The sequence below is a fragment of the Mytilus galloprovincialis genome, chromosome 9, assembly GCF_965363235.1.
Source record: "Mytilus galloprovincialis chromosome 9, xbMytGall1.hap1.1, whole genome shotgun sequence".
NCBI lineage: Eukaryota > Metazoa > Mollusca > Bivalvia > Mytilida > Mytilidae > Mytilus > Mytilus galloprovincialis.
Genome location: NC_134846.1, coordinates 82,746,869 through 83,035,226, shown reverse-complemented (window position 1 = coordinate 83,035,226; position 288,358 = coordinate 82,746,869). Strand labels below are relative to the sequence as shown.

The 288,358-nt window shown below is 32.2% G+C and overlaps 9 protein-coding genes across 21 annotated transcripts; 3 read left to right on the top strand and 6 right to left on the bottom strand.

Annotated features, from left to right (window-relative positions):
• Nucleotides 1-28,035: 28,035 nt before the first annotated feature.
• Nucleotides 28,036-39,343, bottom strand: LOC143046167 (heterogeneous nuclear ribonucleoprotein A/B-like). 10 transcript variants are annotated; one of them, XM_076219198.1, is made up of 10 exons: nucleotides 39,109-39,343; nucleotides 36,322-36,362; nucleotides 35,709-35,836; nucleotides 35,164-35,319; nucleotides 34,628-34,759; nucleotides 33,117-33,213; nucleotides 32,302-32,457; nucleotides 30,887-30,925; nucleotides 29,400-29,508; nucleotides 28,036-28,292 (listed from the first exon to the last, which is right to left on the bottom strand). In XM_076219198.1, the coding sequence occupies exons 1-9, from the start codon at nucleotides 39,255-39,257 to the stop codon at nucleotides 29,426-29,428; spliced, it is 981 nt and encodes a 326-aa protein (XP_076075313.1). In that variant the 5' UTR covers nucleotides 39,258-39,343; the 3' UTR covers nucleotides 28,036-28,292; nucleotides 29,400-29,425. The 10 variants fall into 10 exon arrangements, with proteins under 10 accessions (XP_076075313.1, XP_076075314.1, XP_076075315.1 ...); XM_076219199.1 differs by having other exon boundaries at nucleotides 29,414-29,508; XM_076219200.1 differs by having other exon boundaries at nucleotides 29,449-29,508.
• Nucleotides 39,344-54,165: 14,822 nt separating this feature from the next.
• Nucleotides 54,166-72,949, top strand: LOC143046153 (uncharacterized). 2 transcript variants are annotated; one of them, XM_076219175.1, is made up of 16 exons: nucleotides 54,166-54,281; nucleotides 57,793-57,923; nucleotides 58,244-58,445; nucleotides 58,793-58,958; nucleotides 59,372-59,575; nucleotides 59,990-60,257; nucleotides 61,857-61,930; nucleotides 62,435-62,554; nucleotides 65,116-65,281; nucleotides 65,714-65,868; nucleotides 67,468-67,678; nucleotides 69,210-69,414; nucleotides 69,996-70,278; nucleotides 70,799-70,947; nucleotides 71,489-71,693; nucleotides 72,167-72,949. In XM_076219175.1, the coding sequence occupies exons 2-16, from the start codon at nucleotides 57,800-57,802 to the stop codon at nucleotides 72,416-72,418; spliced, it is 2,784 nt and encodes a 927-aa protein (XP_076075290.1). In that variant the 5' UTR covers nucleotides 54,166-54,281; nucleotides 57,793-57,799; the 3' UTR covers nucleotides 72,419-72,949. The 2 variants fall into 2 exon arrangements, with proteins under 2 accessions (XP_076075290.1, XP_076075291.1); XM_076219176.1 differs by lacking the exon at nucleotides 54,166-54,281 and adding an exon at nucleotides 54,284-54,302.
• A 10,305-nt stretch (nucleotides 72,950-83,254) lies between these two features.
• On the bottom strand, nucleotides 83,255-94,678 carry LOC143046152 (uncharacterized). Of its 2 annotated transcripts, none has more exons than XM_076219173.1 (5): nucleotides 94,527-94,678; nucleotides 91,447-91,625; nucleotides 90,909-91,130; nucleotides 90,243-90,386; nucleotides 83,255-89,680 (listed from the first exon to the last, which is right to left on the bottom strand). In XM_076219173.1, the coding sequence occupies exons 1-5, from the start codon at nucleotides 94,552-94,554 to the stop codon at nucleotides 83,918-83,920; spliced, it is 6,336 nt and encodes a 2,111-aa protein (XP_076075288.1). In that variant the 5' UTR covers nucleotides 94,555-94,678; the 3' UTR covers nucleotides 83,255-83,917. The 2 variants fall into 2 exon arrangements, with proteins under 2 accessions (XP_076075288.1, XP_076075289.1); XM_076219174.1 differs by lacking the exon at nucleotides 94,527-94,678 and adding an exon at nucleotides 94,092-94,191.
• A 10,998-nt stretch (nucleotides 94,679-105,676) lies between these two features.
• LOC143046162 (uncharacterized) lies at nucleotides 105,677-116,656 on the top strand. The gene is made up of 2 exons (XM_076219190.1): nucleotides 105,677-105,781; nucleotides 110,426-116,656. The coding sequence occupies exon 2, from the start codon at nucleotides 110,440-110,442 to the stop codon at nucleotides 113,440-113,442; it is 3,003 nt and encodes a 1,000-aa protein (XP_076075305.1). The 5' UTR covers nucleotides 105,677-105,781; nucleotides 110,426-110,439; the 3' UTR covers nucleotides 113,443-116,656.
• A 3,636-nt stretch (nucleotides 116,657-120,292) lies between these two features.
• LOC143046166 (zinc transporter ZIP11-like) lies at nucleotides 120,293-129,340 on the bottom strand. The gene is made up of 10 exons (XM_076219197.1): nucleotides 129,203-129,340; nucleotides 128,519-128,557; nucleotides 126,928-127,095; nucleotides 126,303-126,405; nucleotides 125,462-125,638; nucleotides 124,488-124,557; nucleotides 123,875-123,973; nucleotides 122,908-123,066; nucleotides 121,247-121,351; nucleotides 120,293-120,387 (listed from the first exon to the last, which is right to left on the bottom strand). Exons 1-9 carry the CDS (start codon nucleotides 129,308-129,310, stop codon nucleotides 121,273-121,275), a joined length of 1,002 nt encoding a protein of 333 aa, XP_076075312.1. The 5' UTR covers nucleotides 129,311-129,340; the 3' UTR covers nucleotides 120,293-120,387; nucleotides 121,247-121,272.
• A 5,239-nt stretch (nucleotides 129,341-134,579) lies between these two features.
• On the bottom strand, nucleotides 134,580-218,850 carry LOC143046151 (DNA-dependent protein kinase catalytic subunit-like). The gene is made up of 94 exons (XM_076219172.1): nucleotides 218,706-218,850; nucleotides 217,920-217,996; nucleotides 216,801-216,893; nucleotides 216,511-216,585; nucleotides 215,163-215,274; nucleotides 214,029-214,141; nucleotides 213,696-213,795; nucleotides 212,945-213,093; nucleotides 210,933-211,085; nucleotides 210,649-210,744; nucleotides 210,068-210,150; nucleotides 209,038-209,122; nucleotides 208,231-208,399; nucleotides 206,209-206,360; nucleotides 205,660-205,800; nucleotides 205,264-205,379; nucleotides 204,748-204,831; nucleotides 204,013-204,088; nucleotides 203,301-203,405; nucleotides 202,659-202,778; nucleotides 202,208-202,364; nucleotides 201,544-201,656; nucleotides 200,835-201,027; nucleotides 199,572-199,783; nucleotides 199,220-199,327; nucleotides 198,807-198,905; nucleotides 195,429-195,556; nucleotides 194,995-195,089; nucleotides 194,534-194,636; nucleotides 194,075-194,199; nucleotides 191,400-191,469; nucleotides 189,797-189,990; nucleotides 189,312-189,456; nucleotides 188,950-189,028; nucleotides 188,457-188,579; nucleotides 187,815-187,909; nucleotides 186,631-186,799; nucleotides 185,638-185,745; nucleotides 182,193-182,440; nucleotides 181,132-181,267; nucleotides 180,633-180,722; nucleotides 179,296-179,360; nucleotides 178,839-178,941; nucleotides 178,430-178,557; nucleotides 177,848-178,052; nucleotides 176,473-176,654; nucleotides 176,043-176,211; nucleotides 175,781-175,846; nucleotides 175,194-175,382; nucleotides 174,258-174,335; nucleotides 173,761-173,895; nucleotides 173,150-173,266; nucleotides 172,642-172,785; nucleotides 171,956-172,107; nucleotides 171,256-171,375; nucleotides 170,535-170,768; nucleotides 169,996-170,145; nucleotides 169,504-169,677; nucleotides 169,110-169,199; nucleotides 168,105-168,315; nucleotides 166,471-166,630; nucleotides 165,808-166,026; nucleotides 165,266-165,384; nucleotides 164,994-165,125; nucleotides 164,201-164,380; nucleotides 163,846-163,933; nucleotides 162,370-162,493; nucleotides 161,940-162,078; nucleotides 160,786-160,860; nucleotides 160,165-160,266; nucleotides 159,432-159,560; nucleotides 159,029-159,127; nucleotides 158,509-158,617; nucleotides 156,850-156,961; nucleotides 155,521-155,704; nucleotides 154,841-154,976; nucleotides 153,274-153,458; nucleotides 152,453-152,606; nucleotides 151,125-151,291; nucleotides 150,281-150,403; nucleotides 149,208-149,296; nucleotides 148,760-148,844; nucleotides 148,009-148,212; nucleotides 145,335-145,403; nucleotides 145,040-145,202; nucleotides 143,255-143,322; nucleotides 142,507-142,727; nucleotides 140,983-141,075; nucleotides 140,255-140,410; nucleotides 138,355-138,556; nucleotides 137,851-138,039; nucleotides 137,403-137,451; nucleotides 136,681-136,780; nucleotides 134,580-136,209 (listed from the first exon to the last, which is right to left on the bottom strand). Exons 1-94 carry the CDS (start codon nucleotides 218,848-218,850, stop codon nucleotides 135,993-135,995), a joined length of 12,387 nt encoding a protein of 4,128 aa, XP_076075287.1. The 3' UTR covers nucleotides 134,580-135,992.
• A 5,916-nt stretch (nucleotides 218,851-224,766) lies between these two features.
• Nucleotides 224,767-239,213, bottom strand: LOC143046148 (uncharacterized). Its single transcript, XM_076219168.1, has 7 exons — nucleotides 239,079-239,213; nucleotides 229,378-229,476; nucleotides 228,581-228,771; nucleotides 227,795-228,044; nucleotides 227,153-227,465; nucleotides 226,456-226,646; nucleotides 224,767-226,224 (listed from the first exon to the last, which is right to left on the bottom strand). Exons 2-7 carry the CDS (start codon nucleotides 229,465-229,467, stop codon nucleotides 225,568-225,570), a joined length of 1,692 nt encoding a protein of 563 aa, XP_076075283.1. The 5' UTR covers nucleotides 229,468-229,476; nucleotides 239,079-239,213; the 3' UTR covers nucleotides 224,767-225,567.
• Nucleotides 239,214-239,231: 18 nt separating this feature from the next.
• LOC143046149 (uncharacterized) lies at nucleotides 239,232-251,510 on the top strand. Of its 2 annotated transcripts, none has more exons than XM_076219170.1 (8): nucleotides 239,232-239,391; nucleotides 241,366-241,490; nucleotides 242,542-242,641; nucleotides 243,087-243,181; nucleotides 243,855-243,909; nucleotides 246,062-246,189; nucleotides 248,572-248,748; nucleotides 249,975-251,510. In XM_076219170.1, the coding sequence occupies exons 1-8, from the start codon at nucleotides 239,283-239,285 to the stop codon at nucleotides 250,092-250,094; spliced, it is 909 nt and encodes a 302-aa protein (XP_076075285.1). In that variant the 5' UTR covers nucleotides 239,232-239,282; the 3' UTR covers nucleotides 250,095-251,510. The 2 variants fall into 2 exon arrangements, with proteins under 2 accessions (XP_076075285.1, XP_076075284.1); XM_076219169.1 differs by having other exon boundaries at nucleotides 239,237-239,596; nucleotides 249,975-251,508.
• A 3,407-nt stretch (nucleotides 251,511-254,917) lies between these two features.
• Nucleotides 254,918-276,184, bottom strand: LOC143046150 (dual adapter for phosphotyrosine and 3-phosphotyrosine and 3-phosphoinositide-like). Its single transcript, XM_076219171.1, has 9 exons — nucleotides 276,080-276,184; nucleotides 269,770-269,851; nucleotides 268,700-268,819; nucleotides 268,070-268,203; nucleotides 266,361-266,485; nucleotides 265,888-265,935; nucleotides 265,054-265,205; nucleotides 263,656-263,743; nucleotides 254,918-262,651 (listed from the first exon to the last, which is right to left on the bottom strand). Exons 2-9 carry the CDS (start codon nucleotides 269,817-269,819, stop codon nucleotides 262,610-262,612), a joined length of 759 nt encoding a protein of 252 aa, XP_076075286.1. The 5' UTR covers nucleotides 269,820-269,851; nucleotides 276,080-276,184; the 3' UTR covers nucleotides 254,918-262,609.
• Nucleotides 276,185-288,358: the final 12,174 nt, after the last annotated feature.

Here is a 288,358-nt window from a genome sequence, read left to right as displayed (position 1 = left end):
CGTTTCATGAATTGTGGACAAACTATACATGCGACCCCCTATAAATAGCTGCAGAAAGTTAGCAAACTGCCAGGGCAACTAACTAATAACACTAAAGTTGTGCTCAGCCGATAAACTCGCCGGTATTTTTGAAAAAACGGAGAAAACGATTAGACCCAATAACGTTAGCGGAGGTGTCATTTTGTTAACGTAATCGTAAACACGCACACCTTAGGTTGACAGACGTTGCGGCCATAATATTTGGGCCACATATAAAAAATTGATATCGACTTGTAGCACAGGAACAGGGCAACACATTCATACCAGTAGATGTATGTTTTGTTGTAACAACTTTCGGCATTTAGCACACTCCCGCAAATCTATGACAGTCTGGAAAGTCACTTCCGTTTCATGAATTGTGGACAAACTATACATGCGACCCCCTATAAATAGCTGCAGAAAGTTAGCAAACTGCCAGGGCATTTAACTAATAACACTAAAGTTGTGCTCAGCCGATAAACTCGCCGGTATTTTTGAAAAAACGGAGAAAACGATTAGACCCAATAACGTTAGCGGAGGTGTCATTTTGTTAACGTAATCGTAAACACGCACACCTTAGGTTGACAGACGTTGCGGCCATAATATTTGGGCCACATATAAAAAATTGATATCGACTTGTAGCACAGGAACAGGGCAACACATTCATACCAGTAGATGTATGTTTTGTTGTAACAACTTTCGGCATTTAGCACACTCCCGCAAATCTATGACAGTCTGGAAAGTCACTTCCGTTTCATGAATTGTGGACAAACTATACATGCGACCCCCTATAAATAGCTGCAGAAAGTTAGCAAACTGCCAGGGCATTTAACTAATAACACTAAAGTTGTTCTCAGCCGATAAACTCGCCGGTATTTTTGAAAAAACGGAGAAAACGATTAGACCCAATAACGTTAGCGGAGGTGTCATTTTGTTAACGTAATCGTAAACACGCACACCTTAGGTTGACAGACGTTGCGGCCATAATATTTGGGCCACATATAAAAAAAATGATATCGACTTGTAGCACAGGAACAGGGCAACACATTCATACCAGTAGATGTATGTTTTGTTGTAACAACTTTCGGCATTTAGCACACTCCCGCAAATCTATGACAGTCTGGAAAGTCACTTCCGTTTCATGAATTGTGGACAAACTATACATGCGACCCCCTATAAATAGCTGCAGAAAGTTAGCAAACTGCCAGGGCAACTAACTAATAACACTAAAGTTGTGCTCAGCCGATAAACTCGCCGGTATTTTTGAAAAAACGGAGAAAACGATTAGACCCAATAACGTTAGCGGAGGTGTCATTTTGTTAACGTAATCGTAAACACGCACACCTTAGGTTGACAGACGTTGCGGCCATAATATTTGGGCCACATATAAAAAATTGATATCGACTTGTAGCACAGGAACAGGGCAACACATTCATACCAGTAGATGTATGTTTTGTTGTAACAACTTTCGGCATTTAGCACACTCCCGCAAATCTATGACAGTCTGGAAAGTCACTTCCGTTTCATGAATTGTGGACAAACTATACATGCGACCCCCTATAAATAGCTGCAGAAAGTTAGCAAACTGCCAGGGCATTTAACTAATAACACTAAAGTTGTGCTCAGCCGATAAACTCGCCGGTATTTTTGAAAAAACGGAGAAAACGATTAGACCCAATAACGTTAGCGGAGGTGTCATTTTGTTAACGTAATCGTAAACACGCACACCTTAGGTTGACAGACGTTGCGGCCATAATATTTGGGCCACATATAAAAAAGTGATATCGACTTGTAGCACAGGAACAGGGCAACAAATTCATACCAGTAGATGTATGCTTTGTTGTAACAACTTTCGGCATTTAGCACACTCCCGCAAATCTATGACAGTCTGGAAAGTCACTTCCGTTTCATGAATTGTGGACAAACTATACATGCGACCCCCTATAAATAGCTGCAGAAAGTTAGCAAACTGCCAGGGCAACTAACTAATAACACTAAAGTTGTGCTCAGCCGATAAACTCGCCGGTATTTTTGAAAAAACGGAGAAAACGATTAGACCCAATAACGTTAGCGGAGGTGTCATTTTGTTAACGTAATCGTAAACACGCACACCTTAGGTTGACAGACGTTGCGGCCATAATATTTGGGCCACATATAAAAAATTGATATCGACTTGTAGCACAGGAACAGGGCAACACATTCATACCAGTAGATGTATGTTTTGTTGTAACAACTTTCGGCATTTAGCACACTCCCGCAAATCTATGACAGTCTGGAAAGTCACTTCCGTTTCATGAATTGTGGACAAACTATACATGCGACCCCCTATAAATAGCTGCAGAAAGTTAGCAAACTGCCAGGGCATTTAACTAATAACACTAAAGTTGTGCTCAGCCGATAAACTCGCCGGTATTTTTGAAAAAACGGAGAAAACGATTAGACCCAATAACGTTAGCGGAGGTGTCATTTTGTTAACGTAATCGTAAACACGCACACCTTAGGTTGACAGACGTTGCGGCCATAATATTTGGGCCACATATAAAAAAATGATATCGACTTGTAGCACAGGAACAGGGCAACAAATTCATACCAGTAGATGTATGCTTTGTTGTAACAACTTTCGGCATTTAGCACACTCCCGCAAATCTATGACAGTCTGGAAAGTCACTTCCGTTTCATGACGCTTTTCGTTATTCAAATTTTATTTTACTGCCATTTAAGGTTGCAAGAGCGCAATTATTCGTAATGCATTTTCCATAGGGTACCACTAGTGTTCCGTATTTTTTTCTCGAAGACTACACAAACTAGGGAAAAACGGGTAGCAGTTCCTGTTACTAGAAATGCCAGTGTTGCATTACAACTAAAAAAATATATAGGGTCATGCGGCTCAAATTGACTTAAAATGCAGTCGAAAAAAATCGCCTACTTTTTTCGCTTAATGAAAAAGGCATATTTTTAATGGGTCCGACGTACAGAAATGGAAGATATTTTCTATACTTCATAAAATGTGAATATGATTTTCGGCAATTTTTAAACCTAATTGGATAAGCTTTCGATTAAATATTATTCCAATCATGTATCAACCAATCAGAAGCCGTATAGGATTCTATTCTCAGTACCATAATTTAGTAGTGGTAGTCTTGCGAATAATCAGTTCTATCTCACGTACTAGCAGAAACAAAGTGTCACAAGGCTTTTGGAGACCACCACGGTCTTGAATACTGTACCATTTGCTATATTTGGTAACAAAATTCTCACTATCTGATTTGATTGTAAAGTTTGAAATTACACCACGTTTATGCACACTGTACCTAGAAAATCTTTTACGAAGAGAATACACAATATATCCAGCTATGTAGAATAGAATAGATTGGTCATTGCCAGTAAGTTGAGATTGCTCTTTTTCTGAGTTGTGTTTTTGCACCTTGGTCATCTGTGACATAATTTCTCCAATAATGTCTTCAAAAATCAATTGCCAAAATATTGAAAGTACTTTTTCTGAAGTGGTTGGAAAATGGTCTAGGAACTTCTGTCTTAAGGACACATCTGAACGAACCTTGTGGAGTTTTCGGAAAAGGTTTTCTCTATCAATTATTTGTGTCAGGGTAGAGTTCGACTGTTCAAAAATGGTGTAACTAACCTGATTTAAATATTCCTTAGCAGATGAATTGTTTTCTAGTTGCTGACATAAATCTTTAATCTCGTGAGGATTAACAACAAATGGATCATTTTCTATATTGCATAGTGATGTTGGCAGTGCTGTATAAAAAGTTTTACTGAAAGTATCTTTTGACACCTGTGAAGATACACAATTAGTAGATGTTGAGGATTTTGTTGCTGAAACACCATTTGTAACACGAAACGTCACTGGCCCTAAGTTGTTGACCATGCTGTTTTGATGTATGCCCTCTAAAGCCCGAGATGGTTTTCAGTGTCTTGTCACATACTGGACATTGATAGGTAATGTGTGAAACCTTTGCTGTGAGGTTGGCAGTTTTTTTTCTTCCATATGGAACTTTTGTGTCCACCTAATGGGGAGTCATGAGCAATTTTTAAAATTTGCGAAATCAATTGCGTAAGAATAACAAGTTGAAATTCACTCATATTCTTTGTCCTTTCTGATTTTGCCTTTCTACGGTGATATAACACATCGTCAACTAAAATGAAATCACACGACTCCAATAAAATACGACGAGATTCTTTTTGTGAATCTGGCAAAACATCATCTTCTAAATATGCAATGATTTTCTTTAAATCGCTATCTTTACGTTGTGACTTTTTGATGTTAGAGGTATTTGCACCAACTTGAAAATCGCGCAAAGTATTAGCAAGTTGTTCAATGTCAGTGGCGGATCCAGAACTTTTCCTAAGGGGGGGGGGGGGGCCGCTGACTGACCTAAGAGGGGGCCCGCTCCAGTCATGCTTCAATGATTCCCTATATATAAGCAACCAAATTTTTCCCACGAAAGGGGGGGGGGGGCCGGGCGATTGTATACATAGGAGTCTGACTCGTCCGTATCGGCATTATATGGATTATTTAGCGAGTTATGCTCTTCAGCTTTCTGCATTGTATAAATCGGTGTGCTTGTCTGCTACCATGTCTATAGCCTGTACAACAACGTCCGTATTATCATTTGATTCAAATAAATCAACAAATTTCACTCTACCGGGTAAACGTATTTCTCCTGTATTTTCTGTTACCCAGGGGAAAAACGAATCATCTTCTGCAGGGCTTTCGATCGGAATGTTTTGGGGATTTTCACACCTTGAGAGCGCATCAGCGACTTTCATTTGTTCTGCAGGCTTATATTGAATTTCAAATGTTAATTGCTGGAGAATGGCAAGCCAACGTAGTGAGAGATATTATGGACATAATTGTGCAAATCGTGATACAAGCATGAAATTTGGTATAAAGGTTGACTAAATGATACTTAAAAAGAATCCGGTGCTGCCGGCCAGAATAAAAAACAACATTTTTTTCAAATGGCCACCACACATTTCGGAAATGTCGTCATTACAAATTGGCAATAACTCGTTAATCCTTTGAAAGGTGTGTTATATGTAAAATCAAATGTTAGATTTGATAATAAAGTAAATGACAAATCCTAAATTTAGACTAGACAACACATTCATGAAACTAAAGGTGACTTCCGGTTTCAAAATGCCGGCAAAAAAGTAAAAAATTTCAATTTTTATACTTTCAAGCAACTTCACAAGGGCTGTAAATCCTTGAAAGATGTGTTATAGGTATATTCCAATGTAAGTTATGATAAAACGTTTAAAGCAGTTTCTAAGTACGACAAAACAACACATAAATGAAAAAAATAGTGACTTCCAGTTAAAAAATGGCGACAAATACGTAGAAAATATTTTTATAATTTCCATCAACTTAACAAGTGATAACACCATTTGTTAGGTTTAAATGCCTAGTTTGGTTAGAAAGACAGGTTGCTCATCTTATAATTATCTGATAGTTGCCTATAAAACAACCCATACAAGGAAGGCCAGAAAGATAGCATCTACAGTTACCAACACATCTGGATTTTCGCCTCTGCATTTCAAAATTTCCTGACATGAGGATGCAACGGCAGTCAAAGAAGTCCATTTTGGTTTCCAAATGTCATTGATTCTTTCTTTCATCCAATCCCAATGCGTATGACTTGGTACATGTACCTGTCGAATACATGTATCAGGCTGAGCCCAAACAACTCCTCTTTGATATACTTCTCTTTTGATATATATGAAGCGAGGCACGATGTGAATTGTTTGCCAGGAGGCAGAGGCATTGTGATGCAATTCCGCCTACAAGAGGTTCTTTTTCAGAGCACATCAAAAAAAAACGCCCTTAACATCTGGAAAAACTTCCATTGTTAGCCAAGCTGACCTCTTCCCTTTCTCATGACAATTCGACAAAGTGTCACATCCATATTAAGTTAACCTTTCCACAATTTGTTCTTTTAATTTTCCGATTGCTGCAATTATTGATACTATTACATCTGTGTCAATACTACCTAAAACTACATTTTACAACACTTTTTATAATCATGCCGAACATGGACAAACATTCGTGTATCTGCTTCTTCATGATTACAAGGGGATAGATAGGAAGTATCCTTATTGAAATTGCAAAGAATATTTTCACCATGAGTAACATACACATTTGTATTAGTCTCTCAAGGAGCAATTTTGTCAGCAAGAAACTTTAACAATTTCGTTTTGTTGTCATCTTCACAGAGAAAACTACTACAAACCCTTGGTGTTCTACCAGAACCAACACCTTTCCATCTGCCACAAGAACCTTTAGTAAACATCAAATACAATGTCTACTTTTGAATATTTATCGATGCAAGATTTTATATAAGGCAGTATGACATCATAAGTATATTCATCAAATATTTTTGCCCAATTTTGTGACCTGGAATTAACCATTGCTACCCCACCAACGATAAATGCGTCCGAATTAAGATCAGCAAATCGCAGAATGTTTCAAGTAAACCCATTTGCGTCGATTTCATACCGCTATTTCAAGTGACATCCTGAGATAAAGACGGAGGAGTAGTTTAGTTTTTATGGATATAGAAATATTCCAAGTAAAACTGTCTACTGTGACAAGAAATGAAAAGTCTAGAAAAGATATCGCAACCACTTTAAAGGTTCTCTTGCTTTGTTTTTGACAAAGACGTTTTGCATTTACTTCAAAAGATCTTCGTATTGTTTCGACCAATATCTTGGAATTTATTTACATATCTTACCTGTTTCCGAATCAACAATTTCCTAAATGGAGTATTTTTTTTTTTACAAATCTGACGACTCTTCTAGAAATGAATTTCCAGACTCGTTCATCACTTTACAAATCCTTAAAAGTTGTTTAAAGAAATCGTTTTTTTGTTTTCGTAGAGTCTTCATTATGTCGTTCGTCTGTTGTAGAATTACCCAAACCACTAGATCTTTCAAATTCATATTCTAGTATACTGACTCCTGGTCCAGCTACAATCCATTTGTCTAAAAGTGATCTTTGGTTAATCCTATGGCACCAACATCGCCCTTCACAATTTCATTATTCTGTTTTTGTGCCTTATGAATTGTGTAATAAGAAAGAAATTTGCTGGTCTTACGTACAGTGAAATTATCATTTTCAAATTCCATCGTCACCTGTGGGTGATGTTCGGGAAGGGAAGTCATATCTCGGAGACAGGTCGGTAACGATCGAGCATAATTCACACGATCAAGACCTAAAACAATATGCTATCATGCTTTATATGGACTATTTAAAAAGTACGAAATATCACTCATGAAATGAGCATAATACCAAAATCAAAAGAAGTTCTTAATTTATAATTGAACGCCAGGAATTAAACTGTGGTCGAGATGACTCCATTTCCTTACACCAGTCTTTAAAATCACTGAACGCCACAGAGTCATGACATAATTATATATTCTGAGTTTAGCTTTCATAATCTGAAATTAACAATTCAAGCAAACTACATGCGGTTGTCTGATGGGCCTGAATAGTTCTAGATACATTTGAACATACATAAAAAGAATCTGCCATGCTTTGTGTTGCAATATTGGCTTCAGTAAGACAACATGTCCATAAGGAATGTATCCACCAAACCTGGTAATAAAAAATTATTGTTTTTTTTACTAAAAAGAAATTCAAAGAAAAGTTTTCCAGAAAAATCAGTATTTTCAAACTAAAGAAAACAGTCATTTAAGAAAATGGCCGTGGCCATCTTGAAAAAATCATTTTTTTTAATGGCCAGCAGTTAATTCTTAAAAAGTATATAATAATGATGCTTTGTGGTAATTTTTATGCTTGTATCATCATTTGCACAATTCCCTCGATTTTGCTTGCTAATATCTCTCACTAACTCATAAATAGTTCCTTTGAATTGCTTCATAAACAATGGTTGGAGTGCTTGGTGGTCGCACTCCACGATAAATTGTGTACCCCTTAAATAGTCCGAACAGTCAAGAATACTAGTGACCATTCCCAACAACTCTAATTTCGTAGGACCATACGACTGCTGCCATCGTGATAAAGACTTTGATCCGAAACGAATGATATTTGCTTTTCCTTTGTTGGGTCCTTCTGATAAAGCATGTACCCTATTCCTTTTGATGAAGTATCCACAGCCAATATAAACGGTAAATCGAAACGGGGGAACCTGAGATTATCGGTATTAACAAGATGAGTTTTAAGATTTTGAAATGCTGTAGTTTGTTCAATTTTCCATTCAAATTTTTTATTTTTCTTCAGGAGTTTAGTGAGTGAACTAATTATAGCACTGAAATTTGGTATAAACTTTTTAAACCAGTTAAATAATCCAATTGTGCGACGAAATTGTTTTATATTCTGTGGTGCCGGAAAGTCGACAATGGCCTTCACTCGATCTTTTGGGGGGTCTTATCCCATGTTTAGAAATCTCGTGTCCAAGAAAAATACACGTCTCACTTGCAAAATGGCATTTTTTTCTGTCCTAGCTTTAGTCCTGCATCTCGAAATCGTTTAAAGATTTCTTTGATATCGTCTAAATGCTTTTCAAAGGTTTCAGAGCAGATCAATACGTCATCTAAATAGCACAAACAAGTTCTGAATTTTAAACCACGCAGTACCTTGTCCATTAGAAGCTGAAATGTGTTAGGTGCCGTCTTTAACCCCATTGGCAGCCTTAAAAACTTGTACGTTCCAAAACATGTGTTGAAAGCAGTATATCTTGACGATTCGGCGGATATGCCCATTTAAAAAAATCCGGAAGATAAATCTATTGAAGTTATATAATTTGGTACTATTTCAGCAAAGGATTCCGTCAGTTCCTGTAAGTTTGGTATAACATATTTAAAGTCTTCTGTTTGCGCGTTTAAATGTCTAAAATCACAAACAAACCTATAACTTTGAGTTGAAGTCTTACTATTCGACGCTTCATTTCGCTTTGTGATTGATACTATCGGACTTGTAATGGGTAGCTCCTCTTGTTCACTAACTGGCACAACTATTCCCTGTTCAAGCAAGTTATCCAGTTGCTCACGCAAAATCTCATGTTTGTAAGGGGGTAACCTGTACGGCTTATGATGTTTACCAACAGCATTCGGCTTCAGATGTATTTTATGCTCCACTAAATGTGTATATCCAAGGTTTGGATTTTCTTTCGTCATAAATAAATCAAGATTATCAAACAAACATTCAGCTAATTCCGATTTTTGATCGTGTGTTAAATGATCGGATAAATCAAAATCTGTCTTGATCTTGGTCAAAATTTCTTGCCTGTCGGGACTGTCTGTAATGTCACATTGTTGTTCGGAATTATCGGTCCGCAGTCCATTTTCATTAGCAACCAACTAAATATTCTGCACTTCGGGTCAGACATTGCAACATAGGTGTACTCATTCGATAATTTTGAAAATTCAGCAATATTTTTGGCTTTTGAAATCGTTATTTTCACATTACTAGCATTCAATAATTTAATCGGAACTTTGCGATTGACAGGAACGACAACTAAAGATTTGGCAACTAAAAACTTGTGGTTAACTGAAAATTTGTTGTTTACGCATATTATCCCTTGTAATCCGACTGTAACGTAATTTGGTAACTTCCCGAAAGTCAAGTATTCTGTATGCGGTTCAAGTTCTATCCTCTTACCTGTTTAAACCGGCACAGTCTTCTGATTACAACTAAAATCACTAAAATCTAAAACAATTTTATTTTCTCGTAAATATATTCAGTACCGAGAATCAAAGGATGAGATGTTTTGGGAATGATATATGTTTCAATAATTTCATTTTTCTGATGAATTGTGGCTTGAAGTTTGGATATTCCGTTAATTCTGATTTTATCGTTGTTGGCTAATCGAATTTCCAATTCACTTAGTTGCTCAAATAAAGTTTATGACGATCGAATATCGAATCATACAAAGATTTAGAAATGACATTGATAGAGCTCCCTGTATCAACTAAAAAGTAAAATCACAAAAATACTGAACTTAGAGGAAAATCAATTCGGAAAGTCAATAATCACATGGCAAAATCAAAAAACAAAACGTATCAAAAACGAATGGACAAGAACTGTCATATTCCTGACTTGGTACAGACATTTTCAAATGTAGAAAATGGTGGATTAAACCTGGTTCTTATTCTTAGATCGCAAAATAAAACAGTTATGTACAAAAAAATTATCCTTAGTTGCATTTTCATCAAAATCGGCACCAATAGACGAAGTTAACCCGGACGATTGTGCCCCACACCCGGGTTGGTCCTGTTTCCCTGTGCATAAAACTCCAGTTTGGTACAAGATTGAGCAATGTGACCATTCTGATTACAAAGTTGGCATTGCTTAGACGGTTGAAATTGACCATACCCGTTCCAGTTACAAAGCCTTTGAAAATTACCGAGACCTTTGCATCTCCTATATTCAGCTGAGTCAAAACGAGACGTATTTGCATAATTCGTGCTTGTATTTTCAGGTCTTTTTGGTTCTTTGTTGGGTACTTCCGTGACTGCCATACTAGTTATCAGACCGCTCTGAACATGCTCCTTGCGTTTACCCTGAACTAAGTCGGTAAGAATAGCAACCTGATTTTGTAAATCACGGATAACCTCGCTCTGGTTGGAATCAATAATGTTTGATTTTCCTGGCAACTGCCGAGGTGCATGTTTATTTTCATGTTTAAGAGCATTTATAGTCTCCGTGTTGTCTATACCCACAGGCTTCCGCCATTTTTGCAGAAGTTAAGGCATGGTGTGCATCGACTGGTTGACCAGCACGGACAAAAAACGACATTTTTTCTGGCAACCCACTTTCAAATTTTGCTACTAACTCGTGGTCATGCTTTCTTAATATTTGAGCTTTTTCCGACAGCTGACTGAAATAATCTTTTAACGACTGACCCGGAGATAATACCATGTTTTTGGAAAATTTCACTTTCCATTATAACTGTTGCGCTTTGCCAACTAAAATTTATATATTTTTCCTTGAACAAAACACAAATTGTTATCCACGAACTCTTAGACTCGTCACTCAAAGAATTAATATTGTACCAAGTTAACGCAGGCCCCTTTAGATGTAAATGAAATGCTGCAATGGAGAAGTGCGTAAGATTCAAATTCACTGAAAAATCCTTTCGCGCTATCTTGGGGGTATATCAACCGATTTTGTGGGGATTTCTATTCAGTGGTTGAAGACAATAAACCCTAGTTATCACACACAAAAAAATTATAATTTTTAAAAGAAAAGATATGCATTTTCATCATTCAACTTGAAAGACTGTCGTCAAGTACTTTCAGTAAAAAAAAATAGCTCTTCGAACACACCTACTCTGTTTTTGTGATTCATTAGATAGGTATTTCACTTGACCCATATATTTCATCTTTAAGTACTATGATTTTTTTATGTAATAAAGTCAACCTGTAGCTTTGATATATAAAAATGATAAAATCTGAAGCGAGACGATGTATGAGATAGTCTTGCTTTGTACGATATCAAGACAAAATATTCAACTCAAACACGCCCTAACATAAAAAGGTGCACTCGATTTTCTCTTTTCGATACAATTGTTACCCTTTTTTTGGAATATTTTCTTGAGTCACATAATGGAAGGGCAGACGCGAAAGTTGCTGAACTAATAGATTGATATGTTTTCCGTCCGTGGTAATTATTTTTTAAAAATCGGAGGTTATGCATTTTCTACATCCAACTTGAAAGATACCCATGTCGTCGACTTGATATCTAATTGTTCTACTTAACTATGTACTAGATAAATTAAAATATGCAAATGGTGTTTTTAAAATAAAACACTTCGTTATTGAGAAGAAAATTGTAATTTTAAATTTTTTGTCACTATAGTAAACATTACAGTAAGCATTTATCGCCTTCTCTAACAAAGAGCTTCGATTCTTTTGTTCTATTTCAACCTGGTTTCCGACTGGGAGGTTGTGCATTTTCTACATCCAACTTGAAAGATACCCATGTCGTCGACTTGATATCTTATTGTTCTGCGTAACTATGTACTAGATAAATTGAAAACTTATGCAAATGGTGTTTTAAAAATAAAACACTTCATAATTGAGAAGAAAATTGTCATTTTATTTGTTTCTATTAACTATTAAAATGTTGGTCACTATAGTAAACATTACAGTAAGCATTTATCGCCTTCTCTAACAAAGAGCTTCGATTCTTTTGTTCTATTTCAACCGGGTTTCATTGATTCAACTATATTTGGTGTATGAATATATTTTACGATGTCTGGCATGTTTGATTTGACCATGGCCTATTATTTATGGTTCATTGCTCAATGTAAAAGGCGAACTAAGTTTCAAGTGTATATGGTGCAAGGAATCATTGTAAATAGCTTAGCCTATGTATATATTTGAAGGGAGTTTCTCCTTGATATATGTACAATATGGCACATCTTTAATATTAATTTTTTTTGCGGTTTTGATATTATTGCACTTTAAATTTGTCATAAACCTATATATATTTATAACATAGACAAGACCTGTGGATATAAATGTTTTGACAATTACTAATCGTTTTCAAAAGTTTCCATTCTCAATTTTTTTTAATTTTTTTTTTGTATTTAAGATGCATTTAACTTGAGTTGAAAGATATAGATCTCATCATTTCAGTCATTATATTACAGGTCCCAAGTCCATGCTTTTCAACACTGCATTATAACTTGTTCTGGCAATAAAATTCCTACCTACCAAGTCATGACCGTCTCTATTATATCAACAAGCACTAAAACATGAGGATCCGTAGTGACTAGTCAAAACTGTCAGATATTCTTAACAAGAGGCTCTCAAGAGCCTGAATCGCTCACCTTAATTTTTTTGCTTAAATCTTCCATCAATGATTATTTTGGGTTTTCAATTTATATAAATGGTTCTTCGATTCTGTCATATCTTCTTCAAAAGCAAAAACAAGAGTGGACACACTGAAATGTCTCGTTTGTCTCATGTTTATAATATAATTTATGATGAAAGTATAAAAAAAAAAAAAACATTGTATACCCCAAGCATTACATTATTGCTGTTTACAGTTTATCTACATCTATAATAATATTCAAGATAATAACCAAAAACATCAAAATTTCCATAAAATTACCAATTCAGGGGCGGCAACCCAACAACGGGTTGTCCGATTCATCTGAAAATTTCAGGGCAGATAGATCTTGACCTGATAAACAATTTTAACCCAGTCAGATTTGCTCTAAATGCTTTGGTTTTTGAGTTATAAGCCAAAAACTGCATTTTACCCCAATGTTCTATTTTTAGCCATGGCGGCCATCTTGGTTGGTAAGCCGGGTCACCGGACACAATTTTTAAACTAGATACCCCAATGATGATTGTTGCCAAGTTTGGTTCAATTTGGCCAGTAGTTTCAGAGGAGAAGATTTTTGTAAAAGATAACCAAGATTTACGGAAAATGGTTAAAAATTGACTATAAAGGGCCATAACTCCTAAAGGGGTCAACTGACCATTTCGGTCATGTTGACTTATTTGTAAATCTTACTTTGCTGAACATAATTGCTGTTTACAGTTTATCTCTATCTTTAATAATATTCATGATAATAACCAAAAACAGCAAAATTTCCTTAAAATAACCAATTCAGAGGCAGCAACCTAACAATCAGTTGTCTGATTCATCTGAAAATTTCAGGGCAGATAGATGTTGACCTGATAAACCATTTAACCTCATGTCAGATTTGCTCTAAATGCTTTGGTTTTTGAGTTATAAGCCAAAAACTGATTTTACCCCAATGTATTATTTTTAGCCATGGTGGCCATGGTCACCGGACACAATTTTTAAACAAGATACCCCAATGATGATTGTTGCCAAGTTTGGTTCAATTTGGTCCAGTAGTTTCAGAGGAGAAGATTTTTGTAAAGATTTACGAAACATTGTTAAAAATTGACTATAAAGAGCCATAACTCCTAAAGGGGTGAACTGACCATTTCGGTCATGTTGACTTATTTGTAAATCTTACTTTGCTGAACATTTTTGCTGTTTACAGTTTATCTCTATCTATAATAATATTCATGATAATAACCAAAAACAGCAAAATTTCCTTAAAATTACCAATTCAGGGGCAGCAACCTAACAACGGGTTGTCCGATTCATCTGAAAATTTCAGGGCAGATAGATCTTGACCTGATAAACAATTTTACCCCCTGTCAGATTTGCTCTAAATGCTTTGGTTTTTGAGTTATAAGCTAAAAACTGCATTTTACCCCTATGTTCTATTTTTAGCCATGGCGGCCATGTTTTTTTATGAAATGGGAATTAAAACACAAACTTTATTCTAGATACCCTAGGAATCAATCAGATGAAGTTTGGTTTGAATTGGTTTAGTAGTTTCAGAGGAGAAGGTCTTTGAAATAGTTTACGATGACGACGACGATGGACGCCAAGTGATGGCAAAAGCTCACATTTCCTTTTAGGAAAGGTGAGCTAAAAATGCAGATTCCATTAAGTTTATTGTTTCAGTCAAACCCGTGTATAATGGTCACACTTTGGGTAGGAAAGACTCCTTAAATTGAGGTTCAAGATACGTTTTAAACGTCAGAGGACAAGCAGAATGTGACCTGCTGAAACTTTGGTTTAAATGAGGCCTGTATATATAAGGTTATAAAATTTGTTTACACCTATCTCAAGTGAGGAACCTGATGTTCAGTGGTCGTCGTTCACAGGTGTTTCCTATTTCTTAGTAGATTTATAGATCTTTGGTTGTTTTACACTAGTCATTTTAGGGCCCTTTAAAGATTGCCGTTCAGCAACAGCTGCACTTGACATTATAATGGTTTACTTTTATACAAGAGGCTGTCTCAACGACAGCAAACTGGATTTATTAATATTTATTTGTGTCCTGGCAATATCACAAGAACCATTACTAATGAATGGTGAAAGTGAAAATCGTCAATATCAAATTTGACCTCCATTTTGTGATCAGTATCAGCATCTTAAAATTTGAAAAGCTTAGATTGAATGGTTCATGAGAAAATGCAACAACGTGAATGGAAACGCCATTTCACAATCTTTCAAGAACCATAACTCCTGAACGGTTAAAATCAAAATCGTCATTATTGAACTTGACCTCTAATTTGCCATCAGTAACAACATATAAAAATTTCAAAAGCTTTGGTTGAATGGTTCATGAGAAAATGCACGGACACGACCGGAAACACCATTTTTCAATCTTTCAAGAACCATTACTCCTTCAGGAACGGTAAAAGTCAAAATCGTCATTATTGAACTTGACCTTTATTTTGTCAGTAACAACATATTAAAATTTGGGAAGCTTAGGTAGAACAGTTCATACGTAAATGCACGGACACGACTGGAAACTCCATTTTTCAATCCTTCAAGAACCATAACGCCTGAACGGTAAAAGTCAAAATCGCCATTATGGAACTTGACCTTCATTTAGTTGTAAGTAACAACATATTAAAATTTTAAAAGCTTTGGTTGAACGGTTCATGAGTTAATGCACAGACAACATTTGATTGCCGCCCGCCCGCCGTACATCCCCAAATCAATAACTAACATTTTTGTCACAAAAATCCGGTTAAAAATAGGACTCAAGTCTCATTGGCAATCAAACCAGATCTTGTATCTATTGAATTGCATCCATACCCTTGGTTCTAACAGGGGTGATCTGAGCCGGATCATCCCAGTTTGAGTTTCTTTGTTCTGTAACATTTTGGCGGGAATGTCAAATCCACTATATATAAAACTTTAATTATACGGAAAAGACTGTCCATCAAAATTCATGTAGAAAAAATATCCTGGGATTCGAACTCGAGAACTTGAGCATATCAAGCCACGACACATAATGTGTTCCAGCTAGGCCGTTTTCAGAGGGCGCGGCGCCCGCCCTTTTTCGAGTGGCGCCCTGTGCCCTTTACAGTTTCCAGGGCGCCCTGCCTTTTTTGAAGATCGATTGCATATTAATTTGCGTATTGATATGACAATGGATATTGTGGAACAATTTTGTTATTTAGGTGTATTAATAACGTATAATTGTAAATTTCTTAAAACACAGAAACATTGTGCAGAACAAGGTAGAAAAGCTATGTTCAGTATGAGAAGAACTACATCATCATTATGTTTAAATGTATTTACAATGCTTAGTCTTATTGATCACGGGTGTCATTCGGTTTATCGAGAGAAATGATCGTGAAAGAATATCCAACGGTGGTCAAGTATTGAGAGACGATCGTGAAAGTTCTGGTAACGGATCGTGAAAGACATTTAATGTATATTCTAGTTCAAAATCTTTGAAAAAATCGCTTAATTTTCAAAACGCGGAACAAATCCGAACAAAAAAATATGTTTGTCAAAATGGTTTAACTTCCTCGACATAACTGTGAAAGAAGATAAAAAAAATATGAAGTACTTTTTGAAAAAACAGAAAAGGCGCAATTCGTGTCTATGAAATTAATTACAAATAACACGCTTTTTGTACCTATAATGGTCATATTTCAGAATATCATGATATATTTGAAATTTAATCTTTGGTGTATCGGATAGTATAGTAAAATTATAGTATGTTCTTTCATTAAAAGCGTTAATTTGTTTATGAAAACCTTGAATTTGTTGAATTTCCACCAAACTTGATCGTGAAAGATCAGGCAACGTATTATTTCGATCGTGAAAGAAAATGCGTGACCAGACTTAATACTAGTAATCAGAAATCAGTATTTTTTTTACAATTTGATAAATCTGCAAGTGGTTGAAGCCCGTACATATCCAAGAATGTGTCCCTCCCCTGCCGCGCATGCGTTAGATTTAATTAGTATCGGTCAATAAGGAAAATGAAAAATTCATATAGATTATTAAGGATATATTTCTTTTAATGGTTGTAGCATAAATCCAGTACACTTTTCATTAGTTTCCCTGTGATAATGAACAAAACAATTCTATTGTCTTTCAAACAATGTTTTCAAATTCAAAATAAAGTTAATGACTGACCCGTATTTTTTTATTTGAAAATAAGTAATGCAGTCATGAAAAAATTGACTGTCCATATAGAGACATTATTGGATTATTTGTATATGGCATTTTTTTAAAAATAAATTAATATAACTTGCATTAGGAATGTAAAGTTTTCCCTTAGATCATGAAAAACGGGGGAAAATGAGGAATAATATGGTACTTTTTATTTCAAAATATCATAATGATAACCCCGTAATTATGTTATTTAAAAATGGGTATTTTTGCACACTATCGCATCAGAGGTACAATTTATTTGTTGATATAATTACAGCAAGACAGTAGTCTGTGTGTATAATATGTTATAGATCATGTTTCACAGAATAATGCATGTATAGTGTTCTCGAGATAGTGTTTTGTCTTTTAACGTGTTTAATTACTGACAACATATAACTTACAGAAAATGAAAATAATGATGGATGTGCTTTAATTATAAGACATAATATTATTATTATGTTTGTTAATAAATTCCTTCATTAAATTGCGTTTATATTTTAATCAGATGAAACATATTTAAGAAATCGTTATTTAGTCACTTGACATCTACGCAGAGCATGTATACACGTGAATTATGACATGATAGTGTGTTACCTGAAGTGTCCCCAGCAGGCGCTGGTCACCTGGAATATTCTTAATATTACCAAACCAATATATGTAAAACGAAGGCAATTAAATAAATTGCTGCACACGAATATTTGAACTATTTCAGACTCGATAATGAAAGCTATCTTTATAAAAAAATTAAAAAATGACATCTGCACATAATCTTTGTCGCCGTAATGAATAATCTTGACTGGAAACGTCTATGCGTTGGTGAACCTTTACCAGCCTCGTAGTGCTAAGAAAGAAGTAGTAAACAGACAAATCATTGATGGTTTGTTCCAGATAGAAAGACTTATAGAAAAGGAACAGAACCCCACAAAGGTACTTATCTTGTATTTTATACTACTACGTTATTTTTTTTATTCCACTATTTCATTATTTTTCAATTCTGTGGTCGTTTTTTTTCTTTCAAAAATACAAGTTGCTTACGACCCGAAATAAAAGTAAGAAAAATGTCACTAAAGTTATTCCCCACAAATACAAGTCTATTAGAAATGAAAATAAAAGGAAAAGAGAGAAAATATCCCCATACATAATATTTGAACACTACATGACTGAAAAAAAACCAGACATTCTTTAATAGACACGAACTTTAGACTATGGTCATAGAAGAACAGGACGAGAAAATGGGTTTGATGCAGTTTCAAGAATTTTCACACGAAATAACATTTCATCCTTAAGTAACTATTCGAAAATCAAATGCAGTATGTTTGTAAACTAATTTTCAGGCAGAGTCAGTCTTTTATTAGTTCAATGAGGAGTAATTAGTAAAAACGTATAGTACAATTTATTTAGTGATATGCGTGATAACAAAATTCAAGACCATTTTATGGTGGCTACACTGTCTGATTTTTGTACATTTGACTGTCAAGCCCCTCTCCCGAATCATGAAATCTATGCATGTAGAGTTTTAAAAAGATATCACCCGTTCTAAATTTGCAAGTATTAAAAGCTATAGTTTGAATAAATCTGTCCACTACCATCATTTCGAGTCCAATGAAAAGAAGTTTTATTCGAAATCAGTATAACCCAGTATTCCGAACACGATATTCCATAAAAAGCAAAGAAGATAAAATATGTTCAATACCTATTATATATATTTATGGCATTCATAAAAGTTTGATGATGGTATAACTGATTTGTGTATCTTTTTCTAACTGTTACTTTAAAGTAAAACGTTCGTCGTATTACCCGTCCACTAATCGAGATAAAAAAGGGGGGGAGTCACGTCTGTCTTAAGCTATATATACATTTTATTTGTTTTCTGTTTTGATTTATGATACGAAATAAACGTTAATGGCAAATCATTGATTGTTTCCTATTAATTTATTCACAACTTTTATAGACTCGATTCGATTTAAAACGGACATTTTGAAAAGACATTTATCTATTGTTGAAGACAACATACTTCCCTGTAAATGTCTTTTAATTATAATATTTAACGTTGGGTTGCTGTCTCGTTGACGTGTACCTATATACACCACATCTTCTTCATTCATACCATAAACGTAGAGTATTTGATGCTGTATGCTTATTCTGTTCTACCTTGACATCGTGGATGGGCAAATAATGAGCTCGCATTTTGAATTGAACCATAATTATAAACCATGTTCATTTGGAATTCTTTTTTTGGGGGGGGAATTTCATTACAAAAAAAAAGATAGACAGTCACTGCAGTACATCGTTTTAGATTCTAAATTTAAAGTGAAGCGTACCTTATGCATAAATGGCAACAAAAATCAACAGTATGATATTGTAATTTCACTGGTTCACCCTTTCATAATTTCTATTGCTAACCTTACAGAATACTTGTTTTTGGCCTGATTTTGTTTGAATTTTTACTCGAATTTATTTTGAAAGTAATTAGAATAATTTCCTTTAATTAAGGACAAGTACATCTAAATGAATTGATATTCACATTTTAGGTGTTTATTGATCTGGACTATATAAGCCATCAGTCGCCAGTCTTCAGGCGTCAAGTATTATATATTAATTTTATGACATAATTACCATATCTGGAATTGACGGGTGGGGAATCAGTGTTTTGTTCAAATCTTAGGTTCTACAAGGCAATAACCCAGTGTGATATCGACTTCAGAATTTTCATCTTTACTTTATCATTTGACGACTTTTGAATATGCGAGTATACATGGTATATGAAAAGAACTATTTTTTTAAACAAAGTGGAACATGTATATTTGCGTTTAATATTACGTTTAAACAACTAAAACCATTTTTAGTTTGATATCTAATTTTATAGGGCTTGATTTCTCACATAATTTAAGCGTCTGTCATTTGTAATTAAACACAAAATCATATAGAACAATTCTTTGTTAGTTTCCTAACATAGGCAGTTGACCTTTTCCACTGCATGGCTTGCTTCAACAATTCAGTGGCAAAACGCTTAACAAAAATTATCAATTGAAAGACTCAACTACTGTCTGTATTCAATAATTTAGATATTCATATTTATATGCCAAGCATTTTTTTAAAATTGCTGTTGCTTGCTTAACATCCAGTGGCAAATATTTCAGGAAAATAAAGTTAATTGCATAAACAATTGGGTAGGGTTTGCCCTCCTGAGAATCTAGATATGTTTTTCATAAGGTAATGTTCAATAGCCATATTCTCACACTGACTGTGGTAGAGTTCCACTTTGGGGGACAAATATTTGATGATACGTTGACCTCGGTTCAGCAATTATTGGCAATTTCTAAAATCGAGAAAAATATTGATAATTGTACTTGAGTTCTTTAACACCTTATATAATTGCTTTTCAGGATGAGCTATTCCTATAGTAAAATGGTGTGGCTATCCGGACACAATGTGGGAAACAACATGCCACATTGACCAGATCTCTCTCTGTGTGAATATATGCCTACAATGTAGCAATATTAACCCTCATGATCGCCTAAATGCAGCAAACACATTTGAAGATATCATTCGAAATAGACTGAAACCCGGGAATAGATGTCACTCCGTGTCTTTAAGATTTGACTTGGATGTATACAGATATTGTTTTCAAACAGATGAACTGTATTACTGAATTTGAAAGACGATTTTAGTAGAGTGCCACAAAGAGAGTCGTGGAAATATCGGATTAACTAATTCTGAAGGACAAGGACTAGCTATAACAGTTGATTTTACTATTAGACTTTCTCCTAGATTACATTTTATATATAGGAAAATATTTGTAAGGACTGAGGATGGTAGTGTTCTACAAAATTCGTTACCAATTGAAACCGTTAAAATCATATAATACCAACTCGCGTTTTTTAAATTACACTGAATACAAGTACAGTGTTAGTTAAAGATGTCTGAAAAATTTAGTGGACAACCGACTGCAAAAGGGAATGATGATATAAAGGCTTTACATCGTCAAATTTGACCGTGGTTGAAATTAAACAGAAATTGAAGGACTATGGTGTTGCCACTAAAATTCGCAAGCATAGCTTGTTCAGTTATACAAAGACACAGTGTTACAGAACCATTTGTAAACTATTTTATATATTGGCACTAATTAAGATTTTTATGAGTAGTTGATTTATTAAGCAAACTCGATGATATCATGAACAGTCCATTCGATCGCAATTTACATTTTCTTTTTTAAAATGTATACATATTAGCCAAAATCACATTCCGTTGAAATAACAGTTGTACATAAAACTAATATTCTAGTTATGCATTACTGAATATATTTTTTTGTATATAAATAATTTCGATTAACATTATGATGTTTGGGGGACCAGGTGCGGATCCAGCCATTTTAAAAGGGGGTCCCAACCCAGAGTAAAAGGGGGGTTCCAACTATATGCTCCCATTCAAATGCATTGATCGTCCAAAAAAAGGGGGGTCCAACCCCCGGAACCCCCTCCCCCCCTGGATCCGTCACTGAGGATATTTGTAAATTTATTCATTTCTAAAGAAATTCTATTAAAACAAATATATCCTGTTTTATTAAAAAAAAAAAAAAGAGGATAAATTCTCGTTATCTTAAACCATTTCTATCAAGTCTTATATATAGTCGGTACTACAATTCTCATTATCAAAGTTTTTTATTACTTTTTTTGTATATTTCGGAACAGTAAGCAATATTGTCAATAATATGTTTATATACTATTATATATGTGACTAATAATCTTATTTCTTATTAATAAATAATTTTGATAGGGAATAATCGCATGACCTTTTTCTCTCGTGGTACTGAAATCCCTATCTGGGTATGTTATCGGTCTATTTCTTATCTGAAAAAGTGGCATCATGATTGTGATAACAATCCTACATAAGTCAGCATGATAGGTGATAATTAGTGAATGTGTAAAATTACAGTGGTCGTGCTGGTTTTATTTCATGGACTTGTTTATCTATCTTCAAACACATTAATTTATGACGCTTTTTTATTTGAGAATATGGTACTTTACAGAAAGAAATGAATAGTTATATAAAAGCAAGGAGTCAAGGACCTCGTCGAAAAAAAGTGACTGAACTTGCACATTAAAGTGCTGTCTTTTTAATTTAACTATTTTCAAGTTTATATCAACATAAAAATTACACAAATAAAAAGTTTATTTGCTATTATTGTTCAGATCTTTTACTTTAAGTCTTCGTGAACGGATAATTGTTTCATGGGCAATAATATAAAATCTTCAATACAACTTATCCATGGGAGCGGTCTATATCAATTGAGATCAAAGTTTTGTTTTTCCGATAGAACAATGTACACGCACAAGCGTTAATCGTTTGCAAATGGAGTTATTTCCCTTGATTCTTGATAACAAATTCGAGTTGCCTCCCTTAAATGCAACAAATTCTTGGATATGAACTATTTTGATAAGAATGAACATTACAGCTATTATCTTTTTTCTATTAAACACTTTACCTCGAAAGTTAAAAAAAAGAAACAACTAATAACGTGTTTAAATAAGTGAGCAAGATTCAGCTCTGTGAAGCAGTCTAGTGCACTTCAGGCAGACCGACTCTAGTAAGCCAATACTATGGATATGCAACGTTTAAACCAAAATGTTATCCATCAAACAAAAAATCATAGCAAAAACAGCAGATTTTATGTGTAATTTGGAATTGAACTATAACCAACATTTTGTAATGTCTTGTTTGCTTTACTTATGATATTATATTTGTTGAACGTCTATAATATCAAGGGTTTTACTAGAAGTGTCAAAGGCGCTCAAGATTGTCAATGTTTCATAAAAAAGGGTCAAGGTCAGATGAACCATGCCATACAGATCTCAGATCTCTACAAATATCCCGTACACCAAATAAATGTGTTCCGATCCTTACAGTACCTTAGAAACTGACACATGTAAAAGTTATGCTTGGCCAATTAATTCGGAACATAAGGTCAAAAGTATATGAACCCTGACCGACAGCCAGACATAGACATCTTACTATCATTCAATAAATCAAACACAATTAAAGTCATCATGGTCATGGAAACATACAGACAGACATGTACACTATACACGAAACACCTTGTCGCTTTAGCATACAGGTATATATTCAAAAGGCCAAACAAAATAAAACAAACATTGCCGAATGATGCATGATAATGAGTTCAATGTTAGTTGAAACCTTGCACAAGTCGAAAATGTACACCTTACAATCATAACAACAGACAGTTATCCTAAAGCTTAACGAATCCTCGATACGGACTTGAACACTAAAATGAATCTTCATCCATGAAATGAGGCAAATTCAGGATCAGGTGAATCCTGTCTGACGGACATGTAGTTTATAGGATCCAATATACAAAATGTGAGTATCCTATAACTCGTGATAAGTGAGTACTTCACATGACAATATAAAGCTTCATCCTACACTCATCCATCTATTTTACAAACAACATGTTCACAAATGCCAAAATAATAATTTTAATGTATTTGCGCGTCTGGCGTACTAAATTATAATCCTAGTACTATTTACACCACTGGTTCGATGCCTTTGCTGGTGGACGTTTCATAGAATTTTACCAATGTACCAGAACTGCTTGGTTTCTTTTAACGGATACCGCATAAATATTGTTGTGGGTGTACTCCAAAACCTTAAAATGTCACAAACAATAAAAAGTAAATATTTGAAAAGTCGAATTTCTTATTTGCTATTAGATTGAACACCTTTAAAAGATACTGTAGGAATCCAAACCTTGCTATTTCTTTGATAACGATTGGTAATACTTAACTATCTCATTAATTTCTGCATCATATTCACAATATTCATGTGTTGCTTCTGTAACGTTATCTGCATCTTCAACCTCTTCCATTTGCTCAACTTCACTGGATTGTTTTTTTTCGGCGTTTTGTCACCCATTTTCTTTTCTTATTGCCGTAGTTGTTATTTCTTTTTCTTTTCATTTTCTAAAAATATTAATATTTGAAATGCTTAAACCTATTGAGGATGTTGACCTATCTAGCCTTTCTCAATACCAATAACAAATATCAATTGTCATATAATGGAAGAATAATTTGAACGTCTTCGTAGCATCAGATCTTTCACGATCCTTTTCACGATCTTCAAAAATGCGGTACGTGATCTTTCACGATCCAAAAAATCAATTTTGTGTAAAAAGTTCTTTATTTACCAAGTTTCAGATTATATTTATACAGAATAACTATGAGAACCGTTTAATTAATTTAAATACAATACCCTTATTCTGATAAAAGTAGTTTATCTAGTCGAATTTTTGAAAAAATTGTGTTTGTTTACATTTTTTATGTCATTTAAATGTCGAGAAGCAATCTGCCTTTTGTCGTTTTGTAATAACTATGTACTTTTGAAATCTGGATATTCTCACATACTGATCAAAATGTTGAACCATTTTGACAGACAGTTTTATTTTGTCGTAAATGTGTCTGTGTAATTAATTGAATTAGAATATTTACTGACCTTTCATATGTCTTCTCGATTAAATGTCTTTCACGATCCGTTACCAGAACTTTCACGATCGTCTCTCAATACTTGACCGCCGTTGGATATTCTTTCACGATCATTTCTCTCGATAAACCGAATGACACCCGTGTTGATACTTATGTTAGTAGCATATTAATGTATTGGTGTGAAATATGGGGAGTACACAAATCTCCTATGATAGAAAAGGTCCATTTGGACTACTGCAAAATGTTATTAAGTGTCAAAAGAACGACCCCAAATGTGATGGTCTATTTTGAATTAGGTAGATTTCCACTGCAGTATGAGCGTAATTATAGAATACTTAAATTTTGGTTCAAAATTTTAATTAGTGACAATTGTATATTAAGGTCTTGTTATAAAGAACTTGTATTAAATTGTTCAAAATGTATGAATTGGGCAACATATGTTAAAAGATTGATATATAGTCTTGGTATGAATAATTTGTGGGATAATCAGTGGTTGTTAAATGTAGACAGCTCATATTTACCTTTGATAAGACAGCGTTTGTTTGATCAAGCTAACCAAGTGTTACAATTTTTATTAGATTCTTCTTCAAAGTGTAGATTATATAAGCATGTTGTAAGAAATGTAGTTTTGCAATTTTATTTACAGAAATGCATTCCTGTACTTTTTCGTAAATGTATAACAAGGATTCGTTTGTCTTCACATAACCTTTGTATTGAAACTGGGCGTTATGTTGGTACTAATAGAAATGAAAGAAATTGCATTTTTTGTGATTTAGGAGTAATAGAGGATGCATTTCATTTTATCCTTCAATGTAGTAGATATACTGATTTGCGAAAAAAATATATAAAAAAATATTACTGGTCTAGGCCATCAACTTTTAAATTAATAGAATTATTGTCTGGTGAAAACACAAATCAGCTTTGTAACTAGGGAAAGTTTTTACATTTCTCTTTTAAATTAAGAAACAGTTTATTGTAATAAAAGATATTTTGTATTGATGAAACTTCTGACTTCACCTATTGTTTATTATACATATTGTTTATATTGTTTGTAATATGCCATATGTATACACTGTACATGTATATGATTATACTGATGAGCCGTAAGGCTCAAAGTTAATAAAGAATTTGAATTTGAATTTTACTAAATTTTACCTGGGGAAAAGATTATGACTTTGTTTACCACCCCAAGCTAATCAATGGTTACAACTGGTGTCATAATCTGTTGTTATAGGTAATCCGTTTATCGGATGGGTCATTAATGATCATCAACATTAATTCGTTCAAATAGAATCGGTCAGTCGGCAATTATCTTTGAAGAAATGTGCATTACAACAACTTGGGCACAATTTGCGATGTTTACCGTAGTTTCATGGAAAACCATTATAAACTCGTTGAAGACATTGTTTTACTTGTTTTCTGTAAAATAAACAGAAAATTCAGACGTATTTGTCATTGACTGCCTTCATTTTTGATACGAAAATAACAAAATCGGCCGCCATATTGTGATCATATTTACGTACTGTTTATAATCCTCCAAAGAAGGAGCACACCCGAATAAAGAAAGATAACTCAATCTGATTTTTTTCCTAGCATTGAGTAACCCATTTACATATTCTAAAATGTGTCTCCATACTTCTTGCTTAAGAATATATATGTTTAGGTATTTATTTTGAGTTATGGGAAAAGTTAAAGAGGGTCTTAGTAGCAGTGTTGGTAGGGTGCCTTGGTCATCTTTTTCTGTATTCTTTATTTTTGATACTATTTTTCACTGTTGCTTTATATCCTAAAATTGTGAATTTACTGAGCACAGCTGTTTTGTGCTGTATTGCCATCAAGCACAGCAGGGGTAGAAAGGTGAAACTGGTAAAATGTGGTAGACCATAGAAACAGTATGAAACAGATCTCCTTTCAAAACATACTGCATATAAAGTTCAACTGTACCAAGCAATGACAAAAAAAACTTGTGTGACAAGCTGCTTGACAAGTTTTTCAGCCTTAAAAGTAGAAAGATAGAGTTCTATATGGGCTAAAGATGTTGTTCTTGTATAACCTGCGATTCAACGAATAAACACAAATGTTTGATTAACATCTTTTATTAAAATATGCCCTTTTCATATCATATCGCGCGTTAAATGCCTTTTTCAGGATTGGCACCCTGCCCTTTTGAAAACCTAGCTGGAACACCAGGACGACTGGATACAAACTAACAGTAACTTAACATACTTAAAGGAAGCAAGATCTTTCTATAAGTGGGACGAGTTGGCAGACTTTGTGTCAGTGTTAGATCACTCTCTGGCTCAAGGCGATCTTACACTGACACACCAAGTCCTTGTGGGATAACTATTAAAGAAATGTTTTATTATCCTGCACACATTGACCATCCTCTGTTAACATGGGATAATGCCAATTTGCAATCTGATGTTGAGAATTTTATGATCTACAAGGATCCAAGAGAACAAAGCCTAGAAATTTGTACATAACTGAACTATAAAATGAGGTCAAAGTCTGATTGAAGCTAGTCAAGTCCGACAGCTAAACCTTGCATTCATTTCATATACTAAATAAAGTTGATCCATTGCTTACAAAACAGTGTCCACGGATCCATGAATTGAGGTCTAGTTCAGGAAAACCTGTACAACACAATAAGAGCTTGCAAGGATCCCATATTCCAAATATAGCAAGTTTTATCAAGCAGTCCCTGTACCATGAAATTAAGTCGAGGATAATCAACATACAAGAAATTAAGTACCAAGATATTTTACCTTCTTAAGTAGAGCTTTGTAAAAATACTTTCAAGCCATTGATGATGCATTTTGCTACTGTCTTCCGTTGCCACAGGGACAATTATGACAAGATTTACAATACAAGAACCTTATTCATACATTGTTAGTCAAAATAAACTTATCACAGATGAATTGCTTTTTTGTAATTTCGATAATGCAAGTATTGAAAATAAAATAGCAACACTTTAACATTAAAACTGTTCCCTCGAAACAAACTTAAACACAAGCTAATACATGAAACTAAGCAAAAAAGTCAATAGAGTATAACTTAGGGCAAATAACCTCCATGGTAATGAGATGACATTAATAATATAACTATACCAAATATCTTTAACTTGCCACTAGTGGTTCACCATTAACTAGACAATCACAAACTAATACATTGTTGTCGCTGCCGCTGGAAACAGCATATCCATGTCTTAGCTTTTTGACTTGTCAAGTGAGACAAAAAGGGTTGGAACTTTCCAACTTGTTCTTTCTGTTTTGATTCTTGCAATGGTCAATCAATGCAACAAGAATCAGCAGACAACTGTTACCAAGTGAGTGACAGACCTCTAGTGTCTTTAGAAATGCAAGCTTGTTAACAGATAAACATGACAAAATGAACACAACAGCAACCCAAATTGACAATCAACAAACTCTGGTCTAGGCTAAATGCCAATTTTCATTTCTGAACATTTTTAGATGTGCAGGGGACTAAGTGGATTTGGTCAAGTTTTTTTTTAAAGATATGTATCAAGTGAAGCCAAAGTACAAAAAGTAATATTTAATATTTTCAATTTTCCCTGACCAGGGACATTTATTCAAATTACAATATTTACACTATGTATTTTAAACTCTTGCTTTCTTGACAAGAGTAAACAGTTTTTTTTTTAAAACAAAGCAAAAGTTAAAAATCACATAGTTGTGTATACAACATTTTTTGTTAAAAAAGTTGACATGTCCATGATCGATGATATTCCATTGATTGATTGATGAGGGATGAGGATGAATCGATGAATTACCATTCTGTAAATAGAAATTAAATTTGTTCAAATTAAAATGTTCATACATTACCTTCAAGATCAACTGTTTCAGAAGTAGCTGCAAGTACTATCAAGAATAAATAACATCTGTTTTATATCATATCAAGGTCTTATTTGTGATTTTTGTAAATTTTCCCCAGAACATCAGAAAAGTTAAAAAGTTGTAAAATTTTTCACCAGTCCATCAATTAACCAGCAGAAATATTCTACATGCAGCTAAAATCTAGAACAAGTCGCACAACATTTTTTAGATTTTTTGTTCTGTAGCTCACTTTTTACAAGTGTTTAATTTCCTGATGCACTAGTTCTGAAATTGTCCTATAGCTTTTATTTTTCAATATTCAATTGAAATTTTAGTCATCTTTGACACTTTCTGGTTTCTGTGTTTTAGTTCTCATTGTTCTCTTCATTTTTTTGGGTATGCGTTTCATGTTCTTGTACAATGCATTTTATAAACTGAATGTGTCCACAAACAGATTGAAGGCAAATTTGAATATGAAACTGAAACAAACATGATTTTCTGTTTCTTGAGGTTAGTCTGCATCTATTTTTTTTTTATATACATGAACTTGCTGATATCAGCATTACTCCATGAAAATGCATAACACCTCCACCACAATTGCCTTTTTTCTTACATTCTTTTCTTAAAAATATATAATTAATTATCTTGTGATAAAACCGTATCTAGCTATGTGCTTTATTTAGTTTTGCTGGCTATGCACACCTTTCATTTATACAGTGTTTTACACTGTTGTAAAATAACCCAGAATTCATTAAATAAAAAATTTGCCAACAAACCTGATAAAGCACACATCCAAATATGGTGGTAAACATAACATAATCACCGAAGAAGAGGCTTACAGAATCACATGTTAGTTTAACAGTAAATTTTGGAATACATTTCAAAAATGACAGAAAATTATATAGATTATACAATCAAAACATCTAAAATCTCTAGAAAACGTTCATCTAACAAAGGTGCTTGTTAATTTCTACCATCTGCATTTTCTAACTACGAATGGTTAGAAAATAAAACTTTTATAAAAAGGTGCACACTTTGTTAGAAGTATGAGAAATGAAAATACTTTACATTAAAAATGAGACCTATAAATTTCTTCATCGGTTGTATGGATGATAACCTCCTCCTCCGCCTCCTCGTGCACCTTTCTGTTGTTTACCATATTGACTTGTCTGTTGGCCTACAAAATATACATATGCTTAATCTTTTCTGCACTATTTTACCAGCTATCTCCTCCATTGGTATCCCAGTAAATGAGTTCATATACTATCAAATTCTTCTTATTGAACCTTACTAAAAATCTACCTGTGATTTCCAACAACTACATTGATGCATCCATAACAGCTTAAATTTTTAAGCTTTTTAGTTTTTATTCTTGTATTCTGCCAGTCTGTATACCTTCAGAAGTCTGCTGTGTAACTAAAATGAACTTGGAACAACCCTAATACATTTTACTTACTATGATGAATAAATGACTGAAATGAGTCAGTTCTTAACACAAACCCCTTCAAAATGCTCAAAATTTGTTACTTCTTTTTCCCCTTATAAATTAATTCAATTCAATCCTCTACTTGTGTGCATTATTGCCAAGTCTCATCATCTTACTGGTGTTGCCAGCATGCCACATTTGAAATACAAGACCATTGGTAGATCCAAGCAAGAATGAGCTATAAGGTGTAATATACAACTGAAGGAAGCAGGTTTTAAATTGTCCATGTGTATTTATTCTGAAAGCACAACTCTTAAATTTCAGTTTACTTTGAATTCCTTTAAATTAAGAACTTTACATTCATTTACCTTTGAATTTCATGAAATATCCCCCCCCCCCCCCAAAAAAAAAACCAACCCTGAATAATTTTGAAAACTCAGATGGCCCCATAATATGCATTTAATTGTATCTAAGGAATCAGTTAAAAGATATAAATAAAAGTTGCTCAGTTAATAAACATGCAAATAAAAGCTAACCCATATGTTACAAAGTCGTCTGAAATAATTTATTATATATATGTTATCATTTTACAAAAAAATAACAAAAGACAAACAAGGTATATTCAAGTTTATTTAACACTTCTTTTAAAGACAACCTTAATCACAGACAGGTTTTCTTTTAAATAAAAGCTAAGAAAGTTTGACAGCCTATGTCAACTCTACTATCAGAAGAAACGCGCGTCAATATGAGACATGTGACCCCTTTCTCTTTGAACATGTGGACAGAAAATGCAATTCCTCTTTCTTGAATAAACTAACTTCAATCTGTAACCCATGCAACTACATACAATCAGGTCACTACTAGTTACTGACACACTGAACAAGTTTAGACAACTGCTTTTTTGTCTTAATTATGTACAACACTGAATTTGACATCTTTATTGTATAACGTCCCACTTTAATAATGAAATGAACAAGAGAAAATACAAAGTTAAATTGCAGAAGAAACTTGAAAATGTTGTCCACCATTGAACCCTTGTAAGATTTTAAGCTACTCTCGAGTGTTAGCATCACACATCCTCTACAGGAACATTAAACCAAATAAAGCAATGTGAACTGCAGCAACCTACCTTGATCATATCCCCAACTTCCATTGCCATAATCGTAGCCTACAAAAAGATGAGGATGCATCAAACCAAAGACTAGTCAAATTTGATGATGCCCCATATTTTTGGGCTCCAATATCGGTTACTCATACAAATGAACAACTCTGTAATTCAGTGTGATCTTGCTTATCACATTTTTTGTATTTCATTGCATTATTTGTTTTGTTTGTGTGTCCCTATTTCAAACTTAGTAATTGCTTAGGTACCATATTCTGAAAATATTTTGTTTTTGTCCAATTTCTAATGCAAACATTGAGATTTTTTAACATTTTATATAATTCATCTAATTAAACCAAAACTTGAGTGAATATTTATATCAGATAGTTAACCTTGAAATTAATTATATTATGCATTAGGACAGTGTGACAAGTGTATATTTTTCATCAATATGTTACCTATTCAATTCTAGAACAGTGTCAGAATATGATATAAAAGCAATAAAAGATAAGTGTAAATATTACACAAGATTTTACCTCACAAGAAATCAACAGACTTGTACCATTGTGAGGCCACAAGTTTTGTAAAAATGTTATATAATGTCAATTCCCAATAAAATAAATCAATGATAAAATCCTTTACAAACATTGTGTATAAATATCATATCCAAAAACTATTATGTTCAATTTGATACAGCTAAAGATTTCAAAACCCTTTTCAGATAAAATTTAAAAAAACAAAACAAGAACCTTGAAAATGTAAATGCTCTAGTTCTAAACCCCTTATACTTTTGGAATAGTTTTCAGTCTGATGATAGATATTCTTAGGAATTTTTTACTTGCATACACTTATTCTAATTAGTCATTCCCTGCTCACAATATTTTTGATTTCAACAAGTTAGGACAAGAATTCTTAAAATAATACAGCTCATATATTTATGCAGTTACAAAATATAATTAATGTAACCAAACTATCAAATCTGAAAGAAGTTAACAATTTTGATAACAGGTTAGTTTATTTCTGCATATTTGTCATTAACTTCAGTAGGTTTCTTTGATCAATATAAAATGATGAAAAGGTCATCTCATCAAAACCTAGATGAAATTATGTCAAATAAACAAGGTCACAATAATTAAGACTTCCATCCTAAATTATATTTTATCCAATGAAGAGAACTTCGAGTTCTTTTGAAATATTGATCTGCCAACAAAAAAGTGTTTAAGACTGCCAAGTATAAAGCAAAGCTGACACACTAACACCATTCAGATTATTTTTAATATCATTACATAGTTATTGATTTTGGATTATTTTAAGATAAAAGCAGATTTTTTATTGGAAAGAAACTTGACAAGCAGGAGGATGAAAGTCATACATTCATTATGACCTTAACAATAAAACAAACAAAAAACTGTAAATTTATTATGATTTTGTCTGAATCTTACCTCCATAACCCCCATATCCACCATAATAACTCTGGTCATATCCTCCCCATCCGTATCCGTAATTATTGTAGTAATTGCTGTCATAATTACCATATCCACCATAATTGTAGGCAGGGTAAGCACCTCCTTGGTTTCCATAGTAACCTTGGTTGTACCCTGCAATTTACCCATTCATCATTCATAATGTTAAAATGCAGAAATTCAATACAATGTGATGTTTTGTTTTTGTCATGGTGTGTGCATTATCCAATTTAAGAGTATTCCTTACAGGCACGATGAAGATAAGTTAAAAACATTTATTAAGCAGAAAACAAATCAATACTAGCAAAAACATAAAGCTAATAATTGCAAAATTTCTTTGTTTTCAAGGTATATTTTGTTGCATTCATACTGAGAATTGTTTGAAGTTTATTATAAAACATACTAAATAAGAATGCTAATCGTTTTGTCAAAATTGCATGAAGATGAATGTTTGGTAATGGGTACATACCACTTTATCAACCTTAATCATACAATTAATTATCAAGATAAGTCCTAGGATGTAGTTAACCATTTATTAATAGATTGAAACCACTGAAAAAAAGGTTGTGAATTACCACAAGTTTGAAACAAAATTAGGCACCTAACTATTCTAGTGTTGTAATTTTAAAGGAAAATTATAATCTTAATGCACCATAAAGTCCTCATATTCTATTCCCCTAGAAAAGCCTCACAATGAACTTGGGCAAACAATTTCTAATTGAGATAAGATTTATTTGTTGGTGATGGCTACAAAGAACAATTGGACCCATTTCTTCATTAATTTTGACACCAACCTCCTCCACGACCCCTACCTCCTCTTCCTCCATCAAAGAACCCACCACGTCCTCCTCGTTTGCTTTGATTTGTGGGTGTGGCTTTCTTTACATCAAACTACAAATTTGAAAAACACACTTTACTATATAAATCTTAACCTGATTTTCATATTCTATAAACACTTTAGTTTTTACCATTTACAAGGGTATTCTTTACTCAGTCTGAGAAGTTCCATAGTAGTAATTACACTTTACAACACCTGTTAAAAGCAAAAAAAGAGCAAGAACTTGTTAAATCATTAACAAAAATGTAAATAAACTTGATCAAAGTGATCTGTTACATTAATCTAGTAAGATTGTTTACACTTTTGTTTGCAGAGCTTGAACAGTTTTTCTTTCATATGGTTTGATACCTGCCCTCAACTGTTTCGGCTCCTTTGCATCCACTCAAATCCTGCATCCCGCTGGAAGTGGAACAAAAGGAGGGTCAGACATAGTCATCATAGTAATAATAACATTTTTTCCCAGCACTTTAGCCAACAACCACTGTTATTTTTATCTTTTCTTGTTAACTGTTAAGTATCTATATATGAATATATATTTCTAGCAAGGTTTGTACTTCTCATGTGAAAGCGTCTTTAACCTTACAATTCAATATCAGTAAATGTTCCAATAAATGTTCACTGACAGAAATCATAAATAAAACAATACTTTAGCTGAAAATTGAAAAGACTGAAAAATAGAATTTGTTAAAACAGTAAAAAATCATTAAATGTATCCAGATCTAAACAGACATCAAGATGCATTAAACGAAAATGCAGTGTATTCACTAATGATGCATACAGACCTATTTATGATCAATGAATGGGAAACATATCTGGAAGACCTCAGGTTAAACTTGCAAAACAAGTAGTCCAAATCCAGAGGATTGTAAACTTCCTGTGGGCCTGTGAAAATTGTTTTACAAAAAAATCTGTAAAATTGGGTGTGGGTTTATGGTCAAAAAGTTTACTGAAGGATGTGAATAGCCATATAATAGAGAAAAATTAACATGAAATAAAATCTCAATTTACTTTCTATCCGAGAATAACAAGAAGATACAAGCAAACTTCTATACAAATTGCATGTATTGAATGCTGCTTTTTAATATGTTGCTCATGCTCATCTTGATTTTGCAGATTAACTAAAAATCATTGAAAAAACATTACTGATCGACAACTTGTTGGGCTATGTACTATAAAATAAAATTTCTCTCTCAACAGGACTGTATAAACTGATGTGTAAAAATTTCTTTTCTGGACAACTTTAAATTCAAAACAAAAGGAAACTGTTGGCAAATTTGTCTTTTTTAAATTCAAATTTTTTGATTTTCAAAAATCGGTGTTGAATGGTTTGGGAACAAGAAGCAACCACTAAATTCATTGAGATTTGTGAATAAGGAAAATATAATTTAAAACTTAAAAATATTGCATCATTTGTGAATCCACTGCATTATTTGGAGCAATTTTATGGCAGCACAGAATCCAACATACCTCTTGAGAGCCCATTTTATGTGCTGTTTCATTTAATACTTTCTCTACAGCCTTTTCAGAATCAAATTCAACAAACACAAAGCCTCGTCTTTGGTCCTTTTGTTTATCAAATGGCAATTCCACTTTCTCTACCTATAAATACATTTCATAACACTTATAATACCCAACATATACAAAAGAATGTTTATAGTTTTGATAGATCTTAAACAAAATATAAAACAAGTTTAAATTGTTACTGCTTTGGGTCTATTTTTCAGACATGTGCACACCACTAATAATTATTGTGAGAACATTTGGTCTTTTTACAAGAACATTTGATCAATCTGATTTTAATTTCTAGAATAAATTTCACTTCTTTCTCAAATTGAAGATAGTTATCCACAGCCATTATTCATAAAAACAAACTTCATGTGCACTTCTAAATGTTAAGAGAATGGAGGTTTTTTGAAATTCACTACCCAAAATCCCCCCCCCCCCATATGTAAATGAAATAAAATCTCTTGAAAAAAAGACAAAATATTTCACCAAGAGCTTACCTTTCCAAATTTGGAGAAATATTCTTTAATTTCACTTTCTTCTGTGCTTGGATCACATTTTCCAACAAATATTTTCTTTACCACTTCTCTTCTTGGATTTGCTTTTTTTGGGTCTATTGTTCTTCCATTTAATTTGTGTTCTTTCTCTTCTAAAACCTAAACAAATAAATGCCATTTAATATCTAAGCAAGGACAAATCTTTCAAGTATATTGTAACTATTTACTAATAATCTTGAGATGAACACGGTATAAAAATCATTGGAACAACCAACAGCTCTTCCTTATTTTGGAAAATGAAATTTTAAGTATAAAATAGTTCTGTACATACACTCGCCATAACTATATATTAAAGCTTCATATTTCTATTTCAAAAAAATGTTATTTATACTTTTTTTCTCTGGTTTAAATACAGATCAAATACTCTGTAAATATTCTCATGTTTAACAAGTCTTTGCTTTATAATGGAATTATACTAATTGTCAAAGAATGTTTATATTCAATCACTTTCAAATATTCATGTTCAAAAATATTATTGAAACACGTACCTTGTCCACTACAGATGCTAATTTAAATACAACAAAACCAAATCCTCTTGATCTTTTTGTTTCAATTTCTGTCTTTAATGTGCAGTTTTCTACTTCTCCATATTTACAAAAATAGTCTTTCAGATCCTCTGAAAAAATATTTAGGACAATGACATTATGAAGAAGAACATTTGTTGAAAAAGCTAGAAAATTGTGCAGAAAATAAAATTCAATACTAAAAATAGTGAAGACTACCAGTAAAGCTATTTCATGCGGATTAATCAGTCAATATTTTTTATTTTTTTCTTGCTACCAAAATAGGATGGCAGGCACTATTATTGGCACCCTTTTCTCCACATCAAAACTAACAAGACAACAGTAATAAAATATTTAATAGACCAATAAAGGGCAATACAAATTGTGTGTCCTTGTACAAGTCTAAAAGATGATTTTTTTCCAAATAGTTATAAAACAAATGGAGGCGGACTTAATAGAATTATTTACATTTTAGATTCTATTTGATAAATGCAACTTTCCATTGAATAACTGTTATGACAGAAGATCAAAGTTTCACTAAAAAGACATTTAAAAGGTCTACTGTGTACATATTTTTTTTTAACATAATTGTACTTACTTTGTGTAGTTTCCCAGCTCAGATTACCAACAAACAATTTTCTGAAAGAGATGAAATCAGATGTAATAACGAAGTTCCAATGTCACCAATTTGATGTACAAAATAAATCGATGACGACGATACCAATGTGATACCAATATACGACCAAAAAATTTGTAATTTTTGCGGTCGTATAAAAAAATTCTTCTGTCTCTATAACACATATATTCACTATTTACATTTGCCTTTTCCAATTTTTTTTTTAAATTGTGCAATATCGACAGAAAGCAGTGCCCATTCAAAACAGGGGATCACTGACAATTTTCTTGCGCTTATTTTGTACTTGTCAGACATCCGTACATATATACACTTTCGTGTGCCTTACTATGATCAACATTTCCGAGTCCAGATAATCCACTTTTTCCAACATACACAATGCATTCTACTTTCAATCTCTGAAAGGATGCCAGAAGTTTGACATCTTAAAATATTTCAACCAATCAATATTGATTTCCATTCACTAAGATCTTGTTCATACCCAAGATCCTAGTGACCAGAAATCAACATTGTTTGGTTGTTAGGGTATGGGTAGGTAGGTCAATTATTTTTATTTTATTCCTTGATACGGTTTTCTATATTGAATTTGTACAAAATTCAACAAGTAAGGCTCAAGTCAAGAAAAGTGGGGTATTTCCTGTATTCCAATTCAGTGAACACCCCAGTTTTCTGGTGTTGAAAAAAACAGTATACAGGGACCTCCTTATTTTCCTGTTCATTTAATGTAATGAAATCTTCAAAAGCACACATTCTACTTGTGATAACAATGCTTAATAATAGCAAGTGTTTTTTTTAAGTCAAAAAATCAAGCTTTATTTCAAGTCTAATTTGATGCATAACTCGCAACAAAACAATTTCTTTGTTCACCAATTCATACCTTGATCATCAATTATGAGATGACAAAAAGATAAATGTATGTTAATCACTTGGGAATTAATATTCAATGAATAAAAATTTTCAATACAAGTGAACATAATTCAGTTATGTTCAGTTACATCTGCAGGATCATGCAGCTTGATTCAATCGATTCCTAAACAAAGATTTGTATGTTTTTTTCAATTCTAGAAGAAACAAGGCTTCACTTTATATTCATGTTTTGTATTTCCTAAAATACTTTCACAAGTATTTACGAATTCTACAGATGCAGTTATATAGACAATAACTGTTTAGTGTCTTTAAATATCAGCTGTATTTGTACGAGGCTAGGAAACAAGGTGTATGCGAGCTTTTAGCGAGCTACTACACCTGTTTCGAGCTGAGTACAAATACAGCTGATATTTAAAGACACTAAACAGTTATTGTCTTTATCCTGCAATTAATTCTGTAAATTGTTTGTGTTTTAAAAGACACAAAAACTAACATATTTAGTATTTTTTTTTAGATTTGTAATCCTTTGAGGCCCGCGTAGTAATATCCTAATCACACATTACGCTGAAGACGAGTTCGCAAAAAAAAAAGAATCTCGAATGGTCAACAATAATACATCGCTCAAGGTGAATAATTATCTATTTTAACATCACAACTACTTTCAACAGTAAAAACAAATAACAAAACATTGTCAAATTTGAAACAGAAGTGTACGAGTTGTCCTACGCTTCAGACTTAAAATTCAATAAACATGCATGCTGAAATTGACATGGTTGATTTTGTAACACAATCATACACATTCAAGTTTTGAAATCGACAATTGTCATCATCATTAGAATGCAACTGGAATACACATTCTGAGGTCACACAGGTTCAAACAATACTGAGTCCGGCAGAAGGCGGAGCTTTAAAGCGATTATCTGTATAGTATACAGATACAGCATAGCGATATCTGTAGGGCTGTATCTGTATAGTAGGACACCCAATTGCAGGATAAAAAGTTAAAACGTGCCCTTTTGAAATTTTCATGCAATGTTTACAGGTAACTTCTTATCACTTGTGACATTAGCACGTCAAAAATCCGTTTAAGTAACAATGTTGGTCTAGTCTTCTCAGTACCTATTCGTTTGAAAACCTGGTAACGGGCTACAATGGGTAGTGACAGGCTTTGTATGCTCCATGTGCATAGGAATGACACAGTTGACAAAGAACGTGTGTTGAAGCTTTTCGATAGTACAGGTCACAGAAGAATCAAGAAAGTTTTGGTCGACCAACAGAGATGAACTGTAATATTGAATTTTGTTTTGTTACTTACTATGCTAGCTAATAAAAAAAAAACGCATTTCTACAGCTACGGTTCCGCAGCTAATAAATACATTGACCTCTCCCAAAGTAATGCTGAAATAAACTTTTTCCGTTTCACAATGTTTCAGACACCCAAAACCCCCTTAAAAAAAAAGTTGCCACGCTCAGCTTGGCGATTTTTTTTTAAATATGATATACAATTTAAACAATATAAAATCTATTGAGAAATCATCTTGAAATGGGTTTTTCTGCTTCATAATTTAGGATCATAATAACTGGACCAATACAGCCTTGTTTTAACTTTAGAATTTCAAACAAACCGGTATATAATCTCATCTTCAAGCAATTGTTACGTATCAATATAAATCTGTATAAATATGTATTCTGTATGACGTCACATGTGTAAACTTGCGTGAATTTTCACCGAAGTATTTGAATAAAACTTCGACATTAGGTTTTGTCTCTTGATTCATGAAACATTAATTTTGAAAGACTATCGATGAACAGTGGCAGATAAAAGACGTGAACCTAGTTTATTACATACAAAATGTTTAAAGAACAATGCGGCGGCTTTTTTACCTGTCGTCTTCATCTTCAGGATTTCCTCCTTCGGCCTGATCTCCACCTCCAGATTCGTCTCCTTCCATTGGTTCTACTGCGTTTTCTGTGAACTCCTCGCCATTTTGTTGTTCAATCTGCTCAGCTACAGGAGTTTCTTCTTCTGCCATTTTTAAAATTGTTCTTTCTTTACACAGGACGACTTCTTCGCACAAAGGACTCCAACAAAATGGCTGCACCAAAGCGTGGTCGGCTGAAATATTGACTTCTGATTGGTCAATAGAAAATTGTATCAATGCACATATTTATTTCATTTTTATTTTTCAATTCCTTCTAAAAAAAAAACAATGCTAGTATTTTATAAGAAAATTATAGTTTCCATTTAATTATATGATTCTTCTATTTTAATAATATTTAAAATGTTGATCTCCGGTGATTTCCGGAAAAAAACGAGCCAGTATATTTTCGCCCTACATCTTATCGTCCCTACGAAATCACATACAGACTATATCTTTGACCTTATAAGATAAGTATTATGTCCCAAAGCCTTGACTCCATAGAAATCAGCACTTCGAAACTATGTTATTTTGGCACTAAGGTCTGAATTTAAAAGGATAACAAGACACTTCGACACTAAGACAAATCGACATAGAGACAATTCGGCACAAAGGAAATTCGGCACAGAGACATTTCGACACACAGACAATTCGACAATGACACTTTACGACAAAAAGACAATTCGGCACCTAATACGAAACAAAATAGACACCATCTAGCCCATTTCGTGACCAAGACAATTCGACAATTTTAAAACTAAAATAAAATATGCAATACTAAATTTGATGTTGTCTAATTAAATATCATTTGATTAAATCACAATTGATTGAAAAAAATGTTAATGGTTTGAAAGCTAATAAATGAAATAAACACAAGATTTGTGTTATCTTCATGAGATGCGGCCGATTTGTCTTGATGCCGAATTGTCTAGAATTCCGTTAAAACTACTTATTTGGGCTCTTCATTCGAAAAAATATTTTATTTTTGATTCGGCATAGCATAAAACATACTAACATGAGCGCCAGTGATCTTTTTACCGAATACAAACCGTATACAAAACAAAGTAAAACAAAGCATCATTTACAAAGCCAAGCAACAATCATTTTTTATCTTCAGATTTCTGTAGTCGGGATTCTACTTCGTCAAAATTATCTCCCCATAACGCCAGTTCATTTTCACAATCGTAGAAATGGAAGCCATTGTAGGGATGAAGCGCTGCCAATTTTGCTCTCGGAAACCGATAAATTTATCCACATTGCACCATTACGATCCTTATATGTCAGTTGTATTTTAAAAGACAAATGTATCAACTAGCTAATGAGCATCAGTTAATGATCTTGTTTGCATTGATTCAACTTAAAACTATTGTCTGGTCGGTTGTCAGGTGGAATTTTCGAAAATTCATAAACATTTAAAAAAATTCTAATTAAATTTTCGTGGAAGGGCAGACTAGATTTTTTTAGTGGTTGAAGACTATAACCCCTAGTTTTCACACACAAAAAAATATAATTTTTCGAAGATATGCATTTTCATCATCCAACTTGAAAGACTGTCGTCAAGTACTTTCAGTAAAAAAAAAAATAGCTATTCGAACACACCTACTGTTTTTGTGATTCATTAGATAGGTATTTCACTTGACCCATATATTTCATCTTTTAGTACTGTGATGTTTTTATGTTATAAAGTCAACCTGTAGCTTTGATATATAAAAATGATAGAATCTGAAGCGAGACGATGTATGAAGTATTCTTGCTATTCTACGATATCATGACAAAATATTCAACTCCAACACGCCCTAACATAAAAAAGGTGCACTCGATTTTCTCTTTTCGATACAATTGTTACCCATTTTTTGGAATTTTTTTCTTGAGTCACATAATGGAAGGGCAGACGCGAAAATTACTGAACTAATAGATTGATATGTTTTCCGTCCGTGGTAAATTTAAAAAAAATCGGAGGTTATGCATTTTCTACATCCAACTTGAAAGATACCCATGTCGTCGACTTGATATCTAATTGTTCTGCTTAACTATGTACTAAATAAATTGAAAACTTATGCAAATGGTGTTTTTAAAATAAAACACTTCGTAATTGAGAAGAAAATTGTAATTTTGTTTGTTTCTATTAACTTTTAAAATTTTTGTCACTATAGTAAACATTACAGTAAGCATTTATCGCCTTCTCTAACAAAGAGCTTCGATTCTTTTGTTCTATTTCAATCGCCTGGTCCGGGTTTCCGACTGTTAAGCCTTTGGAAAATGAATAATAAAACATCAACAGCTCATGTAGCAAGCGTCTCTATGTGTCACCTATTGCTAATAGTGAGTCAGCAGCAGTAAAGGAAATTCAAAATTTAAAATAAGAGCTAGATAAAAAAAAATCAATGCATTTGGTCTAAAATTAAAGACTGTATATTATGTATGGAGAACATCGACACTTCAAAACTGAATCATGTTCTCAAATTGAGAAAAATGTTTTGCATCCTGAAATGGTCCGAAAGACTGTTCCAAAGTGGGGTTGCAACTTACTTAACGATTATTTTACCATATGTATATGTTTGAACCCGTTTTTTTACTATATGCAGATGTTTATTACCCCAAGAAACAGACACGTGATCATTATTATTGATTAATGTAAAGTTTTTCCACACGAAAGAAAATATCTTTATTATTAGAAAATTCAAGTCGTCACAAGTGTCACCCATGCAGTTTATGTACGGCTCCTCCAATAAAAAAAAACTAACTGTGAGAGTTCATCATAAAAAAAGTAGATTTCCAATGAGACAATGAATGATTCAACTCACCACAAGAGACCAAAATGACATAGCAATTAGCATAGTTGGTTTTGCGACAATCATGCGAGACATTTCTGATGAGTTACAATAAAATAAACGATTGTCACACATTCAGAAGCTTCTGTCCCAGTATGGTAAAAATCAAGGAATCCAGGGGCGTAGCTACCCGGAGGCACGACAGCACGTGCATCCACGTCATTTTCACCAAAAAAAAAAAGCAGAAGAGAGAGAGATTAGTTGGTCAATCGGAATCGGAGACTGTTGGTGTCTTTTCCGTCTATCCCGGATATTAGTTTGACAACCTAGTTACGTTGATGAAGCTGTTCGTTCAGAAAAAGATCGTAGCTCCGAAGTTGCGTGCATAATGATTCGGCATGCAAATAAAGAAATGGCAAAATAAAAATTTATAAATTGAATGTTAAAGGAAACACCTATGTTGTCACTTTTTTTAATTGATGAAATATCATTAAATAACGACATTTGGTTTCAAAATAATTTCTTTTTGGAGATTAGGACAAAATCAGAAGGTTACTTAAATTGTATCTTTTACAAGATTTTTACTTTTGAGTTTGTAATACTCAGTCTTAGATATGTAGTTTTGGAGCACATTTTACAGTGTACAGTTTATCAGTTTGGAATGAGATGTACCAATCGGCATTAGAATTATCAGATCCCTTCGATATCGTTGAAAATATGCCGAGGCGATGTGGTTGACAGACTACCGGAGCCAATCACTCTGACCACGCCAAAACAGTATTGGAAAGTCTCATTATTTTTTGCGTTCATAGACCATATGACAAAGCAACTGGAGAGTGGAGTCGCGTCAAGTTATCAGAAAATCGCTTCTTTGTGCTGTATCTGCTTCATCGTGTTGTAGGAAATATCACAAAAGAACAAATCACAATATTGTCTGAAACATACGAAACTGACCCATCATGTAATTTTGACGAATTCAATTGGGAGGTCGCTCGATGCCGAACACGTACGCTGGTTTATAACATATCGCGAGTGCTACCATGCCATGATGGCCCTGAGAACTATCAGTCACGGTACTACGTATGTAATTGAAAACAAATGTACGATCAACAATGAACAACGAAAGTTACATGTATAGCATTACTGCATATTCTTCAGGATTTCAGTGTGAATGTTGACAAAGTAATAGAGAAGTTTGTTTCTGCCCAAAACCGAAGAGCAGATTTTGGACAATTTTGAGTAAATTCTGTATCACAAATATGTGTTGTTTATGTATTACTATATTCAGAAGATTTATTAATAGTTTTACATTCATAAATTTTTATCTACATATAGCTCCTCTTTTAACCGTCCTATGACCGAAAACCGCAAAAAAAATAAATTCTGCATAATAGGGTCCCAAAATGTTTTCGCCTCGCTCTGCTCGGCGGTAGTTGCTTCCACATAGTTTATGTCTAGCTACGCCCCTGGAATCTTAAAAATGTTTTAAAAACTTTAACTGCAGACTGTATGCAATGTTAATTGGAAGAAAAACTAAGTCCATTTATAAGTAAAATACAGGAAAAATGGATTTTTTTTTTAATTTACTTCTGGATACTATCTTATGATTAGAAACATGTTTATGTCCAAGTTTGATACAAATCCAGGATAGTTTAAGAAAGTTATTACAATTTTAAAAACTTTAACCACAGAGTGAATGTAATGGTTCCTGGCAAAAAAACTAAGTTCATTTATAAGTAAAATACGGAAAAAATTGAATTTTATTTTTACAGAATTTAATTCTGGATACTGTCTTATGAACATAAACAAGCTTCTGTCCAAGTTTGGTAGAAATCCAGGATAGTTCAAGAAAGTTATTAAAATTTCAAAAACTTTAACCAGAGTGAATATTTGTGGACGCCGCCGACGACACCGACGACGACGGAATGTAGTATCGCTATGTCTCGCTTTTTCGACTAAAGTCGAAGGCTCGACAAAAACCGCATACAATTTTAGTACACGAATGATCGCTTCAAAAATTTATGTGAGGGTTCGAAATTCCCCTTCCTGCATGCTGGGAAATCGTAAGGTAATTTGCTGGTTTTTTAATTTGAGCTATTAGAAAAATATTGTTTAAACGTCTTTTTTAATCAAATTTTATATCCAGCAAGCTGAGTAAAAGGTCATTAAACAGTATATGCCATAATTGCATTGAGTGACGCATGTGTTCAAAGAATCTAATTACGGTAATGCCATTCATAAATGATTTACAATTTTGTCATGAGTTGTTTTTACAATACTATGTAAAATTTATCCTGATTCGACATATTGAAACACACCTATCGTAAAAAAAAAAAAGAAAGAAAAACGTTAACAACCGTACAGTTACAAATTTTGTCAAATATGTTTTTAATAAAATATTAAAATTTATCTGGAAATATATATAATATGATATTTGATGTATTTAGAAAAAAAAAATGGTTTCAAATCTTTATCAGATCAAATAAATCTTCGAATGTGCTGTGTGAGGATGGCACTGTATGAGCTGCGTGTCAGGAACACGATCAGACAGATCTACAAAAACAACTGTTTTTTTTATGTTTTTCTTTGTATCGATCTGATGAGTTCAACCTTTTTCAATAGATTTTCATAGTTTTTTCTTATGTTATTGTGGACTGTTATACCACTGTCTCAGGTTAGGAGAGGGTTCAGTGATCAATCACAAACATTTTTTTTTATGTGCCTGTCCCAAGTCAAGAACCTGTAGTTCAGTGGTTGTCGTTGGTTCATGTCTGTCATATTTATTTTCGTAAATTGTTTTGTTATAGATTATACCGTTAGTTTTCCCAATTGAAATGTTTCTTATTTTTTATGTCGGCGCCTTTTATAGCCGACTATACCGGGGTAGGTTTTTTCCATGCCGTTCGGTTGCCTGTAATTGCTTACATCCAGTTCACTTAAACTTTCGTGGATAGTTGTCGCATTGCCGCGACAATCATTTTTTTTTTTTTTTTTTTTTTTTTTCCTTGGTGGGGTAGGCATTTGTTGTCCCCTTAACAAAAAAAAATGTATGTATAACAATTTAATAGGGCCTGGGCTTATCTCGCCCTTTATTTAAATATTTTCAAATACAAATTATTCAGTTCAGCTAGCTTTTCAATGTCTTTCACTCGCTGTTCTGAGTAGAGAAAGTTCCTCTTATCCCTGATATCTAACCAATGGTCATGGCTTCTCTTGACATCCTTATAAAAGGCCTCATTGACTTCTTTCTCTATCAGTCCTTGTTCTTTTAAGGTATCACAATTTGCTATCAGTATTGTTGTTTTTCCTTCCACTTCAAGTAGGTAGGCCTTTTGTGGAAGGTCTAGAGTGACTTTTTCTATTATTATCTCCCCCTTTTTGTGTTTGCGGCGTTCCTTTCTTACTCTACCAGTTGTCGATGTACCCTCGGCATTAATAGAGGAAGCGGGACCTTTAGGCGATGATGTGGCTGTTGGTAGTGGAGGAGCTTCATCTTTCTTCGAGATTGGCTCAGCCGGTGTGTCCATTGCCGAATCTGTCTCTATTGGTTGAGCGGTATTGCCTAGCTCATCAGATTTTGAGGAGTCATTTTCTAACATTTGAGCTGGAGTTCCAATCTCTGCAGTTGACTCAGACTTTTTTGCCAAAAATGCCCTCAGCCTGCGGTTATTCCTTTCAGAACGGGACTTTGATGACTTCTTTTTAGGTGGTAATGTGGACCTCTCTCTTTCCGCCATCTTTCCTGGTGTCCATTTTACTATAAGTTTGTAACGTCCATTCCGAGCTGATAAAACCCAGTCGGCGGCTTGGTGTTCTAACAAATGCAAAATGGTAAAGATATCACCAGATAATACGGGCTGTTGTTGGTGTGTTTCACTGCCATCATCAGACATTATGAGAGTTTCCAGGACATAATGTAAACACGTCTGTCCAGGTGATAAACTTTTTGAAAAATTTTGACAGATGTATACTCTCTGAAAAGTAATCAGTGCCGCGACAATCATACCGCATCACCTTATTATTGCATAAACCCCTAAGTGTTTACGCAGTATATATTGGACGATGTCCGTAGTCTTTCGGAACACCGGATGTTATTCGGAATACATCTGCTCTCTCCATGGCCACATTGCATATACATGCGCAATAGCTTATTAATTGACCACCTGTTGAATAAGCATTATCATCTTAAAGTTGCTGTAGAGATACATAGGATGCATAATTTATTATGACGCAAACTACTTTAATTAGCATTTGAATACTTCCTTGCACGCAATTGCAAGCTCCTAATATTTACTTTCAATATATGCGTAGTTATTTTAATTAGAGTCAAACGTTGAAACCAGCTGTGTTAAGATATGAGATAACGGAATCTATAAAAGAAGTATTACTATCATTTCATTCAAGATTATGAGTATAGGGAATATGTACATGATATACAAAGCAGGCTATTTTTTCCCATACTGAACTTAAAAGGAAGTCTTTCTTGCACTTTCTTCAGTGAAATTTTACGTCTAGGATAGACCAAGGACGTGTATACATAATCTAAAATATGTCCTCGAATAAATGTAAAAACGAGGATTTTTCAAAAAAAAATATCGTTTATTGAAAATAACGTTAAAATTAATTATGAAAGTATACTTTCGTTTTTTATCTCATTAAAATTGCAAATTTAAAGTTATTTTCTTTGTTTAAATATTGCAACGTTATTAACTTTTTATCAAAACAAGGTCACATAACCTCTGGATCCTTTTCGTCATTCAAATGTGACTGATAAGTAGATATTAAATATGAAAAAAAAACTAAAACTGAAATCTAAATCTAAAATATATTTAAAAAAAAATACATATGACCATGCAGATGTAAGAAATAATACTTCAAGCAATGAAACAACGAATTAAATGTGCTGCTTTAATTACGACTGATAACCTTAAACTTAATCATGCATGCAATTTTAGCAGACTTAACAGGGTCGGCGATAAGATATCAAATATAAAAAAAAGGAGATGTGGTATGATGCAATGAGACAACTATCTACAAGAGACCAAAATACTACAGAAATTTCAAACTATGGGTCACCGTAAGACTTTCAACAACGAGCAAAGCACATACCGCATAGTCGGCTGTAAAAGGCCCCGAAAATGACAATGTAAAACAATCAGTCAAACAGAAAATTAACAAATTCTGTTTACGTTAGTTGCACGCCAGCGGAACGCTAATCAAGCGTTAAACGTGCGTTGTATAAGTTTGAAGTACGTCGAAATACAAAGGTATACGCATGGTGAATGCTTTTATATGGAACGCCACGACTGCCTTATGTTAATAATCAGCATTATACGCAGTGTTCACAGCATTATATGAAGTGATCACAGCATTATATGTAGTGCTCACAACATTATATGAAGTGATCACAGCATTATATGCAGTGCTCACAGCATTATATGCAGTGTTCACAACATTATATGAAGTGCTCACAACATTATATTAAGTGCTCACAACATTATATTAAGTGCTCACAACATTATATTAAGTGCTCACAACATTATATTAAGTGTTCACAACATTATACGTTTTTTGTTGTATGATGAGATTGATGTATGATGAGATTTATGAATGATGAGATCATTCGGTAAACTTCGTTTTTTAGCGGAAATTACCGAATCCATAATTGGTAAATTACGGTAAATTAATGCCCAGCAAACAAATTTAAACAGTTATTATTATATATGTGATCATTAAGGCAGTATACAATATTTAAAACTGATTGAAATAAGTAAATTAAGAAGTATGATCAATTTAACCCAAGTTTATTCCACACCAGGGCATTTTAAACTTATTTTGAGGATTAGTTTGACCATATTCAAAACTTAATATGTATATATATTTACTAGAACACATCCGTGATATCGCGGGTCTGTGACTGAATTAAAGAATATAACTATGCGTAAGCCTTATTTTAGTATTGGTATTGTCATCTGATAAAGTCATGCCGATTATAAGATGAAGTTTTCTCTGCTTTTAACATCTTTCTGTTTGAACCCGTCGACCTGGAACTTGTCAATTTAATATTGGTATTATTGATTTTGTTTGGAAAACAAAAGTCTCTGGAAAGGAGTATTTTTTAATCAACAGTTTTGTCCTTTATGAGTTATGAATAAAATTGAATCTTTGATTCGCTGTTTTACGTCTAACAAATTGAAAACTGTACATGCTGTACCTATACGCCTTATTTTAAGTCCAGATTTTTATTATTCGTATTGTCATCTTAGAAAGTCATACTGATTAAAGTACTACAATCGGGAACAATGTGACAATGATTGAATTAAGTAGTTTCAACCCTGTGATTACGACCCGTGTATATAGCAAAATCTTAAATACAGCGTTTCGTGGTACTCCTGTCAGATGCGAATACGAATACTTTATTTCTCATAAAACTACAATTACATAGTTATAGAGAACATACATAAATATATTTATAAGATACAATTTTTACAAACATGTGTGAACAATACAATGAAATTAACTTGGAGGACTGACTTTCACATTTTTAACTTTGATAAATTTACATAGTTTTTCTAATATTACAATATTACATGAATTAAACAGTTGATCAAACTTATAGATATTAGGGTTAGACCAGCAGTATGTAGGTAAACATTTCTTTCTTTCAAACATAAAAGAATATTTTTCCAATTGAAAATTATTTTTAAAAATACGATAGCATAAAGTTTTAGGTGATTCGGCAACAAATGCAAAGCATTCTTGTTGAAACTGATGCGGAACGTACAGATAATGTAATAGTTAACAGGTGAATATATTATTGGTATCGATTCGACCCGGAACTTCTTAATTATTGGCAATATTAATTATGTGGAAAACAAAAGGGTCTGGAGTGATGTTATTTTTAATCAACAGCATGGTACTATATTAGTTATATATACTCTCAGATCAATACTTATAGTGTCTTTTTATTGTTGGGATATACAAGTACCCGCCCACATGCACGTTCACTCTATTTTCTTGTTAGATCATATGTATTTATATTTGTACCCATCTAATGAGTTAATATAAAAAAGAAGATGTGGTATGATTGTCAATGAGACAACTATCCACAAAATACCAAAATGACACAAACATTAACAACTATAGGTCACTGTACGGCCTTCAACAATGAGCAAAACCCATACCGCATAGTCAGCTATAAAAGGCCCCGATACGACCATGTAAAACAATTCAAACGAGAAAACTAACAAGCCTTTTACAACTGATTTTCACAGTTCGTTCTTATGTTGTTCTGTTACGCCACTGTCCCAGGTTAGAGGGAGAATACCAACATCCCGCTAACATGTTAAAACCCGCCACATTTTGCATATATGTGGCCGTCCCAAGTCAGGAGGAGCCTTTATTTCAGTGGTTGTCGTTTGTTAATTAATGTGTTATATACATGTTAGTTTTTCGATCGTTTGTTTGTACATAAATTAGGAATATTTTTCGTTTATCATCTTCTTCTTTTCTTCTTCCGAATACGGGAGTAGACTCCTAGGTAGGAGTGTAAAACTTCCCGGAACTTGTGTGCTATGTACATATGGACTTAATTTAAAAATAATATGACAAAGAAAAATCGTTATCAATAACATATATACATTATGTACAGTGGCTTTAAAGTTTAATAAGTTGCTGTGGATCCTTCAAGTGTTAGAGTGGATATGCCACTTTTGAAGGATTCCAGGGTGTCAGACATACCTATTGCTTCAGGTAGTGAGTTCCAGTCCGAAATAGTGCGAGGATAAAATGAAAATTGATAGAAATCTTTATTTGTGGATATTTGCCTAAATTTATGTTTCCCCCTAGTGCGTCTATCAGAAATTGTTAAGTTGTCCTAAGGAACTTCAACTAACCCCCAATTTATTTTATACAGCATAGTTAATCTAGCCTTTTTCCTTCTTAATTCTAAATTTTCCCATTCCAATGACTTTATTAAATTTGAAATCATTTCGGGGCCTTCTATAGCTGATTATCCGGTATGGGCTTTCCTCATTGTTGAAGGTCGTACTGTGGCCGTTTAGCTGTTTAAAATTTCTGTGATGTCATTTTGTCTCTTGTGGAAAGTTGTTTCATTGGCAAGCATACCACTTTTATATATATACATGTATGTACCGTGCAAACTGACGAACAAACGTAGTAAACGTTTTATTCATCCCCACAAACTCAATTTTCATAAGAGATGATAACTTTAAATGAAAATGTTAAACAGGGTCTTGAAAGGGTAAATTTTTCTATGAAAGTTTAAATTTCTATATAAGACTGCTGATCATATTTAGAAGACAATTTTAGTACTTGCCGTGCTAAAAAGCTTGTAAAAAAATGGAATAATTGATGTTAAGTTATGTTTAGCACCTACAGTGAAATGCTTTAAACTGCATTTTCCATATCTGTTAGATACTTATTCATGTAAAAATGCCAAATTCTGAAAATCGATGCCAAAAATGACTCTATCATGACATATATAAGCTAGGGTAATATGGCACCTATGTGTTATAGAAAGCTGACTGTTTTATTTAAAAGGTAATTAAGCTTTTTAAAACTGAGTACGCACTATAAAGTGGCACCTTGCTAAATTTCTTCAGTAGGAAATGAACTCGAGAATATATCATACAATTTTCCTACGATATTTCATTAAATAAACTTTTTATTATTTAACTTACATTTTGCCATTCGTATTTCTTACGACGAACAGAACTACTTCAATCATTCACCTCTCAGTTTCATCTTTTCCTTACTTATTTCAATCAGTTTTAAATATTGTATGCTACCTTATGATAACATGATTTTAATAACTTTTTAAATTTGTTTGCTGGGCATTACCGTAATTTACCAATTATGGATTCGGTAATTTCCGCTAAAAAACGAAGTTTACCGAATGATCTCATCATTCATAAATCTCATCATACATCAATCTCATCATACAACAAAAAACGTATAATGTTGTGAACACTTAATATAATGTTGTGAGCACTTAATATAATGTTGTGAGCACTTAATATAATGTTGTGAGCACTTCATATAATGTTGTGAACACTGCATATAATGCTGTCAGCACTACATATAATGCTGTGATCACTTCATATAATGCCGTGAACACTGCGTATAATGCTGATTATTAACATAAGGCAGTCGTGGCGTTCCATACTTTTACTCCAGGAAACTCTTATGAAGCTTATGCCGGCGTCACACATTGGCGTATAGACCGGCGTGCACCAAACGTACAAATAAAATTGACATAGTCGGTATACGTTAGTTGCACGCAAGAGGAACGCTGAGCAATCGATTAACGCACGTTGCATAAGTTTAAAGTACGTCGAAATAAAAAGGAATACGCTTGGTGAACGCTTCAACTCGAGGAAATTTTAATGCAGTTTTAAAAACATTTCATCCAGCTCAAGCGTGTGTCTAGCGTATACCTGTACGCTACAAGCACGTAATACATACGTTACAAGCGTATTGCAAAAACGCTACAGATAAGTTTGAGACACGTTTAGGGCACGTTGTATACGCCTCAAGATCGTTCGACTTTAACTAAAACGTATGCAGGTTTGTTTGTAACAAACACCCCATAATAGAACGTCCAATATACGACCGGGACGCGTCTCAAATACGTTCAAGAAACTTTTTTTTTCTTCGTAGCGTGCATTCCATCTACGTTAGACAAACACCAGGCATACGCTAACATACGTTTCTTGAACGCCGATGAACGCTTAGGTACGCTACTCGTACGCCTAATACACGCCTACAAGTTACAGATATGATTGACAGGTTGAATGCATCCAAAATTACTAGCGTATTGGCAGCGTTTATGATTTTTTAACACGCCCGATGTACGTCGGAGCTGTACGCTAATGTGTGACGCCGGTATAAAAATGAAAATTTTCAGTCAGCTCAAGCGTGTGTCAAGCGTATACATGTATGCTACACGCACATAATATAAACGATATGTATACAAGGGCGTTGAAAACGCCACAGATAAATTTGAGACAAGCACGTTGTATACGCTTCAAAATTGTTCGAGACATTAACTAAAACAAACATCCCATAAATAACGTCCCAGACACTCCGAAAGCACGGATTATCGTTCCAAATACGATCGGAATGCGTCTCAATTACGTTCAATAGCGTATATTCCATCTACGTTAGGCAAACGCCAGACATACGCCAACATACGTTACCTGAACGACCGATAAACGCTTAGGTTCTCTTCTCGCACGCCCAATGCACGCGTTAAGCTCATACACGCTTTAAGCTCGTTGTGCACACGATACAGATATATATGATAGACAGGTTGAATGCATCCAAAATTACTAGCGTATAGGTAGCATGCATGCTTTTTTACCACGGCCAAAGTACGTCGGAGCTATACGCTGATGTGTGACGGAAGTATTACATTAAGTAAACAATCAATGTCAGTTTCTAATTCTTATAAAACTAAAGTAATATAAAACAATACATCTTTATTAAACAATATCTAATATATAATGCCAAATAAGCATTTGGGTTTACGATTGCATTTCTTCTTTTAAAGAAAGCAACTTGTTTTTATATAGACAACTTGAATGAATATTGTGATATATACAAAGCAGTTATAAGCGGATATTAATGCACATGCATGGGTGTAAAGTATGTTGAATTAAATGGATAACACCTCTGGTTTTAATTTCAGACAGCTGGAGAAGTTCAGGTGCATCCCCCCAGTATTTCCCTATATGGTCTCAGATTATGTATATAACTGTTCTATATAACTTAGGTGTCTATAATGATTGCAAAGTGTGTACATTTTCGTTCGTTCCTTCTTTATTTAAATAGAATAAGTTCAATAACACAGTTAGAACCATCGGCAAATTAGCCGCTATCTTTCTTCCATAAAGAAATAAGTGAAAATAGTCTTAGTTCACACCTCGCTGTAGCATCAAGATCTTCTTGAATGCAGAGATATATGTATATATATTGTATCATTTGTCCCTGTTGAAAACTACGGCAATCTTTTTAATTTACTGTGCTTATTCAGTAGGCTTTTTTTGCCTATTATATCAGCACTAATTCTTGCTCAAATAGTTTACCAAATTGCAGTTTAAATTCTTCTCCCACAAACAGATCAACTGGTTAAATGTCTTAACAAATTGCTTCAGTTAAAGGGTGTTAGTATGAAAATGGTGATTTCAGTGAAATAGGAAATAACACCTACCACCCAACCTCAGTTAGTTATCGTCTATGTCTAACCAGTTGATCAGTTTTTTGGAGAAGAATTAAAACTGCAATTGGGTAGACAATTTGGGCAATTGCTTAAAGAGAAAGGCCAAAGCCTTCAGGATAAGCACAGTAATACATGTAATAGTTCAGCATTTGATCCTGTCATCTGCAAACAATATGAGGTGACCAAACTAGTAGGTCAGTTATGTAGACCAAAACTTGAAATGAACTTACAAGAACCAGAAATTTCCCCTATGGACACCAGAAGTAACCGATTAAATATAAAGCCGGGATATCAAGTTCAATGTTTCAGTTGTATTCCGAGCATAACAAATAATTTTGTATGAGGCCTCAGGGTCTTTAATGTGGGGCATTGTCCAGATATATCTTGTAAAATCAAATATTTTAATGAAATACTTGGACTATAATGATTGTATCATAGCCCCAGATATGTTAGTATAGTAGTCCAAGCCCAGATAAATAGATAAAAACAGAAATTATAGAAATCATTATCTGTTTCACCAATAGTCATATTTCTAATTGATAACACATTGACAGTTCCACCTTAAGTTTTCTTTGACAGTTGATCTGTAATTATGTGAGAGTGAATACTGACATGGGGGTCAGACATGCTGAATATATATGTCTGATAATATTCATGATATTTTTATTCACGGTATTTTAAGTCCTGGCAGGAATCATCGAACTTCAACCTCTTCTTCTTCTTCTTCCGAATACGGGAGTAGACTCCTAGGTAGGAGTGTAAAACTTCCCGGAACTTGTATGCTATGTACATATGGACTTAATTTAAAAATAATATGACAAAGAAAAATCGTTATCAATAACATATATACATTAACATAACCTTTCTCCAAGTTCATTGAAAAAAAACATTGTAAGCATTTATTTGGAACAATGAAGTATTTATAACTATCAACATAACTATGGACTTCTGCTAACAATATACGTTCTTGATTCAAATCAACTCCAGGAGTCCCTACGACGGAAAGCCAAACACATCTTTTGACGGTTCCAACCGGAAGTCAACGTGCGCATGTTTACTGTATCCAAGCAACATTGGAACTGTTTCCTCTCATGCAATACAGCTAGTTTTCGCTGTATTTGGAAAGTAAGTTTATAAAAATACCTGGTAATTAACTTATTTGTGACTAGACTAAGATAACCAACATTTCATTTTAATGTCATAACAAAGTCACTTTATTTGGAGCATTATTTGATGTAAAAATCAGTGTTGTAGCTAGCAACACTATATATAAGTTAACATGATTTCCATAGCTTGTTTATGTTTCTGGGTTGTTGATGTATGTTTTTGACCGATCAAATCCTATTTTTTTTAGATATTGAATGATTTTCTTTCAATGTATGGCACTGTGTTTTGTTAAGATAATCTTCTATAGAAGAATCAAAATGGGAGGGAAGGGTGAAAGCTCTTCTGAAGTTCTGTCCTGTAGATAACTGTACATGTTTGTAATGTAGGGAGATTTTATTGTGAATATTTAGTACTGGTTTGATTAACCTCAATAATCAAAAGATCACTTTCAAGTTCCTTGCATTTTGGTCAAAAGCTTTAGTTTTATATAATTCATGCATTTGGCCTTTATAAGGTTTCTTCACTTCCGTTCCTATGTTCTTCAATCTTCAATCTTTGTCGTGATGACAGAGTAATCTCTCTTGTAAATTATCCTCTCTTGTAAAATAATTATCACAATTGTAGTTTCTCCTTTGTACTTATATATTGTAGGTGGCGCTTTAAAAATATTATAGAATTATTGTATGAAGTGAAATAAATTTAAAAAATGGTTTATTAGGTTATTGAAATGGCATGAAAAATTAAAAATATAAAAAATTTAAAGAAATTTGTATCAAATTATCCACTAAAACGGTTTGTTTCCTCTATGTACTCCGCTAATAGTTGATTGATATTTTCTGCATTTGGCAAATTGATTGTTAATAAATTGTCTAGATCTGTTGGAATTTGTCCTGTTATGAAGTATATTTGATGAAATAATTTGTCTCTGGCATCTGAATACAGGTCACATTCAAAAAGGTAGTGTTGTACATTTTCTTTTTGTTTGCAGTGATGACAGGTTTCCGTGTCGATGTGCTGGTTTATTATAAATTGGTATGCATTTAATTTAGAATAACCTGTTCGTAAACTGTTGATTATGTTGTACATTTTTTTTGACGGGAAGTCTTTTTTAACTTTATCTTTAACTTCTGGATGAAATCTGAAATAGTGACGTCCAGTATCACTATTTTCCCATCTGCGTTGCCATTTTTTTGTAACAGAATTTCTGGCTGCTTTTTTTACATCTTGTTTTGTAAACACTATATCATCAACGGCTAGTGTTTCTGCTTCTTTAGCAGCTTCTTTTGCCAAGGAGTCTGCCTCGTCATTTCCTTTTATGTTGGCATGTCCTGGTGTCCAGTTTAAGTTTATTAAAAATCCATGTTCGTTTAAATTTTTTATTTTCCCTTTGATTTCGTTAATGGTTTGATGATAGCTGTCACTTTTCCAATTGAGAGTTAAGATACCTAATGCTGTCTGACTGTCCGAAAATAAAGTTAAAGTATTAATTTGCTCTTTTGAAAAAGATTCTATGTAATCCAGAACCATTTTTATTGCTATGAGTTCAGCTAGCAAGATTGATCCTTTGTTAGAGACAGGTCTTTTTAATTTTTCTTCTTTATCATTAATGTAAATTATAGCTCCTGCACCGCAGGGGCCTGGATTTCCTAAACATGACCCATCTGTAAAAGCAACTGCTGTGTTTGGTGTTTGAGATTGGAGTTGTTCCGAGATGATTTGTTTTCCTTCCTCTATTTGGGCTGTTGTTCTGGATTTTGAGCTGCCTATGTTACGCCAGTAGTCAGGGGCTCTAATGACTGATACTAGACCTTGGTATTCATACTGCGGTTCTATCTTGTCTATATCAACCAATTCTGTATCTTTCATATCTTCAGTTTGTTGGTACATTTTTCCTAGTGGTGATATATATTTTTCTGGATTTTTCTCCTCTTTCCAAATTTCAAATTTTCTTTTAATTGGGACATTATTACTAAAAGAATTAATTTTTCCTAACTCTCTGATGGCCATTTCCTCTCTTCTTAAATCTATTGGTAATGTTCCACTAAGTACTTCTAATGCTTCAAGGGATGATTGAGATGGTAGATCTAAACACAATGCTAAACCTTTTCTTTGTATTTCATTTAATTTGTCTAAATGACTTGAAGTGCTGGATTGCCAAATACTACTAGCATAATTAAAAATTGAACATACTAAGCTGTCATATATTTGAATGAGTGTCTTTGTTGGTATTAATGCTATTCCCTTGATTTCTCTTATAATTCCTAAAGATCTTTTGGCTTTCTTTACTGTAGATTCTATGTGACTATTGAAATTTAGTTGTTCATCTAATTTTAATCCAAGTATAACTGGATTAGGGTTGTATTTTAGAATTGTGTTTCCAAGCTTTAGTTTGATATTTTGGACTTTATTTTTTTCTTTACTGAAAATACTGTACTCTGTTTTTTGAATGCTAAGTTTCATTCTCCAATCATTGCTCCATTTTTGTACTTGATTGAGATCTTTTTGCAGTTTTTCTTGTATAACTTTTGGATCTGAATGTGAGTGCCAAATAGTTGCATCATCTGCAAACTTACAGCAGTCTGCAGACACGGATTTAAAAATATCTTTTATAAAAATATTAAACAGGATTGGGGAGATAACAGATCCTTGTGGCAGACCAATACTTGTTTGAAACCAAGGACTTTTGTAATTGTTCACCATGCATCTAGCTTCTCGGTGACTGAGGAAGGCATTAATCCACATCCACATTTTCCCTTTGATGCCGTCATTGTACAACTTTACCATTAAACCCTCTCTCCAAACGCTATCATAAGCTTTGAATAAGAATCCTATGTTGAGCGATTAGTTGAAAAAAATAATGCTAGATTGTTTGAATTATTCAGCAAATTAAATTCTTACAATTGATTATTGATACTTCTGTTATATGAATGAATATATTTTATTGCAGAAGCAAACATAATGCTATAGCAAGACAACATAATATACAATTACAATATTGACAGTAAACAAACAGAGAACAACACAACAAGGTCATAATAAGCACATAATTACAACTGTTATGCAATGATTATTTGTGATCTTAACTTCCATGCCACATTAAGAAATTTACACAATTTTTTAGTTAGACTCTTTGAGTTAGCCTGTAAACATTGTAAAAGAAATACCAGCTTTCTATTAGTTGGCCATGCACAATAATATTTTGGTAAAAATTCACTCACAGTAGTCTCAATGATCTAAATGTTTCTAGTTCATTCTGCATAAGAATGATCGCAAAGAGGCTTGCATAATTTTGAAATACATTCCTAAGAAAAATTTGAAGAATAGTCAAATATAATATAAATTTATAGAATATAAAACATATTTAATTTTTTTGGCATATTTTAAAAGCATGATGGTTTGCAATTAAATATCTTTTAGGTTTTAATCCACATATTTTTACTCCTTGGAATATTTAAGAAACTTTTGTGTAGAGAAGCTGAAACTTGATTCCTAATCACATAGTTTCATATTTTTTATATTATATTTGTAGATTTAAGATGTCAGCTGCTGTGGCATCAAACCATTTAGAACATGACATAAGAACACTTGCACAAACTAAGAGGATTAGAGTTACAGAATTCTTTCAAGATTTTGACAAACTCAGATCAGGATTCATAACAGGTTAATTTATTTATCACTTTACATTTTTTAAATCTTGAATAAGGTAGAATCTAGTAAAGATAATCGAGATCTTTTTTTTTTAGTTACATTGTTTTACAGTAAACTAACATTTGTTGACATGCCTGAAGATATCGTGAAATTGGTGAGAAACATTTGAATAGATTTTAGAATAATAAAAGGGATGATATGAGTTGATTAGAATATTTTGATATAGATAACCTCTTTTATTGTTTTCATAAGTAAGTAAAAATTACATTGATCTTTAAAAATAACAGTGACGATAAATTTTATTGCTATAACAAACAAACTTTCTTTTTCAGATCAGCAATTTTTTCGATGTTTGTGGCAAACATTAGGCTTGAAGTTAGATACAGAACAGGAAGCTGTCTTAAGACAAAAATATGACTTTTTGAGAAATGGCAGGTTTAATTACAAGGCATTCTGTGAAGAAATAGATAGAAACTTTAATCCACATGATTTAACCAAAGATCCTGCCAGACAGAGAGTTGAAGCTCCTGAATTGTAAGCTCCTCACATTTGACCTCATGATATTTACATGTGAATGTATTTTATACATTTGTACTACAATTTCTTAGATATTCAAAAAACATATGAACCACACCAGCAAACAACAACTTCTGAAAATCTCCCTTATTTACAGCTTTGATTTGTTAAGTAGAAAGTTTGAAAATGTGAATTTGATAATCCACAAATCCATCAATTGATGTAACTGGTATTTCAATTGATGTAACTGATATATAACAATAACAAGAAAATCACAATTTTTTGTGCAAATATAGATTTTAAGAATCTTGAAAACACTCAGTTGAAGATTATTAACATTTCTGTGATGACTTTTTCAATTGTAGTCTTGGAACCATAAGAACAGTACGACCATTGACTCCAACTCAAGAAGATGTTATTTTGGGGGTTTTGAGTCGTATGCAACAGTTTTATCAGTACCATGGAATCAACCTGAGAACCTGTTACGAAGACTTCGATCGTCATCATATGGGTGTTGTTACAGAAAGCCAGGTACCTAGTTTGATGACTTTCATCTCTTGGAGACTTTTAAACAAAAGATAATGTTAAAAAGGAACAAACCTTTACAGAAAATCAGAATTTTGTCTGCATTACTAGTACTCATAGCCTTAAAAAAGTTAAAGAAATTTTACAGCAATTATGGCTCAGAAATGAATTTAAAGCGATTGCTAACATTAGTATTTATATATCAGGTCAAGAACAGCAAGATTTATTATCATTTTCACTCCTCGTTTAAGTGCTTTGTCATAGATAGTAAAAACTTCAAAGAAAATTGGAGAGTGATCTTCATGGTTTTGATGAATCAAACTATATTACAGAAATTGAATTCATTTAAATTTTATTTCACCATTTTATCAAATTTTCTGTGTATGAATGTAAAATGATAATCTTTTTTCCATTTTCAGTTTTACCGAAGTTTTCCTGGTCCTCCCGATGTGAGTGAGAGTGAAATCGCATTATTAGTGAACAAATACAGAGATCCTGGTAAACCTGGACTTCTTAATTACTTAAACCTTCATCATGATATTGTGGCCATCACTGGACAAATAGTAAAACAGAAACAACTTACACCAACATTTGAAAGATCTGTGGATTATGTCCCATTGCAGGTATTTGAATTATAATTAAACATATCGAGAAATTCACTTGCATTCAAATTTACACATTCAATGTGTACATTTAAATCTGTTAATTAAATTTTGAATACTGTAAGTCAGTACCAATAAGTACGGTATATTATAAATAGTAGACATTATAGTCAAGCTTTAACTCTAATATTTGTATCAAAAGCTTAAAATAAATGGGTGATTGGTCTTTTTAAATATCCTTCCTAAAATTGTTTTCTGGATGCTTTTCTATCCTGTGTTTCTGTGCAGTCCTTTTATTGAAGCAAGAAAAAAGTTATTTTAATTCTACACATTGTGGAAAAAACAAGAAGTGGGACATACTCCATACAATTTATTTCTAAGATAGTCCTATATTGTATGAACATCATTATACATGTATGTTATTGTCATTTGTAGCCAACTTCAGATCCAACATTGAACCAGATCTTTGATAAAATCAGAGTTGCTGTTTTCAAAAATGGGATCCGTACAAAAGAATTCTTCAAGGACCATGATAAATTAAGGAGTGGTATTATAACAGAGAACCAGTTTATATGTGGACTGGCCCTTGCTGTTGGAAAGGAAGCTCAGTTATCACGACCAGAGATACAGAAAGTTGTTGAGTATTACAGAAGACAGGATGGGCGTGTACAATATAAAGAATTTTGTGATATGATGGAAAATGGTAATTCAAAAATCAACAAAAACAAATGATAAAGTTATTTTTATTTTAAGTTTATGATTTTGTGTATTCAATCACAAGTTATTTGTAACTCTTTATCATTCATAGTCTTTCTAAAATGTAAATATCAAAACAATCTGGCCATATTTTTTTAGTAAAAAAACATAATTTCCCTTTTTTAGCTCACCTGGCCTAAAAGGCCATGTGAGCTTTTCTCATCACTTGGCGTCCGTCGTCGTCGTCGTCGACGTCGTCGTCGTCGTTAACAATTTTTCAAACATCTTCTCCTCTGAAACTACTGAATGGATTTGAATGAAACTTAAAATGATTGTTTCTTAGATTATCCTGCACAAAGTGTGTGCTTCGATTTTTGATCCGTCAAAAAACATGGCCGCCGTTACTTAAAATAGAACATAGGGGTCAAATGCAGTTTTTGGCTTATATCTCAAAAACGGAAGCATTTAGAGCAAATCTGACATGGGGTAAAAATGTTCATTAGGTCAAGATCTATCAGCCCAGAAATTTTCAGATGAATCAAACAAACCATTGTTGGGTTGCTGCCACTTAATTGGTAATTTTAAGGAAATTTTGCAGTTTTTGGTCATTATCTTGAATATTATTATAGATGAAGATAAACTGTAAACAGCAAAAATGATCAGCAAAGTAAGATCTACAAATAGGTTAATATGACCAAAATTGTCAATTGACCCCTTAAGGGGTAAATGTCCTTTAATGACAATTTTTCACAATTTGTTCATCATATTTGCTAACTTTAAAAAATCTTCTCCTCTGAAACTACTGAATGGATTTGGATGAAACTTAGCATGATAGTTCCTTAGATTATCCTGCACAAAGTGTGTGCTTCGATTTTTGATCCGTCAAAAAACATGGCCGCCCTTACTTTAAATAGAACATAGGGGTCAAATGCAGTTTTTGGCTTATATCTCAAAAACAAAAGCATTTAGAGCAAATCTGACATGGGGTAAAAATGTTCATTAGGTCAAGATCAAAGTTAACTTTTTTAGTTTTGGTCTATTTTTTTAATACTTTATGCATTAGGTCAACTATATTTGGTGTATGCAAATATTTTATGATCTATATGTCGGTTACGCAGGTTTTATTTGAACTTGACCTCATTTTCACAGTCCATTGCTAAGTTTTAAGTGTTTGTGTTTTGGTCTCATTTTCTTTATTTATAAACAGTAAGTCATATATATTTGTAATATTGAAGAATTGTTAGTTGTACATGTTTGCCTGGCATGGTTCAATATGTTCAATAAGGCATTGTTTACCAGGTGAGCGATTCAGGCTCTTGAGAGCCTCTTGTTAGGCTTATAGTTTATAAAGCACTTTTCACCTGCAATTTTCCTTTCTAATAAAAACCCTATTTATTTTTAAAATGTGGATACCCCAATAAACACAGTGTTTTAAAATACAGACCTAAAAAAAATCTTCTTCAATTTTGTCATTTAGTTAGGCAGCTGTTTCATTGATGTCCTCCTTTTATATCAAAATATCTCCTTTAATTCAAATTTAAAATTGAGGATTTACAAATGTTGACATGTAAATTATGAATTAATTTATTTATTTGTTACTTTTCAGCATTTAACATACCAAATCTTGACAAGAAACCATTACAGGAAGTAGTCAGACCATCTAGAGGAGCACTGGCAAGGGTAACTTTCTTTTAAACAGGTTTTAATTCAGAATGTATAGAGATTTGGATGTAATTGGATGCAAAAAGGTTGTCTGAAAATAGATCAGTGAATTTGTGGTTTTTGATTGATCTCACTTTATATAAAAACATAATTTGGGTGACTTCTTAAATGTCTTGAAATATCCAAGGTTTAAAATTTGTATAGAGTATTTGAATTTCTGTAATATTAAAGACGGAATTCATTGTAATTTGAATATGGTATTTTAAAAAGGGTAATCTCAGCCTTATAGTATTAACTAGTTGGATTTTTTTTCATTTGAAAATACAAAGTTAGTTGAGATTTAATCTGTTTTCATTTATATGTTGTTGAATAATGGTCAATTACATCAAGATTTTGAAATACTTTTAATAAAATTGATTATGACACCTGAACTTTTCTAGAAAATTATACTTGTCACTTCTACTTTAGCATTACTCCATTTTTATTAACTTAATGTTAAATGTGTGAACCATTGTTTTACAGACTCTGAAACCACTGACAGATGCTGAGGAGGCCAGAATGAACGTGGTTTTGTCAGAAATGGCTGAACAGGTTAGACGCAGAAGACTGATGATGTACACATACTTTAAGGATTATGACAGGGTAAATAAAAGTTTAAATATAAAAAAACTCACATCAAGCTTAACAAAAATCTTATAATCGACATGACTTATCAGATGACAATACCAATTACTAAAATAAGGCTTAGGCATAGTTATATACTTTAATTCAGTCACTGACCCGCGATATCACGGGTGTGTACTTGTAAAAATATAAAATTGAGGGGAATTCCTTAAAACCAAGAAATAATAAATGAAAAACATACCAATCAAATAATAAATGAAAAAATAAACCAATCAAATATAACATGTATAAATATTATTCCACAATATAAGACAGAAAACATGAAAATACACTTACACGGCCTTGATATGAAGCATGAATAACTACCATTCAGATAGAAAACATGAAAATACACTTACACGGCCTTGATATGAAGCATGAATAACTACCATTCAGATAGAAAACATGAAAATACACTTACACAGCCTTGATATGAAGCATGAATAACTACCATTCAGATAGAAAACATGAAAATACACTTACACAGCCTTGATATGAAGCATGAATAACTACCATTCAGATAGAAAACATGAAAATACACTTACACAGCCTTGATATGAAGCATGAATAACTACCATTCAGATAGAAAACATGAAAATACACTTACACAGCCTTGATATGAAACATGAATAACTACCATTCAGATAGAAAACATGAAAATACACTTACACAGCCTTGATATGAAACATGAATAACTACCATTCAGATAGAAAACATGAAAATACACTTACACGGCCTTGATATGAAACATGAATAACTACCATTCAGATAGAAAACATGAAAATACACTTACACAGCCTTGATATGAAACATGAATAACTACCATTCAGATAGAAAACATGAAAATACACTTACACAGCCTTGATATGAAACATGAATAACTACCATTCAGATAGAAAACATGAAAATACACTTACACAGCCTTGATATGAAACATGAATAACTACCATTCAGATAGAAAACATGAAAATACACTTACACAGCCTTGATATGAAACATGAATAACTACCATTCAGATAGAAAACATGAAAATACACTTACACAGCCTTGATATGAAGCATGAATAACTACCATTCAGATAGAAAACATGAAAATACACTTACACAGCCTTGATATGAAACATGAATAACTACCATTCAGATAGAAAACATGAAAATACACTTACACAGCCTTGATATGAAACATGAATAACTACCATTCAGATAGAAAACATGAAAATACACTTACACAGCCTTGATATGAAACATGAATAACTACCATTCAGATAGAAAACATGAAAATACACTTACACAGCCTTGATATGAAACATGAATAACTACCATTCAGATAGAAAACATGAAAATACACTTACACAGCCTTGATATGAAACATGAATAACTACCATTCAGATAGAAAACATGAAAATACACTTACACAGCCTTGATATGAAGCATGAATAACTACCATTCAGATAGAAAACATGAAAATACACTTACACAGCCTTGATATGAAACATGAATAACTACCATTCAGATAGAAAACATGAAAATACACTTACACAGCCTTGATATGAAACATGAATAACTACCATTCAGATAGAAAACATGAAAATACACTTACACGGCCTTGATATGAAACATGAATAACTACCATTCAGATAGAAAACATGAAAATACACTTACACAGCCTTGATATGAAACATGAATAACTACCATTCAGATAGAAAACATGAAAATACACTTACACAGCCTTGATATGAAACATGAATAACTACCATTCAGATAGAAAACATGAAAATACACTTACACGGCCTTGATATGAAGCATGAATAACTACCATTCAGATAGAAAACAACAAAGTAACACATAAAATAAACATTTCTATACAAGATATGCAACTATTAAGTAAATTATGTCACACTATCCAACAAAAATTAAAATTAAATGTAAAGCATGTAAACTACTATCCAAACAATTTTTCCCACAGACACAAGAGTAGAGGAGGAAAAATGTTTTCAGTTGTTATGCCCCACCTAGGATAGTAGAGGGGCATTATGTTTTCTGGTCTGTGGCTCCGTTCGTCTGTACGTCCGTCCGTGCATCCGTCCGTTCAGGTTAAAGTTTTTGGTCAAGGTAGTTTTTGATGAAGCTGAAGTCCAATCAACTTGAAACTTAGTAGACTTGTTGCTTATGATATGATCTTTCTAATTTTAAAGCCAAATTAGACTTTTGACCCCAATTTCACGGTCCAATGAATATAGAAAATGAAAGTGGGAGTTTCAGGTTAAAGTTTTTGGTCAAGGTAGTTTTTGATAAAATTGAAGTCCAATCAACTTGAAACTTAGTACATATGTTCCCTATAGTATAATCTTTCTAATTTTAATACCAAATTAGATTATTACCTAATTTCACGGTCCATGGAACATGGAAAAGGATAGTGCGAGTGGGGCATCCGTGTACTTTGGACACATTCTTGTTTTTAGGAATGTGTTATAGTTATTGAGTAATACACATGAATGGTTATCTGACAATGATATAACTCTGAATGTTGGTTTTTTTTAGGGAAAGGCCTATACTAGAGTTGTAACACCATTACAGTTTGGAAGAATTTTACATTTCTTAAGTTTAAATGTAACTGCAGAGGACATGAAGTTATTATGTAAAAAGTTTGAAGACCCTGCAAGTGGTGATGTTAATTATCCAGCTTTTGTACAATGTGTAGATAAAGGTTTGTAAAAATAGATCTTCTTTTATTATAAACCCTTTCAACACTACACAAAAATATACTTAAATGTTTAGTGCTGCACACAACACTATCTATACAAAATACATTGTATGGAAAGTGTAGTGAATCACTCAAAACATTATAATACCAAATAAACATGATATTTATTAATAAATTCAAGCACAAGAAAGTATGCAAATTCCATAATTTAAAATAATTCCAAGTTCAAATCATAGCCTGTACAATGATTTTTCAATTCAAGGAATAGGTGGATATTGCTCTGACGTTAGTTCTTGTGTTTTCACAATGTAGCATGTTGAATGTTTTTTTAAACACATAAATTTAAGATATATTTTTTTATAAAGAATACTTTCTGTGAATTATCTGTTAAGAAAGTAAATGATAAATAATGTGAATTTATTATGAATTTTTCAGAATTTGTTGGTCACACTTTGGAAGATGCTGATATATCAGAAAAGGGACGTACTAATATAAATGCACCAGAGAAGACTCTACAGAGCATCAGCAATGTCTCTTTTGAGGATTTGATGTCAAGAATAAGACATATAGTGCTAACAAATAGGCTCAGGGTGGGTATTTTTGAAGAATAACAAATATTGATATATATGACAGTTTATAAAAAAAAATTGTAACAAAGATATAATCACGTCATAGAGTGAAAATCATGTTAGTAAGTTCTAAAAAACAGAATGAATAATCAATGAAAAGGAATAAATTTCAAAACGGTCCATATCTGAGTTGTTCATTCCAGCTTTTTTTAACTATATTCTTTTTTATATCGCTATTTTGTGCATTTTTTCTTTGATCTTTATTTGTGATAATTATACCCCCGCTTTGAAAAAAAGGGGGGTATACTATTTTACCTCTGTCTGTCCTTCCGTCAGTCTGTCAGTCAGTCCGTCCGTCCCATAAATATTTTTCTCAGGAACTACACTACCAGAATTTCTGAAATTTGGTTTCAGGCTTGATATTAGTCAGCTATACTGTGTGATGCGTTTTCAGATTCATCACTCGACAACTTCCTGTTTACCAAACACTTGTATCATTTTTACACCTGATAGCCAAGTTGAAAATTTTTCGTCACATTTTTCTCAGGAACTGCACTACCAGGAATTTTGATATTTGGTTTCAGACTTGATATAAGTCAGCTATACCGTGTGATGTGTTATAAGATTCATCACTCGACAACTTCCTGTTTACCAAACACTACTATCATTTTACACATGATGGCCAAGTTGAAAATTTGTCGCATTTTTCTCAGGAACTACAATGCCAGGATTTCTGAAATTTGGTTTCAGGGTTTATATAAGTCAGCTTTACTGTGTGATGCGTTTTCAGATTCATCACTCGGCAACTTCCTGTTTACCGAACACTTACATATTTTTACACTAGTAACATTATCCACTTGCGGCGGGGGTATCATCAGTGAGCAGTAGCTCTGTTTTTCATATCATGCTACTCGCTTGAGATGGCAAATTATCGCTAGAAACTAAGTAGGCACGTGGCGTTGCTTATGAAATTGACATGAAATTGACAATGTCGTCAAAGGTAAAATAGCAATAAACAGATTATCATTGGTCATCTCAACTAGATTGTTTTTCTCGCTTTCGCCGTACTGGCGTTGAGATGACCAACAATAATCTATTATTATAAGGAAATTCAATTTTAAGTGATATACAAAGATGTGTTTTAGCATTTTTTATATTATATTGCATGTACATCTTTTGGTATTAAATTACTTTGTGAGTGAGATGTCTATATTGATAATGCAAATTGTTTCTACCCAAATAGAATGCAGGAAAATAGAATAATCAAATTCAGAATACTTTAATACAGCATTGACATGATTATCTCCCTTGTGAAAGTATTGCATTATGAATTAATAAATTGTTAAATCTAATAACCTTGTATGACATTAGACTTACTAATAGGTTAGTTACATTTGGTCTATAGAATCTTAAGATTTAATAGTTTCACCAGTAACTTGACCTCATTTTCATGGGTCAGGATTAGAACTTAGAAGTTCAGTTTTAATGTAACCATGAAGAAAGATTTTGTCATTAACGACTTTTTAACTTGTTAACATTATATATTTTTATAACACTTTCTGTACTATTATTTACTGGCTTTTGATTTTGCAATATTGAAAATATTTTTTTCTTTTAAAGGTGAATGAATTTTTCCAAGATTATGATCCATTAAGAAGTGGCTCTATCAGTAAGGCACAGTTCAGACGTGGCCTAGGATTACTTGGACTCAGTAAATTGGGAATCCATGATTTAACAGATGGTCATTATAATGTCTTAATTGATGCCTACCAAAGTCCTGACAAAGAAGACCAAGTGTTGTGGACAAGGTTTTTACATGATGTTGAAACAGGTGAGTGTTGTGAATAATATTTTAACATTATACAGAAAGGGATCAGAGATGTCAACTGTCAAGTGTTTTCGACAAGAATTTAACAATAGCTTTGAAACAGATAATAGAAATCAAGTGTTGTGAACAAGATTTTTACATTAACTTTTAAACTCCTATATTGTATTTATCATACACAGTTTTTGTCAAGCCTGCAACTTTTGTTGCAGAAAGCTTGACATAGGGATAGTGATCCAGCGGCGGCGGTGTTAGCTCACTTCTTAAAAGCTTTATATTTTAGAAGGTAGAAGACCTGGATGCTTCATACTTTGTATATAAATGCCTCATGTTACGAAGCTTCTGTCAGTTACATGTCCAATGTCCTTGACCTCATTTTCATGGTTCAGTGACCACTTGAAAAAAAAGCAGATTTTTTGTAATGTTGTCAACTTGAATTCTCTCTTATTATAAGTAATAGGATAACTATATTTGGTATGTACATACCTTGCAAGGTCCTCATGCCCGTCAGACAGTTTTCACTTGACCTCTCAGTATATGGAAGGACTGTAAGGTGTACATGTCCAACTGGTAGGTGTCATCTGACCTTGACCTCATTTTTTTATGGTTCAGTGGTTATAGTTAAGTTTTTGTGTTTTGGTCTGTTTTTCTCATACTTTATGCAATAGGTCTACTATATTTGTTGTATGGAATGATTGTAAGGTGAACATGTCTAGCGGACAGATGTCATCTGACCTTAACCTCGTTTTCATGGTTCAGTGGTCAAAGTTAAGTTTTTCAGTTTTGGTCTTTTTATGTGATACTATACGCCATAGGTCAACTATATTTAGTGTATGGAAATATTTTATGATTTATATATAAGTCGCGCAGGTTTTATTTGACCTTGACCTCATTTTCACGGTTCATTGCTCAGTGTTAAGTTTTTGTGTTTTGGTCTATTTTTCTTAAACTATAAGTATTAGATCAACTATATTTGTTTTATGGAAGCATTGTTATCTGTATGTACATGTCAGCCTGGCATGGTTCATCTGACCTTGACTTCATTTTCATGGTTCATTGGTCTTTGTTTAGTTATCTTGGTTAATGTAACGTTTATGTGACAGTTGTAATAAAGCTTTATCCTTAGGACTATCAACATAATATCAATGATTAGTAAAGAAGGCGAGACATTTCAGTGTGTGCACTCTTGTTACATTATAGTACTGTGAATTCTTTACTATTTGTTGGGTACTGAATTTTGTTGATTTCATTGACATTAATGATCCCTGGATGTTAACAGAAAAGTGTGGATTTTTTCAAACCTTGAAAACCATTTGAATTTACAATATGAATAAGATAATCACAGTTTTAGTGATAACTTTTAGTTGGACGGACAAAAATAAAAAAATTTCCTGTGTAAAACGTGATAAAGGGAGATAATTCATGTTTTATAATCCTTTAGAATTTTTATTTAAGTACAGAATGTGGTGAACAATTAGTGAGGCTACAATTTACCTATCAAACCCACACAGACATCATTTGTTTTTATTCTTTTCAGTGTTTACACAGCCTTGTTTGGAAAAAGATCCAAACTTCCAAGTACCTCCACAGGAAATATTCCGTGTCCCAAAACCTGGAACTGTAGACTGGGAACAAAGTACTGAAGACCATCAAAGTATTTTTGAAGCTACCATGGATAGATTACGACAAAGAACAAATCAAAGAAGAGTACTGACAAAACCAGTTTTCCAGGACTTTGACCTGTAAATATTAATTTAAATTCCTTTTGCTTTGGGTTAGGAGGGGGGGAGGGGGTGAAGTGAAAATCTTTTTTTACAACATAAGGGGAGAAAATGAATAGTACAATAATCAGATAAGAATATTTTGCTTTGAATTTTATTCTTTCCTAATGATTTTGATATCAAATGCTCTAAATCAAATCATATATTGTCAGATATAATTATAGTAGTTTCAATATAAGTTAAATTTCTTGTCACCATGAATTTGGTTCCGTTTAAGAATGATTTTGGTCACAGAAGACGTTTAGTAAAACATTCAGGGCATGTGTCACATTCCCTCTCAAAAAAAAATTAGGTGATATCAATTTATTTCAAATGGTTTTTACTTTTATGGTTAAATGACCTCTTAACATTAACACATACTTTTATTCCATAACACTTCTACTGATTATATAAGGTGAAAAACACAGTAAGAAGATAATGGCAAACTTTGTTATCAGTTATTACCTGAAATTTCCTTTAACTTGATTTGAAATTTTTGATAGAGGATTACAATTTCACTATGTATTTGCAGTGTAAATAATCATATGTTCCTGTTATTTTAGACATAATAATGGTCATGTGACCCGGGTGCAGTTCCGACAGTGTTTAACAATCCTAGAACTTCATGCCACAGAGCCTGAGATGGCATCACTGGAGGCTAAGTTCTGTAATGATGTCGGATTTAACTACTTACAATTCCTGCAAGAGCTGGAACCAAGAGAACAACAACAGTTTATGTATGAGAAGCGATTAGAAGAACTCCGACTTACAAATGCATCAAAGAAATTACCTGAATTGAATATTGCTGAAGATTTAGAAGGTGTTATGATGAAAGTTAAGACTAAGGTACTGTGGAACTTTAATTTCTATGACATATTTATATAATTTAATTTTGGATGTAACTGGTCTTCTGATTGGCTGACATTATTTTGTTATGAGCCCATAGACATAATTTAGTCATGTGACCGTGACGTCATCAACGTTTTTTCATTGTTTTCTACGGTTTAAAATGGAATTAGAATTAAATTATAAGAAATGACTGTAATATTTTTTCTGTCTATTCGAAATAACATAAAAAATGTGGTGCACACTGTTAAATAACCCGCTACGCGCGTTATTCAGTGTGCACCACATTTTTTATGTTATTTCTTCATAGACAAAAAAAATATTACAGTCATTCCTAAAACAGTTAAAATCATTTTGCTATTTTTTATTCACTCAATTGAAATTATTTCTATTTTGTTCTTTAACAATGATTTTATCTTGATTTAAATGCTTCACATATTTTAATGATTTATAATGGTATTATCATTGAAATATGAATGAAAACAGGTCACTTAAATATGATAATTTTCTTTTTCTACAGGTCAGTAAAGAAAGAATTCGTGTTCTGGAATACATGAGAGACTATGACAAACTCAGGTCTGGAAGAGTACAGAAGATATCATTCCGTCGTGCTCTTGATTTATGTAGATTTGAGTTAAAGGAATCAGAAGTCTGTATCCTGGAAGACAAGTATGTATATATGATCATATAATATAAAATCCTTACAGTCAGACATGTTAAAAAAAATGTGACATAACCTCTCACATGGTTGATTTTTATATTTTCAGAGGAATCACTGGAAATAAAATTAATGCATCCAACTATACTTTTAAACCTTGTTTGGTATTTAATGAAAATCTTTATTTGTGTTTAATATCATTAAGAAGTAAAATAACAAATATAACGAAAGAAAACCAAGGAAAATTCAAAACAGACAGTCCCTTAACAAATGTAAAATCAAAAGCTCAATCATATCAAACGTATGGAAAACAACTGTTATTTACCTGACTTTGAACAGGAATTTCCTTATGTAGAAAATAGTGGATGAAACCTGTTTTATATCTAGGCAAACCACTCACTTGTATGACACTTACACAAAATTCCATTATATTGACAACTATGTGAGATCAAAACAAACAGACATAACAGGTTTTTGGCATTGTTGAAACATCTTACATCTATATTATATTTAAGTCATACATTATATTATTTCCTCCTGTGTATATTACAGATACCAATCACAGGGTTACCCAGATTTTGTAGACTATGTGAAGTTCTGTGATGATGTGGAGAGTATATTTACTTTCAAAGAACTAGAAAAGGCTCCATTACAGGAAGTGGTTCAGTTCAAACCTCCAGAAGAATGGGAACTTAATAAACTAGAACCAGAAGCTGAATCAATGTTCTCAATGTGTATGGATAGAATTTCTGAAAAGGTTAGGAGGCTAATTATTTTACAACAGAAGAGCTCCTTGTTCTTATTAATAATGGACCTCTTAAATTTTTAAATGAATAGAGGAATGATTTTCAGTGTAGAGTTTATGTAACAAAGGTGTTTACATGAAGTACAATGATGAACAGCTTAGTCACAAATCTTAAGCTACCTGTTAAACGATTAGCAGGACACTGAAATAGAAGGGAACTCTATTCAATTTTAAGGTTATTTTCAACAAGGATGACCTTACAACAGAAAATAATGACTACTTATATCTTGCAAATTAAAATCTTTATTTCTTTTAATTAAATGCTGAAATAGTCTCTAATACTAAGGGAATTACAATTAGTGATAAAAGCATAATTAGTTTTTTAAATTGAAAATCTTTTAAGCAGAATTTTAAGTGTTGAAGAATTTCAGACTCTTATTTTGTTTTATATTCAGGTGTTCTAATTATATGTTATTACATTACAGGTGAGAAAACACCGAATGCAGTTATATCCCTTGTTTGAAGATTATGACAGGGTCCACAATGGCACAGTATCAAGATCACAATTCAGACGTGTTCTCAATGAACTTGAGTTAGCCAGTCTGGTAAATGAACAAGAAATTAAACTTCTCTGGCACAAGTTTGATGTGAAGATCGGAGGAAAGGATGATGTGAATTACATTGCATTTTGTGAAATGATTTATGCTTTAGCTAAGTTCGAATGGAGGAAACCATAAAAATGTAAACTTAGAAAACTAACAAGCATTAAACTGTGATAAATAATAAAAATTCCTAATGAGAAAAAAACAAAAGACAGTGAAGAAAGGATTATTTTGAACTGAGATTGCTTAATGTTGAAACAGTTTTATGAATATGCAGATTATGTTTTATAAGTATCAGTATATTATGGATGTTGCAAATTACTGTTAGTTCATTTCTTTTTGCTTTTAAATAAGTAATGTCATGTTTATTTCTTTGCTTGATGTTTCTCAACTTTTCCAGACACATACATTGTTCTTTTTAAACTGTTCGATTAAAAAGACATTGTTTATGGAAATGCTGCCAAATGTTATCTTCATTTTGTCAAAACAAGGTTGTATTATTTTTGTACAAGTTTTTTTGCTTCAAACAATTAACCACCTTGCAGTAAAAAAGGCATTCTCCATACAGAAACAAATATATTAGAAGCAATCTATTTTACATCAATTTTATTTTTACACTATTATATTAAAAAATTGTTTTATATCTAATAAAAGATGTATGTCCTTTGTAATATTGATTTTATTGTGCCACAAGGAAATTAAGGGGAGTATTTAAGAACTGGAAAATCTTATGTCCATATATGCATCCACCAATATCTCTCAGAAAGTAGTAAAATTCAACTGGTTGTGGACTGAACATTGATTTTGTCTGTTTTGATGAAGTCCCCCTTTTTGAATTTACTTATGGAGTTTGGTAATTTATTATGATATAATAATCAGAAGCTGACAATGAGTGCCATACAGTGATAGTTCTTAGGTGATAACGGGTAATGACCTACAATCATATAACTTGATAAAATTATTATTATGTATGCCATTTTGGATTTGATCAAATTTTATCTGAGTTCAGATCTGAGTGACTAATCAGTGCATGCAGTAGCTTAAATCTTATTTCTAGCGAGACATAACAATATGAGGCTTTATTTTGTCTTGAAGGCCTAAGCCTGGTTTAAAGATTAGGAATTTAAATTGTGATACAGTATGCTGTATGTGCATTGCTCATAATGTAAGGTCATATAAAGAGACCAATACTTGCTAAAAGAGGGACTTAAGATACCAAAGGGACAGTCAAACTCATAAATCTAAAACAAACTGAAAACGCCATGGCTAAAAATGAAAAAGACAAACAGAAAAACAATAGTACACATGACACAACATAGAAAACTAAAGAATAAACAACATGAACCCCACCAAAAACTAGGGGTGATCTCAGGTGCTCCGGAAGGGTAAGCTAACATCTACCTAATTGTGGCTCTAGTTGGATTCTAAAACGCATGCATATTCTTATCTTCATATTAAGGTGACAAATAGGTGCAAAAGAATTTTCACAAGAAATTAAACAGTATGAAACACAAGAGTAGAAATATTGCTTTTTAAAAGAAGAGGTAAAATATTTTAAACACGTGAAGAGAGATAGTGTGAAGCATTCACCTTATGTAAGTTAAAAAAAAAACTGGTGAGGCAGTTGCCTCATTGCCTCAATAGAAGATAAACCACTGCTCACTATCATATTATTCAGTCTAAAGATGCATCTACAGGAGTATCAGAGCTTCAAATAGACAAGTCACTTTGTGTACATATTTCATTTACTAAGTATTCTTATGTCTAATGACTTGTTTATGTTCTGCAATGGTCTGGTTAAGTTTTTAGGACGAAATATAGTTCTCAACATTAGGACAACAATATTTTGTTTGTTATTTGAAGATACCAGGGTTATAATTTGGTAAGACAAAATAAATATCACCCTTCTTGGTCTCATCAATAGCAATTGAATTAAAACAGTGCCAAATTATATACGAGTTTAATAGCACCTAAAAGCACGAAAAATGGATCAAATACAAATAAAGAATTTACTTCCTTTGGGTAGAAAAAACCTTTGTGTTTCGCAAAATTCAATACTATTAACCTTTAATCTATAGAAAATGAACAAATGCTATTGCATGTCAACTCAAAAGTGTTGACTATTGGGCTGGTGATATATCTGTCTACTTATTTCTAGTAAGACAAATAACAATTTGAGGCTTGATTTTATCATGATTATAATTTAGTACGCCAGACGCGCGTTTCTTCTACATAAGACTCATCAGTGACGCTCATATCAAAATATTTATAATGCCAAAACAAGTACAAAGTTGAAGAGCATTAAGCATCCAAAATTCCAAAACAATGTGCCAACTACGGCTAATGTAATCTAAGTGACCAATACTTGCTAAAAGGTACATCATTTTGGCGCTGGTTGGCTATCAAAACGCATATTCTTTTTTTCATATTGAGGTTACAAATCAACACATAAAAGAGTTTTTAGTAGAAATAAAACAGCACCAAGACTAGCGTAGAAATGTTGCTTTGAAAAAGAAGAGGTATTGAAACATCTTTTGTAAGGTAAAAAAAAATCTGGTGAGGCAGCTGCCTCATTGCCCCAATAAAATTACACCACAGCTTACTATCATATTATTTGGTTCAAAGATGCACTTAAGGGAGTATCATAGCTTCCAATAGATAAGTCACTCTTTGGCAGATTTCAGATACTAAGTGTTCTAATATCTAATGACTTGTGTATGTTCTGCAATGGTCTGGTTAAGTTTTCAGGACGAAATATATTTCTCAACATTGACAATTCATTGTTTGTTGATATTTAAGATACCAGGCTTATAATTTGGTAAGACAAACATACATTTCATCAATGGCAATTGAAATAAATCAGCGCCAAACCATAAATGAGTTGAATAGCGTCTACAAATCTGAAAAATGTAACTTATACAAATAAGGAATTGTATTCCTTGGGATAGAAAGAAACCATTGTGTTTCGCAAAATTTAATACTTCAAAAATCTATAGAAAATGAATATATCAATGCTATTTCATGTCAACTCAAAAATGTTCACTATTGGGCTTATGATATATCTGTCGACATATTTGATATACCCTTGACTTGGGTCTATTAGTCTTATAAAATTTTAAGGATGAGGTCTATTCCTCAGCAACCACACATAACAGACCAGTAATATAAAATGCTCCAGATTAAAAAGGCGGGTCTCATTTCAAATAAATTATCTTTATTCAAAAATAATTTATATCTAAATTCGTAACATATGTTCCATTTGACCTTAGTTACATTTTTTTTCCATCTTTTTGTAGTGTAAATGTTTCTCAAATCGAAAGGCAAATATTTCTGACTATTCAGGATAATGACATCATTATAATGCTATGATGAACATACCATGCTTTGCTTTAGTAGCTGCATCCTACTTTAAACATGCTAGATCACACAGTGACTTTATTCATTCGGTCCCCAAGCCGTCTTATCTTCGTTCTTACTCATAAATTGTGCATTGAGAAACGACAAATAACATTTTTTAAAGTCTCTGGTTTAACCCCCTACACCAAAGCCCAGCACGAAATAATCGTTTTAGTCAATATGATGACATTTGGTGTACCATCATGATCTTATTTGACCATGGAAATGACATTCAAAGTATCATTTTCTCTATCCTTTGCGGATAGTGACAATATGCGAATCATAGGGATACTAATTTGATGACTGTAAAAAGTAAAATCACAAAAATACTCCGATGAAAAATCAAAAAGGGAAGTCCCTAATCAATTGGCAAAATCAAAAATTGTAGACGAAACGCGCGTCGATGTGAGTTGATAATAGGACACGTCAAATCGATCAACCAGCTAGTGATGGTTACCATAAACATATGTAATGTCTATTAAGTAGTTCTTCCTCATAACTCTGTTGAGACATTTTTTGCGTAAAGATCAAACCCTTGTTAAAGAAGTCTGTATAGAGCGAACATTGTTAACTGAGATGTGTAAATGCCATACAGTATAGCAGGTGATGTTTTGCTGCTGAGAAACGGGAAATTGACAATTGGATAATTGAAATCATCACGTTCTTGATAGATTCTAGTGTCAAGTCGTCCAACTGTGTGTATATCGAAGAATAGTTCAAGATATGAAGCAGACCTTCTAGATTCGGAAGCATCCATAATCTTTAGTTCACTGGGATTGCAAGCATTCATTGTAATGTTGTTTATTGAGTGACAGAACATCATCGATTTATCTGAAAGGGAAATTAAAGAACTTTGTAAGGCACTTTTTTTGTTATCTTTGAGAAAGATGTATGTAAATGCTGCTTAATATGAGTATACAGCATTCGGCCAGTAATGGTGGACAATCATTATCCATTTGGGAATACCGACATCTTTTGATATATCAAGTCAACAAATGTTTTATCAATCAATTTGAAAAAGTCCACCATTTTGATGTTACTATTTTCGATTTATCTGTTGTTGTAATTAGTATGGTTCTTCACAAAGTAAGATTTTTTCGTTACCTTAAACACGTAGTTTGTACTATATGTGTTTCCTTTTTGAGTAGATAAAAAACCTCTGTTTGATGAGACGATGTAGTCGATTTTTTTAATTTAGCATGTGGAACAGTAGATTGGTACTATAATATGATTGGTACTATAATATATTACTGCAAAATTGTAAAGCATTAGAATTTTTAAGAACCCTTTTCTGTTTGAAACTTTTGGTTGAATATATCTTATCACAATATTTCTAAAATACAGATATATATTGTAATTTTCAAAGTTGCTGTTATAAAATTTCGAAATCCTTTAAAATAATGGAATGAAGCTCCCTCATAAAAAGCTCTGATTCATTGTCCCTTAATACTGTACTTTTGGTTTTACCAGCTCTTTAACTGTGAAAATGTTAAGCGTGTTCAGCACATGTTATTAATGTCACATTTACTTTTGATACAGTTTATGCCAAAACACGTTTACCATAAACGAATAACCTTTTTTGTAATCTATACTATTAAACGAGAAGACCTCATTTTGGGTGTCGCTTCTCTTCTTTCCACAATAAATTAATCATCATGTCTCTGTGTCCTATGGGTACAGTGCATAATCGCATTTGTCATCCATTCATATGATTATTCAGATTGAGTTATTTTGGGTGAAAAACGAGAAAAAAGACGTACGGATATGTTTCCGTCATTGGGCGAAATTTTAAGTCAGATTAGACTTCCGGTTTGCGTTTTTCTGTATACTTTGAACATACATTAATACTACGAATACAGTGTATGTTCTGTCTTATATCCGTCATTGGACGAAATTTAAGTCAGATTAAACCTCCGGTTTGCGTTTTTCTTTTTACTTTGAAACAAATACATATACTACGAATAAAGTGTATTTTCTGTCTAATATCATTTTCAAGTTTACTATCCACGGCAGTCACAGGGTTTATTTAATAGAGAGGGTCTGAATAATATATCAATGACTGCTGTGGATCAATTATTAAACTAAAATGAAAATTGACTGTAAAAAGAAAATACACTTTCGGGACGTCTGGAACGGGTGTTTTTAAGATCGAAATTTCAGGATTGACCATTTCGGGATCCCGGATTTCTTTTTTCGAATTTCGGGATGTCGAGATATTTAATTTGTATAATAAATTCAGAACCTCGGGATTTCATGTTTTTAAGCCCGGGATATTGGGATCAGGGCCCCTCCGCAGTGGCGGATCCAGAAATTTTCATACGCAGGGGCCCGTTGACTGCCTAAGAGGGGCCCGATTAAACTAAAATGAGAATTGACTGTAAAAAGACAATACACTTTCGGGACGTCTGGAACGGGTGTTTATAAGATCGAAATTTCAGGATTGACCATTTCGGGATCTGGGATTTCTTTTTTCGAATTTCGGGATGTCGAGATATTTAATTTGTATAATAAATTCAGAACCTCGGGATTTCATGTTTTCAAGCCCGGGATATTGGGATCAGGGCCCCTCCGCAGTGCCGGATCCAGAAATTTTCATACGCAGGGGCCGTTGACTGCCTAAGAGGGGCCCGCTCCGGTCATGCTTCAGTTATTCCCTATATAAGCAACCAATTATTTTCCAGAAAAGGGGGGCCGGGCCCCCTAAATCCGCCTCTGCCCCGACCCCCCCCCCCCTTTAATGAATGTTCATAATATACAGATAAGCGCTAAAATTATTCATGTGTCATTAAAATTAATAGAGAACAAACAAAAAAAAAGGATTTTTTTGTGGGAAAAGGAGCCGGGCTAGAAAAAACAATTATCCTGTCCCGAATTACCTATGACGTTTGATACCTTTTCTGAAATTCTCAAGTCACTAAATGTTTTACAAAAAAAAGAAGATGTGGTATGAATGCCAATGAGACAGCTCTCCACAAGAGACCAAAATGACACCGAAATTAACATTTAAAGGTCACCTTACGGCCTTCAACAATAAGCAAAAGCCGATACTGCATAGTCTGATATAAAAGGCCCCGAAATGACAATGTAAAACAATTCAAAACAGCCTTATTTATGTACAAAACAAGAACGAAAAACAAATATCACTGAACCACTGAATTACATGTACACTAAATGTATGTTCATAATGAAATTAATAGAAACAAAAAATGGGAATTTTGGAAATAAAGGAGGAGGGTTAAAAAAACATTTTCCTGTCCCCAAGTACCTATGACTTTTGATACTTTTCCTGAAATTCTCAAGTCATTAAATCTTTTACAAAATTCTTCCTACAACACTTTACGTCCTTTCAAATACGCTCTGAATGCCCGCGATTTCGCGGGTGTGTTCTAGTAAATTGATATTCTGCTAAAGAGGATATACTTAATCACGAGTCACAAAAAGAAAGACAAAATAAGACAAAAACGAATTAGACGTAAGGACAAATAACATTCCACACCTATCAAAAGAAAACCAACAACATTAGTATCGAAACAAAATGGATATGTTGAAAAATGTGAATATTATCTTATTGCCAACAAGTCTCTATAACTCCTCTTATTGAGAAAACATTTCTAAAGATACAACCATCAGACTAGTTGAAGGCCGTACGGTGACCTATAGTTGTTAATGTCTGTGTCATTTTGGTCTCTTGTGGACAGTTGTCTCATTGGCAATCATACCACATCTTCTTTTTTATAGTGTTTGATATATTAAAGAACACCTGGTAAATACAAAAAGGGCTTAGGCTCAACAGTGATTGTCATTTTGAAGTTATACTAAGAGGGGCGAAAGATACCAGAGAAACAGTCACCCTCATAAATCAAAAATAAACCGACAACGCCATGTCTAAAAAGAAAAAGACAAACAGACAAATGATAGTACACAAGAAACAACATATAAAACTAAAGACTGAGCAACACGAACCCCACCAAAAACTGAGGGTGATCTCATGTGCTCCGTTAGGGTAAGCAGATTTTGCTCCACATGTGGCACCCGTCGTGTTCTCATCTTATTACAAACCCGGTAAATAGTCTAAATCGGTAGGCCACATTCACGAAAAGGGAAAGGGATTGTAAATACGACGTAAGAAAATATACAATATCATCTGTGTAACGGTTATTCCAAAACGGTCAACCAATTTGTGATGGCGTCCGTAAAATTTACGAAGGATGATTCAACTTCACCATTTGGAACTCTTGGTTTAATAGCTTCCTTGTTAGCAGCAACCTTATATCAAGGAAATCATGATAGGAAATACAAGCGCGGGAATATCGTATCAATTGGGAGATATATACTCCGGATGCAGGCGCTGCTGGAATGTTGCTACTTAGAAATGGAAAGTTAACAATTGGAAAACAATATGTACTTAAATTGTTGAAATCTTCCATAAATCGCGAAATTTAGGTGTATTTTCAATTTTTTTCAACGATTTTTTTTAATGGTTTTTGATTAATTAATTTCGGAAATATTAAATTGTGACAATGATATTACTTCTCAATAGGTAGGACTGGTGTTTGGTTTGAATGAAATGTTCAAATATGAATAATACTGATCAAAATCTAACTAATGCATTAGATTTATCCAATTTTATTCATAAACTTTTAGAATTAAACATATTTTCACAAATACAGTCTGATTGAAGCATACATACAAAAGCCGTAAGTCTAGTGGTGTCATGTTTAATTTGCACATCTTTTGATGTAGCATGAAATCGATAAACGGATATCTTTTCTTTATTTTGTGAAATTTTTTTAGAATATAATACTCACACGTTATGCTTCAAAATTCATGTTCTTATCGTTCATCATGGTTGTGTATGTACACATTTATAGTTTTAATATAAGTTATCAATAGAAAACCATGAAATTACAGAGATATAAATAAATATTATTGGTAAATGAATATTTAATGAACCAGCCTTTTTTATTAGTTCAAAGCTATTTTTTTGTTTTTCCATGGATTTCTGAAAAGTAAATGACATGTTATAAGGAAATCTTACCCATGCCAAATACTGATTAGGATCATCGTAGAAATCACGTACATATTATTAATTTTTTTGTTATCATTATGTGTTATCCACTGATGATTTAAGATAATTATAAACGCGTATCTGGTTTAGTCACTGTTTCGCTTTGAGAAGGGAATAAACGGAAATGATCACCACTGCAGATATTACACAAGGAAGTTAAAAAAAATTCAGACATTTAATATTCTACTGTAGAAGGGAAATAACCTAAAATTTTCAACCTATTATTGTGCGTGACTGATCGACCATGAATTATTTAAAAGACCTATGAAAACTGATAAGGGTATAATAGTAAACTATTATTACGATTTACTAAAGGTTCCTTATCTGGGTATTTTTCAATATCATTCCACAATAGTTGACAAAAATTAAAGTTGATATTTAAAGCTTTTTCTTTAGCATGTTTAATATGCCTTAATGAACGTACAATTCGGAACACTTATAATTATTTACAAACCAATTCAGTTCATTTTAGTCGCAATAAGACTTAAGATACTTTTAATTAACTTGTTAAAACAAGTTCTAGATTTTTTGTATTGTTTGATAAATTTCAATCGTTGGATCAAGGATTTGTATAGTACTGTACAAATCCTTGGTTGGATGCATACAATTAATATGATTTTAAAATGGAATAAAAGATTGTCTCACTTGAGGGACCAAAACAATATATTTGACCGTTTTCTTTCTTTATTTGTTACCTTTTTTGTTGTTAGTCGATTTATAGGTGTTAATTCAACCTTTTTTTTAACTTTCTTTTATGCTTTCGATATATGTAAAGACACAAAAAAAAACATCGTATTTATAAATATGTTTAAATGCAACGCTTCGCTATTTTTTTTTTTACAATTTCTATTAATTTATTCCTCGTCCACATATTCAACATCGAAATAAATCAGCCTCGATAAACAACGTTACTTGGATGGCTTTTTATTTACAGAAGTGCGTTTTGTTATGTACAAATCAACCTCCGAGTCTTGGTCATATATTATATTAAGCACTTATCTTTTAAAGTTATTATCAATTACCAAGGCTATTGTCTATGTTTTATTTTGATACTTATTTCTATCAAATACACCCTTCTGCTGCGCGGGCTGAATTATATGATATATCGTAGCTATCAAATGTGTAATAAAGTTTCTTCCCATTGTATATTTTGTAAATTAATGCAATCACCAAATCATCGACTAACGTTCCAGTCCTACCAGTAAACAACACTAACAAAACATGATTTATTTTTTATAAAAAATGTCTATACCGTCTAGCAAGCCCTAAATCGTCATTTCAGAAAATCGCGAAAGAACAACTAACTTGAACTGAAGAGGTAAAAAATGATGCAAAAGTAAAGAAGGATCACAGATTCTGAAGGCAAACTTAAAAAAAAACTTTGCTAATTGTTTGGAATCATATCTCGGGCAATTGTACTTACATGTAGATATAATTTTAGTCATAATTTTATTTAGTCATTGAATACACTGAACGTGCAGATGATGTTGGGAATCGTCAAATGGGAATCGTCAAACATGAAAGTGTACCAGTACATAATTTCTTTTTTCTTTTCTCTCAAGTCCACTTTATCATTAATTTGGCAATATACCTAGATTATATTTTTAGTATTGTATCCATATTTAATGAGTAACAGAACCACAAGAAATGAAGAAAAAAACAACACTGAAGATCCCCATTTTTCATTAAATAAATAGGTAGATTAAGAAATGACGTTTTCTGAAAATCTTTCCTTTAACCAAACTTGTTTTTGTTATACTTTTTTATTTCTTTCGCTGTAATTCCCCACTGACCATAAACTTTTTATTGGTTCATATTGAACACAGGTGGAGTACACCGTTAGTTTACAGATTTCAAATCCTTTTTTAATATCTTTCTCTAACATAAAATAAAATATTTTAGGACGGTTGTCATTCTTAATTGATTCAACAATCATTCATTTTACCTTAACGAAACTGAATATCAAATATCATCCAAAGGAACCGTAGTACCACATTTATGATTACACGAAGTAAATTTTTTGATTGCATTCTTGTTTTTGACCATTATGGTTGGACAGTTATACCTTTGAATCAAAACTGAAAGTTATAAACGTGTTTAAAGATGCAATCGAGAAATGTATATCAAATAGTTAGGAGTTTATAGAACAGCCTCATCAGAGAAAGAAAAATCAACAATAAGAAATAAAGCAGATATCCTCTTATTAAGCCTAAATGCGTACAAGTCGAGAGAATGAAATAGATTGAAAACTGAATTGACATTATGTATCAACAAATAGCAAAAAATATACTTTATGAACAAATGCAAAAACAATCTACAGTTTAGTTACTTAGTCCGTTTCTGTGTGTGTTATATTTTAATGTTGTGTCGTTGTTCTCCTCTTATATTTAATGCGTTTCCCTCAGTTTTAGTTTGTTACCCCAATTTTGTTTTTTATCAATGTATTTATGAGTTTTGAACAGCGGTATACTACTGTTGCCTTTATTTAAAGAAGAAAACAAAACACGTTATACCTGACATTTATATTTCTTTGGAAGATTATAAGACATGTCAAAAAGATACTCAACAATATCCCCGTGTAGAGTAAAAAATAATATTAGCTACAAATAGATTAAAACAGGAAAATGATAAAATAAATTTAAACTCTGTTATATTAATTAAAATCATATTAAAGTTGCAAAAAAATATCACACTTAAATTTCAATGTACATAATTAGTATCAACTGAGAAATAAATAATTACAAAAACTTATGTTATATCAATAATAGAATTTTCTTACTGTATCAAACTTCAATTTCTTTGGTAAAAAACTATGTGATCGAAGGAAATAACACAACAATTAACTTGTGCTGTAACTTTCAAAATGTCAATTCACTAATTATTGATTTGCATTTTCTTGTTTTCAGAAATGATTCCAGTCACAATTCCAACACAATAACACCATCTGCTTTGCATTTTTTGTTAATCATTAACTCTTTGGTTTCAATACATTGTAATATCACCAGTCCACATTTACACCTGATATCAGTATATCAATACATTTGAATCTAAGGATGAATGAAACAATCTGTATTTACATTTTGTTTACAAAACTAGACATCAGGTTTTGAACCAATATCCACTACAAAGTCAAGTGTAATGAGATCAAACATCAGCATTGTCACATGTATCTACTTTGAAGTCGATCGACTGTCTCTAGAATGGAAGTCTTTCCTATTTCTAGAACGATCAGTCTTCACGTCTCTAGAAAGATTATCTTTTCGGTCTCTAGTAGACCTACTTTCCTTTTCTGTAAATTTTGAACTACCCCGTGAGGACACATTTTGGTAGGTACCCCGGTGTATGGGCCTATTATATCCTCTGCCTCTAAAATTTGACCTTGAATCAAAAGGTCTGCTATTAAAAGTTGATGTTGTATTTGACCAAGGCCTTGAAGAAGAAATGAATCCCCTTTTACTAGAGAAACCACGTGATCTCATGCTTGGATTATATCTTGTTTTATACTGATTGTTGTATGTTGAACTGTAAGTTGATCGGTTGTAACTGTTGCAGGCAGGTTTGTTTACCATACTGTATGTCGGTCTGTTTACCGACGAAAATCTTGAAGTCCTAGGTCGTTCAAACGTAGATTCTCCTTGTGTTCTTGTTGAGGTATTTGTATTACTAGAATATGTTCTTTTTACTTCGTTTGCTGATTTATGTGGTTCTTGTAATATTGGCTGTGTGTGATTACCAAGTTTGTCACCGGGATTAATTTTGTCTTCAGTCACTCGCGCTTTTACCATGTCTAGAACCATTTCTGCCATTCTGCCCTCTTTGCTGTTATCATTACTTTTATCATCAAAAATTATCTTCTTCAACAAAGTTGACATTGCCTTTGATAATGTATTATTGATATCTGATTCTTTGGGTTCCTTACTACCTGACGTGCTTGAGGGATATTCTCGACAACTAACATCACTGATCAGACCACTTGCGTGACGCTTTGGAGATGTTTGGCGATATGAATCATACCTTGCATTGTTAGCATGTTGATACGAATTTAAACGATCTTTTGGGGACAGGGTGGTAAGGTACGAATTTGCTCTGTTCTTAGGTGACAAACTACGGTTAGAGCTCGTCCTATTCTTTGGTGAGGCACTGCGATAAGAAGTTACCCGATTCTTCGAGGGTAAACTACGATCACTAGAACTACTACTGTCTCTGTCACGTGACCTACTACGAATTCTACTTTTTCTGAAAAACGATTTACGGTCACGGTCGTCAGTTTTATACTTTTTGTACGTAGATAACAATGTTCTGTCGCGTGAATCACTTCTCTGTCTTTTCCTGTCGTATCTTTTGTCATGATCGGGAGAAATACTACGGAGTCTTTTATACTCTGTTGTTTCACTTCTATCTAATGAGTTACTTCTTTCTCGTTTAATAGTCACCCTAGGATAAGAACTCAAGTTCTTGCTCCTATCGTTTATCTCAATCTGACTATTACTTATAGATGAACCATAAGGTGTTGAATTGGAATTTGCTGCCTTTACCTGATTATTATGACTGGAAGAATAGAACGTATTTTGATTATGTATACGTCCACCGATGTAACCTTTTCTTTGATTTTGATTGGTCGAGTTTGGTGTATTGTATGAATGATTTCCTATACGATACTGTGATTGGCTATTCCTAGAAGGGTTAGCGTTCAACCTAGCGTTGTTGTCATAACTTTTCCTAGATGGTGAACCAAAGCTATACTGATTGTTTGTAGAGTTGTTTGACCGTTTACCGTCTTTATTATCCCATTTGCTTTTGACAAACCAGGTTCTGTTATCAATTGACTGAAATTGTTTTGGACTGTTTGCATTATAACGTGAAAAATTTGAATAGTTTTTACCAATATATGTCCTGAAGTTTCCCACTGGGCTGTTAGTGGAAGATGAACAGCTACTTTCAGAGCTCCTAGACCTAGATCTGCGTTCACGTATTTTTGACTTTGATAATCCATCAGTACTGTTCAAATGAAGTGCTTTCTTATTATCTTGGTTATCATTATTTGTCGATGCTGAATAATGAGTACGTATTGCTTCCAATTGATTTAAGCCCGAGTTTGTGTGTTGTTTACTTATATCCTTACCTTTCTCACTCCTTGTTGGTGTTCTATGTTTGTGAGTCCGATTTTGATTGTGTACTTTTGTTGAATCCCTATAAGGAGATGAATCTGAACTGTATGTCGATTCTGATACTTTTCGTTTTACTTGCTTTTCAGAAACAGTCGACTTAAATTTACCAGTTTTCTTTTTAGCTGGTTCGATGAGATTTTGCGAAGTGATACCATAATATTCATCTTCTGTAACTGGTTCCTTTTTTATCCGTTTGACGACACCTGATGCTTCGGTCGAAGTAACTTCATTATACGCTGCATTGAGAACACGTGTAGCCCTTGATGTATCATCAGTTTTGCTGCTTTGCTTTTTTGACATATGTTTATTTTGTATTTTATCAATATTCTGTTTAGTCAATGAAACTGGAGACTTTTGTGGATATGATTCAGCTGTTTTCGATAAACTGTTTGTAGATTTAGTATTTGTAGTTTCCGTCTCAGTCAATGTTATTGAATTTGAAGTTATGCTAATTGCAGTAGGTTTCTTTGGCGGGAAATTTCCAGTTATAACCTGAATAGGCATGTGTTCCTCAATAGTTTTGTCACCAGTATTGGCCGTAACATACTCTTCGGATAAGTCGGTAGATTTAAGTTCATTCTGTTTACCATTGATGTGGTGGTCTGTACCTTTTTCTACACTTTCCTTTATACTTTTTCCGCTGGTATCATCTGGTGTACTGTCCGAAAGAATTTTCAACTTTTTCATTTTTATATCTTTTTCACTAGACTTCACTGCCTTTTCACCAATTTTATCTGATGAACAATTATCTTTGTCCGCATCTCCTGAGTTGCTTCGTACCCTGTTTGAAAATAAACCTATAACTTGTTCCAGGTCCTTAAGTGTTTTATCGATTTCGGTAGTGATTTCCTTTGATTCTACTGTGCTTATTGGCAGATTTTCTGATTGATTAAAAACATTGGAGTCTGTATTCTCATTTTTTTGTTGATTTTCCTCCGTATTTTTATCATTTTCAGAAAACGATTCTGCAACAGGGCTAAGCGGCTCTTTCTTAATAACTACAATGGATTGAGGCAGATCTAATTCTGTTGGTTTGCTTTTGTCATGAGTTCTTGATTCATCAGATGGTTTATTGGTGTTACAGCTTTCTATTTTTGAAACTGACTTGTGTTCATCTGAACTAAATTCCTGTTTTGGACTAACCGGTTCTTGCTTCACATTCACAGATAGCCCGTTCAGAAACAAGTCTGACTGCATCATACTCTCAGTTACTTGTTTATTCATAAGATCAATAATAGATTCATCCAAATCAGAAGTTGGTGACATTAATTTTTTTATCAAAAGATGATCACCATGTTTATGACTTCCCTTTGCTTTGTCGGACGATACTTTAGCAACAGACGTTGAAGATAGTGATTTTGATGGTAACACATCAGATACACCTGGCTCTTGCTTAATAACTGTCTTTGCGATTTCTTGTGATGTCTTTTCTTGTGTTTCAACATTTGTGTATTGTACCTTTGGTGGAGACAATTCATTAGGAGCATCCGTTTCCTTATCAAAACGTTTTTCTATTGCATCAGAAGATGCAAACTTTTCGAAAAGATTTTCTCGGCAGGTAAACTTTGGCTCTTGGTTTCCTGAGATCTTATCATGGGTTGATGCGGGTTGGATATTTGTTTCTTTCGGGGATTTTGTGGAAGGTTCATTTTCTTCCTTTGTTTTTGTGTCGTCCTGTTTAATGATTTTGTGATGTTTGGAGGTCTTTACATTTATGTTTTTTGTTTGTAAAGGAGGTTGCTCTGAAGCAGCAAAGGCAGCTGCTACCGAATTAGCTGTTTTGCGTTTGGTAGAAGCTATAACTGGGGATATGCTTGAAGACATGAGAGAGGACAATTCTTTTTCTAACCCGCTCAATTTCTTATCATTTTTTCGTTTATTTGTAGCCTGATTTGATTTGGCATTACTACGACCTGTTTCGAGGCTAACAGTTTCATTTTCAATTGGTTCAATTTTTACACTCAACAATGAATTCTCCTTTATGGAGGAAGAAATACCAGAAGTTTTCTTTTCATTTTCTTTTACATGTTGCTTGATGTCATGTGTTTTACTATAATCTAACTTTCTTAAAGAAACAACTGGTTCTCCCTTTATATTCGGATTGAATTTTTCAGCGTCGAAGATGTATTCCTGCTCCTGTTTGTTTTCATTCAAGATGTTTATGGCAGATGTTATCGCTTTACTTTTAGTTTTAGTTTTACAATCTACTACTTTAGCCGCTTGCAACTCTGATGCTACTCTTGCTAATATATCAAGATTGTCCAAACCTGCAATGCAAGACTCCTTTGGTGCAGAATAACTATGATCTTCTACAGCACTGACGGCACAAGACATGTGTGATTCCTTTATTTCAGGTGTTTTACTTTCAAAATCTGTATTACAACTGTTATTGTTTGCAACATTTTCTTTCACATCTACTTTGTTGTCTTGAACATTACATTTAGATTTACATGATAAGTCCAGACCTACAACATCACCACTGTGTTCATTTTCAACTTTATTGTTGCTCTCTGTTGTATTTTGTTGTTGTAATCCTTCATCTGAATGTTCTTCTTCATCACCAGCTAATTTTTCTGTTAATAGTTCGTACAAATCAGAGGGATCCATTTTGTAAATTGCTTCTCTGAATAATGTTTTAATGTCAAAGTTTTTATCAGTTGACGAACCTTCAATTTGTTCTTCACTTTCATGTTTAACACATTCCTCAACGTTATTACTATCATCCTGTTTTGAACTTTCCATTTCATGCTCCTCCTTTACAATTGTCTTTTCTGTTTGCAATGCGTTATCTGTTTCCTCCACATTATGGGTTTTAGATTCATTTTTGCCATCAAATTTGTCATTTGTTGCATCAATTGTTGATTTACAGTTGTCAATGTTTTCTCTCTGTGTGCTTATCCCAGACTCAGCAGTAACAGGACAGGCGATTTGTTTTTGTTTATCTGAATTGTCTGTCATATCTAAATCTTTTCCGAGAGCAACATTCTCAGACTGCGTAGCGCCTTGGTCCCCAGGTTCATCTAATGTAGGTGTTGAAGCACCACTACTTAATTCCCTAATTATGGCAGGATCGACCATGTCAATATTGTCGATGCTAGATGTAGAATAAACACAACTGATTTTGGGTGCAAATTCTATATCACAACCAGTGGATTCTGTCAAGGAGGACGAATAAGTATCAGTCGTTGGTAACTCTTCTTTAACAGCATCGTTTTCATTTTTCTCAAGGTCATGATTTGATTTAATATGTCGTAACACTGTCAATTTTGACTGACGTAGTTTTATCTCTTCCTCGATTTTCTGAAGTTTTGTTTCTATACAAGATTTATCAGTTTCAGCATTTGCAGGTTGATCTTTTTCAGAGGAAGATCGTTTTGTAGGTGTGTTCGACCGTTTTCTTACGGGCTTAAGCTTAGGCATTTCATTTCTTCGTGTTCTTCTTTTAGTAGAATTGTCAGTTTCCTGTGAACTATCAGAGTATTCATTTTTCCTGTTACGTTCATCACTTTTACGACTCCGACTTCTGCTTCTTTTCCTTTCAGTCCCTTTTAAATGACGTCTTTTTATATAAGTTCTATAACTCTTGTTACCATTTGATGCTTCCTTGTGTTTCATCTGCGCAAGAAATCTATCACGGAACGACAGGAATGGACGATTTACTGTTACACGATATGGCTGCCTCAATTGTATAACTGCATAAGGTACAGCTTGGCGAGGATGCATCAGAGGTAGTTTTGACTTCTCATCCAGTTGGTATATATAAATCTGAAAAGATTAGAAAAAATAAACACTTAAGATAGAGGCAAAAGATAAGTTGAAAATATACTGAAAATGTCATGGTTTAAAAAAACTTCTACGATTTCTTCTTTGAGCTGTTACTTGCATAAACGAAAACTAGTTAAATGCTGGTTATGTAATCTATAGTTGTCTATTATGACATGCTTATGTGCCAAGTATAATAGAATGTTTCGATTCGAAGTTAACATGTAAGTAATTAATTTAATGCAATAATCTCGTTGCCGATACGTTTTATTTTTTTTGTTTTAACACAGTCTTGAATCATCCTGTTTATTATTCTTTTTTTTTCTTAAGATCAACTTGCTATCGATTCTCTTACTGAATTATTAAGATTACTATTTTAACCCGTATATCCGAGGAAACATTACTTGAGGGAAAAATCGATTTACTAAAGAAACAAGAAACAAGAAATAAGATAACAATAAAACTACAAATAACCATGATTGACCATCATACCACATCTTATTTTCATATTGACATTTTAAATTATATATCAGAACCAATTCGACTATGAAGAGTAGTTACTCACAAAATTATGTGCAAGTCCTTCACATATAGTTATGTTTGGGTCAGGTTGTATCATCGACGTGTGTGAATCGTAGTGTTTTGACGGATGCAGGAGTGTTCTTCCTTTGAACCTAGGCATAACCTTTTTTACCCTCCCTGGAATCACCTGTAAACAAAAGAACATTTCGTTGTTAATAAATAATACATGGACATTGAACTAACGTCAAATTTTGGTTTTGATCAATGTGTGCGTAAATAATAGAAATTATTTGTACATGCTTAATATTTCAATACTGAATTTCCTTCAATTTCAAAAGCAACTACATATTTTAGCTAGTTTATAATTATCTTAAAAAAAGGAAATATAGGAGAGAAAACCGAAAATAAGAGTGATAATTTATTAGTTTTCAAACTTTTATAAGAAACAATTTGTCCATTTCAATATTAAATGGTACAAATGTTACCGCAAATGATGCGCATTTTAACAATTAATTTTCTCGTTATGTTCGACGCTAAAAATATATGGAAATCCGAATGCTTATACAAAGTTGAAGGGCATATATATTTTTTTTGGTAATGGTTATCTAATAGACTTAAAAAGTAATAATCATTGTATTGAAGTAAATACGTCACACTTCGTTATATACATATTCACATAATCATAAATTGCATAATGTAAACAATTTACCCTCAGTACGACAATGCATCTGGCAGTTATGAAGTTCCTGAAAGTCATAAATCGAAGGAGCATATCGTAGTTTCTGTTCAAATGAAGTCCAGCACGCGTGTCACCCAATATATTTGTCTTTTTCTCTGAGCATCGGACACCATATTTACACATGCTCACAACAGATCTCCATGACTCAGCTAAAAAACCGAACTCCTCTTTCAACTCATCGTCAGTTCTTCCCTTAAACAAAATAGAGCAAATAAAGAATATTTGACATTAATGTTTTCTCAATATTACAGGACAATTACAGGCTTATCCGATTTCACATATCTGTGTAATCAAAACGGCATTAGACTATTTGCATTTTTTTTCGCTTTTATAACAATTGTAAGTTCTGATTCGTCTAAAACATTTTTATCATGTTAGTACTAAATACATCGTCATACTTGTTCATTCTATACATATCATTAACAAAGATTTTCACCATTTCATAATTTTAATACACTCTTTTTAATATAGATGATAATATAATCAAATGATATTAAAGTTGATTTACCATTTTTCTAAGAGCTGCTTTTCTATCTTCAAATGCCTCTTCAAGATCAGGGTTGTCAACTATATGCATTTTCATGGGAATCCAACCCCTAAGTGGACCCTTTGAAAGACAAGTTTTTTCTACATTCTCCATCAGTTCACGAGCCCATGTACACGTTAATGGCATAAACGTTAACACGTCTGAAATATGAAAATAAATGAAGATACATTTATATTAGACAGACTTTAATTTAATTAAAAAAGAATATAACTTGATTAAAAGGGGAATAAAGGGCCGGGAATAAATGCTTCTTGCTAAGTGATGTCTGTATAACGAACAGTTAATTTGGGATTGTTTTTGGCATCTTAGATTGCAGTTGTCCCCAAATGATGGGTTGATATTTTTACTGGAATTAGAAAATTTCAAGACAAGAGAATGAATTTTCTGTATGTGATATTTTAACTATCGACTTTATTTTCGTTCTTATGGACCTTCCCGGTTAAGATCAATAAACAATTAATTTTTAATTCTGGATTATTATTATTTTCTTTTTTCTTCAATTTTCCGTCTTTTGATCCATATTTATATATATATATATATATACTAAATAGATATACCATTCTATACATGCATGCTCATACATATATTTTTGTATTATATTGCTATAAATGTTAAATGGAGAAGACTTCATAAGTCTGTTTGACTTGTGTCATATCCAATTTGTATTTAAACAAATAAAATATGTTTAAACTAACAATTAATGGATGAAATGTCAGTGTTGTAGCTAGCGAAACCTCGCGCTTTTGTGGCAATGTTAAATATAACACTAAAATGACAAGATTAATTGACAGGACTACAGTACAAATAAATGCAAGAACATTCAGGATATAGAAATACACAAATAAACAATACAATAGTACATTTCGAGATGCTAATAGTTATCAAAGGTACCACTCCACGCTTATAATTTAATAAGCAAGACGCGCGTGTCGTCTACAGGAGACTCATTAGTGAGTCGCAGATCAAAATAGTAATAAAACCAAACAAGTATAAAGTTAGAAAGCATTGATGATCCGAAATTCCAAAAAAAGTTGTGTCTAATACTTGTAAGGTAATACATGCCTGAGATAAGAAAATCCTTAGTATTTAGAAGAATTCATATTTTGCAAACAGGAAATTTATAAAATGACCATATAATTGATATTCGTGTCAACACCGAAGTGCTGACTAATCACAAAATAAAAAAGAACACGAAAAACAACCAATTCAAAGTGACTTCGAAATCAGAGTAACGTCATTGTGTTGTAAGTCGTCAAAAATAGATTTTTTTAGAAGTTATAACGCAGATCAACTTTAGTACTAATCTGTTGAAAGGACTTGACTCATCAGATAAGAATTAAGCGTATATATGCATGAACAAAAAAATAGCAAAAAGACAAAAGGGACACAATGAAAGAGTTCAAATTGGAATTCAGATTATTTTACTTTGAAAATTGATCGCAACCAACAAGTAAATTATGTAAATTAAAAGTGACACCTATTTTTAGCCATCTGTCAAAACTAACACCCACTGAAATACTGGGATTTTTTGGGGAATAATTTGATTACTTATCATTGTTTTAAATAACATTTTTGATATGGATTAATTTTAGTATTTGAGGGTATATATCGCATGTTATTTGTGAAAAGTTCTATATTTTCAAAATCAGCATATTCCCTGATATTATCTGCCAAAAACCAGGAAATAAATCTAAGTATGCGATTTTTACATCATGGTAGATTAACATACACAATTCATTAAAATTGACTCACACGTTTAATTGTCAGGTCAAGTGTTTGTTGTAGATAAGTAATTCAAAAATTAAAAATCGATCTGTTAAGTAAGAAAATCATTATTGTTTCAGATATGTTTGAATGTTTTAAACTCTTTTTTAACAATTCTTGTCCATATTTCGATTTGATTTCATATCATGTCCGTTTGCCCTGTTTAGTTGTCTTATCTAGACAGATACTGGTTGAACGTTGATTTCAAACAAAAAGATAACAGTATTGATATTACCTATTTAATGACCTTCCGTTTGGAGGTCATTTTTCGTGTTATGTTTTATTAACTGAAGTTTAAAATCATTGCTGCATTCTTTTTTTTTCAATTGCAAGTTCTTGCGAGTACTAGCTAGTATAAAGTTGTTTACTTTTCTATCCTGATTAATAGTAAAGACATGCTTTGATCGGTAAGCTAGATAAAGTTACAACTAACGTTTAAATATTCGTCATTCCTAAATTGTAAATCATACTTGAGTTTAAACAACTATAAAGAATGTGAATTCAACTAGATCAAACATCACAAAAGAGTAGGTAGACCATTTCATTTAAATAAAAAAATTATTCTGTGTCAAAATACAACATATAATATAGCATTTAAAAAAATATATTCTGATCTTTTCTTCCAACAAAAGAAAATACCCAAACTTCAAATTTATTTTTCGTGGAAAAGTTGAAAAAGTTAAGCATGTACATTTATTAATCCAAAATGAATTCTATTCACCGAATTGACCTAGTTAACTTGCCAGAGAGTGACGAAGAACAAGTTTTAGGACATAAATGAATACCATTTTAGATATTTAAAATGTTTGAGCTTAAAACTAAATCGATGGAATAAAATTTACCTTTTCTTATTTGTGTCATAATTATCCGTTAGTGATGAAACTGCCACGAAATCCTTGTGAACGTATTGTCAAATTGTTATCTGGGTTAACGATCATGTGACTGTCAAGGAAGTTAGCCAGCTCGGTTATGATATATAATACAGTTGTTAAGTAAACAAAGATATTACTGTAGATCTATTTTTAGGTGTGGGGATTTTCATTTAAAAAAACTAATATAAAATCAAGTATTGTTACTTGATTTCAGTAAGTTTTACTGAAAATAATTCATCAGAATTAAATTTTAAGATTTTATTAACTCCATTGATATGAATAGCGTATTTCAATGTGTATCAAATCTAATTCAAATCTTTCTTTTTGATACATTTTGTGATAGTCAATTTATAAAAGTCGAAATATCCGAGGAAATATCGATAGAGAGAAAAGTTTAAAAAATACCTTTTCTATAACTGGATATTGACTGCATGGTGATTATTATGCGTTTGTTATTACAACTAATAATCTGGTGTCTTTCCACTGTTCTCGCTTTATCAATGAACGTCCTTCTCTTTCGTGGAAGATCAATACCTGGAAACAACACATTGTGTTGCTATTTTTAGTTTAGGGTATTTCTGCAAATTACATGCATACAAGAAACTCATCAAAGGCACTTAATTGATTGTGTAAGCCAGACACGCGTTGCGTCTACAAAAAAATCCACACCATTCAGGTTCAGATAAAAAAGTCAAATTTTCAAAAGGTTTTGTCAAATAAAGCTCTCCATTCCTGAGTTTATAGAAAATAAGAATATTTACTTCGACCATTCAAAGTTTCACAAAACGTAAATTTACAAACATGGCAATACCAATAATCTCAACACAGGTGAGGATTACACTCTACTGGACTATTGGTACCCTTGGTGAGGAAAAAACCTTCTAGCAGTGGCATCGTAGTGGTTGTAAAACTACTGCTAAAGACATCAAGCGCCAATAATTGTGTACGCCAGGCGCACGTTTGATCAACAAAATACCCACCAGTGACGCTGGTACGTGGCGATATTAAGAAGAAATGGAATGATACGCAATGCATGAGACAACAATCCAACGGAGTCCATGCAAGCAGCAATTTAAAAAATGGGGTTCATTTTGACTTTTTCGGTTCCAATTTTGTTTTTCTTTAATAAATTATATGAAACCCAGAGTTTTATAAGTACCCAACCAGATGTAGACCATTCAAAGGGGTCGGGTCGAGCAACTAATGGAAAAAGAAAAAGTTCAAAAACTGGCAGAAAGAAATATCACATTATGAGATAATTTTACCTGTTTGACTCGTAATTAAAAAAACATTTCTTGACGTGATTGGTTTCATAGGTACTGGCAGACTGTACACATTTTTTTTACCTCCCCCTTTTCTCCTTATTTTTATTTTCTTTTTCATTCGTTATTTCAGTTATTTGAACGTTTTTCTGTATTAGTTCAGTAGTAATTGACAAAACCTTTTAGAATATTAGTCTTTTTGTCTTAATTCTCAAATTTCGAAATGTTTCACATATATAATTTCACGCTTGCTCTACATACATTGCTGTTTTACTAAGTTGTGTCGACAATTATTATGTACTATTGGTTAGGTATAACAAACTTATACATTTACAGGATAAATAATCAATAAGAGTCGTTTTGCAAGTGGTAGAGACGTCAACACATGATGACACCTTTCATAGTATAACAACAGCAACAAACAAATCTGCAAATAGTGAGGATGTTTCTGTATACTCCAATTATGCCACATGGCGTCTTTCTGCATATGAGGGATGAAGGCAAACAGAGGTATACCGCTGTTCAAAAGTCACAAATCGATAATTGATAACAACTGTCATGTTCCCGACTTGGTACAGGACATATTTGAGAGAAAATGGTTGGTTGAACCTGGTTTTATAGCTTGCAAAACCTCCCGCTTAAAAAGCAATCTTAAACAAGAATGTGTCCATAGTACACGGATGCCCCACTCGCACTATCATTTTACATCTTCAGTGAACCGTGAAATTGGGATAATTTGGCATTAAAACTAGAAAGATCATACCATAGGGAACATGTGTACTAAGTTTCAAGTTGATTGGACTTCAACTTCATCAAAAACTACCTTGAACAAAAACTTTAACCAAAACTTTAACCTGAGCTTTGCATTATCTTTTTCTTTTTCAGTGGATCGTGAAATTGGGGTCAATACTTTAATTTGGCTTTTAATTAGAAAGATCATACCATAGGGAACATAATTACTAAGATTCAAGTTGATTGAACTTCAACTTCAACAAAAACTACCTTCACCAAAACATTTAACCTGAAGCGGGACGAACGGACGCACGGACGAACGGAGGCACATACCAGAAAACATAATGCCCCTCTACTATCGTAGGTGGGGCATAAAAACATCGCTTAAATGACAAAACTGTGTGACAGAAATGCAGTACAAACACACGCATGAACCATCATTACAGAGAAGCGCACAAACAAATAATATAATATAGTCTACACAATATATAAGCAAGCTGCAGATCAACAACTAACATCTTCCATCAACGACAGACATCACAGAAGACCATAAACAGTGACGCACTTATGTTACGAATATGTAATGAGTATCATAAAATTCTTTTCACTCAGTCCACACAATTATCATGACGGTATTGAAAGACTATTTTAAAATTATTTGGACCACAAACGATAAGACATAACACATAATCCAATCAAACCCACAACAGAAACATCATAAATAATTATTATACATAAATTTTGGATGTATAGAATACCGAGGAAGTCGTATAGCCATGCAAATTCATACTGAGTCTCGGTAAAACAGTCATATTCGGGAATAGGTCACGTTCGGTACTTAGCAGAAAGACAATATAGATGTTAAACAACCATCTAAGACGTGGTAAACATGTCATTAGTTAGTTTAAGCACATACACATTGTACAAATCAACCAATTCGTGATGGTGTCCATAAAATTACGAAGTGTAATTTTTAATCTTTACACACTCCTGTATATGAAGTCCGTATAGTGTGAATAGTTATCAAAGGTATCAATAGTTTGTGAACATGCACGAGCATAACGTATCAATTGAAATATACACCATACGACGGGGCAGAGGGTCTGTTACTCGTGCGTGATTTTAGTGTCATTGATAAGTCTTTTGTAGAAGAAATGCGCGTATGACGTTAATATAAAACTTCAATCCTGCAGGTATCTATGATGAGTTTATTTACAACCACTGGGTCGATGCCACTGCTTGTGGAGTTTTAATTCCTCGATGGTATCACCAGCCCAGTAGTCAGCACTTCTGTGTTGACTTAAGTTATCATTGATACTAGGTTCATAATTATAAATAAACTGCTAACAAAACTTTCAATTTTTGAAGTACTAAGGCTTTTCTACCTCAGGAATAGATTACCTTAGCTGTATTTGGCAAAACTTGGTCCTCAATGCTTTTCAACTTCGTATTTATTTGGCCTTTTTAACATTTTTTTTGTTCGAGAGTTACTGATGAGTCTTTTGTTGACGAAACGCGCGTATGGCGTAAATATAAAATTTCAATCCTGGTATCTATGATGAGTTTATTTACTGCTGCGAAATGGAAAATTGATAGTTGGAAAGTTAAAATCATCTCGTTAGTCATAGATTTTAGTTTGAAGTCGTCCATCTGTGTCAATATTGATGAAAATATCAAGGTATGAAGCAGTCCTTCTTGTATCAGTAGTATCTTTAATCTGAAGTTCACAGGGATCTCTGAGATGCAAGTAATGACTTGAATATCGGTTATTCAGTGATGGTAGTCATTAATATATCTTTAAGCAAAATTAAAAGAATTTTGCTAGGTGCGTTTTTCTTTTTTCTGTTAGAAGGTTCTGAATGAATTTTGCTTCATATGAGTACAAAAAACAAGTCGGCCAGAAGTGCATGTGCACAACTAGTACCCTTTATAATACCGACTGTCTGTTGAAATGTCAATTCTCCAAATTCAACAAATATAGTGTCAATTAGAAAGTCCAGAATTTTGATTATATCATCTTCAGTGTATCTTCTGGTAGAATCTGTGTGGTTCTTCACAAAATATTAATGAGTATAACCCAAAACATGAAATTTAAATCTACGATCTCCATTTTATAGAAAACCTCTGTTTAATGCGATTGTGACTTCGATCTTTCAATTGAGCATAGGAAATAGTAATGGCTAATGATATGGATTCACACAACACAATAGTTTTATACTATTCAATAAACAAATTTAAGAATAACCAATACAGAAATTCTAAAATTGTTAATACATAAAATTAACCCTAAAACCAGTAGTAAGAGAAAATAACGGAATATCCATAAATAAAAATAGGTACGGGTGAGCGGGTTAAAAAATGTTCTCAAAACTTTCAAAAATTGTTGATCGAGGTTTCAACTCTAATTTCAAAAATAATATATAATAATAACTAAGTGTTTATCGTGTGAAAGCAAATCTGGGAGTGAAGTAAAAAGGTATGTAATTTAACAGGTAAACGAAAGTGAATAGAATTCAACTAATAATCCAATAAGAAAAGTTATGACAAAATCAGGATGAGGAAAAGAATGTAGTATTTAGATAAATAAATTCGTTAGGAACAGAAAAATAATTAAATCTAGGATTTAAAAAAAAAAAATCAGTAATTAATCATTTTTAATAAAATAAAATATCCAAATAGTAGTGTAAAGCGTAAAAAAATCAAAGGTCATGCACTTCTGGCCGACTTGTTTTTTGTACTCATATGAAGCAAAATTCATTCAGAACCTTCTAACAGAAAAAAGAAAAACGCACCTAGCAAAATTCTTTTAATTTTGCTTAAAGATATATTAATGACTACCATCACTGAATAACCGATATTCAGCCCAGTAGTCAGCACTTCGGTGTTGACATGAATATCAATTATATGGTCATTTCTATAAATTTTCTGTTTACAAAACTTTTAATTTTTCGAAAAACTAAGGATTTTCTTACGCCCAGGAGTAGATTACCTTAGCCGTATTTGGCACAACTTTTAGGAATTTTTGGGTCCTCAATGCTCTTCAACTTTGTATTTGTTTGGCATTTTGACTGTTTTGGTCTGAGCGTCACTGGTGGGTCTTGTGTGGACGAGGCGCGCGTCTGGCGTATTAAATTGTAGTCCTGGTAACTTTGATAACTATTAATGTTGCTGCAAAATTGCAGAGATAGTGATCTTTCGAATTTTGAGAATCCACACTGGTTAAATATATCTAATAATAATATGTTGAAGGCCATCTTTTACTGTAGAAAGAATAGTAGTCAACACTTAAAAATGTGAGATTTACTGATAAATAAAGGCAATTCATTATTTATAATTTAACAACAGAATAGACAAAGGAGACCCTTATAATGTACAAGAATCGATGACCTTTTCTACACACCCTGATGATGGTAAAATATTTAAAATGGATGGATTTCTGACACCTCAACAAATAATGAGGTTTTTTTTGCGGCATGTTAGAAAAAGTGATGCGCTGCTAGGGAGCTTGTTATTTCAGAACTACAGCAAAGATTGGAATAACTATTTTAGTTAACATTATGACTGTTTCGTTATGAAAAACATGCAAATGTCTGATTTTTTTTATGGAATGGAATGGATGCTCCTAACAAGAAGTTGTACAAATTTGATAGATATAAGTAAAACTTTGAAAGTCGTTAATCTAATTTATGACTTCCGGAAAAAACACAAATTTTGAAATTGTAATTATTTACCTAATTTAAATAAAAAATCCAAACTGTTGAAAGTTATTTTAAAACATTTATATGTGTATTAAAATAGCAAAAGAGACGTTGACAATATGTTTCCAGATTTTGTTACAATAAAAGTGGTAAGAAAATGAGAAAAAAAAACCTTTCATTGAGCATTGACAGTTTCTTGTTTCCATGGTAATCGATATTGGAACTTTCGAGAAGAATGTTATTTTTTTGTCAGTACACCATAAAAGAGCCCTCATATAAAAATAAAGGAAATCCAAATGTATGCATTTCCTTTTCTTTGAAATCCATTGATTTTAACATAAACAGAACCAAGGACACTCATACCACATCTTCATATATCTATAATCAGCCCACCATATATTTTTGATATTAATATGTCATGTGCCAAAGTCAGGAAAATGGCAGTTGTTATCAAATATTAGTAGTCCGTTTTAATGTATGTAGGCGCTTGCTTTTTGTTGCACTTCAGTGTTTCTGTTGTTCCAGTTTATTCCTCTTATAGTTGATGTGTTTCTCTCGGTTTTAGTTTGTAACCCGGATACGATTTATGACTATTGAACAGCGGTATACTACTGTTGCCTTTATTTAAAAAAAAAATAATAGGTGATTCTTCTAAACCTTAAGATAATGTTAGGAAGTAACAGAATCGCCTATGATTGCAATAAAAAAGGTCTTGCAGGTCAAAATCAGTGGAGTCATAAGTTCTGAAAGGAAGGAAATTGGTATACAAAGTAGACACTAGATTGGGAGAGGTTGTGGCTACATAGAGTTGTATTACAAACTAATAAAATGTACCCCAAAACTAGTGGTAAAACTGTTTCCGAACTTCAAATACTAGAACTGCATGACAAAGATTCTATTACTGTCACCGAACGTAGGACAGTATAGCTACTAGAAGTATAAAACAAACAGAGTGACTAAAATAAATGAAATGAACCAAAAGTACCATTTTCTTTTTTTTTCAAAAGCAGGTTACAGCAAGCAATATTTCCAAACACTTTGACCTAAAATACAGACGTGTCCCTCTACCACGACCTGAAACGACTGCACGAAATAATAAAACAATGTTAAGTAGTTGTTTTCATGGTCCATACGGTTTGCACCTTGCGTTGAAAGTGAAGTTTTCAACGATTGTACTATATGCTTGAAAAGGGGAGGCGAAAGATACCAAAGGTACATTCAAACTCATTATTCGAAACAAACTGACAACGCCATGGCTATAAAAAAAATCAGACAAACAACACTACACAGAACACAGAAAACACGAACCCCATTTCTGTAGGTCACATTCGGGAAAGTAAATGGGGACGTGATTTTTGTTACGAAAATTAAAACATACCCGCTATCGTCTGTGAAATGATATTCCATAACTGTCAACCAACTCGTGCTGGTTTCCGTGAAATTTAAGAAAGGATGAGTTCAACTCCCTCACTTGGAACTCTTGGTTTAATAGTTTCCTTGTGATCAACAACCATCTATTAAGGAAATCATGACAGGAAATACTATCACAGTGACTGGAATATCGTTTTAACTGGGAGATATATATACTATGTATGCAGGCGCTGTTCACAATTGGAAAACACAAGCATCTCAGAAATCGTAAAGGCAATTACATTGTAAAAGAGAGGCGAAAGATACTTCAAACTCAATAAGTCGAAAATAAACCGACAACGTCATGGCAAAAACAGAAAAGGACAAGCAGACAAACAACAAAACACAAAACATGGCACAGAAAAACTAAAAACTGGACAAAAAGAATCCCTGTGAACCTGTGAGTATATTCACAGAATAGACATATATATATATGTATGTAAAAGGCAATATCTTCAAAAAGATCAGCTTAGTTGGGACACACATTTTTTCCCCTTATAATCTCATACAGATCCAGTGTATATGATTATACAGATACCTGCACCTTTACTGGTGTACTGTTAGTCCTCGACGTTATCACCATCCATGTGACCAGTACGGACCCCGTCATGCTACATTTTCACTCAGCCAAATTTCACAATCGTTAATGCGATACATACCTGAAATTGAAATAACTTAAAAGTATCGGATACTGAAAAAGTAGTTTAACATTTAATCAACAATACATTTAGAGAAAAGGAATATCAATGATATTTCATGTTAACATAAAGTGCTGGGCTGGTGAAAACGAGACGTATGTATTGTGCATTTATGTTGTTCTTCCTCATAACTCTGTTGGAGTAGTTTTGTGTTAGGAATACATTCCTGTAAATAAATTCGTACAGTGTGAACATCGAAATCATCATGTTTGTCATAGATTCTAGTCTAAAACCATCCATCTGTGTAAATATCGAGAAAATGATTGAGATGTGAACAAAATTGAGAATGGAAACGAACGAGGAATGTGTCAATGAGACAACAACCTGAATGACAAATGAAGCATGCATGTATGGGATATTTCAGATTCTAGCACTCACTGAAATGCGGGTAATAGATTGACACGCTAACATCAATATATCATTAATATATAAGACAGAAACTTAAGAATGTTGTAAAATGCGTTTTAATTTTGTCTTTAAGAGTGTTCTTTAATAGTTCGACATTTTATGAGTACAAAAGCAAATCGGCAAGCTAAGTCGCACAACAGGTATTCAATGGAATACGACTGTCTCTGTTAAAATATTTATCAACCAAACTCAACAAATATGTAGTTGATTAAAAATTCCTGTGTTATGATGATATCATCATCAGTATAAAGTTATTTAAACTAATTTGGGTAATCACAAATTATAATGTGTGTTTATGACACAAAAAAAGGGAATACGCTTGCCATATTTATACTCGGAAAAGGATCTGTTTAATCATGAGATGATAAAAAGACAATTTGCAAATATCTTACAACAGTTTTAGACTGATAATGTCTATAATATACTTATATACAAACAATTAATAATTTGAAATGGATCGTATCTTAGTTTGAGGGCTTTGTAGGCCACGTCACCGTAAAAAAAACCGAACCCGATGTAATATCCCCCTGTACTGAAATTTCTACAAGTTATCTTTAAAAAAAACTTTTTAGCAATTTGTATTTACGAACCCTCATCTTCGCTAGCCAATGGTTACGATCCACTCCCTTTCTCGTGAAGAGAACGGGAGTGGATCGTAACCCTTGGCTAGCGAAGATGACGAACCCTGTGATAAAAAGATTTACCGTGTATATGTAAACTTTGTCAAAAAAGATTCAGATAGAACTGGGAACATTATATCTATATATGTACCAGGATAGAATCATAAAACTTCAAAAAAGAGAAGCAAGAATTATACTTCAATGTGATATTTCTTTAAAATTGCTATCTTTCACAGAGAGAATTAAAAAAACCAATAACATATAAAACATATCATAGAAGCACAGAGCATTGCATTTCAACATACAGACACAGCTATTGCAGTACAAAAACAATAGGTTCTATTATTATTTATTATTGTTAGCAGCTGTAGCAAAGCAGTATGCAAAAGAAATACGTAGCGTATATAAATAGTTGATATAGCTAAAAAAAAAACAATATAATGTATCTAGACTAGCAAGTTTAAAAAATAAATCGAAATTAAAACTCAATAACACAGCAGAATTCAAAGTAACGTTACCGGCAGCAGATGTCATTATTTACAAATTACATGAAAATGCACATGTACGATTTTCAGATAATCAAAGAAGTGGCATGCAATGAATTCCGCCGTCTGGCTTCCTTATATCAAAAGCTTGTCTTTACTTTGCCATTTTATGTTGTGATACACTAGCTTTGCCTTTAAACCCATAATTTTATGGATTTTCATTTATGCTAAATTATATTAGAAATAAAACAGGATTTATATATTATCACTAATATAATGTCTCAAAAAGTCATGTGCTGGTAGTTTCAAATGTTCTATCGATGAATTGCTAGAGCTTTTGCAGTCATTGTAGAAAGATCTTAATACTCGTTTTTTTTTTTTTTGTATTATTTGATTTTCGATGTGTTGTGTAATGCAAAATTATGGACAGTAGCTGAGATTCGACTCCACAAATGAATGAATAGCAGTACAAATATAAACAAATGTTCTGGTCAGAATTTTACCATGAAAAAACGTACACAATGAACATATAAAATAAAGCATGATAAACATTTAAAAATGTACATCTGAATACATCAATTCACCATAAAAAAATAACAGATTTCTCTGAGCAAGCTTACTTTATGAAAATTAAGATAGACCTGTCTGACAATCTCAAACAGCAGTCCGTGTGTCTGTAGTGTATGCCTCTCTTGACAGCTGTCTTGGACACCTACTTAGTAGTCAATATTGTTTGGATTTATCCTTTAATTAAGGTAAGAGACTATACAGCTTGTGTAAACCAGAACCATCGCATGATAATGTGTTGTCGTGTGCATAATTATAATGAGCTCTGCTCAATGGAATAAAAAAAAGATTTGATCTTAACTTTAAGAAAGAGAGGTTCAAGAATGAAACCGGGCACATAATGGGATTTTCACATGCATTTTAATGGATGAGACGGTTACCATGTTGTTATGCTACTCGACTTGTGTTATATTCATGGTATTTGTTGTTTTGTTGCTTTATAATAAAAAGAAAATACTCAATTTCAAATACGTTTTTTTATTGTAAAGCAAGGTAAGGTATTGAAGAATGAAATGTGTATTTTTTTGTTGTTTTTTTTTTCTTCTGATTTTTGTTCCCAATTGAATTGCATCGCTTGAAGGTTTGCGTGGACTTTGACGGATGATAACCATGATATTAGCTATTTATTATCTTGCTATATGATTTTAAAACTGATTCCACCCCAAATGCCAGATTTAGATAGGTCACGGTTATCATCCGCATATTTTGTTTATATACCTGCATGTAAAATGTCTTTGATCTGTATATATCTTTTGTCCTTTGTTCTCTGTTTTGCCCGTTAATCTATAGGGTGATGAGGATTTCTCATCCCGAATATGCGAGAAAATAAATGTCAAATCCCGCATTCCCGTGAAAATAATGTGTCCGTTCCCGCATCTCTTTATGATTAAATCCCGATTACGGTCCAATCCTAAATTCCAGAAAAAGGTCCTTCAGTCCACACCCAGACCCTCTTCTAGTAGTCTTTTACTGTGTTACTCTATTCGATAGTGTGACAGTTTGGCATTGTGTAGATTTACATGGCGGTAGTGCATTCATTATAAACTGGACCCCTGTTGTGTTCACTTATCGCTACACTGGTGCGAAGCTATAGATGGAGCGGCGGACCAGTTTACATTCATTATAATGGTTCTAGAAACTTTACAGTCCGGCTGGCACGGCGACGCACCGGCAGTCACCTCCTTTTCCTTTTTGTGTTCAGCATGTGACTCTCAGTCAAGTTGTGTTTATTACTGGTTTGGCTTCTTAATCGATATGTAAGATTTTATCATTTTGCGTATTTACTGAGGTTCGTTCGATTAAGATTTCAAAATTAAATATGTTAATATAGATTAAACGAAGAACACAATTTAAAAAAGTCTACAATAATTTCTTTCATGCTTTATATTTTAATTTCATTTAATAAATTATCTATAAACTGGCTGAAATTTTGTCATGATTTGGTTTGAAGAGCAGTCCATATAGATGGTATGTGAAATTCTGTATAACTACATTTTTTTAAGATGCACCATAAAAGTGGGAACTATATTTTTTTTAAACTTGAAAAGAGTTGTGTGCTGGGTAAACTCGGTCACCTTTTCGTGACTTTTAAAAATAAAAATTCAGGCCGTTCTTGCTGATCTTTCTTAGACTTTTCAAATAAATTAGATATTCCTTTTGCAACCAAATTTGATTGGATGATGTTAATTTTCCCGCGAAAAAGTCAGACGAACGTTACGTTTTCAGGAGAAAAATAAGTTGTTTACAAGAAGAAATCTGGACCACAAGATTGAAGAATAAAGTATGCATATTTATAGGAAGTACACGGAAACAAAAAATACTTCAAATAATTGCATCATTTTTTCTCTCTCAACAACTTGCACAATTTGTAAGGTTCAACATAACAAATCATCAAATGGTGGGGCGAAAATGGTTGTTTACATCCAGAAAACTACTCTGCGTACAGACAAATATGTGCAGTTTGAAAAGTTTTAAGTTATAGCATGTAATAGAAATATAAGGGTTAAATGTATTTTTCATATCAGAAAGATAAAATCATTTAGGTTCTTAAACTGTTGAAAAGAAATTGTTATGGCCGTGTTTACACCACAAAATCTATTCGTGTCTGTCTTCCTAGACATATCCTCAAACCGATGCTAGAGAAGTAAGAATGCATGGCAAACCTACTTGTATAAGATATATACATTTTATACCTGAGAAAATTCAGAACTTCTGTATCTGTATGGTTACGTCGTAGCTACCAATTCTGGCTTTAATACAACTTATCTGAATTTTGATGTCTTTGTTTGGAGACTGCAGAAGATTGCTATAAATAAATAAACAATTAAGTCCATTTGACAAATGACGGGGTTATTATCACAGTTAAGTTACAGTGGAGTCCGTGCGGCCGTTGATACCGTGCATTAGCTGATTTCGTTATATCAACCCTGTAACGCAAATAAAATTGTTCTTGTTATTGTTTTAGCATACACCTTATCGCTATTTGTCCGCCATTGCTGGAAATCACACAGGTTCCCGTAAAATTTTGACGTTATAAAACAAAATATCTGACGCCACAATGGAAAAGTGATTGTTGTTGACGTCAAAAGTCCAAGCGGCTGGGATTAGCGATAAGGTGTATTCCGAAGGGATAAAAAAGAATAAAATTGTTAAGTTATTGTTTTAGCATTCCCAAGGGATAAAAAAGAATAAAATTGTTAAGTTCCAGATTGAAATAATAACTGCAATCCCATTATTTACAATATTTGGCCAATGTCCATTTGTTTAACTTAACATGCTTAAGCCAAATTTTTATCAGATTGATATAATTTTTGCTCTGCATCCTTGGCAGTGTGCTTGGTTTGAATTTAGCAACCTTTCGTAGCAGCAAATCTTTCCTCTATTCAAAATAAGCTATTTTTGGAAGGCATGTGCGAAATCACCGGACATTGGAGGAACTCTCAGAACAGGGGCAGGCCTCGACAATAACGCTTGTCCGATTGTCCGGTACCAGAGGGAAAAAGGTCGGACAAGTAAAAGCTGTATCAAGCTTGTCCGTCGGGACAAGTACAATTATTCACAGAAAATAAATTTAATCCAACTTTGATGAACAAAGTAATTTATTTTAAACAAAAAACAAGAAAACAAATATTAATTTGACATGTTTCTGTATTATGTTTATTCAAATGCAAAACCTTTTTCTTCAACATGTTTACTTGCAATCGATAATTTTAACTGGTTCTTTGTCAGGTACTTTTTAACAGGTAAAAGGTATACTATTCTCGGAAACCAGTCTTACTGATCCAAATCAATGGTGTGCTTTGTAGATTTTGTAACTTTACAGTTCGTCACCTCGAAAGATTCAGCTCCAATTGTTTAAGAGACAGTTTGGCACTGTAGGAGACATACATTTTTGTCGAGCCTGCAACTTTTGTTGCAGAAAGCTCGACATAGGGATAGTGATCCGGCGGCGGCGGCGACGGTGTTAGCTAACTTCTTAAAAGCTTTATATTTTAGAAGGTGGAAGACCTGGATGCTTCATACTTTGTATATAGATGCCTCATGTTACGAAGTTTCCGTCAGTCACATGTCCAATGTCCTTGACCTCATTTTCATGGTTCAGTGACCACTTGAAAAAAAAGTTAAAATTTTTTGTAATGTTGAATTCTTTCTTATTGTAAGTAATAGGATAACTATATTTCATATGTGCGTACCTTGCAAGGTCCTCATGTCTGTCAGACAGTTTTCACTTGACCTCGACCTCATTTCATGCATGATGGATCAGTGGACAAGGTTAAGTTTTGGTGGTCAAGTCCATATCTCAGATACTATAAGCAATAGGGCTAGTATATTCAGTGTATGGAAGGACTAAGGTGTACATGTCCAACTGGCAGGTGTCATCTGACCTTGACCTCATTTTCATGGTTCAATGGTTATAGTTAAATTTTTGTGTTTTGGTCTGTTTTTCTCATACTATATGCAATAGGTCTACTATATTTGTTGTATGGAATGATTGTAAGGTGTACATGTCTAGCGGGCAGATGTCATGTGACCTTGACCTCATTTTCATGGTTCAGTGGTCAATGTTAAGTTTTTGAGTTTTGGTCTTTTTATCTAATACTCTATGCTATAGTTCAACTATATTTGGTGTATGGAAATAATTTATGATCTTTATGTCAGTCGCGCAGGTTTTATTTGACTGTGACCTCATTTTCACGGTTCATTGCAGTGTTAAGTTTTTGTGTTTTGGTCTATTTTTCTTAAACTATTAGTAATAGGTCAACTATATATGTTGTATAGAAGCATTGTTAGCTGTACATGTCTGCCTGGCATGGTTCATCTGACCTTGACCTCATTTTCAAGGTTCATTGGTCTTTGTTTAGTTATCTTGGTTAATGTTAAGTTTATGTGACAGTTGTTATAAAGCTAAACTTTATACTTAGGACTATCAACATAATATCAATGATTAATATAGAAGGCGAGACATTTCAGCATGTGCACTCTTGTGTATTTAGTAGACATGATTGATAGACAGTTTGACAAGGCAGGAGACATTTGGGACCAAGACAAATCAGTACCTCAATTTGCTACCTTATTTTGTTCCTTAAAATAAATACCATACCAGTAATTTTTTTCACAAAAATATTTTTTTTTATTTACCATATTAAATTTAATTCACAAAATCATATTTGATCATAGTAGAAAAAAAACAATACTTGCAATATGGTGACCTATAGTTGTTAATTTCTGTGTCATTTGGACTTTTGCAGAGAGTTGTCTCATTGGCAATCAGACCTTATGATGGCTTATCTTCTTCTTTTTATTGATTGCATTTGAATACACTTTTTTTAACTTAAAAAAAAAAAAAATAGAATACAAATCCAATGAGTGTACAGGCCTATCAGATGGTGCCTCATGGTTAGAGTCTGATGAGACTAGCATTGATGGAAACTAGAACCTAATTCCTGTGCATAGGCGGATCCAGGGGGGGGGGGGGGGTTGATTATATAGGGAATCATTGAAGCATGACTGGAGTGGCCCCCCCCCCCCCCCCCCCCCCTTAGGTCAGTCAGTGGGCCCCCCTTAGGAAAAGTTCTGGATCCGCCACTGCTGTGATATGACTAGTTTCGCAGTTGTACTTGACTCTTATTTTTGAAAAGTATTTAAAAAAAATACATCAAATTCTGTTATATTGTTTAAATTTGTTTTGCTCCTATAATTAACTAAACATGTAAAAAGGTTATTTTCAATAGAAATTTTTGGACAAGTAACAATTTCATTCAGACAAGTAAATTTTGGTATGTACTTGTCCTACAGGACAAGTTGAAAAAAAAGTTATTGTAGAGGCCTGTTCGCCTCAAAAATTTTCAAATTAAATATTTTTTTATTAAAATTTTCAAATCGCTCGCTAATTTTGGAGTCCAAAAATCCGTAGAACAAGAAATTAAATTGGTGTGGCCTAACAGTGTAATAAATAAAATTTGTAATGAAAAAAAAATGTTTCAATTTTTGCTGTATTTTATTGTACCCTGGAATCTCCTTTACTATTTATGTTATTGTCTGTTTTTCTATAACTGTAAGAAATAGGTCACCCATCTTTGGTGTATGGAATGAGTGTAAGGTGTATATGTCAGTCTGTTAGGTATCATCTGCCCTTGATCTCATTTTCAGGGTTCATAAGTCAATGTTAAGTTTTCATGGTTAAGTTTTTATGCCCCCTGGCACCATAGTGAAGGGGGCATTTAGTTTTACCCAGGGCTGTCCGTATGTCCCAAAGTTGGTTTCCGTTCTCTTACTTTAGTTTGCCTCAACCAAATGGCATGAAACTTGTATACAATGCTTATTACCACAAAATACAGATTAAAATTGAATTTTTGGGTTGTCACTAATATTTTTCCAGAGTTATGCACCTTTACAAATGAAAAAAATGCTGAATTTTTCTTTTCCATTCTCTAACTTAAGTTTGCATCAACCGAAATTTTATGAAACTTTTACACAATACTTATTATCACAAAACTCAGATCAAGTACAAATTTGGGTAGAGTCACTTTTACTGTTCTTCAGTTGTGTTCTTTTATAACTTTGTATGATATCCAAGTGGGTGCATCATCTTTTTCCCATGGACACATTCCTCATTTATTTCTGGGATACTTTAAGCAATAGGGTTACTATATTTTTCTTATAGAACAATTGTAAGATGTACATGTTTTCCAGTTTGATTTATCTGACCTTGACCTCATTTCCTTGTATCATGTTAAGTTTATGTGACACTTGCAGAAATACTATTTATGACCGTCAACAAAAAGTCCATGGTCAGTAAAGCAGGCGAGACATTTCAGCGTGTGCACTCTTGTGATATATTTCATTAATATTCTTCAATTGAATTTGTTCTTTAACTGGTATTTAAAAGTGATGTAATTATTTCAACGTTTATATTTTTTTGTAGGACATTGGAATGAGATGTCTTTCCAACCTGAAAAGAAAAAATCCTTGTCTGATAGGTTTGGTTGTATACCATCAGTAGGTCATGGACAGCAGAATGACAGTCAGAACTTTTCTAAAAGTTGGAAAGGCTCAGGACAAAAAAATAGCTCCTTTACAAGCAGTTATTCAAGAAATGAAAAGAAAGATCCTAAAAACACTCTTACAGTTTGTTTGAAAATTAATCGTCAGAATAAAGATAACAGTTATGTGAATCGTCCTTGTCAACCTCTACGTATGGAATGTCGTGACAAACCATCTGAAATAGCAAAACAGTTTTCAAGAAATGGATCTCAGGACAGTAAAGAAAATAACAGTGTCAACTTCAACCATGGTTATGGACGTCAAGTTGCTGTTAAAGACACTTGTGTCAACGGCGAGTTGAGAAACAGTCAGGACCGAGCTCTAAGGCATGAAATTGGTTATACGAATCAAACCTTACCACTAAACCGGATAGAATATAATCATTCTTCAAGGGAAGCTTCTGCCTTGTTAAAAACTCCTCCCAAATTTAATGGTAATGACTCAATATTCACAACAAGAACTTCACCCCAATTTGTTGGTAATTATTCAAAGGGATCTGCTTTCCAAAATGAAAGATATAATCAGTTGGAGCAAGAAGGTATTACAAACATTGAGAGAAATGCTCCAGGGACAAATTCTTATAGACAAGGCGGATATTGTAATCAGTTTCCAGGGCAGGTGGCAACTGTACCACCTTCAAGTATGAATAGAAAGTCTACATACTTAGAAAGATCTAACAGTACCGTTAATAACAAAGACACAAAAAAAGCATTGTTAAACACTAGTCCACAATTTTCTGGCAATTTCAATAGTGCAAGACAAACGGCACCTAATGAGACACAGTTACAGAATTGCCATGCTGGTTCACGATTCAATAGCAGTCCTCCATTCACCCAAAATACACCGTCTCAAGCGAACAATCAAGGGTTCGCTCAGCAACAACCACAACATATAATGTCTCAAATGTGCACTCAAGGATATGCTCAGCGACAACCACAACATACACCATCTCAAACGGGCAATCCAGGTTATGCCACTCAACAGCCACAACATACACAGCTTCAAACGAGCATTCAAGGGTATGCTCAGCAACAACCACCACATACACCGTCTCAAACGGGCAATCAAGGGTATGCTCCACAACAACCACAACCTTTCATCAACAGCAACATAAGAGATCCAAGGAGTCCAGGATTTTTACAAAATGATCTTTGTCATGCCAGATCTTTACAATATGCTCCTGAAAATCATGGGTTTTATGGAAATGAGTTGACACCAAGCTATGCAGGTCAAACTAAAAGTCCATTGGACAGGAATAAGAATTTTATAAATAATGGCAACTTTAATGTGGATAATCAAAACACAGGGTCACAACATGGACCCTATGGGTTGATCAACATTATAACACCAGAGAAACCACCTTTTCAGGTCAACAAGAGCCCCATTGGCTCTAAACAACATGCATTTAATCATCAGGGACAACAGCAAATGATACCTGCAGTCTGTGAAAATAGGTCATGTAATAGTCCCAACAGTCCTACGTTTAGTTCAGACAGTGAAATGTCTCTTGATTCTAATGTTTTGAGTGAATCGTCAAGCCAAGGATTAAAAGAGAAAATCAAGCCAACCGGGTTTTATAATGATGTAGAAGAGTTGACTAAGAAGTTTTTTGGAAAATGTGAAAAATTAACAAAAACGTCTGAAGATAAGAAAACATTGGAGAAGATTAATACTCAACTCCATACAGAAATTATAACGGCTTTAAATAGTTGTAACCAAAATACAGTATCTCCAGATGCTTCACAGGTTGCAGAAGAAATAGACCAGACTAAAAATAAAACATGCCAACAAGATGGGATATCTCCAAAATTGGTCATTGATGAAAGTAAAAAAGAAGGGGAAGATAGTGAACAGGAGAAGTTTGAAGGGAGGACACTACTAAAAGGTGGTGTGAAACCCAGACACGTTCCAAAAATGTTGATCGACAAGCCAGGTCAAGGTCCACCAAATGACAGAAGAACAGTCTATATGACTTGTAGAAATTTATTGGAATTGCCATTGCCCAAGTGGGCAGCTGAAGTTCTTGGAAAAAATGTTTTGGAACATGATATAACAAATGGACATAATAAAGAAAGTAAACCCTCCATGACTAAAAATGAGAAAACTAAAAAAGAACCAGTAGCAACAAATAAACTTGAAAAAAGGTTAACAGAAATATTTAATGTAAAAGATGGAGAGAAGAAATGTATTGAAACAAAGGTGATTCAGAAATCTGAGAGTATGCAATTAAATACCCAAGACCAGAAAAAATTGTCCAACACAAGAAAAATTACTGATTCAAAAGATGTGAAAAAATCTTCTTCAGACCAAGCAAAGAAAATTCAGCCACCTAAAGATTCAAAGAGGCCTGTATCAAATGGAAATTATAAATCCAATAAGAAAGTTAAAACAAGTGATAAAGTGGATTTGACTTTAGGGGGAACTCTACTTGCTAAACAGAAAGAAGGCAATCCAGTTAAGCAAAAACAAGTACAAAAAGAAACCATTAATATTTCCACTTCATCCAGTTATGCCAGTAAGAATGGGTCTAGAGATAATTCAAGGTCAAGAGATAATTCAAAGTCTAGGATTTCAAGGTCAAGAGAAAGTTCAAGGTCCCGCAATAGGTCAAGATCAAGAGACAGACATTCATGGAAAACAAACAAATATTCAGATTCACAATACAAACGTACTGAACAGAACAATTACAGATCAAGGTCACGTGATGTTCGTAATCGTTCACCTTTAAGCAGTGGGAAAAAATCTAATACCAAGCATGGACTTGACAGAGCAGTTGAAAATGTAACAGCAACTATTAAAAGTATCATTGGCAAAGACTTGAACTGGCCTTATAATGAAAGTGACAATAAAAGTTTTGATATGTATGATTTCAAGGGACGTGATGATATTGGTAGCTAGAATGATAAAAAAAAACCTGTCATTGAATAAATATTAACTGTTATTTACTGTAAGTTTGAGATATAGTTTTAAATAGTATTCTTAAACTGCATTTCCAGAAATGGACAAAAGTTATATTTTTAGGGGATTGAAAAGAAGTCTTGAGGACAGATATAATTAGTATGCTTTCATTGTAGCCCATTTATCCTTGTTTCAAAAGGGTTGATTTGTTTGTCATTCACATTCAAATGCATAAATATGGTTTATTATTTTTCATAAGATATGAGGATTATAATCTAAAGCCCTTTAAATTAGTCAATAATTGAGATAGAAGTAGGAAATATTTTTTTTATGCCTAGAGGCTAGATAGTAAGGGGCATAATGCTTACCAGTCTTTTCCTGGGTTAGTCCGTCCACCCTGTATTTGAAGTTAACGTATTTAACCCCAATCCAAAATACAGACTTATATTGGTGTTTAACTCGAATTGTTCTTTTTTTAATGTTATTTTCCACAATAGAGCAATAATCTTGTATCTGTAAAGGGTCTCCCAGTGTCTTGATTTTATTGAAACATTCTCAGAATTTTTCTTTGTGTTATCAGTTCTATATTAATGTTTTGATCTGAAAGAATAATGGGTTTCTCGTATTAAGCTAAGCATTTACTTTACAAAATTTTAAATATATTCAAATGATAGGGAGGGAGACGGGTAATAACTGTAAATTCTGCTATCCATCGTTCTTTTTTAACCGTAATTGAATCCTGTTTATTGGATATGCAAGGTATAACAGATTTTTGAAAAAAATGAAAAATTCGGCAAGTTTAAATCAAGGTACTTGTACTTTTAAATTGAACCTTCAAACAGCTGTACTGTGAACACCTTTGTTAATATGGATAATTTCATGCTCAAAGTTCATTAATATTACAGAAATTGGTATACAAAAACTGGTGGTATTTTTGCTCTATTTCAATTTTTTGAAAAAATGGGAACGGTTTGCAATTTTAAGTAAACTTATGATGTAATATAAAAATGTCTGAGTTGATATATATTCCTTTTATTTTTAATAATGGATATAACACATTTCCACATATGCTGTCTAAATATCTTTCTCTGCATGTATGTCATAGATACATTAAAATACAAGTAAATGCATTTTTGTTTCAATAGTAGCTTTAGAAACCAGTAGCTGTGTCATGTTTATAGTTATTTTCCAATTATCTTTTTTGTTTGTTGTATCAACAGTATTAGATTCTTGAGATCTCAATTTGGAAAAAAACTTTCTGCACAAAATTCACAAATTGGTGCTAGATTTGTCTCCCCTTATAACTATCTGTGATATTGTTTTTAATATGTGTAGGTATTATACATTTTAGTTTATTGTTACTTCAGGGTTTAAATGTTTTTATCTTGTACAGTAAATATTATGAATCTTTTTAATTGCTTTGTATTGTTGCACAACTGCATGCTTTTTTCTGTAAACAGTTATGCATTGATGGGGAAGTCCTTGGTTGTACAAGTCTTAAGTTTGTATGTAAATAGTTTTGAAAACAAAACCTTGGAATTTTTGTAATACATTGATAATAGTGTAATTTTCGCTAGCTATCTTTTATAGTTGAAGTTTTCCATAATGTTTACTTTATTGCAACGCACTAGTTAATGCAATAGGATTCCTGTTTTTTCCCCCTTTAATTTTTAACCAGTAAGTGTACGATAGATTATACTAATCAACAGAACATTATCTATTTAGGTAAGTGCTCATGGTGAAACTCACCAACATTGGCAATTATATTTGTTTCACTCAAGTAATTGAGGCCTAATGTGCACATTGTTTTAAGGTATTAAAAAAAAGAATCTAAAACATTCCCTTGTAATACATTCACCAGGAAAAAACTATTTTATAAGTAGAATATCCATGTGAAAGTACTTGGTAAGGAATAACCCAGGACAAAGAATCTCTTAACTACAAATGTAGTAGATTTACAGCAAATTCAGCATTACGTATATCATGTCGTATACAAATTACAAACTTTCAAACAAGAAGGAAAAGTTATTCAATTTCAGTTGATTTGTTTCCTTGATTTTATGCAAAAGTTGCATCAAGACTTGAAAGAAGTGGTAAACATGTCTACTGAAACTAGGTGTTTTCTGATTAATTTTTATTGGTTTTCATATTTAAGAGCAAAATCTTGCATTGCTAATATCTTATTTTGGAGAAGCATAAAATCATGCCATCAAGAGCAAAAATTGAAAATTTATTCATAAAAATTACTAAAAAGCAACATGTTCATTAGAAATTATATATTGTCAGTAGGAACAAAGATGTGCCAAGTTTCAGTCACTGATCTTTATTTTAACCTAAAATGAGTAATCAAGTCCAAGTAATTCCTATATATAAATAGGAATAATTTCCAGGATTCTCTTTCATTCGATTCTGCTGGCAGCTATAGCTACAGTTATTCTTCTTGCATTTACATGTATACTTGGGTAGATAACATTTTGCTGAATTGTGTAAAAATGTCTTATGATAAAAGTGCATTATTGTTATTGGAAAATTGTGATATTTTAATATTGAAGTTACTTGGTATGTAGTTAGAAGAAGACCTATTGTTAAATGGTACATTGTGAAGTTCATTTAACCTGTATTGTGTATAAGCCAATTTTGTGAGTAGTTACTGTTTAGTATATATATCATCAACCATTCAAATCAGGGAAGGAAACAAATGTTTTGAACTTTAGTTGAATATTGTAGTTATTTAAACCATGTAAAAGGACATTTGAATAAGAACTGGAATTGTTCTTATATCTGTCCTTATATTGAAGGACACCTGTTTATTTGGGAGTCCATCAGTTTTGGACAATGTTGTATAATTTATACTAATAATATTTTTGGGTACATCCTGAATCATCATTGTTTTTATCAAAGCAAACTTTGTTTTTCTGTCCCTTGACTAAGATCACAGTCCTTGAAAAGTTGTAGACTTTCAGAAGAAAAAAAATGGTGTTTCAGAATAAGTTCAAAAATTTACATACATATAGATATATTAAATGCTTGAGAATACTACAGTGTTGTACTTTGATATGAGAATGTCAAGTATTTGATGAAAAAGGAATATTTTTACAATCCGTCCCGTTAATAATATTGAATTATAACAAGTTGTCATTTTATTTTGTTTGTAAATCAAAGGTGCTTGTTTTATCCTTTAACTCTTGAAAGCAGAAATAAATGTTACACTATATGAGAAGTTTTTATTTATTAATGTAATATTCATCTGGAGTCTTATCTTGCAATGAATGAAATCAATACCTTTTGAAAATAATATTAGATATTGTATCTACTATTTTGGGTAAATATTGCAATCAAAATCAGAATTTGTCACTCAGCACTGGCTTGATAGCTATATTTTGTCACTCAGCACTGGCTTGATAGCTATATTTTGTCACTCAGCACTGGCTTGATAGCTAAATTTTGTCACTCAGCACTGGCTTGATAGCTAAATTTTGTCACTCAGCACTGGCTTGATAGCTATATTTTGTCACTCAGCACTGGCTTGATAGCTATATTTTGTCACTCAGCACTGGCTTGATAGCTAAATTTTGTCACTCAGCACGGGCTTGATAGCTATATTTTGTCACTCAGCACTGGCTTGATAGCTATATTTTGTCACTCAGCACTGGCTTAATAGCTAAATTTTGTCACTCAGCACTGGCTTGATAGCTATATTTTTGAATCCTCATCTCTTCTTTTGAAAGTTCAAACAACATAATGCAGTGAGATGAACATTCTATAGATTGTATCAATGGCCATATGCATGTCAAGCAATTTATTGAAAGTATATATTCTTAATATATTCAAGTTTCTAATGTTGTTTAAGCTTTCCTAACTTTGTAAAAATTGAAGAAAAAAAACCCAACTGCAATACAAACAAAACCTGAACAGGGGCCCCTATACTTGATTGGAATGACTATGGTTTCATCTGACATAGACATCAGTTTGGTGGTTCACTTTTGGGCCCCTATACTTGATTGGAATGACTCATCTGACAGACATCAGTTTGGTGGTTCACTTTTCAATGTTAAGTTTTCATGGATGATGTTTATTCCTCTGATACCATAATCATTTGATCATTTACATTTTGTGTATGGAATGATTGCGTGATGGTCATCTTGTCTGGCAGGGTTAATCTAGCAATAGACGGACTATATTTGGTGTATGGTATGATGGTATTGTGTAAATGTCTGACTGGTTTCGTAGGGTTCATCTTCCCATGAACTAATTTCATGGATCATAGATAGTTTAATTTATATGATACTAGAAGAAAAATGTTGCAGGGTTTCAACATATTTTTAACCATTATTAGTAAAACAATTGAAACATTTCAGTGTGTCTTCATGTCTGAATATTATCTTTAAAACAATAATAGATGTACATATTTGGTCCATCCAAAATTATTAGCAAGACGACACTTGCTCCATCTAAAATGGTCAGCAGGACGGGTATTGGCCCAAAGTACACATTCAACACAAATGATTAATGTCAAGAGGGTGATTAAGTGTTCAATCTTGCAAGAAACGGCTTAGAAACAGAAACACATTTTACAACAAAAACAAATGGGCTAGAGAGCAACATCAAAATCTCAACATGAACTTGGATGAAAGAGCACTTAAAACAAATGACAACAAAAATAATTTTCTACATTATTTTCTTAAATGAAGATCTGGTATGACAGCATAATATCATGAGAAATACCTAAAACAAATTTAACAACATCTAAACAATATTACAAATGGCATATTGAATGTGTACTGATTGATACTTTAGTCTGGAAGAACATGACTTATTTATTAGTTGTAATTGGCTTTGTACTAGCTTTCAGTATCTATCATATTTGGGTGCTTTGTGTTTTATTTCAATGTAAGGGGTATTTAATGAGCCTGCAGCAAAAGCAGAAAGCTCGATATAGGGATAGTGATCCGGCATCTGTGTTAGCTAACTTCTTAAAAGCTTTATATTTTAGAAGGTGGAAAACCTAGATGCTACATACTTTGTATATAGATGCCTTATGTTGCGAAGTTTCCGTCTGTCACATGTCCATTTTCCTTGACCTCATTTTCATGGTTAAGTGCCTGCTTGGAAAAAAAGTGATTTTTGTAATGTTAATTTCTTTCTTATGAGTTAAAAGGATAACTTTATTTGGTATGTGTGTACCTTGCAAGGTCCTCGTGCCGGTCCAACAGTTTTCACTTGACCTCGCCCTCAATTCATGGATCAGTGAACAAGGTTAAGTTTGACTAGTCAAGTCCATATCTCATATACTATAAGCAATAGGACTAGTATATTTGGTGTATGGAAGGATTGTAAGGTGTACATGTCAAACTGGTAGGTGTCATCTGACCTTGACCACATTGTCAGGGTTCAGTGGTTATAGTTAAGTATTTGTGTTTTTTGGTATGTTTTTGTCGAGCCTTCGACTTTTGTCGAAAAAGCGAGACATAGCGATCCCACATTCCGTCATCAGCGGCATCCACAAATATTCACTCTAGTTAAAGTTTCAAAATATTAATAACTTCTTGAAATATCCAGGATTTGTAACAAACTTGGACAGAAGCTCGTTTATGATCACAAGCTAGTATCTTGAAGGAAATTTTAAAATTTTGTACCTGTTTTTTTCGTAAAATGGACAGTTAACATTAACAGTTAAATCCTTACATACAGTCCGCAGTTAAAAGTTTTTGAAACATTTATTATATTCATGAACTATCCTGGATTTTTAACAAACTTGGACAAGCATATTACAATCAAAAGATAGTATCAAGAGGATTTTTTTAATTAATTTTTTTCCTCATTTTTGTTGAGCCTGCGATTAACAGCAAAAGTAGTTGAGACACTGGGTATGCGGAACCTTTACAAATTTTTCTTATGCTGTATGCAATAGGTCTACTATATTTGGTGTATGGAATGATTGTAAGGTGTAAATAGATATAGAAAGATGTGGTATGAGTGCCAATGAGACAACTCTCCATCCAAATAACAATTTATAAAAAACCATTATAGGTCAAGGTACGGCCTTCAACACGGAGCCTTGGCTCACACTGAACAGCAAGCTATAAAGGGCCCCAAAAATTACTAGTGGAAATATTTTATGATGTACATTTCTTAAACTATAAGCAATAGGTAAACTATATTTGATTTATGGAAGGATAATAAGCTGTACATGTCTCTCCGACATGGTTCGTCTGACCTAGACCTCTTTTTATGGTTCACTGGTCAATGTTTAGTGTTCTTTGTTAAATCTGTTACTTAGAAACTATGAGCAATAGGTCAACTAAATTTAGTGTATTGAATGATTGTAAGGTGTACATGTATTTCTTATTTGGTTCATGACCTCATTTTCTTGAATCTTGAAGTTTATGTTATAGTTGTAGTAAAGCTTTCTCTTTAGTAATATCAACATAATATCAATGGTTAATAAAGAAGGCGAGACATTTCAGTGTGTGCAGTCTTGTTGAGTCTAGCCATTTGTTCTCATGTTGTGCTGTTACACAAGATTAGGGGAGGGTTGAGAGCTCAAACATTGTTTAACCCTGTTAAATTCTTTATGTGCCTGTCCCAAGTCAGATTAACAGATATTAACCATTTATTACACACATTCTTAACACAAAACAAATTGATTAGTCTCATCATGTAGATGAATAACATCAGTATAAACTAAAGCTTTGAAGCTACAGAATTTTGATGTAATAATTATCAGATGGCTTTGCATGCTTCCAAGGGGTCACTAAATTGGAAGGTAGGTAATTGATAAAAAATATCCAACACTTATAACTTGGTACAGGTGCCAAACTCTTAATAAACATGTAAATCATGTAAAATATAAATATTAATATTTTTATTGAGCATAAAATATAAAGTCCTATATCATTATATGAATGGAGTCCATCACAGATCTTCAATGATGTAGCTAAAATTCTGAAAAGAAAGAAAAATGATTAAAAGTTTTAACTAGAAAATAATAATTTATAGATTTATTTGTCATCACAAAGTATTTATATTAACTTCATATTCTGAAATAAACATTTAACACTATGTACATATTAAGGTAAAGTGTACACATAAAAGGGCAGTAATCTCTGCAAGTATAATTGCTACATACAATCATATTCTCGATTTCATAAAGTTTCAAATCAACAAAATCTAATAAATGTATCATAATTTTTCTTATAAATTTTTCCAAAACTGATAAAATCACATAAACTTTAAACTTTGACAGCTGTAAAAATTTGCAAAAAAAAGATGTGAGGTTAATGTACAATAAGACAACAACCTATGATGAAAAGAACTTCTTATATCAATTCAATCTGACAAATATAAACCCCTTCATCATTGTCCATTGTTTCTTTCTTAGTCCAGCAAGTAATTACAAGTAGAATGTAGATCATTAGAATTCTCTGTTAATTTTCATTCACAACAGGTCACGGTCCACAGCAATTGAAAGTTAAACATGTTTGTTATATAAAAACTATAGTGAAAGTTGTGGTAGTTGAAACTTGGAAGTTGGGTATAGATATGTCTCTATTGACACAAAGAGTTACTTCCCTTTTTCACCATGGCACAAATTCAATCATAAATTCCAAAAACTGTTAGACTTCAGAAAAAGTTGTTTTCTGAACAATTTTAATTTTTTAACTATCTATATATCTGTTTTATGGCAAATTTATAAATTCATATTCATCAAAAATTAATCAAATTTATGTTTATGACATGTTATTCCTATGTATTTTAATCAGGTAAATCAATGAGCCATCAATATTTTACCCTTTGAACTTACCTTATAATTGTCCTATGATTACTAAGTTATCCTAAACCAACATCTAATGACATCATAACAACAAAACCTACAACTGCACCCCATGATGCTACTTTTCCATTTCCACTGAAAGTAAATAAAATTCAACATTTATAATTTAATTTAAAATTTACTTTAACAGCTATAGGTTATATACATTTGGTCTCATTTTAATGGTACAATTTTCTTGGATTGTGGAAAAAAGTTTCGTGGACACTTGATTTCTTAGCATTCTTAATTCTTAATTCACATTTCCCAATAACCATAAGGAAAAATTTTCAATTAACCATGGGAGATAATTCACCATAGTTCCTATCACATTTAACCAACGGATAAAATTTACTATGGTAAAATCATGAAATAATTTACAATTAACCATTAGAGATAACTCATCATAACTGTTTTGACATTTAACCATTGGTTGAAATGTATGATTTGTCATGTAAACAATCCTGAAATAATTTATAATTAACCATGGGAGATAACTTACCATGACTGTTTTGACATTTAACCATTGCAGAACATTTACCATGTGAATAATCCTGAAATAATTTAAACTTAACCATGGGAGATAATTCACCATGATTTTTTTTACATTTAACCATTGGATTAAAATTATCATGTTTTAAAACAATCATAAAATAATTTATCAATTAATCATGGGAGATAATTCACTATGATTTTTTTTTTGACATTTAACCATTGGATTAAAATTATCATGTTTTAAAACAATCATAAAATAATTTACAATTAATCATGGGAGATAATTCATCATAGTTTGTTTTGAAATTTAATCATTAGAGAACATTTACCATGTTAACAATCATGTTATAATTTACTCTAAACCATGGGAGATAATTCACCATCATGATTGATATGACATTTAACCATTTAATAGATAACATTTACCATGTTATTACAGTAGTTATGAAATAATTTACTCTAAAACATGGGAGATAACTCACCAGGATTGTTTTGAAATTTAGCCATTTGAGAACACTTACCATGTTAACAATCGTGTTATAATTTACAATCAACCATGGGAAATAAATGTTATGACATTTAACCATTGAATAACATTTATCTGGAGAATATTTACCCTGTTAATAATTATGAAGTAATTTACACCTAACAAAGGGAGATATATTTTGTCATTTAACCATTGGATTAAAAGTTATTCATGTAAACAATCATGAAATAATTTCACCTACCCATATTTTGACCATGATTATTTTGTCATTTAACCATTGAATTAAAAGTTATTCATGTAAACAATCATGAAATAATTTCACCTACCCATGGGAGATAGATAATTCACTAGCAATATGAAGAGATTTAACCTTTGGAAAATATTGATCATGTTAATAATCAAGAAATAATTTACTCTCAACATCGGAGATAGTTCACCAGGACCATTTTGATATTCAAATATTTAAGAAAATGTTCTATGTTAAAGATCATGATAAAATTTTACACTCAACCATAGAAAAGCACCCAGGATGATGAAAGTTCATAACTGCATGTATTCAAAATATCAATGAGGTGACTTATTTGAACAATTAACTATAGGAATGTTCACCCTAAGGTTTGTTATGTATGAAAATTTATAAGATAAAATTTCTGACAACAAAAAATAAACTGACCATGTCTGCGCTTCTGGGATTATATCATCTACAACCACATATATCATTGCACCAGCAGCAAAAGCTAAAGCATATGGTAATAAAGGCTGTGCTATAACAACAGCTACAGCACCAAATAAACCAGCTATAGGTTCCACCATTCCACTTAGCTGACCATACCTGGAAATATTTTAAAAATGTCACAAATTAAATTTTCTGTCATTTTTCATACAAAATAGGCAGTTTAGAAATTTACCTCAATAAACTTAATTTAAACCAACACAACATACCTGCAATAAGTCAGAGTTCCTGAAATGACTGTTACTTTTATTTGTTTAATGTCACCTTAATGGAGATAAAACCTCGGCAGGGACAAATTAGAGACTTAAATTTGTATTTGCTTCTTCTACACTTAGCAAATACTGTTAAGGAGTAAGAGAAAAGACTGGTCAATTAAACATAATAATGTGTCCTGGTAGGGTGACATGTCTTTCTGCAGACTGTATCCTTGTAAAGAAGCATGTTAAATATCTGGCCCAGCATGTGGCCTAGTAGAAAGCAGGCTTTATATTCATATTACATTTAACATGTTTTTGTCCTGAATATGAACCAAATTTTATGGCATTCGTCAAACAGCCATTCATCAATATCATCTTAAACTTGATAATGTTATTTTCTTTTCAGGAAACAATGTGCCTTTTATAAATAAACTCTCATTCAAATCACTTTTTCAAATTCCAGATGATAATAAATGAGTTTAAGCCTTTCACATAAATTTCATTAAAATCTATAGAGAAATGCAAGCCTGGCTACTGTCTTTTGATAATTTGTGTTATTGTTTTTTTCTTTCTCATTGTATTCACCCAACACTTCTGTTCATACATATAATGTGATAAAGATAAACAAACAGATGAACCCTATATTTTCCATATCCAGTGCACAGCACTGAGATGCAAATCAAAATTTATAATATAACTATAATATTTACCAAAAACTTTTTAATGTTGACATACCAGCACCACGTAAAGGTAAACTAACTGCTAATCCTTCAGGAAAATTCTGTATACCTATACCTACTGCTAAATTTCTACAGAAAAAAAATAATCAAGGTCATATCTGTTGATTTTATATGAATGTAATATGTGATACCTTCCAATTGAAAAATAGGAACAAATCCTCAAACAATTCCATAATAGCAGGTGCACAACAGTATAAGAAGTTGATGTCATAAAACATGTACCATTTTTTCCAGGCATGTTCACACATTTACCCTACATTACTATACCATAAACTTGTTTTGCACTTGGTGCAACACATAAAAAAATGTTTCATTTGTTATTTATTCCTGATCATTTATATAAGTATTTCCTTCTCGAAGCATTATTTTGATAAGATATATGTATTCTATGTGGTTAAAACTGTGGAACACTGATTCAAGTAAGTTTAACCATGTGAATACAAGTTAAAGAATCTTAAAATATGTGACTTGATATTAAATCTACTATTGAAAATTCAATTATCATATATTTTATCTAGTTTTGGTTAAATTTGCCTCCAATCTCAATCCTTCCCTTCCTTTTTTCACTGACTTTAAAACTTACCTTGCTTTTTCAAATGTTGCTGAAGGAGTTCTTCCCACTGCACCAAACCCAACACCAACCGCTAAACCCTCTGAAAAATTGAGTGATCATCTATTATAGGACTAATTTGGTGGGTCCCTTAAAAGTGAGTCAATACAGAAACATTTTGAAATTGGCAACCTTAAGTAAAGCAAGATTCTGTCTCAAAATAGTGATAGATAAACTCATTGTCAAGCAGAAAAAAGTTAAAAACAAATGTTTCCCAAAGTTAATTTCTCTTTGTCATTAAGGATTTCAGACATCGAAGTAATCTTAAACTAATGCATTATATGAGTTCTCTATTGTATTAACTGAATATGTTTTGCTGTACTATTCTAAATGTACAAAATGCATGTGACTGTATTGCATGGTTAGGCAGGTAACAAGTCTTTTAAATAAGAATATTGAAATAAATATATATTCCGCTGTCATTCTGACATCTCTTGTAAATATTCTGATTTCATGAAGGACATTGCAGTACACTTTGAAGGCAATACATTTCAAACTTTAACAATTTCAGTGAAAAGGTAAACTAGTTTCCATCATATGAAATGTTCAATCATGATTCTAATGCAACATTGTTTGTAATGTTCATTTTGATTGGGTTTAAATGTATGATTTGATATTAGAATGGAACTGTATTGTTTTTTAAGCTCAGACGGCATCAACTGGTGATTTGATGGTTTCAAATACCTGTTTACTGGCTCCGCTAACGTGTTGCAAGTCAACTTAATTTGCAACCTTCAAATCACCAATTGATGCCGTCATCGCTTAAAATACAATACAGTTATCTCCTAAATCGGTTGTTATAATGAAAGTTTTCAAACCTGGAATGTTATGTACAATAATAGCAATGATAAGTAGTAATACCTGGAATGTTATGTACAATAATAGCAATGATAAGGAGTAATACCTGGAATGTTATGTACTGTAATAGCAATGATAAGTAGTAATACCTGGAATGTTATGTACTGTAATAGCAATGATAAGTAGTAATATTCTTTTCCATCTTGTGTCTTGAGATGATAATGCTTCATTATTAACAACATTATTTTGGTCCTCTGTAGATATTAATCCTCCTTGTACTGGTTTCCTTCGTTGTGGACCTGTACTATATTCAGATCTAGAACAATCTGAAACAAAATTATCACATATGAAATATGTGAGAATATGAATTTACACATGATCATGTACAGTAAAACTTTTGTAAAAATAATTTAAAAAATAAACACTTTACTACTGGTAAATAAACTACACCATGTAATGAATGTGAAGAAAAGGTTATTTGACACTAAAAGTAGCCAAATAAAGACTTTAATGATTGACAATCAGGCCCATTTCGACCAAAATAATTGAAATTGGGCATTTTTTTACAACTTCGTAGTTCACTCCATATTCATAGGTAATTATATAAACCCCCATACTTTTTTTCAAAATTCTGTATAACAATAAATTCATTAATTTATTGTATAGATTATATGTGGCATAAGTTCAAATTTACTTCACGTGGAAGATAAATTTGTTCATTGCTTATACATTGTAATCGGTAATGAGTTCAGCAATGTGACTCAAAAGTATACAGAATTTATAAACTGTGTGAAGTGTGTCTATTCAAGTCAATATTCAGAATGAAACAACTTATATCTGTAAGAATCTAAAAACCCTGATGAGATCTTAGTTCAGGTACCTTTACTACATCATATTTGATCACATTGCATTTTACTGCTAAATTAATACTGTTCTTGTTTTATTGTTAATTGCTTTAATGCTTACTATATGAATTGCTTTAATGCTTACTATATGACTGTTCTTGAGATACAAGATTTATCTGTACATCCTCATCTTTGTGCTGTTTATATTCAGATTCTAATGACATAATTATATTGTTACCACCACCTCCCTGAAAGACACAATATACAATCAACTCAATACATCTTCAAAATTAAAAATTCCACTTATATGTTACTGTTTACCTTAATGCATTTTTTAAAAACAATTCAATATCAAAATAAAAAGATTTTGTATGATTGCCAATGAGACATTTCTCCACAAGAAACCAACTGGCATAGAAGTTAACCACTTTAAATCACCATACAGCCTTCAACAATGAGAAAGAAAAATATATTTTGTACCACATAGTCAGCTATAAAAGGCCCAAAATTGAAAAAAAAAGACAATTCAAAACTTTTTCAGGTATTCTTTAAGATTTTAACATTTATCATTATTTACCTTGATGCACTTTTGTAAACCATTAAACATTTCCTCTACCTCAGGTAAAAGTTTGAAGGGACTTTGCATCACATATTAGGTATGTGTGTGTAACTTCAACATGGCACATACATACAAGTTTTAAAAAATTTTGACTTACATACTGCTTATTTTTACTATTTAAACTCATTTCCCTTTGGTAGGAACTACTTACAATATATGGTATTAACACATCAGCACCATAAACAAAGACTGCTCCCAGAACAAAGCCTACAGCTACTGGTATAAATGCCCACTCTCCATTACTACCATATAACCCGGACAATTCTGCCATTTCTATTGCCGGAGCCAGTAAGGACCAATAAGAGGCTGCTGTCATCACCTATGTTTCAGTTCATGTATATAATGTAATTAATTCATATATTAAAATTGAGAATGGAAATGGGGAATGTGTCAAAGAGACAACAACCCGACCATAGAACAGACAACAGCAGAAGGTCACCAATAGGTCTACAATGCAGCGAGAAATTCATGCACGGTAAGGCGTCCTTGTTTTTAGTTGCAATTTGTAAAACAATGAATCGGTTAAAATCCATAAAAAATGTTCACGTTTTCTCCTCTCACTACCATTTATGAAGGTTTTAAAATAGAGTAAGTTATATCAGTTTTAAAATAGAGTCAGTTATATCACACTTTAAGGAGGGTCGCGGGTTTAAATCATTTTAAAAAATTTAATATAGGATTTCGCTATATTTTTCTATAAATGAACTTTATCTTATACTTAATAGAAAAATGAAATAAAAAGATGGGGTCACCGTTCATTTACGCTCACAATCTGCCTTTTCGAAAGAAAAATACATTTTTGTTAACGTCCCTTTTTTCTGTTGAACTAATAGGAGAAATAGCAGTAATATCGAAATAAAAAAAGAACTAAATTACAGAAATCGCTAAAATTTTACAATTATTCAGTTTATGTACAGCTTATTCGAAAAAGAATAAAAAATATTTCAATTTTAATGCCAAAAAATGGCACTTTTGCACCAAAGGGAGATAATTTGGAGGTTTTTCAATGATATCTACATTTTAAAGTCACCTGGGGCTAACACGAATTGATTTTTGGAATGATTTTTGTACCATATGATAAGGTAACAACTGCTTAATGTAATAGATAAAATTTGTAATGAAAAATAAATGTTTAATTTTTTTCTGAAAATCTTATACCCACGAGCCTCCTTAAGTGATTATTTATGTTTATAAAACACTTATACTTGCAACTTTGTACTTAGTTCTCTTTGACAGCATAATCATGATTATCACCATCTCAGATATTTTTAATTGATTAATTACAGACAATTTATCTTCACATACATGAGATTCCATTCTCAATTTTATTTTTACATATGCAGAGATCGACCATAGAAGGTGACTTCAATCAGAAATCCCTCAGGCTTGTGTTCTTTTTTTAAGTAAAGCTGATAATTAGCAGTTCCTGCTGAGGGTTAGATGTTCTCTCTGAGTACTCGGACTTCCTTCACCAATAAAAGTTGGCTGCCAAGATATAGCCAAGCAATCAGGTGTCCAATATTTGGACTTTCATTGACTGACCAAAACAAGATTCAAAGAATAGTACTGAATGTTGTCATGCCAATCCATCAGACCTGAGATGAAGAAAAGCAATAAAAGCACTATTCCTTTATGTTTGCCTTTTAAGGTGTATGTACAATGTACATGTAGGTATATCGTGACTTTATACATTTTTTCCCCAAAGAGTGAACCATAATAGATTTAATGAGAATTTAACTTACCCCTGCTGCAAATCCTAAACTAGCATCCAATACTTTTCTCTGTAAACAAAAGTATGAAAATATGTGATCTGACCATAAGTCAAAGATAAACTGACCTTATCATAAGGCTTTAATTATGGCAAAAAAAAACCACTAAAACAACAAACATGACAAAAGACTAACAAGTCTCAGAACACTTTAAAGAAAACCAAAAACCAAGCAACAGGATGTGATCTCAGGTGCTCCAAAAGGGTAAGAAGATCCTTGTCCAAATTAAAGAATAAAAAGTTTCCAATACACCTTATCGCTATTCCTGGCTTTCCATTGTGGAGTCAGATAATTTGTTTAATGACCTCAAAATTTTACGGGAACATGTGTGACATCCAGTAATGGCGGACAAATACTGAAATAGCGATAAGGTGTATGGTCACTATGGGAATTGTAAATTATTGTATGCAATTATTGACAACAAAAAAATAATCATCTATCTTCTATGGACTTTAAATGTATGCTTTTCTGGTCAAAGAACTAAACTCTGTCAACAAAAATATGACCTTCTGATAGAGTGACAAGAAAGTTATCCTTACAAAGAAACTTTTGATGTTATCTTTGGTTATAAATGATGTGGCAACACCTGTTGGTGTCATATGATATTTAGTTTTGATGTCCGAGTTGTTTTACGAGATCAAAGTAGAAAAAACTTACCTGTCTGCTGTTGAAAACAAAAACTAAAGCAGCCCCAAGAGCTGTTAATCCCCAAGTAAATAGTGTTCCGAGAAAAGTTTGAAAAATTGCATTTTGTCCAGCAATCATGTTTACATGTATATTACTTTTAAACCTCCTTTGCTTGAAGAGCTTTAAAATAAAATATCTAAATACCAATAAAAAAATTTATACTAACAGAACACATGGACGACCCACAATCATTTTTTCCACGTATTTCTGAATTCTATTAAGGCTATTAAGTATTTGATAGATATTGTTATTGTATCCTGTTTAGTTATATTTTTCCTTACAAATAATACAATAAGTTCAAATTGCTGAAAGAGCCCTCCCCTTTCATAAAGCATTGAATACATCTTATCACTATTTGGAAATCTGTCCCACTTGACCCTGGAATCTGTTCCGCTTGAACTTTTGACATCATACAACATGCACCTTCCATTGTGGCGTCAGATATTTTCTATTATGACGTCAACATTTTACGAGAACTTTTGTGATGTCTAGTTACGGCGTACAAATAGCGATAAGGTATATTAATTTTGCAATTACCTTTAAATATGAAGGTGTAAATAAGATAACCTAATGGGGCTAACTGTTATATTTAGTACTGTGGATTCATTATTATTCGTTGGATACCAATTTTCGTTGGTTTCGTTGGTACATCGCTCAACGAATAACATATTTTCAATAGACTTTGTATGCACTGAGAGGAAGCAAGTTAACTCGTACCACCGAAAACTCGTACCACGTTAACTCGTACCAAAAAAGTTAACTCGTACCAACGTAAACTCGTACCACTGGGAAGTCGTACCATTAAAATTATATTAAAAAATATGAATGTTTTATGGTTTTTTTTGTAAACTTATTAAATAAAAAAAAAAAGGTTGAATTACTTGAATTTTATACTGGATTTTAAGAAAAGCCTATAGACAAAAATACGAATGTTTTTTTAAGCTTTATTTTTTAAACTGATCTTTCAAACTAGTTTTAATCAAGAAGAAAGTAAAAAAAACAAAAAAAGATTACTTTAACTGTACCTTAAGTTGAATATCTCTATTCAAATTAAATTAATTAAAGCTGTATAATCCATGATCACAAATCGAATGCTATGTTTACAATTGTTGAAAGCCATGTGCTTTTTGTCGGGAAAATTCGGGAAACACCTTAACAGGAAACAGTTACATTTCATTGTTATTTATAGACAGTAAGAATACATTTTGGAAATCATTTTGATTAACCGTGTCAACTGCTAAGATTTATTCATGAAAAATAAATATTTTCTTGGGGTGAAGCTTATAATACTTTAATAATAATACAAATATAAAGTAAACCAGTCTGAAGTATTTTCTATCCAGGACCAATAGACAAGGAACATTAGCTACAAATTGGTCATTGTACTTTCAAATTATATATATTTTACAGACTTAAGAGGTATTGAGTGAAAAGTAAAGTATATATTCATCATTTAACACCATTTAAATGCATTTAAATAAGTTGGTTCGAGTTAGCAGTGGTACGAGTTTGCATTGGTACGAGTTTTTTTTTAGTGGTACGAGTTGACGTTGGTACGAGTTAACAATGGTACGGGATAACTATAATTCCACTGAGATAGGCAAAACCACGAAATCAGATATCAATGAAAGTGCAAGTTTTCAGCAATCCACAAAAATTAATATGCACGAAAATAAATGAATCCACAGTACTATAGAAGATATTAAAGGGAAAATTCAAGATTTTTAACTTATGGTTTAAATATGTTCATTATGACATAATATATATATTCACAAAGTTTTATCACTTTATGTGCAGTAATAAAGGAGAAATTCTATAATTAGTGAAAAAATATTAACTACTTCCTGTAGGTCGTGACGTTTTCTCCTGGTTTTTGCATGCCAGGATTTAAAGTACAATCATTAAAAGTCTTGGTTTTTAATCATATTTTAACGTTATCGTAAGCGCGATGATGACTAATGCTATATCTAATAACTATCCGATAATAAGAAAATAAAAAACACACAGACGTGCAGTTGTACACATTCATGAGATAAATTTTCTATGTTAAATGTATAAATTCGATATATTTTTGTAGACAATACAAAAATTAAGTTATGTATTTTTTTTAAATCATGCTTTTTCGTACTGATAAGGTGAACAAATTAAAGTACATTAATCTGTAAAGACAATATTTTGGTGTACTCTAATTAACCTTTAACTATCTCCGCTATGACTAGGTTTATACGATGTGTGTATTCACGGTTCTGTGGCAATACTCATGGAAGGCTGGTTAAATGGTAAATTGTTATTTGCACTTCGGTAATCAACCAGGCCTCTAGGGTACACCTTGCCAGGTGTGACTGTCTATTGAGATCAGTGGATTATAAAACAAAAGGTAGCATTTAATACACACATTTAAAATACATATTTAAGTTTGTGACAAATAAAAATAGATCGCCGTGGAATTATTTAATTTATATTTGGTGCTATTATTTATTTGAATTCTAATTTACTAAGAAATAAACAATTTTTCAGTTAAAGTCGGGGAAATAAAATTCATGTGTCAGAATGAAATGATATACACCTCTTGTCCTTTATTTATGTCTCATAAAAAAAGGGGAAATCAGAAATAGCTTAACCAAAGAATTTTGATGGTCCTTAATAATTAGGCAAAAAAATGTACGAGAACACTTGAATTTAGACTTTTGAAAGCAATGTATTAATATCGGAAACTATCAGAAGATAACTCTACCAAAGCAGAATAGAATATGTACGAAAAAAGAGAAAATACTTTTGTTTAAAAATCTTTGCGCGTTTATGATTAATTATTGTAATCTATTATTCATTTAATGACTTAATTAATACCCCTAAAGTGGACAAGCAGTTTTTTCTTTAAATTTCTGTTATTGAATAACAAGAAAGAAAATAAATCCCAAAATTAATTTGTAACATTGATACTCAATAGTTTTCCTGGAAAATGTTCACATTCCTTTGGGATAATTAGTGTACGTCCAGTGGCATATATATAACATGCATGTCGGAACAGGAAATTTGGCATAAAGTACTTTCAGAATCATGTTCTCATTATTACACATTATACAGAACTTTGTTCGAGAAAAATCTAATTGAAATATAAATCTGTGATTTTACTATGTCCATAACTTTATGAACCAAAGCAAGTTATATATCGACCTGTATTTAAACAGAGACATAATATATGTCTCTGATCTACCGGTAAATCAAATTGATTCTCTTCTTCTTCTTTTGGTATACAATAGTCCATCGATATCCGATGATTACATACTGTTGGCATACATGGACTAGTCTATTTATAAAACTTTTACCCCAATTTAAACAAAATGTATTCCTTTCTTATGTTCAATGTAGACATGTATACATTTTAAATTGTGACTATCTATAGTTCTGTAACTTTCTATCCAGGCGTATTTATAAACGAATGGTTGACAAGTGCGTACATTTTTGTTAAATCAATATTTCTCGTATGTTATAATCTGTCCTTCACTATTTACAACGAGTTTATACTTACATTTTCCCAAAACCTTTGGAAAAAATGTGTAAATAGATTTTTATTTTATCAAATCTTTTTTTTTGTGGAATTATTGAGATTTTTATAAATAATATTCTTTACACCAGAAATGTTATTTATAAACAAGCGTATGAGTTTAGTAATGACTAGCATATCACTATCGGTCACGCAAGACAGAGATGTATATTAGATTATACACCTGATAGTTCAAAATGGAAAGTTACAAATACCCTCAGAAGTGAAATGATGCATGAACTTGCAAGCCCGACAGGAAATAGCTTGAATACCTGGACGTGTCACCTCGCAATACCTTTGCAAGGAGTAATACCTTTAGCCATGCTGGTGATCAGATAACGGAAGGTTTGAATTTATTTAAATAAGTTTATTACAAGAATTATAAGAATTATGAACAAATTAGATTTTCCAAAAACAATTTTCACGGAACACTTATGTATGATCATTTATGACTTTTAACTTTGACTTTTTAACTAATTCCCATATAAACAGTTTAAAAATGACAGACCATGATTATTTAAAAAAATAATAACATTTTCCATATCAAGTTAGTTAGTCAGGTAAAACAACCGTACGATTGACAAGATATGGTCATGCAATGACGACTACATTAGGTTACTGTAGTTTTGGTCCTTTGTGGTTTATAGACATATTGTGGTTTCTAATCGGACAAGATGATAACATGGCGGCATGCAGAGGATTGATACTCTAAATTTAAAATTGATGGTGATCTCTTATCTAGCAGAATAAAACTTTAATATCTATGAAGTTGAGTATTTTTATACAGAATGGACATAATTTCAATTTTTGATTTTTTTGCGAAGTTTCCCTTTAAAACTGTTGAACCAAAATAGGTATCCAAAAAGACAATTCAGTTTATAAATTCTAATATTGTGCTTTTATCTATTTGCTTTATGAACAACCATTTTCTAATTCCAATAAAACATGGAATGCATGTGCATGAACATCAAAATCATAATTGCAATTTCAATCATATTCTTAATTTTTTTTGGAGGTATTATCTTAATTATGAAATTAAATACCACTACGACTGGTTTAAACCCACCACATGTTTCACTCTATCAAGTCAGGACCAGAACTACATATGTGTTGTTTGTTCCTTTGTATGTCTGGTTTTATTCCCCACAGCAGTCAGGTGGTTGATGTAGCCTGTGTTATGTTTGCCGAGTTTACTGTTTATCACTTTTTATAAACTATTAAGTGCAACAAAACAGACCCCTATGTGAAAAGTTTTCAAAGTTCCTCTTATTTTGTTGTACTCTATAAGAAAACTGTAGCATTTACAAACCAGAGGCTCTAAAGAACATATGTATCCTACCTAGGTCAATGTGCATTGTCAAAAATGGACATTTTCTAACTTTGTAGACTAGAATAGAATTCATTCATGTCAAAAATTCTTTATCGTTGATTTGTTAATAGCTGATAAAAATGTTTTTGTTTAAAGTTTATTTCTATCTTCTTTAGTTATTGTCCAAAACCCCCAAAAAGGGTCAACAAATAAGTCATTTAATGGTTTTCATTCCTTTAGTTTACTAACAATAGACAACTTTCAAGTTATATCACCGAAAAAGTTCATAAATTTTGCGCACCTTTATGGCGTCAAATACCAGAAAGAGGGGATTGCCTGTATCCATGCAGATGGATTAAAGGTTCATTTGAAATCTAAATGCTAAAATCACATCTACCCTTCATGTGCGTTGACAGATGTCAAATTATCACAAAAGCTTATACTAGGTCTTGGAGTTCAAAGTGTTAATGTCATATATATAACTAACACACAGGGAGTTTGAACTATTTTATTAAATTTCTTTTTGAAGTATGACACACAACACTACAATCTGTAATATAAACTTTAACAAACAAAACTTGGAAAGCAATTCAGAATAATTGTAAAATTATACAATAGCACTAAAAAAATTAAGAGTAAATTCTCAGGTTCTTCCTTGGTTTAATGTCAAACATGTATTGTTCACTTCTTCCTTGGTTTAATGTCAAACATGTATTGTTCACTAACTATATAAAACACATGGCACAGTTTTAAAGAAACTGAGTGACACAAAATGTAACTTTATAAAAATACATGATTATCTATTAAATCAATACAACAAAAAATGTTAAATGCAATGCATTGTTAATCTATAGATGATATCAGTTTCTGACACAAAATACTATCACCACTAGGAGAAAAGTCCTTCCTAAAAGGGATAATATAAAATGAACCAATCTTTATTTATCATTCTAATTGAGAATAAATATCTAATTTCAATAGCACAGTATAAATACTAGTGTACAAGATTACTGAGTAACTTGTTTTATGTTAAGATAATACTTGCTGGCTTTTGGAAAACTACAATAATAATTCTCTAAATTTCTTCCTCATATATATATTTTAATTTATTGCCAAAACATTGTTTCTTTGCATAATGAAGAATCTCTCAGCTAAATGTTATTTTGTTAAAGCTAGGTCAAAAATTCATTTAGGATTGGTACTCTTCTTATGTTTATTGTTAGATAACATAGCCACAGAAATCTTCAGTGGGAGACTTCCCATTATGATAAATAAAATGTTGACATTTAATGCATAGTTCATTGTAAAAATATCTCACAGGATTGTTTAAATGATCAAATACTACACTTGTCAAATATGAAGTCAATATAATACAATGTCTTCATAAAATATTGTGAACTATCTATAGTATAGACATTCTATAGAAGTATATTTTTTACAAGAAATGTTATTCAGACTATTACGAAAATTTCAAGCTAAAATAACAGTATTAACAGTACATTCAACCATGTAACTAATCACGAAACTAGTGAAGAACAAACTAACTGAAACACAAAGGAAACAATTATTATCTTCCTAACAAAATAAGGGTTATACACTTAAATATTCTGCTTTAGCTTCATTGAATATGATTGAATACTATGTTGAAAATCTGCCTTCAGGTATCACAAAACTCTAATAATGAAACTGATCATGAGGTAGGTCAAATGTGTCAGACAGACATGTACACTTTCAAGACAGCTGATTTTATTCTTTGCATTTCCTCATTTATGACTATATGATTATAAAAGTAGTCTTTTCATCAAAGGGCAGATCGTCTATGTCACATCAATAATTCAACAAATGCAGTTTTATACACAATATAACAATTTCACTAACAATAAACGCAAGTTTGAAGGTCAGAACAATCACATCCAAGGTTCCCAGCCAGCATAAGTTCTACCGAGGATATTTGGATCAGTAGCTTGGTCTATCAGTGCTGCCACCTGTTGTTCTACAGATAATCCTTTATCAGGTAACTGTGATCGGATATTGTCCTTTGGATCACCAAGAGCTACATTCTCAAATGCTTTTAAAGCCTTTGAAAAATGCATGTGTCTCTTTTCTCCAAGTTTTAATTCATCTCTGAAAAAATAACAAAATTTCTTTTAAAAGGAAATTAAAATCTGCTATTGCAACTACAAAATCCCTGATAAGTAAAAAAACTCACAATATAATGCATAGAATGTGCCACAATAAAAAATCAACTTTTTCAGTTTATGCAGTTATAATTGAAGGTACTCGTCTTGATCAAGGTCAAATATTTATCATAAATAATTCCAACATTAAAAAGGGTATATACACCTCAATCCATTTTGTAATTTGAAATAAGTGTGTTGAAAAGGGTCTGTATTAGAATGAGATTTTCATACAATCACTCAATTTAAGGCATAAATATCACACAAAACCTTATTTCAATAGTTTTTTTTGTCTCTCTTTCAAGACTTTATTTCTAAATGAATAGCTCTGTCTGTTACTCTTATATCATGTGTAAGAATAAGTGACCTACTTAGATGCTCACTCATAAACAAATTATGTTAGGGAGATAATACACACCTGGTTATAATTCTTGGGTTATGTCCCTTCATTTTTCTAAGTGCATATTGGACTTTTTGTTTGGAGAACCAAGATCTATCTTCTTCAGTTTCTTCAACAGCTGAAATTAAAACAAAAACAAAAATTGATGGAAATACAAAACTAGGTTGCCTTAACTGGTCTTACACCAAAGTTAAATCATTAAACATAAACCAACATCTTTCTACATGACTTAAAATTGACCATTATAATAATTAAAGTCTGCAGCCTTTCAAATCTTAAACATAGTGTCCAACAAATTAAATGATGCATGAAATTACAAAATTGACAAATGCAATGAGTTATTTCAAATCCTACTAACATAAACTGAAAGAATTAAAATCAAAGCAAACCACATTTAATGCATAAGAATGAAATATAGGGGTATCCATTTTGGTAAACAGTAAAAACAGTTACAATCCAGAAATGCATATAAAGCTTGTAAATGATAGCTCATTCTATAAAACCTTGTAATACAGCTACCCACACATATGGTCAAAACCTCAGAGAAGAATCAAATAAGTGAACAAAAAACACACACCAACAATTTGAACAAAGATATGCTTTTAGAATGTGCAAGTGGAGGTACCATGACTTTTGATGTACATATTTTACTACATGTATATGCCATTCCTATGAATACCTACTGTTAACGTGTAGGCAATAAATTTGTTCATGTTGTAGTACTAGTTACACTAAATTACCTTCAATGGAATCTTCACCCATGGCCTGTTTTTGTTTCTCTGCATTTATCTGTAAAAGTAAAAGGAAAGTAAATTCCTGAAGTTTCACATTTATAGTAATTCTATCGAATATAAAATATATATATCGTTTAAAAGTTACTAATAAGAGGAACAAAAAGTAATCTCTTCTGTGTTGCATTACTTTTACGAATTTTTGAAAGGTTACATATATCAATTTATTTGACAGTTGGATTTTATGGTTGAAACAATATCTTTCCTCTATTTCAATTACTTTCCTGACTATGGATTTCTTTTCCTATTTTGGATAATGGGTATCTTTAAGCTTTAAAAATGTTTTGTTGTCGTGAAATATTTTTGGAATGATGATATGGGATATCACCTAAACAAGTTCTGTGTTTCTGTGGGTTTCATTTTGAAACCATAAAACATGATTTCACATAACACATACCTGCCAATCAAGTGAGGGTTCTTTGATAAAAATATCCATAGTATTGAGTAATAGATCATAGTCTTCCTGTAAAGCTCTCAGGGTATGTATCATAGTACTCTCCATAAGTCCTTTCTCTTGTAAAGGCATCATAAGGTTACGGATCTGTCTGGTTAGACGGAATGGCATCAGTTCTGGGATGGGTAAGAACTGAAATATAAATCACATACCAGTGAATCTTATAATAAATATATACATCATATTATTCATATAATATCAAAGTCTAGTCACCCAAAAATAATTTGCTTTCATAAAGGCAAGAATGCTATATATTTTATTACATGGCAATCTTCAAAATGTTTTCCTTAAACAGTCTACATAGATATAATATTAAAAACACATATTAGTACTACAATATGCAATCTAAATGCTATGATAATTCTGTGCAGATGCCATAATCTATGTCATTGAATCCAGTGCACGTTTCTTTATATAAATAATCCTGTACACACAACTATTTTTTACCTGAGTAGCAGAACCAAAAGCATGTCCAAAATCAATGCCCACCATCTGTCCAGTACTAAGGTCAATCATACTATTAGACAAGTGACGATCTCCAATGCCAAGGATATACTGACAGATAGACATCACTGCATACGATACAGCACAATTAACACGTAATACATGGAAGGCTTCTGGGGAGGTGCTCATTTGTCTGAAAGATCTCCTGAAATAAGATACCATGTGACATTTAGATACAGCACAATTAACACGTAATACATGGAAGGCTTCTGGGGAGGTGCTCATTTGTCTGAAAGATCTCCTGAAATAAGATACCATGTGACATTTAGATACAGCACAATTAACACGTAATACATGGAAGGCTTCTGGGGAGGTGCTCATTTGTCGGAACGATCTCCTGAAATATGATACCATGTGACATTTAGATACAGTACAATTAACACGTAATACATGGAAGGCTTCTGGGGAGGTGCTCATTTGTTGGAACGATCTCCTGAAATAAGATACCATGTGACATTTAGATACAGTACAATATACAAGCAATACAGGGATAGCTTCGGGGGAGATGCTTATTGTCACCTGAGTTATAGCTATATAACTAAGTTTAATCCATCATTTTTTACATAGGAAAATGCCTGTACCAAGTCAGGAATATGACATGTGTTGTCCATTCGTTTGATTTCTTTGAGTTTTAATTTTGCCATTTGATTACGGACTTCCTACTTTGAATTTTCCTCGAGTTCAGTATTTTTGTAAGTTTACTTTTTTCTTAGATTCCAACCAAAATTATTTGGAATATCATACTTGTCTTTTATATCAAATATATATTAAAAAATAAAAGAAGAATGTATCCATGGTACACAGATCGCTTGTTATATTCCATTTCCATTTTCAAAGAGACATAACTCCAGAACAGCAAAAGTTATGCCACCTGTGTTCAAATTAGATCTGTGTTTGGTGGTAATAAGAATTGTGTTTTATAAAATTTGGTTGAGGGAAACTAAAATTAGAGAACAGAAACTAATGTTGGGACTTACAGACAGAGATGTAAATATAAATTCTCCATCCACAGCAGTGGATTCTACCACTTTATATATTGAAAAGCTATCATTTCAAATTATATTTTAAATTGTATGGATTCCTAATAAACATATTGTGAATAACAATATTTGAAACTAGTAATAGTGTATGTAATAAGGAGTTCTTTGATTGTTAGATAAAATTAATATCCCATATCACTGACTGGTTCAAATGTTATTAAAAATTCTCTTCTTCAGTTATCATACCTGCCAACTGTCACTATTTGCGGGGGATTTCCCCCATGAAAGCTCCCAAATGAAAATTTTTAAAGAGGAATTTTGTACCAATTTTTAACAAAACAGTTAATTTTACAATGTCTATAGGCCTTAAAAAGTATGAAGAAGCCAAAAAACAATATCAAGATGCATTTGAAGGCCCCCTTGCAGGTTTTTTATGACTGTAAGAGCCATCTTGTACACAAAACACCCATGGGCATTTGAAAAAGTTGGCAGGTATGAGTTATTTAATGAATGGCTATTATCTACTTTGAATTTATTGAACCATAAAACTAATTTTTGACTCTTCACATTGAATAATCTGCGAAGCGGATTATGTAAAATGTGAAGAGTCAAAAATTAGTTTTATGGTTCAATAAAATCAAAATAAATTATTGCCATTCATTATAAATAAATTTCTATCAAAACTAAGGCTCAAAGAACTTTTTATATTATTAACAATAACAACCTACACACATGTTGGCGTATGAATACACAACGTCAAAGTGGGTGTGTCGCCATCAAAATTGACAACATTGAAAATAAACTAATAATTTTAACCAATCAGAAGACAGTAGAAACACAAAATTTATTTATATCATACTAACCTCATAAGATCCCATGGTATTCGACTTTCTTTATTCTTGAATTCTCTGATAGTCTCTGTTTTATTGTATCTTAAGTACATTTGACAGTATTGTACTATTTGGTTGTCCTTAGTTAACTTTTTCAACCAGTCTACATGTAGAATCAAGGGACCAGTTCTGAAACAATATTTACATAAATTATGTTAACTTTTTTAACCAGTCTACATGTAGAATCAGGGGACCAGTTCTGAAACAATATTTAAATAAATCATATTTTAACTTTCTTATTTACATTAAGAGGGTTAGTTGATTATGAGACTACTCTATTGTTCCCCTCCTCTAGTCAGACCATCTTACTCTATTGTTCCCCTCCTCTAGTCAGACCATCTTAGTGTATCACCTGCTTCATTGTTAAGGGTACAATAACATGAAATTATTTTGTTAAGTTTGAGATAGAAAAGTTTTATAATCATACATTCATTAAATAAATTTTTGCATAATAATCATTCATACATTGTGGAGAGTTGTCTCAATGGCAATCATACCACATCTTCTTTTTATATCAAATAAATTTTTTAACAAGGACTTTTTAGTGTCTTTCTGATAGATGTCTTCCTTTATCAATTTGAATGAAGTAACATCATGTCTGAATTGTAAGAAATCACCTTGAAAACATATTCAAAACCCACAAATGGAATAAAACACTAAAATCCCTTAGACCTCTACATAGGTTATTAAATAAATCTTACTTTCTATCATCAATGTTTTCTCTCTCAGTCAGACTTCCACGTAAGAATTCTTTCAGTGGAATTGTATTCTTCACCCATTCTATCAATCCAACCCTGTAATTCATGGCAACAGTCATATTTATGAGGATATTTTATCATGGGTAAAAGTTCTCTTGATTTGTTATTGCAATTCTTATAGGACAAAATAATAATCTGGAAACACATCTAGATTTTTTACAAACGAAAGTGAACCAAGGCCTGGTGAGTCTGTAGTACGGTAGAGTCCATAAAGTGGATACCCGGGGGTATGCAGGGTGGTTATGATGAAAAACATAAAATGTAGAAAGTCTTATAACAACAACACTTTAGGGACTGCTGCAGAAATTTATCGATCGACATGTTTCGGTGCCTAGGGCACCGTCATCAGGATAAAAACAATACATAAAATCAAGCTGAAGTACAAAATCGGGTTGTTAAAATTTAAACGTCACAATGTTACAATGGTAAGTAACGTTATTAATAGCAACTGAAAGTGAAAGTGAAAGTTCATTGTAAGTATGTAAATAAACTATAAAAAGAAATTAAATTAAAATAAAATGTTTTTGTTATAACTTTAACTTTGGGATTCGAGCGTCACTGATGAGTCTTTTGTAGACGAAACGCGCGTCTGGCGTATATACTAAATTTAGTCCTGGTATCTATGATGAGTTTATTTCAAATCTTTCCTGAACATTTCAATTAAGCCTATTTAGTTTCTCTCTTACTTCTTAGTTTTTGTTAACAAAGGGAGCAAAAAATCAAAGTGCAGGATAGCACCTTTGGAAAGTTTGCAACTGTAGATGTTTATTAATTTAAATAGGTTATAGACATGTATTATTTCAAATAGGATATAGATGTGTATTATTTCAAATATGCCTTTAATCACATATTTAAGTTTACGATGCCTATAAGCTGTATTGACATAGCAACTTACCTGGATGTCATAGGGATGACCTGTTATGTCTGTTTATGATGTCTACATCCTGTATTATTGACAAAGACACTTACCTGGATGTCATAGGGATAACCAGGTATGTCTTGACATGAAGTTTACGATGCCTACATGCAGGATTATTGACAAATATACTTACCTGGATGTCATAGGGATAACTTGGTATGTCTTGACATGAAGTTTACGATGCCTACATGCAGGATTATTGACAAAGACACTTACCTGGATGTCATAGGGATGACCTGGTATGTCTTGACATGTAGTTTACAATGCCTACATGCAGGATTATTGACAAAGACACTTACCTGGATGTCATAGGAATGACCTGGTATGTCTTGACACGTAGTTTACGATGCCTACATGCAGGATTATTGACAAAGACACTTACCTTGATGTCATAGGGATGACCTGGTATGTCTTGACATGTAGTTTACGATGCCTACATGCAGGATTATTGACAAAGACACTTACCTGGATGTCATAGGGATGACCTGGTATGTCTTGACATGTTGTTTACGATGCCTACATGCAGGATTATTGACAAGGAAACTTACCTGGATGTCATAGGGATAACCTGGTATGTCTTGACATGTAGTTTACGATGCCTACATGCAGGATTATTGACAAAGACTTGATTCATCAGATGGAAGAGTTGTTCTATCCTCTGGTCCTGTCTAAGGTCTTCTCCTCCCTTCACAAGATAATTATAGTCTTTCTCATCATTTCCACGTATAGTTAAACGTTTTGGTTTTCTGATAGATGACATTACAAGAATCTGAAAGCATTACAAAACTTAATTTTTTTTTTTGAATATGTTAACTCCATGTTCCAACCTATCAGTTTCCATTGAAAACAGTATTACTGTCTGATTTTTCAGTGAATATTAACATCTTTTGAAATTTGTCTTCACAATTACAGTTTGAATTCACCAATTTTTTTTTTATTTCAATACTCACAAGAACAATAACTCTACTTAAAGTAAACACTATAACAATTTTCTGGCGATGTTGATATCTGCCTTTTTAAAACTTTGATTTACAGGTCACAACTCAGTTTCAAAATATCAAGCTTTTCATAATTCTAGTATACATTGATAGGGGATTAATAAAGGAACCAAACGAGCAAATATGATATATAGGTCAATGTGCTTGTTTTCGTGATATTAGCCATTGAAATTTTGGCGGGAAAATGTTCTCATTTGATTTTTCATAGCTTTATCATTGACAGAGGATTTCGAAAATCTGACAAAAATTCCAAAACTTGACAAGCAAACATCCTTAAAAGATCCTTTTTGATACTTACCCTTGGATCAAATCCTACGACCTTGACATGATACTCTGGCATAGGTTTACTTTCTCCATTATATTGCCCTTAAAAGTAAAATGCAAATCAAAAACTTTTTTAACTGTAAGATAACTCTCAATTACTCAACTTTTAAGCAACAATTTTTTCCTTGCACAATATGATTTAACAAATTTTAAAACTATTTGCCCTGTTTGTTCTAAAGCACAAAAATAATTAGATTTCCGATTTTGTAACTAAGTTAAAATTTATAGTCCTGAAAAAATATATATTTTGTTGTTTTATATGGGCCCTAGGCAACAATTAGGTTTCAAAAAATCAAAAGCTATATCCCAAGAATAAAGTCTAACTGTTACATCGACTTTGTCTTTTAGTATTAGTCTTGTGAGATTTGAACAACTGTAGCCTTAATATAAATCAACTGATATGGTTAAAGTATAAATAAGAAGATAGTATCAATGCATAATCAAAGAGCAGATTGCTCTGAGGGATACGATTGCCATTGTTTTCATTGACACATGTATAACTGGATAGTATTATTTTGAAAACTAATTCAACTGCACATGTAAAATGTAATTTACATAATCTGCATGAAATTACAAAATAGCCAATCCCGGATACAAGTGTATGAACAATGTACTCATTGTGTTTTATTTTTGTACTATCAATTCTACTTTCCACAGTAGTCACAGCAGAGACTCAGAGTGAGAGAAGGTATTTCACTTCGTATCTCACCTATTTTCCTACGATAATTCTAGGAGGAACCCAATTCCTAACTCTTTTAAAAATATTTAATTTCCTTTAAGTCAGTGGTCATGACTCCTTTCCGTACACATTCCTCGGTTAAAATTGCGATCGTATTTAATATAACAGGACGTTTATCGACAGAATGAGTTAATTTTCCCGACATGTTTTGTTTTCAGAATTTATGGAAGTTACTTCTGGAAGGGAGACAACTCGAAACGATAATATGGAAGACTCCATTTCGTCGTAAGGGGTGTTGTAGTTACTTTTACGATGTGGACTACATTTATTTTAATTTAAATGATGCATATGATTTAAAATTATGATACAACAATAACCCTCAGTAGCAGACAAAAATAGAAACGATCCCATGAGTTTTAAATCAATCAATTGAGTGGGGAATCCAGAGCAACCATTTAATCTAATACCCCTTGAAGTCAAGAAAACTATACGCATGCGCATAATTACCTAAACAAACCCTGGAGCAAGAACGTATTTTAAATGTTAATTAAACAACCTAAATGGTTCTCTATTTCTTTATGGAAGTACAATATTAAATATCAGTTTCATAACGGCGACATATAAGAGAAACTTCAGTTCTTAGCTATGACAGAAATAGATTTATCTGAATTCAGAGAACTCTCACATTTTTATCAAAACTAGGGAATTCCCTCTGACGTGTTTCTAAATTTATAAAAACACTAAATATAAATACTGCTTAATTCTGATTTTCCGTGTTGTTAAAAACAAGTCACGGAAATATCAAACATGAAGATTATGAAAAGAACATTATAGTAAGGCTGTTTAAGTTCAATCCCTTCATTAGTTTTAACCTTTTAAACCAAGACAATCATAAGAATCTGAGATGTTCCTTAATGTTTAGAATAAAATGATTGACATGAGGGCATTGCCCTGAGACACTGGTATAAGTCTACAGATTGCTTGAAAGCAATCGTATCCCAAAAACTTTAAAATTATAGGTCAAAGTACAGACATGGAGCCTTGGCTCACATCGAAAGGCGAGCTTTAAAGGATTTGTACCTGGAATTTCCAGTCTTCTTCCCTGAGTACTACCACTAAAGTCAGCCATCCATTCACAATAATCAACCAGAGATCTGGGTGGTATCAACTCTTTTTTCTTGTTAATCCCTTTCACTTCTTCATCCATCTCAGTGTAAAGTTTACTGAAATTTATTTGGAATTCCTGTAAAAAAAAATGTGAAAATTGTTATATTGAGTCTTGCATTAAGTTAACTTTGTACTATTGAGAGATTAACCGCATCTTGCCTCCAGTTTCATTTTAAATAATTTGGCTAATATAAGAATCATATCATACCTTTAACGACATTGATCCTATTTTCTGTCCATCCTTTCCAAACACTTTTTCAACATCCTTTTTAAATTTCTAAAAAAATAAAGAAAAAACATACTAATGTCATCTTGGAACTTATTCATATCAAATAAAGAAATGATAAACACTAATCCAAAAAGGACTTCAACACATGACTTTAATGATTTCAAATAGTCAAAAATAATAAGAGTTAATAAAACTGTAAAAATAGCCAATGTTTCCCACTGAAGGACTGAAAAATCTTATATGTCATTTAACTCAAGTTAAGTTTCTGATATAAACAATCTTTATCTGATTCTAAACTGTGAAGGTATCAGAAATCTTTGACATAACATTCCAACATTGAATCAACATTGGTATGAAAAATGCCTACATCCTTCCTAACAAAGTTAATTTTTAAAGCTCTATTTCCCATAGAATTATCTATCAACATTGTACTATGTTATCCCTGCCTGCATTTGGTTGTGTATTATCTGCATGCTTTATTCCAAAATTCAAATTTCCAGACAGAGGTGTAAATAATGCACTACTACAAGCAAGAATTACATGAAAAGTTGATTCAACACGTTCACTCTTGCCGTAATGTTGTTTTGGACATTCTGACAAGTCACAATCACTCCAATTTCTATTAAAATTTCTGAATCATTTTAAACATTTACCTAATGAATACTTTTAAGTAATTAAATAAATGGAGAATGTGTGACACAGATGATAATCCTGTTGCATATAACTTTATAAAGGGAGATAACTAGAGAACTGTAAAAGTGATACTACCCAAATTGTGAAATTGATCTGTATTTTATGGACAGATGTAAGGACAGGCGTACAGACAGACAAGGGTAATACTAAATGCTGCCATGGTAGTGTCATACCAAGGTTATAACCAGATGTTCCGCAGGGCACAGCTTTATACGACAGCAGAGGTTGAACCCTGAACGGTTGGGGCAAGTATGGACACAACATTCAAGCTGGATTCAGCTCTAAATTTGGATTGTGATTAAATAGTTGACACAGCATAGGTTTCGGACACAGAATGAATGTGGTCTAATGAACTTAAAATATTTTTTTTGCCTTTGAGCAATTCACTATGCTGTTGAATATTAATCCTCTCAAAAAAATGTTTGGAGAAATTTTCTTTTTATTTATGAAATCTGAAATGAGAAAAATTTACCCCCCCCCCTTTTTTTTCACATCCCCCTTTCCCTTTTTCCAAAACTGATCTCAATTCAAATTTCTAATGAAGTTTGCAACAATAACTACTCATTTAAATACATCATAAAATATTAAAATGTAACAAAAGGTGCTTGTTATCACTGAATGGTAAAGATTGTTTTAATTTATCAGTTGGTAGTAAAAGTGAATATACATTGTATATTGTATAAAACAATGATTTAAGAAGTTGATTCAACTACTATTCTGGACAAAGAAAGATAACTCCAATCAATTGAAAATTTCTATATTTCTTGCTATTGAGCAATACTGTGCAGTTGAAAATATTTGCTATTGCACAATACTGTGCAATTGAAGATTTCTTGCTATTGCGCAATACTGTGTAATTGAAAATTTCTTGCTATTGCACAATACTGTGCATTTAAAGATTTCTTGCTATTGCTGAATACTGTGCAATTGAAAATTTCTTGCTATTGCACAATACTTAATGTAATAATTTTGGATCCTGATTTGAACCAACTTGAAAACTGGGCCCATAATCAAAAATCTAAGTACATGTTTAGATTCAGCATATCAAAAAAGCCCAAGAATTCAATTTTTGTTAAAAACAAACTTAGTTTAATTTTGGACCCTTTGGACTTTAATGTAGACCAATTGGAAAACGGGACTATACATTAAGAATCTACATACACAGTTAGATTTGGCATATCAAAGAACCCCAAGGATTCAATTTTTGTTAAAATCAAACTAAGTTTAATTTTGGACCCTTTGGACCTTAATGTAGACCAATTTGAAAATGGGACCAAAAATTAAGAATCTACATACACAGTTAGATTCGGCATAACAAAGAACCCCAATTGTTCAATTTTGGACCTTTTGGGCCCCTTATTCCTAAACTGTTGGGACCAAAACTCCCAAAATCAAACCCAACCTTCCTTAAGTGGTCATAAACCTTGTGTTTAAATTTCATAGATTTCTATTTACTTATACTAAAGTTATGGTGCGAAAACCAAGAATAATGCTTACTTAAGCCCCTTTTTGGCCCCTAATTCCTAAACTGTTCAGACCTCAACTCCCAAAATCAATCCCAACCTTCCTTTTGTGGTCATAAACCTTGTGTTTAAGTTTCATTGATTTCTATTCACTTATACTAAAGTTATTGTGCGAAAACCAAGAATAATGCTTATATGGGCCCTTTTTTGGCCCGTAATTCCTAAACTGTTGGAACCAAAACTCCCAAAATCAATCCCAACCTTCCTTTTGTGGTCATAAACCTTGTGTCAAAATTTCATAGATTTTTATTTACTTAAACTAAAGTTATAGTGCGAAAACCAAGAACATGCTTATTTTGAAAAATTTTTAATTTTTGCGGTAGTATAAAAATCAAGTATGTATTGAAAATAAAATTACAGCAAAAACTGTCCTTCTACGGATATTCTGAACACTCACCAATCATACAGTTATATATTTTATAAAACTTTATGCTTACTGCTCCAAACTTCTTGATGTAATTCCCCGTTTCTACTATTGAGGCTTGTGATACTTGACTTAGTCCTTGGCTAGAATCCACAGATTGTCTTGCTGATGATGTCATGCTATGGTCAAATATCAACTTATACATTTTTGCAAACTCAGCTTTTATTTTGTCTTTTTCTTTCTTCTTTATTAATAACTTTATGTCTTCACTCCAGTCCTTTAAAAAAAAGGTAAATACTTCATTACTTTACTGTTTCTTTGAACTGGGAATTTACATTTGTAAAAATTAGAATCCTATGTGGTTATCTTTAAATAAACTGATGCCACATAGATATGTCTTGCCTATGTAATTCAATCAAAAACTTTGATGACACAAGAAACAGTTTGCCAAATTCTTGCTTCAGCAATTCTTGTTGTAGGAGAGTCAAATACAGGCCTGACTTCTACATCATTAGATTCTGTTGGAGAGGTGTTTTATTGGCAACCATACTACAACTTCTTATTTGTTTTATTGGCAACCATACTACATCTTCTTATTTGTTTTATTGGCAACCATACTACATCTTCTTATTTGTTTTATTGGCAACCATACTACATCTTCTTATTTTTACACTCAAATGGATCTCATTGCATATCAAATGTTCCTAGAACTGTCCAATCATTTTTAGAAAGTAAAAAATCCCTCTGTTTTTGAGAACAAAAAAAACTACTGTATCTGTATATTTGTTCTCAAAACACTTAAGTTTCTATGACATTCTACTCACCTTAAACAACTGGTCTGGCTGAGAAAACTGTTCCAATGCACTGACAAATTTTGAAACAAGTGAATCATTCAATAACTCCTCTATTCTGTAACAAAAAAGAAGCAATCAAACTGTATTAAGTTTCATATCAGACTTTGGATACATTCTATTTACAGAGAGTTTCAATGTCTTTTACTCTGAAATATAAAGGGCAGAACTATTTCCTAAAGGCTTAAAAAATATCAAATTCTGTCACAGCAACTAGTTGTTTTTAGTTAGTTTGATTAATGTAATTGAATCTATATTAGAAACATAGGGCAAATGCTGCCTTGGTATAAAAAATAGTAGTATTCAAAGTAAAAATTTAGCAAAAAGTAATTACATTAATCAAATTGTAAAAAAAACCACTTACATAGCAAAAAGTAATTTCCTTTCTCAATATTCTCAATATACCAAGGTATGTACTTACTTTTGTTTGACAGCCTTATTTTCCTTGTCTTCAGAAGTATTACCAAATGTATAACCTTCTCCACTTAATTTGAATGGGTATGTTACAGCCTGTTTATAAACACATCAAAAGTTATAAGTACAATCATATACTACCTAAATTCCATCAAAATTATAATACATAATTAAATTGTATTAACAGTTTCTTCAAATCGGTATACTCCTGTGAACTCTAGGAATCTTAAAGGATTTAACATATTTTCCAAAAACATTAACAATTGAGTAACACATTGAATGATATCAGAAAGTTTATATTGTTCTTGGCAATTTTTTTATTGTTGGTACAAATGGCAACACTGTTTATGTCATCAACCTCATTTGATGAAAGATACACCTTTGTGTTACTTATTTAACAAGCCGCAACTCCAGGTATTCAATATTCAATGTTTGGGTTTGATTAGCACAAAGAATTATTCAAGCAAAATAACATTTCCAACAGTTTCTTGAAAAATAAAAAAAAGCATGAAATACATATTTGTTGAATGCATCACTGACAATTTAATATCTAATACTCCAAACATTCATCACTACAATAATATAATATATGGTTTGAGTTTCAATATTATATATTCTTTTAAGACTTTGCTATTAGAAAATAATCATTACCTGTGGATATATTTATGCTATATCAGTAATTATATTGTGTATAGCTTTACTTCTGGTTTGTCTAACAAGGCTAAATAATCGTTACCTGTGGATATGTTTTGGCTATGTCTATAATTATATTGTGTATAGCTTTAGCATCTGGTTTGTCTGACAAGGCTAAATAATCGTTACCTGTGGATATGTTTTAGCTATGTCTATAATTATATTATGTATAACTTTAGCTTCTGGTTTGTCTAACAGGGCTAAATAATCGTTACCTGTGGATATGTTTTGGCTATGTCTATAATTATAATGTGTATAGCTTTATCTTCTGGTTTGTCTAACAAGGCTAAATAATCGTTACCTGTGGATATGTTTTGGCTATGTCAGTAATGATATTATGTATAGCTTTAGCATCTGGTTTGTCTAACAAGGCTAAATAATCGTTACCTGTGGATATGTTTTAGCTATGTCTATAATTATATTATGTATAGCTTTAGCTTCTGGTTTGTCTAACAAGGCTACCATCTGTCCAATCCACATTATAAACATCCAACAGGGTAGTTCTGCACACTAAAATATAAAATTCAAATTTATGTTCATTATAATAGGTTAACAAATATGCAATTGGTTGAATCTTTCACACAAGACCATAACAAGAAAACTGTGTTTTACCTTTCAACTTTATGTTATTATAATATTCCCCTCATTATGGATTTTCATGATTTATCCAATAGTACACATAAAAATAAAGCAGAAGTATTCTAAAACTATTTTTTATTTGTGTTTTATGTAATGCTGTTTCTACAACATGTACAATGTTTTTGGCCAAATACATCACAATGTTTCAAAATTCTGAACTAATAAAATCATTAGAAACAAAAGTTAAAAAGACATACTTTAAATCTTTAAGGTGGTACCTATCACCTTAACTAAAATTAATTTGGCTCGTTTAATTTTCATAATATTTTGACAAAATATTTACTTTGACCCTTTGACAAAAATATATTTAAAAATTTCAAAAAAATTGAACCAATCATTCTCTGAGAAAAATTTCATTGGATATATAGCAGTTTGACAAAGAAGAATTTTAATCATTGAGAAGCTTAATATTTCCTTAACAATACAACATGATTAAAAAGTTTAGCTGATTTTACAGAGTTATCTCCCTGTAGTGTTAGGAACCACCTTAAGTTGTTCTCCGTTAGATTGTAATGTTGCTTCCACCTGATGCTCATTTCATTTTATGCTAATGAACATTTGTTACAGTCAACACATAAATCTTAAAACTGACCTTTTCTTTAAATTTCTCTACAGTATTAGGATTCATTTCAACCAATTGTAACAATCTAGGGAACCTCTGTCGAGCCTCTTTACAGTCTAACTTCATAGCATTTAATAAACAGACAATCACTGTTGAAGTGAAGGTATCAGTGTCTGTTCCTGATAGGCTCATCTCATCTGTAAACAGAAACTAGATGTGTCAAACGACACAAATGGCCCCGTCTCAATAAGTTGAAAAATCTGCAATTTCAACAACAAATGTGGACACAAACATGATGGTAGTCTCACGTATCAAAAATCAGGAGGACTATACAAAAAGTCTGCATAACTGTGATTTTCAACAATTTTCAAAGTTGTAAACCCTTAATTTTGGCAAAAATTAGCAGAGCGGAATGAAACTTTAACTTGATCTGTAACTTATCATGAGTAACTCACATACCAAAAATCAGCCCAATATCTGAAAGAGTTTAGAAATGTACCTTTGATAACTATTAAGAAAAAAAGTCTGTATAACTGTGATTTTAAACAATTTATCAAAGTCCATAGCCCGTAGTTTCAGCAATAATTAGCGAAGCGGAACGAAACTTAAACTTCGTTGCGGGCCATAAAAAGAACAGAAATGTGTCCTTGAAATCTCAACTCCCCTAAAACCAGAATTTATAACAGAAATGTGTTCCTAAAGTTTTTCCCACCTGTAAACAGAAAATAGAAATGTGTTCCTAAGGTCCAATCTCACTTGTAAACAGAAATAAAACTGACATGTGTAGTGTACATGCTTGCCTCATCTTATCAGTAAACAGATATAGAACAGATAAGTGTTCTTGAGGTTCCATCTCACCTGTTAACACAAAATAGAACAGACATGTGTTCCGGAGTTTCAATCTCACCTGTAAACAGAAAATAGAACAGACATGTGTTCTCGTTTCAACTGTAAACAGATAATAGAACAGAAATGTGTTCCTGAGTTTCCAATTAACTTATTAACACAAAATAGAACAGACATGTGTTTCTGAGTTTCAATCTCACCTGTTAACACAAAATAGAACAGACATGTGTTCTTGTTTCATCTATAAACAGATAATAAACCAGAAATGTGTTCCTGAGGTTCCATCTCACCTGTTAACACAAAATAGAACAGAGATGTGTTCTCATCTGTAAACAGAAATTAGAAGGAAAAGATAAAGCCCTGAAAGAGGTAAAAGTGTCAGTGTTTGAGAAATGTAATCTGTTCTCTCGTCAAGTTTTCGTATATATCTAACATGAAAAGTGAATGATATTGAGGTACCAAAGACAGTTCTCTCAACACAGACTTTGTCTGCTCACTAACAACATACATACCATCCTCCTCCAGTCTGAGGAATGTATCACAATATTTGGCCGTCATTAAATATGCCTGATCCATTCCATAACTACAGTCTAATGTAGATGTACCATCAAAACTTAATGACTTCTTTATCTGTTCATATCCATTATGAACTAAAACTTCGGTAATCTGAAAATATAAAATGTTATATAAAAGAACTTAAATCAATCACAATACTAAATTTAACTAGAAAATTGACCTGTCAGACAGAATTCCACTTGTCAATTTTTGATCGAGGTACAGAAACAATTTATTCATACTGATACAATAAAATCAAAACATGTTCACAACTCATAAGCTATTGCAGTATAAGAAAAGCAAAAATGCTACACAAACTAGATCTACTTGCAAAACATAGCCAAAAAAAACCCAGAGTATGAATAGTTTCTTAATAATCAGTTGACAAGAGCAGAACAAAAAAGTTTTAAGAATTTCATCCCAGATTTCAGGACTTTATGTTTTATAATAGAGTAATGTTGTTCCTGATAAATAATGGCATCCTATAGATATTTGGCAAAAGGAAGCAGACAGATTCACATTAAAATCAATATATGAGTTGACACTAAATACTTCTGTTTGTAATCTTTGAGAAAAATCATTTAAACAATGTAAAGATTGATTAATTGATTTGTCTTACACAACTTTCAGCAACATTGGCTATTTCTATGCAGATAATTTTGATTGGTCAGAGAAATTGTAGTAACCAGAGAGAAAGAGAGCCACAATCTTCATTGTACCCTACAGCCTGGGGGTACTCCATTTTTTTTTTAAACAATAATGATAAACAATAAATTACCTCTGAAGGTTTAGATTTTCCTGTAAGCTCCTTTAGTTTATGTTGGTTTTTATCATTTAGATCACGAAGGTCTTTTAAGTTGGAGACAGCAGATGCTAATAACTTATGTGATTGACCAGTCAGGACAAAATGTCGTCTGCCCAGACCTGCATGCTCTTTCAACAAACCACTCTTTTCATACTTGCCTACAAAGAAAACCTTAATAATGAACTTTTTTTTTTAATTTCAAGAGATTTATATTAAATATACTTTTCTCCATATGAAAAGGTTGATATAAACTGAAATCCACTTAAAAAAAACTATCATTAATCATGTAAATGCAGAAACAAAGAACATTCAACAGGTTCATGTAGAAATTCCTGTACTTATCTAACAGATAAACATGCTAGCACAAAATTTATAAACTAACATAACGGTACCCAAATTGCAACGAGTACCCAAATTGCACCTATTTAGCAAAAATAGCAGTGGAAACCTTACAAGATTTCCTAGAGACTAAACACATGGTAGTTTTATGATCCGATAGTATGCACGTCTTTCAACATAGGTAAATATATTTAGATATACACAAAACGTTTACAGTATTTATCAACAGATGAAGTGTTTACTGAAAAAGCAAAATGTACTGAAACGTCGCCATGCGACGTCATCAAAACGTCATCTTTTAAAAATTAGCAAATACAATATGTTTCAAGTATCCATTTCTTAAAAAAAGAAAAGTAAGCATGGACAAATATCCAATTGTTCAAAATATTTGAAAAAAATAAACGAAAGCTCTGTTATTCCACTTTTGACGATGCAAATTTAAGCATGGATGCAATTTGGGTACTCCTCATTACAGAATCATTGATGGTTTGGAGGTTAGTTCAGACCAATTTTTCTATGATTCCATATAAATTGAAAATCAAATTGGCGTATCTATATAATAAAGAAGGATACGGCTACAAAATAAACACAAAATGGAAATATTTGTCTTGATCATAAAATAACGTAGTTGAAAAAACTGTCAAAATAGGTGCAATTTGGGTACCGTCACGTTATGTATCCTCAAAAAACTGCCATAAATTACTTATTGAAAATAATAATGAGTCAAAAATGTCAGAAATAATGCTTTTTAATCTCATACATTATGTTGAGCTTTTTATTTCTTTAGATTTAAATGTGTCACTAATGATTCTTCTGTAGACAAAATGAACATCTGGTGTACATATTTTTGGTATCTATCATAATTTTTTTTTTTTTTATATCTGGTGGTACTCATGATCAACTCTGGACAACAAATTTTTAAACAATTCTTGAGCACAGTTTGTCATTTTTCCTTAATTTTGTGCACTAAAAAATGATGTTAATGTCTTGTAATGTGGGATTACTATATATGTCAGTTAAAAGCACACTGTGTAAAACAAGGATTAACACACCTTCCAAAAGACTCAAAAACATAAACATCGATGACTTATATAAATAGGAAACCAAATTATAAATTTGATATTTAATGCATTTCTCTCGTTTAGGAATAACTTTCTTTTGATTGATCAGCATGTTCCAATTTTACTGAGCGCATACCTACCTAACAAATCCCCTGTAGACAGTATACTGTTGAAAACATCATCTGACCATTCTGTATTCTGTGCTTTTTTCTGATGGGTCAGTGTATAAAGATGGCTCCACAATAACATATTTATATCATCTAGTTCTTTACATTGCTGTTACATCAAAGTAAAGATTAATTTCATAAATAACCTTCATAGCAGCAAACAATCTGGGTATTTATTATTTCATTGTAATGTATTGTTATGTCTCTGTCATTAAAAATCAGTATTGTAAGACATAATCTGAATTTGCTCCTCTGACTTTCATCTGGGATACCAACAGACACATTCTAACCAGTCTTGTAATTAACGCCTGTTTAACTTTGACTAAAATTAATTCTGCTATTTTAATTTTCATGAAATTTGGACAAAATATTTACTGAACCCTTTGACAAAAATACATAATGTATAAAGATTTCAAAAAACTTGAACCACACTCTTTACCCTCAAAAAAATTCATTGAACATATAGCAGTTTGACAAACACTATTTATTTAAATCATTGAGAAGCTTTATATTTCAAAAACATTTAATCGTAATAAAAAATTCATTTGCTTTTTACAGAGTTATCTTCCTGTAGTGTACCAACTTAATGAATGTACAATTTGACTTGGCTAAGTCAGTTCTTCAAGAATAAATATGCAAAATTTTGTATATACCCTTCTTGTTTCTGCCAAGATATTAAGAGACAGTTTATAGTTGTTTTGTGTAGTAGAACTTTCAGCCATTAACAATTTCAGTTTGACTTTGGAAGAAAGAAATATATCTCCATCATCTGTCTCCATGGAATCTTCAGTTTTACAAGAAATCAGTTTTTGGGATATATGATCCAAGTATACATTCCTGAAATGAATAATTTTCAATAAATCTAACAATCTAATATGAAAAAGTGAATCAAAGTGCTTGTAAGCACTGAAAGGTGAAGATTGCGTTAAATTATCAGCGGGAAGTAAAATTAAATATTGGATTGTATAAAGCATTGGTTGTGTAGTTGATTCAACTACAATTCTTGACAATGGGAGAGAACTCTATTTTTTTTTTTTAAAGATGACTTTAACAATGACATTATAATATTTTAAGAACAGATATAAGATTCCTGCACCTTGCAAAAGCTATGTATTTTTTTGACAGGTGAACCATAATTTTTTACTTGAATGTCTGAGCATATATTAAATTGATACATTTCTGGAAATGTTCATGGATAGGATGGATAGAATGTTATGATCAATGCACTATATTTTGTGTATCAAAAAGGTAGTGATAAGCCTTGGTAGATATAGATATCAAGTCAGTAACATAAGGTTTTGATTGAATTCCATGCAATCTTTACCCAAAAAAATAATTATTATGTGCAGTACTGTTATACAAGAAATTTTCAATGAAATCACCATTCATAACCTTAATGGTTAAACATTGTGTTATCTTGCCAAGAAAAAGCATATTTTGCACCAAGACAGCAGCAAGCAACATCAATCAAATGTATAAAATTTTTGCTCTATATTATTCAATGGTGTAACATTGCCACAGAGATTTCCCTCAAAGTTCTAAATGCTCATCAAAAATATTGAATCCATACATTTAAAAATATTAGTATAACAAGAATGTGTCCTCAGTACACGAATGCCCCACTCGCACTATCATTTTCTATGTTCAGTGGACCGTGAAATTGGGGTAAAATCACTAATTTGGCATTAAAATTAGAAAGATCATATCATAGGGAACATGTGTACCAAGTTTGAAGTCGATTGGACTTCAACTTCATCAAAAACTACCTCGACCAAAACTTTAACCTGAAGCGGGACAGACGGACGAACGAACGAACGAACGAACGGACGAACGGACGGACGGACGAACGGACGCACAGACCAGAAAACATAATGCCCCTCTACTATCGTAGGTGGGGCATAAAAAGCAGTTAGATTAAAATGAATATGTGCTGAGACAGAGAGTAAAGCATGAAACCAGACAAACTTTTTATGTCACATTACCTGTTGGTAACTATGTCATCCCAGGTGTCAATAGAATCAAGAATTACATGAGGATTTCTTCTTTCCCATTTGGCTAACAGCTGAGTAGATGGAACATTTGAGTTGAAATTACCTATAATTTGAAAAATAAGTCATTACTCAGATTTTATTTTAATGTGATAACATGAAACATACCTGCCAACTTTTCAAAATCCCCATACCTATGTACATGCATGTTGGTAATAGGATTTCAAAAGCCCCTTCTTATATCCTCTCAATTCCACTATAATGGTATAGCCCTTACTTTTTCATATGTGAACATGCTTTCTATATTCTAAGGGATAAACAAAAACATCATGCATGCTCTCACTAATCATGTCATTCATATTCTAATAGGTATAGCCTGAGACTACTATAACATAGCTAAACATATAATTCATTCTCTCAAAGATACATATAAAATAATAAATGGCAAAATCTGTATCGCATGCTGTATCACCACGAGAAACCAAGGTCCCGAGGGCTAATATTGGTTGAGTGGTGGTACAGCATGCGATACAGATTTTGTCATGTATTAGTCTGTTTATCATATATTTAAATAGAATCGGATTCATGTGATATACGTTTTTTTTTAAATCGCGAAAAATATAACCAAGACAGAACATAAGTATTTTCCTGTATTTTTCCAGCTGACTTTATTTTATAGACTTCCTTATTTGCTTGATACCCACATTGTCATGTCCCCTATAACCTTCTCACATGCTCCATATAGAGCTATGAAACTGGCAAATAATATACTTAAATAACGATACTGTCAACTGTTCCTTCAATACAAACACACCTATCCAATATTTGTTATTAAGTCTAATCATATACTATATCTGAGCTCATTTGTATACATAAATATGGACAATAATGTTACCAAGTATCATCTACTAGTATTCAAAGATTATTAACAGACAAACAGGGGATTCCTATATACACAGTCAGTGGACAAAAATGAGTTCCCACTAATAGACTTATTGTATCCATTTTATGAAAATCGCTCATAAAGTAAGTCGATTTTAGTTGAAATGATAGGACATTTCTTGAGTGGGAACTCACTTTTTTCCTATGCCAGGAAATACAGCAAGTCACTTGATTTATGACATCACGCCAGGTATGCGATACTGGGTATGTGATACGAGTTTAGCTATGTGATATGAGGTATGCGATACAGGGTAGTTGATGCAGACTGAAAAAAAGAATCTTTATAAGATATACAAAATTGCTGTATTTTGAACTAAATATATGATAAAAAATAAATATACAGACAATACTTTAGAGATATAACTAAGTATACAAGGGATACCATCAAGGGTATAAGTAAGCATGTCAAGGAAATTCTCAGAGCTACAACAAAACATTCAATTGATACTTCAGAGATAGAAATAAAGATATCATTCATACTCTTAGAGATACAACCTAACATACCATTGACACTCTCAGAAATTGATAACCACATAAGACAAGTAAACATTTATTAATAATACTCTAAGAAATAAAATTCAACATGATATTGATTCTCCTAGAAATATTACTCGAAATATAAATCGTACTCTCTCTGAGATTTAACTAAACATATCAAGATAATGTTGAAGGTACAACTAAACATATCATTAATACTTTTATAAACCTTACTTTCTACAGACATAAATTCCAGAAATTCTTGTAATTCCACCAGAGGCTGTAACACCTGTAGTCTAGAGGCTCTACTTGATACAATAAGTACATCTGTACTACACCATTCCTTCAAAAACAGGATATATATATATGTATAATCTAAAGAGGAAAATTTACAATTAAAATTAAATAGTGAAAATTCCCTCACATAGATTTGAAGATCATAAAAATGGTTACGCAATAAAAATTTTGAACATGTGTTGTCCTAAAAATTGCCAAATTTAAACTCAACAAACAAATATAAAGAATGTGTCTGATGACACAAAATGCCCCTGCTCAATCTTTCCAAGTTAAAAAGGGGCATAGCTCTAGAAGGTGAATGCTTCACTGCCCAAATTTTAACTCTGTCTGCATGTTTTGGTTCTTAACATGGTGTATGAAATTCATAAACTCAAAGGTACTTATAATTCCCAACAAATTATCTACCAGTTATCTGATATATTTCTAGAGGCTGGATGTAAATTTTAATAAGTTTTACCTGCAGAAACTTATCTTGTGCCATTTTGGAATAATGGCGAGCTCTGTCATAATCTTGTTGCCATGCATACATTAATGCTAAGTATTCACAGTATCTACTCTGAAATATTAAATTGATGTATTTAAATATATTTATGTCCTAAAACGCATAGATATTTTACCCATTTGCATTTAATATAGTAAAGCAAATAGTTTCATTTACCTGTACAGTATTCAATTTCCATGTTTCCATGTTTCTATGTGTTCAGTAACATTGAAATGCTTGTATGAACTCAATTTACAGATCTGTTATGAAATAAGCTCTAATAATGTATAATCTATATAAGTATTTTGCTCAAGGTTTGTAAGAAAGGAAAGTCATTTTCTGGATAGTTCATTGGATCTACAAGAGAAGGCATATTTACCTCCAATAGTGACTTTTGTTCAGGATTTCTCATAGCACCATCTACAAAATCTAGTAAAGTTTGCTGGTCTTCATCCCCTTGTAACATCAATTTTACTTTACTTCTCATAATGTAGGGCAGATAGTGTTCCTGAAATATGATAAAATTGAGAATGGAAATGGGAAATGTGTCCAAGAGACATCAACCTGATCAAAGAGTACAAAACAGCACAAGGCCACCAATGGGTTTTCAACACAGCAAGAAAACTCCTCACCCAGAGGCAGGCCCTAGGTGACCATTTAACAAAAATTAATATATTTGTAAGTTTTACTAGGATAGTGTTCCTGAAAAACGAGCAGCTTATAGAGTTTACTTTAGTTCTCATGATTCATGGGACATACTAATTATTTCTTAAATATTAATATCATGTTAAAACTTTCCTTAACTTTTATTATATTTATGTTTCTGAAATATAAATATGTTTTGAAGATTTACTTTACTTCTCATAATGAATGTGATATAATATTACTGAAATATGAACATCTTTATAGCTTAAAATACATAGGTTGAACATACATATAATTTGGATCAAGGTCGTATGGGAAGCATATGTGTTTGCTGAGTTTAAACACATAAATTACAATGATGAGGCCTGGAATCTGTTTACAATAAATGCTTCAGCTACCACTGTACTTTTTCAGGTAAGACAATGTCCTTTTCTACCACCAATAAGATAAATTCTTTAGTTTTTTACCTGATAAAATGTGTCATCCCATACTTTGGCTATGTTCCCCTCTTCTACAGCCAGGTCTGTCACATTCTGTAGCTCTTTCCATTGAGTTAAATTATTCAGACACTGCAAAACGAACAGTATTTTCTATTTTAATCAATGAAGATAGTTTTCTTACTTCTTTACTTTATAACCTAGCATTAAAAATTTCTTTGCTTTAATATTATAAGGGATGGTTACAGTAGTAATAAATGAAAAATGTATCCATGGGACACAGCTGTTGTCCCTGCTTTATTTCAACATTACAAAGATACATAACTAAAAGTGATGCCACCCAAATTAGAAATGATCAGTGATTTGTGGTAATAGGCATTGTGTAGAAGTTTCATAACATTTGTTTGAAGCAAACTAAAGTTAAGAGAACAGAAACTAATTTCAGGATGTTTAAACCGACAGAAATGGGTAAGACTTAATGCCCCTCTGGTGATGATTGGGGCATAAAAACTTAAAATCTGCCATAAAGATAGTCAGAACTGAAGACTTCCTACTTTATTTAGGATTTTGATTTCAGCAAAAGGAATGCTCTAAATTTGTCAATATGGTGTTGGGCTCAATATACAAAAGATAGTACTACACATATCTTACCTTCATTCTACAATCATCCCACAGATCTAATTCAGCATCTAATGGCTTCTCTCCTGACCAGTCTTTATCTAATGCCTACAAAAAAAACCCAAAGACCTAATTCAGCATTCTAATGGTATCTCATCTCTTGACCAATGCCTATGAAAAATAGATATGTTATTGAGGTTTTGATTGTGAAATTGCCAGTTGGTGTCTAATAATATCAAAAATAACCAGGAAGATTTTGTTTATAAAAATGTAAAGATGACAAAGGAAGATAACCTACTTGTTTTAAAAGAAATCTACTTTAGTACCACTGACCTTAGAATTGAATCTATTTTCCAAAATTAATAGGCTTCTTCCCTTCTCCATTATTATTCATTGGTATAAGATTGGTTTTAACTAAGCAATGTAAAGGAGAAGGTTCATGAAGGGTTAAAATTGGTCCTGATTTTTTTATGTTTTTTAAATTTGGGCAAAAAATTACAAATGTCACATAGAAATACTTGTGATAATACAACTAAGACAAACATATTTTTTTCTGGCACTTTCCTTTACTATTTATGGACCAATGACCCCTTAAATGTGCATAATTTGTATTAAAAGGTCAATTTTGGTACTTTTTGTCCATAATTTTAATTGTTTTGGGCATTATTAACCTTGGCCTCCATCTACGATCCAAAAAGTTTTTATATTGATGAAATCTATATCAAAATTGGAATCTTTTGGTTACAACACATTCTGGATCGTAGGTGGCGGCCAAGGTGTTTCAAAAGCTTTTAAGTTTGAAAAATGTTCAAAATCATCATATTTTGACAAAATGTCCAAAATGGGCTTACTTTGGCGAATATCTTGTAGTCTTATGAAAAGAACTGATACATTTAGCATTTATACTTTTGAAATAGACCCATTTACGAACCAAATTGAGACCTTTTTTGGGTTTTCTGATAAAGTTGATATTTTAGGCCATTTTGTGCCATTAGTGAACCTTGTCCTTTCATCCTGAAAGTATTTGTGTTCATCAGTCTAGGGACCATACTTCCGACCCAATCTTTTTTTTTGTTTCAACAGACAGACAGGTTGATGAATTATTTCTCTTTTTTTTTTTTTTTTTTTCTGATTTATCTAAATATTTTGAGGAAGAAGGAGCAGAACACACTAGCAGAAAATCTCACCTCTTCATAGTAGGTTCTTGCTTTATGATAATCACACCTGGACTCTGCCTCCACAGCTTTCTTTGTTATTTCTTTTGTTCCTAACTTGTTTGTAAATATACCCAGTAATACATCAAACTCGTCCACCGACTTGTATAACCTACAAAACATAACTTCATATGAACATTTAACACATTATTTCATTATACAATTCAGAAGTTAAATTTTATTCTAGGGTTTTATGATATTCAATAATTGGAGCTTGATTTCCATAATCAACAAATCCAACAATAAAATGTGCAATAGAACATACTTATCTGTGACATTGGGTTGGATATGGCATGGTTAGATTAATTAAACAAGTAAAAAAAAAATATATAAAAGGTTTCTTGAGAGCTGCAGGTCTATATTTGTGTGTGAGGCTTTTTTGAACTCTCTTTATATTACATACCTGGCAAGTTCTATCCAAGTAGCTATATCCCTGGACACTGTTAACCCATCATTACGCCCTCTCTTTGAGCTTCTTGCCTCATCGCCACCTTGAACAATCAACTGATCTTCCAAAACAACAATACCTGGTAATAGATAACATCATTTCAAAATCACTATCAATACACATTATTTTTGTCCATATTCTACACTATAAGAATCTTTAATGCAAGATCTAAGATAAAAGATTTTAAACTAAATTTCAAGGTCTTATTACTTTTAACTAAATCATATTGAAATTCTGCCAATATTTAAATTGTGAATTGTAGAAGATCACGTGTTCCTACAATGTTTTGAACATTACTGTATGATACATTATCTAAAGTACTGCCATTGATATTGAAGCATAGTATGACATGGTTACAATAGCATCAGAAGAAGTCCCAAATCAGGTGAAGAGGTCAAATGTTGACTTCTATTAATCTCTCTGAGTTTGTGTTGGTAAGTTGCTAGCCCTCTTCTGTGAATAAGTCATATCTCTTTCCAATCATTGTTAAGATTCTATTTACCATAATATATAATTGACAAAATTTAAGTTCAAATACTTTCTGCAAGGTTTGCCAATAAAGTGAGGATTATACCTAGCTATTGGATAAATATGACTGATGACTGCACAAATGTACCTACATATTTGCTGTCTAATACTGATGACTGCACATGTGTACCTACCTAATGGTTAAATATTACTGACGAGTGCACATGTGTACCTATCTAATGGTTGTATATTACTGATAACTGCACATGCAAACTTCCTAACGGTTGTTTATTACTGATGAGTGCACATGTGTACCTACCTAATGGTTATATATGACTGATGACTGCACATGTGTCCCTACCTAATGGTTATATATGACTGATGAGTGCACATGTGTACCTATCTAATGGTTGTATATTACTGATAACTGCACATGCAAACTTCCTAACGGTTGTTTATTACTGATCTGCACATGTGTACCTACCTAATGGTTGGGTATTATTGAAGACTGCACATGTGTACTTACCTAATGGTTGTATTTTACTGATGACTGAACATATATACCTACCTAATGGTTGTGTATTACTGAAGACTGCACATGTGTACCTACCTAATGGATATATATTACAGAAGACTGCACATGTGTATCTACCTAATGGTTGTATATTACTGATGACTGCACATGTGTACCTATCTAATAATTCTATATTACTGATGGCTGCACATGTGTGTCTACCTAATGGCTGTATATTACTGATGGCTGCACATGTGTGCTTACCTAGTGGTTGTATGTTACTGATGACTGCACATGTGTGCCTACCTAATGGTTGTGTATAACTGATGACTGTACATGTGTACCTATCTAATAATTCTATATTACTGATGGCTGCACATGTGTGCCTACCTAATGGTGGTATATTACTGATGACTGCATATTACTGATAACTGCACATGTGTACTTACCTAATGGTTGGATATTACTGATAACTGCACATGAGCTGATATTACTGACATCTACAGTTAATTTATTTCTTAATTCAAACAATATATCCTAAAACAAATAAAAATCCTTATGTTAGCATAAACAATAAATCTTTTTTTTTAACAAATTGATTTCAATAAATTATTTATGTTTTGATAAATTTTTATGGCTTTTATGATGTCCTAACTTGACTGTCAAAAATTGAACAAATATGTCCTGAAAAAAGTATTGGTTTCTATGCTTTTTTTTCACAGTTCTTTTTCATATAGATAGTTAATGGATTCCCAGTGAATACAGTATTCTAGTGACTGACCAAAAATTCCTCAATAAACTTACCAGAACGCAGCTAATAAAAGGAGGGAAATAATTAGTAGAACTTGACAGGATGGTATCAATACTACTATTGATCTGTTTAATGCTCTCCTGGATCTCTCGCTCAGGTTTTACTTCATCCATTTTGTTAAATATGGCTTTAAACACCTCACTAAACAACAACTTAGCTACTGTGCTGTCCCTCTGTAATAAAACAAATCTTAATGTAATAATTGTTAAATATAGCTTTAAACACCTCACTAACAATGACTTAACTACTGTACTGTCCCTCTGTAATTAAACATATTTCTTAGGGTAGTTTAATTCAATGAAAGAAACTATGACAACACAAGAGAGTATTCAAACCAGTTCCCAAAATAATAAAATACTATAAAAGAAACCTTGACCACAAGGAATAGTAATAAGTAACTAAATACAATGAAGGATTCTATTATAAAAATAAGACATCTGAAAGCTTCTAACCAGAAGGTTCCCATTATGTCTTGGCAGTACTGGAACAACTACATTATTTTTCTTTACACGATAGTGGTTTTATGTCCACCGGAATATTAAGTACCTTTAATCAATTTGTGTTTCTGAAAATATTTTTCCTTCATTTAAGTTAATTATGAGGCATGCACTGTTATGTTTTCACATTATGACCATTATATTTGACAAATTTCAGCATTACTGAAACACATTTTTCAACAAACTATCAATAAGTATAAGTAGGATTAAATATAAATCTATTTATCCCTTTGAAGACTTTGATTGTACTATCATTTTTCTATAATCTAGTATGTAATAAGTAACTTACATGAGCTATAGCTTGTAATGGAGCTATTATGTAAGAGTATTTTATTTGTATATCAGGTAAATCACCAATACGATACTTTCTATACATAGTAACTTGACTTTCTCTTTTACTCTTTTGTTCTGCTTTCACCATCTGAAAAACAAATAATGTACCAGTAATGAATGCAACTACGAGACATCACTGTCTGCTAAATTTAGTTTATATACAATGTCAAGCAAGTTCAAAAAGTTAGAAATGCTTTTTTAAATGTTACTACTCTGACATTCATTTACCTCTCTCATTTGTTGTACCCTGATATTTTTTTTGGCAAAGTATACTCTTGTTTTCTCATCGTCTCTTTTGAATCTCCTCTTTAACCTGAAAAATTCACTTTTATCTGCATCATCTTCCTCTGAAAAAGAGAAACAATAACTGAGTACAGTATATTCTATAAGACTGTATTTTTTTGTTGCTTGGCTTATTTTTTCTCTCTCAGAATGCATTTTTTCCCCTTTAATACAATGTTGAAGCTGTCACAACTGGAATAGTAGGTTACATTCAAGTTCTTTATCTGAGAAGAGAAATTCAAGAGTTACACTTCCACATTGCTAAGTTTCTTGTGAACAAAAAAGGCTTTAAGACATAATTTTAGTGCAAGACATTACCTAAATGAATTACAGATTAATATAGGAAAATAAGACACTGGGAAATCTTACAGCAATAATTAAATGTTTCTGTAACACAGATTACTATGAACAAAATAAAGCAGGATTTTTAAAACAAATCCAATAACTATCAACTTTCAAAACACTATTCTGTCATATTATATTCTAACCATTAGCTTTCTCTTGTTTCTTCACTTGAGCTCCAGGTCTTGACTTCCCAAACCCTGATCGTGGTTTCAATGATGGCCGATGAATGGACGCCCTTGCTGCCATATCTGCAGTCCCCACAGTAAACATTAAGGAGCTTGATGTTTCTGTGCCCACACTGCTGAAATCTGTGAACGTATCTAAGCTGCTCTGTGTCAACCAGTTAAATGGTGCACGAGAGGCTAAAATAAAAATCATGAAGATGAATGACCATACAGAAATGATTTATTAATCTTAATAGGAGCTAAATTTCCAATGGAAATAAAACATACATATTCAGGATAATAACATGTTATATGAATATTTTATTGCTTTGTACTAGACCAGCATTGTAAGTTATGTTTCCTTTATCATTAAGTGTCCTGGGAGGAAACATGTGCTGATTGTCTCATTCCTCTTTGCCATTCCTAATTTTGTTCATATTATTCATATCTGTTACCAACAGAAGAAACTAAAATCAGTACGGTTTTTGTCTCAACTAATATACATCTTTCACTTAAATGAAGATAATTTTACATATATCAGTAGTATTAAATTCAATTATTATTACCAGTATCAAAATATAAAACTAATGTGAGAGTTTCAGAATATATAACACTTAAAGGGTGTATAATAGAAATTCTCACCATCTTGTGTTGCACTGAACTGAACATCTTGTTGAGTGGCCCTGACATTGACACTCATACTCTCTCCTTCTTCCATGTCAGTCTGTGTTGCCAACGTTGTAGCAAATAATGGGGTCATTGCAGCATGTCTGTGTCTCCATGACGACTTCACACTCAAATCCTGAAAAAAAAAATAATTGGTTTATGTCACAACTCTAAAGTCTTCTTTAATATGAATAAATAAAACTGCACCAACAATCTCTGAACACTTAGAGTATCTTTGATGAGTTTGTTCTGCACCAAAAAAAAACATTTACAACACTATTTTTTTTTTATATTTGATGTACAGCTTGCATGATCTATGTCATTTTCTACCTTTATTTCAGAAAATCAATAAATCAAAATCAAACTTCATTTTGAATTAATAAGCTGAAACTTAATGAATAAGAATGTGTATAAAAAATGACAAGAGTGCACACACTGAAATGTCTCGCCTTCTATACTAATCATTGATATTATGTTGATAGTCCTAAGTATAAAGCTAAGCTGTATAACAACTGTACCATAGACTTAACATTAACCAAGATAACTAAACAAAGACCAATGAATCTTGAAAATGAGGTCAAGGTCAGATGAACCATGCCAGGCAGACATGTACAGCTAACAATGCTTCTATACAACATATATAGTTGACCTATTACTCATAGTTTAAGAAAAATAGACCAAAACACAAAAACTTAACACTGTGCAATGAACCATGAAAATAAGGTCACGGTCAAATAAAACCTGCGCGACTGACATAAAGATCATAAAATATTTCCATACACCAAATATAGTTGACCTATGGCATATAGTATTAGATAAAAAGACCAAAACTCAAAAACTTAACTTTGACCACTGAACCATGAAAATGAGGTCAAGGTCACATGACATCTGCCCGCTAGACATGTACACCTTACAATCATTCCATACAACAAATATAGTAGACCTATTGCATATAGTATGAGAACAACAGACCAAAACACAAAAATTTAACTATAACCACTGAACCATGAAAATGAGGTCAAGGTCAGATGACACCTGCCAGTTGGACATGTACACCTTACAGTCCTTCCATACACCGAATATACTAGCCCTATTGCTTATAGTATCTGAGATATGGACTTGACCACCAAAACTTAACCTTGTTCACTGATCCATGAAATGAGGTCGAGGTCAAGTGAAAACTGTCTGACAGACATTAGGACCTTGCAAGGTACGCACATATCAAATATAGTTATCCTATTACTTATAATAAGAGAGAATTCAACATTACAAAAAATTTGAACTTTTTTTTCAAGTGGTCACTGAACCATAAAAATGAGGTCAAGGACATTGGACATATGACTGATGGAAACTTCGTAACATGAGGCATCTATATACAAAGTATGAAGCATCCAGGTCTTCCACCTTCTAAAATATAAAGCTTTTAAGAAGTTAGCTAACACAGCCGCCGTAGCCGCCACCGTAGCCGCCGCCTTAGCCGCCGCCGGATCACTATCCCTATGTCGAGCTTTCTGCAACAAAAGTTGCAGACTCGACAAAAATGATGATACATCCAGATCACAAAGATGTAAACATTTATGCCTTGTATTCAACCCATGTTTAGTAGTTACCTGGAATTTACAATCTTCTAATGGTAACTCAAATATTTCCCTCTGGTAATCTGGACTTTTGGAGGTCATCTCAAGGACAAGATTTGTGGCATAACTAAGGAAGTACTGTTCTGTACTGGGAGAATACATAGCCTCAAACATGGCAACCAGTCTATCTACTGTATGACCTGGTAACCTGGTCTCAGAACTCCAGAAATTTTGTACCAGTAACCTTTAATTTAAAATCATAGTATGCTTTTTATGTGTATGATGGTTACACTCCATTACGTATGGTAATATAGTGGTTTACATATTTCTACAGGTGAAGTTGATGTAACAGTTTGAGCAATAATTTTCACCTGTTTGAAATGATTAGTATATGTATTTTTTTCTGCTCAGTATCTAGAAATTGTTACATGGTTGGCCAGTATCTGAAGTTGTTTCTTCACAGATGCAATAGTTGTTACCTGGTTGGTTAGTAAATACATGTAGTTTTCTGCTTTGAGTATCAAGTTGTTGTCACATGGTTAGCTAGCAACTGGAGTGTTTCTGCTCTCAGTTTCCAATAGTTGTTACCTGATAGCCTAGTAAATGTAGTTTCTGCTCAGTACCGAATAGTTGTTACCTGGTTGGCTAGACAAATGTAATTGTTTCTGCTCAGTATCATATAGTCATCAACTGTTGGAATAGTAACTGAAGTACGTTGACAGGAAATCTACTTCCATGGCATTGATTATGAGACAATAAAGACAAATAACTTTTCTATCATTAAAAAGATTCAATTCATGACCGTACTGTTTTATACATTTGATGTACAGCTATCATGAGATACAGATCAAGTTTATGTTTGGTTTTCCTCAAAGTGATTTATTTCAAGGAGCACTTTTTAAGATATCTCTTAAGTCTGTCTTCAACTTGGTACATAAATTTAGCCTGGAGCTAAAATTTCCAGAAGGAAATAGTCTAAAACAAGAATGTGAAATTAAGCCTATACAAACATGAAGAAACACTCTTTGTAAATAATACCTGCACTGAAGATCTTCATCGCCCAATCCTCTCAGTAAGCCATCTTTTGTCTGACGTAAAATCTCTATAGCATCAACATCATCTTCTTCCCTGAAGTCATAACATACAACATGATAACTTGTTCTATATACATAATTTATTATTTTCTTGAATATGGAAATTTTACAAAAGCTCTTCGACAGTTTTGAACGAGCCATTTGATTTTTAAGTGCAGGTCATGGTATGAAACAAACCTTATAGTTACTGTGATATCTGTTATTTTCAGACCAATGTGATTACAGTAATATAGTCATTGAAGCTAGAACTTTTCAGTCAGATTTGTCAAGTGCTTGATCATAAACCAGTCTACCACATTCCAAGTAGGGTAAAGAAAACCTTATATAAATGTTCGTACCTGTAATTATCACAGACCCACATCATGATATCATACATGATATTACGACACGAAGCACTAGGATGTGAAGCGAATGCTGTTATAGCAGAGTATATCTGGTTCATCTCTACAGGTTTTAGCTTGACCATGATGGCTTTAACTATCTTCATGGCTGTCAATTGTGTATTTTCATCTCTGAAATGAAAAATAACAATTAAATAGGTTTCACATGTTTTTATAATGAAAGGCTTACATAAATACTAGCTACTAAAGTGATGTAAATTCAGAATTAATTAAAATTTTTTATTGACTGAGCTCAGATCATTTTATTCATTCATATTTATGCCTTTCTATATGAGAGTTCCAATAATATAATTAACATTTCAGTCAACATTTTTCATCCTAACCAATTCAAAATAATATTTAACCAAAATGGAAAAATTGATGTTTGGTTAAATAGACTGGAACATATCTATTTCTTTCCAAGTTTAAATATGTATGGTTCAATTTTACCTGTGTGTAAGGTAAGAAAGGAGTCCCTTGCTTTTCAGTTCTATGAAGACATCTGATATTGTATCGATCCTAGATAGCAGAACATCCAAACATAATGTACGGAATTCTCCTCTTAGGTTTGGCATCATAAACAGTAATCTATTTGTGAATCTGTAAAGATAAATTATAAGAATGTTAGCCTAGAAACAAGCTCTTTCTTTTTCGTAAATAATAAATGTACATCGGTTATATTTCACTAGTTATTGTTACATAACGTTTTTAGACTGACTGGTGTTATGTCAAACAAAGAATGATAAAAAAAAAATATTCTCAGCTTCTTTTCTATCATTCCATTGTTAATTTTATAAAAATAAATCCAAATAAAAAAGAAAATCCAAAAAAAAGAAAAATATTGCCATGGTCTATAAAAGACAAATATAATCAATAAGCACTACAAGGGAGAACAAAGATGAGAATACAAATTTGATTTCAATCTATAAGGATGATCTCAAGCCATTCCAAGTGGCACCAGTTATGTTACTCATGACAAGAAGAATTACCTATCAGCTATGGAAACATAATGTTTATGCATCTTGTGTACACAGATGATAAAATTATCTGGTTTGGCCACCTGGATACTGAGTAAAGTTTTAGTTGCATGATCATGTAAGAAACCTTCAGTCTCTCGTTCTTTCTCTGCCAAGTATTTTAGTATCAATCCAACAACTTCTGCTGCAGCACTGTATACTATCTTGTAATGGTTGGTCATTTGGTGGGTCACGACCCCAAAAAATCTGAAAAGGAATATAAAAAGAAAAGTAAATGTATAATCATATATTCAAGTTTAGATTCAATCCAATATAATTTCTGGTGTCATTATTTGGAAACCCCTTGTCTGCACAATTCCAATACCAAGTATTTAGCTTTTCCTTATCATTCTTGTAAACAAAATTTACTAATAAACAGACTGGTAAAAAATTGAATATCCTTGCTTCTTCAGTGTTGGATATAATTCAAATACAAAATAAATACAATAAGGACAATATAACTAGCCTTTCTCTGTCAACTGGTGCTGTTGGTCCATAGGGAGGGAGCTGACAAGAAAGGACCACACCCAAAACTTGTATACCTCTGCCATCATTATCATATATCTTTATTGATACTAACCTTTCTCTGTCAACTGGTGCTGTTGGTCCATAGGGAGGGAGCTGACAAGAAAGGACCACACCCAAAACTTGTATACCTCTGCCATCATTATCATATATCTTTATTGATACTAACCTTTCTCTGTCAACTGGTGCTGTTGGTCCATAGGGAGGGAGCTGACAAGACAGGACCACACCCAAAACTTGTATACCTCTGCCATCATTATCACCTCCTTTCAGCAATTCATAAACTGAACTGAAAATATATAAAATTACTGTGGACTCATATATTTTTTGGGGTAGATTGTGGATATTGTGGATATGAGATTTCATGAATCTCAGCTTAAACAGGCGATTGAAATTTTTTAATTCATTGAACATTTGAATTTGTGGTTCTCCTTTAACCCTGAAACCCATGAAAAATTGGTATACAACAAATAATTATGAATCCACAGTGATTTTTTTTTTTTTGGTGCACTGTAAATTATGTGCCAATCTTTGTAGGAATCAGGTAATTCATAAGAATGTCGAAAAAAACCTGCTGAACTAGCAATCCTATTTCAGTCATCTTCAGTTAGAAATGATAGTTCCTTCTATTTTGTGTGTCTGGTAGTTCAAGATATCCCTGAAATATTTTTAGGAAAGAAATTATAGCAATTTACCTAATTATCTCCCCTTGATTTTACATTTCTAGTTCATTTCAATTAAATTATATACCAGAACAGAAAAAGGAAAGGAATGTTAAATTCATGCATCATTATAAGTATTACATTTTTTGCAATAAAGTTTTTAAAGGGGGTTGATTAGAATATGAAAAGCTAATCTATTCCTCTTACTTATAAGGAATTTCCACTCTATCTTTCCAGCATTGAAGTGTGGTTTTGAGAAGATCTAAATTACTTTTAAACACTTGTTTTGTCTCATGATACACATTTTTCATCAGGAAATCAACAACTCTGGACGCCATGGCTTTCTCCTCTGGTGTATCCTGCAATACAATCAATAAGCATTTATTGGTAAAAGTGTTTCCATTGTAATGATTTACTTATTCTCAGCAATATTCTACAAAAGACCATTTATTATTTTGAATTTATAACAGTCTATTGCATTTTCCATTTCCGAAAAAGCCAAAGAATTAGACAAACTAGTTATTTTAGTAAATCAAATCATCATTATTTAAATGTGAATCTTTATTCAACCTATTATAGGTTTAATTGTGACTATCATGTCTTTGCAAATTCACTATATAGATATAAGAAGATGTGGTATGAGTGCCAATGAGACAACTCTCTCATCTAAATCACAATTTGTAAAAGTTAACCATTATAGGTCAAAGTCCGGTCTTCAACAAGGATCCTTGGCTCACACCAAACAGCAAGCTATAAAGGGCGCCAAAAATGACTACAGTAGTGTAAAACCAATATGTCAACTTACTGGCACTGCATGAAACCTTTTTGTAGGTGATTATGGCTCACCTATTTACCTTTCTGATAATTAAAAGTAAAGCAGACTTAGTAGATACCTGAGGTATGGCTACTTTGTTCCATGACAACATTGTTACCATGACATCCACAAGGAACACATTGATTCCACTGTCTCCATAGGTACCACCTAGTAACAGCTGACAAAGGGGACGTAACCAATGTCGTGCAAATGGTTTGAAAATCTGGAAATTTGAAATGATTAAAAATAACAATGTCAATGACATAAAATTATTTGTCTTAGACTGGAAAAGAAATTGGAAAATTGTATATTTCTAATAAAAGGGACTTCTAAAATCTAACAAAAACAACATTACAAAACTGTATCTGGTAACTTGAACCTAATCATTGCTTCTTTTAATATGATGGGTTTTTTACAGGTTAAAATAGGTCCATAAACATTTTTAAACTGTAAACATCGTGAAAAGGCATTTAATGATTATACACTAATGTCCATGCAATTCTTGAAATATTCATTTTTTTTTAATACTAATTTTTTGTTAAAATAAAATACTGAATTTCTTTGTTTCAGGGTCAGTATTGACTTACAGAAGAAGTATTAATGATGAGTTTTGTAAGATACAGTTTAACATTCCTTGTAGTTCTTGTATTCTTTAGTTTTTCCATCATATTTTTCATCCACTGTGGCAGTTCTGGAACTACTCCCTATTATAGAATATTCAAGTAAATAATTATAATACTTTAAAACAGGACTGAAAAAAATCTTTGGATCCAAAACTTTATTTAAAATAACTTCATTAAAAGAATTAAAATTGAGAATGGAAATGGGGAATGTGTCAAAGAGACAACAACCCGACCAAAGAATTGTCTATAATTTCATGATTCAATAAATAGCTATACCATTAGCACATAATTTTAACCATGCCCATTAATTCAATCATTCAATTTCTATAGCTCAAGAGGAACAAAACTGAAAATAGCCAAACACTGAACGTAAAATAGCTCATACTGGTTGTTAAATTGTTTAATAAGATTTTGGTAAAGACAACTTGAGCTTTTGCAAGATTTAACATGAAATATTGCTGGTATTTTAATGAATTAAGTGAATGTTTGAGAAGAGCAATATTAACACATGTATTTAATTTTACAATTAAAATTGGACAGTTACATTTGTTAGAGAAGAGCCGAATTTAACTTACTACTTCAACCTTAGGTATGATACTGGATTGTTGCATATGTTTAAGAAGCGCTATAGATGGAGCCATACACTCGTGCTGGTTAAGTTCATCCATGTCCAGTTCTACATAGTCTTCCTCTACTATAACACCTTTGTCCTGTGTAATAAGGCATTTGTTTTTAATGACATTTTATTGTCAAATGTTATCTAGAAAAGTAAGAAAGCATAGGCATTACTTTTCGAAAAGTTATCCTTATTATTTGTTGACACATTTAATATTTAGATTTTTTGAGATAGGAACATGAATATTTAGTTTTTTCATTGATAAGAAACTTGTCTGAAGGAAATATGACCTATTTTTTCTCAGATCTTCAAAATGAAAAAAGTTGTTTTAGAGTAAAATTTGGGAATCAATGAACATTTTCTATTAAATAGAAACAGGAACTTCCACACTGAGAAACTGAAGGGCTATCACCCTTGCAAAGATTGAGTATTGGAGAAATATTGTCAATAACTTACTTCCTGGTCATCGTCTGGTTCTGTGCTGGATTTCTTTACAAGAGCTGGTTTTCTGTTCTTATCTTTGTCTGCTAAAAACTGTAAAATATGATAATAAGGAAATTTTTTTTAGAAGTCAGATTATTTGTGTAAGTATTCTATATCACATTAAAAACCAAGTTTTAAACTCTGAGCTCTTTTGTTAAGTATCACTATACATATAATTTTATTGTTTAACAATTTGTGAATTTTTTTTTTGCTTTCATTCACATATCCCCACCGATTCAAAACTTCAATAGGTCTAACTCATAGTGATGTTTACTAATGGATATGACAACCCTGTTTTATCAGTGAAAATTCTTAGTACTCATCCTCATAATAAAATTTACCAAACAATATCTCATATGCTTGATTTGATCTTACAAAGAATTCATTTTATAACATAAAGGTCCATATCTATTTTATAGGATTTTAAAAAGCTGTCTATAAAAGTGTTTCTCTTATTCTTCGTCAATTTATCCCTTTCTGCACCCATTGTATAAATTAATCAACGTGTGGATCTTATTTCTTCATTGTTTAAAATCCGATTATCACGTCGAATATTCTTCTTTTCCTCTGAATTTCCTATTTTGACGGCATGAAAAAAGGCGACCATGCCTGATGACGTCACATAGAAAAAACACATCTTTTTGCAGATCAGTCGCAAAGAAGCAATAAGTTTGCCTGTGTATTGTTTGAAAATCATTAGAGAAACAGATTCCACCACCAAATCTTGTGTAATACGATATTTATCAACTCTCGACAGTTATAAATTTTAAATATTTAAAACCCTCGGCAAGCCTCAGGTTTTAAATTTGAAAATTTAACTGGCTCAAGTGGATAAATATCGTATCACACTCGATGCAGTGGTAGAATCTATATTTATCAGTACAAAGTGTTGATCAGTACAAAACTTACTTGAGAAGCCCCTGAAGCAGAGAAGTCATATTGGTTAATGTCCTCATGTAAACTACTATCACCAAGATACATAGAAGCCAGGTTAAAGGACGATGAATATTCCATATCTTCTTCATCTCCATCTCTTTCCCTCTTTTCTTTCACTTCATTCCTTATTGATACAAATTTCTTCTTTCTCTCATATGGAGCCTAACAATACAAAGAAGGCAATAAGTATAAGTTTCAACATTTTACTGTGAGGATTGGTTAATACTTTAATAGTTACAATCAGGTAACTTCTTATGAGTAAACTTGCAATTCTCTATATAAAATCCAGGCACATTTAAAACCTTTAGTTAGAAAGAAAGCCTGCTTGAACATACTATCTTTGATACTATTAACAAAGGCATAAATATCAAGAATCAAGCTTAGGAAGTTAAATGCAACTTGAAGAAGGAAATTAATGATAAATGAGCTAATCGTAAGCTGCGAAACTTTAAATTACATTAGGTAAACAATATTCTAAATTTTTTAACATAACTTAGCTTAAATAACAAAACTGATCATGATCGATCATATCACAATACATATACACTGATTGAACTCACCTTGACCTCTATAGGGAAATTGTATTCCTTGTCTTTGTCTAAAAGGTTGTCATATAAGAACTGTCTCTGAAAGATAAAACAATCAGTATATATGAAAAGGGATGACCCACCATCGGCTTTCTATCTAAAACATAAAAAAAAATATCCCACAAGTACATTTCACATCTATAAATCTATAATAAATGACTGGTTTGCTTTGTTCGATTTTCTGGAAATATTATTTTGGTTTTGTTACCTCAAAAAATTATTTATAAACTCTAACCTTGGCTTCATTTTCTCCAAACAGGAAGACAGCATAAAACTTTGCATCAGTCTGTGTACATGATACTACAGATATAAGAAGATTATATGCTGCACAGTGGTATTCTCTTCTCAAGTCTAACAGAGTTGCTTCCCCTGTCATATCTTCACTCTTGGCATCATGTGCACACCTGTTACAAAGAAATGACAAAATTAAACTAGATATCAGTTTGTGTACATTTTAATGAGAAATTATTTAAGGTGTATTATGACATCATATTTTTACAAAGAAAAATTCTTCATACATGTATTAGAAGTTAAAGAAAACAAGAAATTCAAATTTGCGTAGGCTAACATCATTTATTTTAATACTCATACTTGTACCATACAGGATTGTCTAAATAGCACAATACAGACACAAAAGTTTATATTATATCATGTTAAGTGAATACCTCATAACAATTTGTGTCATTTCTTTCCCAGTGTCCACTTTGGCATCTTTCACTTGACAGAATGTTCTGTTGATTTCAGAAGTTTTGTTGAACACCTGATCTTTTGACATTCTTGAATACAGAACTTCAAACATTTCAAAACAACAAAGTCTAGAAATCAGCCATCCATCCATGTCTTTACTCTGTTATTGAAAAATTAAATTGACTATTTGTTTAACTTTAAACCTCATCGTCCTGGAGTTAAATTAGAATACCTATTGGCATGTTTTAATTTCATATTTAGGCATTTTCACATGTTAGCATCTTAATCTTTCTGCAGTTAAATATTTTTTAACGAAATAATACTTCGAAAATAAAACCATATTACAATCTACATATAATATACATATATCAATATCATACCTGTCAACTGACCCGGATTCTGCGGGTGTGACCCGAGATTTTCACAATTCTGAGGGATCACCCGGATCACCCGCCGGGTCATTGAAATAACCCGGAAATTCCGAAAATGACCCGATTTCACCGTATTTCTTAGCCTTGAGATTGATTTTCATAAGTAATATTCCTTTGAAATACCGGCAAATTCGTAATTCTTCCATGAACATGCAGTTCATCTAGCTATGTAAACTGTCAAATTAAGTGACCCATTAAGTGCATGGCTTCACTTGACAGCTTTGGTGTCAAACACACTGTTGATTAACACCAATTACCTTAGCTTCAGGTCGTAAATAAATTGCACTGTTGTTTTACAAAGATATTTCAACTAAGAGTTACTTCCCCTTATTTGTCACCATTCAAAATTATTCCTTGTATTAACGTTTTATGGGTGAAAAAGATTAAATCATAATAATATAAAATTCAAATACATATTGAAAAATTACTTTTCATTATTTTTATACCTTTATACAATTTTTAAAAAAAAGTTGAAAATTATTTTTTACATTTATACTTCCTTTAACTGTATTACTTTATTTTATCATAGTCTAATTTCCTTGTCAATTGAGGGTTGAAAGTAATACCTCTACATGGTATGTTTAAAGGCTAGTAGTCTCATTTTAAAATTACAATTGAAAAATAAATTTTAGATGATGACAAAAAGTAAAGGACATAAGACTGTGATACACAAGTTTATAAAAATCTTTAAAAGTGTAATGAAATAATAATAAATAAGATTTAAAATGACTTAACCAAGTGAACATGCATTGATGTTTTGGTATCTTTGATATACATTATAAGAAAATGTACCATAAATACTGAAATTCAGCTCGAAAAAGTTCGTACGCGTTATGACCTGAGATTTGATTCTGCAATGCAGGTCATGACCTGCATTTTCATCGTCACAGGTTGACAGGTATGCAATATAATAATACAACACCTTTGGTTTGGCTTCCACAATACTTCTTAGTTTTTCCATATTTGCCACAAAGAACTGACTCAATGTTGATAATTGTACTAAACGTAACATGGTAACCAGAACTTTGTCTACAGTAGCTCGTCTTATTTCTCCAGGGTAACGACCTTCTTCACAGAAAATCTTGTACGGTACATCTAATGCTGATTTCTGTTTATCTCCTGGTAATCTGAAGTAAACAAATTAACATGTATAGCTCTTCATTGGTATAAATGATCTGTGGAACAACTGCTTTCTTCACGTCTTTTTTTTTATAGGTCAAATGCATAAGGGCTTGTTCTGGATTCTAAGAGGGTCCTTTTTTCTAAGATAATCAAATATGTCTATTCAGTGGTGGAGCAACAAATGTCAATGATTTGTGAAAAAATTGTTGGTTTGTGACTATTTTCTTAATCTTAGGATTAACAGGTAGGGAATCAATAGAAAGGGACAGGTACTAAATTTCAAAATTTCAAAATTTCAAAATGCAGGAAAATTGGTACTAAAAAACTTTTGCACTTTAACAATACTTACAGTGGACAGGTAAACTGTGAAAGAAAATAATACCTTTTAATAAATTTGCTGAGTGATGCAACAATCTTGTCCTCGTAAACATGAACCTTCTCTCTACAGAATATACTGATTATGACTTCCAATAGCATCAAACTTCCTGATAACTCCAATGAACTCAGTATCTAACAAAATATAATATATATTTACAATTTGAAAATCTAATGTCTAAATCAAAATATACTATCCCAAGCATTTTTATTTAAAGTAGGCCAAATTTTTCACAACAGATTTTGTAACTTTCATTTCTGTCCAATAACTGTTTTTTTTTTGAGGAAATGTGACCTTTCTTAAATAATTTCAAAATTAAATTTGCATGGTCCACAATTGTATCATGTTAAAGAAACTCTGTGAAAATTCCATTGAAATCCATCAAGTGGTTAAGTTACAAATTGCTTCTACCAACCCTATCTAATGTTGATGTGTAGGTCTGATATTCAGGACTCTCCTTTTCAAATTCTGTACTTTTTAGAGGGAAATTGTCTGCTATAAGTCTGTCAAGACTAGCCCTGCAAAAAAAAATATTACACTGAAGAAAAAAAATAAGAGATTAATAAATACATGTATTACATTAATAACTTATAACTTTATAACTTTACATTGATACATTTTTTTTTCTTTTTGAAAGGTAACCCAGCACTAGTTTCTAAACATTTACACAAAAATTATATACAAGCATTTATAACTGAGTGTTAAATCTTTTCCTTGCATGCCTTCAATTAGAATATATATGTATTGTCAAAGTGTTTCAACTAAAATTCAATCTAATTTGTAAGTTATTTAAACTGTTTTTCACAATGCCTATTCATGCTCATCTACTTTCAAACACATAATATGATATTAAATCTGAAAAACAAACTTACTTCAATTTCTTCTCATGAGGATTTGGTAGTAAAGCAAAGAATGCTAATAACTCTAACACTCGACACTAAAAAAGAATGTTTCAAATACAATACAAGTAACTGTGAATTGAGACACTGAATCTCCAAAGGGAAATAACTCAAATTATAAAACATGCTACCGAACAATAGAAATTAAAATATTTTACCAAGAACCATTTTACACATATTTCAAGAACATTTATAGGGTTCCAAAAACTGCACGTTTTTTGCTGGTAGCCAAGGTTGCATGGGAATCTTGGATATTATCTTGGACTTAGGAACAGGTTTGTAAAGGTTAATTCATTTTTTTTAAAAACAAGTATCTTCTAAGTCTCTCATCATATTATACATAATGCTATAAATTGTACAGGAAAAAGATAAGTTTCATTATTATATAATTACATTAGATGTATGTTTCATTACAATACTTTATTCTGATTGGCTAACTGCACGTCACATGTTATTCCTTAAGCAATTGCATTACTCAATAAATCCTATCATTCATGATAACACATGGGAAGGGGATCGATATTCTGATATCAGATCGATGTATTTGTATGTCATGGTCTTTCATTATGTTTTATCGCACTCTTTCTTTTCGAAAGAAAATACAACAAGATTAAAGACGCCGATTGAGTATTTTTGAGGTGATCATCAATGGAAGTCATAATCCTTACTTTATACACACCCAAGCTCATTAGTGTAAATCACAATTAATTGTTTTTTAAACATTTTAAATACTTTTTCATGAACATTGACAATGTATCACTAATTATTTATAAAAAATATATAAAAGATAATCTTAGGTAAACATTCGTGGAAATAGCATGTCATAAATCAATACAGTGGTCAGTGACTGGAAATTTAATTACACGTGTATTGTCAGATTAACTCTTCAATCCATTTAAATGCCGGAGGTCATGTTTTGACATATGTGTATTAGTTCGAGATAAATCATGAACTTTGAATGCTTTTGTTAACCTTGGGATCGTAAATTTAGTTCGACTCAACCGAAATTTCGACTCATCCAATTTCGACTCATCAGGAGTCGAATTACATACATTTATATGGAGCAAAGTTCAGGACCACGTCAAAAATTCGACTCATCCGAAATTACGAGTCAACCGAGTTCGAGACAACGAGAGTTAACTGTATAAGTATTGAATGCTTCTTTTCGTAACTTCATAGGGTTGTAAAAGCGTTGACCGTGTGCACATTTTTAGCTTCCGCGCTTCATACAAAATGTACTTCGGTCAACGCTTTTACACCCCAATGAAGTTACAAAAAGAAGCATTCAATTCTTAAATATATGATCTTACTTTGAAATCTAAGTTTGCTTTATTTGTCAGCAGAGTTTGATACATCATAAACACTTGATCAAACGCTTGATGTGCTGGTGATGATGCTATCTGTAAAAGAAAGAAAAGATATGTAGTCTGTGAAAGTTTTTATTTCGATTATAAAAAAAAATGCCTGTTTTTACTATTAATATGAATCATACATTAATATTTTGTTAATAACCTAGCTTTAAAATATCACCCTTTCAGTAAGAATGTTCTTCAATAATTTATGTTAGTTATTCTGGTATAGAGTTAAAATAAATTCTTCCAGTACAAGCATTCTATACCCTGATACTCAGTATTGCTGTTGTTTATGTATGTATTCAAATTATTAATAAACAGTATGATTCTTAACACTTTATGATTTTTCAATTTAAGAGCAAACATGTCGTCTTATTGCCCATGTTGAATGAGTGTCAAGTCCTTGTGTAATACATACCAACAGAACAATTCTCCAAATAACTACAATAAATCTTACCTTGCTATCAATTAGGATTAATTTGGATAAAACAAGCAAAGCCATACTCTGAAGATCTAAACTGGCTTTGTCTCCCCACCAACTAGATAGTTTTCCCCACTGCTCAAGGACAGAGTTTACAATGGCAGCACTCTCACTGAAAACATATTATATATACTGAGAAAAGTAAAAAAAAAATGTTTCAAATGATTTGTAGCATATATTGGTCAACTGTTGTTTGCAAATTTAAATCAAGGGAAGATCTTATAATTATCAAACGAATTGCAGTGACATTATTTTAAAAGATGTTGTGTTCAAATTACACTGAAAATCAATATCTGCTTGCTTTCATAATATTTTAAGCTGTGCAAACAGATTTCTATATTTTAGTGCTAAATCACATTATTTGAACCTGAGGATAATTGACAGCTACAGGATCTCCTAAGACCAGGATTATTGAACATCACAAGAGTCATTTACTATACAAAATGATAGAAATGACAAATTATCACAGTAGCGCTCACAATTATCCTACCAGTTCTAACTAGATGGACAAGCTCATAAAGCGATACACAGGTTCAATTTATTTTCAAAATTTTATTTTCAATTATCTCCCCTTTTAGATTTCTGACTAGAATTCTTTTGCTTCATGGGCATTTTCCACATGTATACTAGGAGTACATTGACACTAATGATACTCCAACTACAGGCTAATGGGTGGATGAACAAACAAGGAGACTTTTTATACACTCCACTGCCTACATATTTCATGTTTTGTTGTATACAAATAAGGAGATATGGCATAATTGACAATGAAACAACCCTCCACCAAAGTTAAAATAAAAAAGATGCAAGCCATTATAGGCAACTTTAAGGACTTAATACTATGTAGTCAGCTATAAAAGGACCTGACATGAAAAATATGAAACAATTCAATTGAGAAAATTGTTTTTTAGGGGGGAGAGGGGGTTTCATTTTAATTTTTTGTATTTGCTCTGTTGTAATTTTTGAGTTTTTAATAGCCTACATGCATAATCAGGCAATACTTTATAATGGTGCATTATATTTTGGTGAAGTTTTACCTCTTTCGTAACTGTTTATCTCTAGTCACATGATCAATGACACTGACCAATACACTACTGACTCTACGGCTATTGGACTCCGCTTTCTGTGCTAGCAGTGGACAAAAGTTCTTTGATTCTTTAGCAATTTGAGTACATATAGTTGACTTAAACGTTGAGAAAATCAAGTCACCATAGAAATGCTGAAGACCTTTACTGGATCCTGACACTAATGTTGTATCAAGAATGGCATCAGTCAGAATCTGGGTCTTAAAAATATAATAAACAAATTATCAGTTTGTCATATCTTAATGCAAGCTTGTCATTACAAGAAGATTTCCACTGAAAAAAGAACCAAAAGGTGCATTATATCAATAGTGTTTTTAGGACAAACTAACTTGTGATACATTTACAATTGAAACTTACTAAAACTAGATGTGTCAAAGCGACACAAATGGCACCGTCCCAAAAACTCGAAATAACTGCAATTTCAATATAAACACATGTGGACACAAGCATGATGGTAGTCTCACATATCAAAAATCAGCTCAAAATCTGGAGGCGTATAGAAAAAAAATCTGTATAACTGTGAATTTCAACAATTTCTTAAAGTCCAAAGCCCGTAATTTCGGCTAAAATTAGTGGAGCGGAATGAAACTTAAACTTGATCTGTAACTCATCATGGTTAACTCACATACCAAACATCAGCCCAATATCTGAAAGCGTTTAGAAAAAAACTCTGTATAATGGTTTGTTGCGGAATGACGGAATTACAGAATTTCGGACAAGGGTAAAACTATATGGGACCAACAACTTCATTGCGGGGCCATAAAAAGCATGCTTAAACATTAAAACACTTCAGCATCAGCTTGAATCTATACATGGCTGTATTTAAAAACATTTTCAACTAAGGTAAACAGGCTTCAATTCAAAGATGTAAAGTAGTTTCTATGACCCTGTACATAGGTTTTGTCTAAAGTAGTTTCTATGACCCTGTACATAGGTTTTGTCTAAAGTAGTTTCTATGACCCTGTACATAGGTTTTGTCTAAAGTAGTTTCTATGACCCTGTACATAGGTTTTGTCTAAAGTAGTTTCTATGACCCTGTACATAGGTTTTGTCTAAAGTAGTTTCTATGACCCTGTACATAGGTTTTGTCTAAAATAGTTTCTATGACCCTGTACATAGGTTTTGTCTAAAGTAGTTTCTATGACCCTGTACATAGGTTTTGTCTAAAGTAGTTTCTATGACCCTGTACATAGGTTTTGTCTAAAGTAGTTTCTATGACCCTGTACATAGGTTTTGTCTAAAGTAGTTTCTATGACCCTGTACATAGGTTTTGTCTAAAGTAGTTTCTATGACACTGTACATAGGTTTTGTCTAAAGTAGTTTCTATGACCCTGTACATAGGTTTTGTCTAAAGTAGTTTCTATGACCCTGTACATAGGTTTTGTCTAAAGAATACTGAGCAAAAAAAGTTTAGCAACACTTTTTTTAAACTTTTTTGTTGTTGTTTCTGGAAAAAATATATTTAAACATCATTAACATGTATAATGGTTTGTTGCGGAATGACGGAATTACAGAATTTCGGACAAGGGTAAAACTATATGGGACCAACAACTTCATTGCGGGGCCATAAAAAGCATGCTTAAACATTAAAACACTTCAGCATCAGCTTGAATCTATACATGGCTGTATTTAAAAACATTTTCAACTAAGGTAAACAGGCTTCAATTCAAAGATGTAAAGTAGTTTCTATGACCCTGTACATAGGTTTTGTCTAAAGTAGTTTCTATGACCCTGTACATAGGTTTTGTCTAAAGTAGTTCTATGACCCTGTACATAGGTTTTGTCTAAAGTAGTTTCTATGACCCTGTACATAGGTTTTGTCTAAAGTAGTTTCTATGACCCTGTACATAGGTTTTGTCTAAAGTAGTTTCTATGACCCTGTACATAGGTTTTGTCTAAAGTAGTTTCTATGACCCTGTACATAGGTTTTGTCTAAAATAGTTTCTATGACCCTGTACATAGGTTTTGTCTAAAGTAGTTTCTATGACCCTGTACATAGGTTTTGTCTAAAGTAGTTTCTATGACCCTGTACATAGGTTTTGTCTAAAGTAGTTTCTATGACCCTGTACATAGGTTTTGTCTAAACTAGTTTCTATGACCCTGTACATAGGTTTTGTCTAAAGTAGTTTCTATGACCCTGTACATAGGTTTTGTCTAAAGTAGTTTCTATGACACTGTACATAGGTTTTGTCTAAAGTAGTTTCTATGACCCTGTACATAGGTTTTGTCTAAAGTAGTTTCTATGACCCTGTACATAGGTTTTGTCTAAAGAATACTGAGCAAAAAAAGTTTAGCAACACTTTTTTTAAACTTTTTTGTTGTTGTTTCTGGAAAAAATATATTTAAACATCATTAATATAATCCTTAGTTTTACCTGTAATTTAAAAAAGACGTACTTTTTTCCAGGTGATTGATTTCGCGCCATTTTAACTTTGCACGTGTAATTGACGTTTTACCTTCTGTTCCTGTACTTTTAAAACGATATTTAAAATTTCTTTTTCACTAATGTTCAGAAGCATACCATTGATAAGAAAAACACATACACCTTTGAAAAAGTTGCATGGGGCGTCAAACAGGGCTCCCCGAAAATGACCGTCAGAAAGGTCTTGGAATGGTTGATGCCAGAATGAGCGTTGCTGACATCGTGGCTCGATTTAATGTGCATACAGCAACAGTTTAGAGACAAACAAACAGATATCGACAAATTGCAACTGCACAGGATAGGTCGATATCTCGTAGACCCAAAAAAAACTATTGTCAAGGGAGGAGCGCTACCGTTGCTGTTCGTCAACACGTGACAAGGTTTTTCCGGCCACAAAAGTAGTTCATTGACTAAGGGCAGCTGCTGGTGTGCCTGCCTATCCTTCTTTGGTGCACTTAGGGCATGGTTGAGAAATTGATATTGAATAACACTATATTCATTATCGCATTTTGACCCTCCCGCGCTCCATACAAAGAAAATCCTAATGAATGTGAGTGATACACATCCATGTTGCTTCTGACATGTCATAATCCCTTTTTTTTATTATTAAAATTATATGTTTTTATGATTTTGTAATAAAATAGAATTTCACATTTTTGTTGCTAAACTTTTTTGGCTCAGTATAGTTTCTATGACCCTGAACATAGGTTTTGTCTAACATAAATGCAAGACAAGTACACTGTGGTCATGTGTTCAGCTGAGAAATTACGAAATTATGTCGTTCCAAGTCTTATACTTACCATTCACTGGACAACTGTTATTGTACTTAAAGTAGAGTTCAAATTCTCTAGCCCTCTTTAATAATCTTGTGTAACAAAAATATAATAGTTCCTCCTCAATCCATAGCAGAATCCCCTCTATATTATATTATTTATTTACATTGTATTATTTTACCATATGCATATGACAACTTACTGGTAGACCAAGTAGAAATGATAATTCCAGTATAATATTACAGGCAGATTTCACAGCTGGGGTCAGACTAACAGCTGATAATATTCCATCTTTTTCTACTGTCATTCCCTAAAAATAAAGTACAGGTTTAATCTTTCATATCCGGGATTTTGGATTTAAAAAAACTTCTGAATGTCAGTTGCAAAAGAATGACTTCTTTAATAGGGCAATTTCAGGAAACATAGAACACAAACCATGCCATCAAAATTCAAAAGTATTATTTTTTGATTTCTTGAAAAACCTATCCATTGCAAACATTTCTGAATTAACAGTATCCATTAGTTTATGATATTTGACATATCTGATATATTTTCAACATAGTTTCTCCAAAATAAAAATCATAGTGAGTCAAAAGTTTAAGTTGGAGAATGTTGTTGTTACAGACAAAAGAAAATATAGAAAGACAAATGACAAAAGCGATTATTAATTCCAAAACAAAACTTCAAACAAGAATGTGTCCACAGTACACGGATGCCCCACTCGCACTATCATTTTCTATGTTTAGTGGACCGTGAAATTGGAATAAATTCTCTAATTTGGCATTAAAATTAGAATGATGTTATCAAAGGGAACATGTACACTAAGTTTCAAGTTGATTGGACTTCTACTTTATCAAAAACTACCTTGACCAAAAACTTTAACCTGAAATTTGCACTATCATTTTCTATGTTCAGTGAACCGTAAAATTGGGGTAAAAACTCTAATTTGGCATTTAAATTAGAAAGATCATATCATAGGGCACATGTATACTAAGTTTCAAGTTGATTGGACTTCAACTTCATCAAAAACTACCTTGACCAAAAACTTTAACCTGAAGCGGGACAGACGGACGGACGCACAGACGGACGGACGCACAGACGGACGGACGAACGGAGGCACAGACCAGAAAACATAATGCCCCTCTACTATCGTAGGTGGGGCATAAATAGAGATATACATCAGATATCACTGTACCTTATAAACATTGTTGAAGAGTTGTTTAGCCATGTTGACTGGACTGGAAGAACTATCTGGTAACATGCTTGTTTTAAATAGTTGTCCATATCCTCTCAGTAGTTGTTCAAAGTTAAACAGGTCTATTTCTGGACTAGTTAAAGAGACTGGTAAAACACTTGATAAATCTCTGTAAAATAAAAACTTAGGATTAATGGAAAATATATAACATATCCAGACTTGCTTTCTATGTGCTATAAAATTAGACTCATTGAAATATGAATAGTATACTGTAAATTCAGAAATTATTGTGAGATTTTTATCAATGTGAATAATGCAATTGGGTGAGTATTGTAATAATAAGAACTCTCTGTCTGGTATCTGATGCATATATCTGTACACAGATTTTCTCTGTCTGGTATCTGATGCATATATCTGTACAGATTTTCTCTGTCTGGTATCTGATGCATATAGCTGTACACAGATTTTCTCTGTCTGGTATCTGATGCATATAGCTGTACACAGATTTTCTCTGTCTGGTATCTGATGCATATAGCTGTACACAGATTTTCTCTGTCTGGTATCTGATGCATATATCTGTACACAGATTTTCTCTGTCTGGTATCTGATGCATATATCTGTACACAGATTTTCTCTGTCTGGTATCTGATGCATATATCTGTACACAGATTTTCTCTGTCTGGTATCTGATGCATATATCTGTACACAGATTTTCTCTGTCTGGTATCTGATGCATATATCTGTACATAGATTTTCTCTGTCTGGTATCTGATGCATATATCTGTACACAGATTTTCTCTGTCTGGTATCTGATGCATATATCTGTACACAGATTTTCCCAAAATATCAAAAATTAACCTCACATTGTTGTCCTTTCTTCGAAGATTGTAATAAACAATTTCTGAATTTACAGTTTGGTTTTTTTTAACGGACAACATAACTGATTTCTCTAACTGCTATCGATTTCAACAACCTATGTACTGACTCTCTACAAAGGCAAAATGAATATGTAAAAGATAGCCTCTTTTCAGAAATATAAACCTTTAACACAATTACACAATGTCAAATTAAAATATGGAAAATTTTTTGAAGCACCATATCTGAGCTCTTATCAATTTTGATGAAAATAAATACTGCAAATCTAGTTTAACAATGAACACAAAAAAAAATGTATTTATGCATACTTGTCTCCATGCAGGACCTGTTTAAATCCTTTCTGTATATTGGTTATTACATCTTTAGGTAGAAATCTTGACATGACAACCAACAGTTGTTCTGTCTAATATAAAATAAAAGATTAATAATTATTTCTACTTTTATAGGTTCATTATTTTTTAAGTTTGAAAATATTGTTGTGAAATTCAGTTTTTAATTGCATAAGTAAAAATTGCAGGACCTGATATAATGGACAAAATATTAAAACTTTTGTAATTCACCTAATCGCTATTTGTCTGCCATTAGTGGACATCACAAAGTTCCCGTAAATTTTTTAAGTCATGATAGAAAATATCTGATGCCACAATGGAAAAGTAATTGTTGTATGACATAAATAGTTCAACAGATGCAGATTCTCAGGTCAAGTGGCACAGATTTCTGAATAGCGATAAGGTCTAAACCCCATCTATGCAGACTTAATATAGAAACTTCGACCTCAAACTGGTCTAGAAGGTCTCATGGTAGCATGCTTGTCATCAGTGTGGGATTTAGTCACATAATATTGAAAAACAAAATTTTACTTTAAATAATGTAGCACTTTGATAGAATTGTAATGAGCATAAATTTATTGACCACCATTATATTTCTACCTTCAAAATTGTAAAACATACCTCGTTTGGTAGATTTTTCATAATCTCCACATCTCCCAGGTTAAATCCTAATCCTGATGGTTGTATTACACAGGTACATATCATTGTCCACAGGCTGTTGGACCATAATTCTTTGGGAGCTACCTGTAAAAATTTGTATTACATGTACTAGCCTATTTTTTTTAAATAAAATTCCAAATTTCATAAGACAGAATTAAATATCAAGATTATCATTAAATGAGCTGACAGCAAGGTTTGGTATATACAGGAAAAGTGACTTTCATCTAGACCTATATTTATTTTTTAGGGTTATTGGTTTTAGTTTTTTTCTTTTATTTAATTTCAGGAAAGGCAAAGAAAAACAAACAGGTATTTGTTTAATTACTTTCTAATACAACCTAAACAGTAAGAAAATACTACATTTAAATCCCTGTAATAGCATTGAAAAACTTAATTCATTGTATAGAATGCAAATTTGATGAAAGTGATAATCTAGAAATGACATTAAGCTCACCTTGAATGTTTCTTTCTGGAAGTTAGCTATCATTACTGTTAGCAAGTTCAATATCCTTACTAGAACTGTACACTTAGATCTGAAATCATTGCAATTGGCTTTATTTGGTAGAAAATTGCCTATTTGAAAGTACTTTTTTTTTAAATCTCATTTGGAAAAACTAAACTGTTTATGAAAAGATTCAACACTTAACCATTATCATTTTTCATACTTCTTTTTTAAGCTACCAAGTCTAATAAACAAACAAACTTTAAAATCATTCTACTGTTCAACATCTTTCCTTTAAAGATTTTTTTTTCTTAGAAAATACAAATACACAGATTGAGTAACACCACTTATCCCTAATGCATCGTTTAATTTACCTATTGAATACATCAATTTCCTTCGGTGTATAGAACTCTTCAAATATATCAAATTGTCTTGAAAGGTCCCTAATATCTGTCAAAGCAATGTTCTCCACAAAATATTGAATGGTTTTCAACACTTTAGACATGGCAATCCCATCACCTGTAATTAAATTCATACCATGCTCTTTTGAATAAACTGCATATATAACAAGATTATCATTGCATTGTGGGCATCACAATACAACTACAAATATTACACATCAATGTTATCTGTTATAATTCTGAGGTAAAATCTTCTTCTAACCATTAAAAATATTCCAAAAAGTTTTTTATGAACGAGTTACACTGTTGACACAAGGTCAATCGGTATGAACAACATTATCGAACAATTGGTTCTTACTGTCACATGATATCAGCATTGTGACATAGGAAATGTACAGATTTGAAAGTTATTTATCATAATTAGGTTCAACACATTCCTTCTTTAATGTACTACCTACCTGAAAAAATCTCTGTTGGTGTGAGGAGTTTTTCTCCAAATAACCAAACATAACAATCTAAAGGAGCCAGGAATATATCAAACCATTGTACTGCATTATCTACTGAGAACTTGGTATCATAGGCTAACATGGTGGGGGACTGTAACAAACATAACGGTGTTCTCTTTGGGTCAGGGTTACCTCCCCCTTCAAACCTTCAATGAAATACAATAATTCTCTTCACATTTATTCTTGCCATATTATAACTGTCTTTTTTCTTTAACTGCTTAATTTCATTTACAAACAAGAATTTAGCATAAATAAACTATTGAGAAAGAGATTTGTTTCCCATATGTGTATTCTTCTAGTGAGGTTTCAGGAATCTGGGTTGAAAGCTGTATGGTGAGTTGATTACACCAAGGAGGTTATATTAGAAGGAGAGAGGACGAAAGACGATAATTACACATAAAATGTTACCGACTTTTCTGTAAGTGGGTGTTAATTAGTTGAGATCGACTCTGTCACAGAGGGAGATTTTGTCCTAATAACATACCCGAGTAAGAACGGAAACACCCGAGGTGTCATAAACTGACCGGATATACAATTATTGAAATGTTAATCAGATTTTTTGTGATTTTTTGTGATATTTTTTATTAAGTAATTAAAAATTAAAAATTTTATGTTAAAAGTAAACTTATTACCAATTGAAATAAAACGAATATCCGTCTCATTGCCGTCAATGTTAATATCAACAGTCATAACAGAAAGTCACTTTTACGATGTTCCCGATAAATTTCTCTATGTTTCAATTGCAAATATTCCTTCCGGTCGTTACCGGTCACCGTAACTAAAGTACTTTGCATATTCGTATATTTTCTATGATTATTACCTGCCAAATCTCATAAGCAGGAATTGACAGGTGAAGCGAAAATCTTTGTTTAAAGCAATGTAGTGTTGAATAAAAATCGCTCACTAACTTTCCTTTAAACCCTCATAACTTTGTCATTTCTTTATCTTTTTTCACCGTAGACAGACGGTTGATTTTGAAATTGCACGTCAAATCATTTTCCAAATCAAAACACCTATGCACTGCACTGTAACTAAAAATACACCTGAACTTTAATGACCCAGTCACTGATAACAATCACGTGACATATGCGATTTATCTAATAGCCCGAACTACTCACGGTAACAGCCCGGTACATGAGAGGGCCATGTCAAGTGGGTGATAAACATGTCGGTTTCTTTATATTTTTATCATTTTTCTCTGATGGAACTGCTATCCTGGGGATGCTAATTTTGTATCAAGCAGAGTGTTCACTCTCCTTCTAATATAACCTCCTTGATTACACAAATTAGGTACCTACTTTTATGAGACCTACCACCCAACCACCCTAATTTGCCTGCAAATTATCACCATACTATAAGCAAGATTAAGACTTTGCCACCCCAGATGATTAAAATGGTGATTAAATTTCTGCAAGTCATAAAACACATCATTAGATTCATGAAATGTCTTCAACTCAGAATTGTGCACCATCTTAAAATCATTTAGATCAAGAATGGCTGGATAAAAAAAAAAATCTTCCTAAAACAAAGTCTTAAAAGCTTTATAAAATCTTACATGTTTATAAAGTAGACTTGTTTTTTATGCTTCAGAAAAGTCTGGAAGTAATGTATTGGTGACTTTATCCCTGAAATAAAATACTTTGAATATTATCTATTACACAAAATCATTTTTCATCTTTAAATTGGGATATGCACATTTTAAATTTATGGTCCTGAATTTTAATTTGCAAACAAATATATTAAAGGCTGTTCACAAAAAGGGGCTGTTTTCTGCTATTTGGTCAGGTTGTTATCTCTTAGACAAATTCCTTTTTCAATTAGGCCAATTAAAATTAATTGATAGATTTTCATCCCCGCCCGCCCCTCTGAAATCTTCCCGCCCCGATTTTTTTTATTTTTGAAAAAATTACGATTTCCAGATTTTGTTCATTTCCGTTACCGGTAACCGTCGATATTTCGTTTCGTGTAAAACTTCCTGTTTTAAATTTCGGTTTTCGTATTACTTAGAGTATTCTAACTGGATGATCACGTCGATATATTCTGCTGATCTATGATCACAACATCATTTACCGAGAATAAATTAAAAGATTGATTATGAGAAGGGCGTGAAATATTCGCTGTGTCCAAGAACGCAAATCGCCGTACACTCATGATGTCACAAATGACAAATGTTTGTGAGTAAGGGAGCTACCATTTAATTTTATGGGGGCGGGGGGGCGCTAGGATGAAATTTGAACAGGACAGGAGTTTTGAGTAAAAAAAAAAGGCAGGATGAGACACTTGCAAAAAAGAAGTCAGGACGACAATTTAGGTAAAAAAAAGTCAGGATAAACTAAAAAAAAAAAAAGGCAGGAGCGAACAGAGTGAAAAATAAAAAGGCAGGACAGAGATTACAGCTAAAAAAAAAATGCAGGACAAAAATTTTCCTCCTAGCCCCCCCCCCCCCCCCCCCCATAAAAATCAAATGGTAGCTCCCTAAAACACCTTGGATTTATTTTATTTATACAATGACTTTCAAGAAATTTGGACTGTGAAGGAAACCCAAAAGAGTCAGAATCGTGGAACACATTTCACTGGAATAAAGAAATTGACACAAGCATGAACTTTTTAGATTAATGACCGTATATTGAGTTCAGAAAATCGACAAACATACGCATTTTTAATTTATTAATTTACAGCAAGCTCTTAGAAATAAATTTATCCATGCCTATCGTTTTTTGGTTTTTTTTGTAAAAAAAACGAAAGGCATGGATTTTTTTTTTTGTAAAAAAAAAAAATCAGCAAACATCCTCTGTCACAATACCCACGATAGAGTCATTATTAAACAACTCTGTTCTACATTGTAATTATACATTGTATTTGCATCTTGCATATTAAGGACCAACACTATTATTTCAACACTGTTTGAGTTTTCATTTTATTCTGTACTTATTGTACTCGTGTTGCATACCAATGGATTTACTTCATTTTATTCGGACAACAAAACATAGCTTAGAAAGCAAAATATATTTCATGTAGTCCAAATGAAGAGAGCATTTCCTCACATTTCTGCTGTTTACTATAAAATAGGTTTCTAAAGCGGCAATTACATGTAGAATAGTGGTGGCCAATCAGAAATATATACTTGAATACGAATTTGAAAAAGCGGCACCAGCATATGGAGTAAATGTGTCTCAATATTGATACGTTACTATAGAGCTAGCTAAAAGTACATGTACGCTGATTTTGTTGAACGAGGAATACTGCTTTCTCAAAAGTTGCTAAGACAGGGCTATGAATCATCAAATTAAGGTCATCACTCAATTGTATGGTTGTCATCATGAGCTGATTGGCCATTATGACAAAAGTGTGTCAGAAATCATATCTCAGTGATATTCTTCCTCAGTCATAACAACCTTCCATCCTTACCGAACTGAACAAACAAATAACATGACGGGTGTCGTATACGGTAAACCTTTCCAGAGCACCTGATTTCATTCCTGGTTTTTAGTGGAGTTTGTGTTGTTTCCTACTTATTATTTGTAACTGTTGGTGCAAATGTCTTTTGGTTTTATGAGTCTTTGGTTACTCCTTGGTTTTGATTGTTATTGTCTTATACATGATACCTAATGGATGTATTTACATGATTATAAGCTTATTATTACACTTGCATATATGATCGAATAACACGTGACAAGAAGATTTCATATGAAATAAAATTTAAAAAATAAAATCCTCCCACCCGCCCCATTTTTTTCAAAAATTTGGATGAAAATCTACTAATTAATTTTAGTTGGCCTTATCAATTCTGTATCCCACCATTATCATTTGAACACCAATACAGTGCCATTTGTATCTGAAATTCAACATAGAATTGTAGTATCACCTCAAAGGTGATATTAACAGATACCTTATATCTTTAATCAGGGTGATCTAACAACTGTAGAACATATTCTTTTTTTTGTGTCAATTCTAATACAATTTATACAAGTAATATTACAGTAATCTTTTAAGCCTTACACTTTTGATCTCACTATTTACTTTTCCCCCTATTATCAATAAATAAATCTGACAGAGTTTTATTATCCTCATAAAGTTGAAGTACACAATATACAAATGTTTATTTTTTGCATTAGCTTCATGAAAAATTACACAAATACAGAAATGACTTAATAATAATTCTATTTTACAATAAAATGATAATACATAAAACTTGAATCCTTGATAGTTCTATATAGTGATCTAATTTACCTTCTACAAGGGGACATAACTGATGAACAAGTTTCATACACATGTGCCTACACTCTGTATGAGGAGCTCCACATCTTCGCAATAACCATCGGACACCAATGTCTAATTTTGGTGTTGACCAGGCTCTGGAGATTGAAATTAACATCTTATTATATCTCTAAACAATAAGTCTTAAAAAAATAATATTAACTATCCTTTCAATGCATTATAACCCTGAAAAAGATGTACATTAAATGTCAGGAAAAATTTAAACACTTATGAATAGAAGCAGAATTTATCCATGGAACACACTACCCCTGCCTTAATAATGTCAGTTATTTCTGAGGACTTGAGTTTATCAGAAGACGTAGGCAGTAACTCATGATATTTTACAAGGCTTTGATTTCAAATCAATGTCCAAATTTATAACTCATATAAAAAAGTTCAGATGTTTGATAAAAGCTATAAGAAAATACACACTTAGGCTCCTTTCTTTTCGGGTTTTCTTTTCTCAGTATATCAGCTTTCACTGTGATAATCCTCTCCAGATGTTCTAATGTTTTCTTACACTGCTCCTGGGTGCCTAAAACAAAAACAAGGACTTTAATAAACAAGATTTAGGGTTGGGCCAAATGGTCTCCATGGAAAAGAAGTCTTACAAATGCTAATACTATCATTGAATTAACATTAGTGGTTCCCATAAACTGACCTTATCAAAAATTAATGCATGTTCAATAAGCAGGTTTCAAAGTCAATGGACCATGACTGAGAGGTGGGGCCATTTTCTCCCTGGAAATTAAAAGTGGTTATACTCATACAACTGCATACAGTTTTTATGTTAAAGGAAAATTTTTATAAAACTAATCAACAGAAGGTGGTCAGGTGACAAAAGGTTCACTCTAGCTCATTATTTAGCTAAACAAAATTAAGAGTTTGCATACCTAGTGATTTATCATCAGTGTGAGCTATAGCCAAACTCTCAACAAAATGTACCAAAATATCAAATGCAAATAGATCTACCAAAGAGGCCTCTTCCCTGAAAATACATTCAGAAAATAATTAACAGTTATTGCATATCTTTATTTAGGAATTTATTTAAAATTTAGAATAAAGTTATTGATTAAATGAATAATACGTCTATTGGCTGCAAATGCAAAATCTTAGCAGTTGTAAAAATAAGGGGCATTGTATTGCCCAAAAGAATGACACTTTAAAATTTTATACAATTGCCGTGAGAATTTATTTTCTATACATTCTAGATAAAAAGTTTAAACAAGATAATTCATGGTAGACTAAACAATTTTCATATTATATGATAAATTCATGTAGTTATAGAAAATGTACATGAGATTTTTAAATTTCTGTAAATACCTACCTGAATATAGTATAGATACTGTTAAATGCCAGAGAGGCCCCAAGTCTCTTGAAGGCTCCTGGATGAAGTGAATAACTGTATAGTCTCTTTAACACAGATTTGATATTCAAAGGACTCTTTTCCAAAACCTGTATTTACATATTTAATGTCAATTTGTATATTATAAAAAGAAACACAATTCCATCAAAATATTATTATAAAGACGAAGAAACAAGAAAAATAAGAATATCTTCAATGATTATTTTTTAATAATTAAAAATCTGAACATTTAACAATAATTAAAGTGTTTGTAGTAAAGCACAGAAGGGTAAAGATTGTGTTTATTTATTAGTGGAAAGTAAAATAAAATATTGCATTGTCATTAAAGCATTGGGTGTAGTAGATTCAACTATAATTCTGGACAATGGGAGATAACTCCAATTTTTAAAGATGACTGTGACAATGACATCATTTATATTTTTAGAACAGATATTACATTCCTGCACCTTGCAAAAGTTATGTAATTTTCTTGACAGATGTATCATCTTTTTGAGACTTGAATATCTCAGCTTATATTACATTGATGAGTTTCTGAAAATCTTCATGGATAGGAAGTATAGAATGTTATAATCAATGCACTATATTTTGTGTATCAAAAAGGTAGTGATAAGCCTTGTAAGACATAGATATCAAGTCAGTAACATAGGCTTTTGATTACATTCTATGCAATCTTTACCCAAAAAATTAAAGTACCTTAAACATATGTCAGACATAGTAATGAAGTCACAGCAACCTCAAAACATACATTAAAATAGTTATCAAAATAAATCTAAAGGTATGATATAGTCCCTTGATATTGTAAGAGTTTTCTTCTACTCTAAGTATTAAAATAATAAACACTAATTGAACTAGATGTGTCAAAGCGACATGAATGGCCCCGTCCCAAAAAGTTGAAAAATCTGCAATTTCAATAACACATGTGGACACAAACATAATGTTAGTCTCACATATCAAAAATCAGCTCAAAATCTGGAGGGGTATAGAAAAAAAATCTGTATAACTATGATTTTCAATAATTTATCAAAGTCCAAAGCCTGTAATTCCAGCAAAAATTAGCAAAGAGGAACAAAACTTCTACTTGATCTGTAACTCATCATGGTTAACTATCATATCAAAAATCAGCCCAATATCTGAAGGCGTTTAGAAAAAAAGTCTGTATAACTGTGATTTTCAACAATTTCTCAAAGTCCAAAGTCTGTAATTTCGGCAAAAATTAGTGGAGCAGAACGAAACTTGAACTTGATCTGTAACTCATCATGGTTAACTCACATACCAAAAATCAGCCCAATATCTGAAGGCGTTTAGAAACAAGAATGTGTCCACAGTACACGGATGCCCCACTCGCACTATCATTTTCTATGTTTAGTGGACCGTGAAATTGGAATAAATTCTCTAATTTGGCATTAAAATTAGAATGATCTAATCAAAGGGAACATGTATACTAAGATTCAAGTTAATTGGACTTCTACTTTATCAAAAACTACCTTGACCAAAAACTTTAACCTGAAATTTGCACTATCATTTTCTATGTTCAATGAACCATAAAATTGGGGTCAAAACTATAATTTGGCATTTAAATTAGAAAGATCATATCATAGGGCACATGTATACTAAGTTTCAAGTTGATTGGACTTCAACTTCATCAAAAACTACCTTGACCAAAAACTTTAACCTGAAATTTGCACTATCATTTTCTATGTTCAGTGAACCGTAAAATTGGGGTCAAAACTATAATTTGGCATTTAAATTAGAAAGATCATATCATAGGGAACATGTATACTAAGTTTCAAGTTAATTGGACTTCTACTTTATCAAAAACTACCTTGACCAAAAACTTTAACCTGAAATTTGCACTATCATTTTCTATGTTCAGTGAACCATAAAATTGGGGTCAAAACTATAATTTGGCATTTAAATTAGAAAGATCATATCATAGGGCACATGTATACTAAGTTTCAAATTGATTGGACTTCAACTTCATCAAAAACTACCTTGACCAAAAACTTTAACCTGAAATTTGCACTATCATTTTCTATGTTCAGTGAACCGTAAAATTAGGGTCAAAACTATAATTTGGCATTTAAATTAGAAAGATCATATCATAGGGCACATGTATACTAAGTTTCAAGTTGTTTGGACTTCAACTTCATCAAAAACAACCTTGACAAAAAACTTTAACCTGAAGCGGGACAGACGGACGAACGAACGAACGAACAGACAGACAGACGGACGGACGGACGAACGGACGCACAGACCAGAAAACATAATGCCCCTCTACTATCGTAGGTGAGGCATAAAAACTCTGTATAATGGTTTGTTGCAGAATGACTGTGATTTTCAACAATTTTTCATTTGTTGCAGAATGACTGTGATTTTCAACAATTTTTCATTTGTTGCAGAATGACTGTGATTTTCAACAATTTTTCATTTGTTGCAGAATGACTGTGATTTTCAACAATTTTATATTTGTTGCAGAATGACTGTGATTTTCAACAATTTCTCAAAGTACAAAGTCTGTAATTTCGGCAAAAATTAGTGGAGTGGAACGAAACTTAAACTTGATCTGTAACTCATCATGGTTACCTCACATACCAAAAATCAGCCCAATATCTGAAGGCGTTTAGAAAAAAACTCCTTATAATGGTTTGTTGCGGAATGACGGAATGACGGAACTACGGAATTTCGGAATATTAGAATTAGGAAATATTGGAATTACGGATTTCGGAATTTCGGACAAGGGTAAAACTATATGGCACCGACAAGTTCGTTGCCATATACATTTACCTTAGGTGATGTCTGTTTTATGGACCATTTGACTAACCTTATGTGGTGTCTGTTTTATGGACCATTTGACTAACCTTAAGTTGTGTCTGTTTTATGGACCATTTGACTAACCTTAGGTGATGTCTGTTTTATGGACCATTTGACTAACCTTAGGTGGTGTCTGTTTTATGGACCATTTGACTAACCTTAGGTGGTGTCTGTTTTATGGACCATTAGACTAACCTTATGTGGTGTCTGTTTTATGGACCATTTGACTTACCTTAGGATGTGTCTGTTTTATGGACCATTTGACTAACCTTAGGTGGTGTCTGTTTTACGGACCATTAGACTAACCTTAGGTGGTGTCTGTTTTATGGACCATTTGACTAACCTTAGGTGGTGTCTGTTTTATGGACCATTTGACTAACCTTAGGTGGTGTCTGTTTTATGGACCATTTGACTAACCTTAGGTGGTGTCTGTTTTACGGACCATTAGACTAACCTTAGGTGGTGTCTGTTTTAAGGACAATTTGACTAACCTTAGGTGGTGTCTGTTTTATGGACCATTTGACTAACCTTAGGTGGTGTCTGTTTTATGGACCATTTCACAAACTCCTTGAGACAAACAGCACAGAAATCCCTCAGTGATGTATCTGTTGACTGGATAATTCCATCCTGTAAAATCAACATTTCTGATAATGTTACTGGTCCTAGAATCTGATACAAAATGAGGAATTATGGTCACATATTCTAGTTGAGAAATATTTTAACTATTTAATTAAGATAAAGAATATAAAAGAAGCCTTTATCAAACTGATATAAATCTCAGTAATTCTAAATTTCACAAAATGTCTTCTTAAACAAAGAAATACAAACTGCTATAATTTATGAAATATCAAATCAGAGATATAAAGGTTTTCTTTAGTAATGGCATATTTTTCTTTATATCATAACTATGATCATCAAAATAATACTTGTATCTAACTTACATAAATAGAATCCAGTAGTGTCATGGTTTCCTCACTCTCTGCCTTCTTATTGTTTGTGAACCAATGAATTATTTGCATAATTAGAGGCTCAAATAGCTGCTTAGCAACCTATCACAAATAATGTAAATGGTTAAATATTTCGATTTTTCTTCTCTAATATTTGAAGACTCATAGAATAATAATATATGTGAAATGAAGAATTTTGCTTTGTGCACATGCTCATTTAATATACTACATTTGTGTAGTTTCACTGAAATCCATCAAACAATACTGGAGGATACAAAGTACACAAACAGAAGGTTACATATAGAATGACTCCTTTGTAACATATTATCATCAATGAAACATGTACCTGTTCAACATCACAAGCCAGCTGTAAAAGAGAAGGAAACATCTTTTTGTAAAGAGGAGCCATAGAAAATCTTTCCTGACCACGCCCTAACTGTGATGCCCCTCTCCCTAAACAGAACAAGACGAGGGAGTGAAGTAGTTCACATGCTGCTACTTTGGTTTGTCTGTCACTTGATGTCGTAGCTAGCTCTACAATCCTTGGTAAGAAGGAATCTGAAATAAAATAACAAATAGTGTAACAAAGTATATCTTATGGCAATGACAGTGACAAGTTGTTTTTATTTACTTATTATAGGAAAGTTTTACCATTAGACTCCTCAAGAGACTTTGTATACACTTTGAATACTGTGGATTCATCTATTTTTGTGAATATCAATTTTCGTGGATTGCTGAAAACTAACATATTCATGGATATTTGATTTCGTGGTTTTGGCAATCTCTGTATACAATGCCTATTAAAATATGTGTTTTGTTGAACATTTGATTTCGTGGTTCACCTGTACCCACGAAACCCACGAAAATTGGTATCCAACGAATAATAATGAATCCACAGTACTGTAAACTAACTTATTTTCGTGGATATTTTATTTCACTATAAGCCCTTTCTATACGTTTTCATGATTTTCATATTTACTTGAAGTAGTTGAATGAGAAACAATCTAATTTGTACATATTCATGATGATTTATATTTGTGTTACTTTTCTACTCGTGAAAATGAGTTGGTTTACAGTACATATTTTTTTCATATGTCATTTTATGTAAAACCTTTATTGGGAACACCTGTTAATATAGGGGTAGAACTTCAATTAACAAAGACAGAGATATATTTATGTAAAACCTTTATTGGGAACACCTGTTAATTTAGGGATAGAACTTCAATTAACAAAGACAGAGATATCTTTATGTAAAACCTTTATTGGGAACACCTGTTAATTTACGGATAGAACTTCAATTAACAAAGACAGAGATATCCTCTTGTTATTGGGACAAATAAACTTATTTGGTTGTCTGTGACTCAAAAATTCTACATTGGTCAACTACAACACAATAACATTTCATATCTAAAAATTATCAATAATCCTTGGTTCAATAGATTGCTCATGAACAATTACCATCTAAGTTCAATATTTCGATACTTTTCAAGTTTCATTATTTACGAATTCAATAATCTATTGCAAATCAATCAGTTTTTACAGTAATATTGTGTATAATCAAATATTCATGTCATATCTATTTGACAAAATAAATTAACATCAACCTTACCTAGATAAATTGTAGGTTTCATATCCATGAAAGGCATATCAAACTTGAGATGTTTATGTGTGTCCCATGAGATAGCTTGTTCAGTAATATCCTCCTGTGCTGTAGCCAACAGATTGTAGTTCACACAGCCACCCAGGCTCCCAAGATACTTTATAATACGGTACTTAACTTGAGATAATCCTGACTGATAACTCTGTAAACATACAAAAATAACACATGTACAAATGCATAAAACCATCATGGTAATATCAAGGTATTAAACCACATTGACTCTTTTTTAGCTTTATTCAGTAATCTGCAATGCTAGTGACACATGTTGTAATAATCACGACAAATATTCATTTATGCATACAGATAAGTCATAATCTGCACAAAGTCATGACAGAGAAAAGGGTGACAACATTATGGCTGAGTAAGACAATTGGAACATCAAAGACATGACACAGTCTGTAAACATTTCCAACAGACTGAATCAACTTGACCATTTAGAGTGAGTAGATCTATATTAAGGAACTCTGATGGGAAAACAAAATCATATCAACAGGGATACATGCAGATATAACTTTGACTGCATCAAGTTCTAATATAAAGAAATTGCCCAAATGCAGTTAGACAATACTATTTCATGAAAGATTGTATAGATTTTTAATGTGCTTTGTATATTGCTACAGTGATTTTAAGAAAATAAATTGGTATTAAACCTCAATACCTCTTCGTTAGATTTCCTTTGTGTAACCAGTCTGACTGTCATTTTCTTTCTCTTACTGTTGGGTTTCTTTGCTGTCAGGTTCAATACACTGTCTGCTGATCCTTCATCTGATCCTAAAACAAAACAAAAACATTTATTTCTAAACCTAATATGTGTACTTAGAAAAAGTAAGTTGGTTTAGATAAGAAAAGAAAAACATGAAATTACTATTATATGACATATGTATTTTTTGCTCAATAATTTAAGTTTTTTCTGTAAACAGGAAGTCAAACATTAAAGGAACTGGAATCAATGGATAAAGCTTAGTGCTATATACCAATGTTCCATTCTCAATTTTATTACCTTCATATAGAAATATCCAACAGACAGCCTGACAGACAGACAGAACAGATGGACAGACAGAGGTAAACATGTGTCTCCTAAGGGACCAGGAATATAATTAAACAAATAAGATATACTTTAGAAATAACCTGAAAATTAATGTATTTATGATGCAACTTCAAACTGCCTTTGATGATTCAGCATTCTTAAAGGATTAGTAAAACATAAGTCTTTAGAATACGAACTATGTAATTGTGTTTTAAAATTTCTTAACTACTAAGAGAAACAATATTATATTTACCTTGATCAGCAGTTCTACTAAGAGAAACAATATTATATTTACCTTGATCAGCAGTTCTGAGATAGCTATCTAAGTAAGGCAATATTTTGTGATAATGTGGAGACAGTATACTTGGTGGTAATGTAGCTGACCAATACTCTAAAGCATCTAATGCCACCATAGATAAGGGGAGGTAACTTAAACCTATTGTCAAAGTAGCCTGAAAAATAGGTTTTCTAGTTATAAAAACTTTTACAATACAATAAGAACATTAAATAACTCAATTTTAATTTGAAGTATAGAAATTATAGTTAAGAAATGAAACATGACAGTTTATTGTTTTTTTAATGATTTGATGTAAATGTATGACTGCCCATTTTTATGTATTACAGCAGTACACAGATGCAGAAAATAGCAGTTTGTAAGATCATAGAAAATATCTTAATTGACCAAAACAGAAATTTAAATACATAATGTGATGACCCTTATCAAAAATTAAACTACAGTCACAAACCTGTATTGCTGGGACAACTTCTGACATTTCTTCCGTGATAATTTCTTTAGGTAATGCCAATATCATGGTCAAACAAGAAGCTAGTAAATCATCTCTGTATTGTTTCATTCTCACTAATACCTGAAACAAACAACATAAGGCTTTGACTTAAACCAGAAATAAATGTAGAAGGGTGTCAAAACACTCAGCATACTACACTCCCCTTCATGCATCTACTTTTACTGATTGTACAATATAAAAACCATAAAACAATTCTAACGGGAGGTGCTTTCCTAACCCTTTTCAATCACTAAGATGAACATGTCTTTAAAAATTAGCAGTCTAAAGTAACAAAAATTAACCAACAATTATAAATCTGGTTTCTAAATTAGATATAATTGATTGATTAATTGATGGCAAACCATCATCTAGGAGCCAATATTACAAGCGTGTCCTGGATTACAACATTTCAATGTGATATGAATATTTCCTGGTTTAAACTGGAAAAAGAACAGGCTCTGTCATAATTTTAATGTGCCAGCTCCATATATACAAGTCCCCAAGACTGTTCACCTCAGAATACTTTAATATGTAAATGTAATGTGTAATTTTAATTTTTCATTTTCTAATCTACCAACAGACAATAATTAAGTAATTTCTTGCCTCTTTAGAGAACTTTGATACTAAGAGAAAACAAGGATGTGTCTGTTGTGATGTCACTATTCCCTCATCAACTTCCATGGAATTATCTGGGTCTTTAACAATATCCTGTAAAAAAAGTGGCGATTTAGAATATCATTATTCTGTTCCAACTTTGATGTAAATTGAGGCTGATTTATTTTCACTATGAATCATATGGCATTTAAACAATTTTGGAACTGAAATTTGATTGGAAACAACATATTTTTACCCAAATCAAATAAGACAGTGAAGGTTTGTTGGTAAAATATCCATCTTTTAAGGTCTTAGGTTAGATGAGTTTACTTGATAATAATGTCTTAATGGAAATGATCGCTTGGAAATAAACCAAATTTATTTTCATGCTTTAAACCTGCAAAGCTGTAACATATATTCAAAGGCCTACTTTCAATATAACTACTGATGCAGAAATTTTAAAGCATCTTTATCATTTTAAAACATATTCTAATATATCCCAATACAGAAATCATGAATAAATGTATTAAGTCAAAGTTATCTACTTTTTTTGTACTGCAGAATCAATTATTTAAGACTTTCATCCTGGACATAATGTTTACCAATAAGTAGAAAATAACTTAATTTTCAGCAAGAACCAATTATTCTATTTAAAACTACACATTATCAGTAAAAAAAAAAATTGTATAAAAGTCTTTAAATAATCTGTATACTTCTTTACCTCAAAAAACTTTATTTTGTTGGCAATTTTCATGGCGACTGCAATTAACTTGTAAAATCCACTGACTAAAGAGTTCCTGGAAAGAATCAATTATCTTCATTAAAATTACATCCATATCTCAAGTAAATTTGTGCAACAAGAGATTTTTAAAAGTGATTGCTACGATTTCTTAAAACTTTAGTAAATTACTGGCCTATTTAATGATTAAGAATATAATTAAGAATATGTCACTGATGAGTCACAGTTAATAGAAAAGTAAATTGTTTGTCCTGCCATGGATGTATCAACCTGTGAAGCAAATAATGATTTCCTGCAATCTGGGTCCAGCTTTATGTTTCTATTGGTGATATCTTTTATCATATTTTATTCTTGTTCTTTGGAAGCATTGAAATGTATTTTTTACATGCTTTGAAAATCTATCACATCCCACAGTGGTGGAATTTGTTTGATTTGGAGGGTAGAAACCCTTTAATAATTTAACTCTGTCAAAATAAAGCTATTCTGTATAATCCTGCCGAAAACAAGGCTTTTTGACAATTCTCTATATCTATGTTTTATCACAACCAATCTAACAGATATAAATCCTACAAACTATAATAGTTAAATGAAAGTAATAAAATAATAATTTCACAGTTTACATTTTCCAGCTGCTGACAAATATTTTTTTCCATAAAAAGATTTTAAAAAATTTAAACATAGATCACAATTAGTGTGTGTGTATAATATAGAACTTACTCAGTTGATTTGAGTACAATGGTATGACAGAATGTAAACATCCATTTCTCAAACAAATTGTAGTTATACTGTGGTAATAATTCTCTGCAAAAGAATTTCAAAATGTCTCAAATTTATGAAGAAGTAAGAAAACATATCAATTGAAAACATCAGAGATAATTAAGGTAAAATATGATATGAGCATCTTTTTATTATTGTATAAATTTAACAGGTTGTACATACAGAGCTACAGGTGAAGATGGTGCTCTAAAAATAATAATTAAGACTGTTGACAGCAACTGAAGCAATCCTTAATAAAGTTTTTATATTCTTTTTTCTTTCTAATGTGGTCAACTTATGTCAAAATTTCAATATCTAAAAGCTGCAAATCTTAGCACAAACTATATGCCAATTTAAGCTACCTACAGAAATCTACCATGTGAATGAAAACATAAAAATTTTAAGGTTTGTTGGTTTGGGACTTCTGGTACATATATAATCCTACCTACAAAAATCTACCATATATTTTACACATACCTACAGAAATCTACCAGGTTGATGAGTATTTGGAAATCTTTAGGTCTATTGGCTTGGACTCCATGTATAGGATCAGCACTGGCTTCATTAGTGTCATCATCATCACTATTTCCTGTCTGTAAATAAACATAAGATGGGGAACAAATAGAGGATTAAATTCAAAATATAACAAAAATATGATATTCAGATTTCAGAAAATAATTTCTAGACAAAACTCAAACCATTTACCAGTACAGGATATTCCAATATTGACTTTTATCATCATACACCTGTACTACTTGTAGTAATGTTCAAGAGTCTACTTATTAAAAGTTTACTTGACCTTTAATGAGAACAGTAAAACAGATTTATTTATAACAACTGCTTTAATGGTAAAATGAAACAATATCAACATACCAAAGCTGATATCTGAGTAGATGTGTTGGATGTCAGGTCCAGCTTGTCAATGATTTTAAGTATGGCCTGGATAAGTTCATCATATAAAATCTCCGTCAATCTGTGTCTCTGGTCTATACTGATGTCTGCCTGTGCAAAGTCCTATCACAAAGAAAGAAAATATTTAATTCTAAGAATGGCCTGGATAAATTCGTCATTTATGATTTCTGTCAATCAGCTTTCAAATTGATTTCAATTATGTCAGAATTTTTAAATTCAGCATGGACCCTCATATACTGTGAGTTTGTTCATTTACTTTTAATGAGGAAAATTTGAAGTTCTTTGACAAAGTCTGTATACAAGCCTTTCAATGATATGTACTTCTTTGATCATTCAAACCTTATAAATAATAATGAATCCATAGTAAGAGAAATTGGATTTTTTCCATTCTTCAGATATTACAATTCACAGGTGTCAATCTGTTCCAATCAAAATAAAGCTACTTTATTTTCTATTTTTAAATTATTATTTTTTAAACGAAATATTCTCCTAATAACAAGTACAGCTTGCCTTGATTTTGGGACTACTGAACAGTCCAGTCCATATTTCTATGTAGTCCTTATATGTTATGGACCTGACTCCTGTTTCTGGTTTGTCTTCATCTGATTGCTCCAAGTCAACGATGGGTGGATGGGAACAGGTTCTTATCAGTCCTTGAAAAACTGTTAAAATAAACAAATATTTACATTTAAAAGCATCAAATAGAAAAATCACTTTGGATTCATGTAACAGATTTACAAGGGTTAATAGCATGATTTTTATGTAACAATCCAATTTTACACATATCAATGGATTTTGAATGGTTATTGAACTCCTAGATTACAGAAGGATCACAAAAATATGATGGTCTTCATTCTGCTTTTACACATGTAAAAGTATTCTTTTTGGAAGCATCCTTATTTTAAAGTAAGATTTGTAAGTTATCAGTCAGTACAAAACTTTTCAAGTCATAAATTGTTAATACATTTGAGTGAAAGACACTAAAAAAATAAATCACCCTCAGTTTTATGTGGGATTTGTGTTGCTCTATGAGTATTTGTTTTTCATTTTTCATTTTTGTTTTTGTCATGGCATTGTCAGTTTGTTTTTGAATTCTGAGTTTGAATAATCCTTGGCATCTTTCTCCTCTCTTTTACATACAAACAAACAGCCTAATTCCATCAGATATGACTACAGTGCAACCTTTAAAAGCATACATTTGTTCTGTAAAACACAAAATTTAAAAAGTTGACAGATGCATTCTGTAATAGTGATTTCTGTGTTAAATTTTTAATTGGAAAAAATAAACAACTGTTTAAATCAGTGATTTTGCTAGCGCTCGTCACTTTCGTAATTTACGAAAGAGTTTTCGCATTGACGAAAGTATTTCAAATCAATTTCGTCACTTAAATTTTGAAAGTGTAAAAATATTTTCGCATTAAAATACTTTAAATCTACCTGTCTTTATGTTTTTGACAAGTTTATGACCCCCAGGTAATTAACATTTTCAACAGGTGGTACAAGTTGTGATTACAACTAATCCGCTTATTGCCATTGGAATGGTCACTTATCCGTTAATTATTAGTAAACGAAATTGTTACCCTCCGGACAGTTCGCATTTGAATTTCAGTATTTCTCAAACGATTACAATTTGAAATTCATTTTTCGTAGATTCTTCATTTGAACGAATTTCCGTCATAATTGATATAAATTGCCACCAAAAACTTTCAACAATTTCCATTTAAAATAATGAACTTTATTCAAAAGGTTCAGAGATGTCTTCACGAGAGAAACAGGTGCTTCCTGTACTGTGTGCTACGCATGCGTTAAAGTATCCCTATGACTATTTATAGACCCAGATTAAAAATGTAAAATACGAAATCATTTTGAATCAATTAAACGAGAGAGACAAATACATATCTCTTACTAAAGGAATTTAAACCGAAAAATGATAATTTCCTGATGAATCTGGACTCGTTTTAAATTTATCATCCACGTGTCACTTCCCGTTTTTGTTTCATTTTAAAACCGTAAGTAGTAAAGGTGATCTATCCTTGATTTGTTTACAACCTCCTTTCAGTCGTTATACTAGTTCCAAAAAGGATTTTATACAGTTCCAACTTAATAGAAATGATTTCCAAGTATCGATTTAAACGTTTTATAATGATAATGATTATGCAGTTATATAATCATTGCAAGTTAATTTTTGCTGTGATTCCTTGTTTAAAAAAAATGAATCCCAACTTTTGTTGATCAGGGAATGTCCTCTGGAACAAACTGAAGAGAAATTGTGAACTAAGCCTCATCCCATGTCAGAATCTTTCATAATAAGGGCAAATACAGTCAAATGATACAATACTGACTGCCAATCATGCCTAAGTCCTTTAAAATCTGACAAAGTCAAAGATGAAGCTGGTAACATATATCCTTGGTCCCTTGCTGTTACACAAAAAAAGGTTGTTTTTCATAGCGTGCAAAAGTGACTAAAGCCCTCAAAATCCTAGCTTAAACCCTGGTTTAAATCAAATGTATAAATAGCATTGATAGACCTACCAACAGTGGAAGATATTTTCTGAAATGTAGCTCCTTTTGACATTACAGATAATAACAACCAAAGCATTGACCTAATGGCAATAAATCTCATTGTATGGTGTACAACTGGGACATTTTCCATCATAACAATCATAAGTCGCTCAAGCAAGGTGGCATAGGTTTCTGTTATCTAAAATATCACAAACAAACATGTCAAATGTAATATGTAAGGTCTAACAGCCATTGAAGTATTACATAAATGAAAGACAAAATAGGCACAATAACACCATAGCTGTAATATTCTTCAGTTTTAAGTAAAATAGCATAGTTTTTTTCATATTTTAAAACATGAATACATAGTAATGAGATAGTTATGAACAAGATCCCTCCATCTTTGTGGCATAGGTTTATTTTTATTTTTGAAAACAATACACAATAGAATGCTAGATCTTATGTAGATCAGATACTTCTTTTAAATATGTTTGTGTCTTATTGGACATATTCCAACAGACATGTCTTTCATTCATATATGTATGCAGTTTATTTCAACAGACAAACATCTATAGTTTAGACTTGACCAATAATATATCTCACATCATCTTACTGGAATATAATGTTTGCTAGAGATTCTAAGTAACTTGGTAGGTTATATAACTTGTTTTCTATACTTACATCATCTAACTGGAATATAATGTTTGCCAGAGATTCTAAGTAACTTGGTAGGTTATATAACTTATCTTCTATACTTACATCATCTAACTGGAATATAATGTTTGCCAGAGATTCTAAATAACTTGGAAGGTTATATAACTTGCCTTCTATACTTACATCATCTAACTGGAATATAATGTTTGCTAGAGATTCTAAATAACTTGGTAGGTTATACAACTTATCTTCTATCTCTGTGTTGATACTAAAACATAAAAATATGTCATTTAATAAACAAGCATAAAATATTGTATTCTTCAAATTTAGATCTTTTGAAATATGTGTAAAATTTCCATACTGTTCATGAATTTTATCTAAAACTCCAAATTGAATATGTTCAGACTGGTCAAAGGAGTAAGTTCGGTAAGGGCCATATTTGGCCCCGATTATAAAATTGAATTGTACAAGATAAAATATGTGTGAAATTGTCTTAAAGACATGTTAGAAAGTAAAATTTAACTATTTGCGTCAAAGTTTTATTTTAAAGCGTTGATTTCTACATCCAAAATAGGTCAAAATAAGAGATTTTGACGAAATTTGACAAAATTGGCCAGATTTCAACCAAATTTAGGACCAGGAAACATAGAGCGCAGGCATCGACAAACTATGTATTCAAGTTAAACATGTGAAATGTCATTACAAACATTGTGTTCAAAAATCTTTTTTGTCGACGTATGCGCGCTATGTTTCCTGTCCAATAATCAATGCAAAATTTACCAATTTTCATTGATTTTTCGTGGAAAATCAAAATGAGTACTGTCTGTGAAAACGCAGGAACGTAATTTTTCAACAAATAAGCTTATTTCCTATCTAGCCAATGTATTAGCTATGATTCCTTGTGATATTGGTCAATAAATTCTAATTTGAAATTTGAGGTAAAATAGAAGGCCATTTTAGGATCTTATCGAACCTGCTCCTTTTAAAACCACTGATCTAAACTTATAACATTTATAAAAGTTTGAAGCACTTTTTTTAATAGAACCTGTAAGTTAATCAAAAGCTGCATCTTATTAGTAAAGGCATACAATTTATTTTCTTTTAAAGCAAATATTTTTGACTAGTAAATGAAAAATAAACTGCATAAAATCCAATTTAATTCACAAATTTTAAAGAACTGAGAATAAAATATATGTTTAGATATTTCACTTACACTAAGTACTGTTGTTGACTTTTGGTGATCATTTCACTAAACATAAACTGTACATCTGCTGGCTTCAGAAAAGTTTTGCATGGCTACAACAAACATTTTGGTTTTATGATAAACTTATGTATAAATCTTTTTAAAATTTGAAATATCTAAAATTACCTTTGAAGGAAAATCTCAAATCACCTTTGATGTGATTTAACAAATACAACAAAATCTTCTTTTTCCCCATCATGTTCAAAGGAGTTGCTTATACAAAATTCGGGAGAACAGTATGCCCTCCGACCTGCCAACACTTTCACATTTCCAATTTCCATGAACTTGAAATCTGAGTGAGAACCCTGATTCGGCATGTGTATTTAACAGATCTATTGCACTAAGTTTTAAGTTGATGTGACCCTAATCAACCTTTAACCAAAAGATTTAACCTGATGCAGGACAGACAGACAAACACACAGACCAGAAAACTTTATGCCCCTTTACATAAGACAGAACATACAATTAGAATTTTTTATAAATAATGTACTAAGGACTAATGTGGATAGACAACCCTATCTTTCGAATTCAGTATAGTTAATGATACTTACCGCAGCTAGTAGACCATATCCTCTTACTGCCAGAGATAGTTCCTTAGCTGTAGCTGAACTATCATTCATGATACCTCTAAACTGCTGGATGAAGTACTGAAATAAATTAACACAACAATTGAACAAACAGAGAGTAATATATTATAAACTGCATCTCATCTTGTCATAAATTTCCAGGAGAAAGGCACAGTCAATCAAATAATTCTCAGTTACAGAATTGCCTTCTTAGGCTTATAACTGTGCAAAAAGACATGACAACAAAATTCAAACATAATTTTGTTTACCTTAAAAACACCCCCTTCCTTCTTTCCTTGTTTGGCCTTCTCTACCAGTGATTCAGATATCTGTTTGAGGAAAGATTCAACAGCAGCCATCCCTTCATGTAACATTTCTCTGTTATGATGTTTACTCCAAAATCTCAATTTCTCATACATTTCCTACAAATATTAAAATGTTTTGGAAATTAAAAGGATACTAAATAAACTCCTCATAGATACCAGGACTAAATTAAGTATATACGCCAGACGTGCGTTTCGTCTACAAAAGACTCATCAGTGATACTTGAATCCAAAAAAGTTAAAAGGCCAAATAAAGTATGAAGTTGAAGAGCATTAATAACCAAAATTCCTAAAAGTTTTGCCAAATAAGAGTCATCACCTAAACAATAATTTTAGTTAATCAAAGAGCTGAATAGCTCTGAGGGGAAAGACGGCCCTTGTTTCTATTTAATTTTTTTGGGGTGGGGGTTGGGGGGGGTTGGGGGGGTATCTTTTGATAGTCTTCATATAAAGAATGAAAAAAAGAACAGCTAGAACATGTGGAAGGTTGACACTATTGGAATCAATTGTTGTTTAATGTAATTTCGTTTCTTTAGTTTAGGATTCAATTTAGACCAATGGAAGAGATCTGCACCTTCTAAATCTAAACATTCAATTAAAGTTGATAGTTAATTATCTAAAATTCAACTAGTTGAATTCTGTCATTTAACAACAACTACAATTTTTTTTGAAATCTTAATAGTTTACGACTGAACTGTAGGCTAGGGCCATTTTCAATTTTTTGTGACAGTACTCTTAAAATTTTTATTTTTTTTCTTAAGAAAGTTAGGACTGAAAAATCTATTCAGTTTTAAATTTCCATTGATAAAGTTCCCAGTTATATCTCTCATCACAGGGATACAGGTACTAATAAAAATAACAATATGATTGATGTTAACTGTGTGAAGCTTGTTTCCAAATCCTACATTTTGAAATATTTGTAAAATTTCATGAATAAATAGGTTTAAACTACAAAATGCAACATTTGTATTTTTTTGTAACTATTACAATGATTATGTTGGTACACAAAATTTAGTTTTAATGAAAGACTACTTATCATATACTAAATGTCACATTTTAAGTGTTTATTTTAGTGGATAATTAGCTCATAAATTGAGGTGCTCCTGAATTGGAGGAAGATTCTCAAAACAGAGTTTTACAGAAAAAAATGGAAAAGATCGTTTCTCTCCCCGATCTCATGTAACCCCTCGGACTTCCTGTTTACTTTGTGTTGACCTACAAATTAAAGTATTGCATGTTGATGTTTAAATCATCTACAGCAAACATTATTATGTTTAAATTCAACAAATACTATTTTTTAATAAGTGCACAATCTTTGAGAATGATTTAAATAACCAGTGAAGGATATCCCTGCTTATGCGTAGTGTGGCATTCTAACAATGACGTCACTATAAAATATAATGTAGGTTGGATATATTTAGAATATCTCGTCATACTGATTTTTCCGGATTGTAAAAGAAACGTAAATAGTGTAAAGGAGAGCTCGATATACGATAATTTCGAGAGAAACAGAAGGGAAATGTGTAAAAAAGTGTTTAAAGTCAATTTATTCATTTGTGTCTCCCCATCTCATCATTCTTAGTAAGATTTGTTGGGGGGTTTTCCACACTATAAAAACAAAATGAATGATGTGAGGGAATGTCACTCTGGTCAACCCCATTGGGGATTGACGGCAGCCGTCTTCCCCAAAAATCACTATCAATTGAATTGTCTCCCCTTAATACTTTTGAATCTTTGGTATCCCTGTATCTCCTTTAATAAATAAGCAGTATCCAAATCATTGATAGCTGTGTTATCATCACATACCAATTACATAATTGAAACAAACAAGGTTAGACTATTCATATTACAGAACTATAAATCCTGTTTCAAAAGTACTGTGACCGGAAATGTTAAAATAGACATATACAATATAGTTTGTCCACATTTTAATGGAAAGAAACCAAATTACAATTTACCTGATAATCATCAAAGAGATACATGTTAAACTGTGCTGCATGTTTAGCTATCATCCTCAGTCCAGCTTTAGGAACATCGTAACGAGCTATCTCCATATTACTGATGGCCATTCGGGTGTACTTAAAAATGTCATAGGAGTACTTGGATCCTGTATGAAAAATTATCACACTTCATTAGTAAGCAAAATTATTGTTGAATCGTTTGAGATTCCATAAGCAACAAATCTAGGGTTCATGACATCACTTAAAACATTAATTAACATGAAGAGAACAATAAGCTGATCTGCTGAACCAGGCTGAAGCATTTGAAATCTACAGAACAACATGAAGAGAACAATAACCTGATCTGTTGAACCAGGCTGAAGCATTTGAAATCTACAGAACAACCAGTTTGTAACATGATAATAAATGTTAATATTATTGTTTTACCAATAAACATAAGTCTTCAATTAATTGCACAACAGATTTCTGTGTTTGCTCTGTAAGTACTATTAGTATGTCAGACGCATGTTGCGCTTCATGATGTTTCCTGATAAAAAAAAAAGAGGAAATGATGGACTTTTATGTAAAGCTTGCGAATCAGTGACCCAATATCAATAACCTTTAAAAACACACACATTTTCTTATTCTTTTCTTTATTTGTAGATATATAAGAATTATAACAGAATATAACATTTTACTTTGTTATGAGCAGGCATTTATTCATGAACTTGAAGACAAACTCCCATCTAGACGATAAACAAAATATTACCCTCATCAGCAGATTGTGTAAAGTTAACTAAACAGGCTCTTAGCCCTTCTAAACATCCAGATATGATGGTCAGTTCAGCTTTCTTTGTCTTGCTTGTCATCTGAAAAACATATTTACATAGATAATATCTAATCAAAATGAGTTTCTAACTGAAAATTAAATAAAATAGTTCTTGCTTAACCTTTTCCTACATAAGAATTTTACAATTGTTCATACCTGCCAACATTTCAAAATGTCAGCCTGCATGTAAATCTTGTTAAATAATATATTCTTTAAAGGCAGCAACACACTGTCTATTCAGTCTATCCTGTCATGTGTTTAATGCAATCTTACCTGTTCCTTAAGGGCAGCAACACACTGTCCAGTCAATCTATCAGCATACTCAGTCATGTATTCTGGATAGATTTCAGCCATTACTCCTAACACTATATATAGCTTCTCCTTCACTACAAAACATATGATTTCTATCTGTCACTTTTATTTCTAATTTATTAATTTGTTGAACACAGTGCCAACAGATTTTCAAATGTTGACATTATTTTTTTATCAATTATTTGAACACCATTTGCTAATGAAAACCCAAAAAAATAAAATGGTAGGTGCAAATTCACTCAACAGTAGTTTTTCTGATACTCACCAGTAACAGGTGGGTAATGGTTAAGCAAATTCACTCGACAGTTACAGGAGGATAATGGTTAAGCAAATGTTCTCACCAATAACAGGTGGATAATGGTTAGGCAAATTCACTCACCAATAACAGGTGGAAAGTGGTTAGGTAAATGTACTCACCAGTAACAGGTGGATAATGGTTTTGGCAAATTCACTCACCAGTAACAAGTGGATAATGGTTAGGCAAATGAACTCACAAATAACAGGTGGATAATGGTTAGGCAAATGTACTCACCAATAACAGGTGGATAATGGTTAGACAAATTCACTCACCAATAACAGGTGGATAGTGGTTTGGCAAATTCACTCACCAGTAACAAGTGGATAATGGTTAGGCAAATTCACTTACCAGTAACAAGTGGATAATGGTTAGGCAAATGTACTCACCAATAACAGGTGGGTAGTGGTTAGGCAAATGTACTCATCAGTAACAAGTGGATAATGGTTAGGCAAATGTACTCACTAATAACAGGTGGATAGGGGTTAGACAAATTCACTCACCAGTAACAAGTGGATAATGGTTAGGCAAATTTACTCACCAGTAACATGTGGATAATGGTTAGGCAAATGTATTCATCAATAAAAGGTGGATAGTGGTTAGGCAAATGTACTCATCAGTAACAGGTGGATTATGGTTAGGCAAATGTACTCACCAGTAACAGGTGGATAATGGTTAGGCAAACGTACTCACCAGTAACAGGTGGATAATGGTTAGGCAAATGTACTCACCAGTAACAGGTGTTTTAGATACTCACAAGTTACAGGTGTTTTGAATAATTATTTGGCAAATTTACTCACCTGTAGCAGGTGTTTTGGATAATGGTTTTGCAAATTCCATAAATATTTTCTCTGCCATCTTTTTTACTTCAAAATCTTTCCCTACTGAAGTTCCAGCTGTTAGTTCTAGTAACTGTAAAATTAAGTTACATTACCATAGAACTTGTGTTTAAATTATTCATAGTTCAAACAATTAAATAAAAGATGGCATAATATTATGAAGCTCTTAAAAGTCCACATTTTTTTCACAACTCATGGTAAGAGTTCTTGTGACATGTTCTTAAGTCATGATCAAAATGCTGTTTACATAATCAACAAGTCCTACCAGAAATGGTATAAGAATTGAATTGTTTTATTAAAACATTAACCTCAGCAACACTGCATATTTTGTGAAAACTGTGTTCTGTTTTTTACTTTAATAACTCTTTAAAAGTACAATTATACAAACAGACTTCACTCCAAAACTATTCTGTCATAATAACTCAACTATTTTCTGTTACATTTGATGTACACATACTATAGAAACAAAGAACATATGAACTGTTACTTAGATTGACTTTTTATGGTAAGAAGGATATCAAAACTTGATTTCTATATTATAGGATTGTCTTTACACCAATCAGCTTGCAATCGTTATATATATATATATTTTATTCTGAAGGACCTATGTTGATACAATGGTATACAGAAATACATAGACATACATAATAATACTATAAAACATGGTGAGGTTACAGCAAATAGAGAAGAAAAGAATGCATAGGTTTGGAGGATTCCATTTTATCAGAGAGAATCCATTTTTGTATTAATGATTCTAATGAGCTTACACAGATTTTTAAGTTTTGATTGTTTTGAAAAATTCATAACTGCTTTAAACTTTAGAGTATTAATGTTGGTACAGAATTTTTCATCTATACATTCTTTCCTTTCTTCGGAAAAATATGTACATTCTAAAATATAGTGAAATTCATCTCCAATTTCATTACTATTACATAAGTTACAAGTTCGATTTTCTCTGGGTATGTTTTTCCATCTACCAGATTCTATTGGGAGCTTGTGATTTACGGTTCTAAATCTACAAAGAGTGAAAACGTCTTTATCGTCTAGCTTGTTGATATAGTTCTCGAAGGCAAAACTTTCTTTATAAATGCAATAGTTAACCGTTTTAGGACTGTTATTAATATTTGAACTCCAAGTTTGAATAAATTGGTCTTGGAGACTAGTTCTAATCGTATGTTTTAGCCAATCATAATTGTAAAAATTTTGATAACTCCATATGTCGTTCAATGAATACAGTGAATGTAATTCATAAATGTAATATTACAACTGTGTTATATAAAGGGATATACACTCCACAGTATGTGTTTACCTTGACTAAAACAGATATTGCTGCACTCCTAATCTTAGCTCCTTTTTCTCTCATGAAGAGTGACATACAAACATCCTGAAAATAAATTTTAGTGTACAACATTTCTCCTTTTTCTAATAATTTGAAACATTTTTACTTTTTTTTCGTTCTTAATTATATAGATAATAAGGGTTTTTTTTAATTCTTTTTAGATTTTCTAAATTTCTATTTGTTTTTTTTTATAAACAGAGATTATGAACATGTACATTCCACCTATATGGCAAAATTTCAAATTGACCAAAAATACTTACTTTAATCTCCAAGGCATAATGTGATATCTTTTTCTCAACCTTCTGAATAAACTCAGATAAAAATTCCAAAATTTTCTGTTTACTTGTTTGGAACTGAAAAGAAAAACAATAATATTAAATTAATCTATAAAAACATTTACATTTGTACAAGGCCATTATAATCTGTAGTGTTGTTCATTTGAAGCAAGTGGGGTACTATTATTTGATCTATTGATGCATCAAACAAGAGTCTTTAAAGGGCCTGTGTGATGTAACTAGGTTAATTCATATCTTCAACAATCCATTTCACTTATATGTAGATCTTGTTTTACTGATCATTTTTGGTTATATAAGTTTCTAAATATCTATAAAAATCTTTAAGACAAAGCACAAAAATATGGGGAAAAAAAATCATAATTTAAAAAGCAACAAAACCAATTAGGAGTCATTGGACAATTTCTTTCATATTGACCTTATGGTAGCTCTTGTCTTGCTGATCATTTTTGCTAATTTGAGATTCCATCTATCTATGATCATTTTAAAAATACATGTATAAGGCAAGAACACACTAAACTTGTGCCCAAAAAGTATATGTTGAATGTTTCTTGATCGCCCCTTATTTTGAGCACCAAACATGCCAAAGGTGAACTGATAGAAAACATGATGAAATTTCATAACTTGTTCATTGCAAAATTGCAAATGACAGGACTTATGGCAAAGGTTATAATATTGGAAACACTCCCAGTGAAAACATGATATTTTTAAGGTGTTCAACAGAAAAAAATACAACCCTATCAGCTATGTATTACTTTTATTAAGGAAACCCTAAACACATATATTTTCTTTAAAGACTGTTCATCAGATTGGAAATACAATCTTAATAGTTGTCAAGGTGTAATCATAGAGCTACAAAAATAAACTTCTTCAATCTTGAACAAGTTAGGTTTTCTTTATTTTATACAATATTAGTTATATCAATTTCATTAGGGAACTGAAAATTATTCATTCATAAATTAATTATATCTTCATTGTATCTTTTTATATTGGATAAGTTGTAAGTTATAATAAGCAGTGTTACAATTGAATATAAAAGCGTGGCTGTTACAGTTTTCATTTCTATTTTATTCTTTTTAATTTTACCTCATCCTTTCCGATAAGTTTTTTTAGGTAAATAATAACACCTGTATCTTTGTCAAATAACACTGAACAGTACAAGTCTGAAAATATAAAAAAAAATGCTTAGAATAATGAAAATATGCATCTAAATATACCAAATTTGTCTGTTGATGAAATCCTTATTTTGCCTAAAATTTGTGTAGTAATCAAATAAGTATAACATAGACTATTGGCATCACTTTGGTAATCATATAAAAGCAATAAGATAAAATCGTCTGAACAATTTCATGACATACTTTTTATAATTCAATAAATTTTCTTAATGTAAGGTTTCAGTCATAAGATTTTATGTAATGTGTGTCAAAAATTAGGCACCTTCTGCTGGAACCAAAAAAAAATGCCAATCAAAATCCTAAAAAGATTCTATCTTTCAAAAACACACAATGCATATAGCTTTTATATATCTAGTGGTTATGGCCTTAAAACTTTTCAAACTGGACAGGTAAGTCTGTAATCAGAGTAGTTTTTGAGGTGTAAATACAACAATGTTTGTCCATTTGTTATCAGGTTATGATGAACCTAAAGTTGTTTGTTTTTTTTTATTTTGTAAGACTCAATGCTACGTAATTTTATAAATATACGTCATGTTACCCTTTTGAATATTAGTAATTGTAAATCATTTTGTCTGTGCAAAGTATAGGTACGAAATATTCGGTTTGTAAATAGGTAAACACACAGGACTGTCAGGAGTCACAGTGTAAACATCATATTTAGTGAGTGTTTTTATGTATTTCACAATGTGTCATTTACCAAATTCATATTCTTTGGCTTCATAAACACATATTTGTCTTATGTCAGATATGCAACTATCCGATTGCTCCTTTGCAAAGGTGTCTTGAGATGTAAGAGAATCATGCAAACTCCGCAAATTTTCTTGAAGCAGACTTGCCGCCATCTCGGTGACTAATACCCGGAGCGTTGACGGTTTGGTGTATATTTTCCGGTAAAAAAATTACGATCAGAAAAGTTTAGGATCCAATAGACCTGGGACAATATTTTATGTCCCAGATAAGGCAGCAACCATTTGATTTTCTGGGGGGGGGGGGGGGGGGGGGCTATGGTTTTTTTTGGAAAAAAAAGTTTGTTTCCATTTTTTGGAGAAAAAAATAATTTGTTTTTGATTCTGAGAAAAAAAAATTGTTTGTTTCACCCTCAGCTGCCACTATATGTAATGCTAAAATTGAAAGAAAAAAATTGTTTTAGACTTGTCGCGAAAAAAAATAGGTTGTTTTTCGCCGCAGGCGAAAAAAACAAAATTGTCCAGAAAAAAAAACCATAGCCCCCCCAGAAAATCAAATGGTTGCTGCCTAAGACGTATAACACAATTTAAAAAAAACACTTTTGAGCGATTATGAATGATATAATAACATTTGACATTTGATGTAAAGACATCTGCTTTCAACTAAATTAAAATCACCAAGTTTACACTGAAAAATCAGGAAAACTTTATTAGAATCACGGGTAGCAAGAGGTATATAGAATTGCAGATAAACAATGTCCACTGTATCTAAACAATCTTATAGAATATAAAGAATAGACAAGAATGAACCAAACAAATAAAGTATAGAGAATAATGACTGAGGAGCTAAAATATAAAGAATAGAGCAAAAGAAAAGAGGAAATAAAAAAAAAACACTTGAATTAATTGAAGCATACAGAAATACAGAAATGAAGGACCCCAATCCAGAAACTCATACTCTGGCTTTTATATTTGTGTTGCATATCTTTCAAAAAAATTGTAGATTATTTAATTTTCTTAGTGATTAATTATTACTTACATATATATAATAAGACGATGTGGTATGATAGTGCCTGTGCCTGGCAATAAGACAACTCTCCACCCAAGTCACAATCTGTAAAAGTAGACCATTATACATGTAGGTCAAAGTGTGGTCTTCAACAACCTTGGCTCACATTGAACAGCAAGCTATAAAAGGTCCAAACAAATAAATTACTATGATCTACTATGAAACTACCGTGATAAAATTTATGATGTAAGGGTAAGAAAAGGAAATTCATGATTGGATATATTTGTGTCTGTACCATCATAATGCATGATCAATTGTCAGCTCAATTCTTAACCATCTTGAATTGAACATTCTTATGAAAATCCTCGGAAAATACATGTCTTTTGTTTTTAAACCAAAAAAAGCTATGATTTCATAGAAGCATCGCCCAGATCAAAAGTGAGGAAAAAATAATTCTTCCCAAGAACAATGAGAGATTGGAATGCCCGTAGCTATCACATAACACCACCAGTGCTGATGATCTTGAGAATATTTCTAGACGACACATCTACATGAGATGAATGAGACAATTAGGCAATTTGTTTTTGACTTCGTTGTACATAAAATTGAGAATGGAATTGGGGAATGTTTCAAAGAGACAACAACCCGACCAAAGCGCAGAAAACAGCTCAAGGTCATCAAAGTGTCTTCAAGATCATGACTGGCCATCTTTGTCAGATTAACATTCCTAGCTAGACCAATGTCTCGCATTCTGCTATATTCGTCAAAAGCAAGACAAAAAGTGGTCTACAGTGGCAGCTGTGGTACCTCAGCTATTCTGGCGATTGCTTAAACATAGTTTACGATGATATTGTTTTTGAAGCGAACAAGTGTTAGAAATGTCAATGAAAACTCCCATTTTGGCATAATATACTTGTTATTATTATCTATAAAGTTTATAATAAAACAATAAAGTACTTGTTCAGTCACTCCTGGCTTTGGTATTTCTGAGGGATAAACATTTACTAGTGTTCATTACATAAAGTTTAAAGCAATTGTGAAATGCTGCTCCCTTTTTCAAGAGTTAATCTGTGAATTTCACAAGATCGTTGCTTACTGTGTATGACATTACTGCGTGAAATTTTCTCTCTTTAAAATGTATCTTTAAAATTGTACAGTGACCACTATTAGAGTGTAGGATGACACTCAGGCCTTAATCTGGGATAGTGATGTACCAGCAAATTGATTGTTCCCGGTTTTTTAAAATGTATTTACATATGTAATATGCCATGGATGATTTAGTATATTTCATGATACCTGTGTATTTTTGTAGATTCAATTGTTTCCCCTAAAGATTTATTGTGATTATTTATACAGTTAATCTCGTACCAACCGGCGAGGTATTCAAATTCATACGTCGAACACAAATTGACAATGCCATGGCAAAAAAACGTAAAACGTCGAAAGGGACAAACAACAATACACAATGCGCAACTTAGAATACTAAGAACTGAGCAACACGAACCCCACCAAAAACCGGGGTTGGTCTCTGGTGCTCTGGAAGGGAAAGCAGAGCCTGGTCCACATGTGTCACACGTCGTGTTGTTCATTTATAAGGAAATTCCCGGTGATGGTTAACTTTGGTAGGTCACATTCGAAGAAAAGGGGATGGGAGTGTGGTTACTACAATCGGAACATATCTGTCGTCATTTGTGAAACAGACTAAATATTTCAAGAAAAGAAAGAAGAAACACTATTTGGCAAATGAAACCAACACGCAATAAACTTTGAACTTCCATTACCGACAGCAAGTGCTCTTATATCGGTGCTTTGCCTTGTTTTTGTGTCAGTTATTTTTAGGGGCTTCGTACTTGTGTTCTTATTTTTTACTGTTTTACAGTGACTGTCCCAAGTAAGGGGAGGGTTGGGGAATTATATATACACACGTTTCACAACGACACATCTGAATTATGTGTCTGTTGCAAGTCATGAGCCTGACACTGAGTGTTTGACGTTTCTTCATGTCTGTCATATTTGTTTTTGCTTTTCCAATCAGTTGTATTTTACTAAATTAGGCAATTAGTTTTCTCGTTTGAATTAATTGTTTCACAGCAGGGCTATTACAGTTGAGTGAGCGGTATGGGGTTTTGTCTTTATTTTTAAGACTGTACGATAACCTATATCTTCGTCAATATAGAATTTTTCTCGTTGGCAATCATACCACATCCCTTATTCTCATGAAGTTTGTCGGAATAAACATGTGTTGGCCCATCATCTCCTATCTTTTGCCAATTGAGAAAATAAAAATAAAAATAAACTTGCTGAAATACTTGAAAGACATTGATTTGATGTATCTGGTAAACTGAAACCCGAGTTTAGTTTTTACCAACTATTAACAGTAAGTCAGGATTAATACCACGGAAAGTACTCTACATAGTATATTGAGTATTCTTAGTATTACAGGTGTGTAATTCTGAAGAACATTCCACTGTTTTGTTATGTTGGGACACAACTTTCCCACTGTTTAAATTCTGGTAATATTCTAACACATGTCTGGTATGTCTCACATTTTGTCCTATCAAGTTTGTCCTATGTCGATTAATTGTATTCAGTATAATAGAAACAGCCACGATCACATTAGATGGGTTGGATTGAGTTGAGGTTTGTGCTCACAACTGAAGAATGAGATGGATCATAGATAAAACAAAACCCACTTCAAGACTTGAGCTATGTAGATAATTTTTATAAACGTACTTTATGAAGGTTGTTTCACCAATAAAACAGATATCACAGTCTTAATTTTCAGTAATTAATGTGCCCACAAAAGACAGAATCGTTGGATTTGCCAATTTGTAAATTTTATTTAGTGATTGTTATTGATGATTATTTTTATTGTGTACACTTTTTGTTGTACTTTGTTGACTTATTATAACTCTTATCATGCTGACCATTTTGCTATTTTTCATTTCCCTCTATTTTCGAATATTTCATCCTTTAAGGACAACAACTCTTCTAGGGGTCAAATGACTATTTTGATGGGGCAATAACTCCAATAATGAGCCTGCTGACAATTTTTACTTTTTCTAAAAGTTATTGTGATGAACATTTATGATTTATGCATTTTTTTCAATCTATTATGGTTTTTGCAACAATAGATGTACAAAATGCGGAAAAACATCTTTCAAGGGCAGTAACTCTCTTAAGGATTCAAATTACGATTTGACCATGTAGATCTCAATGCTATTTAGTTTCTCTTCATTATGGTTACTGCAAAAATGGTAAAATTCATCTTCAAGGGCAAAAAACCTATAAGGGTTATATAGACGATTTTGTCATGTTGTCTTATCTTATTTGTAGATCTTATTTTGCGCTAACAATTTCTATTATAGTATTTGGAAGAGAGACCTTGACCTGCTGATGATTTTTACCAAATCCTGTTTTATTATCATCCACTGGCAAATATTTCATGCATGGTCAAGGCAAACACATTAATACAATAAGGATGTCATGTAGTAGGAGTGGACAGGAATGTAGCATGGGCAATCTGAATGACCACTGGAAAATGATACTTTTTTTTGGATAGGGACAGGAATTTAGTTGCGACATGCCACTTTACGACTCTTAAAAGCATTTCTGCACATGCAGAGAATGGCATTCTCTCTACTCAAGGATTTGGATTAAACTTTTTCATTGTGAGCAAATGTGGCGGTGTATTTAAACATTCTACATCGCAATGCCACACTAGGAAGATGACTTAAATGTAACGGGTACTTATACTTTTTTTTTATTCACAATTAAAGACTAAGAACAATTTATAGGCTTACCACTTGTACAAAAATCTTCTTCTGTTGAACATAGTAAATTGCCCTCTATGTCTTTTGATTATTTCTGTTGTTGTGTTCCTGACTCATGATGATTACTTCAAATCTCCTTTTATTTTTATTTAAAACATAGATAACCAACTCCTTATGAACTTTCCATATTTTACCTATGTTAGCCAACTTGAATCAAGTTCATCTAATGGCAAAAGGTTTATATCATAGTCTTTAACTCTAGTTATCTGAATCTTTGGTTGAGAACACAATATAACTCATTTTTTGATAATTAAGTTAAATAATCTTTATGGACATAATACAAGTATTGTTTTTTTTAAGGTTAAAAAGAAAATATTGTCCTGCTTTTCACATCTTAAAACATATGTCACTAAGATTGTCTGTCATATTCAGTTATTTCATCAGTAAACTGGTCATTGGTTGTCTTTCTTTCCAATTCCTCTATCTTTTGAAATATAAGATGTTGAATGCAGATTTAAGTAGTCATTACTAAAATTATTTCACAACCTGTTTAACCTTAAAAGTGATTTAGTGCTCCACACATACCAGTATATTGCTTTTATCATTTCATTTAAAGTGTTGAAGTTTGTTTTTTGAGTTATCCTCATTCAGATCAATTTGAGAGAAATCGTTCATCTTCATAATCCCTCCTCTCCTCCGAAAGATAATAAAATACAAAACCAGAATCAAAACAATACATGTTGTACAGCTACTCTGTTCCATATAATTAATGTGAAATTGGATTTCTGACTAACAAACATTATAGCCAACTATACAGTTACATTTTTTTTCATTGTTGAAGGCCACACAGTTGCCTATAATTGCTTATTTGAACTGGATGGATAGTTGTCTCATTGGCCAATCATATCACATCTCATTTTCATATTAGTAAGGTTTCACCATGACCCCCCCCCCCCCCCCCAAAAAAAAAACTCACACACAATCCAGGAGACATACTTCCCCATTAAAACAATGAATGCTCAAAGGGTCAATAAGAGGGACAGATTTAAAGCAGGCAGAGGTGTCTAACTTTTAAATGGTGTTCATACATTGCATCTAATCAGTCAAGATATTGACCAAAAATGAAGCCATTCTGTTCCAGAGTACTTGAAGTAAGTATGACAATAATATTAGTATTGGACCAATGGATGAACAGACAAACAGTTGGAGGATGTACACATGGGCAAGGTCAATGCAATATAGCCCCCACTTTTAAAATGGAGCCTGTGTGGTATAATATTAATAATACCATAACAGAAATATTTTATTAAAGGAATGAATAAAATAATACAGAATTTCATGCTTACAAATATAACATAGAAAATTACTTATCAGTAACTTTATATTGTATATGCTATTTTGTTTGTTTCCAGTCTTTATGGAAATCATTCATTCACAACTTTCTGTAGGCATATTCATTAACAATCATTTTAGCCCCTTTGTGTTTGTGGTGTGATACCCTGATTAAAACACTTCTTGAATAGACAAATCATTTCATGAGTTTTCATCTTAAAATTAACTATGAACACCAATTACACTAAGAGCTCTTGTGTAGTCCCTTCCTTCTATGATCATAAGTGATTAACAATTTATTTGGAGGAAAATTTATAAGTAGTTTCATTTTTCAAAACCCACTTTGCTCTACTAACAATAAAACACACAAATATTAATAAACAAACACCGGTAAATGCTTTAAAATGAGTAAGTTTCAAATGAAAGTTAGCAATTGTCAAAATAATCAAAACATAAAAATAATAATAGTCAACTTGTTGTTCCTGATTATAATGATACTGACCAATTGATATGGATTTTGGGATAAAAAAACAACATTGAACATTGCCATTCATGGAATTTTTTTCACTACCCTAACAATTTGATAACTGGATTTCCGACTGAATTAGAGAATTAAAAGCTGAATATAACATGGATGAGTCATAGCATGCATTTATAATATGCAATTCTAAGATAAGCATTAATAATATCAATATAATTCATTTGTAATTCTTATATCTGTCATTCATTTGAAACTCACAAATATCATAGATAACAGTTTTACTGGAGAATGTCTATGGCATCATCCATTTTAGTGTAAATCCATTGATCATTATCACACATCTCCTCATCAGTGGAAGAATTTTTCAGGATCCAAGGGTTGTACTCTTGCTTGCGAGATTCTTGAAAGAGCCACTGGTCATTACCTAACTGGCTATGAAAGGTCATAACCTTGTCCCATGATGGACTTGTTGTAAAGGGCGTGGTTGACTCTGGTAGGACATTAGAAGAGTCTTTTTTAATCCATACTTTTTCTTCCAGTTCTATAGGTCTAGCTTTCCAATCTTCAAGGTTGCTTTGTTGTTTATTACCCGATTTTAACCACATGTTGGATTGTTCATCATTAGATGGTGTTCTGAACTGTTGAAACATGCAAGTGTTGACTGGTGTTGTTGGGGCAATATTCTTACCACCATTCAACAACCACTGACTGGTATCTGTGCTGGGAAATGCATTGTTTGTGTAGAAACAGTGGGAAGTGGCAACACAGTGATCTGGTCCCTGGCAAGGTTCATTTGCTTTACAAACTTCCATCTGACGATTGTCGCTACAGGATGTTGACTTTATCCATACCTTATCATTCAGGTAGTCACAGATGTTCTCAATCTCTAGAGGACCTGTCTTTCCACATCTCTCTTCACAGCTTGATTTGGCATTCTGAAACAAAAATAATCATTTCTAAATTGCATTTTATAGAGTTTACAACTTTTCATTGATTAAAAACGTTTAGTTTTGATTACTTAAAATTGTGTACTACCCTATTTACACTCCCCAACTAACATAGTTTTTGAATGGAAAAAAATAAATTGTTGAGTGTTGGACTGTTAATTAAGATGATACAAAGTGTAAACATGGCTGTAATCTGACCAATCTACAGTTATCACCTACCCTCTTCCATTTTTTGCACAGCCATGTTTCTGTACCACTGTTTTCTAAATGAGATGGTAGTTTGATGGATTTTGGAGCACCAGTTTGAGTTTGACTTTCTGGTTTAAGCCAGGTTTCTTGGTCCATATACTTGAGCTCTGGAGCAGAGTTTGAAATTGGCACTGCTACTTTTCTCTGAAACCTGTCAGCTCCTATAAAATAATATGGTATAAATTTACCCTTGATTAAGGTTTATAACTATACAAGGTAAAACTTCTATAAAATAATATATGAATGATGACCTATAGTTGCTGATTTCTGTGTCATTTAGTCTCTTGTGAAGAGTTGTTTCAATGTCAATCTTACCACATCTGCTTATTTTTATATAAATATATTCTTGGTTTACATTTATTCTTGATCTATATTGAAGTTAACACTTTTTTTCATTGGGATCAACATCTATTGCTATACCAGATTTTGATATTTCATCTATGCTAACATTTTTAGTCAAATTGGTATTTTTCATGATTTAAATTAAGTTTCAAAATTTAGATGATTTTGAATAATTCTATTTTGAACATTTATGTGAATTTCACATGAAAAATTCATGTGGTTTTCAAACGACATTAATTCACATGAGTTTCACATATAAGCTCATTTGATGAAAAATCCCCTTGTGTACTAATATAAGTAAACTGTATTAAATTTCACAAATTACCCATGAACTCCTTCTTAGAGATGACTTCAAAATCATCCTCATCCTCAATGACTGGGTTCTGTTTGATGTCCTTTAACCACATCTGTATATTGACATCAGGATCATCTCGTGTCATCTGCCAGGAACCAGTAGATTCAGAGGACAATGGAGAAATAGAGTCAGCTGTGGTGGAACCAGTCAGCCATTCCTTGTTTGAAGAACTCATGGCAGGGAATGAGATTGTCTGTTTGTCACTGGTGTTAGATGGAGCAGGATTGGAGTAAGCCAACCAATCCTTTAATGATGAGGACAGAATCGGGAGAGTGAAAGTAACCTGGAAATAGTGTATTTTATTGCATGTGTAAATAATCAGTATGCTGTAAAAAACTATATTTTTATTAAATTTTTTGGTTGTTTTATAAGTTACAAGAAAGTCATAATCAATTCAGTTTGGTTCAGTGGCTTCAACTGTTTTACATATAGAACATTTTCCATTTAATTTTTTTTTGCTATGTTTGAAATAAACGAACTATCAGTCATTTTGATGAGAATTTTTGGATGTGTAATGGTACATTTAGATGTAAAAAGAAAAGGAAATGAAATTGACATTTAGGACCCTTTTTAATTAAACACAATGAGTACCAAGAGTGAATTGACACATACCACATTACTTTTTGATGATTTAGTCGCACCCTCTACAGTCTTGTACAGAACATGATGGTCAGCGTCATCATAGTCCTCAAAATGTGGTGGTAGACTCCTAGCTGGATGTCCTGGCTTTACAAACACTGTATTGGGAGGTCTATTACTGGACTCTACTCTTCCATAGGATGTTATACTCTCCCTTAACTTAGCAGCATCGTACTTAAATGAAATCCATGGGTTCTCATCTGGCTTCAGATCAGTGGAGTCACTGAAATTAAAAGGAAGCATCAATATGTAATACAGCGTGTGATATTTACTTTTAATTAATTGATGCCTGAAAAGTCTGTTGTAAAAATAAAGAAACATATCAAAGACAAACTATAAACCATATTTGGTAACAAATGGAACAGGTGTTTTTAAAATTTCTAGTCATATTGAACATGATTTTATTTGCAAACATGTGTTGGCTTCTTATCATCGAAAATTACATCACTTGCATGAACCATGAGCATACTAGTAATACTAGGTATTTCTCAAGAAGATAATCAGAATACTTTCAAATCAGAAGAATGTCTTATCTTGTTGTTTAGGTGACTTTGTTATCTAATATTGAAACTAAAGATTACGTTTACATTTTAACTATCAATTATGATTATGCTTGGTATTATTTGCTTGAGAAAATAAGTTTCAACAGTTTACAACAAAAATCAAAATCACATTAAATGACATGGCCTTCAACCAACAAATAAAAATATGTTTTACCTAAATTATAAACTTTATGCATGCAATGTGAAGGAAACTTACAATTTATTTCCCAGACTTTCTGTTAGACAGCTCTGTGCCACACCTAACATCTTGTTGAGTCTGGCTTGCTGAATGTGTAAAACTTCATCTTTCATATTCTGTATCAATTCTACTTGATTCAGCAACCATACCTCACGGTTTCTCAGAGCTTCTAACTGACGGCTTATACTTGAGTGAATCTCAGATTTTACCTGTGATAAAAGATATATATCTATTAAAAACTATAATTTATTTCATAAAATTTTAAGATTGGAGAAAATCCGGACGCATAACCTTAAAAAAAATTTGTTATCTTCATTCTATTTTTGTTGAAATGTGAAAGAAAAAGATCAACAAAGATCATAATTAGGCACACTAAAAGGCAAAGTATGGTCATGTACAGAAATATAAAAAAAAAGAAAATCTTTTCAAAACTTTATAAAATTTAAAACAGCAATGTGCATCAGAATTTTCAATTGGTCAAGATTTTATGAATCATTACATAAATGATATTCTTAAATTTATATTCCCTTGGAATAAATATGTCATGCATTCTCTGGACAACAATATAATATGAATGGTATAAACATGCTTAAAAGTAAGTCAAGTATGCTCTCTTGTCAACATAATTTGGTAAGAGCATGCTGATAACAAAAACTATTCAGAAAAGGATGATATTTTCCAATCATAATAAAAAGAAAACAAATTTTAACTGTTTTACAACCTTAACATACCAGACATTGATTATTTAGTTTAAATTTAGAAATTAAGGATCCTATTTAAAATAAATTTTAGAAACAAATTAATAAACCTGTCACCTCAGCAGCATTTCTTTGAAGCTGTTGTTTTATCTGGTTAACTTCAGTCAGTGCTTGTTCCATTTTCATAATATATTGTTCCTTCTCCATTGTGATCACCTGCAATTTAAATGGTCATAATATTTAATACGTAATAATGTGGTATAGTATTGTTTGATTGCCTTCACCCTTAATCTAACACCTTATTTACTTTTATCTTGAAGGACACTGTCTATAAATCATCATGTTCCTCATGTCTGTTAAGTTAAGATACACAATGTCTTGTACATGTATAAGTATACATGTACATGCATTATATAATTCTAACATATGCTTTATTTTTAAGTATAAACCCTGTCAATATACTTTGGATACATGTAGTTTACAGGAAGGATATTATATTTCACAATTTAAGGATATTGTACATGTTTTAAATAAATGAATTCAAAAACTACTTTATATAAACATGAATTTGATAAATATTCAGTACATGTTAAAACAACAAATCTTATATAATGAGTTAGTATACCAGAGTTAACCTTTATAAAAAAGTTTGATAGATTAACCTCTGATCAAGTTAAGAAATCTGGTAAATAGTTGTGTAATACATATATACACAGTTGCATAATATACCAACAACTACATGTTTAATAATAATGTGTCAATAATATTTTTGACATCAAGGATAAATGTTAAATTTACAGACCATAAATGATCAAGTTCACCTGTGGAGTTTAAATGGATTGTTACTTGACCTTTGTAATTTAGTTCATACAAGTATTAATATCTAACAATATTTTTAATCTGAAGTTAAATAGATAAAACTTTTAGTAGTTTAGAGGAATAATAAACAACTGAAGAAGGCCAATGGCCGAAACGTCTTGAACAATTGGTTTATTTATACAATTATAAAAGATATGTTCCCTATTGGAATTTTGAAAACAAGGATATTATATTACAGGCAAAATTGAAAATCATATTCCAGTATGTATACAAGGCTCTTATCCTGTCTGTAACTAACATGATAGAGTTATATTAGGTTCTTAGTTTTTTCCCAATAATATTGTGCTTTATGTTGTTGTCAAATGATGCCCTTTATGGGTTCTTGATAAGAATAATAAAATTCTCATTCTTATACAGTAGTATTATTATCTGATTATTCAACATATTTTATCTTCATGTATATTTAAATCAAATATATATTCAAAATGAACATAAAAGTGGCACATTCATGTTATTAAAATGTGAAGAACTGATTACCACATTTGAACGAAAATGACAAAATAATAGTTAATTTTTTCTTTTTTTGTTTTTTTTGTTAGATAATTTCATATATTTCATTTTTTCCAAGAGCAATAGCTCAAATTAATTTTTTTTATTCAATAAGAATTCTACAAAAAATGTAGACATGAAATTGCTGACTAAGTTTTTTTCACATATTAATTATTGGTTGCTAATTAATGTCCAGTAGCTACTTTTCATATTATTTCTATATCCAAGGCCCTTTGGGGTATAACTCCTGTCAACACTGTTCTAAGATCTTTCTGATATAAACTATAATAAACCTTTCAATTTCAATAAAAAATTCATAAAAATCCTACAAAATATGAAAGAGTGAGAGTGCTTAATATAAATAACATTTCAAAGGGACATAACTCCTGTAAAAATAAATTATCAGATCTGATATTTTGTACTTAAACAGGAAATTGTTGATATAAACCACTGATGAAAATTTCATAAAATTCATGTAAGAACACATGTAGGCGTGAGGGTGCTTACAATGCAATTTTCAATAAGTATATTTCCAAGGGGCAAGACATTTAAAAGTGAGGGCACTTGAAACACCAGATGGACAGACTATGGCTATGTCCCCTGCATCATGTTTTGCTCAGTTTTTAGTACAAAAACTCATCACTCAGAGAGTTTGACAGATTTTTTCAGTTGTTGTCGCCCAAGCACCTTCTTCAATGCTCCATCTTATTTTTTGTTGTATGAACATTTTTAGTCTTTTTATCTCTAAGACATGATAGATGGTGCTACTGTATGACTGTATTAGATTTAGTATTGGTCTTATGCAATACAGCATATGGGTTTAGTTTTTCCTCAAGTGTTCTTCATAACGATTATGTACATGTTTACTACTGACCAAGCACAGACTTTTTATCCTTTTTTCAAATCTTTATTGAAGAGTCAGAAAATTAAGTTATTTTGTTTGAGCCTCATGTATTCCATATCATTTAGTTTTAACTCTTCCTTTCTGTTGTTTCAATTTACCAGGTAATGTTTTATCAAATCAGGATAAGATATACTTCTTGGTCTGTAGTTACAATACCTTTTCTAAAGTTAATACAAACAGCAAAAATATACTTATCGAAACTAGAAATTTGCGTTTTAAATCATAGCTAGTATGCTGCCCTGTACATGCTGTATGACAGTATCTGGCTACATAGTTCATGTAAAAGGTAATGGGTAATAATTGATCTTAAAAGTTGCAGCACCATCTACATGACAGACATGATGATGTATCAAGAGAAAATCTTTTCTTGAACATCTGAAATGATTATTTCCTGTATGTTAAAATAGATACACATGCAAAAAAAAACTAGAAATTTGCTTTCCATTTCAGCTTTTGTTTTGTTTTAAATCATAGCTAGTACGCTGCCCTGTACATGCTGTATGACAGTATCTGGCTACATTGTTCATGCATATGTCATAGGCGGATCCAGGGAGGCCCCCCCCCCTTTTTGTGGGAAAAATTTGGTTGATTATACATGTATAGGGAATCACTGAAGCATGACTGGAGAGCCCACCCCCTTAGGTCAGTCAGAGGGGCCCCCCTTAGGAAAAGTTCTGGATCCGCCACTGCATGTAAAAGGTAATGGGTAATGATTGATCTTAAAAGTTGCAGCACCATCTACATGTATCAATAGAAAATCTTTTCTTGAACCTCTGAAATGATTATTTCCTGTATGTTAAAATACATTTTTAGTTACACATGCAAAAAAACAAACATGTACATGTAACTTGAAAGCAATCTTATGCATTCTTTGACAATAAAACACCTACATGTGCCCTGTACAGACCATAGTTTTTATAAGGGTCTTATACAAGTCATAAAGTTTCATAAAGTTAGGATAATACTTCGATTACAGTACAGTAGAATCCACCTAATCAGATATCGGCTAAACGAATATATCGGCTATTGTAATACTATTTCAAAACACCAAACCATTCCCTATATGGACCATAATTTGGTATTCGGCCTTTGGTTTCTTTTTGTATCCTTTTTTATAAGTTCTAAAACTTTAACTTTTATTCTGTTGGTTGTGTTGGTGTTAGAATAGTATTAATGGAACAATTGAGTTTTTCAAGAAAAAATTAATACATTTTGATTCACTGTTTACGTGACAGGAAACCAAACAGGAAACCAATCTTTATTTTCTTTATTTTGCACAATATATTTCAAAAGACGTAAATGAACATTATTACTAGTGTTACTTGCTTCATGTTAATATTTAAAATCTATTTTCAATGTTAAACAGTTCAGGGCTCACACTACTTCAGAATTATAGGGAGAAGTGACTTCTCTTTTTGAAACTGATAGGGAGAAGTGGTGAGATTTGAAAGAGAAGTGCTCATTTGCGCGGTGCGCTACAATGTTTGGATTTTACAATAGTATAAAGGGCCATATGTAAATAATGTTCTTTTTGTATTGTTCAATTCATATCTGAGTAAAAAAATTACAATTAAATTCACATTTTAAATTAAAAGTTGTTTAAATTTTACTAAGGTTCTTGTGAGAAACTACCAACTAAATATCTAGCACTAAAAAAATTTTTAAAAATGTAAAGAAATTATAATATATCAATTACAATTTAATTAAAAATTATTTTGTGTATGAAATTCAGTGTTTTCATAAAAAAATATAAAAGTTATTAAGCTTGGCCATAATATATTGATATTAGTATAATAGTCTCAGAGTTAAGCAATTTTAATCAATAGTTTGAAACAATCCATAAAAAATATAGGGAATTATATACACCAATCAATTAGATGTAACCAAAAGTCTCTTAATGCGTGTGGAATGCGTAATTTTCCCTTTTGGGATCAATATTCTTCTGTCAGCTGTTCCATCCGTGCGTCCGTAGTAATTATTGTAAAAGTACGGATTTCGGTCATAGCTGGTCCGGTTTAGATCCGTAGTTTAGAAATCGGTCAATGGCGGACGAATGCAAGAAAATTTACAAAAATAAACGATGTTTGACAAGTTATTTGGAAAGGAACATAGCGTTTTTAATGCAATAAATGGATAAAACATTTACTGGAGGCAACTTTTATCACGTTTAAATGAAGTAACAAACTTATTTTGCCGCCGAAATTTAGGTTGATGTACGTTTTCGAGTAAGAACTTGCGGAAATGCACGAAGTGATAAAAAGTTGTATTTTTATCAAATAACCTGCTTCACATTGCGAAGACAATGCTTCAACCTCTTTTCTAAAGACAATGAATCGTTTATGTCTGAATTTCTTTAATTATCAATAAAAAATTGATGTTTCATCAACTTGGTAAAAATTGAAAATGTCCGATGACGGAAGCGACTGAAAGCGAGTATCGTCAAGAACAGGGCGACTTGTTTTCGCTTTTGGGGGTCGGGGAAAGCGAAGTGACGTTCGGGAAGGCGACTTCTTCGCCCAAGTCGCCTGGTAGCGTGAGCCCTGAAACTAAAGTTTTTTTAAACGCGACAGGAAACCATAAGAAACCGAAAGCATTTTTTTAGTTTTATTTTACTGCAAAATCTGCTTAAAATAATCTGAACAGTATACTTTTTCTTAAAATCCATCTTAAATGTAACAGTATTATAAAACTCCTAAATATGTGCTTGTTTTGAAAACAATTATTACAATTTATTCAGAAATTTCCATATCTTCTTCATCGATACAGGATACCATAATCGTTGTATCTTGATGTTTTAGCCAAAAAAATGTATTTATATTTGGTTTTGAAATTCCAGTTATATACAATTTATTCCAAATCATTGGCAATGTAAAATTCTTTAAATCCAGTAAAGAAAAAACTTTTAACTTGGAATTAAAATCTTTAAAATAGGCACCATGTGATTTTGTGACCTGTACACCTACATGGTTTCCACATTTTAACCTACTTTAGTGGGATAAAATCAATAAAGTACTTCCTTTCAAGTCATGCATGATGCATGGTAAAATTTTACTTCTCCTTTGACAAGTTTATTGCATTTCTGAAAAGTGTTTGCAGAACATGAATAAAAAAAAATAATTAAATTTGTGCCAAAGATACCATCTTTGTACATTCCAAATGTAACGGTATATTAACATGTATTTTTTATTAAATTATCTTTATTCACCTAAAATATCCAGGTAATATTTACTGCTGAAGCAGAATCAATCCAACGAGCATCGGCACAATGATAAGAGACGTAATGTCGATTGAATTTTCCAAGGACCCTTTACATCGTTATCCGGAAACGAAGTGTGTTATAACGTCTGTCAAATCTGAAATCGATTTTGTCAAGTCATTGGGCATTTATTTTCACACAAGATCGTATGTAACATTATGCACATAGGAAAAAATAATAGACCCCCGGCGCAATCTCTTTGAAAATTGTATTTTCCTTTTTTAAACAAGACGAAACAAGTCTACAGATTATGTTTGCTAACATCCCGTTGGAAACAAAAACAATGTTTAGACCTAGTATATGACCGGAAATGATTAGAACTTAAAGACAAAAACAATTTTAATAAAAAAAGGAAATAACTGGACTTCTGTTTCGTGTGAAATGTAAGGCATAACGATAACGTCATTTTCTAACTTAATTATTACAAAGAACAAAACTAGAATGTAAATCATTTCTGATTTACCTGTTTGAACATCTCGTGAGAGTTCATATTTGCATATTGTTATAAAGAATTCGATTACAACAAAGCAGATTACATCATCTAAAATTTGCGTTAGGAAATTGGAAACCAAATTAACGCTAGTGTTCTTACATGTGCTACAGAAATACTTATAGTTCTCTGCATTTTCTTCTGACTATTCTTATTGGTCGATGTTCTTTATTATTTGAAAGCAAAAGTTACGAATTTGCCGGTGACGATTATCTATAAATCAGTCAGTGTTATGCACTTCGGAAGCGAAAAGTAACACGAGAAACACAAAAATACGGTCGTATAATCTTTGAAATTTGTTAATTTAAATTTTTTTTCTAGGGAAGAGTAGCATATACTTGTATGTTGATAAAAATAAAGGCATCTTTAGATGTAGTTACAACTTTTCTTACAGTAATACACATTTTTATCACTTTTCTATCGTTATAGGAAACGAGCCCAATAGCAAATTATGGTCCATATGTTTAATGTTAATTGCATCATGTAATGGAATATAGGATATAAGAATATATTGACAAATCGGATAAGAATATTCAGGTAATTTTGTTAAAAACCATGTACAATCGGATATTTTCAATGTTTTTCTGACAGGAAATGGACCCCGAAGTTACGAATTTACAATCTTGCAGACAAGAAGATTTTGTTTTTAATAAATAAAAAGGATCTTCATGCAATAATATTTTATCAATCATGATTATTTTCATAAATTTAAATTTGATTATTTAAAGAAATAAAATCATAACAATTACGATTTTAGCTTAATAGTGATTCTACACAGACATGCTTTGATCTATTTATATCCCAATTAGTTTACCTGTGTGAAAATGTAAATAATGGATATTAATTTGTTTACTAAACAAATAAAGACAAACTATGGATGGAAGATAATAATTCACATGAATATTTCAGGACATATTTGATTTATTTTAATAAATATAGGATTTAAAAACTGCAAGTGTAAACAAGTTTAATCATTACATAATCAGCTGATATTTTTTTACGCAAACATCGCAAACATCGTGGTGATGCAACCTTTAAAAATCACTTCCAGCTTCCTCTAGCCCTTTCACATATTAAGCAATTGTCAGGGTTAGTAACATCTCAGGATTAGATCTACTTATAATTGCAGAATATTCAATGAATATACATTCATCGTTTAATTGAATATACCGGGTAATCAGATATTTTTGCCTGACATTTTGGGTATCTACTGTATCAATAATACATCGCAAAACTTAAAAAATCAAAATTAAAAAAATGGTTTTTGATTGATAAGATTTGAGCAAGACTTTGTTCCCTTTGAAATTAACAACTATAGGTCAACGTACGGCCTTCAATAATGAGCAAAGCCCATACCGCATAGTCAGCTATAAAAGGCCCCAAAATGACAATGTAAAACAATTCATACGAGAAAACTAATGGCCTTATGTATATAAAAAAATGAACGATAAACAAATATGTAACACATAAACAAACGACAACCACTGAATTACAGGCTCCTGACTTGGGACAGACACATACATACATAATGTGGCGGGGTTGACTTTTTTTCTGAACAATTTTCATATCTTTTCTTATTTAATTCATTACAATGATCTTGTAAGGATCATTTATCATTGTGACAATTAGCGATGTATATCAAATTTTACTTTTGAGCATTTTCATTAAAAGGGGTATTAGCTACATACGTATGAGATATATATATCATATATAAACTGGCTATTTTTGATCAGATGCAGTGCTTAGTTTCACTGGGTAATAAAAATCATAACATCATGGATTCGAAATTCTATTTCAATAGTGCACTTATGAGTTTGTCCTTCACCGGAAAAACCTGTCAGTTATGCGTGCCTTTATGACACCATTTACAAGATAGAGGGGATCACCTGTATCCCTGCACTATCAATGTTCATCAAGTGTCTTAGTGGTCGTCATTGTATAGGATAAACTAGAAACAATGTTTGTTCTGTGGGTACTTAATCCATCAAGCGTCTTAGTGGTCGTCATTGTATAGGATAAACTAGAAACAATGTTTGTTCTGTAGGTACTTAATCACAATTTCCTAATGACAGCTGTGCTGATTGTCAATTATGTGAATTAAATTTGCCAAATAATTTGAGCAATATAGCATCATAGTTTTCCAATCACTTGCTCAACATAGGAACTGAAGTGACAAAGCACCTACACGCATGAATAATGTTCACTAAAACCGCAGTTTTTGATGGAAATGCATTCAAATCGAAAGTTGTCTACTGACCAAGGGTGTATAGGAGGGGATTGGTTCAAAATCCTTGACTAGTGAAGATGTTCTAATATTGAAGAGGCTATTGGCATATGAAATATTTAATCATATCATGGTTATAACATAAGCTATATAGAGGGGGGATAGATCATAGGACCTTTATCGGGACTCAAGTATCGGATATTTTAAAGCTTGGGATTTCGGATTGACCCTTTCGGGATCCGGGAATTCTTTTTTCGAATTTCGGGAAGTCAGGATTTAAATTTATTTAAATTTGGGACCTCAGGATTTCGTGTTTTTAAGCACGTGATTTCAGGATAAGGATCGACCCCTCCGGTATCAGGTCCGTTCGCGCCCAATATACTTTCGCACCCTACACGTTCGCACTCTTCACGTTCGCGCCCAATTTTAATTCAAATTCCAGTTGAATAATTGATAAATCATCATTGTTGTTTTTAATTGCTTTCGTGTAAATACTGAATGTTTTTATAGCTTGGTATGAGTAAAAGATTGAAGATTATAAATAAAAAACACAAAAGATAATTGTTTTTAACAGCTTGGTCCCTTTGATCTGAAACAATGAAACAATAAAATATAGCAATACACTATTATAACCAAAACATGATAAAATTTATTCAAGGCTCAAGAAAAAAAAAAAAAACGTAGTCAGAATCTCACTTCATTTTGAAACAAGTCAATGAAACAAAGTTATACATGTTATAGTAATACACTAACCAAAACATGATAAAGAGTTATTCAACACAAAATAAAACGTTGACAGAATCCCACTTTATTTTGAAAGGAATATATTTTTTTTTAACAATACACTATCCAAAACATGATTAAGATTTATTCAACACAAAAAAATGCTGTATCACTTTATTTTGAGACAATGAAAACAATAATACTTATATAAGAATACTACTTGATTACAAAGTTGAAATTGGGCGCGAACATGTAGGGTGCGAACATATACAATGTAGGGTGCGAAAGTGAAAGGGGGCGAACATGAGTGGGTGCAAACGTGAATGGGCGGGAACGGAACCGGATTCGACCCCTCCTACCCCCCCCCCCCCCTTTTTCCTCTATATAGCTAGTCGGGACATCCAACACCAACGGCTGGTCCACGCTTGTCTGGCAAAACAGCCGTTGGACGTCAGAGTAATCTCGGATTACTATATCTAGCCTAAGGCTAAGGACTTTGCTCTGACTTTGCTAAAAAAAATATGTAGCTGAAACTAAATTTACATGATTTTTTTTCAGAAATATGTCAGATTTTGGCTTCTGGTATGAGACCTAAGCATACTGTTAAGCAATCACAAATAGGGCTTTTTCTGTCTAGAAAAAAAAAAGTTTGAGATTTATTATTTTTATTTATGCTTTTGTCCGCCATTGAAAGTAGTTATTCTGTCACGTCTGTCATAATAACGTGTTTTTTAAAGTCATAAACTTCAACGTACAAATTTATATTTTTTTGCTAATTAGATGAATGTATTCCTTAAAAAAGGTGACAAAAGAAAAGTCGTAACGCTATATGGGATCGTGTAGAATAACTTACCAAGATATTGCGATCCGTCAGCTGGGAAATGTCAAAGTAAGTACCCCTTGTGGTGCCTCTTTGTCTGAACCCCTAGAATTTAGTGAAAAGGGATAGAGCCAGGGGAAACCAACTTAATTTACAGACAGGAAACCAGTTCAGCCGGAAGTCAATTAGATTTGCGGAAGTTTACATTGGAAACCAATCAGCCAATGGAATGTTGAAATGGGACAGGATTTGACATATTTTTCAGTCACAGAATCCCAACCTGTCTCAAAATACACGAATCCTAAAAAGAAAAATTGGATTACACTCCATGCTGTATCAACAGAGTGTATGAGTACCATTTGACACTGTGTACCACAAAAAGGCACAAGATTTTTTCCTTGCACAAAAATTTTATCCTTCAGTTTGCAGTTCTCCCTTACCTATGGGACAGTATGCCAGTAATTTCACTGTTCCTGACAAGGATGCTGTCACCAAGCACACCAATCCTAAAAAAGCTAACTGGATAACAGTACATGCTGTTTCATCAGAATGTATGATTTTAACACTAATTGTCACATAATTCACATATAACATTAATTATTAACATGTAGTCCAAATAATTATGATGTCTTTGAAGGCTAATATTTTAAATTTTTGCTTTGAAGCTTTCCTACGATTTAAGGACTAAAAGAAAAAAGTTATAATTAATAGCCTTCCAAGACGTCATAATTATTGGACTAATATAACATGATGAGTCTGGTAAATTAAGTGGGTCTCATTGGGGTCTAAGCGTGACGCGGGATTGCCGATTTTTTATAAGCGTGACACGTGAAAGTCAAATTATTGTGCCGTGAAAACGGGAAATGAGGCCTAGCCGGACACGGGAAATTACAAAAAAATGAGAATTGCTTATATATATAGTGTAAGCGGGATACGGGAATCTGACAAAACAGTAAGCGGGATCCGGGGTCAGAAACCCCCAATGAGACCCCGAATTAACCATGCGCCAGTCTATTAAATTCTTTTATAGAAAATGTCCATGCAGCACTGTTGTCAAAAAGATTCTTGGATGCATATGATAGAACCTTGTTGCATTGAAAAATAAGTTTTACGAAAATAGTAAATTTTGAAGAAAAAAAAACCAATTTTTAATCAATCCAAAATTCAACAAAACATTTGTGGGCTAAGCATGTTTTTATAAGTAACAAATTGAACATTTTTTTTGTAACTTGGCCAACACATAAATATTGCCATTGAAAATAAGATTCTTTGGATTATTATTTACCAACATAATATAAACTTTCATATGAAAAAATCAACCAAATAGGTTCAAGGTAAAATTTAAGTAATTCTCTATATGAATTTATATTTCTTTGGAGTGTACATTACAAAATTAAATATAAAGTAAATCCATTCATCTAAAAAATTCCATTCATGACATATAAATGTCACTCTTAAAGATATTCACAAAGCACAATCCTTGCAAAGTTTGCTCACATGAATTTGACATGAATCTCTCATGAAATTCATGTGAGATTGACACCTCAGTCGAGCTTATACATGAAACTCACATGAAAATTTTCATGTGAGTTTTACATGAATTAAGATTAATATCAATCATTTTTCTCATGAATTTAAAAAAAATTAATATTTTTCATGATTTGAATTAAATTAAAAAAAAAAATAGTATTTTTCATGATTTGAATTAAATTAATTTTTTTTTAGTATTTTTCATGATTTGAATTAAATTTAAAAATGTAGATGTTATTTGAATTACATTATTTTCAAAATTCATGTGAATATCACATTAAAAAAGTTAATATGATTTTAACATGAAATTCACATGAGATTCACATTAAACTCACATAAACTATTTTCACATGAGTTTCAAGTATAAGCTAGTTTGAGCTGAAATTCAAATCAATTTCATGTGAGATTCACATGAATTTAAATTCACTTCAAATTGAAGTGAGTGAAATTTGTTTCTGTTAAAACAAATAAAGTTTGTATTGTTTTTCAATCATGAGCAAAGAAAACTACAAAAAACAGATGACAATAATAACTGATTCACTTGAGACAATATAAAATAAGCTTCTCAACCAATAATAAAAAAAAGTGTACCCTTTCAAAATATATATCTCTTGAGGATGACTACTCAATTATTAAATTGTTACTTTTTTGGCAATTTTGTAATGGTAATTTGATTTTCTGTATACATGATGTAGGCAAATTTCACTGACATCAATTTCATCAGGTTGTTGTCTTTTTGACACATTTCCCATTTCCATTCTCAATTTTATTGTTATTTACTTTTGAACAGTGAGTATAGCAGAAGTAGAGAGACTTTGGTATAGATTTCAGCAGTTAGGATGCAATGAAAATGGTGAAATACCTGAGGCAGATTTTCAGTCTTTACCTATACAAGATGATGCTTTTTCAAGAAATGTAAGTCTTAATTTTATATATCAAGGTTTTCATAACATAAGGAAAACAAGAATGTGTCTATAGTACACAGATGCCCCATCTGCATTATCATTTTCTATGTTCAGTGTACCATGAAAATGGGGGGGGGGGGACTTTAACCTGAAGCGGGACAGACAGATGGATGAACAGATGTACAGATGCACAGACCAGAAAACATAATGCCCATAAATGGTGCATAATTAAAATGCTCTGCGAACCAGGAAATTGTTTACTCCAAAATAAGTTAAATGATGCAAATGTTTACATTGGAAGTTGGAAAGCAATAATATATTGAAAGGGTTCAGGTAACATTAACATATTTTTAGTCTCAAAATGTTGGTCCTTCTCCATAAATAAAGAACCAAAAATTGACTTGGCAATGCTTTCAAGCTTAAATATGTTGGGTTTATGCATTATTTTACAATCTCTCTCACTTACTCAAAAGGTTGTAATTATCATAAGTTTTCTTTAAAACTTTTGTTTACACTATAGACATGAATATAAGAAATTCTTGGGCAATGCAATGACATAAGAGACACAAAATAAATGCTTGACAACAAAAGAATTAGTAGAATTTGAGTAAACATGAATTTATGTGACATATTTAAACAATACACAAAATAAGTGAAATCCATACACATTGTACATGTATACAATGCAGCAAAAAAAAACAACATGCATTCAGCTATTTCATAAAATATGAATTCAAGGTTATAATATTTTTATAAAGTAAACTTAGAAATGCCATAATATATGCATAAGGGTGGGAAATGGGTACCCAACATGACTAAAAAGGGTAAAATTATAAGAACTAGTAACTAAACAATAAGATGATGAATGACTACAAACTGTTCACACTCATTTGACAATTAAAAAAAAGCAATAATTTTAAAGGTCACATTCTATTCCAGACCTCACACAGAAGTCATGTATAGTAGCAATGACAGATAAATATCCAAACTAAACATATTTTAGAGAAGTAATTTCAATTTACAATTGTAAACAAAAATGAATGTAAAAATATCAATTTCAGATATTAAAAAAGTTCATGGTGAATAAGAAAGTAACTTTTGAAAACTTTGTACGTGGATTAAAATGGTGTGAATTAAGTTCTGTAGAGGAAAAAGTTAGAGGTAAGAATTGATTACAATAAATTTGCCTTTTTTATTGTATATGTAGCTTGAATAATCAGCTGATAGACCTTTAGATGTATTTTATATTGAATTTTCTAGCTAAATATGAAATTAAGTAGGAATGTTGCATGAGTTTTCTGAACACTGTGAAGTTAAAACTGGTCTTGGTGGTAATTGTAACTTAACTTTCATCCCAGATCTATAACTTATTTAGTTTTTTGGAAAGAGATAGAAAAATTTCTATGTTTGAATTGATATTTCTAAGAGCCTATAGTCTAAGAGATAGGAGGTCACTATTATATCTTATAATTTTACTGTTATAACTTAAAGTGATTTTTTCATACCTCATATTTACATAGGTACATTACCATACATGAGTTATATTTACCGTCAAATCAAATCAGTATTAATTATCATATATTAATTGTTGTTGTTAATAACTCAGGTTTATTTCGTATGTTGTACAATAGCCAGCCAATACCAAAAGCCATATTTACAAAGATTTTAGAAAGAGTGTATTCCCAGCCTCAAGATAAACAGGTAAGTAATTAAGATAAACTATCAAACAAACCATAATGCAGTAGGATGATCTTACATCCTCTTCCTTTGGTCCCTTTTTGTATGATTGATGAAAATAACTTTAGAATTTTGTTTGCGTCCTTAGCGCTTTTGATGGATGTAACATCACAAGGAACAATTAACACAAAAATTTGAAAGCCAGGGATTTGTAAAAGAGACATAAAATCATAGCCAAATTCTCAAAAAGGGACATAAAAGGAATAACAAAAAAAAGTATATATTAGTTATCAATTAACGTTGAAGCCTGTTGAGCTCATCCATTTTGTACCTTAGTTTTGTCTTATCTTAATATGCACGAAAAATGGCAACAGTAGTATACCACTGTTCAAAATTTATAAATTGTGAAAAAAACAAATCTGGGTTACAAACTAAATCTGAGGGAAACACATCAAATATAAGAGGAGAACTACGACACAACAGAAACACAGCACTAAAATGTAACACACACAGAAACGAACTATAATATAACAATAGCCGTTTTCCTGACTTGGAACAGGACATTTTAAGAACGAAATGGTGGGTTGAACCTGGTTTTGTGGCTAGCATTATTAAAATATTTAACATTGTATATTAAGCACACATCAATCAATCGATCCATTTGTTCATTATTACTGCAGTTATTGTTTTATTTCAGAACATTGGTAAAACATGTGACACAATATACAAATTGATGGATCCAAAAAACTCAGGTAAATGAAAATGTACTGTGAGCATCACTTAACAACATTGCTTTAACATACATTTAATCTGTGTTTCTCAAACATGTATAAGTAAACGAATTTAACCTGCTTTGATTCTTCACAAGTGAATCAATTCAACACAGACCACCAACAACTCAATTTCAACCTTAGATAAAGATGAAATCTTAAAAAAAATAAAAACAATGTGAAAGGTACATATCTGAAGGCTGGGATATTAAGCCATAAATTAAGTAAAATTCTCAATGTAGGCGGTTTATCTCTTTTCATTTGAATTAAATATATCATAAAAAGTAGGTTATTTTATCCTAGAACTGATGTTAATATCAGATTGCATCTTTTGTAATGTCAGGTCTTACATTGATTTGATCTTTTTTAAAGATGGCAGTTTCTTGTGTACAATTTGGAAATTAGTATGGCGTTCATTATCACTGAACTAGTATATATTTGTTTAGGGGCCAGCTGAAGGACGCCTCCGGGTTTCGGATATTTCTCGCTACATTGAAGACCAGTTGGTGACCTTCTGCTGTTGTTTTTTTCTATGGTCGGGTTGTTGTCTCTTTGGCACATTCCCCATTTCCATTCTCAATTTTATTTCCTAAAAAGTTATTCACATCTTTAGGCCACACCAATTTAATTTCTTGTTCGATGGACTCGCCCACACCTATTTTTTTTTAATATTCCCGCTTCCCGCATCTGGAAATGTAATCATGGCCAATTCCTGCACCGTATTTTTTTTAGAATATTATAAAAAGATATTGACACTTGTTTTTAAAAATTCAGTCTTGCCTGTATATTATGTTTTTAAACTTATAAGCATCCCACAACAACGTGTAACTATCTCAGGTATTTGATTAAGCATTAAACTGAGTGAGATATCCCAAGTGGAGGTGCTCCGATGTATATATAACAGAGGAAAATACCTGTACAGTACAGAACATTAGTTTTCTTCCTCCTTACATTCCCCATCAAAATCATGCTGATTTTCGTTGTTAGAATAAACAGAACTTCTGAAGGAGAAGAAGATGCCTTCAAATGCAATTATATTGAATATCGGCGGAACAAAACTATCCATACCCACTGCATCTTTATGCACCTGTCCCAATTCCGGAGCATGTTTTTCAGTAGATATCGTTTGTTGATGTGGTTCATAGGTATTTCTCCGTTTGTATTCATATATTATGTAATAGATCCTTGGTTTTTCTGTATGAATTGTTTTCGCTACTAATTTTGGGGTCCCTTATAGCTTGCTTTTTGGTCTGGGTCAAAGCCCTAAAATGCCGTACTATGCAGGTCTCACACTACTTCAGAATCATATCTAAGAAGAAAAGACTTTTCTTATAGAAACTAATAGTGAGAAGTTGTGAGATAGTATGTCTATGACTTGTATTTGTTATTATCAGGTTGGAAACAACCCTCCTTCAGACAAGGGGTCCTTTTACTGTTGTAGGAAAGAAAATAGAAAAACTTAAAATATTTAACTTAAAATGGGGAGAAATACATTATATTTGAAACAACTTTCAGAGGGGTCCACTTATACTGAATAATATAAAAGAAAATGATATATGTTAAAATCCAGAAATATCACAAAATTCTTGGACATGTTTTGACCATTTAATACTAGATAGATATATAGTTCTTTGGGAAAATATGAGCCCTTTTGTACTATAAAGTGTTTTTTACAAAAAAATATATAACTTAAATTGACCCCTAATGAAAGTTATATTTATAACATTGAGGGGTTGTTCCAAACCTGATTATGACTTGGATGGAGAATTGTCTCATTGGCACACAAACATGTACCACATCTATTTATTCAGTTATTTCTTCGTGAACAGGGAAAAACACTTCATAAATTAAAGAAATGTCAAAGTACAAGTGATAAATCAAGTTTTAATATTATCAAAACCCTGCTATTTTATATTTACAAAAAAAAATATAATTGCTCACCTTTACTTTTCAAGTTAAATAATTTTTTATAAAATATTTCATATTGCTCGCTTGCCCCAATTTTTGGAGTCCAAAAATCCGTAGAACAAGAAATTAAATTGGTGTAAGCCTTAGGTTTTTTTACAACTTCAACTTCTTTCAGATTATATTTATATGTGATCTTTGGAGGTCTAATACAAGAATATGTTTTCAGGACAAATTCAAGAAGATGGGTTTGTGGCAGGATGTATGTCTTTAGAAGAAGACATGTTAGAAAGTATATTAGATTTCCAGATCCTTCCTAATTACATGAAAGAAAAACTCCATCAAAACCTTCCAGAGGTAGAGTATATAACTTACACTTTGTAAAATTATGTCAAGTAAATTTTAAGTCGTTGCATGTTTAACTGGTTTTTGATATATTTGAACTACAGTTTAAACCTCCTTGAAGACAAAGTTAATGGGTATGTGAAATTTTTTTTTTTTTTAAACCTGTGACTCAACTCCCCATATTTTTATTCATTATTTTACTTTTTTGACTTTTTTGACTGAATTTTCCTAATGAAGATGAACTGACTAAGGAGATGGGAAAACAACAAATTTCAAATGTACTAATACTTAAATGTGAAATTCAAAACAATAAAATTTAGAAGTTTTCAGTTTCCATCTAATGATGTATTAATTCTGTGAAAGACTTGCATACATTTCTAAAGTATTTTGATATTCATGTTTGGTATTATGAGTCAATACTCAAATTTAGATCATAAGCATTGAAAAGGTAAAAATGTGTAATTCAAACATGATTTATTTTGTCATTTGGGTCTTCAGCATTTATATCAGTCGAAATGCAAACAGAATAGTCAATTCTTACATCAAGAAACTGGTTTACTTATACTCAATGTCTCCATAGTTTTTTCAAACTATGATTTTTTTTAGTAATGAAATTGCTATTTATTTTCTGGTCTTTGCATCCATCTGTTTGTCTGAATTTTTTATTCTATCCCATTATAGGTTAAGTTTTTGGCAAATACAATTTATCATTTTTAGCTCACCTGACCTGAAAGGTCAATTGAGCTTTTCTCATCACTTGGTGTCCATTGTCCGTCTGTAAACTTTTACAAAAATCTTGTCCTCTGAAACTACTGGGCCAAATTTAGCCAAACTTTGCCACAATCATCATTGGGGTATCTTGTTTAAAAAATGTGTGGCGTGACCCGGCCAACCAACCAAGATGGCCGCCATGGCTAAAAACAGAACATAGGGGTAAAATGTAGATTTTGGCTTATATCTCTGAAACCAAAGCATTTAGAGCAAATCTGACAAAAAGATAAAATTGTCTATTAGGTGAAGATCTATCTGCTCTGAAATTTTCAGACAAATCGGACAACCCATGGTTGGGTTGCTGCCCCCAAATTAGTAATTTTAAGGAAATTTTGCAGATTTTGGTTATTATCTTGAATATTATTATAGATAGAGATAAACTGTGAACAGCAATAATGTTCAGCAAAGTAAGATTCACAAATAAGTCAACATGATCAAAATTGTCAGTTGACCCCTTAAGGAGTTATTGCCCTTTATAGTCAGTTTTTAACAATTTTACAAAAATTTTAGTATTCTTTAAAAAAATCTTCTCCTCTGAAACTACTGGGCCAAATTTAACCAAACTTGGCCACAATCATCATTAGGGTATCTAGTTTTAAAAATGTGTCCGATGACCCACCCAACCAACCAAGATGGCCGCCATGGCTAAAAATAGTACATAGGGGTGAAATATAGATTTTGGCTTATATCTCTGAAACCAAAGTATTTAGAGCAAATCTGATGTGGGGGTAAAATTGTTTATCAGGTCAAGATCTATCTGCCCTGAAATTTTCAGACAAATCAGACAATCTGTTGTTGGGTTGCTGCCCCTGAATTGGTAATTTTAAGGAAATTTTGCAGATTTTGATTATTATCTTGAATATTATTATAGATAGAGATAAACTGTAAACAGCAATAATGTTCAGCAAAATAAGATCTACAAATAAGTCAACATGACCAAAATTGTCAATTGACCCCTTAAGGAGTTATTGCTCTTTATAGTCAATTTTTAACAATTTTCATAAATTTTTGTAAAAATTTGGAAAACATTTTTCACTGTAATTACTTGGCCAAGTTCATTATAGATAAGAGATAATTGTAGCAACAAGAATGTTCAGTAAAGTAAGATCTACAAACACATCACCATCACCAAAACACAGTTTTGTCATGAATTTATTTATGTCCATTGTTTATAATGCACATAGACCAACGTGAGCGACACAGGCTCTTGAGAGCCTCTAGTTTTAAACTTTAATCCTTGTTCATTACGATGTGAACTTTAGAAATCATAGACTTAATTATAGTGTCATCCCTTATTTCATTGTTTACTAAAAATATAAAAAAGTGATAATGTAAAATAAATATATTCTCAAGTGTAAGTTCTTGGTTAAGATAGTTTACTATGAAATTGTTGTCACATCAGCTTTAAACTAAGTATACCCTTGTTCAGTGTTAGGGAAACTCTTAGACTTTTTGTCATATTTCAATTTTGACCCAGATTTCATAGTTCAATGAACATGGATACATTTCAGAGGCTGAGTGATTTGGGCATAGTGTCATAGTGTCCTGTAGACATATCTTCTTGTTTTATTATTAATTTACATAAAGTTTGTTTTTAAAAGACACAAAGTAATTATTTTACAGTTCAGCAGTCAGACAAGCCAGAGAACCCCAGGAGGAGACATACCATCTGACGAAACACTAGAGGACATTTCTGCAAGAATTTACAATAAGGATTTAGAAAGATTAGCAAATAAACTTGGTCTTGTAAAAGATGATATTGATGAAATTAGAGATATATATAATGAAAGGCAGGAACAGGTAAACATGAGTATGGTCAAAAAAGAATTTTAAAAAGAATTTTAATTACTGGTATATAACCAGAAGTAGATTTTGTAAAGAAAAATCCTGTTTAGATGTATTTACCTGTATTTTACTTATAAATGAACTTAGTTTTTCTACCAGTTAACATAACATTCACTCTGTTGTTACACTTTTAAAATTTTTAATTACTTTCTTTAACTATCATGGATTTCTACCAAACTTGTTCAGAAGCTTGTTTATGATCAGAAGCTAGTATCTAGAAGGAGATTTGGTAAAGATTTATTTTCTGTTTTTCTGTATATTAATTTTAAATGAGTTCCAGTTAACATAACATAAAGTTTTTAAAGCATTTATTAAATTCATAAACCTTAGACAGAAGCTTCTTACAATCAAAAGATAGTATCTAGAGGAAAATTTCGAATATTTTTGTTCAGCCTTTGACGTTTGATTGCATACTGTAATCATCTTGTACAAGCGTTACTTTTTTCCAACATTTCAAATGTTTTATTTCATTAACTGTAAATCTATTATTCTAATGCAATTTGGATGTAACAATTTTTTTTCATTGGCTAAAAGTTGCCATCAAATCCACAGTTGACCAGGCGTAATTAAGGAGGGACCTGCCATTTTTAATTGATCGAATCAACAAATGTTCGATTACTATTCGATAATCGAAAATAGAACAACACTTACCTCAAATTCGCCGTTTTAATGTAATTTTATTCGAATTTGAAGTGTACAGGTAACGTAATAACCTCCAGTTTGTAAGTTTTCATTTGTATGACGTCACGTTTAGCCATGACGTCTTTGTGCCAAAATCATTCATGAAGTTTCGCGTATGTTTTTCTATTTTGTCAAATTTAGACATTTTTTCAAGTTTTATCATATTTGTTCTTTTTGTAATGCATTAGAATCGGACGAACAGTACTGTAGTTGAAGAGTTGCCACCATCAATTTTGATTTGATGGTCGCAAATCCCCGTTTTACTGACTCCGCTACTCAGCGCCAGTAAAACTGCATTTGCGACCATCAAATCTACAATTGACGGTGGCAACTCTTCAACTACAGTACTGATATTCCTTAAATATGTGCATTCCCTTATCACACTGAAAACAGCAAAAGTAGACTAGACACTGGGTTCCGCATAACTCTTACAAGTTTTTATTAAATAAAATATAAAATAATTTACTATTTAATTTTAATTGGTGAAATATTTTTTGCAGGCATATCAGATGCTTAAGAAGTGGAAACAGAGAGAAGGACCTGAAGCTTATAGTTCTGTGTTAGAGAAGGCATTACGCTCATGTGGGATGGGAGATGCCGCTATGTTGTTAGGTCCATAACATTATTATTAAAGAGGTCATTGTTTTTGGAGATCTTAAATTCTAAGCTATTGTTATTGTAATATTTTAAAGATGACTGTAAAATCTCAATACTAATAACACAGTTATATATTTTACCAAAACTTATTTTGTCACTTTGATGATCTATCAATTCAGTCATCATGTAGGTACTTCAATTTCTTTTTATGCCATACCTAGAGGCATTATGTTTTTCAGTCTATACATCCATTTGTCTGTCACTCTGGCTTCAGATTAATGTTCTTGGTCAAGGTTGTTGATAAAGAAGTTGAAATCCAATCAACTTGAAACTTAGTACACATGTTCCTTGTGATATGATCTTTCTAATTTAAATGCCAAATCAGAGTTTTGACCCCAATTACGGTCCAATAAACAAAGAAAATAATAATGCTAGAGGGACATTTGTGTACTATGGACACATTCTTGTTTATAAACAAATGATGCAATTTTTGTGTATTGTTTGATATTACTGCCTTTTTATATTATCTGTAACATTTTATGCATTGTTTAATATTTTATTCAGAATGGTAGTTAAATGTCACATTCAAATAGATTTGTGACAAAAAAATCAAGCATTACAAACATTAACCAACATTTAAAAAAAGCAATTTTTATGCCCCACCTACGATAGTAGAGGGGCATTATGTTTTCTGGTCTGTGGCTCCGTTCGTCCATGCGTCCGTCTGTGCGTCCGTCTGTGCGTCCGTCCGTTCAGGTTAAAGTTTGTGGTCAAGGTAGTTTTTGATGAAGCTGAAGTCCAATCAACTTGAAACTTAGCAGACTTGTTGCTTATGATATGATCTTTCTAATTTTAAAGCCAAATTAGACTTTTGACCCCAATTTCACGGTCCACTGAACATAGAAAATGAAAGTGGGAGTTTCAGGTTAAAGTTTTTGGTCAAGGTAGTTTTTGGTGAAGCTGAAGTCCAATCAACTTGAAACTTAGTAAACTTGTTGCTTATGATATAATCTTTTTAATTTTGAAGCCAAATTAGACTTTTGACCCCAATTTCACGGTCCACTAAACATAGAAAATGAAAGTGGGAGTTTCAGGTTAAAGTTTTTGGTCAAGGTAGTTTTTGATAAAATTGAAGTCCAATCAACTTGAAACTTAGTACATATGTTCCCTATAGTATAATCTTTCTAATTTTAATACCAAATTAGATAATTACCCAATTTCACGGTCCATGGAACATGGAAAAGGATAGTGCGAGTGGGGCATCCGTGTACTTTGGACACATTCTTGTTATTTCTTAATATTAATGTTTGTAACATAATGCAAAATCTTTACTCAAACCAGTGATCAAAATATAGTATATCGAATTACTCCGTCCATTATGTGCATTTTAAAAATTGAAAGTATATTTATATATTTTTTTTTAATAAAAAATCATTTAAAAATAAGAATTTTCATTTTGCTTGCAATGAATGCCTCAAGAGATAAAAGTAGGTGCTTCTTTTCAGGTAGTTTTGATTAAATCCACATTAGTATTTTAACTATGTAATAGTAGATATGTACTTGAAATACAGGAAGTACTTGATACTGTAAAGTCAGAAATTATTATTGCAATTTTGTCATTTTAGATCAAAGCGTGATTATTATTTTTGCCATACTGAGTCAAATTTGACTTCATTCTTATATACAAAATCCAAAATGCAAGTTTAAATTATTGGGATTACAACCTTGTCACATTATTCGCAATAATAAAAACATCGCAATAATTTCTGAATTTACAGTATTTGATATACTGTGAATTTGCATCAATACATATAAAGTTCTAGTAGTTTATCAGTTACAATCTGGAATTTCATTTTAAAAAGAGGCAGAACACACCAAAGGGATTTTCAAAACTCATAAGTTGATGACAAACTGACTATGCCATGGCAACCAAAACCAAAAATCAACAAGAGACAAAAAGTATAAAAACACAAAATAGAAGACTGAGCAACATGAACTGCACCATAAATAAGAGTTGAACAAGGCAGATCCTCCTCAACATTTGGAACTGTCATGATGCTCGAGGAAGTACAAACTTGATGATGTGTTTTAAAGGGTGATGTCACATCAAAGGAAAATGTTTAACTGTCATGTAAAGCATTAAGTATCAAATGAAGCTGATTTGGTAGAAGTAGACAAGAATGCACTCTTTATATAGTTTGCCTATATAAACATGACAGTTCTGTCTGGTGAGAGTGCATATACAGTAGATTATATTACAAGTTATTTGAGAAAGGTTGCTATTTTTACCAAAAATATTATCTACCATTTTGTTCTACTGTACATCAAAAAAAAAACAACTTTGTGACAATGCATTGGCAGACTCGACATGGCAATAAACTCCCACTTTGTGACAATACAAGATCATTGGCAGCTTCAATCCACCTTGTGTTACAATCCATGATCATTGGCAGTCTCAAGACATGACAGTGGTAACCAATAAACACACCAAGGTCATTGGCAGACTCAAGACATGACAGGGGTAACCAATAAACACCCCTTTTGTAACAATCCAAGATCATTGGCCGACTTTACATGACAGGGGTAACCAATAAACACCCACCTTGTAACAATCCATGATCATTGGCAGGCTCAAGACATGCCAGGGGTAACCAATAAACACCCACTTTGTTACAATCCATGATCATTGGTAGACCCAAGACATGACATGGATAACCAATAAACACCCACCTTGTAACAATCCATAATCATTGGCAGACTTCAGACATGACAGGGGTAACCAATAAACACCCACTTTGCAATAATCCATGATCATTGGCAGACCCAAGACATGACAGGGATAAACGCCCACCTTGTAACAATCCATGATCATTGGCAGACTCCAGATATGACAGGGGTAACCAATAAACACCCACCTTGTAACAATACATGATCATTGGCAGACCCAAGACATGACAGGGATAACCAATAAACACCCATCTTGTAACAATCCATGATCATTGGCAGACCCAAGACATGACAGTGATAACCAATGAACACCAACCTTGTAACAATCCATGATCATTGGCAGGCTCAAGACACGCCAGGGGTAACACATAAACACCCACTTTGTTACAATCCATGATCATTGGTAGACCCAAGACATGGCAGACTCAAGACATGACAGGGGTAACCAATTAACACCCCCTTTGTAACAATCCAAGATCATTGGCTGACTTGACATGACAGGGGTAACCAATAAACACCCACCTTGTAACAATCCATAATCATTAGCAGACTTCAGACATGACAGGGGTAACCAATAAACACCCACTTTGTAACAATCCATGATCATTGGCAGACCCAAGGCATGACAGGAATAACCAATAAACACCCACCTTGTAACAATTCATGGTCATTGGCAGACCCAACACATGACAGTGATAACCAATAAACACCCACCTTGTAACAATCCATAATCATTGGCAGACCAGATATGACAGGGGTAACCAATAAACACCCACTTTGTAACAATCCATAATCATTGGCAGACTCCAGACATGACAGGGGTAACCAATAAACACCCACTTTGTAACTATCCAAGATCATTGGCAGACTCGAGACATGACAGGGGTAACCAATTAACACCCACTTTGTAACTATCTAAGATCATTGGCAGACTCAACACATGACAGGGGTAACCAATAAACACCCACCTTCTAACAATCCATAATCATTGGCAGACTCCAGACATGACAGGGGTAACCAATTAACACCCACTTTGTAACAATCCAAGATCATTCACAGTCATGTGAAGCTTGATGGAATCATATAGCCATCCTCAATATTTCATCTGTATGAGTTTTATGATTCTGATTTATAGTAATATCAAGCTTTTGTCTAAATTGAGGAGACTTACAAATTAACCTGAATACAACCATTCAGTGTCATAGTCCAGGCAAACAGTTCTCAGCATTAAATTAGAACAACTTTAGATATTTTTTTGATACAATTTTAATGACATAACCACAACTGAATCTCAGAAACATATTGCAACCTTTTATAATAATATAATCTATAATACTAAAATAACGAGGTCAAATTTGTCAGCCGTCATGAATAAAAATGACAAATCAAAGAATTCAACTTAAATATAGGTAATATAGGACAATGTTTTACATTAAAAATTACACCACTCCAGACCCTTTTGTTTTCCACTTAATTAATATTGCCAATAATTAACAAGTTCGGGGTCGAATCCGATACCGATACCAATAGTATATTCACCTGTAACCTATTACCTTATCTGTACGTTACGCATCTGACAGGCGCATCACCAAACGGTGTATTTAGGATTTTGCTATATACACAGGTCATAATCACAGGGTTGACACTACTAAATTCAATCATTGTCAAATTGTTCCCTATTGTAGTATTTTAATCAGTAAGACTTTCTTATGCTTCGTTCACACGTACCTTTATTCGAATTGAATTCGATTCGAATGCGCTACTCGCGTTCACACACTTTTCTTTTTTAATTCGAATTGATTCGAATTAGCTAATTCGAATTAACTAATTCACATTAGAAATACGTTTTTGTTAATCCGAATTAAAAGTTAACGTTGTTAGGACAGTAAAGTGAATTTGAAGCGCATTCCAATTCGAATTAGAATTGACGTTAGGACGTTAAACGTTTCGAATGCGAATTAAACTAATTTGAATTAGTTAATGCGAATCAAATTCGAATTACGTGTGAACTCTGCATAAGATGACTATACGAATACTACTGAAAAATCTGGACTTAAAATAAGGCGTATAGGTACGGTTTTCAAATTTGTTAGCATGCATGACGTAAAACAGCGAATCATAGAATTCAATTTTATTTATAACTAATATAGGACAATTCTGTTGATTAAAAAATACTCCATTCCAGGACCTTTTGTCTTCCAAATAATTAATATTACCAATAATTGATAAGTTCAAGGTCAATGTGTTCAAACAGACAAAAGATTTTGAAAGCAGAGAAAAATGTGTATCTTCGTTAAAATCGGATGACAATACCAATACTAAAATAAGGCTTACACATAGTTATATACTTTAATTCAGTCGCGGACCCGCGATATCACGGGTATGTTCTAGTACCATATAAAGCTGATTCTCTGCTTCAACATAACAGCATAACATGCACCAAAAATATATTACAACTAACTTATTTCCTCTCACCAATAAGTTTTTTATACATAAAATACTTTAAGTATCATTTAAACTTATGTCTGTATCAGTAATGATATCTCTTTGGCTTTTCCTTATTTCTTACTTACAAATAAAGAGGTGCAGTAATACTCCAAAACTTTAATTTTTTATTATTCGATTATGAAAAAGACTGATTCAACTGTATCACACATTATAAATTTCTTTTAACTTTTGTCTTATTCTGTTTGTAATTTAACTTAACTAACATTAGCCAGATGTAAACATATGTCATAACAATAACTTTGTCATGTTGTAAATATGTTTAAATCCGATAAAAAGAAAAACATTTTACTGAATAAAATTATCAATCATAAGAAAAATTTGAGAGAGAACTAATTATCATGACATGCTGCTATGAATATTATTTATCAGTATTTTCCTAAAATCATTCAATTTATATATTGTCTTTCAGCTGCATTTTAACTAAAATAAGGAATGTGAAATTTAACTCATTTTGAAAATCTATCCTTGAACCTCATTTAAAACCAATTATATTTATTGGTTTCATAAAATTCTTGCATTTTTGGATAAAAGGTTTTGATGTACATTTTATTGGTTCGGTATTTTAGCTAAAGGTGAAGTTTATTTTGACAAAGATTTATCCTAATGAGGCCTTCATTTTTCCATAAGTAAATGCAAAAGGCAGCAAAACACCTAAATATGTACCCTGTAATTTGGTCCTTATGGGTGACTGAGAGGAAATAATCTTTGAACACTCCATATATGGTAATATATTTGTCATGTGACTAGAGATTTGATTGTAACAAAACATTAAACAGCACTATACAATCACATGATAGAAAGGCACTACATAAAGTTCTAATTAATATAATATGTCATGGATTGTTAAACAATGAAAGCTATTCTAACACTCTAGTTACAACTAACTGAATTCTTAGGAAATATGTTTATAATAATGAAGAATTTGATAATTGAGATAGGTTGATCTATTAATACTTTTAATGCCAGTGACCCACATATTACAAGACAAGACAGTACAAATAGACAATGAGCTTGGATAACATAGATTCTGTAATCCTTTTTCTATAAATCTATGAATACAAATGATTAAATAAGTGTGGTAAAATTCCAAATTTAACTGATTAGTAACAAGGAACTATGAGTATAGGTATACAGTCATATAATACCTGGTGTAAAGTTTGAAATTTGTGACTTTTGCTTAAATGTAGTACAAATGTTTATACTAAATTTAAAAAATTTCAATAATACAAAAATAAAAAGAATTTTGTGAAGATTTCGCAAAAAACAGATGTATGGTTAATTCCTTTCATCTATAAAATAAAATGAATTCAAAATAGCATTGGTTAAAAAAGATGACATAAAAAATTTGGTGTGAATCTAATTTAAAAAAATTTGTAAGGGTTCCATGGAACCCAGTGTCTCGCCTACTTTTGCTGAAAATCACAGGCTCAACAAAAATGAGGAAAAAAATCAATAAAAATATTCCTCTTGATACTATCTTTTGATTTTAGGAAGCTTCTGTCCAAGTTTGGTAAAAATCCAGGATAGTTAATGAATCTAATAAATGTTTAAAAACTTTAACTGCAGACTGTATGTAATGTTAACTGGAAGAAAAACTAAGTCCATTTATAGGTAAAATACAGATACACAGGTACAAAATATTAACAAAATTTCCTTCTAAATACTAGCTTTTGATCATAAACAAGCTTTTTTCTGTATAAGAAAGTTATTAAATTTTTAAAATTTAACCACAGAATTAACATGTTGTTTCCTGGCAGAAAATCTAAGTCCACGTTTGGAAGTAATCCAGTATAGTTTAAGACAGTTATTAAAATTTCAAAAACTTTAACCACAGAGTGAATATTTGTTGCCGATGACACCGATGACAACAGAATGTAGGATCGCTTAGTCTCACTTTTTCGACAAAAGTCGAAGGCTCAACAAAAACCCACACAAAATATATCATTCAAAATTGGAATCACCAAAAAATTGAATTGAAATAAATGATTGACAAAATGCTTTTACATAGTATCACAACATGCATACATATCCTTACTCCTTAATCAATTACTGTGGGTTCATTTATTTTCGTCGATATCAATTTTCGTGGATTGCTGAAAACTGGGACATTCATGGATACTTGATTTCGTGGTTAAGCCAATCTCTGTATACAAAGCCTATTGAAAATATGACATTCGTTGAACATTTGAATTCTTGAAACCCACAAAAATTGGTATACAACGAATAATAATAAATCCACAGTATAAGTATTCAGAAGATAAACAATTGCTATATTGTACGAATAGCTGTTAAAAAAAAAGTTTATATAAAATTATTCAGATATACTGCACAATAAGTACAATTAAATATTCTTCCTTTAAAATCCCACAAAATTCAACAGTTCTTGCAAACTGCACAATCAGTTTTCTTGAAACAATTTAAATTTTTATCAAACTTGTATCATACTTAAAATGAGCTATGTAAAATTTTACTAAAATTAAAAACTGATGATCACACATACCATCCAGATTTAATATAAAAAATTAATAACAGAGTGAGCTGTTGACTATAAAAAAAATTTCAATGACAACTGGATCATAAATGCTATATTAATACAGACTTCTAAATGCTAAAGAAATAAGGCATGTTGAAAATATAGTTTATTTGAGGGCATACCCAGCAGTACAAGGGGGAGATAATAACTAGCACATTTGTTTTTTGAAAGTATGCAGTCAAATGAAATATGTCATAATGATGAAGAAACTGTTGTGTTCATGCATTTTTTTTATAAAACTTTTCCCAATCAATGTATCATGATATTTTTATAAAACTTTTTATTTTTCTTGAAAATTTTGAATATTTAATTAATCTCAATGTAGAATTCAAGAATGAAAATATTTGTAATGCTGTTAATAAAAAAAGCATTGCCTGTATTAATTATTCTGATTAATCTAATGAGATCAACATATGTTGTAAGATAATTAGCAGCAATTTTCCTTTTTCCTTTTTGGTACTTTAAGAGATCATATTGAGATCTTTTATGGTTGATGTGGTTATAAAATGAAACCAAACTGATAAGCGATAATCACAAGAAAACTTCACCACAGTTGAGATCAAGCATAAAATATAGACCAAAGACAACTTTCACATTTCAGATGTTATGTTTAAGCCTATCTTTTAACATCACAGTAAGAGTTGTGTATAAATTGAAGATCATGGTGACCTTATTTTAGTGTGGACCTTTGACCCTTAACATGTAATGCATAAAATTATTTCTCTTTGAATTGTAGTTGCTTAGGTCTGAACTTTATGACAAATATTTGTTGAATGACAGCCAATGTGACCTACTTTAAGTTTTGACCAGCATTGAAGGGCCTTAGAGCTTGACCTTAACTGGAATGAAGATATAAATACTTTATCATCTTTCCTCAACATAATTCTTACAAGGGGGAACATAGCCAGTTTTCATACATTTCAACATTAAAAGGTAAGGTTTATAATTCTAGAAATTTGTATTTATGATGTTTTAATGTTTAATATGACTTTTTTGGTGTCCAAAGACTAAGTTCACAAAACACTTCTTTCTACTAAATATATAAACACACATAATAATTCATATAACATATAAGAAAATACAAAAATGTTGCCAATTAACAAATTAAAACTTGGAAAGTTAACAAAAATATTTGATAGAAAATATATAAACATTACTAAGAAGACAATGCCTTGTAAGTTACATGGTCACAAAACAAACACAACACACATAATATCATACTAAAGCTAGGATATAATCACAGATACAAAGGAATTGATTAAAAAAATAAGAAATAACAAATTCAAAAGGCCAGAAATAATTAATGAACCTATTTACCCACCAAAAAGATGGTTGAGTCGGTATGCAACAAAGAGATATAATTATTTTTTGTGGCCTCATGAGAATTAACAATGTTAACAATACAACAAAGTAGGTATTGAACTGTTTTAACAATATTTATGTGCCTTTTATACATGTGTACTTCCAAAAGAAGGCTATTTCATTTTTGGAGAGAGAGTAAAAGTTACATTTGTTATTTTTTTCAATATTCTTATGCAGATCCTCACTGTGCTTTTAAAAATCTTGTACTTCAGGTCATAAGTTAATTGTGAATGATACCATTTAAACCATGATCAGGGCTCACGCTACCAGGCGACTTGGGCGAAGAAGTCGCCTTCCCGACCGTCACTTCGCTTTCCCCGATCCCCAAAAGCGAAATCAAGTCGCCCTGTTCTTGACGATAGTCGCTTTCAGTCGCTTCCGTCATCGGACATTTTCAATTTTTACCAAGTTGATGAAACATCAATTTTTTATTGATAATTAAAGAAATTCAGACATAAACGATTCTTTATCTTTAGAAAAAAAGGTTGAAGCATTGTCTTCGCAGTGTGTAGCAGGTTATTTGATAAAAATACAACTTTTTATCACTTCATGCATTTTCGCAAGTTCCGGTGCTTGTTACTCGAAAACGTACATCAACCAAAATTTTGGCGGCAAAATAAGTTTGTTACTTCATTTAAACGTGATAAAAGTTGCCTCCAGTAAATGTTTAATCCATTTATTGCATTAAACACGTCATGTTCCTTTTCAAATAACTTTTCAAACATCGTTTATTTTTGTAAATTTTCTTGCATTCGTCCGCCATTGACTGATTTCTAAACTACGGATCTGAACCGGACCAGCTATGACCGAAATCCGTACTTTTACAATAATTACTACGGACGCACGGACGGAACAGCTGACAGAAGAATATTGATCACAAAGGGGAAAATTACGCATTCCACACACATTAAGAGACTTTTGGTTACATCTAATTGATTGGTGTATATAATTCCCTATATTTTTTATAGATTGTTTCAAACTATTGATTAAAGTTGCTTAACTCTGAGACTATTATACTAATTTCAATATATTATGGCCCAGCTTAATAACTTTTATATTTTTTTATGAGAAACACTGAATTTCATACACAAGATAATTTTTAATTAAATTGTAATAATGATATATTATAATTTCTTTACATTTTTTAAAATAATTTTTTTTTTTAGTGCTAGATATTAAGGTGGAATAAGTTTCTCACAAGAACCTTAGTAAAACTTAAACAACTTTTAATTTCAAATGTTACTTTAATTGTATTTTTTTTAACTCAGATATGAATTGAACAATATAAAAAGAACATTATTTTCATATGGCCCTTTATACTATTGTAAAATCCAAACATTGTAGCGCACTGCACGAATGAGCACTTCTCTTTCTAATCTCACCACTTCTCCCTATCAGTTTCAAAAAGAGAAGTCACTTCTCCCTATAATTCTGAAGTAGTGTGAGCCCTGACCATGGACAGAATTTTTCATGATAAGATGAGCTAAGTTTCAGTTTCCTATTCGTCAGGTTTTACACTATTTCCTAACTTAACAGAGAATTATTTCATATTTAAGCAGTGACACAGACAACAGTATAACTTGTTTATAAGAATAGACTGCAGAAAATATACAAACTATGCTTAGCTGAAGTATTCAGTCATGCAAGACAGACGAATATATCATATATATCAAGTATTAAAATAACAGGAGCATCTACTCATTCGTATAATCAGCAGCCCATGTCTGATAAATGTTTATGTGTAGGAAAAATTTTTACCTACTCTTTTTGCATTTTTCATGTCAATAATTATAATTTACATTACGAAAAAGTTTCAACAATTTTTGTTCTTTGAAGTGAAATTAGCCCAAAATATCCCCCCCCCCCCCCCCCCCCATACATGAATTCCAATTTAAATTATAAGATTATGCATAGCATATAGATTTGACAGTATACTGTCCTAGAGAATATATGTAAAACAAAAATAGTATCATTCAATGTATCAACCTGAAACATACTTCTCAACACCTTAAGATATAAACTTGTACTCTAAACATGTCATTGCACTAGATACTGACCCGTACATTAATCATTTGACTACTGGGTTATAAGAGAAGTATTCTGACAATAATGAAGTTAAAACTTTACACTCAATTTTAAAGAGGGAAAATATAATACATGTATTACAAGTGAATGTAAATTTGTTTTTTTTCTTTATAAAGGATCTCAAATAGTCATGATGATATTTTTTTTTTTATAATAACATGTTCAACATCAATTTATAACTATAATCAGAAAGAAAATACACATCATTTCTTTCAAAAAAAAAATTCTCTTTTGAAATTTCAGCAAATTATGTATGTGCATAAAACGAAACAATGTACAAAACGCAAGCTAGGAAATTTGTAAACCAGACAAGTAATGAAAAAAATACTCTTATTTCAAAAAATTCAAAGATACTGATAGCTTAAAAAAATTACAAATACATTTTGATTAATATGAAAAGACTATTCATATAATCAATTACAATAAAGTATTTTGCAGTTAAGACATATTTGGTCGAAGCCAAAAAATCAATAAATATATTATGCTTTTGGTAAATTAAAAACATAAAGGCAGGTGAATATGAGACATGTAAAATATTTGTTGGCATAGATTCATTAAAGAATTGTATGAGCAGAAAAATATTTTACCAAGAAACTGGCATGTAAGATCACAGTTACATTTAACACACAAAAACAAACATAAGAAAAGCAATACTGGAATGAAATTGACAAATATTGAGCTAGCCATCAATTTGCATAAACTGAGATATTATCAAACATATGTGATATAACAGATTTCCTGCAAACGTTCATTACAATAAAAGAATGATTTACTTTCATAAAGATTCTAAAAAGTTCTATGAACTAACAAAAAGCAAAGCTGCTTCATTATTATCTCTGAGCAAAATAAAATTTATCAATACATTAGCAGACTCTGACAATAGGCAGTTGAGATTGCACATAATTTCTGTATATATTTGAGGAAAGGCAGTTCAAATTGCACATGGGGTTTCTACATGTATATAAAACAAAATTCATAAAATAAACTTTGGCAGTGCTTTAAAAAATATGTGAATATATTCTTCCACAATTGGATTTTTTTAAATTTGGTTTTTAAAAAGGTAAAGAACTGGTTTTATTTATTCAAAATAAATATTCTGCCTTTAGCTGGACATGCATGGTTCACTAAGTTATCAATCTTACAAAATAAATGGGAAATGATTAAGATCATGAAATAATGAGTTATCCTTTAAACATGTATATCTACAATTTCAGATAAAGAATGATATTCCATAAATAATAACATGTCTTTTAGTTATTTTAAAACAATATAATTCACAATTGTGCTTACAAATTAATTTCACTAACAAAATTAACTGTGTGGTCAGCTATTCCTTGGAAGATAACCTGCTTCTCTTATCCGCCTCTGTTAAAATAGAAAACTAATTATTAAACAGTAAAAGTAAGTCTGATGAAGTATGAATCTTAAGATGATAAGAAGACTCAATTTAATTTTCATGACAATATTTTTTATACATGCCACAAGTGACCTATTTCTTTTGTAAAAAGCATGGATTCTGACTCCTTTTATGTATTTAAAACATTTAACTTAAATTCTCAATGCTGTTGATATCATTTGTAGCACTGAAGCAGAATATCTGAAGAGTTGCAAATGACTCTATACATGTATAAGCATAATTCAGAATAGAACAGATATCAATACAGTATCATATCTACCAAGGATTTCTATTGAATCTTTATCATCAAAACTGACAATGTTCAACTGTAGGGAATTATCCCATATATCAATTATATCAGATATCTAAGCTGTGTCTTGAATTGAAACAGTATACAAATTTCATGTAGACGTAGAAGTAAAAATTTAAAAGCCAAAACAATTTTTTTCTAACAATTTTTTTTATTATTAAACAAAATATAAATTAACCCACAGTATATACCAAAGAGGCTACAATACAGTTTTTGAGAATAGAAAAGTAAGAAGTAAGCTTTAAACCAATATGGCAAACTGTGGACCTCGGACTACGAAATCAAGACCATATGTTGACATTTCTTGATGACTTTGTTCTATCAAATGTGGGATGCTGTCTCACTGGCATATACATTCACAGCTTATATAAGTTATTTGTTTCTGCAGTATACAGGAAATTATTGAAGGCATATCTTAAAAACAAGCAATACAATCCAAAGTGTTAACATGTAAGTATGGTTGTGAGTAACTGTAGGTCTTTTTATTTAAAATCAATACACATTTTAGTCAAGGATGGACACAGAAACACATGCGTCAGAAAAAGACGAAATAGAATTAAAAGGACTGAAAAGATGTTAAGTTTAGGTTAATGGAATAACAAGCAAACATCAAAATATAACCACAAAAAGAATATTTTATTGATATTGTTTATATTTTCTTACCAATTTCCAGTTAATGAGCTGCACCCAGTCATTGGATTCTTGGTCTGTTGATGAGTACATGTAAAAAGTTCTCCAAGCAAACACTAACCTAAAACAGAAGTAAAATTTTCATTCATCATTGAACTTGAATTTTTTTAATCCATTGAACACAGTCAGTTTGAAGCATAATAAAATGTTTGATATACTTTCTTTTGTGTAAACTAATCTATCTTTGTCATTGCATCAGCTTGTTATTTTACAGTTCATGACATTGCTGTATGAAATCTACTTGGATATAGGACAGCTAATTTTAAGAGTCTACGATTGTTTGATTGATTTTTGGTGTTCAACTCTGCTTTTAGGCTATTGGCTATTACACTTCAACCAATTTTTATAGGTGGAAGATGCTGGTGTTCCCATTGAAAGATACAAAGAAGGCATGTTGTCTATATGATCAAATTTTTGCTTCTTTTTGAGTTATAGCAGCAGCAGATATATAAACATATGATATTATAGGGTTATTGCATGAATATTGGGGAATATTGTCCCAAGTAGAATTTTATATTGCACGAGCTTGCAAGTGCAATATATGTTCTACGAGGGACAATATTTCCAAATATTCATGCAATAACCCTTTTCTTGTATAGCAATATGATATTTGAGAGTAAAAATTGGTTTAAACTAAGATTTTGTCGTTGATGACGTCATGAATTTTGAAGATTTATTGCACTAGTGCAATATTAGAATTTATTGCACGCTAACTTTTGGTTACTTTCTGTGGGAAATATTGTATTGCTATACAATAATATACAAATATAGCCTTTGTATGAGGTCGATACAAGGATATACTTCTTTGGGTCGATATATCCTGTATTGACCTCATACAAAGGCTATATTTGTTATATTATTAATTTCCTACCATGTTTGTATCAAAATCGTCATTTAGGTTTGTTGGAACTTTATAGATATTACATTGTCTCCTTGACAATAACAACATATTAGTTGTTATTTCATTTACGTTTTTTTTTTGGACATCTCATGTATTTGAAGATTTTTTTTCATCAAATAATCGATCAGATATCATTTGTTTCAGAACGTTAAACAATATCCTGAAATTCATTACATGACGTCACAAAGTATATCAAGTTTTAGATATTCTAAAAATAACCGTGCAATATGCTTTTTGCCGGTCAATATGCTTTTTGCTATCCGCCGTTTTCTCTCTACCTTCGAAAATATAGTTTAACATGTGACTATCCCTAAACGAATCAAATTTCCTAAAATATACGAATTAATAATATTATTAAGTATTGTAATGTGATCAACAAAAAATGTTGAATGCACTTTATATTACTGTGTATACTGTGTCAGGGATAAACATTCCTGTATCAACTAATTCATGTAAATAAAACTACTAACCTGAATACATTAAATTTTCCTTTAATACTGGAGTCTCGTTCACACTCGTTACATTCATGTAAATCTAAAGCTCGTATAGGATGCTTGTCGAACTTATCCTTGAAATACCTCAATTCATTTTTCTGAAGGACAAACCATCTGATTCTCCATGTCTGAAATATCAAATATCATTTGTTAAGTGAGATATATATATTTCTCCATTTATCCTTACCTGACCTGCTGAATGTTTTTTTTTTTTTATCTCAGTTTTTCTTTGGTCGAAATAAGATAATAACGTCCAATTTTCTTGCTGTCCTCTAAAATTTCTATTGTGACTCCATGTAAAAGGCGACCATGTCTCGTGACGTCATGAAGAAAGAACACATTTTTTTGCAAGGCTGTTCAATAAGAACAATTGTGTTTGTCTTCATATTGTTTAAAAATCATTAGAGAAACAGATTCTATCACCAGATCTTGTGCAATACGATACTCTCGACAATTAAATTTTAAATATGTAACTGTCTCGAGTGGCTAAATATCATATCACACTGATGTACAAAACAAGAAGCCTGGTATCTTTGATGAGTTTTGTACTTATATTATAAGCTAATATCTTTGAGGGTAGAGGCAATCTTAAACTGTAATGCCTTGTGTTTAATACCTCTAGAAGAAGAAAAGTTATAAAGAGACAATCATTTTATTTGAGGTTATATTTTTTGAATTAACTACAAATCCTGTCTCTTCTTTAAATTCACAATTCAATATCATCATGTAAAAAATTATATAATTTAGAATTACCTCAATCTGTTTACTTGTCTTGTGTTTTATATTTGTATTTAGTATGCATTTGCTTACCTTAAACAAGCCTCCAAGTTTTGTGAGATATCCTTCTTTAGAATTTATCTACAAAAGAATATTCTACAGCACAGCACTTTAAGCAGACTTATTATGGATTTACATTAAGATATTGATTACTAACAAACATTTCTGTGTCTAAAGTCATTAATCTTGACAGTAGTTAGAACTGTCTTACAATTTTGTCAATTGAGAATATATTGTGGTGTAAGATAGTTGGTCAACTCCAGGAAAAAAGAGCTATTGTGTGTCTGTACTTGTCATTTGCTGAAAGCTTCTAAATGTCTATTTTCATTAATTTAGGCAGTTCTGGTGCTATATTATTGACTTTTTCCTTTTATTCAGGCTAAAATTGTAATGATGTACGTATTATGCATATATGTCACCCACTATCATGTAGGTTTATCATTATTAAAAGATTTTAATGCAAAAATATATTTATCAACTTTACATTTACATAATTTGGTACTTACCGAGAATTCTGGTCCTTTCAGATTTTCTGATGCTGTACTGAACTCAGCATGAACACGAATAGTATCGTAAACATTGGGTTCCTCTATATTGCGAGGATATGGGTAGTTGAGTAATGTCATTTGCCCTGCAAAAAAAATTTGTTTATTGCAAATATCTTTAAATAAAAAAGAGCTAATTAATAACTATTTTATTGTATTCATCAACTTGATAAAAAAGGTCATAAAAATAGAACAGATTGATTCCCTTTTTGGTAACTCAGTTACCGACCAAATAAGACAAACTACACAAAAAACAACAATCAAAATATAAATTAAAACTACAGTCGAACCTCGTTGTGTCGAACTCGGTTGTGTCGAAAACTCGGATGAGTCGAAGTAAATTCTCGGTCCCGGCATAATTCCCGTTTGATCAATGCATTTTAACCTCTGATGAGTCGAACTCGGATGATTCGAATTCTCGGTTAAGTCGAGGTAATTCTTAAGTCTCGTCGATGTAAAATTGATGTAAATTAACCCCGATGTCTCGAAGTACAAAAGTAAAAAAATATCGAAAGAAATAAAAACTTTGAGAATTAATTTACGGATGTTTTTCTTGTTTAACCTATTCATTTCCATAAGTGAGTAAAGCTGTGTAAACATACTTGTTTGTATAACAGTTAAAATGACATGTTTATGATGACCGCCAATCAACACCTTTGTTGATCGTCCAAGCGGAACTTGAATGTGCTAAACCTATTTCACTTGGTATAAAAACGAAACGAATTTTAATGACCCAAGCTGAGATTAAATTAACCGTTAGAATAAGAACAATAATTAAAAGGATTAAAATAGTTTATTAATTATTATGAGTCGGTCTTTTTAATCTATGAACACTGTTCACGTTCTTTAAAGATTAGTTATGAAAATATTTTTACTTTGTTTCGCGAGTGATTCCATAATTTATAGTGTTTGACCTTTGTAAATATGTGTGTATTGATTTTATTTGCTCAGTAAAGAATAAACTACGTTAACTGTGTTTACATTTTTATTTATAGAAAGAAAAAATACGGAATAAATACACAATCATATATTATCATATCGAAAAAAGCACAATGATCAATAAATACGTATCTAGTTTACAGAAATCACATATCGGTATTTCAAACATTTCAAACATATGACGTCACACTCGACCTCGGATGAGTCGAACCTCGGATGAGTCGAATACTTTCGTCTGGTCCCTTCGACTTCGACACAACGAGGTTCGACTGTATCTTCTATTGACGAGAAATTTATAAACAGTTAACTGTATGCCAATACAAAATAAAATAACTAAAAGCGTAAATTAATTCATATTTCCCAATTGACCTAGTCTATAAATTAGGAGTTAAGTCCCCTTTCTGCAGTATGATAATAGACTGATTTAGTTCAATAGTAACAATGAATGCAGATTGTTATAACCTATATTTGATAGTAAGTATAATATTCTTAATGAATTGTACGGATGATTTAGGTCATTCAGTAGGCAGCAAAGTTTAAAAGTTAGGTAAAGGTTACTTTCTGGTAAAAGAATGAGATAGTCCTATACATACTCAAGTCCATGTGTATCCTGAATACACTCAAAAATAAAACACCCATAAATATTAATTTTCATATTCATAAAATCACCTTATTATCTATGTTACAATATTAAAGAAATGGCATTTCAATTCACGCCTATAGCAAATTACCTGATTCAGATCCAATCAAAGGTTTATTTGTGAAATGATGTAGCAATTCATCTACACTGCTGAATTCTCCATGACCAAACTTAAATACTGTTCCCGTCCATGTTAAAGGGAAATGTTTAACAGCCTGATCACATCTACAATCAAAAATATAAACTGAAGGCTTAAAACACTTGTTACAAAAAAATCAGGATATTGATAAACTCTCTGAAATATAAATCGTCTGTAATATAAAAAAGAAGATGTGGTATGATTGCCAATGAGACAACTATCCCCAAAAGACCAAAATGACAAACATTAAAAACTATAGGTCACCGTACGGCCTTCAACAATGAGCAAAGCCCATACCGCATAGTTTTGGTTTGTCGCTATATTGTCATTTAAGCATTGTGTCTCATCTTTATGTCTTGATCATCTTACTAACAATGTCTAATTTTAGGTGAAAATTTGTCATAAAACATGTATACATATTTGTTTAGGAGCCAGCTGAAGGACGCCTCCGGGTGCAGGAGTTTCTCGCTGCAATAAAGACCCATTTGTGGCCATCAGCTGTTGTTTGCTCTATTGTTGGGTTGTTGTCTCTTTGACACATTCCCCATTTCCATTCTCAATTTTATTTTATACTATTCTCACCTTACTGACAATGCATAATCTCCTAACTTTGAACTATCTCTCAACATGTATGTTCCATCAACACCATTCTGTAACAATAAACTCTCTGCAGTATGTCTGTCTACATTTGGATGATACCATCTATAAAGAAAAAATATCTATTACAATATTTTCATTTCTGTAGTATCTATTTTTTTAAAAAATAATAAGTTTTTGTTAATATTAAATGAGCAAAATATCCTTAATACAGATAAATCAGCATATACAATACTGATGATGTTACCCTGTTAATATTTATTAATTATAAATCAGCATATACAATACTGATGATGTTACCCTGTTAATATTTATTAATTATAAATCAGCATATACAATACTGATGATGTTACCCTGTTAATATTTATTATGTATAATGAATGAAAGCCTGATGTAAATATTAAATAAAATTATTGTTCCATATTATTTTCAGAAATTTATGTATACTCTATTTTTCAAATAGGTCACTTAGAGTTTGATATATCAAAATTAATTTTCAACTTACATACATAAGATGCTGTGTGAATCAGTCATCAACTCAAGCTTAATGATACATGTCTTCATATTTTGGAGAGAATATATCGTAAAGTGTATCAAGGGACACAACTCTTTTATTGTATTGTATACTAGAGATGTTTCATTGATTCTGTTTTTTATGCAGAAATAAATATTGATAACCATATACTCTTCAACTGTGATAATGGTTTTTCTAATCATAATTGTTTTCATGTTGTTTATATCTATAAACTGTAACCAAAGACAGCTCATTGTTTTGACTTCATTTGAATGAATTTTACATCTAGTAACTAAATTTGTTATAACAATTAATTAGGAAAGAGATTATACAATTGTAAGACTCTTTATGGAAATAGTATACAGGACTTTTTAAAGAAAAAATATATCAAATGAAACAAATGAAGGAAATGATATCTGCATAAATAGTTCCTGCTACACTTATATACATTTCTTTTAACTGAATAGGAGGAAAATGAAAATAAAACACAATGCCTGTTTCTTGGTCTACTTTTAATATAAGTGTATTGATTCTGACTTACGGAAGATCTTTGATTTTATTGGTCATACTTCTGTTTGCCATTTTACACATTCATTGTTGGTTCCTTTAAGTCATTTTGTAATCTGTAAAACAAATTCATACATTGTTTATAATAGTTGATAATTTAAAAGCAGTATCCAGTGAGCACTTGTGGAAATCTAGTAATATTTAGAATAGATAACATAATTGTCAAGGACAATAAACTTATACAGAAACTTGCAAAAGAAGTCCTTCAGATACTCAAAATGTTATTCATGTAGACTGAGGGCATTCTGTAATCTTGGCTTGTAAAATAGCTAAAATCAAACCGTACAGATGTTCAATGAAATTTTGTGAGAGGCATGCATTTTATTTTTAAAAGAATTTTCATTTGAATGAACAAGTTATATGATGCAAGGAATGAGTATTGGAATCCTTATTTGTCATTTTTCTGAAAGTACATTATCTTCTAATCTTTATTTAACAGGTCTATCGTTTAGTTTTCTATTTATTTCTTCAAATTTAGTAAATTCGCTGTGATGAAAAAAAGCCAAACAACCTTTTTGTAAACTACATTTTGGTAAAGTATAAAAATCTATCATTTGTCATTTTAAGTATTTTCACCAAAAAAGGGCCAAATGTAGATAAAAATTCCTAGTTGTCTCAGATGTCATAAAATTTCTACACTTAGCTGTACTTAGTTGAATTAGGATCAGAATGCAATCTTAGATCTACAGATAGATTTCAATTGGACATGTAATCTATTTGATTTATTTCCCTTAGTCACCATTCTGAAGAGGTAAATGGTTGATTTTCGTATTTATATATGACGAAACATGCAGTAAAACAAGTCTCATTATTAAGGGCTCTGACACACTACTTCAGAAGCATAGGGAGAAGTGACCTGGCTTTTGAAACTGAGAGGGAGAAGTGGTAAGATTTGACCGAGAAATGCTGGTTAGCTCAACGCACTACAAAGTTTGTTTTTTGTAATATCTTATACTAAATGAACTTTTTTTATATCAAAAAAGAAATAAAGTATCATATATTAAATTTAAATACTATTTTGTTGATAATGTTTATGAAATTCATTGTTTCTCATTAAAAAGATATATATATTTAAAAAAGTTAAGAAGCTATAATTTTCCATTCTGGGATCATTATCCTTTTGTCAGATGCCATTCTAAACTGGAACCCTGCTGCAGGTGGCAAGTTTACTTCGTCTACTTCTTCTATATAATATAGAACACGTTGAAGTTTACGTCACTTGTAATGCGCATTGCTTTGTGAAGACATATATACAGTGAAATATAACAAATTTGTAATAATAAGCAAAAAAAATTTTACATAGTGGTAGTGCATATTTTTAATATATTATTTTTATTATATTAAGATAAAACTATTTACACATGATGAATTTACTGACTGTAGGTGTGGTTTGAGACAGCTACTTTGAACGACTCTATAGAGTCGCTCATCAAAATACTCAGAAGGCTGTTACAGATTTTAATTGTGCGTGGGAAAAATGATTGTTGTCTTATTTGTGTTCTGCAGCATGGAATTTGGTATAAGAGTGTGTGCATGTTCCTGGACTGTCTGAGCGGTTGAATTAGTCTATCTTTTTTTGTGACAGCAATGAGATATGTGATTTTATAGAACATGACCAGGCGTGCATCTGTTCTTCTGTGTGCAAGGTCTCTCCAATTTAAATGATCTATCATGTCACTTACGCTTGAGGTGTTTCTGTGTTGGTTAGTGACATATCTAGCAGCCCTTCTTTGTACTTTTTCTATTTTGTTAATATCCTATATAGTAAAGTAAGGGTCCCAAACTGAACAGGCATATTCTAGTGATGATCTGACTAAAGATTTATATGCCTGTTCCTTTACTAAGGTGGAACTGATGTTAAGATTCCTTCGAAGAAAACCTAGTGTGCTGTTGGCTTTATTGCAGATGTTGTTTATGTGACTGTGCCATTTTAAGTCTGATTGAATTGTCACACCTCTGTATTTTGCCTTATCGATATTTTCAAGAATGTTGTCATGTAAAGTGTAATTATATACGAATGGATTTTTATTTCAGCTGATGGACATGACATTACACTTGTCAGGATGGAAAGCCATTTTCCATGTATTTTCCCAAATGACTTGTGTGTTGAGTTCTTTTTGAAGGGTTTCGCAATCACTGTTTGATTTTATTACCAGATATGCAATGGTGTCGTCTGCAAATAGGCGTATGGTGGAATTTAGCACAACTGGTATGTCGTTAATGTAAAATAATCAAAGCACCAAAGGGTGCTATAGGCAGTTAATCAAAAACCCAAAGGCAAACTTGGCAAAGTTCAGATGAATAGTGTAAAGAATTAGTCAATTATTTATCTCAGGCATTGATCTCAGCTATTTCTAAAGTATCAAATAATGCTTGTACAGTAATGTTTATGTTATGCAATCCTACCACTTTCAAAAGTTATTTCCAATTTATATTTATAAAGATTCAATGTTTGAGATTATACACATACGGTACACTGTCATATGTTAGGGGAGAGTTTTGTGCCAGTTAAGATGTTTAAGCCGCCACATTCTGTATGCACCTGTCCATAGTGAGGACCCACTAATGCAGGGCTTTCCCATGCAATTGAAGTAGAAGGCTCAATTAAAATTATAGGCGGCTGTAACATGCGTTCAGCGAAGCCAGACGCCCACCAAGCTGTAAGCTTGGTGCCTTACGGCAGGGGGTCTGGGGGCCCCTCAAGGCCCCAGAAGCTAAGGTATAAATAGAGCAATCTCCTGGCACCTAATTTCATCTTTCAACTGACCATTTTTTATGTATGAAATTTAAGAAAGAAATAAAAATCTCAAAGAAATTTTATATTTTTTATGTTATAGTTTTTTTTTTTTATTACCTTATGCTTAAAATTCATTTACTTTTAAAGGAGTTTTATTTATATAATAATCCGGTTTGTTATAAATCTTGATTGATTTATTTTGCATAACTACGTACATTTGTAAACAAATGACCCCCCTCTTCTCTCTAAAGACTGTTACGCGTATTTAAATCATACAATTGTTTCTCAAGCATTGACAGAAAATTGATATATCCTCTGATTTTCTTTTTTTTTGGTAAACTGTTCAATAAGTCTGATACATAAATCATTTGGAAATGTTATTTATTTGAGGTCGAGTCGACAATATTCTACTTTCTTTTTTGACCTTGATTCTCTGAACACCACGTGGGCTTTGAAAAATTAACTTCAAAAGATACTGTTTTCCAGATTCTGAACAATATGATCTACTACACTTTCTTTAATTTGACTGATATTATTCCATAACATAAGATTGTCATCCTATCTGATTGCCTTCACGTTTTAAAAGCAAAAAAAAAAGCCAACGAGTTAATGCCCATCGGAACGTCTCTATTGTTATTGTTTAATGACCACCGGAACGTCTCTATTGTTATCGTTTAATGACCACCGGAACGTCTCTCTTGTTATCTTTGAAAAGAAACGATGCATTCTGACTTTAAATAGACAACCAATCAGTGACCTGAATTCATGTGAACTATATTTAGCACACGGTAAACACTGACTTTTCACCCTTGTTTATCGTGACCGCGACTTTTGCGACAATACGTCTCTCTCGGCTGCCTGTAAACATTTGAAAAAGATATTTTTTATCTTTTTGAATTTATATTTTTGTCAGTGAAGTAGCCGGCACTTGAAGTCACCGAAAGCCCTGATCATCAGAATCCTCTCAATTTAAAAGGTACGTAAATTTCGTCTTCTGTGTAATTTGAAATTGCCGCCAACTTATTAATAGACTACTGAAGTATGTAATACGTGGCGATGACAAACAATATTCCTACGACTTTTGCCATTTGGGAAATGTAAACTACTCATCTTTATAGATTTTCGGCGACCAAATATTTCATACAATTGTTCTTTGGCATCTTAGCCAACAGCACAGGGGATAATAAACTATAGAAGGATTTCTATCGAGCACTACTTCCTATGTGCAACTTCAAAACTTTTGGGAAAATCGACGACCATTTACCGTTTTTATGATAATATTTTTTATATTCCAGAATAAAAAGTATGACAAAAGTGTCCAATTAGTTATAAATAACATGATAGTCAGCCAGATAATAAAAGTGGCACATATTTCAGCATTTATTGGGTAGAACATAAATCTAGGGTGCTCGCATAAAGCAGCTTAACTGCTTAAAAACAGACTTGGGCCCAGAACAGATCCTTGAGGCACTCCAGACTTTACAGGGACATAGACTGAAGTCTCACCTTCTAGGATAACTGCTTGGGTACGACATGATAAGAAGCCCTGTATCTATGCATTTGTTTTCCCCTTTATCCCATTGTAATTAAATTTGTGTGTTAACAAGTTATGACTGACTTTATCAAAAGCTTTGGAGAAATCCATTATAAGTACATCTGTTTGTTTTCAGTTTTCCATATTTTTATTGACATCATCTACAAATTCCAAAAGTTGAGTTTCACAAGATCTGTTTTTTCGAAAGCCGTGTTGTAGGGGATACAGGATGTTATGTTTGTCTGCATGTGTCATGATTGCGCTAACTACAACATGTTCTATAAGTTTACAACATATGCATGTCAAAGAAATAGGTCTATAATTCTCTGGATTATATTTGGAACCTTTCTTGTAGATGGGTGAAACATGTGCAGTACGCCAATCAGTAGGGACTTCGCCAGTGTCTAATGATTTTTGGTATATAAGGCATAGTATTGGTGAAATTTCATGTGCTAACTCCCTAAGGAGACGTGGGTTAAGTTCATCTGGTCCACTTGCCTTGGATGGATTTAAATTTAGAAGTAGTTTTGAGACACCTTGGATGGTTATATTTTATTTCGGGCATGGTAGGTAAGCTGTTTTCTGTTGCATATATCGATTGTTTTTAAAATCAGTAGCAGTGATTTTGTTAGGTTCTGAGAAAACTGATTGAAACTGCCTTTTGAGTGCATCAGATTTTTGTTTGGTGTCAGTTATAAGTTTCCCATTCTGCATAAGTGATGTTATTCCACTGTAGTCAGTTTTTTTTTGCTTTTAATATAAGACCAAAATTTTTTCATGTTGGAAGGAAAATTTTTCATCTGGTTTTAGTGTTCCAATATTTCAATGTATTGCCAGTATGATTGTCTGAGTTGTTTTTGTACCTGATGTTTAATTTGCTTTTATTTGTTTCTCATGTTGTCATTTCCAGACTTTTTCATCTTTTTATAGTGTCTGTCTCTCTTTTTCATTAATTTTCTTGTTTCAAATGTTACCCATCGGGTTTTATTTTTTGTAGTTAGCTTTTTGTATGGAATGTGCCCACTGACTAGTTCATTAAGTTTTGTTTTGAATTCTAGCCACAGTTCATCAACAGTATGTGTATTAACTTTTTCCTGTATAGTATGTTTTAAGTTAATTATTTCTTTTTCATTGTTTCCCAGTTTGCCTTGTTATAAATCGGCACATTTCTTGGTGTTTGTTTTATCTTAGATGGTGTTAGTCAGTGGCGGATCCAGGGGGGGGGGGGTTCCGGGGGTGCGCACCCCCCCTTTATTTTTGCCGATCAATGCATTTGTATCGGGACATATGTTTTGCACCCCCCCCTTTGCCCTGGGTGCCCTGGGTTAGCACCCCCCCTTTCGAAAATTCCTGCATCCGCCCCTGTTAGTTTGAATTCAATAAAGACAATGTCATGATCTGAGATTCCTGGCTTGATTTCAATTCGTGGGACCTGCTTTGGTAAATTTGTGATCATGAACTCATAAATTAGTGTCAGTAGTTAATATTAGAATATGGAGTTCAGTCATGGCTGGCCTTCTGATCCAAAGTACGAACAAATATTTCAGTGGCAGAAAAATTACCAAAACAACGATTTTTTTATGAGCAATTAAAATCTTTCAGCTCTATTCCTGATCCAATAGCATTTTTTTTACAAAACTTTGTGAGGGACATGTAGCTTACAAATGTCAACTTGACTTCTCATCCAAAAATGCAGTGTCACAATGACACTGCCTTTTATAATTAGGGTGTCTCATATAAAAAATCCTCAGCTAGAAAATCAAAAAAAGTGCGACTTTATGGTCTTCACCGAGTACTGGTACGGGGAAATAAGCCTGTGCAGACAAATTAATAACGACTCCCTGGACAACTAGTCAATACATGTGATTTTGTTTCAAGTACCGAAAGATCCGTGTTGAACTGTTCAACAAATAAAGAATGAATCATTCAGCGAGGCGGACCGTTCCTTCTAAAACTTAAATACGCTGGAGGGATTTGCGGCGATTTTAATAGTGTTATAAGATGAATACAAACCTTTTACATAAAATAACTATGATATGTTGCCTCTTCAACGTAAAACAAAAGGACAATACAGTGTTTTTACGAAAGTTTGTTTTGTTCAATAAACCGGAAGTACTATTACAGGGAGGTAACTGATTTACCCGCCAATATTATGGAGAAAAAAAAGACGGGATAATTAATAAAAGAGCGGTTTCAATCATGTGAGCGGTTCTCTAACAAATAAACCCACTTTTTACATGAAAAAAGAGCCGGTCACCCTGGGCCCTCTATAAAACCCACCTCTGTTGCATACTGCGTTTGCGTGCTATTCTAATTTTGTATTGCAAGTTTTTATATCTTGAATATACTGAGAAAAAAAGATGTGTATGATTACCAATGAGACAACTCTCCATGTAAGAGACCAAAATCGCGGACACAGAAATTAACAACTACAGGTCACCGTACGGCCTTCAAAAATGAGCAAATCCCATACCGCATAGTCAGATGTAAAAGGACCCGAAATGACAATGTAAAACAATTCAAACGAGAAAACTAACGGCCTATTTTATGTACAAAATGAACGAAAAACAAAAAGTTTTATGTACAGCACGGTTTTTATATTCGATCAAAAGGATCCTCGGAACTTGTGTTGCATATCTTACATTGCTGAAAGGAATCTGTGACGTACCCATCCATATACGGGGTGGGGGGGGGGGCAAGGGGGGTCCCAATAACAGCAAAACAGCAAATTGATTTGGCTCATAACAGATAACAAGGAATTAAAATGGACAAAAACAGATAACAGTAAATGAAATATTAAAATAATTCGGTCTTTGACAAATCAGTATTTCTTATTACGGATATAATCCTTTGTAATGCATTCCATTTTTTATGACTATGTTTTTAGTATTAATTTGTGTATCTAGAATGTGTTTAAATTACTACTCAATATATTATAATATTTTTATACGCTCGTATACAGAACGTATTATGGTATACTGTTTTCCGTCTGTTGTCAACATGTCGGACATTAACTCAAAAACTCTTTAACCATTTGCATTAAACTTTGGGAAATTGGTTATATCTATTGACGTGAGCTCCCTTTTTTTTATTTTTTTTTTTTTTTTATAAATTTTAGATTTTAAGTTTCTGGGTAATGGGTTTTTATTCAATAAAATTGGTGTTTTTTTTTTCAGTTTTCTGATAATATCTCAAAAATGCTTTCACAAAGCAAGGAATTTTGGTGAATTGTTTATATCTATTAACATGAGGTAACTTTCAATTTTTATAAATTTTAGATTTTACGTTTCCGAGTTAACGGGTTTTATTAATTAAAAAGGGGGGATTTTTCAGTTTTCAGACATTAACACAAAAATGTTTTCAGCAGTTCTCATGAAACGTTGGTGTATTGTTTATATATATTGACTGAAGCTCCCTTTGTTACTAATAAAAAAAAGTGACCTAAAAGAGTTTGAATATTCTGACCTTTTTTTAAATGACCATTTAATGAGGTGTGTGAATTTTTCTTAATAAAACTTTGAGGCAAAGTGGTATATAGGGTAGAAAAATCAAAAGCACCAATTATAAGCATGCAATTTATCAAGTACTTCGAACGAATGTTGACACTCTAAAAGCAATTTATTCCACTATTTCCAAAGGCCTTATTTGAACAATTTTTTATCAGCTGAGGTTTTTGATTGTACCAAGTGTACTAGTAAGTAGAATACATAGTTTAGTAGGGAAACAATGGCTTGAAACGAAATAAATCTTTGTTTGTAATGAGTTATGTGCAGTTTCGGACCCAAGTACATGGTTGGAACTTTCATTGTACAATGATTTTGGTTCTGCTTTGAAAAGAATCACAGAGCTGAGTCTATGTACCATATTATATAAAAGGTTAAGTGGTTGTTAGGACCTAGTCCTTAATTGAGATCCTTGTCAGATATTCCTGGCCATATATTTTCCTTTTTGTCATATAAGAATTGTTTTAATTTAATATTTTCGTATGGAAAACAAGGAACATTATTCTCATACAAAAAATTAAGATAATTCTAAATACACATTCATAAAAAAAAAATGGAATTTATTACAAAGGATAATCATAAGATATACTTGAACTGTCCTGGACCTCACTTCTGTGATGGGTATATGTTAATGGAATCCTTCTCTGAATACGGGACAAACATATTAGTAGTGGTAGACCCCAATGGCCAATGATCTTCAATTTATACCGAATATTGAGTGTCAAAAAAAATGCTAACATTCCAATTTTCAATAACAGTTAACAGCAAATACATTATCACAATAACAGATAACAAAAAAACTAAAAGCCCAAAAACAGCTAACAAAGAATAAGACAATAACAGCTAACAGCAAATATATTTTCAAAATAACAGATAACAAAGAATTAAATTGCCCCATAACAGCATAACAGTTAAACCCCTTGCCCCCCCCCCTCATATACAGAAGTGAGAAATACAGATACAGATGACAACCCGACCACATCCAAAGTCCACCAATGCATACGCAACTATTATCAGCACCCCAAGTGCGCATGCGCTAAATTTGTTCGCAATCGATATCGATAAATTTACTATAGATTATTAAAGGAAATATTGAATTTTCGTTAGCTGACAGTAAACAAAAATAAATATCTTTTTCATTGGCATCACATTAGAAAATACATTTTCTTAGCTTTCTAATGACATATTTTATAATTGAATCGGGATAGCAGAAGTTACGGCCTTTTTCATTTTTAAAAAAGTGGTTCATTCCCTATTACTTCATACAATTCAAAATCAAAAACGTTTGCAAAGGAGTTTTCATATATGATTACATCTTTCACTATTTTTAGAAATAAATTCATTGGCATAAATATATATTCTTTGCTTTATAATCTTTCCAATGATGTATATTTGATATTTTAGAAAATTTAATGAATCGGGGCCTTTTTTATCCAAAACTGGAGTTATTGTCATTGTTTGAAGATTGCGAGAAAAATTCTAAGTCCATGGAAGTATTATATTGATATATTACTTCCATGGTCCTACCAAGTAAATCGCTCGATCACAAGTCACAAAACAAAGTTTAATCTATTTGCACATAAAATATTTATATATTTAATACAATGTTTTATATCATGAATTTAAAAATTCAGTAAATAAAGTAAAAGAAGTGTAACTTTTAATTTGAAAGAATTTTTTTGTCCAGCCGTCAGTTTTCTTTATTTTTGATAATATAAAGTCTTTCACTACTACATTAACTCAGACTTTTGGATGTTTTTCGTGAAGCGTATTAAAAAAATTGAAATCCCATCTAAAATGATTTTTTTTTTTGCAATTTTCTTACATATCTGTTTAAAAGGTTTTTTTAAATAATTAGGCGGCTGTAACTAAACAATTTTGATACTTAAACATGCTCATCTGATTTACATAGAAGTAATAGATTTTTCTATTTTCATGTTCTAAAAAGACCAATTAGTTTTGATGAAACAGGAAAAGTGTCATTATCTTAAATTTTTCAGATGCAGTAACACTTTCAGAAGATCTTTTGTAGTAGATGGATTTGGAATGAAATCTTAAACGTCAAATTTTCTTTCATCAATTTTATACCTTTTCACTGCTTTTGATTGGCAATATGAATCGCTGTACTATCTTACATGTCTATTGCTTGTTTGATGTACATTCTCCTTTTATCATTTTAACTGTTACTGAGAAAAATAAATCGCATAGAACAAAATAAAATTAATTTTAATTTGTCTCTCTCCTTTCAGAAGTTTCTATCGGGAAATATTTAATTTTATACTTGAACATTTATGTAAAATTTGTATTAAAAAGGAAACTTATTTTAATTATTGTTCTGTTAAGGTAAAGTTTACGGAGAGCTGTCTCATTGGAACTCATACCAACTCATCCCCGGAAATCTTCTTGCATTTATATTGTACATGTATTTGCAGAATTTTTTATTTTTTTATTTATCGAATGAATAAGATAGTTGGAATCGTTAAAATTTAGTATTATACATGCAAACAGATGCCTGCGACCCCTGTTGTTTCGATTAGCATGTTTTCTAAAGATATCCGTGTGAAGTTCACAAATTTCATCATTCATTTGATCACCTGTTGTGAATTTCAGATAACACTGTCAAGTTCAGTCAAATCCGTGGTTTAAACTTTCCGATTCATATCAGTAATATTATTTTCCGGGTAGGGTATTCCCCCCCTTTTTTTATATATTATACTCGGAACATTATTGTAAACACTTTTTCTGTGTGACTTTCTTTACGGTTTTAGGAAAATTTGAGAATATTAGTATATAAATTCATTAGTATGTGCTTCGATTGGCTTATATCTATATAAAAAATAATAATCTAAGACTATATCATTATTGTAAGTGAGAGACCTTTCCATCCATCAACGAACATGTGAAGCGTGTATATATATTGTTGAAACTGAGAAATATGTATTGATATAGTGTCCATTCTAAGATCACCTGCAAACTGATCTTTTATAGAAAAACTTTGTCACTTCGGAACATCCAAACTTAAAAAAAAAACAATCCAATTTCAAAAATTGTCTATTGTTTTATAGGTAGCCAGTGAATATGATAGAAGTGCCAAAATCTACAATCTTATTCTACATAGAAGACGCTGCTTTTCACATCGTTAAACAGTTTGTCTTAACTGAGGACATTTTTAAAGAAATTTGAAAATTTAGCTGTACATTTATACTTATTCATTATTAATACGACATTTGTCTTTTTTTCACATAGCAAAATTAAAGCTATTTGAAGGACAATACGTTGATGTACTGTAGCGTGTATTCCATTGTGATTTATAAACAAACTGCATCGTCGCGGGCAAAAGTACTATTAAACTGCATCGTCGCGGGCAAACGTACTATTAAGCATTTAGTGTTGAAGACCAATTTTTCTCTCAGAAATCATGGCTGAAAAGTAAGAGCAAATATTGATAAACAAACAATTCTGGGAGGTAACTGAAAATAAGAGTAAAATCAGAGACTGAATTTATTATTTTAATAAAGACTGAATTTATTCTTTTAATAAAAAACCAAAATGTTGCAATGAGTTTTTGTTTGTGTATGTATATTCAAATTCTACGCTGTCTCATATTCGGGTTTACGTCGAAAGATATATATATGTGTGTGGTAATCATGATATCATATTTGTCCTTTTTCGACTTTTTATTTTGTATGCATGGTTTGATATTCGGTAAAATCGAATGTTGATATCTTTCGGGAAATACAGTCAGTTTATAATCTTTATACAACTCGTATTCATGCCTCGGAACCTAGCATAATACAGTGTCATATATTTGTAATATTGTTTACTTAGGGTAGTCAAATTATTTACGAGTGTCAACATTGTCTTTACAAACTCAGCATGTTGTCTTGATAAGATATCACACACAGAAAAGACTGATCAGACGGATAAGAAATCAAAATCATGCGCGATAACTCGTACTGGCTTACACTAAGGACAATAGTTGGCCATGGGGTCTTTAATGCAGCGAGTAAAGCGAAAAGAGCCGGAAATTTAACCAAAAAAAAATATTTTAAGACATAAAGGTGACAACCCAAAACTGTTAATATAGGGGTACCCCATTAAAGGGCTAAAATACAAAAATGTGACCATAGAAACTTTTTACGACCAGACGAAAATTCAAATATATAGGTTTGCAGCCGTGTGTTATTCCGGAACATTAAACTCGTTAACTAAGCGTCTTTTTCGATGTCAGTTGCAGTACTATATTGCATATAGTATAAGAAAAAAAGACCAAAAACTCAAAATCCTAACTTTGACCACTGAACAATGAAAATGAGGTCAAGGTCAGATGACACATGCCAGCTAGACATGTACACCTTACAATCATTCCATACACCATATTTAGTATACCTATTGCATACAGTATAAGAAAAACAGACCAGAACACAAAAACTTAACTATAACCACTGAAACATGAAAACGAGGTCAAGGTCTGAACCATGAAAACTGAGGTCAAGGTCAGATGACACCTGCCAGTTGGACATGCACACCTTACAGTTCTTCCATACACCGAATATACTAGTCTTGTTGCTTATAGTATCTGAGATCATGGACTTGACCACCAAAACTAAACCTTGTTCACTGATCAATGAAATGAGATCGAAGTCTCGTGAAAACTGTCTGACCGGCAGCGCTGCAGGACCTTGCAAGGTACGCACATACCTAATATAGTTATCCCATTATTTATAATAAGAGAGAATTTAACATTACAAAAAATGTTAACTATTTTTTTCCAGTAGTCACTGAACAAGGACATTGGACATGTGACTGACGGAAACTTCGTAACATGAGGCATCCAAATAAAAAGTATGAAGCATCCAGGTCTCCCACCTTCTAAAATATAAAACTTTTAAGAAGTTAGCTAACGCTGCCGCCGTCGAATCACCCACTTGACCACCAAAACTTAACCTTGTTCACTGATCCATGAAATGAGGTTGAGGTCAAGTGAAACTGTCTGATGGTCATGAAGATCTTGCAAGGTACGCACATACCAAATATAGTTATCCTATTACTCACAATTAGAGAGAAATTAACATTACAAACAAATCTTAACCTTTTTTCACCATGAAAATGAGGCCAAGGAACCATCAACTGCTTTGTGCATGTGTAATTTTATCTTAGTAGTTCCAGCTCAGTGTGCTTCTATGGATTTGCAATCGTCCTCTTTTCTGTATGCCTTTTATCTTCTCTATTTCTGTAAAGCTAATAAGTAAAATGGAAATAGGAAAAATCAACAAAAATTTCGAAATCGAAAAAAGCCTGAATTCTCAATTTTTACAGTTGTTTTGGACAAAAATTTATGTTGAGTGTTTATTCTAAAATAATATGAAAAAGACAACGTTAACCAAACAAGAATTGTTTGACTTTGTATGTTCTTTTAGATACAATTTTTAAAATTTGCGTATAACAGTGACGTTCTTAATGCAAATTTTAACAAAAACCCCATTGACAGTTTTAATTTTATATATGAGAATAAAATTAAATGCTTAGTTGAGCGCAGCCTGATATGACCGCAGATTTCGAACCCTGAACCGTTAGGGCAAATTTGGACACAATATTCAAGCTTTATACTGTCTGAATTTGTATTGTGATCATATTTTTGATATGATATAGGTTTCTGACACAAAATAAATGTGCTTAAGGATCTTACAAATCTAGATTTCTTCTTGAAACTTAAAAAAAAAAATGAAAAAATTATGAACTCCTTAAAAAAAAATGTAAAAAAAATCCCAAACTCCAACTTTTTTAATCCCCTTGGTGAAATTAGCCCAGCCTTTCCTTTGAAGTATGGAATCTTGTAGTACATGTAGTACAATTTTAGAGAGATCTATACACTTAAAAACAAGTTATTGTCCTGAAACTACAACCAGATGCTATGCAGGGCGCAGCTTTATACGACCGAAAAGGTCGAACCCAGAACAGATGGGCAAGTATGGACACTACATTCAAGCTTGATACGGCTCTGAATTAAGATTGTGATTAGAAAGTTGACACAGCATAGCATTCTGACACAGAATGAATGTGGTCTAATGAACTTAACAACCCCCCCCCCCCCCCATTTATTTTTCACCTACCCCTTTCCCTTATTTCAAAAAATAATCTCAATTCAAATTTCTAATGGAGTTTGCAACAATAACTACTCATTTAAAATACATCACAAAGTATTAAAATATAAAATGACATACAGTCATGGTTAAAATCAATATTAATTAATTGTATAAACTTCTAAAAATAAATTTATATGTACAGCTAATGATCTCAAGACAATCATAATTTCTTAATTATTATATGTATTTAATTAAAGTATTTGATATTTCTAGAAACTAAAGTATTTGTCCATTAACCAGGAAACCCATGTTTTCCCCTAATTCATAAACAGATTGAGTCATAACTCCACAACTCCAATCCTAACCATCCTTTTGTGGTTGGAAACTTGTGATACAATGTCAGGCAATTCTATACACTGTTCCACAAGTTATTGTCTGGTCACTAGACACATGCTTATACCCATTTTATACCCCTTATTCCAAACCAAAGGGACCATAACTCCCTAAAATCAATCCCAACATTCCTTTTGCGGTTTCAAACCTTGTGTTTAAATTTCAAAGATTTTTTTTACTTATACTTAGTTATTGGAAAATTTCCAATTATGCTAAAATTACTGGCAAATTTCCAATGGAGTTTTATCTGAAGTTATAGGCAAATTTCCAATACACATATCTAAAAGCAGTGTGAAGTAGTTCAAACATTACTTTTGGATTACCTCCCTTACACTGTTTTCAAATTGTCTTAACTGTCCTTTAACTAGAGAAAATGCTTGTTTTTCCCCTTTTTTGCCCCTAATTCATAATTGGTTTGAGCCATAACCCCCAGAGTCAATCCTAACCACCCCTTAGTAGTATGGAATCTTGTGGTATAATTTCAGAAAGATTCATACACTTTTACACAAGTCTTGAAACTACAAAAATGCTTGTTCTTGGCCCTTTATTCCTAGACTGTTTGCCCCATAACCCTTATAAAGAAGCTACCATTTGATTTTTATGGGGGGCTAGGATGAAAAATTTTGTCCTGCATTTTTTTTTTTTTTTTTTTTAGCTGTAATCTCTGTCCTGCCTTTTTTTATTTTTTAGTTTATCCCGACTTTTTTTTTACCTAAATTGTCGTCCTGACTTTTTTTTAACTCAAAACTCCTGTCCTATTTTTTTCAAATTTCATCCTAACCCCCCCCCCCCCCCCCTAAAAAACAAATGTCAGCTCCCTAATAAATACGAACCTTCTACTTATGGTATTAAACATTGTGGTACAATTTCAGAGCAATTGAAATACTTATACACATCTTTATTGTCCTGAAACTAGATAAATGCTAGTTTTGGGCCCCTTATTCCTTATCCTTAGGCACCATAACCTCCAAAATCAATCCCAACCTTCCTTTTGTGGTTATATATATATATTATGTTAAAATCTTATTGATTTCTATTTACTTATACTTAAGTTATTATCTAGAAACCAACTTTCTTCAGACAACGCTGACGACGACGTAATACCAATATACAACCAAATATTTTGTAATTATAAATATGCTTGTTTTTGGCCCCTTTTTGGCTCACAGTTCCTAAACCTTTTGCTTGTGGAATTAAACATTGTGGTTCAATTTCAGAGGAATCGAAATACTTATACGCAAGTTATTATCCTGAAACTAGAAAAATGCTCGTTTTGAACCCTTTTTGGACCCTAATCACGGTTAGGACCATCATTTCCAAAATAAATCCCAACCTTCCTTTTGTGCTATTGAAACTTCTTAAAAAAAACATAGAGATCCATTCACTAAAACTAGTTATTGTTCGGAAACCAATGTAGGAGTTGTCTGGTCTGAATCCATGATTTAAATGTGTTAGTATTTTTTGCTTTTAATGATTATGCATATTAAGTTTCAACAGCTTGCAGTATTTTAAACATTTTAGAAGGGAAATGTTCATTCTGTAGAAAATTACAGGCCAGTCTTGCAGACCTGCGTATCCTGGAACTTTTGTTTGCACTTAACCAGCTTTTGTTAGGAAGCTATCTATTGAATTTTGAAAGTTGGTGGTGATATATGGTGAAAGTTCTTCTGCACAATTTTATAGAACAGTGTTCAGAATCTTATCTGATCCACAGGATTTACATTTTTTTAATAATCTGTGTACGCCTTCGAGGGATAATTTTTTTTGATACATTTTAAATTTTTTTAAACTAGTTATTGTTTGGAAACCAAATTGCCTTTGGACGATCCTGACATCATACAAACCCAAAAATTTTTGCAGTCTCATAAAAATTGATAAAATTCTCAGCCTGAGCAAAAAAAAAAATTAATCAAATAGTTTTATGGCCCTCGGGCCCGAACTCCAAGAAACATTGAAAACGGTTAGTTCTATATCAAATGCACAGACACTTGTCTCAGAATTTTTTTCTTCCTATATACCTTAATGCCTGTGATCAAATGGCAAAATCAAAAGCTCATGGCTAGCTAGTTACTGTGCCTTGTATTTCGCCTGAATATACATAGGTATGTCAGGAATGCTCACCTTCAATGACTACCCGCATATTTCAATTTTGCAGAATCATGTTAAACATGCATTCAGATTTCCATAGCTATATTTCTGTTGTATCTAAGAAAAGTGTTTTGTAGGAGTTATCTGGCCTGAATCCATGATTTAAATGTGTTAGTATTTTGTGCTTTTAATGTGTTTTAGAATGATTATTCATATTAAGTTCCAACAGCTTGCCGAATATGCAGGTCTGCAAGACTGGCCTTTAATTTTCTACAGAATGAACATCTCCCTTCTAAAATGTTTAAAATACTGGAACTGATGTTTGCACTTAACCAGCTTTTGTTAGGAAGCTATCTATTGAATTTTGAAAGTTGGTGGTGATATATGGTGAGAGTTCTTCTGCACAATTTTATAGAACATTGTTCAGAATCTTATCTTATCCACAGGATTTTGATGGATTTACATTTTTTTTTAATAATTTGTGTACACCTTCCAGGGATAATTTTTTTTGATACATTTTTTTTTTTGGCACTGGTAGTTGTGATTTAAGATTTAATTCTGGTTGTCTATGTCTGCTTTTTTTTCTTTTGTCGTTTGTGAGGCTAACATTTGAATCAGCGGCGCTATACCAATGTTGACTTGTTTCTTTGCTTTTATATATACACATGGAAAAAAGTATTGCAACACCAAATTGAAATTGAAATTAAAATAACACTTTTTATTTTTTTGTGATATAATTTGGTAAAATAGAACTAATTAAACATTATTTAAGTATCACCTGTGTTTAATCAATAAATATCGACTCGATAAGTTTTTATCTGCACATGCAGCTACTGTACCCGTAAACAGCAAAACAGATGTTTTCATCCTCATTGTTTTCAACACTTTAAATAACCAAGTTTTTCAAGTTATGTGATTGACACCTTGTAATGGGTCCTCGACAACTCTAAACTGCAGCAAGATGGCAGATTATCAGCATGAGAGAAGCAGGGATGTCGCTGAAACAACTGCACGCATTTTTGGTCATCACCATTCCACTATAAGTCGTTTTGAGAATAAAAATAAGGCACTAAACGATGTTAAAGACCTTCCGAGATAAAGAAGACCCCCTATATCATTTGCTAGGAAAAATCAAGCATAATGAAGGTTGGTCAGAAGAAAACCCATTGCATACAATGCAATACTAAAAAGAGAGTGGTGGGCATACAGGAGCCTTTTAACAAGAACTGTTCGAGATCGACTCATCGCTACCATGGCTACTGGTTATCGTGCGATAAGACCATTTCGGAGACCTTTGCTTACGAACAGACACACAGTTTTCCGTATCCAATGTAGTGCAGAGCTCGCTAAAGTTGAAAATTAGCATCGTGGAGGAAGATCCATTGTTTCAATGGAATTCGGTTCATCTTCCTTGGACGGATCGTAGCCCTGATTTGAACCATATCGAGCATATATGGGACACTATTGGGCGGAACGTGCGCGAAAGGACACCCCAGTTCAAACACATCATGAAATAAACAATGCCCTTCATCAGAAATGGTTGCTGCTACCTTAGCAACAAATTAAGTCGATTTTTGGCAGGAATCAGAAGACGTTTAGATGCGGTTATCCGTTTGAATGGAGGCTGCGCACAAAGTACTAATTCTTTGGCGTATAACGATCAACCATGATGTGAACAGTCATCTGAAGATTAATTTTGAAATGTCTGACATTGTAAAGTTCGACTACAGTAAAAGTTGTAAAATGCATTTTTTTGTACAAAAAACACTTCATTTTGTTATTAAAATTGTGGTTATATAAATCATTTTTTTTTCAAACATTTTTTGTTCGTTTCAATGCCAATGTTATCATAAACTATGTTTCAATAATATTATACAAATATTTTATTATATTTCATCCAAAAAAAGAGGCTGATTTTTCAAATTTTAAAAAATCAAGGTGTTGCAATACTTTTTTCCATGTGTATAGTTCCACAATGGTTTGGACCTATTTTTTAATCCTGCATTTATGATATTATTTATGTAATTCCATTCTGCTTTCCAAACTAGCTTTTGAATCTATTTGGAACTGTTTATATTCTAATTTGCTTTGCTTTTCTTTTTTAGCATTTAACGTAGATTTCTGTTTGAAAGTGGAAAACTGAGTGCTTTCTCCTGCTTAGGTCATTTTAGATGGCTCATTAAGGTCAATTCATGCTTGTACTCCATTCTTGGAGGTTTGTC

Excerpts from the sequence above, each read along its gene's own strand:
- LOC143046148 (XM_076219168.1), bottom strand. The coding sequence starts at position 229,467 with ATGGAGAAGGAACAATATATTATGAAAATGGAACAAGCACTGACTGAA. Across the intron at positions 227,466-227,794 it reads AATCATCAAAAAGTAATGTG|GTTACTTTCACTCTCCCGAT; the intron begins GTATGTGTCAAT and ends CACTATTTCCAG. Across the intron at positions 226,647-227,152 it reads CTCTAAGAAGGAGTTCATGG|GAGCTGACAGGTTTCAGAGA; the intron begins GTAATTTGTGAA and ends ATTATTTTATAG.
- LOC143046149 (XM_076219170.1), top strand. The coding sequence starts at position 239,283 with ATGGGACAGGATTTGACATATTTTTCAGTCACAGAATCCCAACCTGTC. Across the intron at positions 246,190-248,571 it reads TCCATCAAAACCTTCCAGAG|TTCAGCAGTCAGACAAGCCA; the intron begins GTAGAGTATATA and ends ATTATTTTACAG. Across the intron at positions 248,749-249,974 it reads ATAATGAAAGGCAGGAACAG|GCATATCAGATGCTTAAGAA; the intron begins GTAAACATGAGT and ends TATTTTTTGCAG.
- LOC143046166 (XM_076219197.1), bottom strand. The coding sequence starts at position 129,310 with ATGATTGCTGGACAAAATGCAATTTTTCAAACTTTTCTCGGAACACTA. Across the intron at positions 127,096-128,518 it reads GTTTAGGATTTGCAGCAGGG|GTGATGACAGCAGCCTCTTA; the intron begins GTAAGTTAAATT and ends ACTGAAACATAG. Across the intron at positions 126,406-126,927 it reads ATGTGTTAATACCATATATT|GGAGGTGGTGGTAACAATAT; the intron begins GTAAGTAGTTCC and ends TGTGTCTTTCAG.
- LOC143046153 (XM_076219175.1), top strand. The coding sequence starts at position 57,800 with ATGTCAGCTGCTGTGGCATCAAACCATTTAGAACATGACATAAGAACA. Across the intron at positions 67,679-69,209 it reads TTTACATGATGTTGAAACAG|TGTTTACACAGCCTTGTTTG; the intron begins GTGAGTGTTGTG and ends TATTCTTTTCAG. Across the intron at positions 69,415-69,995 it reads GTTTTCCAGGACTTTGACCT|ACATAATAATGGTCATGTGA; the intron begins GTAAATATTAAT and ends CTGTTATTTTAG.
- LOC143046167 (XM_076219198.1), bottom strand. The coding sequence starts at position 39,257 with ATGGCAGAAGAAGAAACTCCTGTAGCTGAGCAGATTGAACAACAAAAT. Across the intron at positions 35,320-35,708 it reads TAGCATCTGTAGTGGACAAG|GTTTTAGAAGAGAAAGAACA; the intron begins GTACGTGTTTCA and ends TTATTTGTTTAG. Across the intron at positions 33,214-34,627 it reads ATAAAATGGGCTCTCAAGAG|TTTGATGTAAAGAAAGCCAC; the intron begins GTATGTTGGATT and ends TCAAATTTGTAG.
- LOC143046152 (XM_076219173.1), bottom strand. The coding sequence starts at position 94,554 with ATGCAGTCAATATCCAGTTATAGAAAAG. Across the intron at positions 90,387-90,908 it reads GATGCATTGTCGTACTGAGG|GTGATTCCAGGGAGGGTAAA; the intron begins GTAAATTGTTTA and ends TTTTGTTTACAG. Across the intron at positions 89,681-90,242 it reads AAGGACTTGCACATAATTTT|ATTTATATATACCAACTGGA; the intron begins GTGAGTAACTAC and ends TAATCTTTTCAG.
- LOC143046162 (XM_076219190.1), top strand. The coding sequence starts at position 110,440 with ATGTCTTTCCAACCTGAAAAGAAAAAATCCTTGTCTGATAGGTTTGGT.
- LOC143046150 (XM_076219171.1), bottom strand. The coding sequence starts at position 269,819 with ATGTGTAAAATGGCAAACAGAAGTATGACCAATAAAATCAAAGATCTT. Across the intron at positions 265,206-265,887 it reads AACTTGGAGGCTTGTTTAAG|ACATGGAGAATCAGATGGTT; the intron begins GTAAGCAAATGC and ends TTGATATTTCAG. Across the intron at positions 262,652-263,655 it reads AGCTCATTAACTGGAAATTG|AGGCGGATAAGAGAAGCAGG; the intron begins GTAAGAAAATAT and ends CTATTTTAACAG.
- LOC143046151 (XM_076219172.1), bottom strand. The coding sequence starts at position 218,850 with ATGGCGGCAAGTCTGCTTCAAGAAAATTTGCGGAGTTTGCATGATTCT. Across the intron at positions 158,618-159,028 it reads CACAAGATAAGTTTCTGCAG|GAATGGTGTAGTACAGATGT; the intron begins GTAAAACTTATT and ends CTGTTTTTGAAG. Across the intron at positions 141,076-142,506 it reads GTTATCCCTATGACATCCAG|GGTTGGATTGATAGAATGGG; the intron begins GTAAGTTTCCTT and ends CATGAATTACAG.